Genomic DNA, 288,358 nt, shown 5'->3' with positions numbered 1-288,358 from the left:
TTTTCTACCCCTCCAGGAGCCCTGTGAATCTCGTGATTTCCTGAACTTCCTAAGCCTTGGAAACATTGCTCTATTTCTTGAGTCTTAGGAACCCCTCCCCCGCTCCGGAAAGGCTGACTACAGAGGAAATGACTACCCAACACTAGGGCTTAATGAGCATCTGTTGATTGATAAATCAGGTCAACATGGAGTCCCCAAGTACGCCATGCCTGCAGGAAAATGGCTGGGTGATCGAATCCCAAAGCTGCTCTCCCTTCAGACCACCAAGTAATTTCCTGTCCTCCTGTCTCTGTACTACCTGGCCTCCTACCCAGGGTGCCCTCTCCATCTTGGCCCAGGCAGTCCTCTGCTCTTCCAGAGCTTTCTGACCACTGTAAGCATAGCCAGGCTCCCAGGCTTCCTGTCCACCAGACAACTGGTGAACAGTTGTCAGAAACCAAGACCTCACCTGAGTCCCTGCAGCTACCTCCAGTGAGAGAGACTGCAGAACCTCCTAAGTCCTTTGTGCTGGTGGGAAGGAGGGAGGGGTGGAAGGAGCAAGTGGGGGAGATGAAGGGAAGCAGAAGGTAGGGATGGGGGAGGGGTTTGGAGGGAGGAAAGCGAGCTCCCTTTCCTCCTCCTACCCTCTCTTATCAGTGACTTTAGGGATCTTTCCCCCTCTACCCCACCACAGCATGGAGCCAGCCCCACTGGATTACACCAAGCAGGCTGCACCCACCCTGTGACTCCCCTCTGCGCTCTCCCCGCACATCCTTCCCATCAGCTCTCTGCGCTTACCTAACTCCTGACTCCCTTCCTGTAGACTCTGTCTTTCCAGAGCTATAGCAGGCACAGCTCTGTCTCTGGAGTTAGCACACCTGCCACTCAGTGCTGACACAAGCAACAGAAACAAGCTAGGAAACGGAGCCGAAATGATGCTGGGGGAGGGGGAAGGGGGAGGGAGAAGGAATGGAGGTTCCCCAGCTGCTGAGGGTGATTTCTAGGGTCTCCACAGAAGACATGAGAGCTATTGCCCACTGCCCCTCACCCACCCACCCACCACCTGCATCTGTTCCTCTGCACACTGAATAAGAGGAAATGTCTCCCATGGGTGTGGGTGCCCAGGAGGGGAACCCTTGCCCCAACCCCGTGCCATCCAGAAGGTCTGAGCAACCCTGTTTCCCCTTAGCTGCAAACCCTCCTGAAACACTACAGAGAGACTACAAGCCAATCCCCAGGCCCTGAACACTCTGGCAAATAAAACAGCCCTCGAAACAGCATTCCCTTAGCCTGTGAGAGCTCAGGTCCTGATGTATATGGGTTTTGAATCTGCTCAAAGAAAGTTGGTAGCCTACCCTCCTGGAACAGTTGAGGGAGAGCTAAGTTGAGGCAGCCCTGGAGTCTCCCTTCAACACATACAAAACCTAAACACACACACACACACACACACACACACACACACACACACACACACCCCTTGGCACAACTCAGAAAGCAGCAGCAGCAAGGAGAGTAGCAAATAAGGCATCTTCCCCTGGGAACAGGCTGGCACCCCCAGTCCCTCTGAGAATGGAGTTCTACAGTGGTTTGTTTCTGCTGCTGTGAGGAACACCTTGACCTAAAGGGTTGTCAGCTTACAGCCTATGGTCCCTCATGAAGGGAAGTCAGGGCAGGAACTTGAAGCAGGAACCATGGAGAGGAATGTTTCTTGGCTTGCTTTCCATGGCTTGCTCAGCCTGCTCTCACATACAAACCCTGACCACCTAACCCAAAGATGGCACCACCACCCACAGTGGACGAGGCCTTTGAACATCAATCATTAAAGAAGAGAATGCCTCACACACATGTGGGGAAAAAATCTCACGGGCGGGGGGAAGGGAGTCCAGCGACAGAGTCTCAGGGCAGTCCGGCACCAGGGCTTCCCGCGCCGCCAGCGGAGGATCCCACATCCGGCTGCATCGGCAAGGTTCCAGGGTTCCAAAAGCTGAGAATCAGGCGGAGAGACCATGGACACGTGGAGTCCGGTTTTCCAAAGCTTTTATTGTTCATGACATGGTGAATGGGCGCAAATGGTACGTGCTTCCCCCGCCAAAAGCCAGGGGAGACCAGTCTTATAGGGAAGGGAGAAAGGGGAGGGAATAACTTAATTAGCTACGCCCCTGGCCTTTTGATAATTCATTAATATTTAAATCTCTGGAGGTAGAGACTTGTTAGTCACACCCTCTACCTGTCCTACGTGACTGAAGGTAACAGGTTAAATGGAGTTACCTAGTCCAAGGCCCAACACACACATGCCCGCAGGCCAGTCTAATGGAAGTCTTTTCCTCAGTTCAACTTCCTCTTTCCAGGGGACTCCAGTTTGTATCACATTGGCAAGAAAGAAAGAAAGGAAGAAAGAAAGAAAGAAAGAAAGAAAGAAAGAAAGAAAGAAAGAAAGAAAGAGAAGGAACAGCAAGCACAGGCTCCAATTGCCAATCTTCCCCAAATCCCAGCAGGGAGTGATACCCTCCCTTTATAAAGGATAATTCAAGGAAGTCTGTGAGTTGCCCAGGCTCACCCTGTGAGGAAGGAATAAGTCAAGACAGAAACCCAAGCCTAGCCCTCATTCTGAATGGTTCTTACTCTTTTTTTTTTCTTTATTTTGCTATGAGAAAAGGCACTCTGTGGAGATTGCCAAAGAGAAGTCTAGGGAAAGCAGCTTAGCAGTAATTAGGAACACTACGGGGTTGGGGAAGAGGGGGACAGCTAACACCTTAGTAGGGTGATCAAGGCAACCCTAGGCTCTACTTTGCCTGTAGGTGTATCTGATCTGTCTCCGTGCAGCCTCGCTGAGTCTGGTGACCTCATAATTCTCTGCCACTCTAGCCTGATTGAAAGCGAAGGGTAGGTTCATTTGCCTTTAGGACCCGGAAGAATAGACCCTCAAAGGCAAAGAAGGGCCTTCAGACTGGAGCGAGGGCCAGTCCTGGCCTCAGCAAAAGAGGCCAGCATCAGAAGAGAGGTAGCACTCAGTGAGAACCATCTTAGCCACCCTTTGGTGGCCCACCTAGGAGTCAGTGACCACAACCCTTCTCTGCAAGACTCCAGCACCTCACAGAGAAAGGGTAGCCTCTAAATGTCAACAAGATCAGTAGTGGCAACCCGGAAGGCAGACAAACACTCCTCCATCCGAAGGTGAACAGACACTCCTCCATCCCCTCCATCACAAAATACCCAGCTGCTTTGGATGAAGACAGTAATAATTCCATTTATTGCATTTTCAGTGCTTCTGTAGCAGAAGTGAGGTTCCCATGTCACCTCTGACCAATCCATGGTGACTGCTTGGATCAGAGTCCCTGGGGGTCCAATGAGCAACTTCCGGGGCCCACAAGGACTTTCCCCAGGATGTGTTAGTGATGCCTGCCAAAGAGGATGTCCAGGAGCTCTACAGGAGCATGCTCCACCCATGTGAAGAGGAAGAACATGAGGCAGTCTAGCACGGTGGCTGTAGAGGGAGACTGTCTTCTAAGCCCACATCTTTGTGTCACTAGCTTATCTAATAATAAATCACCTGGCTGCTTAAATTAGTCAGAATCATTCTTTTTCCAGCCAGAAGCTAAATAAGAACTGTAGCAAACACCTTTGCCGTGCTTTCAAGTGACCTTTAGTCCAAAGCTGTTGTGTTTAAGAGTCTTATTAAAAGTTTACGGGATGAACAATTATAGAACAGAGAACAACATTCCATATCAGCCTGGACATGATGCTTCTGAAGAGGACGTTTATCCATGGCTTATCTGGGTGTTTCTCATTATTCACACTTTCTCTATAGACCATGATGGCTTAGCACAGTCCCCCCCCCACCTCCTCCCTCCCTGTCCTTTCCTCTCTCCCCCCCTCATCTCTCTCCCTTCTTCCATCCTCCTCTACTTCATATCTTCTTTCAACTCTACACCATGATGCATCTGCACCATCTCAAGCTGTTTCCTGAGACTTCATGATTCCACCACCTTTTCCCATCCTCGATTCAGACCGGGCCAGGGGAGACCCTTGCCTTCTCTACTAGAAGGGGCCATTAAGTTGCTCTCTGCAGCCAAAATGCCTCTTGCATATTCTCTGAACTGTCAAAGCATAGCCACACATCTTATTTCTAAGTAGCCTGCCACCTGTCATGATGGCCATGGGGCTCATGAAACAATAGCCATTGCTGGAACCACAGGCCCAGAAGCTTCTCTCTCCACAGGAGTGGTGCCCAGTCTCAGGGAGCTCTGTGCCAGAATGTCCTGGGCACTTGCAATAATGCAGGTACCCAGAGCATTCGGTTTCATTAGTCAGAGTAAGGACACAGCAACTGTGACGTCCCATGCTCTTGTTGGGTCCAAAGATAAAGGCTCATAGCAGCAGCCCCTACCACCTCTGTGTGAAGAATGCCAGAGTGGACTACATGTCCCAGTCTACTTTGCAACTGGGTATGGCCAGTAAATGGATTGCAGAGAATGAAAGGTGACAGGAAGTAATGCAGAAGAACGACATAGGAAACATCCTACAGGACACTCACTACTTCACACTGTTGGTTCAATGATCGTAAGGGATACTAAAGCTACAAGACGGAAGGCACCTGGTCTCTGCATCACAGTATGGAGAGCACCAACCAGATACTACAGATAGAAGCTTCTGTGGCATACAGGATTGAGACTGGACAGTTGACATGGTACAGGAGCTACAGTTATCTCAACACTAGTTTCCCTTTCTGGAATTTGCCCTTGAAGTACTGAACTAGAATCACTCCAGCTTTCTGAGAATGAGTAAGAAATTCTACGGAAGTGTTCTGATAACTCACTAGAAATAGTAAGAGCTTTGTTACTCTACCAGGCTTCCCCTAGCTCTGGTGACCCCAAGTTTCTACAACTGGGCTCCTGTTGTAAGGGCTCATCTGGAAACCAGCAACCACCTGAAAAGAGGTTCCTCCGGGTGCTTTCTGAAGCTTTCTGATGCTCCACCTATAGTAACATCCCTGTAGTTCCTTAAACAAACAATTCTTTCCTGCCCCAGGGCCTTTGCATTCACCACACCTTCCAAACCTGAAATCAACATGGTCCACATCTCTTGATGCAATTCAGATCACCTTATCCTGGGTCATGAAGGGCATAGCCTGTATAACTATATGTGGCCACCCTGGACAGGACTAAACTCTGCCTGGGACAAACAAATAGATATCCACAGACAAATCATCATGGTGTAAACTGGAAACTCTCCAGGTCTTCTCCAAGCTAAAACCTTCACGAATGCCAATATGCAAAGGTGGTGATGTGTCCATCAAAGTAGGATTTGACAAAACCTGCTCCAGGGACTTCAGAGTCTCTAAGGATGAGAAGGACAGGACAGCCACACCCATGGGCAAGGTGACTGTGCCCCATGGTACAGATGCCTGTGTCCTATGGTGCTGGCAACACCATACATCCTCACAGTCTGAGCTGGGTCTCTGAAGAGGTAGATGGTTCAGGCATCAAGAGGTGACTTCTCTCGCCCTGGGCACAAGACAAGAAGCTAGACCATCACCTCCTCACCCAGCTGGCCTCCCCTTTCCCTCCTAAGCCTGTATCCCCAGTTCCACTGGGCAAATGCCTGAATACCATCAGCATATCCAGGTCCACTCGGCAAACCCTTCCCCCTTAAACCCATGAAGAGACAAGTGAGAAGTAACCAGAAGGTAAATAAAGGGCAGTGTCCCACGGGACCACAGAACATTAAATCCAATATTCTCTACTAAAACTCTCTCTCCCCTTCCCTCTCTTTCAGCACCCTGCCCTGTGATTTGAGTATGTGAGGTTACACAAAGGACAACTGGCTACATCTACTTCACACATCATGGATCCTCCTTTGTCAATGGTTTTCAGATGCAGGTGACTTATTTCTACCTACCCGACTCCCATCACCATCAATGAACTTCTCCTTCAGGCCATTCCTCACTGGGTCATAGACCATCTAACCCTCCACAGTAAGTCCTCCAACCAAGGGTCTGTCTTTTCTCATCCACAGGTTTCCAGAACCCCTGCTTGCCTTCCCTCTAACCCAGCATCAGTAAGCAGTACCTGCTTCCAAAACCAAACTCTGTCCCAGAGAACATGATGTGACCTTGAAGTGTGCCCCACCCTCCACACACAGATGGGAGCATGGGAGGGCCTCACCCTGTCTCTCTCTTGCCCTGTCTGCATAGGAGTGAAGTCCCCAGGGTCTGGAGGCAGTTTTGAAACCTTGCTTTACCATCTGCTCACTGTGCAGCTTTAAACAAGTTTTATGATTCTCTCTGCAATTCAGATATATTGAGTTGAATGATGCAAAATAGATATGCCCATGCCCAAAGTCCTAGATCCCAATCACTGCACAGAGGAACAAGGGACTAACCCTACTACATGGGTACTGAGGCAGAAGGAAGATTAGATAATCCACCTGGAACTATACTTTGCAAAAGGAAGAGCCAGGATTTGAACCCAGACACTGCGAGCCTTGATCTAAGCCTGTCTGTCTCATACTGGCCAAGGAAGTTCCACACCTGGAGCTAAGTATATTCACACCTCCACACATTCAGGGATATGCTCAGCCCAGGGAGTTGTTTAAGTATAGAAAACAAGATCCTGCATTTGTCAAATTTCTGCTTCAATAATGCTGTGTAACAAGCAGCCCCAACAGCTCAGAACTGTTCAATCAGCAGCGCTACCTTTGTGGCTGAATATAAGCTACTTTCTTCCCTGTGGCTCATATGCAGGCCCCAGTGACCACATGGAGAATCCTGCTTCCGTGGTAAATGGAAGATGTACCATTCACTATGTATATGCTATATACACTTGCTATGTATATGGTACATACACACACACACACACACACACACACACACGTATTTGCCACAATCTATTCCAGCACCATATCTACTAGCCAAGGCCCCTCCCTCCTCTTGGTCTCCCAAATTCCTTCTAAGTAAGTTTATTAAAGAGTTCTATTCTCTATTCTGATCCCCTCCATTCCTGAACTGAAATCTGATCTCAGGTGGCCTGAGAAGCTTTGTGACCCCCTCAGGTGACAGATGTGCAGAGCCTTCTCACTCCCAGACAGCAGCCTCACCCACACCACCCTGGTCCTGGTCCCCAAAAGCCATCATGTCTCAGAACAGACCTCAAAACCGCAGGGAGGAAGCCAAGAGCTCAGGAAGACATCAGGCTGAACTGGACTGGATTTGGGTACACCTGGGGAGGGCAGGAGAAGGCCAGGACTGGCCTGCTTCTGTGCTCTTAATTTGAGACTCCAAAGAGAGGAAATAATAACAACAGTAACCACCCCACTGCCGCAGCAGCGCTTCCCACCCTCAAAGGCGTCCAGAAAGTGCTGACAGGGACGGCTGACAAGCCGCGCGCATTGTAATTCACACCATAACAGCATCTCCGGACTCATGGATTTCTCATTGAAAAATTATGTGATGTCTTTTTGGAAACCCAATACTGAGTTATTGATATCGTGAAGCACGGGCACCACTTCCAGCTTATTAGCTTCAGACTTTCTGAAGACTGTATATTTTTCCCCCTCCAATTTTCAACTTGGTTTTTCCTTTTCTGTTTAAATTGGATCACAGTGCCTGAGTGAACGCCTGGGGGGTGGCGGAGCTGGGGGGGGGGCTCTATATACATGGGGGTGTCTTAGACGTGTGTCCTCATCTGTAAGGGTGTGAGTGTCCACCTGAGTATGCAGGCACCCCGTTGTTTAATTGGGGGTTGGGGAGGGAATGTTCAACTCTGCTTTCTTGTGTGCAGGTCTTGTGCATCCGTGTATAGAAACATGTCCATGTGTTATGTATCTGTGTAGTTACTCTGGCAGGTGTGGAGGTGCATGAGAGGGGTGTGGAAATGAATGTAGGGGTATGTGGAGGTGAGTGTGTTATGGAAGTGAGCAGGGGTAAGGGGGTAAGTGTAGTATGGAGTTACATGTGGATATATCTACATATACATCTGTATATGCATATCAAGTGTATGCACAGGTATAAAAGCATGTGAGCATGTGTGGCTATATCTATGTCCGAGGAGCCTTATGAATGTGTGGATACATCTCTGATTCACTGCACGGACCTGATTTTAGATGCATACTCATATCTATGTCTAGGTATCTTTCTTTATATCTTCATGATATGTGTTCATAGAGGCAGAAGGGCCATGGTGTTGAACAGCTGAGTTCTAACCTAAGGAAACACTATTAGTTTTGCCTCCTGTCAGGGGCATGACCAATCTTTTGTGATCTCTCTGGCCTCTGCAGAATGAGAACAGGTTCACCAGGGGTGTTGGAAGGATACAGTGGGCTAGTGCACACACACCTGCATCATGGCGCCCACTGTGTGAGTTCCAGATGAGTGTGTCTAAGGTTATGGCCCAGCCCTGAAAAAAAGAACATTTCTGACTCTAGTTGGTCCCAGCTTGAGCCACAGGTGTGGTTTAAGTTGTGCCTGGCATCTTCTTGCCTCTGTTTAAAGCACTCTTGCAAGGAGCATCCTAGGTTAGCTTCCCAGCATCCAGATATAAAGACTGTCTCCAGCTGATGAAGGGTGTCTCAGAGCATCTGGGAACCTCATTGTAAGTGGAAAATACCAAGGCGTAGGAGTGGGGGAGTACCTGCCAGGATAAGGAATGGATTTGTCCACTCATGCCACCAGCACACCTGCTGAGACACAAGTGAGGGATCAGCCTCACTTCACAGGTGAGGGAATGGGCTTCCTGGAGCACACAGTAGATGTTTAAAGGAAAGAACACACCGAAGGCCCTGAGCCCCTGGGGCAACTCTGCACCCAACTCTCTTCACCTCCCCTGGAATCCTAGCATCCAGAGGACAACTGGGTCTGTCGATGACCCTCACCTCATCACCCCACAATCACAGCTGGACCTTTTATCCACAGCATTCTATTGAGGAGAGAATGGAGGTGGAGTAAAGAAGTTCTCCACTTTGAATAAAAAATCTGGGTTCAGGTCGTGACTCTGTTGGGCAACCCTAAGATGGTTACATTCACATTTCCATCCATCCATTCATTCTTCCATCAATCTATTCAATCATTCATTCATTCATTCATTAATCCACCCATTCACTCTTCTATTCATTCAGCCATTCTTCTATCAATCTATTCATTCATTCATTAATCCACTCATTCATTAATCCACTCATTTACTCCTCTATCCATCCATCCATCCATTCTTCCATCAATCTAGTCATTCTTTCACTAATCCATCTATTTACTCCATTCTATCCTATTTATTCCATTCTATTTATTTATCCATTCTATTTAATCCATCCATTTATCCCATTCTAGTCACCATCCATTCATTCTTCCATATGTCTGTTCATTCTTTCATTAATCTACCCATTTACTCTTCTATCCAATCATCTATTCATTCTTCCATATGTCTGTTCATTCTATCATTAATTCACCCATTTACTCTTCTATCCACTCATCCATTCATTCTTCCACTCATCTATCTATTCACTCATCAAATGTACTGGTACGGTTACGAGCAAAAAAATCACAGGCAGAGAGACAGGTGCCTGTTCTCTCAGCATTAATGAACTTGAGTTAACAAAACCTCCTACGGAGCAGAGTGATAGTAACAGTGACTATCTCCTCACTGAACTGGAGACAGGTTGAGGTCAATGCTGAAGCAATGCGTTAAGCCAGAGTGCATCAGTCAATCTACCGGTTAAAAATGTCACTGGTATGCAACTCAGGGAGAGAGGCTTGCCCAGTACGTACAAGGCCTGGGATTGTATGCCCAACACTACAAAGGGATATATTTTTAATCATCTACTGAGTGTCTATGACACACTGCAGGGCTGGAAACACACCATAAAGAAGACAAAGAATATACCCCACCTTGGCAGCTTAGGTTCTAGTGCTGACAGCACAAACAAGTAACCCCCAAAGTCTGTCCCAACCCAGGGATTGGGTTAGGGTCTGCCTATCCTCCCCTGCCTCTCCGTGTCTTCCTTCCCTGATCCTCCATCTAGACACTGTTTAACCATAACCTACCAATGAAAATTAACCACTTTGACATCAATATGAAAGGTGTTTGAAGCCAGGAGGTCGATGGGGCCCTGGACCCAGTAAGTGTGGCTACCTCCTTCAAATCAATATTACACATGTCTTGCCAGACACTACCACCCCAACCCCTCACCCCACCCCTGTACATCACCAGAGTCCAGGAAGAACCCACCTACATACAGCTTTAAGCCCATTTCTGAATTCACACACCCCTAGGGTCTTAGAATCCCAGCTCAGTAGGCTGGGACAGTCAACACTCTGGAATATTCGAGAAGCAACAGCTGCTCCTATACAGTGATATCCATATGGAAAAAGGAAATGTCCTTTTTATTAGATTTCACTGATACGCCTGAAGAGAACTCACACACAGCATACACACACATCCGCACACAGACTATTTTTCTGTTCTGATAACAGAGAGAGGCCCCAAGCACTTCCTTCCAACCCTTATCCATGGACAAGGTGTTCCGCGCTGTGCCCCAGAAGGTCTCTGTGACTGAGTGCAAATGTGTTCTTTTTATTATTATTATTATTAGATGAATTGCATCATTAAATTACATTATAAAAGCTAAAAATGCACCATTAATTTTCAAAAACAATAGTAAATACATCTCATTTCTAATACATGATTCTGCATTTAATTTTTGCCTGGGGCCCTTATGGTTTTTTTTTCCTCAGCCTTACCGTCTCCCTTTATGCAGACTATATAAATGGATCTAAATTGCCAAAGAAATTTTTGCCAAATGTCCATAATGTGAAAATAAATGAATTTCTAATTGGCTGTTTCAAAAAGAAAAATTACTTTTTGATCTCAGCTCAGCCAAGCAAAAATCTACCTAGACTGAGTAATAAGATGGAGCCAACGTACAGAAAAACAAAGGCCCCAGACAGTGAAGCTCCAGAATGAAATCTCCCCTGTCCCCTCAGCCTTCCACCCTGCCACTGAATGCAGCCTGACCTTAAGCAGACTCGGGGAAGAAGCCGTACAAGGATGACTTCCACAAGAGTCCACTCTCTGTCCTTGCAGTGACCAGGGAGGGTCTGGCTGGAGCCTGGCTCAGTAACCCAGGAAACCATCTGTTTCTACCTGGCTCCACTACCTGCCAGTTCAACCTCCAGCAGCCTTGTGTCTTCACCTGTAGGATGGCAGTCCCTCCTGTCTTTTGTCAGCCTGTCAGGAAGTATTAGGGACGGACTTCATACCCAAACCTTCACGTGTTGAAGCTGTAAACTTGGCCATCTCCAAGTGTGACCGTACTCACTGACAGAATCTTTACAGAGGTGTTACACTTAGAGAAAGCCATTAGTCTGCACTTTTGCTTACCAGAGTCTCTAGCTTGGGACATGTGAACACTGATGCACACAGCTAGGGAAGATGTCATGGGAAAGAGAAAAGATGGCTGCTCACCAGCTAAGGAGAGAGGATGGAGCAGAGTCTTCCTTCTCTACTAACCCAAGCAACTAACCCAAGTAACAAGGAAGCTAACCCAAGAAAAGACCTAAACTGAGAGACTGAATTCCAGCTACTTCTGTGAGAGCAACCCTGGCAACAAGGGCCCTAGACAGAGGAACATGGCAGGCAGATATTATCCACTGCCCAGTCACCACCCCAACAGTGGCCCAGGACTGCCCATAAGGAGTTAGGGCCGAGAGCTTTGAACCAAACACCTTGCTTTGTCTTGCCCCAAGGATCAGACTCTCAAAGACCAAAAGGTCTGTCTTGGGAATCTTCTCTTGTCTTTTCTTTCATCTAATATTGTTTCCATCCCTGGGTTAAGACCTCACCAGTAAGGTGTCAAAGGTCAGAGACACCCCTACTTTTCTTCTCCCCAGGCAAACACATAAAGCCCACTCATTCACACTGGGACAAGGCAAAAAGAAAACAGGTGGCAAGGTACCACTGTCTCCTTCATGCCCCAGAACAGGAGCACAAGAGCAAGAGCATTAAAGGATTTGGCCACTGTCTTTCTAGATTTCAAGATGTGCTGAGAGACTCTTGTTTGGACAGAGTGCTTTCACATATGGAGGTGGGGGACACCCTGGAGACTCTGTGCCCAGAGCCTGCCTGCTGGGCTGGAGAAGGGATGAGAGACAGGGACAAGGAAGGACCAAAGGGCAGCTCATGCCACTCCAAACCCCCTCTGGGAGGCTTCCCTCTGAATGTGGCTTAGAGCAGAGGGAATGTCCCCTGTGAGTAGTCATGAGATTGGAGACACAGGGTGGGCCCTTAAGATGGGATCTCTGAGGACTGAGCCAGAGCCTCATGCTTCTGTGCCGGGACTAGGGAAGGGGGCAGGTCATCCATGCATGGGACAAAAAGGTTGGTGGACCATTTCCTAAATGCCTGCAGACCTCCTCTGCCTAGGATGAGCTCGAGCGTGTGTCTAAAAAGGCCAAACCCCTCCACGATGCCTCAGAACTGTCACCATCTCTGTCTGGGTATGTCTGAAGACAGAGAAAGTGAGCTTACCCTTTGACCTCCTATTTAAGAGAACTTCAACTTCCTATGGTGAATAAAAAGGATGGGGGGAGGAGGGAGGAGAGGGAACCTCCTATTTAAGAGAACTTCAACTTCCTATGGTGAATAAAAAGGATGGGGGGAGGAGAGACAGTGAGGAGGAAGAAGGCGAGGGAAGGTGGCAGTGGCCAGGGCTCCATTCTTGCTCTGGACACACACTTCGGTACTCACAGCTCTCTACCTGCTGCCTCACATCTGTCTCTTGTCACCCGAGGTGACACCTGCCTGTCCAGCGGGCCACACCTGAGATTCATGAACGCCCTGCTCACCCCTAGCTCTTACGCAAGCTCATCACTGTTCTAAGTGGATTCTCCTTCCTACAACTGCTGAGTTTCAGGCCAGGCCCCGGACCCCTGCTCCCACTCTGGACCCTTCTGACCAACAGCCAGCTCTGGGTCCTGAGACTGGCTGGCCCTGACCTGACAGGGCAGAGTGACTCCAAGACCAGGAGCCAGGCAGTTTGTGAAAGCCACCTCGCTCCCCTCCTCCCTCTGTAGCTGCGGCATTAACAACCCAGGAACAGGTGCACATACCGGGCCCTTTTATTAGTATCTCTTTGAGCCTCTGATGGCAGGTGCTAGGAATAAATCCCAGCCACCCAGGAAAAGGATTTACGACCCCAAATTTACAGGGGCCGCTTAATCACGGTGCCTTTGCCTCAGACAGACTTTCTGGAGAACAATTTGGCCCACGATTTGTCAGCAGGAAAATGGCCTCGTATAAACGGTCTGAGGAAATAAATGTTAATCCAGAACTGGTCCTCCTCCCCCTAATTGCCCGGGGAATTTAAAGGGAGACAAACTTATTTACTCACAGCAGGAAGTAAGCTGTAATAAACCATCACTACTGTGGGTAAAAATGGGCCCCAGTGACAAGCAAGGGGAAGGGAGGGAGGATGCAGAGAAGGAGGAGGGCACTTTCCTGCCCAGACACTCTTGCATTTTAAACTGGAGACCTCTTTGAGGGAAATCATAAATGCCAGACTAATGTATCTGTCTCTCCCTGACTCGGGCAGAGGCTGCAGGAAGAGCTCTTGGGAAGGAGGTAAATCACATCACCAAGATGGCCCCAGAAGATGTGGGGACTAGAAGACAGTTGGCAAATGAGAGGTCACACACACCCAGTGCTACAGTCTAGGCCTTGCAGCCAGAATCCTTGGGGGTTGGAGGGCATTAGGCAAAGTGTCACCTCACTCACATGCAGGTCATGAGAACAGGGTGAAACCACCAGGGTTCTGTGCGAGTTCCATAGGCAAGGAGACCCTGGAAGGCTTGGTGGGGAAGTAAGACACACATATCTACCTGGGAGACTAAGAGATCTCTGTGTGAACAGTCCCTTTCCCATCTCTCAGAGGCTTGTTTTTCAAAATACATACTGTATATATGGAGTCTCACCATTAAGTAAATGGAGAGAAACAAGCTACAGATCAGTCATTCTACTAGTCAGGAGGCAGAGGTAGGAGGATTGTGAGTTCAAGACCAACCTGGCCTACATAAAAAGACCCTCTCTCAAGAATCAAAAAGGGGAGCTGGGAGCTGTTACTCTTTCTCCACACTCTCCGACTCCCCTGCCCTGCCTAAGACATCACCCTATTTCCAAGTCAGAAAGTTTCTCGCCAGATCTTTCTCTTCTGCTAGGTTCATCTCACACACCATGCATGCAACATACATGAATACAAACAACACATGCACCACCCACGCCTGTAAATCCACAAAGAAATACATAATGCTGTTTCATGAACTCACATTTTAGTACAATGGTATCTTAAAGGTTCCAGTAGACGACTTGTTTCCAAAACTCGACTTCACTTCTTGGCACTGTTCCCACCTGTTTCTGTCAGGTGAGCCTCCTACCGTCTCACCAATATAAAGGCCGAAAAGGGAACTACATGCCCACAGGGGATGCTGTCCAGTGGGAAGACATGGGAGGCACTGGTCTCTCCTGTATTTCAGAAGAATGGCCACGCCCAGAGTGAGCTCCCAGAGTGAGTTCCCAGAGCTCCTGGCAGCAAGTTCCCTCCTCAGACCTTGATTCTCCTCTCTTAAGCTTGCTCCTTTTCCTGTTGGTGTCCAGGATCCTCTGTTTCTCAGTGGGGGACTCAGAAGCCTGTCTCCCTGTTGAAGAGTTAGTTGTAAGCAGTTTCAGTACAAGCCTATACACTGCACTTTTCAAATCTCCATGGGTATGCAAGTGGACAAGAGACATCCTTTTCCATTGAAGTGTTTTCTCTCTCTCTCTCTCTCTCTCTCTCTCTCTCTCTCTCTCTCTCTCTCTCTCCTCACTGTCTCTGAGACTTATGTTTTTTTTCAAAACCATTGTTATTATTTTAGAAGGTTGCTATCCTCATCCTGAACTTCTCGGTTATTTTTACTTTTTGTTACATTTAATTAGTGTGTGTGTGTGGGGGGGGGGGTGTTATGTACATGGAAGTCAGAGGACAACTTGCCAGAGTCCTTTCTGTTCATCCACCACGTCCCAGGGATTAACTGGGACACCAGGCTTGGTGGCTCACTGTCAAAGCTTTAAGAAGGCCTCGGGGCAGCACCTTGTCTTTAACCCCAGCTCATATTTCTTGATAGATGACTTCAATAAAAGACAGTTCATCTCCCAACCAAATGCCTCAGGCATTCTCTTATCTCTCCAGAATTCAGCAGCTAGAGCTCTGTGCTAGTACACGCTATCCTGGGAAGCCGCTGGGCCCTGTGCTAGTGCACACTACCCTGGGAAGTCTTCACAGGAGGCTCTGGAAAACACAGTCTCTTCATCCTGTGGGTGAAGACTCTTAGGCCATGGGTGTGGTCTGATGCTATGACCCAGGACAGGTCAGAGCTGGAACTTGAATCTTTTTATCTACACACACAGCAAGTATTGGGGACCCATAACTAGTCTTACCTGGGAATGTGCCACAGATGGAAGACTTAATGCCCAACGTCCTCACTTCATCTACAGTTTTGTTTGGCCATCAAACAAATGACACCCAAGATGGCAGCCTCTACAGCACAAAAGTCAAAAAAAAAAAAAAAAAAAAAAAAAAAAAAGGTGAGGACACACTTTAGGAGACAGAGACAGGGCAGAGCAGGTAAGGTAGACATGTAACCCTTGGGAGTGGGCTCAAGTCGATGACCTGGCAATCCCAGTGGACCACACTACTGCAGCAAAGGTCTTTAGGGCTGGAGGGAAAATGATCCACCAAGCTGCATAGCATGGAGCAGAGGTGAGGTCAGAGACACCTGATGGAAAAAAGACTTAGGAACATCATGCCAAGATTTGACACCACCCTGAATGAGAGCAGGGGCCGGGTAAGATCCAGGTTTTATTTCCCCTGGGCCCCACTGAGAGACTACCTGACCATCAGCATCCTTTGGTTCAGGGCTAGGAGCTCCGACTCAACCAGGAAGACTTCCCCTTGCCCCTCCCCAGCTAAAGCACCCTCACCTCCCCAGCCCTGCTGCGCTCTGCTGCTCTCCCTCCTCCCCCCTCCCCCCTCCAAGTGCCCTCCCTTCTCCCACTCCCGAACTCACTCACTTCCCAAGACAAATGGTAGCTTCTTCCTGCCCATCCATCATGGCTTCCAGGCCCATCCATTAGCCAACACTCCCCCATCCTGCCCTGGCCCCACGTCCTTGCCGAGGGACGGGGTCCATTGATCAGAGGCCCATCTGCCGCTTGTCACATCCTGGCAGCCCTGACAGCAGGAGACAGAGCTGTTGCTGGCCCAGGCCAAGGGAGAGGGGAAGCTTCCTCCACCCCTCTCCAAGGCTAGCCAAAGCAGTCTGAGAGAAGTGAGCAGGTCCCACAGGACAGACCTACTAAAGTTTCCAGTTTCCAAGGGCTCTCCACAACCAACCAGTTCAACCTGGGCAGGAAAAAATTGTGGGAAGAGGGAATAGAACCCCACCAAACTCTAGAAGACCTACCAACCCTCCCCAGACTCTATTGACCTCATATGACCAGGACCCACACAGGCTCTGCAGGGCTCCCCCAACCTGACTGGTCCAAGTTCTTACCTTAGCCAGTGACACTTCCTCTCACCATCCTTCTCCCCAGTGGGAGACCAAGAAGGTTGTCAGTAGGGACTGCACCCTCCCCCCCCCCCCCAATTCTAGCTAGATTCAGCCTATGGGAGGCACAGGCAAACTTAAAAGAGTAAAGAGGAGGCTGGGTGTTCTAATGTCCCACCTTAGGCATGAAGGGGAACGGTAGGTCAGCAGCTTCTTCCATCCTGGCCTCTTTACCGTATAGATGGAGCTGCCCACAGAAGCCAGCCCAGCCACTGGGCCATCCCATGCCCCCTCACCTTGCCTCTACATGTTCAAATGGTACTTTCATTAAAGTCCCCCTAACTTCTCCACTTGAAAGTGTGCCTAAGACTGAGATGGGGGTCTCAGGGTTAAGGCAGAACTATGTGGACAGAGGCCCCGAGGCCCAGTTCTTCTGCCACTGTCCCTTTGAACCTTGCTCAACACAGAGTCGAAAGCTAAAATGACTGGGAATTTCAAGACAAAGATCTCAGGACACTTCTGAGCAAATGGCCTGTGAGATAGGACAGGTGACTGTCATGAGGACACCCTGCATCACCCTCTACTACTGACTTCTACTCTCCTAGATGCTATCATTGTCCTGAGAGAGCCCCCCTTCCACCAGACCAACCTCCCATCACCCTGCTTCCAAGGATCCTCACCTCTTTAACCCCAGTGACTTCCACTCATTCCCATGACCATATCCCTACCTTCCAAATATTAGCTAATACCCAGTCAACCTTGCAAACCTTAAAATTACTCTTCTCCAAGGTCTCCAGGGCCTGACTCCCTCAGACAGTAACCCCTGTGGACTGAATTAGCTACTTTTCAGTTTCTGTGATAAAATACCATGACCAAAAGCACCAAGAGGAACTAGATGTGATGACACACCCCTTTAATTCCAGCACTGGGGAGGCAGAGGCAGGTTAATCTCTGTGAGTTCAAGGCCAGCATAGTCTACAAAGCAAGTCCAGGATAGTCAGGGCTACTCACACACACACACACACACACACACACACACACAGCAACTAACAGAAACCTTACTGTAGTTTATGAATCTGGAGGGCTAGGGTTGTCGAGGCAGGAAGGCCTGGCAGCAGACAGCAGACCTGGCAGCAGGAACAGGAAAGTGAAAAGTCACATCTTCAAACACAAACACAAAGCAAAGAGATCAAACCGGAGTGAGGTTAAGAAGGCTCAAAGCCCACCCCCTGTTGTACTAAAGCTGTACCACTTCCATACACAGCACCACCAACTGGGACTGGAGCAGTCAAATGGCTGAGCCTGTGGGGAACACTCTCATTCAAACCTCCACATGGACCGAAGCAGATGTGCTACTACAGAGACATGGGTTGAAAGATGGACTCTTTAAAATAGACAATGGGGAATGTTCTAGATGCTAGAAAAGACAACAAAGATTCATCCTTAGGGCCTCTGGCAGGAGTAAGGTTTCACCACACCTTGGCTTCATCTTATGAGACCCATTGTAGACTCTGCCTTCAAAACTATAGAGAACAGCCATGTATGGTGGAGCACACAACTTTAATCCCAGCACTTGGGAGGCAGAGGAAGGCAGATCTCTGTGAGTTTGAAGCCAGCCTGCTCTACCTACTGTAATGATGGTGTCTTGGGTGATGTTAACCTTAGGAAAGGAACACTGACTCTTTTGGTTTCAGTTCTTTGCATTGTGTTTGTTTTGTTTTAGACAGGTGGTCACTTTAGCTCAGACTGGCCTGAAACTCACTTTGTAACCCAGGCTGGCCTCAGCAACTCCATCTTAGCCTCCCAGCTATTAGGACTATAGGCATGAACCATACAACCCAGCTAAATTTAGAACTTTTTATAGAGCTTCTAATGGTGGAAAAGCAGATGAACCATAGTTATTGGTCCCCCTGTGTCCTTCAAAATAAATTTCATCTTTTCATGCAGTTCACTATACAAAGGGAAGGCAAGGGACCTGCCTTCCTTCGTGTTGGAGAGCCATGAGCTCATCACTGTTCCAAGTCTCCTCTTCTCTCTGAGGTGGGCAGGAGGTGGGCCCTCATCTGCTTTGTCCTCAAAGAGGAGTTTATCCTTCTTCTAGGCCACCATGACCCAGGCAAGTTTAGTGTCCTTCCTGAAAGGGATACTGACAAGCAACAATCAAGTATCTGCTTTGTCCCAGTTATGTATAAAGTAAGATGCTATGCCATCATGGTGCTCGACCTCGTGTGTGTGTGTGTGTGTGTGTGTGTGTGTGTGTGTGTGTGTGTGTGTGTCTGTGTGTGTGTGTGTGTGTGTGTGCGCGTTCGCGCCATTACAATAGAATTTGTAGGCAGTATCCTTGAATCCACATGCTTCCAACATGCAGTGACGTTTGCCCTGAAGACTTCCAGCACTGCGAGCGTCCCTGACACCTGAGACCTCCTCATCCCAGGGAATCCTGTCTTGGTGGCAGCTTTAGAATCGTATCTTAGCAGGATCCCCAGGTGATCCCAGTAGATGCTGGCACTCAGTAGCATCACCTAAGACCCAAAATAGTCTCTGCAGACCCTCCTTCCCCACCCTCCCACCCCAGATATCCAGCTAGTGCTGATCCCTACCACACCAAATTTCCCTCCTGCTGTCCCACACCATGGCCTCTGCCGGTGTCAGAAAAACATGTCAGAAAAGCATGACAGAAAAACAGAACAGAGGGAGCGGAAACTTTTCCTACACCACAGCATTTTGTGGTGATTTTTATCCCATGACTGCCTTCTCAGTCAGTTCAACACATCCATACTGAGAGTGTCTGCTATGTTCTCAGCATTGTGCTGGGAGCTGAGCAGACACCGTGCACAGGGCAAGCATGCTCTCCCAAAGCTTAGCTGCTGATAGGCAAGACACAATAAGCAATCAGGTCAATATTTTAGAAATTTTAAATTGTGGTGGGCAATAAAAATGACACCGACAGAAGACAGGGTTGAGAAATGAAAGACAGACAGTCTATTCATGGGAGGAGCCAGCTTCCATGGGGATGACAGAAGCCACATTGCTATGATATATGCTTTGTCCCAAAGGCTCATGCTTTAGAAGCTGAGTCCCCAGTGTAACGATTTTGAGAGATATGATACCTCAAAATCAAAAAAGGCATCGGAAGCTTGCTTATTATGTATCTTTAAGAGGTGGGGCCTAAAAGGATGTAATCAGATCATGTGACCTTAGCTCTCAAGGATCTACACTTTCTCTTGATCTTTTTCAAGCGTCCTCTTTTGCACTCGCTCCTCCCAATAATCGCTCGTGCTCATGCCACGTGACGTCATCATCCTGTTACGATACAAATGTAACAACCCCGGAGCTTGGGCTTGCCAGCTTTCAAAACTGTAATCCAACATAAACCCATTTCCCTTTTAAATTTCCCAGCTTCTAACATTTTGTTATAGTGACAGGAAACAAACTGAGACACATGGCTGAAGCAAGATTCCCAGCATTGAGCCAAAGGTTGAGTGTCCCAGAAATATAAATGATGCCAGAGTGGCTGGCTGGACTGACATGGTGTGAGGAGAATGGAGAGACAGATAGATCCAGGCAAGGCCTGGCAAAGCATCAGCAGCTCGCTTACTGTGTGTACACGGGAGCATATGGAGGGTTCTAAGTCCGGGGCACTGATGAATTCTAGCCTCCGAATATTCTTTATAAGCTGCTGGGAAGGGAACAGGCTAGCAACAACCCATTTCTGTGGCACAAATGTCAGATTGTGACACCAGGTGACCCAGATCGGATGGTAGGGTTAGGGTTAGACAGGGTAGGCCCTGTCCCTTCTCTATGTGGCAGGATCTGTGATTTGTACCTGAACAATAAGATGAGCTGGAGGAAGAGAACAAGCAATGTTGTTCAGGTTTGCAAGATGCGAACCAGATAGTACCATGTGCTTAATGTAGAACATTAAATCAAAAGAAAAAACCTGAAAGGCCCAGCTATCCACCATGGGCACCACTGCAGTGTTCAAGTGTGTGGTAGAGAGATGGGAGAGAAAGAGACGCTGAACAGTTTGAGTTCTGTAAGGAGAAGCAAAACTGGAGACATGAAGGTGGCGAGAAACAGCTTACCTGAGTAGCCTGCACTGCCACCTGAGGTCATGGAGAAGTCACATCCCACGTCTGGGTCTGTGACCATACAGCAGCAAGGGTCTATATCAATGTCTGTGGCCCATGTTACCACCAAAGGCCATGTGGATGTCCCTGGTGGGCTGCTACCTGGGACCATGTTGATATTCAAGGGTTACACAGCGCTGTACAGAGAGCTTTATGCAGAGCCGTACAAAGAGCTGGCCCCATCCCTCACTGGCTGTAACACTTTGGGGGAGCTGACCCTACCCCTTGCCAGGAGCAGCACTCAGGAGAGTGATCCTGTACCTCACCTGGGCAGCACAGTAGAGCTGGCCCTGATAGTGTGAGCACTGGTGAGCTGGCCCCAAGGCCACGAGAGGGTGAGAGGTGGCCCCGCCGCTGGCTGGCTTTGGCATTGGGTGAGCTAACTGGGGCAGTGCTAGAGTGCTGGCCCTGGTGGTGTGGGTATGGGGGAACTGCAGGGCTGACCAACTCAGCTACCACCCAGACCCAGATCCAGGGCTTTGTGTTGGCCCACCCCATCATCTACCCCATCTATGAACTACTGGAGCATATGAAGAGGCTGGTCTTGCAAGCTGCAGGACCTCCATGACACAGCGCAACAAGAGGATATCTCTTGTTGAGAGGAGTCCCCATGAAGATTCAGTATAGAGAGTATAACAGAAGCCCAGAGGCCTTGAACTAGACCAATGACTCAAGGCAATGGACATTTGCAAGTACAGATGTGTGGACATAAAGGGTGTACTGTGGGACACACTACAGCTTCCACAGCCAGATGTTTGTTCCTTCTTCCTGTCCTTTTTTTTTTTTTTTTTTTTTTTTGTGTGTGTGTGTGTGTGTGTGTGTGTTTGTTTGCAGGGTAAAGGATGAATCTCAAGGGATGAAGAGATGAGTGGGGTTGGGGCCTATGATGTGAAGTTCACAAAGAACCAATAAAAAGTGAAAAAAAAATAGCAAAAACCTGCGTCTCTAGAACAGCAGTTCTCAACCTGTGGGTCACGACCCCTTTGGGTCTCAGATCTCCTGTATATCAGATATTCACATTACTATTCATAACAGTAGCAAAATTACAGCTATGAAGTAGCAATAGAAATAATTTTACAGTTGGGAGTCACCACAACCTGAGGAACTGTATTAAAGGGCCACAGCATTAGGAAGGTTGAGAACCAGTGCTCTAGATTTCCCAGCCTGAAGCAGTCAGCCAAGAACTAAATGAGTCTGTGTTTTTACCTTCCAGCAGTGGGGCAGGAATGCTGGGTGGAACCCTTGTGGGGTGGGGGGTGGAAATGTCTTTGTCTCGGGCCATCTTCCTCTGGGGAGTCGTCTGCACCCTGTTCTCAGCCAAGAACACTTGTTACTACAGACAGTCCTGCATGCCTCCTAGATTTCCAGCAAGGGGCAGTATTGGCCATTGAGGATCACATTTATGCAAAGCTTTATGAATGGCATCCCCCCCCCCCCCCGCAGAGGGTGGACAGGAACAGGCCACTTGACTGGATATGGAATCACCTAGCAGACACATTTCTAAGCATGTCTGAGGGAGCGTCTATAGAGGTTGAACTGAGAATGGGAGATCTGCCTGGTATGTAGTCAGAGTAAGGGCTCTGAAATAAAAATGGGAAAGACGGAAGCTGGTGGCACCCATCATTCATCCCTCTCAGCTTCCTCCAGTCTCCCCATCCTGTGTCCACAGCTAGTGGCCACTATAGCATCATGCCATGATATACTGGACTCTCAGTTGTGAGACAAAATACATCCCCTTCCTTAAAAAGCTTTACTGATGCATTTTAACACATCAGTGAAGAAAACAACTACAATAACCACCCTGGCCATGGGTGGGAGTCAGTGAGCAAAGGAAGCTAGCAAGGAAGCCAGATGGTGGCCAGAGAGGAAAAGACACATCCTGGGGGCACTTTCAAGGCCCTGTTGTCTGTGAGAGGGACAAAAGGGGTGGTGTTTGAGGGAGTTGCAGAAATAAAGAGATTGTTCAAGTTAGGAAAGTCTGCCAGGGTGCTGACGGGTGGGTCCAAAAGAGTCCTCGGTGTATCAACAGGTGTTCGGAAAAGTAGCATGCCACGGGGTTTGGGTTTGTCTCTCTTTCTTTTGTAACCAGAGTACTGGTCAGAGTTCTTGGAGAATCACATGGACAGAGAAAGAAAAGGGGAGAGGGAGAAGGAAGGAAGAAAGGAGGGAGTAGGAATGAGGGTGAAGGAGAGGGAGTTTTGGTATGAGGAACTGTCTCACTACTCTATATGGAGGTCACTGAACCCCAACAACTGCGGTCAGCAAGCTACAAATGAGGGGGTCAGATCTACTCCAGTGCCAGCAGGCTCAAAACTCAGGGAGCTACTGGCTCTGTTAAGTTCAAATCTAAAGACAGGACAAAAGTAAGTGACACCCAGGCAGAGGAGAGACCCTTACTCACAAGTCTAGCTATCCCTTCTTCTGGCTGGGTGAGGCCACCCACACTGAGAAGAGCGTCTGCTCTGCTCAGTCACCACATTCAAATGTTAGTCTCTCCCAGAAAAACCCTCACTCACCAAGAGTATGGTATTGATCACAACACACATTGTGTGCCCCGTCACACCGATGTGTAAAATTAACCACCACAACTAAGGTGGCTGCAGATGAAGATGTTTGCAGTGACTGTGTGAATTATAAAGATTTCCTGGGGCTAGAGGGATGGCTCAGCAGTTTAAAGCACTGGCTGCTCTCCCAGAGGACCCAGGTTCAATTCTCAGCACCCACATGGTGGCTTACAACCAACCATAACTCCCATTCCAGAGAATCCTTTTCTGCCCTATGCAAGCACGAGGCATGTACATTATGCACATAAATACATGCATGCATACATACATGCATGCATACATACAAGCAAAACACTCATACACATAAAATAGCTCTGATTTTTTTTAAGTAAAGGGTTACCCTTTGTCCATTCTAACAGCACTACTGACTGATATTCTTAATCTATTAGACATCCTTTTTGCTGTTATATGTGTCCAAAAGAATTTCCCTTTGTTTTTGGGTCTTTCCTTGGGGGAATTGAGATCAAGTAGTTCAATATTTTTTACATGTGTTTATTTATTCTGCGTCTGTCCGCATATGGGCCTGGGCATGCCACAGTGCCCACACAAAAGTCCTGCAGGAGTGGGTTCTCTCCTTCCACCGTGTAGAACCCTGAGATCCAACACATGTCGGTGAGCTTAGCAGTAGCACCTTTATCCCCTGCAGTGTCCTGAAGCATCATCATTTTTAGAGACCAAATATGTCTATCTTTTAACCTAGCCATTCTATCCACGGCTGTAGATAAACCCTCTTTATCCAGAGAGCTAATCTTTCTCTTCTTATACTTTCTTCTAGTCTTTTATTAGTTTATTTTTGACTTCCACCCATGTAGGTTTTATTTTAGACTCTAGAATAAAATAGAGATCTGAATGAACTGTTTTCCAAATAACCAGATTTACAGGTGGCATTTACTGAGTAATCAATCCCTCTTCCACGGATCTCAGCCTTCATCTTCCATGGACCGGGTTCCCATTCAGGACGATCTATCTCACTCCATTGATTTGTCCATCCAGCCTCATGCCTCAGACATACTGGTTTTATGATAGTAGCTTTATCGAGCACTTTAACGCCTGGTGAGGCAAGCCTTTCCCCGAATCCTCTCAGCTATCCTCGTCTTGGGCTGTCGTTGCTATTGTTGAAAAATCTTTAACATGTGTTTTAGAATCTCTGCGATACCTTTTACTTGTGACCACAAGTGGGAGTTTTGCGAAGACATCCTGGGGATTCTGGGCTTCCATGAGACATCCCTAAGTCAGCCAGGCAGCTGCACTTGGGGAAACAGACACAGTGGCAAGCAAGAACTGTGTACTCTGCCCCCAACCACTGCGGTGTTTCTGCTAAATGAAAGTCCACTTTTATTCTTACAGGAGCTGAGCAGGGAGATGTTTTACACGGAAGTCTTCACCCATGGTGATCTATGTCCCTTTTACAAACTTATCTCTGGGCTTTGCTCAGTTTATAAGCTCGGGGCAATCTTTCTTCCCTAACGCTTCCTTCCACGAGAGTCCGAAGGAACCTTGAGATTTCCTGTCGATGATTTAAGGGGCTATAACACTCGCAGGCTAGATTTGTTTTAGTGTCCATAAAACTCAAAAATTTCATAAAACAATTGGTGAAAATAAAATTACCAAAAAATGATCTAATGCCAGCAGACTGTATAATAGTTACGGGAGAAATGGAGACCATGATTCACCGGGGGATAAAACCGACAATGTATTTATTGCAGGGTGCTGGCAAGAAGCTAAGCTGTCCCTTTTACTTTTGAGACAGGGCAAGAATTCTGATTTTTGTCTTCTGGCTCTCACTCTGATGTACGAACAGAAGGCACAAAATGGGGTGTGTGTGTGTGTGCGCGTGTGTTGGTGTGTGCACGTGCACATGCACACATGCGCATGTTTGTCTATATGTGTGTGTGTTTTGTGTGTATGTGTGCTTACATGTGCATGCATGCATGTGTGTCTGTGTTGAATCTGGCCACTGTCAGCAATTCTGTAAATTTGGGGCTACCGTGGCCTATAATAGTGAGTTTCAGGCTAAGCGGGGCTACACAGTATGAGACTCTCAAAAAAAAAAAAAAAAAAAAAAAAAAAAAAAAAAAAAAAACCAACTTCTTTATGTGTATGTGTGTCCATGGATACACATGTGTGTACCACCACTTTTCTATCTCTATACCAGAAAACCTGACTCCAGCCTTGGCCTGAGTTTGCCCTGGGGATAAACACCCAGGACCCCTGAGCACCTCTAGGCATAGCTCTCAGCCAAGTAGCTGAGCATGTTCCTGTGGGCAGCAGCAACTGCACTGTGTGGAGCCTTCAAGCCCCCTGGAAGGATCCATGGTCTCTCTTCTACTAATAGAAGGTGTCAGCATGAAGCTGGTCTGCAGGAGATGGCACACAGACACTGAAATTCACACCCCTACCTAACTGTCCAACACACACACATGCACACAAACACACACACAGATTTACACACATACACACACAGACACGCACAGACACATACACACACATGCACAGAGAGACACACACACAGATACACAGACGCATACACACACAGAGAGATACATACACAGACACACGTACACACATACTCACACAGACACACCTATATAATTCTCATTACTTCTACAGTTCACAGAGCCCCAGGTCACTGTCACAGGGCTGGGGCCATGGACAATGGACAAAAGGATGTGAAATTTTAGCTTGGGAGAAGAGAGGAGATAGCCAGATTTTCTCCAATGAAGGAAGGATCCATGTTGGAGAGGAGAACCAGAGCCCTGAAGAAGGACAACTCGCCCCATCTACTGTACCCAGAATAGGCTCTCAGCATCTACCTCCCCATGGGTCTCAGATGGCTCAGCATCCATTCCACACTAAGTAGAAGTGCATCTCTGGAAATCCAGGTGTGATGGCTAATCTTGGTTGTCAACTTGATGTGCATTAAGGGAACTTAAATTGATGTCGGCAGCCCCAGTCCACTGAGCAGTACCACTCCTGGGCAGCTGGGCATGAGCAGGGAGAGCAAGCCAGTAAGCAGCATTTGTCTGTGCACCTTCCTTCAATTTCTGTCTCTGGGTTCCTGCCTTGGCTCCAGCATCAGGACACAGAGAATAGAGCCCCCTGGGTCTTCAGAGCCTTCAAGAACCTGCTCTTTCATACCAGCCAGGGTTCTCTAAAGGAACAGAACTGACAGAATAAATATATATAAATCTGGTAATTGTTCAATCCATGAAGCTGGATGTCTCAGCTATCCCAGTCTGGTGCTGGAGTCCAGGAGGATTCATAGAGACAGGTTGGTCTTCAGTCTATGTCAGAATCCCAGAAAAGTAAGTTCTAATACCAGCAAACAAATACTTCAGCCACAGCATAGATGAACTTGCCAGCAGAGGTAAGGTCAAGCAGGCAAAAAGCAAAAGCTTTCTTCTGCCATGTCCTTTATCTGAGGTGTGGCTCAGATTTAGGGCATGTCTTCCCACCTCAAATGATCCAATGTAAAAAATCCCTCACAGGTGTGGCCAACTGCCAGCATTTTAGTTTGTTCCAGATGTGATCAAGTTGATGACAAAGATTGGCCATCATAGCCATGAACAAAGCTGACCTTATACAGTCTATCTGAGGATGAGAGGGGGGGTGGGAGAAGAGAGAGAGAGAGAGAGAGAGAGAGAGAGAGAGAGAGAGAGAGAGAGTCTTAGGAGGCCTCTAAGATGGCCCTGTTGACCAGCGTCCCTCAGATTCATATCTCAGATGCTCTCTCCCAAGTGTGAGCTGAACTAGCTTCTGGATTTGTTTATTACCCTCCACGCACTGTCATGACAACAACACATGAAAATCAGCCTAGTGGGCTCGGCGTCAGCTCAGCCAGGAAAGCGCTGGTCACACAAGCACAAAGACCCACATTTGACCACAGCACCCAAATAAAAAGCTGAGCGGATATGGCGGTGCACGCACAACTTTGAACCTCATACTTGGGAGGCAGAAGCATGTAGATCTCTGTGAGTCCAAGGCCAGCCTGGACACACAGACACAAACAGACACACACACAGAGACACACAGACACAAGCAGACACACACACACACAGATATAAACACATACACATAGATACAAACACACACATATACACACATATGTACATACATATACATACATACACACACATTTACACACAAACACACACAGAATCAACCCAGACACAACACTCCAAGCAACAGTTACTATTCACAGTCTTTGGGGCACTGGCTCCTACGTGTGTCTGGTGAACTGCAGGTCAGGTAGGGCTGCTCACTGGTCTTGGTTGCACTCTTGTGATAAGGTGGAAGTGGATTTCACCTTCCATTAGGAAAAAAGACAAAAGTCATGTTCAAAAGGCACGGATGTGGCAGGGACATAGGGGACAATATCTTTGTAGGCTACCCAGCTTCCCAAGTCACATGATGTATAAACTTCCCATGTGGTATGCACTCTATATATCTTTAACCCAGTGGTCTCTAGCTTAGGCAGCACCTCAATTTTAGGATCTGTTTTTTTTTTTAATTTCCATAATGTATTCACATGCCACTGTGCTCAGAGGTCAGCTTCACAAACGCATGGGCTCCCAGGCTTGCAAAAAAAAAAAAAAAAAAAAAAAAAGCCTAGTGTCAGGACTTACTGTGCAGAGACATGTTGTCTCACAGGGAGACACATCATCACAGCTGTGTATCCATCCCTAACACACACACATAGTGTTTTCTTGCATGTCTGTCATGTGCTTGCCATGTCACAGACATACAAGCAGACACACCTAGGCTAAAATTCTGTCGTACAGAAACATGTGCAGTGTTAGGAGCCACACACAGTGAGCACACACAGCCACAGATGCTCACAGGCTATGCCTCTGGTCCCAGACTCTCAAAGGGCCCTGCTCACTCTGCGTGTACTGTGCACATGCTCTTGCTTCCTGAGACCCACGTGAACACATATTCCAGATCAGTGCACCTCAAATCCCTGTGTGAGCGGGCAAACAGATCCACACAGCAACTGCCAAATCTGTCTCCACTGAGGTGTTTTGGGCTTCTAGAAAGATGAATGTTGTCCTTTCAAAGATGAGCTGCCCACCCCACAAATCACTGCCCCTCAGCCCTGCACCCTCCCACCCCCGACCCTCCCCCATTACTCATCTGAGAGGAAATGCAAAGAGTAATACTAATTAGACAAGGATGAATCACTGGGCTGGGTTAGGGATGCCTCCACTCAATAAAGGGCTGTTGCCCAGGCAACTAGGGCAGGTGCTGGGGGATGGAGGACCACAACGATGGTGTGTCCCTCTACTGAGTCCAGCAGGAGTTTAAAGAACCAGGGACATCCAGCCCCAGTCCATTAGCTGTACCTCAGACACATGTGCAGTGAAAAGGAGACATATGAGTACCTATCATATCTTGAATTCTACACTAAATGTCACAAAGCTTCACATGCCCCCAAAATGTATAATTTTCTTCTAAAGGAGTGACATTTATAAGACAACTATGGAGTTTAATTTCCAAATACAAGTGCTTGTTTGTACTTTTGCAAAAAAAAAAAAAAGTGACTATATATAAAATGAAATGTGCAAGTCTCTTCTGTATACTGAACTTTACTCCCGTAAGATAGTACTAATGTTTCTAGAACTTTCTATAATGCATGCAAATATTGGCACACTGCTAGGTAAGGGAATGCCTGACTCACACACAGAACCTGGTGTTAGGCACAGCTCTAAACACACATGTCCATTACCTCATTTAAACTTGTGATAGCTTTGATTTGAAACGTCCCCCATTGCTTAGTCTACTGCAGGCTTGCTTCAGGAAGGTGACTGGATCCTCGGGTTTCTGGCCTTATCAATGGATTGATACCTTGATGGATTCTTAATTTGATAGTGTTATTGGAAAGCAGTAAAAAGTGGAGGTGAGACTCTGTTGGTGGAAGTAAGTTATTGGGATCGAGTCTTGGCCCCTTTCTGTTTCCCTCTCTCCTTTTACTGTCCACCACAGAACATTTCACACACAATCCCACAGCCATGATGTCCTGACTAAGCCCAGACCAACCAATCACTGAGTCAACCTTCTGGAACCACAGTGAAAATATATCTTCCCTATTCTATGTTGTTTCTATGCTGTCATAGCAACCAACAGCTAACTAATACATTCATGCAATAGTGCTGTGGGTTAGGCACCGTGTGCTGTGTGGTTTTGATGAATGTCCCACGAAAAACCCATGTGTTAAAGTCCCCAGTGGGGGACTTTGGGAGGAGGTAAGACTTTGGAAGGTAGGACCTAGTGAGGTGTCCTTGGGCCGGGTGAGTGTACCTGTTGTCATAGTTGGCCTTCTGTTGCTGTGATCGCTATGACTAAAAGCCACAGGGAGAGGAAGAGTTTATTTTAGCTTCTAGGTCAAAGTCCATCATCTAAGAAAGCCAGGGCAGGAGCTCAAGGCAGAAATGTAGAGAAAGGAGCTGAAACAGGAACCATGGGAAAATGTTACTTACTGGCCTGTTCTCCCTGGCTTTCTCAATCCACTTTTCTATACAGCCCAGGCCCACTGGCTGAGGGACAGTGCTGCCCACAGTGGGATCAGCCCTCCAATATCAATCATCAATCAAAACAATTCCTTCCAGACATGTCCACAGGCCAACCTGATGAAGGCAGTTCTTCAGTTGAGATTCCCTCTTCCCAGGTGACTCTAGTTACCGTCAAGTTGACAAAAACAACCTAATGTGATATTCAAACCATCACAGGAATTAAAACACAGAAAACACTCTAAGGCAGAGAGAGAAGAGTCAGGATTAGAGGAAAGTAACAAATTGTCTGGAGTCTCCCTATGTGTACCAGCTTGTTCAGGAATTGAACTAAATATGGGGAGGTGGAGTGGTATCTCAGATAATTTGGGGTATCTAAAAGTAGAGATAACCTGAGTCTCCTTTCCTATCTTTGGTCCTGGTGGACATGACAGGGATAGAGGGCCAGCCTGGGACAGCCCCAGGGTAACAACACTAAGCAGGAGCCGAATGGGTCTGTGCATCAGAAAACGATCCGAGAAATGGCATAGAAAAGGGTTTTGCTGAGTCAGCATCCTGGCAAATTCCGTGCTGACCCACGACACCTTCACCGGTACCATCACGCAAGTGAGGCGTCATGACCTAGCAAATATTTCCCACTTAAACATGGAGCACTCCCTCCCATCAAGAAGATAAAGGAGAGAGATATTTTACTTGACTGAGGACCCCCTTGTGGGCCAAGTAGGTCTTGGGTTAGGTGAATTCTGCCTTCTGGTAGAGGCTGTGTGTCTTTGAGAGCAGGGAGAAAACACTGAGACAGAAATCAAATTCAATTACAGAGAAACAAAAACATGTCTTGTCCACCTGAGTTGTAAAAAGCCCTAAATGACCACACACATTGTGAATCTTGTGTCACTTCCAAATTGCTCTCCTCCAGGGCTGTACCAATGTGTGCTTTCTTAATAAACACATAAGTGTGCCATTCCCCCAGACCCACACCAAGATTCATTGCCAATATGAAAGATACAAAAAGGAAAAAAAACCAAAAAACCTAAGTTTGCTTCATTCCAACTGGATAATCAGTTACGGTCACCACCACGAGGTTGTGTAATGGATTCTGTCCACACCAGCTCTTGGCACAGAAACTGGAAGAGAATATGACACTGATTTTAACGATTTCAGAACAGTGGGTTCTTGGCTGAGGAAACACTGGCTTACTGAGGGATGCTGTGCCTTGGTGGGTGGTGAGTATCACGTCCAAGGCAACATAACGGAAAAGACTGTATCAGCAGAACACAGGAGCAGGGTGATGTGGGGTGGTCTTCGAGGTTCATCTGAGACAGAAATTCTGATGCTGTGGTCCCCAGAGCACAGGAGATGCCTCTACCCCTCTGTCAGCCCCAGTCCCTCATCATCTCTCTCCTCCAGAGTCACTTCCTCCCAGTGACTGTCAATTTCTATCAGGCTCTAGATGGCACCCTGGGGAATGACCTTAGGTCCTTTGTCTTTCTGAATCTTTGCCTCTTTTGAAATTTTATTTTGTATTTATTTATTTATTTGCATGTGTGTGCGTGTGTGTGTGTGTGTGTGTGCGTGTGTGTGTGTGTGTGTGTGTGTGCATGCATACATGTGTAAGAACGTCCTCAGAAGTCAGAGAGAGTATCAAATCCTCCGAAGCTGGAACTACAGGTACTTTGAGTCATCCAATGTGGGTGCTTGGAACCAGGTCCTCTGGAAGGGCAGAGAGTGCTTTCACTGCTGAGCCCTCACTCCAGCCCCTCCTCTAACTCTTCTTTGCATCCATGCAGATTTTTCAGAGCTGAATGAAGGTTCATAAGGTTCTAAAGTTCAACTATAGATGTTCATCTTACAGCAGTGTTACATCCCAGTAAACCCAGCATAGCTGGAAAATATCTTACCTCAAACCTACCTGGCTTGTGTCTAAGTGACTGAACACTGGAGGTTAGTCACAGCACAACTGTAAAGCCTCAGGTCCTCCCCTCATGATCACAGGCATGCCTACAAGCTGAGGTATCCCAAGGGAGTAAGCCGGTTCAAACTTTAATGTACAGTTTCTGCTGACTGGGTACAGATGTGTACCCTCTGAGGTTGGATCATCCTAAGTCAGAGATCGTAGGCTGTTTAAACTCCTTATGGCCATATCAGTGAGGTTGCTTGTTCCTTCCCATATGGTCCAGTCTAGTCTTAACCCCTGATGTGAGAGGCCTTTCAATGTCCTGCACTCCCCCCAGGGAAGCTGAGGGAGGTGAATTCTACTTGCACAACAACTCTTGATGTTCCAGGAATAGGCTCCTACCCATCCGCCCAGTTTGGGTTTCCAGGGCTGTTATAGTAAATTGCTACAAACTTGGTGGCATAAAATAAGTGGCACATCTTCCCACCCAGTCCTGTCCCAAACTGAGGTGCCAGCAGGATGGAGTTCTGAAGTGCCTAAGGAGGGATCAACTCTCTGCCCTCTTTGAGCTGCTGGTCCTCACGGTGTCCGGGCTGGTAACTGTACCCTCTGTTCTTCGAGTCCATCTCTGCATCACCTGCTCCTCTGTGCCCCACTCCTGTATCTTTATCTCCCTTCCTACAGAAGCCACACTGGATCTAGGACCACTCTGCTCACCCCATGGCTCCGTTTGAGCTCCTCAGTTTAACATCTCAAAGAGCCTTTTTCCAAATACAGGTCATAGCCACAAGTTCTGCTCTCTGTGTGTGCATGTGTTCACACATTCATGTCCGTGCAGGTACAGGTATGTGCTTTTGTGTGTAGAGGTTAGAGGTCAACTTCAAACTTCCTCAGGAGCCACCTACCTATTATTTTGGAAGCAAAGTTTCCCCTTGGCCTGGAGCTCACGAGTAGGCTAGACCAGCTGGCCAGGAAGTCACAGGGATCTACTGGTCTCTGTTTTCCCACACCCGCTGGGTATCCTGCCCAGCATGTTTTGAACATGGGTTCTGGGGGAATCTAAGTTCAGGTTTTCACACTGGCAAAGAAAGCACTTTACCAACTGAGCCTTCTTCTGGGCCCCACAGTCACATGTGCTAAGTGGACGTGTCTTTGGAGACGCTGTCATTCAAGTAAACAACCCCCCACCACCCTGTGTTTTATGTTCTGGCAATGGAATGTCCTGGGGGCTGCCCCCATTCCTCACAGAATGTCAAGTTCATTCTGTCTCCTCAATGCTGGCATGGCCTGCCTGGTTGCTCCCATGCCAGTGGATACTGTTCCAGCTTTTCTACCAAAGTGGCATGTGGGCATTTGCCAAATGCCAGCTGAAGGTGTAAGACCCTCGCCATTGACTCTTCTTGAGTTCCCGGGAGCAGTACCAGGAAGACTTGTGCTCTCTTCACTCTACCTTTGACTGCAGCAAGGTTTCGAGCCATTCCATGGACCAGTTTCCTTGTCTAAAAAGAGAATCACCACACCCAACTTGACCATCCGTGCTATGAACTCTCACCTAGCCTCTCCTCTTCTCTCAGGCTTAGGGTCTTGCAACAGACTCTCACCTGATGTCTCTTTCCCTTTTCCGGCCCTTTCTCCTTTCTGTGTCACCGCTGCCTTCACGTTTTGACTAAGTTGTTATCAATTGAGGAGAGAGCTCCAGGCAAGCTCAAGTATCAATAGCCTGTGTTAAAGCCAGCTAACAAAGCACAAGAAACCCTGCCCCATAGCTTCGGCACCCACTCCTAAGCTTCCCTGTCTTCTTCATGTATAATGACCACAGAATGAGAATGTCCCTCAGGCTCACTGGCTACACAAATGGTGTTGTTCTAACCCAAAGGCTTGCCCCTGGGCCTCCACTGTGCCAGGCCCACAGCTTTTTCAAGGGCAGAAGTGATCTGCATCCCAGGACCTCAGGAGCCTGTTTGCAGTCCACTTTCTATGCAAGGGCCATCTACCTGGTGACCTCTAGGTCTCTCATTTAATCCTCCAGAGAGAGGATCTGATTACGCACTGGCCAGACAAGGAGTTGACCAAACTTGAACCTGACTGACTAAACATCTATACAGAATCTGGGCGTGGTGGGATATGCCTGTAATCTCAGTGGGCTTCTGTGGGTGCCATTTATATCTCTCATTACTTCCTGTCTTAGGAATTAAGACAGAAAGGTTAACAATGCTTGTTTATAATTTATTTAAAAGAGCTACAGTAAATGCACGTGAACATAAATAATGTTTTTATGACTCACCTATATTTTCCAACACACAAAATACCGGGGGCGGAAGTGTGGCTGCACCCCTGTTGAAGGAGACAGCTGGGCTTCCATTTCTGCAGCCAAAGTTTGGCACTGTCACATGGTCCTGGAACAGTATACTGAGGGTTCAAACGTTTTGTTGTCAGAGAGGGAAAGAGAGAGACAGACAGACAGACAGACAGACAGAGACAGACAGAAAGAGACAGAGAGAAACAGACAGAGACAGATACACAGAAAGAGACGGAGAGACAGAAACAGACAGAGAGAAACTGAGACAGACAGACAGACAGACAGACAGACAGAGAGGGTATGGGTTTTGTGGACTTCCTGGAAAGGTCTGTGGACTCCTAGAGTCCCATAGTGTGGGTTTCGGGAGCTTCTGCCTTACATGCAAGCTGGGTAGATTCTTTTATTTAATATGTTTTCAGTACCTTTTGTTTCTTTTGGGTTCATCGCCATGTAGCACTGGAACTCACAGAGACCTGCCTCTCCTTCCCGAGTGCTGGGATTAAAGGTGTGTGCTACCATGCCTGACTTTTACTAGATTTTTTATTTATTTCACAGATAGTGGTGACATGTAATGTTGTGCACCAGAAGGTCTAAGGACAACTCGTGGGACTCAGTTCTCAGTTTTCTCCGAGGGGTTCCTGGGGATTGAACTCAGGTCATTAGACTTGGAAGACGTGACCTTCACCTTTACCAAGAGTCACTTTACTAGCCCATGATGGATGGAGTCTGACACTGCCCAGGTTTACAAGTGAGGAACTAAAGTAGTAGTTAAGGTAACTTATCCAAGGTCACCAAGCTGAGCATCTAAGGCAGAGTGGGAAGAGTCACCGAGAAAGGCCTTGATTTGGAATCTACAGCTCAGCCCAGAGCCTTGGAGAGAGGTCAGAATTGTACTTAGCCTGAAGCCTAGGCCTGGGCAGTGTTGTGGAATCTGGGTCTGTAGTGAGGGGCGGGGGACTTAAGAGGGACCCAGGGATCAGTCACCAAGTGGTCCCTGTGACAGGGCTGGAGATGGCAGCTGGTGGCGGAAGCAGCCTCGGGCTGGAAAATCAATAGGTGATCAGCGGTCCAGGGGCATGCTGTTCATCAGGTGTGGAGGGGAGGCAGGCCAGGGCAGGGGGGGGCCTGGGAGGAAATATCACTGACCCCCAGCAGGATTGATCAAACAGCCAGACACCCAAGGCCAAACTCACTAATAAAGTGAGACATTCAGTTCAGCGCAGCGGCTGCTGGCTGAAGGTCTTAAAAAAAACCGCTTAGCTGGGGAGTTCCTTGCTAAACTGTCTTTGTTTCTGGAGGCAACTGGGAGGGAGGGGGTGGGGGGGGGAAGGGCTGGCTCAGCCATTGCATGCCTGGCCTCTCTCAGTGTGACAGACTTGGAAAGCAAGGCACACAGAGCACAAATGGGATGCACGTGTGGGGGTCCCCAAATTAAAGCATGAGACTTACATGTGTGCTTTCATGTACGCACGCACGCAGGATGCCACGTGTGCAAATGTGCCTGTGTATGTCTGCACGTGTGCTAATAGAGCAGATGGCATTTGCACACGGCACAAGTGCACAGCCATACACACCTGTGCTGCAGCACGCTCGTGTGCACAACTGTGCCCAGGCGTGTGTGCATTTGTTTACCTGCCGCCATGACACATTTGCCTCTGAGAGAGGAGCTTTGGCTTCTGGGGCGTTCTTCATGCTCTCAAGCTGGCCTCCGTACTTCTCTGCTCATGGTCCCAGGGACGTGGCATGGATTTGAGAGTCTAGATAATTACAGCTTGGGAGGACGGATGGAGAAGTGGGGACCTGGAGAGTACATCTAAAAGGCCACGTTGTTCTGTAGAGAGAAATGAGGTGCACTTGGGAGAGAAGGAGGAGAGGAAGTGAGAAGCCTGCATGGTGGGGTGAAAGAATGCTTTTGTGAGTACGTGCACATCACATATGTGTGTGCACATGATGAGAGAGAGAACATGCTTTGGACAAGGACAAGAGAGAGAGGAGAGAGAGAGAGAGAAAGAGAGAAAGAGAGAGAGAGAGAGGAAGAGAGAGCCAAAGAGACAAAGATAGAGACAGAGAAACAGAGACGGACAGAGCGGGCCAGGAATAGGAGAGGCCTGGGTAGTCATGGGATACTGAGATGTTAAGGTGCGATAGGTAATGAACTTTACCATCCTTTAACATTCTTGGAGGGATCCAGTAAAAAGCAGAGCCATTTCTGGGAATTCCCAGCTTGTAGGACTAGGTTTTGCCCAATGTTCCACTGTACATTGGCCATGGGCTGTTGGCACATTAACTTTGTTTTGATTGAATGACAGAATGATTTATATCAAGAACTAAGTTTCTTACACAAACTGGAATGTAAAATGGCCTGGCGGCACCTGCCTGTAATCCCAGCACCTGGGAGATACAGATGAGAAGATCACAAGTTCAAGGCCATCCTTGGCTACATAGTGACTTGAAACCAGCCTGGGATACCTGAGATGCCCCATCTCAATTTATAAATTTTTCTCACGGAATCCACTTGTGTGTGAAAGATTTTTACAAAGGGTCTCCCATGTGTCATCTTCTCTAATTCTAAATATTGCTAATATATATATATATATATATATATATATATATATATATATTTGGATAATGTCATTGGAACTCAGAGCTTTAATCACTTTCAAAGTCGAGTGACCAGTCAAGAGACAGGACTTGAGCCTAGCTGTCTGACCTCCAGATCCAGGACTTTCCCGTCTTTTCAGAGCCTTGTGGGTTTTGCAGGGAAGGTACAAAGAGCATGGCTTAGACCACGGCTGTGTCTGGGGAGGCCTCGCTCATCACTGTGCCTCTCCTGGTGTCTAGCAGAGTGTTCAGCGTACACCCATTCTCACCCTTCACTCACCCATGGTTCCAGACCGTCTGGTGGGCTCTTATCTCAGAAGCTTGACTGAGCTCCATCTGCATTACTGGGTACTGAGGATCACTGGATCCTCAAGGAAGGGCTGGGAGGACCTGCGAGCTCGAGGAGCTGACTTCAGGGTGTGTAGCTCTTAAATCCTGGGGGTTTTATAAAAGCATGGAGCAGACTCATTGAGGATCTGAACCAAGAAAGAAATGTAAAACTGCATTTTCTTCACATGTGGTCCATGGACCACCTGGGTCAGTATTACCAGAAGCCTGCAGACATGCAGAACTCTGGCCTGGTCTACTGAACCACACTCTGGGAGGCTGGGCCCAAGGACTCGGCATCTAATAATGTCTGGAGTAATTCTTTCCCACATTCTAACCGGTGCCTTTGCACCTGCTGTTTTATAGGCCTGGCATGCTTGCCCTCCCCCTGGAGCTTATATAGTTCACATTTCTTTTCCTTTACGTCTGTGTTCTGACGTCACTTCCTGCCACCTTGCCTAAAACAAAACCCCTTTTACTTCCACCCCCTTGCTCTGTTTTATGCCTTGCTTTTACTACATGGATACTAACTAGAAGCATGTGAGTGTTGATACATAATACTGGATACTGCATATGTTTGATAAATGGAGTATGGTATACACTATGTCACTTAACCAGTGTCACAGACCACCCAATCCATCCCTGTCATTATGCTTTGTTTGCTCCCTTTGGCCCTTAGCAGAGTTTATCTCTGGGGGCAGGGCTTGCCTATCTTGTTCACTGCTGTACTTCAGTGGTCAGAACCTGTCCTGGAGAGGCTGCTGTGGGGAAGGGGCTAGTGTTTATATAGTAACCGGTGCATTCTCTGTGCTGAGGGCTGTGACCAGAGCCTAAGTGTAACATTAATGTGGAAACAAGTCACGTGCTCACAAATGTGGCAGCCTCTTCCCACCCCGAGAACCAATGAAACTGTCATGGGGTAACCAGCCAGGCCTCTGAGATACAGCAAGTGGACCAGCAGCTGTACCAGAGTGGACATGCTCAGGTCTTTGATAGTGTTTCTGTTGCTGTGAAAAATACACGATGAAAAGCAACTTGGTAAGGAAGGGGTTCGTTTTAGCTTACAGTTCCATTTCACTGTCAATTGCTGAGGGAAGTCTGGACAGACACTTGGAGGGAAGAACTGATACAGAGGCTATGGAGGTGCTGCTCACTGGATTACTTCCTGTTGCTTGTTCAGCCTGCTTTTGTAGAACACCCAGGACCACCAGCCCAGGGGTTTAGGAGAAGTTGTCCATGGTCAACAATGTTCCCTGCAGACAAAGGTGCAAAGGCAGGGCCCCTCTGATGGTTCTGAGCATCATTCCTGTGACTTCCTGACTATCTCCACATCTGGCTCTCCTCAGCTTGAAGTCAGGATTCTTCCTAAGGGAGGAGGCAGTGACCCTAGCTGTACCTCTTCCTGCAGATGAGCTGGGGGACCAATTGGGACCTCAGCTACTCCTTGTTTAACATGTACCGACCGCCATCAGGGTGATTGGAAAGCCCTTTGGTTTGGTCACTCCATCCCATCAACTGCTTCGAAAGTCGGTTTTTAAAAATGTCACCAGTATGTTGTAACAAGCAGGACGGGACATCTTGATAACTAGAGCAAAAGCCACCCTTAAGCTGTGGCTATGGCCTCCGCACAGGGGGGACCTTGGATCAGACTATAAACTCTGATAACAGCTTTTTTTTAAAGATTTTAAAAAATTGAGACCATGCCTAAGATGACCCCAGCCCAGTGCCACATAGGGTATAGCACTCCTGAGATGACCCCAGACACTCAGAGACCCTGGGTGCCACTAAGAGGAGCAAGTCAGTGGTGGAGAGATGGAAGAGAAAGAGAAACAGGATGTGGGCACAATGAAGAGAGGCAGAACTGGAGAACTACAGGCTGGAGGGTAGTGAGGAACAGTCTGATGTGAGTAGTTGGTGATGGTGCCTGGAACCATGGTGGGGTCCTGGCTTGTTGTACTGGCCAATTTTGTGTCCCAACTTGACACAAGGTGGAGTTAATCACAGAGAAAGGAACATCCCTTGAGAAAATGCCTCCACGAGATCCAGTTGTAAGGCATTTTCTCAATTAGTGATCAAGGGGGAAGAGGACCCATTGTGGGTGGTGCCATCCCTGGGCTGGCAGTCTTGGGTTCTATAAGAAAGCAAGCTGAACAACTCAGGGGAAGCAATCCAGTAAGCAGCACCCCTCCATGGCCTTTGCATCAGCTCCTGCCTCCGGGTTCCTACCTTGTGTGAGCTCCTGTCCTGACTTCCTTTGGTGATGAACAGCAATGTGGAAGTTTAAGTTGAATAAACCCTTTCCTTCCCAACTTGCTTCTTGGTCATGATGCTTCGTGCAGGAATACAAACCCTGACTAAGACACCTGTGCTGGCACCAAGGGTCATGTCTGGGTCCACCACCCTGCAACAAAGGGGTTGTTACCACCAAAGGCTACATCCCTAGTCTGCATCCATGTTGACATCTGAGGGCTGTGCAGAGCTGGCCGAACCCCTTGTCTGGGCATTGTGAAAGGGGTGGCCCCGAAGGCATGAGACAAGGAGAGCTGGCACCTCCCTTTGCTAGATGCAGCACTAGGGAGAATGAGGCCCAGCTCTCACCCAGGAAGCACAGTAGAGCTGGACCTGGTTGGAGGAGGGTTTCAGGTGAGCCATCCCAAGGGCATGAGCATAGGAGAACTGGTCCTGCCATTCATCTGTTGGCATGGGCAAGGGAGAGGTGCCCTCATGCCACCTGCAGCAGGCAGAAGAGCTGGCTCTGGGGTCATAAGAGTGGGAGAGCTGGCCTGCCCCTCACTGGCCCCAGGACTTGGGAGAGCAGGCCCTGCACCTCACCTGAGCAGTACAGTAAAACCAACCCTAGTGACAAGGGTGCAGGTAAGTCAGCCCTGAGGACATGAGTGTGGGAGAACTGGCCCCACCACTGGAGAGGAGTCCCCGTGAGGAGCCATTGTTGATAGTGTAGCAGAAGCCAGAGGCCTCGAACCAGACCAATGGTTCTGCAATCACGCATTGCAGTGAACATTTGCAAATAAAGGTGTGTAGACAAGGGACATACTATAGACTCCACAATTTTTTTTTCCTTCTCTCTTTTGTGGGGGAGGTCGCAAGAGCAGAGGGCAAGTAGGAAGGGATGAGGAGATGGGATTGGGGTGCATGATGAGGTGAGATTCACAAAGAATCAATAAAAATTAAAGTTCTTTAAAAATTATTTTTAATTCTGTACAATACGTGCACATGAGTGCAGGTACCACACAGAGGCTCTGACTTAGAGCGACACCTACAGTTACTTAATGCGGGTGCTGGGAATTGAACTTGGGTCCTCTGGATGAGCAATCAGTGCGTGCTCTTAACCACTGAACCATCTCTCCCACCTCCAATCACAACTTTAAGCAGGACTCCTGGGTAGGTGCCCGGCCTCCTGTTGCTGAGGCCACTCCCCAGATTCCCTGCTCCTTGAGGCTCCAGAAGGAGTGTCTTTGATGGACAGAGACACTGGCCAGACCTGGAGTGGTCTGGACACCCAACTCAGGTACCTTCATTCCACCTGCTGCTCTTCGCTCTGTGGCAGGCCCGGCGGTAAATGCAATTGCTTGCTGGTGGTCTTAGATGTCTGCTGTGGCTATCACAGTGAGAGGATGTATGCGTTCCTCTAGGAGCTGCTGAAGATCAAGGGCCTGGTTGGTAATGTTCATGGCAGTGTCATGTCCATAGAGTAGGCATTCAGATCTGAGCAGGCGGTAAACCAAGTCTGGCTTCTAGACTATGCAGCTCTGGGATGCACAAACACAGAGTGCCAGCGACCCCTGCTGGCCTCTGGGTGCAGTGCATGCCCAGGGCATCCATGCTGCAAAGCGGTCAGACTCCAACACTAGAGGGCTTGGCATAGGGAATGCTTCACAGGCCGACCCATCAATGCAGAAAGCCTTGACCAGAGCTGCACCTGTCCTGGGTTGTCTGTGGCCATTTTCTGCAAACCCAGATGCCAGTGTGTCGCTCTGACCTGGAAGAGACTTCAGAGGTCATGGCTGTTGCACAAAATTGTGCTTTCACATCAGCGTATGGTTGGCTTATGCAGAATGACATCCCAAGAATGAGACTAGAAATTACCCAGAAGGCTATGCCTCAGCTCGGGGATGGTTAGCCAGGGGTAACACCACCCCCAGAACAGCAGATTTCTCCAGGCGGCCTATGGTTCCAGGCCTAGTGTCTTACATCAGCTTGATAACCCCTCATGATTGCTGCCCTACATTGTACCCCAAAACTTGGAAGCACTAAACATTTAGTCATTATCATAGATGGTCAGGAATTAGACAGAGGCAATAGGATGGGTGTGCTCCCGCCTGCTCAGGGCCAGTTTAGCTGGGTTTGAAAGGACTGGGTGGGGACCCACTTCCACAGTGACATTCTCCATCCTGGGCAGGAAAGCATGGTTGAGGTTGAGACTGATCTTGCCAACATTCTAGTATTATACTACTTGTTGGCTCAGGGGTGACTTGGTGTCCCAGCAATGACCTTTTATGGCCCAATCACATGACAGCATCACTTCACATTTCTCCATGAATTAAAACAGTCACAAGCCTGAGACCCAGAGAGGGTGATAGACTGACTCTGCCTCTTCATGGGAAGACCACTGTGGAGTCTGCAGCTGTTCTTCAAAACAAGCACTCACAGGCACCAGTGCAGTCCTCCGTGCTGGCCTTGTGGCCTCAACAAGATGGCTACTGAAACTTGTACCCAGTTCCCTCCAAGCCCTGATGCTCCCTCCCGGAGAATTGATCCCTCTGTGCCTGCGGAGGAAAAGGTGACGGAGAAGAATTGCCCTGGACCAGATGTATCAGTGGATGCCTGGGGGGTGGGTGGAGGTGCCACAGAAGGGGAGCTGGGAGATGCCTGAAGTGACAACATGGTTTGACTTACTTGGCACCAGCTTCTTGCATGTATGTGCATGTGTGCATGTATGGGTGGGCTCATATGAAGGTCAGAGGGCAAGCTCAAGTGTTTATCGTCAGAACACTGTTCACCTCCTTAGAGACTGTCTCTCATGAGCCTGGAGCTAAGCAATTAGGATAGATTGGCTGGCCAGTGAGTCCTGGTGTTTGTACCACCATACCTCTCTCTCTCTCTCTCTCTCTCTCTCTCTCTCTCTCTCTCTCTCTCTCTCTCTCTCACACACACACACACACACACACACACACACACACACAGGGGGGGGGAGGGGATTCTGGGGGTGAACTCAGGGCCTCGCATTGACATGCTTCTATTTCTAAATCTGAGTACTTACAAGCAAGAGAGGGGTGACAAGGTGACAAGCATGGACGCAATAAAGGAGAATTAGTCCCTTAGCTGCCTCTGTCCCTCCATGTCAGCTGTCAAATTGCCAGAAAGGGGACCAAAACTTGTGAGACGAGTAGTGACTCCTATTGGCCAGCAGAGGGCAGCACAATGCTGCTCTGCAGTATCGGAAGCTGGGCTACTGGGTGGATGGAAGCTGGGGTGGCATCAGAACCTCCACATCCCTGGGAAGGATGGGCTGCAGCCTGATCCAACATGTGAGTGCCACGGGGGTGGGGGTTGCATTTCTTGGGCCTACCACACAGGGACGTTTTACCTGACTGCCAGGATGAGTACTCTGTCTCTCTGTGTGTGTTATAATACTATATCCCATATACAAGCACTTAGTATGTGAAGTATCCATGTGTCTGACCAGATAAGAGTTTAAGGTTATCTACATACCAGGCTTGTTCCTGGGGGCTTAGAGTAATATGTCTGTGTGAGCATGTCCTGAGGCTACCTACCACTTGCCCATGGTGACCAGTAGCCCCACTTAGAAGTACTCCCCACAAAAGATCTATTGTCATCAATAGCATAGACCAGGGGGCCCCACTATGGGCCCCTGGGAGCCCCTCGCAGACATACTCTTCCCTCTGCTCAGCCCATTATCTCTAGCTTCTGGCCATCTGGATGGCTCATCATTGCATTTGATACTTTCCTGGATGTCTTATCTCCATTATTTAAAGTCCTCCTTGGAGGAGACCTGGGGCCTCGAAGATCCCGGCACCAGAGAGTCTGGCTTAGGTAATGGAGGAGGGACAGCGGTAACCTTCTAGGACACAGTGGGCTTAAGAGGTAGCAGGGAGCCTTGCCTACTGGGCAAACTCAGGGACAGGGCTTCCAGAACTCAGTGTAGCACCAGTGTAAAGGAAGAAGGGGAAGTGAATACTGACTGTCATCCTCACTTGACAGATAGGAACCTGACCCAAAACAACATGGCGCCAAGGTTTGCAAAGTAACTGTCTGGGACTTAAACCTGGGACTTCTGAACACTGCTACTCTCTTTGATGGGATAAAATACTGACGAAAAGCAACTTAGGAAACACTTGACTCACAGCCCATGGGGTAGAGGCATGCCAGTGGGGGCAAGAAAAGCAACTTAGGAAACACTTGACTCACAGCCCATGGGGTAGAGGCATGCCAGTGGGGGCAAGACGCATCCTGTCAGGAAGTAGAGATGAACATTTGTGCTGAGCCCCTTTCTGCTTCTTATTCAGTCGGGAGCTCTGGTCCACGGGATGGTCCCACTGTCATTTAGGGTGGTCCTTTCTACCTCAGTCAAACCCTTCTGAAAACACTTGCACAGCCATAATAAGGCATGCCACATGATTCTCAGTCTTGTCAAGTGGACCGTGAAGATAACCAACCTAGGCACGGGACAGACGATACTCAATTTATTACCAAATTCTGGAAAAACCTAATCCACAGGACCAAAAGTAGAAGCACAGCACGGGAAACGGGCACCATGTTGGGAAGAGTGGGGGGCTGACTACAAAGATCACCAAGGAACGTTTTAGGTGCCTGATTCTTATGACCAGTCAAAACTGGGTAGACACTGAGTTTTGCAGTGCTGATCAAAACTCAGTGTCTACCCAGCGAAATGAGTGTTTCTTATATGTAACTTATCCCGCGTTAAAAGTTAGGGCTTGGGGCCAACAAAACAAAGGGCTGGGTGTCTATGTGGGTTTAAAGCATCGCTTTCACCTTGAAGCTACCACCCATTTTATTGCCTCCTGTTTGGAAACATCTAGAGAGAAATTGGGTCCACAGAAACCCCACAAGCTCCCATTAGTGCCAGCCATCTGTTTACTCATGAACATGGCAAAGGCTTTTCCCAGGAGTTTGCTCCTACCCAGAGGTTAGTGCCAGCCCTGCCGCTGTTGCTGGCTTTCAGACTACAGGTGGAAACTAACTCCACCCTGGGTGCAGACAGAGAGAGAGAGAGAGAGAGAGAGAGAGAGAGAGAGCCAGACAGAGAGAGAGACAGACAGAGAGAGCCCTGAGAAACACTGTGTTGTGCCTGTAAACACTGCCAGCTCTTCCATCCACAATAGATGCAACTCCTGCCAAACTGAAGGAATAGTCAGGAGCAGACAGACCACCAAAGCCAATCCCATGATCTCCTAGCCTACAGGTCAGAAGGAATGTGTGTCCCAAATGCCAGTCACCTTCCAGATGAGCAGGGGCAGGGGACTATGTGTAACTCTGTTTGTGGGCAAGTGCACACGGACCAGAGAAGGTAGCTCCAGACGGCCCATAAACCCTAACAATCTTTCTGTCTCCACCCAGCACAGCACTGGGGTTACAGGCCTGTGTGTAGCCCTGCTTAGCTTTTTATGTGAGTGCTGGGATCTAAGCACAGTGCTTACCCAGTGAGCCACCTCTTCAGCCCCAAGAGGCTCCCCATTCCACGCATGTTAGGTCTTAGCATCCCTATCACTGGACTTGGTTCTCCTTGCTTTGTCCCTTCTACAACCTCAGCACCGCCTTTGATGGGCCTGTGTTCTATCTGTCACATCTGTCTCTCACCTTCTCCTCTCAGCTGTTTCCAAGGCTTTTACTGTATGCGGCGTGAAAGTGCCGTACTTCACAGCACACCTCGGTGTCATCCTCTATATTGCCCTCGCACACCCTCCCCCATCCACCCAGTCACTCTAGGGGGAGCACCCTGCCACACACCTGCTGTGGACTCTAGGAGGATGCGGTAGAAATGCCCCAGAAGCCGGTATTCTGGGCTGTAGGGCATCTGCCCACACACAGGCTACCAGGTCTGCTCACCGACCATGCTGTTTTAGCACGTTGCTCTGGTGGTGGCCTGACTCTCTTGGTTGGTTTTCTGGGGCTCCGGGTCTGTCTGTGTGAACCACTTGCTCAGCCTTTCGCCCTTTCTTACTGAGGTCATCTTTCACTGCAGGACTGCTGTGTGTGCTCCGGACACCTAACCCTTGGCAGATGCCATCTCCCAGCTCCTAGACCTCCATGCAGGACCCTGCCAACTCCTAAAGCCAGCTCAGCTAAGACATTAGAGAGGGAGTAAAGGGAAAATGGGAAGTGAACTGCTAGTTCAAATCCCACATGCTAAATGGAACAAAATATCTACAGGGCCATGAAAAACCTATATAGACCCTTTTAATGTTCCAAACAAAAGAAACAGATGAGTGTACAAAAGACCTACCAGCTAAAATAAATGGTACAAAAGAGTATTTGTTAAAACAGTATAAAATAAATCTAATAATCATGTTTTTTTTTTTAATTGAAAACTTTATGCTACAGGAAAATGACAAAGAATTTGCGGGGGGTGGGGTTAAAGGCAGCAGCCAAGGGGCGGAGCAAACATTCTACCTGTGCCTGAGACTGGACCTTAAGTAGAGTAACAGAGTAACGAGAGCGGGGAGATGGCTCAGGAGGTAAACATGTTTGCCCTCGAAGTGTGAGGACTGGGTTCAGATCCTTAGAACCCACATAAAGCTGCCAGGGTACCATGCATCAGTAATCCAGCACTCCCACAGGGAGATGAACCTGGGGAATGTGGGGACAAGAGAATTCCCAGAGGCTTGCAGGCCAGCTAGCCTGGCAAGCAAGGTAACTTACGAACCAACATTCAAGAGTTATCCTCTGACCTCCACGTGTGCCCTGGTGTACATACAGGCACACATAGTAAAAATAAACTGAAGAACCAGATTAGAACAGGGTGGGGGAGCAATCTTTTAAGTATGCAGAAGGGTGGCTGTTAAGTTCCTGACAGCCAATACTTCCCTTAGGGTCCCAGGTGTCCCAATTCTGGGTCCACAGCGGTGGGCAGGATGCAGGCAAGAGCCCTGGCTACCTTTGTATTCAAAGCCAGTGACTAGGGCGTTATGAGGCCTCATCTGGCTGGGGAAACTCTTGGGATTAACCACATCCCTACTCCCTCAGTAGAGAGCGCAAGCAGTGAAGAATGTCTATGCAGAAGCAGAAAGTGTAGGGGACCCGGGGATCTGGGAGCCACAAGGAAAGCTGGCCTGAAGACATGCGATACCACCCAAGAGGATCAGGTACTGCTCCATGACTCAGTCCACATCAAACCAACTCATTGAGAGAACAATGACTGAGGACCTGGGGACCACAAAGTTCTCTCGGGACACCTCTCAGCAAATTCCAGCTACTCTGTTGAATGTGACTGGCTTCCTACAGTTCTCATGACTTAAGAAACTTCAACAGAAATCTAATTGGAGTTCTATCATCTGCTTCACCATGAGTTGGAAGCCGAAGAAAGTCCAGTATGGTACTGAAAAGTGGGAATCTTCAATTTGACCCTGCTGGAAGGAAACAGACCTGAGACCAGGTAACACGAACTTCTCTAGCAAGGAACCAATAGTCCCACGCTGTTCTAGGTCCACTGGAAACCCATTTGCTCAGCACTGGGACTACATTCCAGGAGTGGTGATGCTCCGTGTCACTGCCACCTGGCCCACAGTCCACAAAGCCCACACCCAGCAGTTTCCAGGCTCTAGGATTTCACTCTGGTTTTGTTTGCATTTGTATTGGTTTTTAATTGGTTGGCTGATATAAGATTGTTGGCATTTATTTTTTCCCCAAGACCATTATAAAATAATATTACAATACATAAATAAACCACACCCAGCATCACCTTCACCCTATCTCCCTCCTGGTCCACTCCCCAGCTCCTTGTTGACAAGCATGTCCACTCTCATAGCCCACACCATGTACACAGCCCAAGAGCAACGTGTGCCAACAGCCCCACAAACCAGACAGAAGCAGGGGTCCCAATCCACAGAAAAATCATCCATGGAACAGGACACAGGCCCATGCAGGTCATAGATGAAAATGCATGAAGGTGGCTGTGAAGCCACGGTCCCCAGATTCTGTACCTGCAGATCTGACAGATCTGTACCTGCAGATGTGACAATGAGGGCACAATTCCACCCAGAAAGGGCTGTTACGTACTGCAGCGTGGGACACAAAATAGAAGGCAGCCCTCAATGTCCAGATGGAGAGGCATGGGGCAGACTGGATACGTAAGACCATACATGCCAAGATAGACATGGCAAGAGAAGGTAGCTTGCTTCCATCTGCTCACCTCCAGAGTGCAGGGCCTCCCATTTCAGATGTGTGGCCTCACATTTGAGGGTCTAGTTCCTCTAGACTTTCTCCCATCCAATACAACACTTAAAAAATATCAGGCTTTAAGAATACTTGTTTCTCTTGTAGAGGACCCACGTCCGGTTCCTAGCATCCACAGGGTAGCTCACAGCCATCAGTTTCAGTGGATCTGGCGCCCTCTTCTGAACTCTATGGTCGCCAGGCATTCGGATAAACATGCAAGCCAAACAATCAGAAAGAAGCTGGGAGGTAGCTCTGCTGGTAATGTGCTTGCCACACAAGCCAGCCGACCTGAGTTTGATGCCACAAAGCCTTGTAAAAAGCTGGGTATGGTGGTACACACTTGCAATCCTAGTACTGAGGAGGCAGAACCAGGGGGGACCTTGGAGCTCACTGAATGGGTGAACCCCAAGCCCCAATGAGAGACTTTGTCTCAAAAATAAGGTGGGTCATTTCTAAGAAATGAGCCAAGGTTATCCTCTGGCTCCAAAAGCGTCTCCATATATGCACCTATGGTTTGCCGGCACACACCAATGACAAGCAGTAATAAAATAGCAGGCAGACCCCAGCTGGTGAGAATTAGAACTCTTTAGTTCTTCCTTTAAAGACTGCCCCACACTTTGTTCTAATACAGTCTGAGAGTGTTCAGACACATAATCATGGGCACCCCACCCCAAGCTGCTGCACAAGGTAGCATCAGGTACCTTAGCCACTGTCAGGCCTCACTTGAAATAAGTAACTGGACCATATTAAAATACAAACCACAGATCCATAGACGGGAGAAACATGTCCCTCAGGTAGAAATATTTACTACATTTAACTACTCACCACAGCTATTTACATTTATAAAATGGAAATAAAAATGACATAGGTTTGGTGCCAAAAGTGACACATCCAAACTAAGACCAGTACAAAAATAAACTTTCAAGCTACAGTTTTAAAATAAACATCATTGAAACAGTACGGGAGAGTCGGTCTTGTCGTGTGCTGAAGTGCCATCGCTGTCACCGCAAGGCAACCCTGGTGCAGAGGGAACAGTGCCCGGGGAGCTGCCTGTGTTCTTGCAAGAATGCAAGCAAACGAACCAAGATAAATATACAAGAGTTATGTTCCTGAGCTACACAAGTTTAGGGCATCTAAACTGTAGTGAATTCCTGCTAAAGAGAAGCCCCATGGGGTTGAGGTTGATGAACGTTCCCTGGCGCCCAGCTACTGGCACCAGGATGTGGCATCGTGCTCTGAGAGAAAGCTAAGCCCACTTGCAAAGCAAGTGGCTAACAAAGACAGGGGCTGTTGAGTCCCGAGTGGCCCACCGTCGCTGCACTAAGTCCCCCACTGCAGACAAGCAGGCACATGGGCAGAGGGAAGGAAGAAGCTGCTTCGTTTGGAAGCCTCCGTGCCTCACACACCTTTGGTGATCTTGATGGAAATGCCCAGCATTTCCTTTTATACTTTACACACATAGCAGCAGTCGACCCCAGTAGCCAACAACTGTGGCCACAGCAGGCAAGACACAGGAGGCCAAGAGAGCCCTGTCTGCAGAGGCCTGCAGCTTTCAGCAGCTCACTTTCCTCACCACAGAGCTGGACCAGGACTGTGCCCGCCGGAGTAGCATGCCGCTGCTGAGGGTGAGAACTGAGCCCAGAGCATGGCCCAGGCAACTCCTGCTTGGCCTCCTCGCAGAGCAGCAGAGTGCTGGCCATGCTCACACTCCCCTGGGGCCCAGTGAGGACGGCAGATGCTGAGGGGAGCAGAGGGGGGCTAATGAGCAGGGTGCAGCCCACAGCAGAGTGTCTGCCTGTTCCCCCTGAGCTGGTGCCAGAGACAACACGAAGGAAGGATGCCACACTCTGCATCCCTGCAGCCATTGCTGAGCTCCTCACTGGTCCTGGACCTTGGCCCTTTTGGCCTTCAGGGACAGGTGCTGCAAGAGAAAAGGAAACATCACTGGGGTGGTGAGACAAGGAAAGCAGACTCCAGCCAAGCTCCCACAAGTCAAATCTCCTGCCTGACCCACACCTTCCCAAGGAAGGCTGTGCCCCAAACTGCAAAAGAGACAAGCAAAAATACACATGAAGCTTCCTTATATGACCATGGCATCAGCTGACAGGACTAAGGGATAAAAATTCTTTACCAAAAAGCCTAATTACTACAAGTTCTCAAGTAAGTATTTGTATGAACACAGCTTCTAGTCAGGGGCCTCATCTCACCAACTGAGGGGTCCTGACAGATGTGACCACCAATAATGTGATCCATGGAGGCACCGACACAAAGCTGAGCCAAGACAGCACTCAGGAGCTCTTCCCAAGGAGATGCTGCACCCCCAACCACTAGTGCCCAAGCCCCAAGTCCTAGCAAACCCACAAGACCTCACAGTTCCCCAGAGAACTGGCAGCCCTGAAAGAAAACGGCACACCACCAATAACAGCATGCCCTGACAGAGTGGCAGTCCCAGGTCTACGGAAATGGCGGACTCCAGGCTTTCTACACACTTGTGTCAGGGAGAGGCAAGCATAGGTCCTCACACAGTGAGTCAGGCATCACTCTCCCTGATCACAACGATCTTTCTGAGGCAAAACTGTGCGTTTGCTGCTTCTCTGGATTCTTTCCTCCCTGTTCTTCCCCAGACACAACTCTAACTAGTCCTGGACATGTGCAGTCTGATCCAGGAGGGCGATGACACCATCCGCCTGTGAGTCAGTTTGGATACACTTCACTGGAAAGAATGCTGAGTATAAACAAAGTCGACTTTGAGACATTCCAGGCCTCTACAGTATGAAAGCAATTTTGAAAACAAGTGATGGGAAGTCACTGGAGGCGCAGGGAGAGCATGCTGACACCTGAGGCTGGGCTGCATTCAGTATAGCAGACCTGCCCCTGCATGAGCAGCCCTTGGGAACCTGGAGGGTCCCTGAGGAACAGCTCTATCTCTAGACCTCAATCAGAAAAGATACCATGCTGTCGTGAAGGAGCTTCAGGGACCCCGTCATACAGCAAGGCTGTCGTCCTGGATGGTTTCCAAAGGGCCCAGTGCTTCCCAACAGTGTTGGTGATGGGTTAAAAGGCAGAAGTCTGAGAGAAGAGACAGATCACTGACCCTGTCATTTTCTTTCACATTCTGACACAATCTATCCCATTTTGAGCTGAGAAGGAAAAGTAACTCAGTTTGTCAGCCATTTCTACTCTCTAGGAGTCTCAAAGCCAGGACACTGCTGGGCTGTGTCTAACTGCAGGCGCCCTGCTCTCCACTCACAGCCTGCCTTTCTGACTTCCTTTGCCCCCCGGGGTAGTCTCCACCTTATGGGTTCAAACAACCTCCTGCCTCAGTTTCTCTAGCAGTTGGACCTAAAGGAGCACAGCAGCAGGACCAGCTCAACTCTTCCAAATTGTACAGGAAGCAATCGGACCAATCTCAGCTTGAACTCACTGTGCAGCCCAGTCACCCTGATGGAGAAATGGAACTCAGATTTCCCCTGTGCTATAAACACCAGCTGGACTAAAGCATTTGAAACGACTTGTAGCAAACAACTGGAAAACAAAGAAGACAGGACAGAACTCAGTCTTTCTCTCTCCTTTTCTTTTGGGTGCTAGGGTGTGAACACAAGCTAAGCATGTACTCCGACACATACTGGTACCCAAACCCACAGGCAGAGTCCTTGAAAAAAGCAACACAGGGGAGTGTCTGTTTTGGTTAGTCTCTGTCCTCAACTTGACGACATCTAGAATGAACTAAACCCAAGCAGTTCCTCACAGAACATCCATGAGGATTTTTCTTAATTAAATCATTTGCAGTGGGAAGACCCACTTTTATTCTGATCTTTTGAGGTGGAACAATCCACCTTTAATCTGGGCCACACTGTTGGCAGCTATAGAAAGGACATGGAAGGGGGAAGCCTGCTCTCTTTGCCTGCTTGCTCTTGCTCTTGCTCTAGCTGACAAGTCCATTCCTTCACTGGCATTTGAGCCGGCTTCTTCAGGATTCTGGCATATATTAAACTGAGATGCCAGCCTTGTGGACTGAGCAACTACTGGATTCTTGGACCTTCTGTTTGTAGACAGCCATTGCTAGACTAGCTGGACCACAGCCTGTAAGCCATTCTAATAAATCTCTTTTAGATAAACAGGCAGGCAGGCAGGCAGGCAGACAGGCAGATATAGACACACCTGATTCATTCATTCACTCAATCAGTCCTGTCCCTCCAGAGAACCCTAACTAACACACTGTCACATACATCCCAGGTCTCTGCCTAACTCTCCAAACTCTCACACAGGGAAGTAATTCTAAATAGGAAACAACACAGGAGAGAAGAGTGTTTGGGGTTGCTGAGAAATGCATAAAATAGGGCATTAGAGCAGATATTACACAAGGCTATGCCAGCATCTCTTACTGAACACCAAGCTGAAATGTATAAGCAAGGCTTCCTAAGAATGGAAGAGAGCCATTACTGAAGGCATATGCTGGAGATCTGCACACAGCTGGACAGTGGAGTGCTCATGGACCAGTGCACAGACATCACCAAGAGTCCTAGACATTTGGTCAGACATTAAAAAAGAAAGAGAAAAGAAAAAGATTATACCTTACATGTCTGGCTACGACCTGCCCCATTAGAGACTAAGATCAAGGCTCAGCAGAATCCAGTTATGTGCCTATAAACTGACTAGCAGGGGAAAAAAATTGACATCATCTATAAAAAGAAATTTCAGATTATATTAACATAATACCTATAATAACTAACCTAAAACATGGACACAAAACTACTAGACAAGAAAATCTTGTGTCTGGTTATGAGATGAGCCAAAATCCAATCAAGGCTGAAGTAGCAGCAATGCTGGGTTGAGTGACTTCTAAAGAAAGTGTGTGTGTGTGTGTGCGTGTGCGTGTGTGTGTGTGTGTGTGTATTTTCAAAGATCTGAAGATAAAAGTAGGTGTAATGAGTGAACACGAGGCAGAGAGAAATCAAATATGAGAACGGAAAGGTGAAGTGCCCAGCATCTCTCAGAAGACTTAACAGCCAACAGAGCCCTGCAGAACCGACCAGTAATCCTGAGAAATGGTCCAAGTGAATGAAGTTCAGGAAAAAAGACCGGAGCCTTTATGATGACTAAGACACAAACAAGTGCTGGATAGAACATGTGTGTGCCTGGATCTTCAGAGGGCCAGGATTAGAGTGGAAAAAATGTAGATATAAAGGAAAAACCCCACACCCCCCCTAACATGACTATAAACATCTGCTCGTAGATCTAGAAAGTTCAGTTAACCCTCAGAAGGTTACACATGAAGAAAAGTATCTTATAGGTCGAATGGCTGGAAAAGGGAAAAACACATCCCAAGAGCAGCTACAAGGGCGAAACAAGACCCACTGCAAACACAGGATGGCCAGAAGATGGCCGCTGGCCTCTCAGAGACACTGCATACCAGATCCAAGAGATGAGACACAGCAAAAAAACTCAGTCAGGGAAGAATTCCACAGAGGAAAAGTATCCTCCAAAAACAAACAAGGAGAGAGGATGTTCCCTGCTGGAGATAAACTAAAAGCAGGGTCCACACAGCCACAGAGGGCAAGAGAACGCTCTACTTTGTAATCTGTGGGAGACATAGCTAACTGTTCAAAAATAATAATCACATGCTGCCAAGTACAAACGTGCAGAAATAAGATGCTGACCAGCAAAGCACAAAAAAGCTTGGGGAAAAACCAGCAACCCTAGTATAGGTTTCTTACAGTACAGCTAAGCAGTGTGATACTAACTCAAGATCAACCACGAGGAGTCAAAGGACATAAGAAATAAAATACAGTACTTAAAAACAAATTCGTTAATTTGAAAAGCAGTAAAATAAGTTTTTTTAAAAGAACAAAGATTAAAATGGACTAACAGAAAATAATTCCAAGGCAGCATGCTTACAGTCATCAGTAATCACTACATTCAACTTCCAGCCCCACACCCACATGTATATATACTAACAATTACACTAAATAACCTACCATTACAATGCACTCAATTTCTTGAGTTAATTAATTAATTAATTAGAGCACAGTGCAGACTGAACAGCCTGTAGCCCACACACCCAGCCGGCCAGCCTGTGGCCCCAGGTTGCCTGCCAGTCTTTCAAGTATGATCGGCCATCTTTGAATTAAGTCATATCAGAAGGATGCATGGACTTTGGGGCAATGAATCAACTATTTTTGCAAAAATGAAAAGCAGAAACCTTAAATCTGTTATCCAAAGTGCACTGGCCTGTGGGGGAGCATGTTGTGGACTACAGAGTGGGTTTCAACCCCCTGGGCTTTTTCTTATGGGGTTGCAGGAACTGTTTTTAACTGCACTTCCCAAGGAAGGAGGTTTCACCAAGAGATTCTGGGGCACAGTAATGATTTTACCTCCCTGTGTACAGGGATGCTGGAGGGAGCTGAAAATGATTTAGGTTACTATTGAAGAACACACAGACTTAAGACTATGAGGACGCTGCTGGTTGTCTGGGGCCATGTTCTATCCATTCCTACCGTTCCTTGTTGATAAAAGTGGGGCGCCAGCTCCAGCAGCCAAGCAGACTCTATGGCGGTCACATCTCGCATGTAATACTTGGAGGTCTGTATAACTTCATTGTAGATAACCCTGGAGCAGAGAATAAACATGAGCCACACAACGACAAGGCCCACAGCCGTCTCGGCCCTCACCACAGCAGGCGTGTTCCATCCGTGTGTGCGGCTCTACATGCAGGCACTGTGGCTGCTCGCTCAATCTACTACCCCAAGCAGTACGTCAGTGTGTCTCAGAGGCAACTCTACATCCTTTATGGTTTCCAGGGCTCTCCAGGTATCTGCAAAGGCCCTTTCTAGATCACAGCCTGCACTTACAGAACTCTGAATAGAACTTAAAAGACTTAATTAGAAAGTACAGAAGTGGACTCAAGGCTTGCTGTTCTGGAAGTTACTGGAAATGACTATAAAGACATAGACAAGAACTGTCCAGAGCTACAAAAGTATTTTAAATATAGTTGGGCATGGAGCTTGCAGGTCTGTCAAAACACACCTTTCACTGTACATAATTACATCTTAAAAAGGAAAAAAGAAAAAAATATATATATGTGTGTGTGATATATATATGTGTGTGTGTTTGTTACTAGGGCCAAGTAACAAACCAAAGAGCAAGGAACATGTTCTCAAAGCCCTGGACTCAGGAATTCATAGAATGAACACTAGTTTCTGAACTATGGGAAGAATTAACTATAAATACAAAAGCCACACAGTTTGTCTCAAACACCAGTAAAGGCATCTGAGCTGGTGGAAGGAAGAGGCAGGGTGGGGATATAACAGTTACCTAACATGCTCAGGGCTTGGGGGTTCAACTCTAACACAGGAAGGGAGGAAAGAAGCGAGGGAGGGAAGGTGTAGACAGGAGAGAAGATGGGAGTGGGATGGAGGGAAAGGAGAGATGGAGAGAGGGAAAGGGGCACACACTGAAATCTGTCTGGTCCCTCCTGGACTTCTATATTCTCAAAGCAGCAGAGAAACCATTATAAAGCCAGGACCACTGTCACACTCCACCTATGAAGCTTCTAGGTCTGACTGGTTACAGCTTGGTCAACTGCAATACATCAGAAACACTGCCAGGACTTGTTTAAACAGTTCCCCCCCAGCCTCAGCCTCGCCCCAGTTCTCACTGAGAAGGGCTGGGTAGGATACAAGAACCTGAGTGGTTCTGGATGCTGCTGTTGCCTGCAGAGCAGGGTACAAGGTCCCAACACCGGTGCTCCCAGGCTGTCCTTCCCATGGCTCACCACACACTCCTGTCTCAGTTCCTAATGAGCTAAGTGTTGCTGTCTTTAAATTTTCTAATCCTTTGTCAATCCATATTTTTGTAAAATACAATATAAATTAGAAATCGGAAACAAACACAAACTACAAGCTGAACTTAGCATGGACCTGGGAAGATATAAATGTGCGTGACTTGTGAAAACACCATAAAATATCCATGCTGTCTCCTGCACTTGTCCCACCGCCGTCCCAGACAGCACTGCAGGTGGAACCACACCCTGGTCACGTCATTCCTGCTATCACCTCATTCCCAGTCCCTCCAAGCCAGATACCCCTTCGTGTTGCCACAGCTCTACTGCCCTATTTCCCGGGTGTGAATGCCTTTCAGTCCTGCCTAAAGCATGCCAGTCACCAGGTCCAGAGCAAGGGTTAGCTTCTCCATGAGAATCTGTATAGCCTGGCTTCCCGGCACGTACAGCAATGCGCACACTGCAACACCACAGCCCTGTAGAAAGGCTTCTCCTACAGGACCTCAATCTATTTGCCTGTTAAGACTACAGCTGGGTTCTAAGTCATCTCTGCACGCTGTGCCTGCTGCAGTCAGCCTTCAGTCTGTGGTCAGTGAGCAACCACTGCAGTCAGCCTTCAGTCTGTGATAACAGCAAGCACCATTGTTGTTCCTTGTCACACCTTTTATTTTAGCAGGAGACATAATTTGCTCAAGTTGCCCCCAACCCACAATCCCTCTGTCACTAACAAAAGTACTTTGTTGGGAGGACAGGTGAGAAGTCATCATCAATTTGCTTAGGGAGATTTTTTAAAAGAATATTTTACTGAGCACAGTGCAAAGGCACTCTGGCAGTAACTGGAGGACTGTCTACCTTTAGGAGACCCTAGACAAGAGTACAAACTCTGCCAACCCAGCACACCAAAGTCAGCACAGCAGGCGTGGAGACAAGAGGTGAGCAGGGCCAAGCTCAGTGGGGGAGGGGCTTACCAGCGGGGCGGCTTCTCTGCGTAGAGGACTGAGGCAGGGTGGATGTGCAGCTCGTGGTCATCACGGATAGTCCTTGTGAGACACAAGAACTCTGTGTGAAGCACGCTGTATGCACTCACTGTAAGAACCTGTAATGCTGTTACACATTTAAGTATGTTCCCACAATGTGTGTTAATACAACCCCCTCCCCCAAACGGATGAAGACATGAAGACAGAAGTTCACATGGACAAGACATTCCTCTCTAGAGCAGTGGTTCTCAACCTTCCTAATTCTACAATTCTATAACACAGCTACTCATGCTGTGGTGACCTCCAACCGTAAAAATTACTTTTGTTCCTACTCCACAACTGTAATGTTGCTACTGTTATGAATCATAATGTAAATACCTGATATGCAGGATATCTAATATGTGACTCCTGTGAAAGGGTTGCTTGACCCCTAAAGGGGTCACAACCCACAGGCTGAGAACCACTCTTCTAGACACACCTCTACCACCAATACCATCTCATAAGCCAAGAGTAAATCATGCAAAATAAGGAACCAGGACAGCACAGAGGGGCATAGATGTAATGTCAGCTATTTCAGGTTCAGGTTGGGGGCAACTTGGGCAAGACCTGTCTCCTGCTAAAACAAGAGAGTGTGAGGTTTATCTCAGCAGTACATGGCTTGCTTCACACGTGCAAGGCCTGGACTTAATCCTCAGTATGGGAGGGGGAGCAAATGTGGACACTTAGACCCCACAGGAAGAGAATGAGCTACCCACATGTGTGTCTATCTTCTATAGATCCCCTTTCAAAATAATTACCTCCTATAGTTCCCTTTCAAAATAATCCCTTCACAACAGAAACGCTGAGTTTTAACAGACTTCCCTACCACCCAGTTAGACACTGAACACTAAGGACCCTAAGGAGCTAAGACTGAGTCCAGCAAGCTCACACAGGCCAGTTCCTGTAGAATACTTATTTCTAATTCTGAATTAGATTTGGTTCAATCTGACTCAAAAGTGATAAAGTAAACAGCCAGATACTTATATGAACGGCTCATAAATGTTAGCAGACGAGAATGTCACTTACTGAGTACACATGGTCATTTCACATGGGGCTCTGTGTATCAGGCTCATGACCAGCACCCTACGACAGCATGTGGGGTCTGTCAGATGGTAGCGGGCTGACATAAATTCATTTCAAAGGAATGACTCACCTGGAATCCCCAGTGGTGCACCTTTTGCTGAGGATGCCCATGAAATAGTTATAGGTTACCCACACAGAAATAGTTGACACTTATCAAAAAAGAGGGGAGATCAAAATGATGAGAGGGAGCACCACTGGGGAGGAGCTCAACCTTGTGGGAATGGGGCCTGTGTAATGGGCAAGAGCATCATGAGAGTGATGACTGGAGCATGTGGTCTGGAGTAACAGTGCACACCACAGAGAGGTCATAGGCTATGCTGCCAAGTTCACAGTGCCACGCCAGGAAGATGGGGTGGATATGGCTGCCAAAATTAAAAATGCTCAGTGGGGGATGGAGAGATGGTTCAGAAATTAAAAGCACTGCTTATCTTCCAAGAGACCAGAGTTTAATTCCCAGTAGCCAAATGGTGGCTCATATGTAACTCTAGTCATAGGGGATTTGATACCCTCTAGCCTCTATGGACACCAAGAACACATGCGATACACAAACATACATGTAGGCAAAACATTCACACATACATACATACATACACACACACACACACACACAAACACACATTTTTTCCCCTTACTGCTCAGTAGATTCTGTAGTGTCTAGAAAAAGGAATCTGAGCTGGCCTCAAATAACAAGTAACAACATTTCTGTTAGGGGAGGAAGCTAACAACAAAATACTATATGGAAGAAATCCAAAGGAAAGATAGAAGAAAGCCTTTAGATTGTTCCCTTGCTAAAGACAAAAAGGTGGCTAGTCTTGGTGACACAAACCTGTAATCTCAACTCCTGAGGGTGGGGGACTGAGGCAGGGGGATCAGAAGTTCCAGGCCAGCCATAGTGAGAAGGAAGAGTTCAGGAAGAAAAAGAAAACTTAGCATAGCTAGGGTAAAGTCTAGTGGTAGAGCACTTGTCAGACCCCGGGCTCCACCCTGAGAAATGGGTACAATGACAGCTACACCTTAAATAGGTGCATAAGTTACAAGACCACAGTAAGCCAGAGGGACAGAAGAAACAAACTTAAAGTAACAAACAATCCCATGAACCAGGATATTTACCCTGGAGAAAAGCAGACTAAACTACGCTGTAGTTTTTACAGTGAAAACTACTGTTGGCATCCTACAGAAATGGAGGACGAAGAATAACCCATTGAGAAAAGTGGTTTCTCAGTTAATGGCTCTACTCCCACACTGCCATGCAGATCTGTTGCTGTCATCCGAACACCATCACTGTGTACAGATGCCCCGAGTAGTAAGACTCACAGAGAGCAAAGAAACTGCACAAAGCGGGACAGCCTGCCTCACTCAGTTTTGGAAGGAGGCATGGTACAAGTTAAAAGCTCCTTGGTTTCCATCTCTGCACTGCATCTTTCTGTCCCTTTCACCAAGTCACCTCAGAGTCTCCTTACCTATATGCTCCGGTGGAGTGAAACCGTGCTGCATTTGCAAAAAACCCCGACACGATGCACCTCAGGACTGGATCTGGATCACCTACACAACAGCAACAGATGCCTGGTGAGACCCAGCACTGGCCCCAGCCCATGCTCCACATGCCGAGGCCTGGGCTGTGATACACAAGATCCAGGCCCAGCTCTCCTCCCCCTCCTAACCCACCTAAAGTCATCTCTGAACACAGCCCTGTGCCTCCCATGTCTGAAGACTGCGCAGCATCCAAGGGGGCATCCTCCCCCAGCAGCAGCTAAGGACAAGGCAGGTCTGTCCCTGTAACTAGGGCCTCTTCAACCCCAGGCCACAGAGGACTGGACCCAAGAAGCTGCCCCACTGATGGCTGGTGAGCTCAGAGCGCCATAGAGATGCCTTCTTCCCCTAAGACACATGCCATGAAAGCACACTGCCCGTCTCTGGTTGTCAGCTAGTCTGCAATTCTCCACCACTTCCAAACATTCTGTTCCTTTTTTAACTGACATTTCTATTGTTACAGCAAACACAGCTTTCATGAATAAAGCATCTCCATTCTCTAGCTCATAGCATGAGATGAATTCTAAATTATCATGCAGGGGATAATTATGTTTTAATGGCTGAAAATGCCCCCCACTTCACCAATTCTGAGCCATTTAACTCACTCGAGTCCAGACACAGTCACAATGACAGCCATTCTCTTCTCAGTAATACATAAAATAATTATGGATACCCACCTTAGCTCTGATGACATACAGTACAAGGGTAAACATGTCCCTATAGCTGGGAGCCTTACAGGAGTCTCAACAACATATAAAAAGTCATTTTACTCAATTCTTTCCAGCAGATTTTGGCCAAAGAGGGGACTACATTCTTTTATTTTTTATAAATTTAATTACTACTTGTATGTTTCTATTTTCTTCTTGGTGAATTTTATATTCTAATCCTTTGTTCACCTGCCAAATAGGCTCAATAAAGTCATTTAAAAATATACTTAGTTTTCATTATATAACTGCTGAAAACATAACTCACTCCTCTCTCAAGCCTCTTAGATGCCTTTTGATTTGCAGGTGATCGCTTGGTCTATCTGTCTATCGTTGCTGTTCCCAGCAGAGCTCCTAGGCCTCCCTCACGCCTGCACTCTGCTCACTACCCACCCAGATGCAGCTTCTCTCCAGCTGCTCAGAATCCTATAGACAACAAGCTTTCTTCTCAGGGTCACTTCATAAAGGGTGAAAACTCTTCATTATAATAGTCTGTGACCCTCAAAACTCAGCTTCATACCGTCTCGTTCCTTAGACTCCATGCGTCTCATTTTAATCTGAGCCCTTCCCCAGGCAGTGAGAGCGACTCAGCTGCAGACGTGAGACTGTCATCTATCTGCCAGGCGACAGGACTCTCGGCAGATGCTCTCTCGCTGGCAGCCCTTCTAAGTGTCCTGTTTCTGCCGTGACACTGACATGGTACCCTGGGCAAGCCCTGCTCATCTCCCCTTCCCTGCATTTATTTCTGCTACTTGCCACGGTCTCCCACGGTTACCAAAGCGTCCACACATCTCTTCTAAAAGGCCCTCCAGCCTAACGTCACAGTCTGTCTGTCTCCATGAAGCCTGAGAGAACCAAGTTTTTGTCATTTTTCAATCACTTGTTCTTAGTATAAAAGCAAAATAAAACAAAACTTTCTGGATCCTGCCTCTCACAGGCTACCTCTAGCCTACTCATTATTTTCCTTCTTTCCATGAGCTAAACCTAGCACACATTTCCTAGAATGCTGAGCACGACGGAAATGAACGCACGACACACTGAGAACACTGCCCGCCAGGCCTAGCAGATGCTCTCAGCAAATGTCAACAGGTGCTGGGGCACCACAGGCCTCAAGAGTGCTGAATGAACTCAGTGTGCCACTTCCTAGAAGGCTCCTGGTCTCTGGCCATGCTGGCTAAAGCTGTATCATCCTGAAGGTCATGTGACTGCTCCCAGGACCTCCTGGTTCCTCTGTAAACTAAGGACACCGTAGACCCCATCTCAAACAAAGGAAGATAAGGAGAGGATGCTGACATGATACAACCTACTGTGGACTTCACACATGGCTACCCCAGCCACTGCTATATGCTAGACCATCTGGCACAGAAGTGCCCTACCTTATCAATGGTAAATGCCTAAGCTAAACGAGTGGCAGCATCTGCTTTAATAACACTTGCATCTGAGAAGAAAATGCAATTTTCTTGTAATACCTATGAATACCATCCACTTAAAAGTAATTTTTCAGGGCTGTCAAGATAGTACAGCAAGTAATTACAGGCAATCCTTAGGGCCTGAATTCAGGTACATGGCAAAAGAAAAGACCCAACTCTCTGTGCCCACTAAACACACACACACACACACACACACACACACACACACACACATACAGTAGTACTTGCAGAAGCAGGAGGATCGGAAGTTTAACGTCATCCACAGCTATGTAATAAGTTTGAGGTCTGGGACATGAGACACTGTCCCAGAAAAAAAAAAAAAGTAAAATTTCTGCAACAACCATTATTGTATTAGTTATATGTGCAATGATATGGAAGCTAACAATTTTTAAGCATTTTCATGAGCTTTAGAAATTCGGAGGAAGGAGTAACAGTCCACAGAAATAAAAGTGGATCTATCCAGAAAGACACCAGCTTTACACTCACCACTGAATGGGTGTATGAGTGTATGCAGCTCAGATGTGAAGCTGGCTGCAGGCACATAGCCTCTTAGCAGCCCAACTGGACAGAACGGGGGATTGGGGGGAGCCACAGGAGGGACAGGCCACACCCACCTTCGCTGGACACCTTGGGCACCTGGAACTTGACGAGGAGCTTTTTCAACTGGTCTCTCACAGTGGCGGCTCTGACAAGACCCTTGTAATTCAGGAAATGCTCCTGACACCACTGCGAGCTCTTGTTGTGCTGCAGAGAGGCCACACAGAGGAGACATTCACCATGTCAGACACCCACAGCCGAAGCAGTACCATCGACACAACTCCTTTCTCTCCCCACATTTTCTGGTTTGATGAGACCTGCCCAACCCCCTCTCTAGAGCAGATGGTAACAACCAAGCAATCTGTCTGCTGCTCCACAACCCTACTCTTCACGCTACCAAGCAATAAGAACAGAGAGGCAAGCAGAGGCCAATCTAAATACACCACAGCAGGGTCCGAGATCTGCCGTCCCGTGGCTTTTGACCAGTCTGTTAACTTTCTTTCCCTCTCATCTTATTAAACTATAGGAAGCAATACAACATGTGCAGAAACCATTTTCAAATCCCGATCTGCACTCAAGCTAGGATTTTTTTCTACCAATGATGCTTAACTTTCTGTTTACTTGAGTCCAATGATTATGTCTTGTTTTAAATTCTGGCAGAGCAATGTACCTCTAAAATTACATTTTAAGCAATGGAGTAAAGTTTTTCAAATAAAAATTTTAAATGTGTTATTAATTAAATGCTTTAAATTAAATTAAATGTTTAAATAACATTTTAAAAATGTAATTCCCACAGGATTTTTCCACAAGGCAACCAGAGACCAGCACGGTGCAGATCTGTAGATGCGACCCTGTGTGAAGCTCCGCCTTGGTGATGGCGCACTGGCCTGTATCCTGGATGTACCTGACTCAGTCTGTACCTCACTTACTCAGTGATCATCCTCGAATCTCTAGTAGAACAAAACCCTGCTATTTCTCTTTTTTTAATGTAAAAATTACTGAAAATATTATTGAATGATATGAAATATTATTCCCTTTCCATTATATTATGTTTTAAGAACTTTATATCACTGTTTAACTTTTAAGTGGGAATTTTAGGTTCTATGAACTGCTCTCAGTCCCACAGGGAGGCTGCCCAGAAGGAGCACGCAAGCCTCACTGACCACACTCTCAGGGAACCTGGGACAACTCTGAAGAGCCCACACAGCAGTGGCTCTCAGCCATTCTGGCAGAACTTTCCATTCGAATGCTGCCCTTCCTTCCAAGCCCAGTGAGTGTGGGACACTGGGGGGCGGCGCTGTCAGCCACTGGAGAAAAGAGAGCCTCCCTTAGCCTCTCCAGCAACTCGAGATGGGAATCTCCAGTGGGAGGCTGGTGATCTACCTAACTGGAAAGCAGAGGGGTCTCTTGGCCAGGTGTGTGTGAACTACCCTCTGACCTTGTTCCTAGTCATCAGAGTGGGTGTGTGTGCAGGGTCCCCGAGTGTGGCTGTGCTTACTTTGATAAACGCTTCATACACATTGAGCATGGTAAGATGGTCACCCTCTTCCACAGCAAATTTCCGGTGCACTCGAGTCTGTGAAGAATAAAGATCCATCAGAAGTTGACTTCCATGACCCTCTTGTGCTGAGGAACACGGCACACTGCAGGAGGGCTGACAGCTTGACCTCCCATGTCCTACGACCATATGCTGTTCACCTCCTAAACTCCCTTCAGACCCTACCCTTGAATTCTTTCTGTGGTGAAGTTCCTGAATAATGCCATTTGTTCCCTGGAGTTGAGGAGATACAGACACAAACATATGGCAAAGACACAGACCCATTAACTTCAGAACTACATCTACACATGGGTGTGGGTGACAGGCTCTACCTTCACAATATACAGGAAGGTATATTTCATGCTTGTGAAACACTTCCCATGATACACAACAAATTCAAGTACAAACCAGGCTCTTTTAGACAACTGTCTTCAGTAGTTTCTAACAGAGTTCTGACAAGAATATGCAAGAGAACAGTGTGAAGAAGCCCAGGGAGAAGCTGAACTTACCGCCTGAGACTTCTGGTTTGAAGGGAACACGAAGACATTCTGGATCTGCATCATGGCAGCGATACTCAGGACCTCCTGAGAACAGCCAAAGTTCCCTAGAACATGAAATGCACATTTGTAAACAAACAATGCACCAAAAGGAGAGAAGGGCATTTCCCAATGAGTTCCTTATAGTGTGCTATAAAATACGGTCGAATTTTATAGTTCTATTTTTCAAGTCTCTCATATATAAGTACTTACGGTGTCATGGATGACCCCACGTGTCTCAACTGAGGATTCCTCCCTGCAGTGCTAAGGCTGAGGGCTCTTAATGCCAGTCAGGATGGGGCCACGCCGGCCTGTCACCAAGGACAGATCAATAGCATGCCTGTTTCCTGTCCTCTATGTGGACACTGGAGTCCAGGTAAAAGCACAGAGGGAAAGGGGAGGAAATGTAGGCTGTGTTCCTCCAGCTGTCCTTTCATGCCCAGCCCATCTGTGAGGTAGCCTGTCTCCCCAAGTACTGCTCTACTTTGGGAAGCCTGTAGCTCAGGGTAGCAGGGACAGTATCCTGAGCTCCTGCTGCTGCCTCTTGAGAACAGACTCTGTAACAGCTCACTAAGGAGGACACCAGACCAAGCAAACTGCACTCCTATTGGCTCCCCATAGCTCCCTGCCCGAGACACAGGGGATTCTGCTCTTGCTGCACTAAGAATCTGTTTCTCAAGGAAGGTGAGACCCCGCACTGCTAACTTTCACCATGCTGGCTCTGAAACAGGCCTTCATAAACTGCCACTTGATGTAACAGTTAGACAAAAAACATAAGATATGAACAGCACCTTTCCCACAAAGAAAATAGATTCTGTATTGTCAAGATTGTCAAGATGTCTGTAAGTAAAGACACAGACCTTGCCCTAACTCACATGCTCACAAAACTCTGCAGAGGAACTGGAACCCTGTATACTGCTTGACAATGCTGTCATGTAGCATGTAGCCACTGTGGCACATGGTGTGATGGTGTCTTGGCAGTTAAAGTTAGCACAGCCATTTTGGAAAATACATGGATGTTCCTCAGAAACCTAGAACAGAGCGGTCACATGATCCAGAAACCTTGCCTCTGGGTCCACCCACAAGAACTGAAGTTGGTATGTGGAGGGACGCACACTCTGGTGTCCACTGCAGTAATGTGGAAGCAGCCTCATGCGATCAATAGAGGGATGGATAAAGACGACGTGATCCATGTGGTGTAACTTACTACACAAGCTTTAACAAGGTAAATCCAGTTGTCCAAGACAACACGGACCGCAGTGGAGTGTGTAAGGTGCCAGCACAGGGCACACACTGTACAGTTCACTAATACATGGGAACACAGGAGAAAGGCTCGTAGGAGGATGAGCGATAAAGATGGAAGATGTTGCTTCAGGGACGCAGTTTCAGGCTGGAGGAGCGAGTTGTAGTGATCTGACACTATGGCAACCACATCATGCTACAAGAAAGTCCATAACGTACTAGATGCACTAATTACCTTGACTGAAGCTTTCCACTATACAAGTATCAAACATCACACTGCATCGTACAAACACATCTTATTACCAGTCAAAAATAAGCACTTTATTGCTGTTGCCACTTTTAAACCACTACTGGTCCCTCCTCCCTGGGTGCACAGAATTCACAGGAACCAACATAAAGTCAAGAGGAGCTTTTGGGTTCCACCCACCTGACTCCAGCAGCATCTTGGCAAACATGGGGTTCAGAGGAAACTCTGCAATCCTCATGCCAAGCGGCTCAGTTAGGCGACAGTCTTTGTCCAGACCTGCCAGAAGAACAGAAGAAGTCAGGAGGCATGCACTACTGTGCTGGAGATGAGCAGATGACTCACTGCTGCTAAGTGCAGCCTGACCTGAGGGCCACACACAAAAAGAGGAAGCGACTGCTGAGCTCAACCCCAGTTCAAATGATGCTTTTAAGGAACTCTATTCAAGGGCCTCAGTATAGGCAGCAGCTTGCACTTCTCCTGCTCCCTCTCCCCCCAACAGGATACGCCACAGAAACTGCCCTCTGTGGGATCCGAGAGCTGAAAGCACAGACGTGGTCTCTGTCTGCCTCCAGCCACTGTCACTGAAGACTACTTCTCACTGCTCTCCTCAGTTCCCACAACAAGGGCCCTGCTTCCTCGCCTTTGGATCTTACTCCATAGCTAGGACCTGGCAGGCCACACATGTTCAAAGATATTGCCTCAAAAGTCCAGCATCCTCATACCATATGAGCAGTCACAGGGCAGGACACCCAGAATCTGAACTCTAAGCCTGACCCTCTCCCCCTTGAAGTAGACAGACTACTCCATCTTTCCAGCACTTCCCCACCACCTCCACCTTTCCCCAGGCCTCTCTACCAACCACCACACCAACCACCACTATCAGATACAAGATTCCCAAGAACCCCAAGATACAGACGATAGTTTCACTGATCTAAATAAGTGCTCCGAAAGCCTGGAATGAACCCGAAAAGTTAAGTCTTTCTGCTCCAATACAATTGTCTTTTTTAAATCGGGGCTTCCCCAACACCCTCCAGAATGTTTATATCACTGAGGACAGTCTGCCTGCTGTGTGTCTTTCAGAACAACTATTGCAGAGGACAAATGACATGTAATCAACATGCCCTGCTCCTCAGTTCACACAGCCCTGTCATATGCTGAGAGCTGGGGACAAAACCCTAACAAGACACACACTACAAGCTGATGTTAATGTCCCAAACTTAAGACCTCTCTCATTGGTGGAACGCTTTTACAGTCACAACTGATGAGTCCTTCACAGAGAAAGAAATGTAAATATCATAAATGAAAATGGATCTCTCCCTACACACACATGCACACACACACATACATACATACATACACACACACACACACACACAAACACACGCTAGAACAAATCACAGACTCAAGTACAAGAGCTACAACTCAGAATAAAGCCTGTGAGTCAGATGTAAGGAGTCAGCAGTGCTGTTTCCCTTTGCTTGTCTGGCTGCTGCTAGTGCTTGGGATGTCAGGGGCTACACTCAAGGTCTGGGACACACCAAGCACACACTCTCTCACTGAACTAGGACCCCAGATCCACACCAAGGAGTCCTTAGACATGAAAACACAACACAAGAGGCAAAAGAAAAGCAACATGGTGGCGACTGTGACCTGCACACGACACCTCCAATATTTAAGTCTCCAGTATTTATGATCACACAGGAGATCTGTAATCAGAACATGCAAGAACTCCAACTCAGGAGTAAAGACAGCAGACGCAAGCATGCAAGCTGAATCGACCGACACAGTGCTGGGCACTATACAGTCAATCTGTGTCATGGATTCCATACCCTTAGATTGAACCAATTACTGTGTGAAAATATGAGAAAAGCGACTGTCTAAACAATCACACACAGTCTCTTTACTGTCATGGTTCCCTAAACACTACAGGAGAACAGCCAATGACATGGTGTTTACACTGTGATAAGCATAAGAAACCTAAAGACAGCTTAAAGTATATGGGAAGATGTGTGAGTTATGTGCAAATGCTATGCCATTTTACACAAGCCGTGAGTGAGCATCCCTAGGTTTCTGGTATCTGAAGGGAGTCCTAGAAGGAAATTCCCATCTACAGAGAGACTAGAGACAGTAACTAGTCTTGCACACTGACTTGCAAACAAGCAGAAAGGTTCTGAATATCAAAAATCACCAGAGACATGCAAATCAAAACTTCCAGACATCATTTCATATCCACTAGGTCAACTGTGCTTAAAAGACAGACAGTATCAAATGTAGAGAAAGCTGGGGGGCAGGCAGGAGGATATCCACCAAACCCCACATGCTGGTGTTCACAGCAGAATCATTTATACTAGCCAAAAAGAAACAATTCACAACACCCACCATCTAATGAATAGAAAACAAATCACTATGTAGTATGTCCATATGCTGGGATATTACTCAGCAAGAAAAATAAATGCTCCATTGATATGAGCAATCCATGGGTAGCCTTAGAAAGAGCTAAGTGAAAGAAGCAATCCACCAGAGACAACCTAAGACTCCCTTTCTAAGCAATGTTCCAACTAGACAAAGCCATCAAGTCAGCAGGTTAGTGACTGCCTGGGGCCAAGGAGGACAGGAGTGGAGAGTGAGCACTAAGAGAGACACATTTCTTTTCAGAATGATAAAAAATATTCTAAAATTGGATTATACTAAAGACAGCACAACCCTATGACAATAGAAGCCCTTAAACAGAAAGCTGTAAGGAGTGAACTGTATGGTACATGGTGTATGCCTCAATAAAGCAATTTTTAAAATACTCAAGACAAAACCTCAGAGCAAAGCCTCCCCTAAAACTTACTGACAAACTCAATACTCACAGAACAACCCAAGAGGCCACCACTCATAAAAAAAAAAAAAAACATGGTACCTCCTGAGCTGAGCTGACAGCATTTTCTCTTAAGATACATACTTTGTTTTCAAATGAACAAGCAGGGCTTCCTGCACAGCACAGAGTGCCCTGGCCCGAACAGTACTGCTGCTACCGCCCAATGCCCACGGGAACTCAGAAAGGAAATGAAGGGGATTTCAGGGTGGGGCTGAAAGAGGGAGAAGGGTCTGAGGACAAGAACTGAGGTGTGTAGAGATCTGACAGTCTCTGGGTGTCTCTGGGAAGTGTGGCCCTGCTGATGGCCCTCTATAGCTTCTGCCACGCTATCATATTGGCCATATGGTGGTGAACGAAAATGGCCCCCATAGGCCCATAGAGAGTGGCACTATTAGGAGGTGTGCCCTTGCTGAGTAGGTGTTACCTTATTAGAGTGTCATTGTGGGGCAGGCTTTGAGGTTTCAGATGCGCAAGCCAGGCCCAGTGTCACTCTCTTCCTGCTGCCTGTGGATCCAGATGTGGAACCCTCAGCTGCCTGGCCAGCACCATGTGTGCCTGCTGCCACCATGCTTCCCGCCATGATGACAATGGGCAAACCTCTGAACTATAAGCCAGACCCAGTTAGATGTTTTCCTTTATAAGAGTTGCCATGGTGATGGTGTCTCTTCACAGCAATAAAACCCTAAGATAGGCCACTAGCTACTTTTGTCGTATTTCTATTTGAATAGAGTTAATGTCACCAAAGAGTTTATTATACACATGGGAAGAACCAATCCCATTCTTAAAGACTCTAAGAACGCTAATTTAATTCCAATGACTATCACCACATAGGTGAACACATGAAAAACGGGCTTACCTCCAAGAGCATAGAGCAGCTCCAAGGCTTGAACCATCGACTGTGCTGGCGGGGGCTGTGAAACACATCAAAGGCCTTCCAGATTAGTTTCTTTGATAAGGAACAGAACATGTGACCATGCTGGCTCATTCTTGCACTATCACACTCTATCCATCCAGTCTCCACACTGCTGGGACCTTGAAATGTGCCTCCCACCTTTGTAAGCTTCCTTGGCAGTGCCTCTGCAGCTCCCCCTGCCCACCACCACCTGCCCCACTGGCATTCCTCTCCTACATCAGCGGGGACAGCCCCGCTTTTAAATTACCCCTTCACTTCCCTAAGCACCCTCACCCTTCTGAACTTGGAGCTGCAGACCCTGTAGCACAGCACAGGCAGAGAAAGGGCCTTGCCAATAGTGAGCTAGCATGTGACATGTTGAAACTGCTAAAACTGCAGACAACACCAATGCTGCAAAGAGCAGCAGGCTCACACTGTGAGCTGTGATGGGTGCACTGATGCCTCTTTCCTTCCTTCCAAAGTCCTCACTGAGCACAAGGGTGTCAGACATCAGTAGACCCTTCAAGGGACTCTTCCTAGTTAGCCAGCTGACAAGATCAGCACCTTTCCAGACTGAACTGCCTTGCCTTTGAATTTGCAGTGCAACAAGCACTTGAAACATCAGAGTGACTTAACTCGACTTCACAGATGAAGATCTAAAGAAGGCTTCAGAACACCTGATGGCTGGGTCAGAGGCTAAACTAAGTCCTTGCTTTTAGTTGTTGTTTACCAAAGAACAAAGTCAAATCTTTAAGAGGTTTGGTGACTGACTATATAGACTTTACACTGTGGGACCTACACCTGATTGGCCACTCTCAGGGGAGCCAAGGAATCACTGCAAATCAAGCAGCTGAACCAAGCTTCCCTCAGCTTCCAGCCACTTTGGCTGGTAGGCAAGGTAGGCACAGATGGTGGGGGAGCTTACAGACCTGGAGATCTGCTGTGAGAACGTAACAAGACAGCCAAGCACCACACTAGTGTGCCTGTGTTCCTGTGGCACATGGTCCTAGTCTGTCTTTCGTATTCACAGGAGCTCCAGGGTAAGCTCCTGGGATCACTACACAATCCTGAGCTACTGTCAGACTACAAAGAAGTCAGCTTTTATATAATGGGCAGATGACAGATACAAAACTATGTATATTTGCCAAAAACATGACATTAGAGTGAAGTCATACTTTACTACTTAACAGCAGACTCATGGAAATTACTAACAAATATTAGCAGATAGTAAGCTTAAAATTTTATATGAACTATAAAGTGACCAATAAACTTTAAAAAAAATCTACAAGAACAATGACTGTAGCACTTTCCCCACTCACCCACACTTCACCTGAGCACCTGAGAGAGTATATGGGTGTAACAGGAGCACGCAGGCCAAGCCTTGCATGCTGCTGTGGGGAACCTAGGAGAGCTGGGCATCAGGAGCCTCCAGAAGGCTAATGATTCCACTCCTATAACTTGCCTTAGGAAATCATCACAGATACCATGGGCCACAGGGTCCCTCCCAAGCCTTGAGCTCTCTCAACCTTAGAACTCTACAGCCAAGCCCATTCATAGACTATGTCCTGACTCACCCCTTCCTTTCTCTCTGAGCACTGGTCAAGCTGCCCTCTAGCTACCCACTGACTTCTCTTTCCCCAAGGAGGAAGGACAGGCGCCACAGAGGAAGAATTCCGGCTCACCTGGATGCCAGTATGCCCCACACCCTGGATAGGACCAAATGGCATATGGTGTTTTAGCTGTGTGAGGAAGAAAGATGGCATGCCTCACCAGTGTCCTTCCACCATACCCACAAGAGCTCCTCCGCCAGAAGCAGGACTTACAGACATGAAGTGGAACCTGAGGACATTGTCGATCCCTAGAGCTTTCAGCTGCAGGATGACTGGGGCCAAATTGCTGCGCTGCATCTCAGGGACGGTGGACTGAGGTAACTGGTCAAAGGCTTCCTCTAAGGACAGGAAATCAGACGTGGGTCAAATGTGTCACTCAGATGCACCTGTCCAGCAGCAGAGTCCTCCTGCTCTACCTCGGACAAGAGCTCTGGGGTTCTGGGACCAAGCGCACAACACTATGATCCAGAGTTAGTTTTACATTTAGGAAGGAGCATTCTGCTTCAAAGCTACCGAGAGCTGAACAATACCCTTTACAGAAGCTTTACTTTACTCACCTTTACTTCCAAATGCTGCTTTTCAGCGAAAATGCTTTTGTCAGCGAAATACAAAAGGAAAGTGGCAAGCATGTGGGTAATTACTCTCAGGCCCAGTTGCTGTTCACTCTGCACAGGGCAGATTGCTTCAAGGAAGCAAGGACAGCACAAGGAGCAAAGAAGAATGTAAAACCAAATCACCAAAACTGCCCTAGAGTCTGACAAAGGACCTACTCACAAAGAGCAGAACTCATACAGACCTAGTTTTTAAACCAAGGAGCCCAATGCACAGTCACACCCGAAACCCTGTGCTTGCACGTCCCACAGGAGCAAAAGGTGACTCAGACAGGAGCACCCCAAGGCACAGAGATGGGGGCGGAAGGAGAAGGAGAGAGAGTCAGGGGCAGATTTATGAAAACCAGATCAAAGGGTGGGGAGAAAGGAAGGCTCTTCTGAAATCACTTTCTGTGTATATTCAGAAGGTCTATGGATTACACACACCAAACCCTCCCACATAAGTCTGATCGCTATACAGATGCACACCCTCCTTAAACACAAGCATCACGAAGCCTCCATTTAGATCAGAAGGCTTCAGTTAACTAGAGAGAAAAAACAAACTATAGCAAAGTCTCCTGAAGAAACATTACTATCAACACAAACTTTAGAAAAGTTTCCTGAGAAAACAGACAACCAATATTCTGGACTGTGTAACATAAATTGCCAAATGCATGGGTCTAGCTGGAAGGTTCTAGATGGCAAACAACAGCAGGAAAGGGAGTTCTTTAGCTTTCAGAACATCGTGGTTACAGTACTGTTACCAGGACAACCACATTCCCCAGGCGCCACTGACCAAGGCAGAAACAAGTCATTAGCTGAGAGGCTGGCCCCACTGAGAAGATGCTGAGAGAAGCGGTGCTGATGCTCAGAGATGGAGATGTGATGAGACAAAGAAGCTGCAAAGGCCCCAGAGCCCAGAGCATAGGTCAGGAGGGGCAGAAGCCACAGGCAATGCCTCTGGGGACCTTCAGAGGTAGGAAGGACCTGGATCCAGACCAGACAACAGGCCCAAGAGGGACATATGCCCCTGCCATAAACCATGGGAAGCTCAGGAAGGAGGAGAGCAGAAACTGGGGAGAAGCTATACAGGAGCTGCCAAGACTATCAGGAGGACCTTTGTGGTTACAGTACTGTTACCAGGACAACCACATTCCCCAAGCCCCAAGCATACCACTGGCCAAGGCAGAAACAAGTCATTAGCTGAGAAGCTGGCTCCACTGAGAAGATGCAAAGACAGACAAGCCCCAGGCACCAGCAGTATGAATGGCACAGTGGGCAGCAGATCACGTGTCTAAGAGTAGACACAGCTGAGAATCAGGCAGAGTAGAAGTGAGAGCAGAGGAGCGAAGGAAACGTCTAGGAAAGTTCTGGAAAACGAAACTATCTGAGTACGGAACAGCTGCACGCTCTGAAAACTCAGCTGGGAATCTGAAGGGTGGGCACTAACACATTGCTTACTGTCCCTGGCCCTTCCCAACCACACCCATGCTAAAGCAGCTACGACTAAGGGCCCAGTGACCTTCCACCCAAATCCACTTGCCCAGCTCTAGTCCGCATCTTATCACATGACTTCCTTGACACATGAAATGCCAATGCCATTTGAGCTGGAGCTGGAGAGACAGATGGCTCATTGGTTAAGAGCACGTGCAGAGGAGCCAGGTTCAGCTCCCAGCACCCACATGCCAGGTAAAAATCATCTGTAATGCTATTCCAGGACTTGTAACCCTCTTCTGACCGCCTCAGCACCAGGCACACGTGTGGTGCACAGACAGACATGCAGACAAACCACACAAAATAAAATTACCTCAAACTAAAAACATTGCTGAGAATGGTGGTGCATGTCTTTAAATCCCAGACCTTGCGAGGCAATGGTAGGGAGGTCCCTGAGGCTAAGGCCAGCCTGGGCTCCACAGAGAAATCCTGCCTCAAAAATAAATAATCCCTTAAAAAGTTAAACACACAATTACAATACCTACAACTCTGCAATTCCTCAAAGAATTAAAGGTTCCCCTTCATGTCTCAAGTCTACCCACATACCCACACACTTACGTCCGGCACCACAAATCAATCCCTAGGGCCAAAGAGAAACAGCATAAAGGAGGAATGAAAAGACAGAGTAAGTGGGTACTGGACACAGGAGGGAATTAATGACTTGAAAATTCCGTCTGCACACTAGGAAGGCAGGAAGGTGTGATCCATTGGGGTGGATGGTGGGAGTAGTGTATGTCTCATTACCATTCTCAATGAAAGAGACAGATAGACAAACAGCAGCTCTGGAACACAAGGGACAAATGTCTGCCCTGGAATCCAAAGCCCAGACTACTCTAAGAAAACCCAAAATTGTTAAGAATTACCATACATACCTGTATAAAGGCGGTAACACTTTCCTGAGCGGTTGCGCCCACCACGTCCTGCCCGCTGATTGGCTGACGCCTGAGACACTGGTACCACCACCAAGCACTCAATAGCTGTCCTGGGGTTGTATGCTCGAAGCTTCATAAAGCCACAGTCAATCACATACACAATGCCACTGATTGTGATGGAAGTCTCTGCCACATTGGTGGCTACAATCACCTACCAAAAAGAGAAAGAAAACTAGTTAGTTGGTTCTTTCCACTTTAAGTAAGTTTAAAAATCCTAAAGACATACTTTTATTTCAAACACCATGCTGCTGGGCAGGAGCTTAAGACCAGTATGCCAGCTGGAAATGTTCCAGTTCTATAACCATACACAGCAGCTTCCCCAAGCTCCTGAACACTGCTTTCTCATGCACATAGTATGACCACTGCTTTCCCCAAAGTTGTCCAAGGGAAACACAAATCTCTTTGTCCAAACACAAAGAGATTAGAAGCTAACACTGAGCACACGGTCAGTCCAATAATGTCTGTCTTCTAAAGAGCAGGTAACTTCAGAGAGCAACAGGCACCAGGGAAAAAGCACAACCTGGGATATACATAATAGTATATGCTGTGTCATCACATATTATAATATACATGTTATATATTATACAGTATGCATTATAACAAAGTTTCCCCTTCACACTGGCTGCCCAGAGACAATATCACTAAAACATGGGATATAAATTCAGACCTACTGGACAACCTCAGACCACAGAGAAGCACCACAGAGGAAGGAGATACTACCAACACAGCCACTGTACAAGGAGCTTAAAGACAGAGAGGAGGGCCCAGCTAGTGTGCACCAGTCAAGTCTCTGGCGACCTGCCAGCCGCTCCTGTCAGATTTAACGCAGCTGGGGACATGTACATAAGATGCACACAACATTTTTCAACCACTTTTCATTTTATAAAATCTTTTTTTAAAAATCTTCCTACTTTTATATGTAAAAGCTATTGCAGAGGCAGGTAGATGGTTCAGTGGGTAAGGACACCTGCTGACAAGCCTGAAGATCTGACTTCAATCCCTGAGACACACGTGACAGAAAGAAAGCACTGACTCCTGTACATGCACTCTGACCTCCACCTGTGCACATGACACATATGTGCCCTGTCCCCACCCCACATAAATAAATGTAATAAGAATGTTTCATTACGCATGTTTACAGCTAGGAAATCTGAAGCTAAGTAACTTATGGCAAGGCACACAGCAGCCCCAGGTGGAAGCCAGGCCTGCACCCTGGCTGACAGGCTCATGTGTGACTGGGCAGATCTGGACTGCTCCATACCAAGTGGCCTTAAGTTGGGAATGGGTCCTGAGACCCAGGCCATCCGTCACCTACTGCACTCTGAGCTACCCCCTTATAGTCCTCCTCTAGGGAAAAGGATGGGCAGGGGAGGCAGAAACCAGGCACCTGGTTCCTCCTAGCCAAAGCTTCTTGCCACCACACCCATCCTTAACCTAATTTCAAGGCTAAAGATTTACCTGACTTAAAACTGGCTCTAAGGGCAAACTGATACGCCTAACAAATGCTTTAGGAGCCATGGTTAGTAACTATCTAATTCCCACTGAACATAATCTACCATGACAGTCTCTGAGGCTACGGTAACAATGTGCTGTGAAAACCGTTCAGTGGACAAAGAAAAGCTACAAGAGGTGACCTGCTCTGATAATCACTGTCGTTGTGGCCCTTCTGGGAGGTGACCTGCACTGATAATCACTGTCGTTGTGGCCCTTCTGGGAGGTGACCTGCACTGATAATCACTGTCGTTGTGGCCCTTCTGGGCAGGGTTAGAAACCCTAACAGCACATTATCTACTGTGGACTCTTAGATCTACTGCATAGAGACATAGACCTAAGATTTGAAAGAAAGGTCCAGTTTAGCAAAGTTCACCTCAATTAAAACAATAAAACAGGGTCTAGGGAGATGGCTCAGTAGGTAAAATGCTGGCTGGGTATGTGCCCTGAGTCTCCAGAACCCACAGAAAGCCAGGCAGGGTAGCATGAGTCTGTAATCCCAGAATCCCCCCAGTGAGAGGAGGCAGAGAGGAGCCCCAGCATTTGTCGGCCAGCTAGCCTTGAAGACACAGCAGCAAACATCCTGCCTTGAACGGTTTTCCTCCGACCTCCACATACGCACTGTGGCATATACCTACACTTACACACATATGCTCACACACACATACATGAACACAGAATAATACATACACATACCAGAGACAACATTCTGCAGTACAAAGGGGAGCTAATGTGATTACCAATGGCTGCAAGGACCACTGATCACTAGGAGTCTCACCTTCCTGACGCTGTGTGACACCCTTTCAAACACCTTCATCTGCTCAAAAGAAGGCAGTCCTGCATACATGGGGAGAACTCGGAGATGTTTCTTCATCCCAGTGCGAGCCAGCGCCCGAGCCTGCTCAATCAGCATGGACACAACGGTTTCTACTTCTTCCTAAACATGGAACCAGAAAGCAAAGAAGCTGGTCAAGCTCTCAGACTGAAGGAACAAATGCTGGAATAGGGGCTTCAGCTGTGGTCACCTCCAGGAGCTGCTGTACTGCCATGTCCCACTGAGGATGACACTTCATCGAATGCTACCAAATAACAGTGTCAAAGGAATGAAGCTCTGTAAGTGTACAATTAATTAGTAAAACTAAACCATCCGCAGTTAATAGAAGAGATCCCATGAATAGAAACAACAAGGAACTGGAGAGACGGCTCAGCGGTGAAGAGGCTCTCCTGCTCTTGCAGAGACCAGAGTTCAGTTCCCAGCACCCATGTCAGGCGGCCTACTCTGTCTACACCTCCGGCTCCAGGGATCCAACCCCCTCCTCAGGCCTGCACACAGGTACCTGCACTCATTGCACATCGATGCCATACACATACACAAACTCTTTACATGACTATTCTTACACAGCTCTTAGGGACTGGCGTCGTCAGCAGCACTCCGTTACGGACATGCTGAGCACTGTTCACACGGGCAAGCTGTTACCTATGCAATCACTGAAAGCTTTCCTGAGGAGAGATACTGACTATGGGAAATGTTTGCCAGTGGAAAAGATTGCAGCTGGAGGCAGCTCGAGCAGCATTACAACCTTAAGACAGTATTCTGGTTTCTTCGGTTGTTTTTGCGCTGTATAGTCACAGTCACAGTCTACCTACAGAATTAGGCCACTGGGAAAGGGTGCCCAACTGTTTGGTCACAGGATGGGATTGCAATGTGCACAAAGCACAATGCACCTAATGCACTCTTCAATACGGAAAATGAAACAGCCCCTTGACACAGAACCGAATTTACTCTGAAACCAGCTAATACAGTTGAAATGTCAGAGCAGGAGAGATGGCTCAGAGGTAAAGAGCACTAGCTGCTCTTTCAGAGGACCTGGGTTCTATTCCTAGCACAGGCAGATCAGAATCACTGATAACTCCAGTTCCAACAGATTTGACACCCTTTCTGGCCTCCACTGCACCCACATGGTGTGTGTGTGTGTGTGTGTGTGTGTGTTACACAAGGCACACAAGCTCCACACATAAAACAAAATTTAAATTAAAAAACTTCAGTTAACCTTCTACAGACAGAATTGGGATGAGCTAATGACCCCTCACAATCTAGATGGTAGATGAACAATAGATCACTAGATGGCATCAAACCAATTTTTTTTCTTTTATGCAATTTAGCAGCTACACAATACAATTAACCATGACACAAGGGGCTGGCTGCTCTTCCAGAGAACCTGGTTCAATTCCCAGCACCCACATGGCAGCTTAAAATCCTCCACTAACTCCAGTTCCAAGAGACCTGACACTATTTTCTGGCTTCCTCAGGAACCAAGCAAGCAGACAAAACACCTATACACATTTTAAAAAGAAAAAAGAAAAATGAAAAGAAAAAAACCAAATGGCTAAGAGCAAGGCCTTATGTTAACTCTGTGTTGTCTTAACTTGTCTATGCAGAGGGACTGGGTGGAATTACCTGGCCAGTAAGAAAGGCTAGTATGTCTCCATCTCCCTCTGTCTGATGAATTTTTACCACAGTGTCCACAGTTGCCTTGATATAATCTGGAACAGGACTGGGGAAAACGTATGAGGAAAAAGATTATCACTGGAACATGCTCATTAATCACAGATCAATTATCCTAATAACCTGGCAACCAAGCCTCATCAGAGTCAATCTGGGCCAGCCTAGCAGGTAATTAACATATAGAGAACTAAAATAAATAAGCACTCCTTTATTTTCAAGGGCAGCAACCAATAACTGAGGGTGTATCTCAATGATATAGCACTTGCCTAACACATGTAAGGTCCCAGGTTCAATGTCCAGCACAAGAAAAAAAAGAACAACATTAAATGTAGCACGTCTATACATAATTACATATTCAACAATGAGTTTGGGCTACATTTCCTAAGAAATAAGAACATTCTGAAAGATAGAATGTTCTGGAAGCTGGACCTGCATCATTGCCAGATTTAGTCTTGATACTCCTATGCAAATTTACATGTATCTGTGGCCATTCACTTGGCTGGAGAGAGTGAAGCAGCAAGAGGCTGATGGGAAGTGCCTATCAATTATTTATCTTCAGCATGCAAAGATGCCAAGTCACAGAAAACCAAAGCATCAATTTCAGTGCAGAAGCCTACTGCCCAGATAGCCTTTCTACTGCTGTGATGAAACACCATGTCAAAAAGAAAGTTGGGAGGAAAGGGTTTATTTGGCTTATATATCCCAAGTCACAATCCATCACTGAAGGAAGTCAGGACAGGAATTCAAACAGGTAGGAACCCAGGGGCAAAAGCTGATGCAGAGGTCATGGAAGGATGCTGCTTACTGGCTTGCCCCTCATGGCTTGCTCAGCCGGCTTTCTTACAGAACCCAGAATCACCCTCAATGGGCTAGGCCCTCCCCCATAAATCACCAATTAAGAAAATGCATTACAGGCTTGCCTAAAGCCCATGCTGAGGAAAGCATTTTCTCAATTGAGGCTTCCTCCTCTAGAATGACTCTAGCTTGTGTCAAGCTGTTAAGAAACTAGCCATCAGAGCACACCCATCGTCTTCCCAGCCAGCACCTATGGGCCAAGTGAGTGGAAATTGGTAGACATTCCCTCCAGCCAGAAGGACCCAATGATGAAGTTTATAGCTCTGGATTTATCAGGCGCTAAACTAGGCCCAGTAACTAGGTACAGCAAATTAGAATGGCCCCTTTCGTATTCGAAGGGACTCCTTCCAAAAGTGCAAGCTAGGTCTTCTTTCTAAGGATGTAAAAAACTGAAAGACAGACCAGCACTGCTTCCCTTACTAATGGCACTCTTGAAACCCCCAGTTCAGAAAACTGCCACACCAGCTTCCATCGGCCTCCTACCTGACTCTCCAACTGTACTGATGGCCACAGATGCATGTAAATTTGAACAGGAGTATCAAACTCTCAGTTCAACAGTGATGCTGGTCCAGCTTCCAGAATTCTACCGATAACAGGAGCTGCACAGTACCCCCCACCCACCCACTCCCGCTTACTGGCCTCCATGATCGATGGAGGATGGATAATGGTTCCCTATTATCCTGCATGACAGGTGAGGTTCCAAATCTCCATCACCAAGAATCAAATATCATCAAACCTTTGTAGGTAAAAGATATCCACTGGAAATGTCCGTCCTTCCACTGTGAGAGTCACAGAGGTATCTCTGGCTGGGTCACTGGTCTCATTCTGGTTAAAGAAATCTCGAAATTTCTAAAAATAAATATATACATACATATATATATATACACACATTAACTAAAAAAAAAAAAAGAGGATGGTTCACAGTAATTCTTAGAAAGAAAGAAAATATAAAACTGGCAGAGGTAAGTGGGATCGCAGGAATCAGACACATAAGATTACACACTGCAGCCAGGCAGTGGTGGCCCACACCTTTAATCCCAGCACTTGGGAGGCCGAGGCAGGCGGATTTCTGAGTTCGAGGACAGCCTGGTCTATAGAGTGAGTTCCAGGACAACCAGGGCTACACAGAGAAACCCTGTCTTGAAAAACCAAAAAAGATTATACACTGCAGAATAGCTTGTTTTATTTTAGAGACAGGCTCAGATGTGGCCCAGCTAGGCTCTAACTCACTAATTAGCTGAGACTACAGTCCTACACCCCTAATCCTCCTGCCTCCACTTCTTGAGTGCTGGGATTACAGGTATGCACTATCACATCACACAAAATGATTTTCTACATTCACAGAATTCTTTTTTTTATGGCTCCAACAGGCCATCTCCCCACATAGACCAGCTTTTGCTTATCAAAGACAGAATCTTGACACTCAGCTCAAGCAGACCTGCAATTCTACGTAGCCCAGGCTGGATCCAAACTCAGTATCCTCCTGCCTCTGCCTCCTGAATGCTGGGATTATAGACATGCAGCACTACAGCTAAATTTACTTTTCTCTTATTGAAATTGCAGAGGAAATTTCAATGACAGATTCTAAAGGTTTGATTATAAATAAAGGTTAGAATTCAATGAACCTCAGCTGATGTGCTGTGATATTACTTGAAATCCATCCTCTGTAGTTTATTTAGCTGAAAATTAGGTGTGACTCAGGTTTGGTACAGGTTAACTCAGGCTGGGGGATAGCTAACCTAGAAAGCACATATCTAATCACACAAGGTTATCACACATATCTAGTGACACAAAGGTTTCCTTCTTGCACACTAGGTGTGTCTCTGATATATATTTACTACAACTTTCCAACAGATTTCAAGCCATCCATCGGATAGCATAATCAATGTCTTCTAGAATCATGTGCACATGTATGTTGACAGAGAACCGGACAGAACCACTTCTTAGTCAATAAAGCAATGTCCCCAGAAATGGAGATCCTGAGCCTAAATTACTATCACTATGAAGAAGAGGTTGGGACGGAAAGACTCAGCCAGAGCCAGGTTTAAACATTCCTGACAGCTCAGAGACGGGACACAAGTAACACAGTCAAGACTGTCACCAACACCCTGTGTTAGCCTAGCCAGGGGCCATGGAAGGAGTAGACAGCCTTAAAGACAAAGAATGGAGATTCAAGATCCCCAGGAGGAGGTGAGTGGGGAACAGGAAGAGCAGGGAGAGGAGGGTCCAGAGCTGAAGGAAGAGGGCTTTAAGAAGGGTGTGCTGACCACAGCTACCAGCAGGCCATGTGGAACAGTGATGTGGTAAGACCACAACAGCTTTCCTGGATGGAGTGGACAGCTGAGCCCAGCTGCTGGAAGAGCTGAGGAGTAAGGCCCAGAAGCTGTTCTTTAAAGAACACTCTGGATGCACTGAGACCCAAGGTCTATATTCCTAAGGTTTTTATCCTTTATCTTCATTTGGAATATACAAATAAAAGCCAAAAACTCAGGCTGGAGAGATAGCTCAGTAGTTAAGAGCACAGGCTGCTCTTCAGAGGACCTAGGTTCAATTCGCAGCATCCACATGGTGGCCCACAACTCTCTAACTCCAATGACAGGGGACCTGATGCCCTTTTCTGACCTCTGTGGGCACTAACCACATATGGGTATTTTGCGGTCAAAATACCCATACACATAAAAATAAACAATAGTATTTATTTCTTAAAAGGCCAGTAACTATTTCTCAAGAGTGTGTGGCCTGAGGAAGAATCAAGGAGACAGGAAGTGATGCCAGCCCCTCACCTGGAAAAATCTGAGTCAGCTCCAGGGGTCACAATGACATGAATACCAGGTAAGAAAAGGAACAAGACTGAGAGGAAGGGGCACCGCCTGTGAAACGAAATGAGAACGATTCGGACCTGCAGTGCCACCGGTTGGGCCCATTCCAGCTTCCTGTCCGGGAGCTGCTCCCACCTGGTCCACACAAGAGAGCTCTATGCAGCCATGTCCGTGCCCTGTCCAACTCCTATCCAACACAACAAGACTGCAACATGCACACTGGTCCAGTGAAGGCCTGGACCAGTCCTCTGGAGGTCCCCAGAGGACTCAGGATCCTCCGCCAGGACTGATGGAAGAGGAAGATTAATCTCCCTACAAGTATCAGACATCTGACAAAACAACGGAACAGTGGGAACTGTCTGCAAACCTAGCCTCCGTCACGTGGCCAGGCTCAAGTAGAAGAATGTAGAAGATCCAGGGTGAAGACACAGGGTAACACTTTGCAATCACACTGCTGTGTGTGTAACTGCTCATCTAACTGAGTTTCTACAAACAGAGCAGCTAAACCAACCAGGGCAACCATCTGAGCAGCCTCCAGCCTTCTCTGCACTTCCCTGCTGTGGACACTGACTTCTCAGCTACAGGCTGGGCCATCCAGCAGAGCAAACAGGCTGTCGGCAGCAGTACACATCAGACAGTTTGGCATTAAGTTTGTCACCTTTAGACACAGCAACTTGGGCAAGAAGATGGATCCAGGGCACTCTTGGGCGTCCATATACAAAAGCTAAATAAGCCATATCCTGCCCCGCTCTCTCCAGGCCTCTTCAGCCACTCATACCCTCTTCCTCTCACTTAAGACTGCAGACACCACACACACGACCCACATCAACCCATCCCACACCCTAAGCCAGGAGACCCCATATCCGCTATCCCTCTTCAACATTTCCCTCAGGGGTAGGCACTGGGTGTCCAGGCAAGGAAGGGAGAGAGGAATGAGTGGCCGATCGCTCAGCCTGAGCCCAGGTGAGTACTGCTAATGTTCAAGCAAGCCCTACATCAAAACACACCGAGGAATGACAAATCTAGACAATGCCTTCCATTCACAACAGGTGTCAGGAGATCGTCTACATCAGCTACTACAGATGGAAGCGAATGAGGCAATGTTCTCCAGTCTCTACATCACATGAAAAGCCACCCTGCACATAAGGCTCAGGAACACTGTGGAAGAGGGAGGAGAGGATCTGGGAGTCTCTGTGAAACTGTGTCTCAATGTAATATCAGAAGCTATATCCATAAAGTTTCAGCAACATGCCTGCCTAAACATGAGCTGAACAGGGACAACAGACATGTAACATGGACAGGGAAAGCCCAGGAGTCCTCAACCCTACACAAAGAACTACAGACAAGTAGGGACGCTGAGAGCGGAGAAACAGTCTTCTTCTGGAAGAAGTATACCCTCCACTTTTGGTTCTTTTTTAATACCAAAGGCTCAACCCTGAAAACACACATACAAGAAACATACAGACTACGCAGGCTACATTTAGGAATATATGTGCATATACAGAGATGCATGTAAACAACAATAAATGAAAAAAAAGGTTATGAACTTGAAAGAGATCAAGGATGGAATATGGGGGTTAAAAAAAAGAAAAGGGAAAAGGAAATGATGTAAGTATATTCTCCAAAAATAAAATTAAAAAAAAAAAAGCAAGAAAGACAGCAATAAACAACTCATACTTGTCCATCAGCAGTGAGCCCAGTGGAGGAGGGGCAAACTTGGGTATTACACTTTCACCACAACTAAACCTGTTAAAAAAAATGTTAGAGACAGGTGGATTTCTGAGTTCAAGGCCAGCCTGGTCTACAGAGTGAGTTCCAGGACAGCCAGGGCTACACAGAGAAACCCTGTCTCGAAAAACAAAAACAAACACACAAAAAAATTGTTTCTAATGTTTAAGAGACAAAGACGGGAGTGAGAAGACAACATGATCTGTGAACAGAAGCACAGAGGGCAGGAGCAGAGGGCAGGAGCAGAGGACAGGAGCACAGAGGGCAGGAGCAGAGGCGAGGCCATGTCCTGCAATGGTGGTCTTGCTGCACTCTCCCATCACCTGGGGAGAAAGAGCTGCTGAGTGAGTGTCCAGAGCAGGTCAGCCTATGGGTGTGTCTGTCAGGAGGGCGGACCGTCTTGATTACAATAATGCAGTGAGAAGACTCAAGCCCATCACGGGCAGCACCACTCTGACTGTGTTAGAGTGCGGAAAACGTAAGGCTGGAGAGCTGGCTCCCGGTTACTGGCACTGCACCGGCTTACTTGGGTTAAGAGAACCAGGGTTCAACTGCCAGCACCCACAGCAGCTCACAACCAACTGTACCTCCAGCCCCAGGGAACCCAGCACTCTCTCCTGGCTTCATGGGCACTGAGTGCATATGGTGCACAGACATACATGCAGGCAAAACTCCTATACACATAAAAGTTAGCTACATTTTATATTAATAAATGTTTAAAAGGAGTAGGAAAAGGTAAGCTAAAGTAAGGATGTATGCATTTATTTCTCTCTGAGAACTAAAATAAACACTCTTGTCCCTAGGTGGCTTTTTGCCAGAATGTCATCAGCATGAGAAACAAAATTAAAACACCTCCAGAGAACATTGCAGCATACATCATGGTGACAGAGATGACAGCTAAAGCATGGGGACCATGAGCAGAGATGACTGTGGGCAGCCTGAAGCCAAGAGCTCCCACAGCCTGTGGGAAGCTGGCAAGCCAGCCTGGGTACATAGGAGGCACCTCTCACCAAGTCAGTCTGCATTCTTCCACCCATGGGGAGACAGAAGAACAGGCCAGGGCCAGGCCCTCGCCACATCTCCGCTGGCACAGAGAGTCGGTCTCCTGACTGGCATCTCCATAACTACTCCTGGGTCTCTACATAACACAAGAATAAGCTTCTTGAGGCCCAGATATGGGCAAGTCACTGCCCTGCCTTCTACACTGTACAAGGCAAGAGGGATAAAGTCATGAGTAAGACAGAGTCCCAGTCTTCAAGGACTCAAGCAACTCCTAAACATGCATTGGAAATCGGTGTGACTGAAACACATTCAAAACTGTGCAAGAGGGCAGAAGCAGCAGGATGAAGCCTTAAAGGAAGCCTCTCTGAGATAGGGAGGTTCTCTAGGACCAGAGTAAAATGCTGGAAAAGGCACAGGCATGTCTGAAAGAAAAATAGACTGGGAGAAAACTCTACCTCATCCCAAGGAGAAGCCTGGTTTTCTCAGAAGAATGGAAGGGGATTGGTGGAGCTGATATACAGAGAACACTAGACAGAGTGAAAGGAGGTGAAATCAGGGCAGTGGCTGAGGATGGAACACCTCTAGGGATGGGGCACCCTTGGGGATGGGGCACCCCTGGGGATGAGGCACCCCTGTGGGGCCTGGCAGAAAACGTTCTGGTAGCTTATAGAACTCATGGTTCCTTACGGCTCCCACATGGTCAGGGAGCTCTGCTCACCCTTTGCCCATGGAAAAATGGGGCATTTTATTTCAAACCCTGCTAAAATGCCATCTCTTTGGTGACAAGTTCTTGACACTCCTGGCTGGCTAGAGTTAAGAGAAGCCTTCTAGGTTACCTCGGCACCTTAACATACCAAATACCTATATATGTGTCTCCTTCTACGGATCCATGGATCACCTGTAGCTAGCAGGAGGCTTAGCATTTGGAATATCTAAACAGCAAGTGGCCAAAAGAATGAGATGAGTTGAACTGTTTTTTTTTTTTTTTTTTAATAAAATATTAGCCATCAAGAGAGTAAATCAGCCATATTTAATACATAGGGACAAAAGAGATGGCTCAGCTGGTAAGTATGCCTACTGTTAAGCCTGAAGACCTTCATCACAGGAACCCACGCAAAGGAAGGATAGAACTAACTTCTCCAAGCTGACCTCTGACCTCCGCCATGGCATGTGTGCCCCTACCCCACATACAAAAAGTAAAAACAATTAAAAAAAAAAAAAACACTTAACATGGAAATTGCTACATGTTAGAGGAGAAACTTTAATTACACCAAAAAATTAAAATAAGTGTGTAATTTTCATAAATCAATTCAAGAAATATAGCTTCACCTTGACAGGTAATTAAAAAGAAGCTGCCCAGATCAGAAGAGTAACAGAGACAGGGACACCATGTCAGGAGAGGGACAGCAGAGACAGGGACACCATGTCAGAAGAGGGACAGCAGAGACAGGGACACCGTGTCAGGAGAGGGACAGCAGAGACAGGGACACCGTGTCAGGAGAGGGACAGCAGAGACAGGGACACTGTGTCAGAAGAGGGACAGCAGAGACAGGGACACGGCAAGCTGAGGAGCATCAACTCCCTGGGTTAATTACAGGCTAATCTCCACTCACAGTTGACAAGAAGCATCATGGGACATCTAGAGCACCACATGGCCCCAAAAGAGGCAGGTTGTTCTACAGAAGACATGCTTTGGCCAGAGGTGCACTCCCAACGATATATCTGAGAATTCCAGTGTTTATGCAGAAGGAGAGAGATGTCCTTACCTCTGCATCCAGAGTGGCTGAGGCCACAATCAAGCGCAGATCCCCTCGCTTTTTCTGAATCTGAAAAAGAAGGCACCGAGAAATAATGGTGACAGTGGAACAGTGTACAATCCTGCAATCCTAGCCAGGCATGGTGACAAGGCCTGTAAACTCCAGCAGGGAGGAGGCAGGAGGATCTTGAGTTCAAGACCAGCCAGGGCTAGACAGAAACCCTGTCTCAAGGCAAAGAGGAGGCTCATTCAGGAGACAGGGATGCTACAACTAATAATGTCAAGAGTCAATGTGACGTAGACAATGCTTCCTATGTTTAAAATGTCAGAACTTGCTAAGTTATGACCCAGCAAAAATGTTGTGCAAAATATAAAGGGAATTTAAAACTTTAATTCTAACCCTAACCCAATGCCTAACTCTAACCCTAAATTTAAGGGCTGAATTTGAAATTATTAAAAATAAACACCTTTTTCCCACATGTATTCATACTCAAAAATATGAAAAGGTAAATTAAGATCCATAAATAACAAATGGTAGCACCAAGATAGCAATTTGTATGCTAACAGTTATTCAAGGAAACGTGGTCACCGGGCATTGCACATCTGCCACACTCAGGAGTGGCTGTGTGAGGATGCTCAACACTGGCGATGCCTGGGCAAAACTTTTCTCTTACATCCCTGTCCTTAGTAGGGATAGCCTAGTGAGAAAATTCCTCATACACATAAAAAAGTCTGATCAACGGCCAAAAGATAATGAAAAAAGATAGCAACAAAGGCAGTTTATAAATTCCTAGTTGTGTACCACTTCAGGAGAAATACAGAGCCAATCAGTGTGCAGACTACACAGAGACGCAAGGCTGAGGAGGTGGCGAGCACCTGAAACCTAACCCACCTTCCCCTCACTTCATTGTGGACAGACACAGTCAGAGGGGCATCCTTTTATTTGTACAAAGGTATATGTATGATGTCATCCTAAGATCTGTGTTGCCTTATTTAAGTCTTATGACAAATTATAATATCCAACATGTCTGCCCAGCAGACCTCCCCAAAAAGTAGTTCCTAGTCTGCCCTCTTCAGGCAGTAGCCACTGGCCACATGTGGGTATGAAGAGCCAATGCAAAGACCAAAGTGCTATTTTATCCCCATTTCAACAATTCAAATCCAAACATGCACAGGTGGCTAATGGTTTGTACTCACACAGACACACAGATACACAGACACACAGACAGACATTGGCCTGGAGATACATATATCTGACAGTCAAAATCTGCACCCAAGCAGTCTTCCCAAGGCCACAGTTCTTGGTCATCCCCGTCTACCATTTTTTTAGGCTCTCTTCACTAAGGATTTATGATGAGAAAACAACAAATAAAAAACAAACAAGCACAATAGTAATGTTAAGGGTAGGAATGAGTGGAGGTGGCAGCCAAAACCAGACAATGAACAAAAAGGACATTACAAACGCCTCCACTCTGAGTACGTTTGAAATATTTTTTGAATATTGAAGAGTTAAAAAGAGAAAAGAAATAGAAATGCAGCACATTTAATTAGAGGGTGCTCACTGCCACAGGCCCAACACACACCTAGGCACACACATGCCAAACAGTACAGGATGTGGCAGACACCAGCAGCCATTGTGCAGACTCTCAAAATGCTGCCTTCGGGGGCTGGGAGGTGCTCAGGGGTTAAAAGCACTGGTTGCTCTTACAGAGCTTCTGCTCCCAGCACCCACATCAGGCAACTCACAACCATGTGTTACTCTAGCTCTTGGGAACCTGATACCTTCTTCTGGCCTCTGCAGGCACCTGCATGCATGTGGTACACAGACATACACTTAGGCACACACATACTTTCAACATAAATATAAAGTCTTTAAAATAATAATTATAATGTCTTCAAAGATTATTTCATGGTGAAGAGAAATGACCTTGATATAATATTAAACATACAAGATACAAATGAGCACATATCATCCAATCTCACTGTGTCAAAACATATATAATACAAAACCTTAGAAAGCAGAATGCTGGAGTCCTACCTTCTTCAGCAAGCCAATGGCAATGTCCGTATATAAGGTCCTCTCGTGTGCTTCGTCCAGCATGATAACACTAAGAATCAGAGAGACACTCTCAGTGAGCATGGAACACCCCCACACAATTCCACCCCGACCACCAAAGAGATCTCTGGGTATTCAGCCCTTAGGTAATGACATTGAATTAAGAGAAAACCCAAGTCATCCTCTGCCGACAATGCCATGCCTACACTAGAAGCGTGATTCCAACAACCTCAGTGAGGATAACCACAGCACACTGTCTGTAAAAAGCTTCACTACACCCGGGTTCCAGCAGAACTTAATGGCTGCTTCTAACTAGTATGTATGATCTACAACCCCACGGAACACACTGAATAACGAAGTCCAGGCGCCTCAATGATCTTAAGCCTCGAGAGCAGCCAAAGACAGAGGTGACAGCTATGAAACATGTGTGCCAGGCAGAGAGAGGAACAGGGCGTCGCCTCTCAAGTACCAAAGCTGTGGGGGGCAGCCCTAGTGCTCCCGGTGATGGGCAAAAACACTGAGAGGGAGGAAGAGCTCAGCCCTCATCTGGACTTTGTGTATGGCATTCAAGAGAACGCTGTCCAGAAGACAGAAGTGGGACCCTTGCCTAACATGTGTGAGACCCCAAGTTCCATCTCCAGCTTTGCAAAATGAAAAGGGGGTGGGGGGTCCAACGCTGGCTAGTCACATCTCTGCGGGTTGTTTGTGGTTCTGTAGTTACTGCAATTCCCGGAGCATGTCAAAGGCAAGATGAACAAAGACAAGGCAGCAGGTGCTCTAGTGACGGATGCACACAAGCCTGTTTGTTCACACTGGTGTCTGCCTACTTAATGCACTCACTGTTACTGCCAATAAGAGGCACCAATATCTACCAAGGGCAGAAAGAGCCACCATGGCAAAGAAGACGGTTTAGGGCAGCTGAGCAGACCTGAATCTCAGCTGCTAACCCTGATCAATCTCAGTGTACAAGTGCAGTTGGAAACACTAGGGAAGCACAGGAGCTCATGCCTACCTGTATTTTGTTAACAATGGATCAACCATCATTTCTCTGACCAGCATACCATCTGTCAGAAACTAAAAAAATAAAAATACAAAGATAGAGAAATCTATTTACACTGATGATTCAAGTTCAAGTATAATCTCAGTTCACATGCAAGAACAACCCCAGACAGCACAGTGAAGATACACCCCAGCAGCTTTATTCAACCAGAAATGGAACTGTTTTGGTTTTTTGTTTGCAAGAAAACAAAAACAAACAAACAAACAAACAAGAAGATCCCACACTGGGCTGCAGAGCTTTCAACACCATCTCTGGGTTACCTGACCTAGTTGCTAATGTTAATGACACCACCAACAATCAGTGTAGAGTCACCAGTGAGTCTCTGTTTATCATCATTTACTATGTTAATGAGCTATGAGTCTCAGATAACTCCTCAGCATCCTTCAACTTCAACCTCCACCAGCAGAGCTGCAGAGAAGTGTGTGGGCTCGAGTTACCCTGCCAGAGCTGCTTCTGCTCCTGCTTCTGCCTGTCCTTACTATTAGCTGGCCCTACTTCTACTTGCTGTGAAAACCCAGCCTGAGTGCTTGCCATCTCCGAGCCTCAGTCCTCACCCAACAAATGATGTGATACAACGACTTCACCGAGTTACAGTGAAAACGAAGTAGGACTAACGAACACTAATACAACGCTTCAGAAATGAGCAGTAACAAGTGGGTGCTGTTATTCTCACCCCCAAAACAAAGTCAATGCACTAACAACGCTAAGCATATGTCACCTCACTTAGACTCTAAGAGTGGGATGTGTTTCTAAGATAGCTGGCATGGCCCTGCCACCAAATGTCACCCCCACAGAAGCAAAAGTGAAAAGTTCTAGAATGAGCCTTAGCAGACAGCTTCTCATAGAACCAAAAAGAGTCACCTGACTAATCTCCCGCCCAATGTTAACTGCTTACATCCAAACAAGGCACAGACACATGTTTCCTTTACCTGATGACATGGGTAACAAAAAGTTGGAAAACAAGGTCTGTGTTGGATAGTTTTATATCGGTCTGACACTGCTACAGTCATCTAGGAAGAGGAACCTCAACTGGGAAAATTCCCTCACCAGGATGGCCAGTGGGCAAGTGTGTGGGCATTTTCTTGACTGAAGACTGATGGGGAAGGGCCCAGCTCACTGTGGACACTGGCACCCTAAACACTTAGTCCTTGGTGTGTAAGAAAGCAAGCTGAGCAAGCCAGCAAGCAGCATTCCTCCATGACCTCTGCTTTAGTTCCTGTCTTGTGCTTCTCCTAACTTTCCTGGATGATGGACTACAAGCGGTAAGTTGAAACAAACCCATTTCTCCCCAGATTGCTTTTGGTCATGGTTTTATCCCAGCAATAGAAACCCTAACTAGAGCAAGGTCCATTTTCTTACAAATGGCTCCAGTGCTCACTTAGATCGTCTGAACAGCTGTAGTTCCCATGTTCCGGTCTGGAAGGCGCCCGGGTCTAAGGACCTCACTCCATTTCATCAGAGCACCTTGCTCACTGCTCTACTGCAGTATCAACAGTGGTTCTAACACACTGGCAGCAGGAGACTCTGTTGAACTCATTACCACCAATTACCCTATGCTAATTACTTTATTATTAGCTACTCTGTCAAGTATGGCTGAGATAGAATCTATTACTTAGATAGTTCTAACCAGTCAGCCATGATGAATCCCACGCTGGCCCAGTTTACACCAGTTCACCCTGTGTCTGTCTGCACAGCTTTGTTTCTGTATTTACAGCATGTGCATAAGAAAAGGGAACTCTGCATCCTCACACCATCACCAGTGAACACATAAAGGGTGACCCACTGACCTCGCAAGCCTCAGCCTCCTCAGTTGTAGACCAGGGATAAATCTTACTTCTGTGTTCTTGTCTGTGCTAAAACCCAAGGACTCATTCAAACAACTCTGATTTTCACAGAAGAAGACTGTCCCCAGGGGACCTTATTCCCAAGTAGTTCCCTCCCTTATCCACCCTAGAAGCCACTCTGAGCACTTCACCTTAATTCTCGTTGCCAGTGGGTCGGTGCAGTCATCAAAACGGATACAGTAGCCCACCTCGTGGCCCAGCACTGCACCCCTCTCATCAGCTACTCTGCCTGCAACCTTTGGGAAGAAAGATCATGCTGAAAATAGAGACACACTAATTACTGCACAGAGCACACACTACAGAAAATTTAAAGCTCATATTAAATAGTATGGGAACAATGAGAATAAAAGAAGCAGGTCATTAGAGAGCAGTGAATACTGACTGATACATCTCTCCATTCTGTCATGGTCTTGGGACAACTTAAAACAATAAACAAGAACTAAGCATAGTGGTGAATGCCTGTGAGTTTGAAGCCAGACTGGCTGATGTAGCAGACCTAGGCTAGCCAGAGGAACACAGTGAGACCCTGTCCCCCTGCACCCCGCCCCCAAAAGGCAGAAAGCATACAAAATAAATGAAAAAATCACACAATGATTTTACAGATCAATATTGAGGAAACTGAGCTGTGGGTGTAGATTAAATGACCAGCACCAGAGGAGAAAAGGGGAAGAGACAGAAAGAGACAGACATACAGGGAGAGAGAGAGCCAAAGAACTGTATGTAAAATTCAAAGGATCTAAGCCAATATGAAAAATTAAAACTCCAGACACTACAGTCTTTTCAGATAAGCCACAGATTCAAATCTAAAGCCAGCTTGGCGGTACCACACTTGCAAAAGGTCTGAGTTCTGATCCTCATAAAGGGGAGGAAAAAGAAGGACAAAGAGAAGGAAGGAAGTAAAGAAGAGGAAGAGGAGGAAGAGGAAGAGGAGGCGGAGGGTTCAGCTCTAAATCTGGTACCAAATCGCAAGAGGGGTGGAAAGGAAACAATGAGCACTCCCCGGCCCTAGACCACACAACAATGGGTAACTTTTCATGTTCACGTGCCTTAAAATAAGATTGACCTAGGAAGGCAGGAACAGGATGACTAAATAGAGACATGGGCCAAGTTCACCCTCTCTTTAGAGGCCAACAATATTCCAAAGGCCAAATGCCTAACTCAATTCTCAACCATGTTCCAGTTACCAACACTCCTAAAAGCCAATGCAAATAAAAACTTGGTTTTGAAAAAGGACAGACTAGTGTCTTTAAAGACTAATGGAGGATCCACATGACCATAAAAGTAAAGAAGACAAAGCAGAGAGTCTGAGGACTGCCCTGGGCACACTACATATGAAAGGGCAGTTTAGGAAGGGCTGTGGCACATGCTGATAACCCCAGGCTCTGGGAAGCAGGGGAAGAAGAATCAAAGGTTCAAGGCCAGCCTGGGAAACATAACAAGACTATCTTAAGAGGGGAGAGGAGATGCTGAGGAAATGACTTGGTGTTTGCCCCCATTACCCACATACAAAGCCTGGAGTGGAGACATGATATTAAAATCACAGACTGGGAGGTCACTGGCTTTCCAAGGCTGGCTTCCCAATGAGCTCCAAGCCAAGGAGAGACCCTATCTCCAAAGGATGAGGTGGCACCTGAGGAATGACATCATCTGGGGTTGTCTTCTAGCCTCAACACCCGTATGCTCGCGCACGCACGCGCACATACACACACACACAGAGAGACAGACAGAGACAGACAGAGAGAGACAGAGACAGAGAGACAGAGACACACAGAGAGAGACAGACAGAGACAGAGACACAGAGAGATAGAGAGAGAAGAAAAATTTTTCAGAATCCATCTAGCTAGATCCATAAACTATCTCAAAAAGTCCAAAGTTTACAAACTAACAGAAAGTATCTGAAATAAAAGCCATGCAGTGGCTCATGTCTGTAAACCCAGGTACTTGGAGAGGACAGGACTCAAGGGCACAACCTCAAAGCACAAACCAGTGTAAAGGGGAAATTACACTTACTGATTGTTTTTTCAAAGAAAGTTCCACATTTGCTATTTACACAACCTAACTGAAAAGAACAAAGCTTAGCCATGAGGCTCCAGGACCCAGCACACCCAGACAGAGGAAGCAGGCATATGTCACCCTCCTCCGGCCAGGCAGCCCCAAGCCCCACAGTCTCTAGTTTGAGTTTGGAATTCAGTTGCTCCACGAAGGGACCTAAGGCAGCCCAGACTCAGGAGCACAGTCATCCCACCAAAAGTGGCCTGGTCCAGTCTCAGGAGCACAGTCATCCCCACCAAGTGCGGCCTGGCGCTACCTGCCATCGATGCATCAGGAGCACAGTCACCCCACCAAGAGCGGCCTGGCGCTACCTGCCATCGATGCATAAGAAACTGACAAGCACAAGAAGATCAGAAGTAGCCCCACCCAGTGACTTGAAATTATAGATCTGACAAGATCCACATGGAATCAATCATCAAACAGCCAGTTCACACCACTCGGTGTTTCAAAACGTCTTATGAAAGCAGACGCACCCTGCTCCTCTCTGCCTCTGGAGGGTGTATCTCTCCATGCCTGGCATTTCCCAGGAGGCTTAGCTAACTAACCCCACTCCACATCTCAGAAAAAGGCACAGAGGATCTGTGAGGAGACACTGGGAGCCTGCAGAGAAACAGGCTGAGAAGAATGAGAATAAACGAGCCAACCGCCTCATTAAAAACAACCATTTTGTGGGTGGGAAAGTAAACCCAAACTCCTCTACTCTTGCTACCTCACTATTTGTATAAATACTCAGATAAAAACCGTGGGTGCATGCATGGGTGCTTCTGTGTTTGTGCTGGAGAGATGGCTTGGGCATTAAGAGCATGTGCTGCTCTTGCAGAGGACCCACGTTCTGTTCAGCAGCACATTCAGTGGCTCTAACTCTGGCTCCAAGGAGATGAACGTTGTCTGGGCTCCATGGACACCAGCACTTACACACACACATACACATACATATACACGACTAAAAATAATACAAATTGTTCATAATATTGTAACTAAGCGTAGTGGCACATATCTATAATACCAACACCCAGGAGGCTGAAGCAGGCAGTGTGCCAGTCCAGGCCAGGCTAGGCTATGGGCACAAGCTTCTCATCTTCAAATAAATATATAGATACATTATCTATGTACATAAGATTTATTCTCAACCATTTTGCTTCACCATTTATAATCACACAGGGTTGTATTCTGTTGGCTTTGTTTGTTTGGTTATTTATCTATATGTATTTATTGTAAGTATGTGTCGATGTATATAGATACGTGTGCCACAGTGTACCTCCGAGGGTCAGAGGACAACTTGTAGCAGACAGTTCTCTTCCTTGACCATACGGTTCCTGGAAATCAAACTCAGATAATCACACTTGGCAACAAGCTCCTTCACTGTGCAGCCATCCTGCCGGCCCTCTGTTGCCTTAGTAAACTTTTACCTCTTCTGCTTACACTGTATTCTCTCCATAAGTGCATCAAACTCAACAGATCCCAGTCAGCAAACCACTGTGCCTTGGCAAGCTGAACCTGAGATCTCATCAGCACAGTGGGTGAGATACAGCAGGACAGTCTCACATCTGCAGACACATGGCTTCTATGGTCCCGAATCTCAGAGGGAGGAGGGCCTGGTCTGGGGGTTAAACCTGGACTGGTGAGACCAGTGACCCTCCTTACTAACTGCCTGTCACAGAGATCTGGCACAACTTCAGGAGTCCGTTCCTGGGCTCAGTCTGTGCACACAGCACATCTCTTGAGTCTTAGCTTCTCAAACGTTGCAGCATGTCACTGCTCATGGCTAATTTAAGAATTCTTTGTTCTATCAAGAGAAAGCCTGCAGTTGAACGGGATGTGCTCTGTAGCTACAATCTTGGAGCTAAGATGCAAACTGATGAAGAGCTGGGATTTCAAACCACACACAGGAAAAACCGCTCCAATTTTTAGCTGAGTCATCTTCCAGTGACATGAAAAGTTAACTCACTGCAGATTCCAAGCCCCTATTCTATTCTATTTTTTTTTTTATAGTCTCTCTGTCTCTCTCTCTTCCTTCCTCCGAGTCCCCTTCTAACTCCAGCACTCCAGAAGTAGAAGCAGAAGGATCAAGAGGGATAAGGCCAGCCTGAGTTACTTGATGACCTTGTCTCAAAAGATAACAACAAAAGTCTAAATGCCACACATAGCCAGAAGATGGGGGTGCAGCATTCAGCCACAGAAAGCTACTGTCAAAGCAACATCAAGTTGAAACTAAATCAAGCAAAGTCGAAGGCAAGCCAGGGAGAAGCCAGTCTCAGGTGCACAGGCTGGGCCAGGCTTCAGTGGTGGTCTAGACTCATATACACACAGCAAAGAAGATGAGAGGTTTTTCCGAAATTAGCAATGATCTCAAACATCTATGCCATGCCACTGATAACCAGCGACACAACAAAGAAAACCTTCTAGCATTGAAAACAAAACATAAGCACACTGAGCGTGTGCAGAGAAAAAAGATGGAGAGGCTGCTCTTTCCCCACGAAGAATAACAGAAAATCACTGCCGTGTGCACGGGCCGTCAGTGGAAGGCAGCCAAAACTCAAGAGAGGAAAGTTTATACAAATGTGCCTAGCCGGCAGACTTAACTGATAAAACCATGCTATTTCTGGGTGTTTTTCATGTTTATGGCATTACCCGCTTTTAGTATTTGTAACATATTGTATGTATAATCTCTCATTCTAAATATTTACTTCTTTACTAAAAATATTCAAAGACTCAGGTAAAAATAAAAAGGAATCAAATGGAATAAACACGACTGGAAATGATCAGCAACAGGCTTGGAGCAGGAGCCTGCTACAGCACTGGCCCGGCAGCACCAGGCTCTGCGGTAACCAACTGCCCTAAAACAAACAAACAAAACTACCAACACTGTAGGTTTACAGGAAGTCCTACAGAAGAGTATACTTGGGGGACACCTATCAACACTCAAAACAAAGGATATACACTTGCACAGTGCACTTAGAAAAGAAAACAATTAGAAGACAGTACACCATAATAGGACACAGAGAGCTAAAACCAGAGATTCAGGAGTTTATCCACATCTGGAGAAAAACAAACCACACCACTTTGAAAAGGAACCCATTCAAGTAGACAAAGCAGCCACAAAGATGGGGACACCCTATTGGACCTCAGTACCAAAAGACAAAGGAACAAAGTCTGCAATTCCAGGAAACAAAAATTTGGGTCAAGAATCTCATTCTGGGTCTGGGCATGCTGAGCTACACGTGCTTGCACAGTGGGCCCTGGGCTCCATCGCCAGCACAGAAACCAAGAAGTAGAAAGAGGTTGGGGGATGGGGGGAGGGAGTGAAGGAGAATAGGAAAGGAAAGAAAGAAAAGAATGATATATTAAGACCACATTCAAACATTCTCAAACATGTTTTTAAAAAAAATTACTGAATGTGGGGCAGGAGAGACAGCTTAGTGGTTCAGAGCACTGACTCCTCAAACAGAGGACCTGAGTTCAATTCTCTACCCACATGGTGCCTCATAGTCCCAGGGGACCTGATGCCTTCTTCTGGCCTCCATGGGCACTGTGAAAACATAGTACATTGACACTCCCTCAGGCAACACACCCATACACATAAAATACTTATAACAAACACATCAAATCTTAGTAACATCAAGTTTCTAAAATGTTATGAATCTTAAGATGAAAATCATGGTGCTGTATTGATGAAGGAAGAGAGGCAGAGAGGCAGAGGGTCTGGCTCCTCTCATAACAGACTTGAAAAACAGGCCAGGTGCAGAAGCTCACATTGTGTTCTGTTGGTAGTGGTTTTGTTTTTGTTTTTGACACAGGGTGTCACTATGTATCCTTGGCTGGTCTGGAACTAGCAACATAGACCAGGCTGGCCTGAAACTCTTAGTGATCCACCTGCCTCTGCTTCCTGAGTGCTGACACTTAAGGCACGCACCACTACTTCTAGTATCCGGGATAGCTAGGCAGGGCTACTTCAAGTTTGAGGCTAGCTTCCACTACATGAGGCTCTGTCTCACAATGAGAAGAGGAGAGGAAAGGAAAATCACTGTGAAAACATTCTGTCGTTCTTTTTCTGTTTTCCAGCTTTAACAAATTCTCTTGTGATGAGAAATGTTTCTCCAGGTCCAGAGCTGCCCTATTTTACTCTCTCGTTTCAGTTCTCCCTCTCGCTGTAGTTAGTACCTGTAAACATGGCCAAAACCCCACACTTAGAGGAGCCTTCCTGCCCAGCCTGCAGCCACTTTTCCAACCGCTCCCCCTACCGTGGAGAGAACCGTGAAGTGACAATTGCAGGCTTCCACAATGCTTCTGCTGGCAGATGGGGGCTCTAAACAAATACATTGACCTTTATTCCCTAAGCACTTTACTGCTAAAAGGTTCATAACAACAGCTATCAATTCTGCAAAATTTCCAATCAGAGCTCTTCTTAAGCTAAATTCTTAAAGAGTAACTTCTACTACTTTGTATCATTTCAGGAAATAAGAAGGAACTGACCAAGGAAACAGAAAGGGCAGGCAGAATCTACACTACCAAGAGGAACTTACCGTCACAGCAGCTACTCGGCGAGGCTGGGTCACTCCGACCACTCGTCCTTCCGCTGTCCAGCCAGCTTCTGCCAGGTACTGCAAGCAGAACCACAGCTGGATTCCTATCTGATGCCACTGTTCCAAACAGCCCTCCCTCCACGTAACCCTGCACTGTACTAAGTCACCAAGAAAGGAAACAACACAGGTATACTGAGGCATAACTGGGCAAATTATTTGACAGATGACAGGCCTCAGGCTTGGTGACATTAGGACATTACATGCACATCAAATCTGATAGAAGAACCAAGAGACAGATTAAGCATAGAGACTCCCTCTTTTGAAAATATAATAAATTGAAAACAACTATTAACTTTATTATTAATCAAAAAATCGTAAGTTCAAAAGTTTAACAAGAATGTCTGAGAGGAGATCACAGTAATGATAGGAAAGGCCATCCCCAAGGACAGAGTCCTCCAAACTGCAATCTGCGCGGCAGGACATTCGAAAGGGCTCACCTGTGGAATCTGGGTGCTCTTCCCACATCCTGTTTCTCCAACAATCACCACAGTCTGATAGTTTTCTACCAAGTACAAAATGTGGTTCCTAAGCTGGGAGAGAATAAAATGACATTGTAATCAACCGTATCTTGTCTCAAAAGACCAAGAAAACATACTTAAACTGTGACATAAACTGTTTCCAGAAGAAAGTAAATTTAAAAAGTAAAACAACTATCAAAATGTGGCTCCAGCTCTCTGGTGCCATGGTGTCATGGTGTCAGCATGAGCCAAGATGTATATGGAACACCTATAGAACATGTGAACTCTCAACTCGTCAATTAAAGATTTTCACCTATAAGAAGTAATACTGCAAGCATACTAATACACTCACACACCAAAATATAAGTAGTAATGCTGCAGGCTTATTAATATGTGCACACATGCATACACACACATACACACATGCATACTTAAAAACCGAGCATGAGGGTGTACACTTGTAATCCCAGCACCTACAAAGTAGAGACAGGAGAATCAGTAATTCACGGTCATTTTCAGCTACATTACAAATTCAATGCCAGCCTAGGCTACAAAAAAAAAAAAACAACAACAACAACAAAAAACACACAAAAAAATCCAACAGCCTAAATGGTCATCACAATAGGCGTGTGGTTAAATGAAATGAAACACTCTCAATAATGAAACAATTTGTGACTGCTTAAAAGAACAGATGTTTATAAGATACACTAAGAAAAGAAAGCAAGGAACAGACTACTGTGAATGATGTGTGCACAGTGTATGCACATGTGGGGGGGGGAATGTAACTGTGCACATGTGCACAAGGGTATCCGGTGTCCTGCTCTATCATTCTGCACCTTATTCCTTTGAGACAGGGTCTCTCACTGAACCTGGAACGAGGCTGGCAGCCAGCAAGCCCTAGCCATCCTCCGGCCTCTGCCCCCAGGGCACCTCAATTACCACACTGTGGATGTTCTGTGGATGCAGGGCTCTAAACTCAGGCCCTCTGCTTGCACAGCCAGAGCCTCTCCCACTGAGCACTTCCCAGGACTCTAGGACTTGTTTTTAAAGAAGAGGAGATAACAGTGCTGATCCATGGAGGGGAAAAGGGTGTGGAAAGGGGGTGTGAAAAGCTTTGGGTTTTAGACATTTATGCATTACCTAATTAAAAATTAGGTTTTATTTGTTAGTATGGGAAAGTATCCAAACCAAAGTTCACAATAAAACATCCACAAGTAACTGAGTCTCCTATGCCCACTCAGTGGGAGCAGGCCTGACTACTAAACAGCCCCAGAAAATCCCAGTGGTCCATTTGCTTAGCTTCAGAAAGCATTCTGAACTCCTGGCTGATTACAGAGGTATTCCACAATGCCTCATTCAGAGGAAACCTGCCAGGGGCTCCCTCTCTGATGGGGGTCAGCTCTTCTATTGCCATACCATAGAGGTGCCTGGTACGGAGAAGAGCTGGGATGCTGACAGGTTCCAGCTAGCAAATAAGGTCCTGGTGACTCAGGGCTTCTGAATATGTTACAACTGGATGGAGATATGCAGTCCTTAGGTCTTAATAGCAAAGTCTTCTAGGATCATTTGTTAATAATGAAGACTCCTAGCTCTACCATCCAAGCTTCTAAACAGTGGAGCCAGGGAGAATATAGGAACCTGCATTTATACAAAGAACACACAAATAAAATATGATTCAAAAAGGAGCAGGAAGAGGAGGAAAATTACACCATGTGGTAGTGGTGCATGCCTTTAATCCCAGCACTCAGGAGGCAGAGACAGGTGGATTTCTGAATTTGGAGGCCAGCCTGGTCTACAAGGAGAGTTCCAGGATGACCAGGGCTACACAGAGAAACCTTGTCTCAAAAAAACAAAAAGAAAAGAAAGAAATTGAAAGAAGGTAGCATACACTGTTGGAGAGGACCTATGAAGAGCTAGTGAGTCCAGGTGTGATGGCACACCTACAATCCCACACCTGGAGGCTAAGGCAGGAGGGACTCGGGGAGGGAAGGGACTGGAAGGCCATCTGTTCAGATTTGGTTTGGCATTGAGTTCAGAGAGGAACAGGAGCTGCACTTGACCTAGGAGACTCCAGCAGGGGCTGCATTTATAGAAAACCAGACAGCACACACAGGATGATCTGGACAGGAAGCTTCATATGCTTTAGTCTAACATGGCCAAACAGCTGGTATGGAGACAGGGAGACAAGGAGACACTGTCACCAGGCCTTGTGAACCTGGGAATGCCCGTGAGGACAGGAGTGCACGTCAGACAGGGGGCTGGCAGGCACAGATGCCTTTCACAGCAGTGTCCATACCCCACAGGGAACAGCTTCAGAGGGAAGTCACGGGGAGGCTGCCTCGGAAACGGGCTGAGGAAAGACTGGTGCTGCTTCAGTCAACTTCTGTCCACTGTGGCTGGGGAGGCTGGGACCAAGGCCAAGATCTTGCAGTGCCTGGCTAGGCTCCACCACAAGCTTCCTAAAGCTACCTCACATTTGGTCTGAGCAGGAGGAGAGCGACACTGTCCTCCTCCCCGTCTACATCCATCTTCACATCTTTCAAGCCTCCAACAGCACTCAGGCTCAGCTTAGCTTCCCATCAGTAAAGTGGACCTTAGAGTCCCTTCCCTTCTCAATAGGCTCAACTTGTTTTTATTTAGGTTTCATCTCACTTACACAGTTAGAAAATGATGGGCAGAGAAAGGTCAAGGTCTGCACTCTCAGTAAACAACCACTTCCTTGTACTTGGGTAGTTCGAGTCACCTTATAAACACCACACAGGTGACCTCACAGTAATCCTACAAGGCAGGTGCTATTGACCCATATCACAGGTAAGGAAATGGAAGCTTACAATGGTGGAGGAAGGTCACCCAGCACATGACTGGTGGAACAGGGAGGGACCCTGAAGTCTACTCCAGAGTCTTGACACTTCATCATGACTCAAAAATGGTGCCCCTCAGTGGTAAGAAAGCAATGGTCATCTCATGTCCTGAGGGTCCCACACATCTATCCTAGTCACATACAAGGGATAGCTCTAGTCACCTGAGGATAAAGCCCAGACACTATTAGGTTGACTAAAATGTTTAAGGTCACCTGAAACTCCAACCGAGGCGACTTAGCTAAATTAAGAAGACTGCTGTTCCACATCTATGTGGAGAAAAAACACATTAGTAGAAGGGTGTTACCAGCAGTGTCTAAGTGAAAGGAACCCAAGTCTTAGTGGGGCTGGTACCACAGCAACTCAGGAGACTGAGGAAGAAGATCACAAGTACAAAGCCAGCCTGAACTACACAGTAAGTTCAAGGCCAGCCTAAGCTATTTGGCAAGACCTTGTCTCAAAATAAAAAAGAAAAGTGTTAGGGATAAGACACAGCTCAGGGGTTGAACACTTGATGGCACATCTTAGATTAAATCCTCAGCACCACAAAAAAAAAAAAAAAAAAGAAAAACAAACTAACAACAACCAAACAAACCTTGACATCTTCCATCCAGCCCTGTGCAGCAGAAAGATCAGTGTATACATGCTGTTGGCCACGCCCACACAAGTCATTCCAGAGATACCACATGGAGGCAAAGTTCAAACCTCAAAGGCTCCAGAGGCTGAAATCCATATTCACCATTCACCAACAACATTTAGCCACCTGTGAGCCTACTTTCTTTTTTCTTTTTTTTTTTTTTTAACATGGCAAGGGTCAGCCATGTGAAGCTGCCAACAGATCCATCAACGGGGCCCATGGTACGGAAGAACTTCAGTGAGAGCAAAAAGGTTCTGAATGTGCTCAAGTTCACGCACTGGCCTCTAGTGAGCTGACTATTCGCCATCTTAACTGTACTCATAATGTGGCGTATCTGGTAAGCCCATAAATCCCAACACTGTCTCATTAAGGATTAAGAGTACCTTACGATCTTTTCCAAAGACAGATTCTTAAATTACCAATTAACCCTGCTAAATACATCTTTTAAAAGAAAGAAAAAAAGTGGCCATATGTTGATAACATGTTGGCTTGGAAGTTCACTGTGTTACTGTGTCATTTTCTGCACTGGAAAGTGTTTGTAATTGAAAGAAACGAAAAGGAAATGAGAAATGCCTTCCTGGTCCTTCCCATTTCCTGATATGAAAGATCTAAAATAAAAAAGTCTTCAGGACTTCCTAGTCTTAAGGGGTCCGTGTTTCCTGCCTTCCTCTCTTCCCCTCTCTCCCTCTCCCAACACAAACACACTGGCACAGGCGTAGGGCTCCTGAAACACTGTAACTTGTAGAACCACTCAGTGACAGTTCCTTCAGTGGCAGGCTCATGGCGGGCCCAGTCAGCCGTACCTTGAACACAGGCAGCTTCTGCCGCTGCTGCTCTATGGAAAGCGCAGCGTAGGGATTGTAAATGACGGGCGTCCCAGAGTTCTCGGCGACACTCTGTCTCTCTTCAGAAATGCTGACACCTGGCCCCTCTGTACCTGCAGCAGAAAAAAACTGTTCTTTAGATTCCGGTGTGTTAAACAGAAAAGAGTGTGTAAAAGTTATACATTTTCTTTTTTTTATAATTTTTTTTAAGATTCATTTATTTTATAAGAGTACACTGTCACTGTCTTCAGACCCACCAGACCAAGGCATCGGATCTCATTACAGATGGTTACAACCACCATGTGGTTGCTGGGAATTGAACTCAGGACCTCTGGAAGAGCAGTCAGTGCTCTTAACTGCTGAGCCATGTCTCCATCCCAAGTTGAACATTTTCAAAGCAGATATACAAAGGAAACAATGCTTTTGATTTCAAATTTATAAAACTTTGGAGTTTTAAAAGTTTAAAAAAAAAAAAAAAAAAAAAAAAAAACAACCTAGGGAAGTGCCTGCCAGAACACAAAAGAGTCATCCCTGCAAGCTCCAGTGCAGAGTCTAGAACAAAGAACAGAACAGTCCTACTGGGCCATCTAGAACTGGGTCCTACCAAATTCTGAACAGAGTGAAAGAAACCCAGTGGGAATCTGCCAAAGACAAAGCCTGTGGACCAGTAGGCAAGACTCATGAGAGTAGGAACCAGGAGCTTAGGCTGCCGCCTCCTGCCTTGCTCACCTCTGCATCTCTTAACAAGTTCAGGCCTGAACCTTCAGGCCAAGGGGTAGTTTCTCCACAGGCACCAATGACTTAGAGTTCAGCCATCCAGCCATCCAAGCACCTATGAACAAGACAGACTGCAAATGCTTCCTGGCAAGCACTGCTTGCTCTAAGCACTAGAAACCAGCCCCCGGCAGCACGGATGCAGATGACCCTCATGGATTCACTGCCTCTCATCTCACACGATGCCTCCCAGTAACTTGGTATAATAAGAATGACAGGTAAACGCCGTGACTAAAATGAGATGAATTTGGAGCTCCAGGTGTGTGTTGTGTACAGCAATGAGGGTGTTCTTTATATTGGACCATGGGGGACTCACATCCCCTTAGATGCAAGGCCTACCCTGATCCAACTGCCCACAACTGGGGTAGTTACATGGGAAATAGCAGTCTAAGAAACGCTGCAGGGCAAATTAAAACTCAGACAGCCACAGCATCTTGCTCAGAACAATGACACATCAAGAAGGCAGATCCTATGGAGAAGTTTAGGTCCCATATGATCAGCTTTTCTTTCTTCTCATGCCAACCGGCCTCTGTGATACAAGGTCAGAACTTGGTTAAGATACAACTGAGGCTGGAGAGATAGCTCAGTGGTTAAAAGCAGTTATTTCTCTTCAAGAGCACCTGGGTTCAGTCCCTAGCACACACAAGGTGACTTACAACCATCTGCCCAACAACTCCAGTTCCAGAGGGTCTAACGCCCTCTTCTGGCTCCATGAGGACTAAGCACATGGACAGTGCACATACACACATGCAGGCAAACATGCAACATATAAAATAAAAATAGCCGGGCAGTGGTGGCACATGCCTTTAATCCCAGCACTTGGGAGGCAGAGGCAGGCAGGTTTCTGAATTCATAGGCCAGCCTGGTCTACAGAGTGAGTTCCAGGACAGCCAGGGCTACACAGAGAAACCCTGTCTCAAAAAACAAAACAACAACAACAAAAAAAAAAAAAAAAAAAACAAAAAACTAAAATAAAAATAAATCTTTTGGGTTTTGTTTGGTTTTTTTTCAAGACAGGATTTCTCTGTGTAGCTTTGGCTGTCCTGAAGCTCACTCTATAGACCAGGCTGGCCTTGAACTCAGAGATCCAACCACCTCTGCCTCCTAATTGCTCGGATTAAAGGCCTGTTTGAACTTCCCTCCAGAAAAAATAAAACAAGAATATGATTCATCTGAACAGAAGATGCTGGGTCTGCAGACTCCTAAAAGCAAGTTCAAGCTCAGCAGCTTTCATCTCCAGCCCTGTTCCAGGTTCTTCCAGGAACACAGCTGCCAAAAAGCAGGTAAGTGGGGCACTGCTACATCTGCCAAATGCTAATCTCCCTTCAACCAGAGAACAGACAGAACAGGGCCTGGACCAAAGCCTGGGCTGGAAAGCAGGTTTCACGTCCTCCTGTTTCCATTACTACATCCCATTTTCCATCTTAAACTACATCAGAGAACACTGTATCCTCTTCTGCCCTGTTTTTGTTCAGAAAACCCCTTTTCTCAAAACATTTAAACCATGCCATTATGTCTGGAGAATCTGAATGCTGTTCCTGTGAGTCCTGCATCCTCCCACACACTGGTTCACAGCCCTCAGGGGAACCTCTCTTGTCTAACCTACAGCTGTTAGGAACTTTTACAAGAACAGCTGCTGTACGGATACATGAGCTTTTCTTCTCCTTACAAAAGACGCCATTCAGCCAAACAGGAACCCCAGGCTGCTTACACACCCCACAGCCCACTCTGTTTATGGCAGTCTTTAAATTGGGAGTGTGTTCCATGCTTAAGGAAGTAGCATTTTTGCAATTTTCAAAAATCATTAATGCTTTCATTTCCCCATCTGTAAAACAAGGCTGACAACAGCACCCAATTCAGAATCCCTTCTAGGGTGTTGGATGCCCTAGAGCTAAAGTCATAAGCAATTGTGAGCCACTCAGCATGGGTGCTGGGAACTAAACTTGGGTTCTTTGCAAGAACAGCAAATACTCTGACCAGCCCTACAGCACAATTCTTACCATGAATCAAGTGGGGAAAAAAATCCTCAAGCAGCTCAATAAAGCTTTTGCAAGGTACATGGACACCCACCATTAAATACTTACTGAGTGAGAAAATGAAAATGGACAGGCCCTTCTGACCCATGTGTGCCAGAGAATAAAGTGAACATTCTTTTCTGGAAAAAAACTCAGGCAGATCACACAAGATCAGTAGACCATACTACTAAGTTAGAGATCACAAACTGGTAATTTAACCTCTCCATTTACATTATGACTAAACAGTTTAAAATGGTTATTGTCGTTACTGGTTTCTGATGGGGAGATGTTTCTTGTCAGTTTGGTTTTATTAGACAGGGTCTTGTTATATACCTCAGGATAACCTGAAACTCACTACAAAGCCCAGGCTAATTTTGACTGTCAATCCTCCTGCCTCAGCCTCCCAAGTGCTGGAAATACAGGCGTGTACCACTACACTCAGAAAAAATATTTCATTTAAAACATCAACCAAAATTTTCCCATTTGAGAGCCAAGTTTGGCCAAGGGTCTGTAATCCCAGCTACTCAGAAGCCTACTGCAGGAGGATCACAGGGTTAGTGCCTGCCTAAGCTAAGGGGTAGATCGTATCTTTAAAACAAAAAAACAAAACAAAACAAAAAAAAATATCCAGCAACTCTGAACCCATATCTTAACAATCAGGTAGAGTGTGGTACTGCACATGCAAGTTCTGGTGTACCTCTTCCCAGTGTACACATCTGCCCCGTACACACACAACCCTTCAGTCCACCACATATTAGTCCATTACACACTTCACCGTATGTAGTTTGTCTAAAAGGCCCCTGTAGTTATCAGAGCCTGTAACTTTGTGCCTACAGAACCTGCTTGTGATTCCAAGATCTGACCTTACACTCAGCTCCAACCACCCCCCTGACCTGCATTTCCCACAACCCATTTCGTATCTGGAACTTTTTGCTCATCTGTGAGAATATCAACTCACCAAAGAGATGCTGTTACTAGCTGATAAAATGCTGTAGGTGTAAGTGACTTCCCAGGGCTCAGGACCCACTGAAGCCACTCAAATCTCAGTGAATGAAAACTGTATACCTGGGCCAATGGATCCCAACTAGTGATGCATACTAGAAGCCCCCCAAATGTTAAAAATACTGCTACCTAGTTCCTGAGTTCTTGACAAGAACATAAGGACTGAAGTTTTGTTTTTGGTTTTGTTTTTTTTTTTTTAATTTTCCAAGTGATTCAACAATACAGCAAAATTTGAAACCCACTTACCTAGGCCATCACCCCATCCAGACCCACTTACCTATACAGTCACCCCATCCAGACCCCACTGAAGTAGGCGGTCACCCTGTCCAGAACACAAGATTATCGCTGTCTTTACTTTCTCTTCTCTTTACCTCTAAAGCATCTAATGGGCCCCTCCTGTCAGCTCCCAGGCTAGAACTGAGGTTCATCATCCACCCTGGATTTTAGTAGCAACCTCTCTTAGGAGTAACTTCTTAACTACATCACTGCTGGGTTTGTTAAAGCAGGGAGCTCAACTTTTTAAAATTTACTTACAGTGTGTGTGAGAGAGAGAGAGAAAGGAAGGGAGGGAGAGGGAGAGAGGGACAGGCAGAGGGAGGGAGAGGGACAGGGAAAGGGAGGGACAGAGACAGAGAGAGAGAGAGAGAGAGAGAGAGAGAGAGAGAGAGAGAGAGAGAGAGAGCACACACACATGTGGAGGTCAGAGGACAACTCTGTAGAGTTGCTCCATCCACCCTTATATGAGTTACGAGGATCAGGCTAGTGTCATAAGGCTCTCACAGAAAGCACCTTTGCCTCTAAGCCATCTCACTGGCCCAGAAGCTCAAATTTTTTAACTCTCGAAAGACATTTCAAGATGAAGTCCCTTCTTACCTTTCCAGCATCATCTCCTGCCACACCCCAAAATATACCCACATACATACCACCACAGTACTCCATTATTGGAGGTTTAGAGACACCCTTAAGATACAAATCCTTTCAATGACCTGGAGAGCCATTCCCTACCTCACCATAAACAAACCATAACAAACTTGCTTCACCCCTTAGTGTTCACTCCAAAGAAATTACCATCACCTCGACGCAGTCAATTCTTCACGCTGAGCTTTCCCTCCCTCTCCTATGCTTTCCTATAATTATAGTAGCTGTGTATCTAGTGCATGTGCATTTAATCCTCACAACAATCCTATTATGACAAATTACCAATAAGGGAGAAGAGAGCACTTATGTGGCTCTGCAAGTCACCAAGTTAATAAGGGCAGGGAAGGCAATGCAGTCCGGTACTTGAGGCCATCCTCCTTATCAGCACCCCTCCGGCCTTGCTTGGCATCTCTTCTCACGGACATGTGACTTCGGAGTCAATTAGGAGAGCACAGCTTGAGAGCTGGGACCAGGCATGTGTTCATGACCTGACTGACTACAGAAGCGTGCTTTCAATATACTAGATGAACTAAACAATGGGACAGACTTGTAGAATCGTTCCAAGTTCTTTAACCAAAATGGTACCCTGCTCTGAGTTTTGACAACTTATCCAAGCCTCTATTAGACTTAACTCTTGAATAAGTAAATGATAACTCATTACTTGCTGGGGTGAACAATCGGCTGATGCCTGGAAATGCTGAGTCATGAAAGTGTCACCAGCCAAACAAATGAGAGAGACAGGGTATGTCTTTGTGGCCCTGGTTGTCCTGGAATGTAAACCAGGCTGGCCTCAAACTCAAGAGATCCTCTCGCCTCTGCCTCCCAAGTGTTGGGATTACAGCCATGGACTACCATACCCAGTTCAGATTTTTTAAAGAAAGAATTATGTGTCACTTTCGTTGAGTTTATTTCTCTAATATTTAGGCACATGGTCAGATTTCCAGGGACCAGCTAAAACACCCTTTAAAAGTTGTCCCTTGTTGCCTTTTCTGTCTCAAACTATCATCATCACAATACAATGTATACATCCAGATCTTCTGGAGTGCACATGGAGGAGAAAAAGGAAAATATGTAAGAAAAACGAAGGGCAGAGGCTGATACCAGTTAAGAAACAATGGTTTGGTTTGGTTTAGTTTGGCTTATAAGCCAACAAAACAGGAAGAGTGACAGCCAATAGGAAGGAGGGCGTTCACTCTATGGTAAACATTCAGAGTGGGCAAGACCTACCCTAAAACACTGGAACACATTTTCTCTTTTATGAGACATTAAGTCGGACCACATGCTCCTGACTCAACGCCCACGGGACAGGAGTTCGTATTCTGCCCACTTCCCAGGTAAGGGGAACAATGCTCAGAGGAACTGCACGCCTAGCTCAGGGTCCTCCATCTAGTACTGCAAGGCAAAGAGGCAGACTTGAACCTGGGCACTCTGACTCCACAACCCAAGCTTCCAAGTCATTGGGCTGCACCGCCTGTCGACCTCAATGCAGCCCCAGGGCATCAGCAAGACACACATGGGTGCTTCAGGACTCGACATCTCAAGAGGTGCGGAGGAGGATGAGAAACTCGAACAAGGTCACCAGAGTTTCCGACCAGGTTAGGGAGGCCTTGACTTCCTCCAGACCACCGTGGGCTGCAGCATCCACGCGCGCAGAGGAGTGGTGCCCAGCCCTCCCGGGTCAGGCCCACGGGCGGGTCCTCAGGCCGAAAGTCACGTCGCCGCATCTACCCAGGCTCCCTGCCGTGCCTTACCGGGTTTCCAGAATTTCACTGGTCCCAAGGGCGCAGCCATGCTGGGGTGAAAGGTCACGAAGAAGACTCCGCCCTCTAGATCCGCGCGAGTCCCTCAGGGCTCAAGGGGCGTGGCCCGCGAGCAGCCTCTGCCGGGGCAGCGGGTGGCGGGTGGAGCCAAGTGAACCCACGCCCTCTAGCGACGCCCACTGCGGATCACGTGACCCGCAGCTCGTTTTGGCACGTCTTTGAGGGCTTCTCCTTGGCCCACGTGATGCCGCGCGGCCATATTGGCGCAGGGATTGGCTGCTCTACCCTGCCTAGGAGCTCTGGGTTCCCTCTAACTTCTAGGAATGCGCTGCTGGGTTCCCGGGCTGTCACTCACCCGCGTAAGAGTGTGCGCAGAGGCCGGGCTTCCCTGGTGAACTGAGAGATGCTCCTGTTTACACACTGTCACAGCTGCGTCTCTTTTAGTGTCCTTATTTTCATACTGAGAGATAATAGTGGTAACGACCTCCTGCGTCTGATGATTCAGTTAATACTTCTGTGTTCCCAGGAACTGTAGCTTGTTTCCCAGGCGAGGGTGGGGCTGGGTAAACTGTAAACGAATAAACAGAATGATGCTTATTATCAGCAAGTAAAACCGAAATGATACAGGCAACTTGTGATCTTCAGAGAAATGTCGGAAAATGAAATGCAGGAGCATGTTGGGCTGGAAGATGAGACTAGAAATTAAATCAGTCTGGCCAGTGTATTCATCCAGTATGTTCCCTCCAAGTCAACCGTTCATAAATCAAATGCTTTTTTCCTGCCTCCCCACTCCCCCACACACAGCCGACACCCCCCAATCCCCCCAATCCCCGCACATCAAGTCATTGAAGGACTAGGTACATCTTCTCCCACTGATGCCAGACAAGGCAGCCCAGTTAGGGGAACAGGATCTACAGGCAGGCAACAGATTAGAGATAGCCCCTGCTCCAGTTGTTTGGGGGACCCCCATGAAGACCACACCATGAAGACATACAGCCCATGCTTGATCTTTGGTTGGTGGTTCAGTCTCTGAGAGCCCTCAAGGGTCCAGGTTAGTTGACTCTCACTCTTTCTATGGAGTCTCTGTCCTCTTCTGGACCCTCAGGCTTTCCCCCAACTCTTCCACAAAACTTCCCCCACCCCAAACTCCATTTAATATTTGGCTGTGGGTCTCTGCATCCTGTTTCCACTGGCTACTGGGTGGAACCTCTCAGAGCACAATTATGCTGGGCTCCAGGAAGCCACAAAATAAAAGGCTTTAGAATCTATACATTTTTAGAGCTCTGAAGAAAATGCTTCATTCTTTGAGAGAAATGGCGAATTATGGAAAGCTTTGGAAACAAGTAACCCTGATTCGGAATCCTTAGCTTGACCATCACCTGGCTGACATTTAATCTCAGTTGTAAACTGGGTTTTAAAGGTGTGTTAAATGAGATGAGGTACAGAGTACCTTAACATAATGCAAGACATTGCAGGCACTAGGTCAGTACTGGCTCTCATTAGCTCCACTCCTTAGGGAAATACACCAAGCTAGCAAAATCTTGAGTTTATGTCATATTCATTCCTAGATTTGATTTGTTTCCTTAATAATTAAATAAAGTTCAACACATGCTAATCCTTCTGTGGAGAATTCTTCACCCCTGCTTTAAAACCTTCCAATCCTTGAAGGAGCATCTGTAGAACCTGTCTACTTCCACTATCAAACATTCCCCTGTAGAGTAGGACTTACAAGCCAGTTTTACCCTAAGACTTGTGTAAAAGTTAATCTGCCTCTGGTTTTATGCTGGAAATTCTTTTTTTTAGCTGTTTTAAAAAATAATTTTATGTATATGATTTTGCCTACATGTATGTGTCTCTGTACCAAGTGTGTGCCTGGTGCCCATGAAGGCCAGAAGAGGGAATTGGATCCCTTGGAACTGGAGTTACAGGCAGTTATGAGTCACCAAGTGGGTGCTGGAAATCAAACTGAGATCCTCTGGAAGAGCAGTCAATGCTCATAACCTCTGAACCAACTCTTCAGCCAGTGCTGAGAACTTCTTGAGGACAGGGTCTTGTCATATTTTGCCATGTGTTGCCAATTGCTGAAAGTGACTATTGAGGAAGTACATTCTTTGAACACTATGTTTGTAAATTATTCCAGCAGTGTTGGTAGTCTAACCCAGAGCCTTATGCCCGCTAGGCCTTCTACTATTGAGCTATAAGCCCAACACTGATTCTTATCTTTTTATATTTTCATTAAAGTCCTTCATATAGAAAATAATATTCATACCTGAAGAATACCTTTATAGACGTTATGGATGCAAGTGGTAGAAAACCAGCATCAGGTCAGTAGAAATGCTTCATGCAGCAGGAATGGTGGCTTACGCCTATAACCCTAGCACTTGGAAGGCTAAGGCAGGAGGATCCCCAAGAGTTTATGGCCAGGTTGGGCTACATAGTGAGATCCAGGCCAGCCTGGGCTACAGGGTGAGACCAGAATAATGAGTAAAAGTAGTTTATAAATATTTAAAAGTCAAGGACCTAAAAACATCAGGACACGTGACATAGCCAGAACTCTGTGTTCCGATGCCTTCTCTCTCAGCTGTAATGGGGTGACAAGATAGCCAAATCAATATCTAAAATCATTTAAGCATCAAACATTTCAAAAGAAAATTCCATGGCAAATATATCTCTATCTGGCCTGTGTATCCATCCCTGAATCAATCAGCGGGGCCAGAGAATATGATGGCCTGATTTGCTTGGGACTAGATCGCATGTCCCATCCCTAGGGCCAAGTCCAGCCAGCCTCACTAGAACCACAAGGAGCAATGGGAACAGAATGGCTACTCACAAATCTTGGCATGGTTATCTAAGGATTAATGAATGAAGCTAAAATAATCTGACTACCACACCCAATCATGAATCCTTGCACTACGGCGGCCAGCTCTTAAAGAAACCAAACCAGACAAATGTCCCCTAAAAAGATGGTTCATAGAATTGTTTTCCACAATTATGCTATGCCAGGATTTCCTGTTGAGAATCCGAGGTGGGTCTTCTGCAGTTGTGGTCCCATTTACAAATGTGCCAGTTCTGTTGGCTCTGTACACCAGCGATGATGTTCACATTCGTATTACCATACGCAAAAAGTGCTCATCCGCTTCAGGGATCAGAGTGCAGAGCTGTGGAGAGATCCACAGGGAAGACACTCCGCAACTAACCACAGAAGACTGTAGGTTGCTATGTGCTGGCTAGTCTCCTGCCAACTCGACACAAGCTAGAGAGGGAGCTTCAGTTAAGAAAATGCCTCAATAAGATCTGGCTGTAAGGCATTTTCTTAATTGATGGAGAGGGCCCAGCCCATTGTGGGTGGTGCCACACCTGGGCTGGTGGTTCTGGGTTCTATAAGAAAGCAGGCTGAGCAAGCCAGGAGGAGCAAGCCAGTAAGCAGCACTCTTACATGTCCTCTGCAGCAGCTCCTGCCTCCAGGGTCCTGCCCTGCTTGAGTTTCTGTCCTGGCTTCCTTTGATGATGAACAGTAATATGGAAGTGTAAGCCAAACAAACCCTTTCCCCTTCGCGTTGCTTTGGTCTGGTGTTACATTATAGCAGTAGAAACCCTAAGTCATGATAGCTTCAGCAGCCTGTGACTCTAGGGAGCTGGATGAGTTGGGAAGGCCTCCTTAGGCCTGCAAGATACTTTCTGGCTAGCCTCAAAACTGGGACACTCCTGAAAGGGAGTGTTAGAGAGATAGAACCTGGGGATAAACAGGCAGTGCCAGGCAAACTGGGACACTTATCTAGGTTTGTAGCCCAGTGAAAACAGGTTTACCTGAATGCACTCAGTATAAAGTTCATTCATACAGAACCTTCTAGATACATTCACCTCATGGCTTCACAAAATGACCCCTTTGGAGTTCGGAATTAACTTTTTTGTTTGATTTTAAGACAAGATCTCATGTAGCCTAGGCTGGCCTCCGACTCACTATGTAGCCAAGGATGGTCTTGAACTCACTCTTCTCCTTCCCACTGAAATGACAGTATGCACCACCACCCTGGATTCATGGTGCTGGGAATCAAACCCCGTTTTTCATGCATGTTACTCAAGTGTTCTACCAATATCTTCAGGCCTCCACAGCAATATTTTAATAAGAAGATCCTTGTAAGAAATATGTGTATTCCCTTAATATCAGTAATAATTGTTTTTCTTTACCTTGTGGACACTGAGTGGTGTCTCTAAGCCAGGTTCCTATGGCTTAGCTAATGGAAAATTTAAATTTACATGTTTCCCTACATAAATCTTACATGCCCTAGCATGCACTCTTAGCTTCAAGCATGACTCTGTTTTGTGTCCCCTAACCTTGACTCTTTCGTGAAACTTTTGTGTTACATGAACCTGTAAACTAGGTTTTAATTTTTAAAATTACTTTTTACTTACTGGGGGCAAGCACATTTGTGCCACGGCATCCCAGCAGATGTTAGAGGACAAATTGTGGGGGTTGGTGGGTTCCTAGAATTGAACTCAGGTAGTCAGACTGGGCAGAAGCACCTTTATCCACTAGGCCATCTGTGCCACCTGGCCTTGGGTTCTCTTGTTAGCTACTTTAAATCCCTTTGTTAAAAATCAACACTACCCCAAAAGGTAGCCATCTCCATGGATTCTTTATTTTAGGAGAGGATGTTGATTCTGTAGATTGGGTCTAAAAACTAACCCAAGTCATCAGTGAGGAAAAGAAATTATGCTGTACTTAAGCATTGAATATTTGATAGACAAGTTTTATTAGTGGTGGTTAGGTATAATAGTTGAACTACGGTTATGTCTTTTAAAGGTATTGTGTGTACCATATGGGTGCCTATGCACGAATGTAGGTGTATTTGTGTGAGGTGGGTGTACACATGTAAGCCAGAGAATAACTGCTATAACTCTCTCTCTCTCTCTCTCTCTCTCTCTCTCTCTCTCTCTCTCTCTCTCTTTTTTTTTCCTTTGAAACACAGTCACTGGCTTGGAATTCATTAAGTAGGCCAGGTTGACCAGCCAGTAAGCCCCAGGCCCTCCCTCCCCAGCCCTGAGATGTCATGAGCCCATCATGACATTTATGTAGGTTCTTGTGGTTGCAAAGCAAGCACTTAAACAACTCACCTAGAACTCGGATTTACATGGTATGTATCCATGTGCACGTGTGTACTGCTGTGTATGTACATCCAACCGGGGGCACACAGGTCAATGTTGTTACTTCCTCACTGTCTATTTTTACAATTTTATATTTTTGGTATGTGTGTGCACACATATGCCACAGCACATGTGTGGAAATCAGATGCCTTGCAGGAGTCAGTTGCCTCTTCCCACCACCTGGGTCCCAGGGATCAAACTCTGATCGGCAGGCTTGACAGCAAATGTTTTGACCTGTTCAGCCGCCTTGCCAGTTCCATGCACCTTATTTTTAGAGACTGGACCAACTGAGTAGGGTTAGAGCACCTGGCTACCAAGCCCCAGGAATCCTCCTCCTGTCTCTACCTCCCCAGCATGGGGAATTCCAGGTACATGGCGCCATGTCTGGCTTTTCACACAAGTCCTCATGCTTAGATGGATGGCACTTCAGCAAATAAGCCACCTCCAAGCCTATGATGATTTAAATGAACATCTACTAACAACCTTATAGAACGTAGACTTACGATGTCAATAGAATTGAAATGCATGATCACAATCAGGGCTTTGTGCCTACCTCTGTTCATGAAGTTGTCTCTGCATTAACTCCCACTACATAAGCAACATGCTCCAAGGCCTCTCTACTGCAAGCAAAGAAGAGAGGCGCACAATAGAGGATCTGAACACCTGTCTCTTTATGCCATCATATACCAGGCATACTATCTTGAGTAGGCTAATTAATTTCAGCCTGTTTCTACATCTGAGGGTGGGAATGCCAGCTGTCGAACCTGTAGTCACTGGGCTAGCATAAGGATTTAAGGCAGCACGTAAAGTGATCTTAAGTCTGCAAACTGTATACTCAAGGATTAGCCCAGAGGGTTGACAGCCATGCCCCAGTGTCCTGGCACGTGCTTGACAGCTACAGACCACAGCACTAACCCAGCAGATAGCCTTGCCATGAGAGGAGCCCTAACACTCAACATCTGCGGGTACACTCCTGATCTGCGTCCGTCAGCAGTCTCCCCACAGACAATGCCCTACTTATTGTAGATTTCTGGGCTAGCAAGCCAGGAAGAGGAAGCCATGGTTTCTCTCTTCCCTTTGTTCTGTTTTTATGAATGGGGCTTGACAAAGCCAGGATTCCACGGTCATACCAATCCTGATTAGCAGGATACAAGCAGTTACATTGCCTGACACTGGACCAGGAATCTGGGATAATTATCAGTGTCCTTTCTTGCCCCTACTCTGGAATATAGGATTGCTAAATCATCACCAATACACCCATCTGATGAAACTGGGCCCAGTGGGGCCACTAGAGTGAATGTGAACCCAGGAATGCACACCCAGGACTCCTCTGGAAGACAGCCAGGTCCTCACTGAAGAAGCTTAGGCTTTTTCTTTGAAAGGGGCAAACATGTCTACAGCCATACCACCCTGAACACGCCCGATCTCGTCTGATCTCAGAAAGGGGCACACATCAAGGCCTGCTGTGCTGGCAAGTTTGCTCACTCATACCGTGATTCCCTGTGCCAAGGACAGTTTGACCCCAATACCAGCTCAGAGTCATTTACCCTTCTGTTTTGTGTTTTAGACAGGGTCTCCCTGAGTAGATCAGGCTGGCCTCAAACTCAGACCTTCTTGTCGTTGCCTAAGTGCTGGGATCGGAGGCATGGGCCACCACACTTTGCTTTCTCCCAACTTTTTGGTTAGACTTTTTGGTTAGACAGGGTTTCTCTGTGTAGCCTGGCTGTCCTGGAACTCACTCTGTAGACCAGGCTGGCCTTGAACTCAGAGTTCCTCCTGCCTCTGCCTCTGCCTCCAGAGTGCTGGGATTAAAGGTGTGTGCCACCACCCAGCTTCTTAAGTGAATACATTGCCCCTTTACAATTTGGATCATGTACTCCCCAAAACTGTTTTTAAAACAAAAAAGAATCACACATATACTTATATGGTACATTTATTTATAACACACCCTTAGAGATAAAAGACAGGGTTCCCAGAAAGAAGAACAAAATCCAGGCAAACAAAAAGTTGTCTATACTTATTTAATATAAGAACACAGATATTCAAGAGAAAGTAAGTTAAGAAACAATGGTGTTTAACTTTTAAATATGATTCTGATTTTAAAAACGGTGACTCAAAGCATTAAGACAGAGAACACACACATAGAAAACAATATTTATCTCTCAAACCAACCTTAAAAACCTATGTAGTGATAGAATATTAAAATTGTGCCAATGGAGAAAAAAGTACCTATAGTGTTTAAACCAATATATGGTTTCCATAGAACAAAATTTAAAAATATCAAACAATGCTGCAGAATCAAAGGCAAAGGTGGCCCAGTGTCCAGTGAAAGAGGGTAGCTGGGGGCATGCGTGTGAGGCTCTCCTGGCCTCGGGACAGAGGGCTGGCTGAACCTAGCAGTCACTGATAGGGAGGATAAAGTGCTATGTCCCTCACAGAAACCAGGTTCGTAGAAGCTCTGGTAAAGCTTCCCGGACTGTAGCTGAGGTAGTGCTCTGTGAAGAGTGTTCTCCTGGAGAGCATGGTGAGCATCTGGGTGAGCCGGGACCTGATGCCAGTGAAGTGGACCTGCCGTTCTTGACTCAAGTTTCTGAATGAGTCCCTCAGGCACAGATCCAGATGGGGGGTGCCCAGACCCAGGTACTTGGGGTAGCCGGGAGTGTGGAGATCAGCGGCTGTCAGAGAAACATGGGAGCTGACTGAGCTTGCCAGTGAGCCCTGGGAAGACACAGAAGAGGATGACCTCAAACTGGAAGACCTCGACACCGACATCTTGGATTCTGGTGACCCTTCTTTAGACTGGGAACCCTCAGGAAGGAAGCTCTCATCAGCTTCAGTCTGTGTGGTAGTGGACTTGGACCACACTGTGGCCTGGGAGCTTGCTGCCCTGGTGACAACTGTGGTTTGGGTCCCAACACACATCATGCTGGAACTAGTCTGTGTTCCCACCTCACTCAGGCTTACTGCAGCCATCTCTTCTGGCTCTGTTTGGGTAGCAGCATCAGCCGCCTTGCTATCCTCTAGCTGGTCCTTGTGGCTGCAGAAATAGTCTTCATCGCTGATGGTGGAAGTCTCAGAGTCATGGCGCTTGGTTTTGGCTTTGTCTTTTGGCGGCACATCTGGGCCCAGGTTGGTCTTCTTGGGAGTACTCGAGAGCCTGGCCAGCCTGATACGCAGCAGATTGCCCAGCGTGGGCTCCTTTGACTGTGGCTTTAGGTCAGCCAGATGGTCAAACTTGCCACTGATCTGGAAGTTGGACAGGAGTTTGGAGCTGATGGGCTCTGACTGGGCATACAGGATCCGGAACTCAAGATCAAAGTGTTCAACCACTTGGCCAGACAGAATTACCAAGTTGCTGCTGTTTAATTTGCCATCGGTCCAAGTAAAACTGAAGGATTAAAATCACACAAACTGGTAAAGATAAGGGATCTCAGTTTCCCTGCTCTCAGTAGCTACCATGTAAGAGTGATAGCTTTGGTGCTAACATGAAATAACCAACACATACTTCAAAAAACCAACACACATACAAACCCAATCCTCAGGCTTAGCTTTAAACCCCAGCAAGAAGGTATAAACTACTCAGGCCAGCAGCCTCATTTTAAACCTTAGAGAATCAGCAGATGCCCTGTGGGAAGCTAGTGGCACCTCTTCCAGTTTCTCTAGTGGGATGGTTACTCCACCAGTGATGCCAGTGCTCAGCACATTTGATAGCTGATTCACTAGCCTGGTGTCCTTGCATATCCAGCATCCCTTCCTCTTCCTCTGGAAACAGAACTACACCTGTCTCTCCCAGCAAAGGCTTTCATGCACACACCCTCTCTAGTCTCAGTGGGTGGACATAGGGTCCAGGATAGCCATGTCTGATCCCTGGGATTCATCCAGTATGCACATGTGACCTACCAGGGCCAAATGAGGTTTCAGAGATGTGCTCCTGCTCATTAAAAACTCATTTTACACTTTTTCTTGCAACTAAGAACCATGACTTTGGGTGATGAGTGGTACACACCTTTAATCTCAGCACTTGGGAGGCAGAGGCAGGTAGATCTCTGTGAATTTGAGGCCAGCCTGGTCAACAGATCGAGTTCCAGGACAGCCAGGGCTACACAGAGAAGCTGTGTCAAGAAACCAACAGACAAACAGGAACCATGACTAATCCACATGCTGCCTGAGAACTGCTTCAGAGCTCAAGAGTCTATGGACTACCCACAAGGGGGTAACAGAAACCAAGGGGCTACCTGACTCTGAGGCTGCAGTGTATCTCAGAACAGAGTATCATTGTCATTGGTGGTACAACAATGCTTTTGTAGAGGGCAGAGTTTATACTTACAGATTTTTAAATAGCCAAAAGCTACTCAGAGTCAAGTTTCATCAATATAGATAAATACTAAGTCCCCTTGGAACTTATAAGTGCCAAATAGAAGAAAGTCTCAAGAACATGTGCTCAGCTCTGAACAATGGAGCTGCTGGTTGAAAAGGAAGGTACCTACAGCTGCTTATCACAGTACCTCACCTGCCACCGAACCCATAGCTTGCACAAAACCAAGGGATGCACATTCTACAAAAACAAGGTTTTCTTTGCAAACTCTGTACCTCACACGTACCACTGGACAATGTAATAGACAGACACCCAAGCACACAGCATAACATGGCATGAGTAAAGATGGTGTAACTTCCAGGGATTAACATCATCCACTGTGACCGCAACCCTGCACTCATCTTCCTCTCTCCACACAAAGATGCTATTGGCAAGGTGGACTTCCGAGGTGGGCCTGGAAACATGCGCACTGCCTTCTAGACTAAAGTACTCATTACAAGAATTGCAGCAATCTATTAGTTAAGTATAGATGAACAGCTTCAGTCTGCTAGAACATTTGCAATGTCCTTACCTTCAAGTAATCGGGGTAGGTGGGGTCCAACTCCCCCAGGGAACCAAGATTTGAGGCCAATTAGCCTCCAGTTTTTCCCCAAAGGCCTAGGCCAAGACTTGAATGCAAGACTCTGACTGTGGGGGTCTCAAGCTTAGTTTAACCTGTGCTTTAGTTTTGTGGACCACAGGGAAAAGAAAGTGACTCTTGCCCTGTCTATATCCAACGAAAGAGGGTTTTTATGAACCAATTCACACACACAGCTGTGAACGCCTGGGGACTATCACAGCGCTCTGATTGGCAGGAGCAAGCATTGATTCCTCTAAAGGGTTTGGACTAATTGATGAGGCACCTATTCAGAACATACCTGTAAGAGCCTGTTGCCACCCGAATTCCATCAATCAGTGTGAACTTTTCATGAACCTTCCCAACAACCTTTGTTCCTGACCTTGCATAGTAGATATTTCCTGTAATGGTCCGCACTGTCATCAGCTGTTGGGGAAGGCGTGGTAAAAAAGGAAAAAAAAAAAAAGGTCAATGGCCAATCAGTGACACTATCCTGTGGGCTGAGCTTACTGCTCCCAAACAGACGCATTTGTAGTGCTCATCGTTTAGTGACAGCACACATGATACACTAGCCAGATACTGCTCAAGCAATGTAACTTCTGCATCTAGTCCATCTTTTCATAGGAAGAAAAGAGGCCTTACTTACCTTATAGTCCAGGCTGGCCTTGGATTTGCAATTCCCTAGCCCCAGCCTCCCAAGTGCTAGGATTACAGCCTGCACCACTACATTCAGCTTGTATTTAGAGACCCTCAAGCTCATGTGCAAATGTACTATATACTATAGAGGAATATTTGCTTTGTGGAGGAAATTAATGGAATCCAAGAAATGATTTTGAAATAAAACATGGGAGATAAAACAATCAAAGAAAGTATGTTAGTAATGAATAACACTTGGCAAGGGCTGAAAACCCACGCTGGCACTGCTCCAATCTCTTTGTACCACATCAGTAAGGAATAATAGCTTCCCTCACCCCACATTGGAAGGGTTTTGAAGCAGTAATAAGAGGGCAGGCCTCTAACACACCATGTGGGAATTAATCAGCCAGTTTACATCTCCTACAGGTACACAGTGACCAAAGAGGTAGGCTATATACATACACGGATGCACAATTATTCCCAGGATGACACACACAAATGCATAATGACTTCTTTTTAAACCTTTTAAAAATATTTTTTAAAAAATTTAAATTAGGAGTATCTGCGTGTGGGTATGTGCATGTGATTGTGTCAGATACCCTGGAGCTAAAATGATACCTGTTTGTAAGCCACCGAACACACGTAAGGAACGAAACTCAGATATCCATCTCTATAAACCTTCATAAATCTTAATTTCAAGGTTAAAATTGTCTTTAAAAATAAAAACCTGGAGTATTTCACAGACGAGCATATGGAATTGGCCGGATGGAGGAGGTAATGACTCCCAAACAAATCAACACACAATAACCATAGAAATACTCTACCTGTAGGGCGAGGGATGGCCCGGTGTCTTTCCCTTTAACACACATCTGAACATTATGGAGGCCTATAATTGTGGACACAGCACTTCTGGACACCTGCCTGTGAGTATGTAGCCAAATTCTTGCAGACAAGGTAAGGTAATTCAATATTCTGAACCAATCAGGGCGCAGGGCAGGGGATGCCTCTGAGAAAAGCACAGACCCACAACACATGCAAGCCTAGGAGGGAAGCTAGTGGCTACCTAGGAAGGAGCTAACCCACTATAAAGACAAACTGTCTTTAGACATCCTGCAGAGGCCCCGGACCACCATGGAGGCAGCAGTCGGCAGAGTCAGCAGTCTTGCCTCGTTGACGAGCAGAGGAAATGGCTATGCAGAGCTAGAACAGTTCTGTCCGGTTTTTTCTGCTGCTGAGACTCAACCGAATTACCCAAGAGCACCTTGAAATTATACCCCGACAGCTTCAAAGCTTCCACAAGAGCAGCCGTGGCCTAGATACCTGGTGGGTGGCAATGCTCTCTACCATGCCCAGGTGGCATTTTCCTTAAGTCCTCCCAGCTCACTGACTGGTAGATTACATGGCTGCTTCAATTCAGTCTGCAAGGTCCAATCCTACCTCTATCATGAATTTGCCTTGTGGCACAAATGACAAGGTGGTAAATCATCTAATTCAGCCCAATCCTTGGTTTGCTCATTAGAAAAAAACCAGCCAGCAGACACTCTGAAGGAGAGGCCAATGAGCTAAAACACTGCCTGCTTACAAGGTACTATGCAATCAGAGCCTCGTGCAGAGGCCTGGAGTGGTAAGAAGCCTGGCTCCTGATGATCATGCCATTCCTTGTGCCAAGCGCCTGGCAGCATGAGGGTAAGACAGGTTCTCGCTTCATAAGTTGTTCTATTCTTTTTTCTTTTTTTTTTTTTTTTTTTAAGATTTATTTATTTATATATATATATGAGTACACTGTAGCTGTCTTCAGACACACCAGAGGAGGGCATCAGATCTCATTATAGATGGTTGTAAGCTACCATGTGGTTGCTGGGAATTGAACTCAGGACCTCTGAAAGAGCAGTCAGTGCTCTTAATCACTGAGCCATCTCACCAGCCCAAGTTGTTCTATTCTTTAAACATGAATTCTCTAACAAATGTCTCTCTTACCTCATTCCCAAAGACACTAAGCCAACTCTGTGGCCTTATACCAAGATACTTGAATTATTTTCATGCCAGAGAAAGACATAAAGTCTGGTTCTGTCCTGGGAAGGAGGCAGCAGTAGGTGATATTGACTGCACACAGGATAGCGACTGAGAGGAAGACAGACTGAGTCAAAGCGGCCATGTCGTAGCTGTGGACTCCTGGTCTCCCAATCTCATCATTTCCTGACCACTATGACAGGGCCACCATGAGAGTCAGTGATGTCACATTTGTCAGAGCAGTGGCCAGTACCAGGGACAGAACAATAGCTCCAAAATGGCCGCTGTAGCAAAAAGTGGAGTCCCCTGGAGCCACTTGGCTTGGCTATAGGCAGGTCTGTACACACTACTGAGAAACCTGACAGCCATTTTGCCTTTTTTTATCGATGGCTTAATGGAGATGTAAATCATATACCACATAATTCACCTGGTTAATGTGCAAATCTGTACTATTTATGAATGTACAGAACCATCATCTGCACAATTATAGAACTTTCTCATTACCTCAAAAACAAACAAACAAGCAAAGAGCCTGAACCCTTTTAGTCACAAACATAACCATCCCTCTATCACATGTCCACAAACCCGATGCTAATTTACCTTTGTCACTACAGATGACCCTGTCCTGGGCTTGCACATACATGGGGTCACACTGCATGTGATCATATATGGCTTCCTGCACTTATCACAATGTCTTCAGGGTAGCCCATGTGGCAGCATGTGGCAGTACTTCAGTCCCTTTGAAGGGTGAATAACATGCTATTGTTCTGAACAGACTGTGCATTGTCTATCCACTTATTAGCTGATGACATTTCCAGCACCTATGAACAGGCAGTACTTTCATTCCTCTGGGAAGTTACCTAGAAATGGAACTGCAAGGTCATAGGTAGTGGTCATTTTCTGTGAGACTTCAGTTTCCTCGCTTGTTAGTGGGGAGCCCATCACCACCAGCACCAGCACCAGCACATGGTAGATCATGGGCACTCTCCCACGTTACCAACAGTGGGGAGACAGAACTGGTGTCCCACAAACCTTTTCCTGCTCAGGATGAACTTTCAGATCCATGCACATGTCCAAAAAGTGGGAGAGCAGAGCCTGGTCCAGAAGGATGTACACAGCCACGCCCCGTTTCCTACAGATCTCCTGCAGGTCTCGGAAGATGTCGATGTCTGAGAAAACGTCCATTACCACAGCAATCACCTGTGAGATGAGGCAGAAGAAAAAGTAAGGAACTCTAAATCCCATCTTCAAAGACACTCTCTCTTCAGCAGTGTGCCCCCACCATTAGCTCTTTTCTACCTCCAAAGACACCTAGGCACCTGTGTCTGACAAGTCCTGGCTTGGCCCAGCTAACTAACACTCGCCACTGTCTCCCAGCCAACCTATCCCTCACTGGCAAGCTTCTCATTTAACTCCGGGCCACCACTAAACCCTACTACCTTCCAGGTTCAATTTGGACTAGCAAGCTGTCTGGGTTCTTGGACCAACACACTGTAACCTCAGTCACACTGCTTTCCTAGTCTGCCTTCAGTTTCCTTTCTATAAAGTTGACAAATAAAATCTTGCAGCTGGCAAGATGGTTCAGCTAGTAAAGGTACTTACTACCAACCAGATAACCTGTGTTCAATCCCCAGAACTCACATGGTGGAAGGAGAAACCAATTCCTGCAAGCTGTCCCTCTGACCTCCACCACATGTATGTCATAGCACATGTGTACTATGCACAAACAAATACATGTAAAGAAAGAGACCCCCTCAGATTCTCTCTGGAGCCCCCTTTGGCTATTAATATTCAAGTCCATGGTTTTTGACGATTATCTGATTCTAGCTTATGGTCTCTGAGTATTTTCACCCTGTTTTAGAAAGACTCCATCCATTACCAATTCAGTGCTTGAAATGGTGAGGCTCACAGCACCCCACCCATCCTCGGTTCCCAACACCTCGTATTCGCCACCAGTCAGGACTAGAACATGGAAATACTACCTCAAGGTTATGCCCTTCAGCTCTGCTCTGTCCTTTCTTCTCCCCAGCAATGTGTGCTCCTGATACAAACTGATTTTCTACACCCAGCCCAGACCACAGCTAAAAGCCAATGTTCACCCATGTGTGCATGGGCAAAGTATCACTGTTTTGAATGTCTGCTTCCTAAGCTACAAAACGGGACTGCAGTAAAACCTAAACAACTGCATAGCTGCAGGGTCTAAGAGACCATTCATTGGTGTCTGTCCAAATACCCCATCACCTGTGTGGGCTGTTGCTGCCCAGACAGCCCCTCACAAGGGAGATGCTGACAGTCCCCAGCTTCCTACGTTTACAGAAGCCATTACAGCTGGCAGCAGCGCCTCATCGCCTGCTTCAAGAGCCCTCAGAAATTCCAGGCAGGGAGGCAGGGCTGTAAAAAAACCCAGTCTTAGAACAAGTCCCTGCAGATCGAGTCAGGAAGCCAGCATTTGGGAGCTGTTGCAATTGGGAGTGGTCAGGGCTTCTCCATCTCCCAACTTTAACAGTAAAAATCCCTTGTCTCTGACTCACATTAACCCCTTTGGTGAGAATTACAGCTGCTTCTCAGTCTTGACACCTTTCCTCCTACTGCAGCAGAGCCCTTCAATGGAAGGACTGGTCTCCATGACCACGAGAGAGACAGTAACCGACAGGCTTGTACCCCTTAAGCATCTGTAGGGTTAAAAAGAAATCCTGAAGCCAGCTATGGGGCCCCTAGCATATAATCCCAGCCTTTAAAAGGCTGAGGTTAGCCTGGAGAGAGCAAAAGTCTATCTCAAGAAAAAAAAAAAAAAAAAAAAAAAAAAAAAAAAAAAGGGAACCTAAGAGAGAAAGACATGCAGAGGCAACTGGGCAATGCTGCTACCTTTCTAACACCCCAGGGTTCCATTTGCTCACATGAGCGACCTTGAAGGCCAGCTCCCAGAAGCCAGTGCCCCCTGGGATCATAAAGTGTCTCTCTGGCTCCCTCCATGCTACTCTCTGCCTGACCTTCATAAAATCTCCTGAACAGTGAGTGAAACGAAACAAAGCACATTTTAGAGTTTGTGGCATCTTCAGAAGCTTATAGGCCCTGGTGGCTTTCACACGTTGTTTTGAGAGTTGTGTGTACCCCGTTCACTTGGAGCCTGTAACAGGGTTTAAAGGCACAAGCCAGGACAGAGCTCAGCATAGCACTTGCTAGCTGTGTGACCTGGTGCTTGACCTTTCTCAGCCTTGGTTTCTCCCCCCCCCCAACCCCCCACCCCTAGAAGGCAGGGATTACAGCACAGAGTGGGGGGATGCTGAGATAGTTGAGGGAGAGCAAGTCTGGAATGGGCTTAGCTCGTTAGGCAGCTGGTGCCTCGGAGTCCAAGGCAGGCTGACCTACACTGGGCAGAGATGGCTACCCGGACTGACAGGACCTGAATGAGGAAAGCAAAACGAGGTATACATGTTCTGCAGGGAGCAGTAACACTCAGAAGGGGAGGAAGGCTTCTTCAGAGAAGTAACAAGAGAGCCGAACCACAGATAAGATAAGGAGCCAGGCCTGATTGCACAGATTTGTAATCTCAGTTCCCCGGGACAGGAGGCCATGGGAGAAGTGAAGGGCCCTCTGACAGGAAACCACATGATGACAGAAGAGGCTGGGAAGGACAGGGTGCATACCAGTGTGGCTGGAAAGGGAGCTGTATTTAAGATGGTAGGAGGCCATGGAATCCCCATCAGCCCTTCTTGCCCACACTTCCTGCACAGGGAGAGTATACAGAGAGATGACTCCAGAACCTGCTGCTGCAGAGTAGAGACCTGAACCTACCTCCTCTAACTCAGGACTGAGAATCTCTGGGTCAGCAACTCACTGGAAGATGGAGACCTTTGGGGCTAACAGACTTCTGCAGATATTTTGGAGGACAAGGGGTTAAAAGAGGAGAAGTCCCAGCTAGGAGCTATGAGACCACAGGGGAGCAAATAGAGCCATGGGAGAGCCCAGCAATGGGCACAGGGCCACAGAAATGCATACAAGCTGGTGGGAGACCTTCAAGCCTGGCTCTCCATGGAGTGCACTTGAGAACTGGAATAGAGCTCCTGGAGGAAGGGAAAAGAAACCTGTGCAGACCTGCTGGCCTCTCTGATGGTCAACAGAACCCCTGTGAGCTACATACATACATACAGGTCTCTCACCAGCTTCTATGCATTTCTGTGGCCCTGTGCCCATTGCTGGGCTCGCCCATGGTACATACAGCCAGCTGGTGGGCTAGCCAAATGAGAAAGGAGGAGAAACCAGGAGATGCAGAGTGATGGCCAATGAACACACCCTAGGGGCTACTCAAACAGGGACTAGGAACCCAGCCCAATTGGCAAGGTTGGAGAAGGCCACCAGAGGCAGAATGGGAGCAGGGCCCAGAGCACAAAGGCCTGCCAAAGGGTTTTGATTGCCCAATTAATAAAACAGGTGTACAAACAACACCTGTGGCGGCTGATAAGTAGTAATTTGCAATTTGGTCCTCGTATCTTTGATTTTAAAGCCTCAGCCTTCCACAGGCTAAATATGAAGGCCTGCCTCACTCAGAATATCTGAGGGCGAAGGAATGTTTTACTTTCCCGATTCTCCTACATCCAGGACTCCTCAGAAGACTTGCCTTATCTATCTGGAGACCAGCGCAGGAAGGTTCTCCTTCCCTCAAGGCCTGCCCTCCCCAGACCTTATGCCTACCCCCTCAGCCCTGTCCTCAGATATCCAAGTCCTACACAGCTGGAGCAGGCCTGGGGCTTCTCGGCTCGTGGAAAGCACAGTCTTTCATAGACCTAGCTGACCTAGCCTCAGTCTCACCAAGCCAGCTCTGCTTTCCAGGTGGACACAGCCACTCGGAAAAGTGGGCATTTCCGCAGCAAAAGTTAAACTCATTAGTGTGTATTGCTTCCTCTGGATTTCCAGGCTGATATAAAACCTGTATTTGGGTGTCAGGTTGACATGTGGCAGGTTCCAGGCTGAAGAGAACAGCAGTCGTGGCACAATGCCTCCCTTGGCCAAAGAGCTCATGCTATAGACCACTGAGCCATAGAACACCTGAACTAGAAAGGTAGCACAGACACCTGTCACTGAACCCACTCTCCCTTTAGGGGTGCCCACCCCACAATGTGCCCACACCTAGGCACTACCTTCTCTCAGTCTGAGCTGCATGGAGCTGGCCCCTTCTCTACAACTTAGAAGTATGATAACTGCAAAGAGTCTATTATTACAGAGTCATACCTATCTCCCAGATACCCATGGAGGAAGCATCCAGCTGACCAGAAGCTGGGGGAAAGGGGCATCCATACCACACCACCTGTGTTTCCTCAAGCCACATCTGGAGGGGCCAACCATGTGCCCAGTCCCCCATGTTCAGCTTGAATGACAAACCATAAGCCATCTATCATCAGTCCCTTAATAGAACCCTTTGCTGATTTTCACCAACAGACTAAGGAGCCCACAAGTGGGAGCAGAGCAGAGCAGAGCAGAGCAGGTTTACGTTACTCACTAGGCAGGACTGGAATCTCTGCCACTGCCACTTAGCCCAAAAGCTCAAAAGGATCTCTAGAGATTTTAAAGCCGCAGTAACCATCATGCCCAGCTTACAAACTTAGAAGGGCTAGATAATGGGGTCAAGGGGCACACTTAAGTAAGGGCCTGAAATGCCAACCCATGTCTGTCTGCCTCCAAACCCACCATAAGAAACGCTGAGCTAAATACTGTTACAGAAAAGTCTACTATGGGTCTCACAATTGCTAAGAACTTGCGGTAATCCTGAGAGGATCAGTAGAGTATCCCACAAAGCCCACGGGCTCAAGTCCCTATGAAGGACAACTTATAACAACATGGTGACTGTCTGTCAAGGAATCTCACAACTCCCCAGCATGCTGGGCACCTTGTCTTCTGCAGTTCTGTGGACAGAACCAGAGCCAGACTGATCAGAGGACCTTGAGAAGCTCAGCTGTCATGTGAACAGACTGCAGAACCAGGTAAGCTGTCACATGTTAGGTTGTACCGGCTTCTAGAATGTGCACGTAATACCACCCACTTCATACCCTTTGGTGATTCAGTCAATGAGAAAACCCTCAGTGGCAGCTACTATATTCTTAGTTTCCACTCTGCCACCTCTGGATAAGACCTGTAATCTGAGGTTTGGTGTCCTTGAAACAAGGCCTTCCTGCTGCCACACACCCCTGAAACAGGCTGCTCGCCCTCTGACCAGGCACATGCATGGCCTGAAGGGGCCATTCAAGGCTAGTCATTCTTGTTCTCATTTTAGCAGGAAGCACATGTCAATTACCCCTTTCCTGTGTGCCTCAATTTCCCTCCCTTCCTACCCAGAGTCATAAAGGTAGATCAGGTGTACAGAATGCTTGGAATTCTTTCAAAGCCTTGTATTATGTGTCAGCCTGGAAGACTGGCCACTGAATCCCTAGGCTGAACACATCATCAATCACCTATAAATTTGCTAAAACCATCAAATGTACCATTTACCTAAGTGTCTGTCTGTCTTCCTTCCTTCTTTTCTTTCTTTTCTTTTTTCTTTCTTTCTTTCTTTCTTTTCTTATCTTTTTTTTCTTTTTTTGAGATAGGTCTTGGTATTAGCCTAGGCTCATCTTAAATTGGAGATATTACTGCTTCAGTTTCCAAAATGCTAATTACAGTCAGGAGCCACCACTTGATACATGTTTTAATGGGAATAAAACTGCCCATTGGGATTTCTTTTTTTTTTTTTTTTAGGGGGAGGAATTTCTTTTTTTAAAAAAAAAAAAAATCTTTGAAACTACCTTGATATAGTCTTCTGGGTTTAAAACCAAGAGAATGTAAATTTCCAGAGTGAAAGTTAAAATTATTAGCAGTTTCTCACTATTGCCCCGGCAGGAGGAACCATGGGAAAATCAAGCAGCCCTTTTTTGGGGGGGAGGGGAGAGTTTTAAGTTTTTAACTATAAAAAGCATTTTTCTGTTCCAAAATACAATGTATAAAACAAGGTGTGTTTCCTTGGTTTTTTCTTTCCTTTTCTCTCAGGGTAAAAAAATCACTCCAGTTTGGGTCTGGCTTTGGGTTATTCTTCCACTTTTAGGATAAACAAGTACATGTGGGAATATTCAATATCATATGTTCACATCCACGCAGCATCCTATGTTCACATCCACGCAGCATCCTATGTTCACATCCACGCAGCATCCTATGTTCACATCCACGCAGCATCCTATGTTCACATCCACGCAGCATCCTATGTTCACATCCACGCAGCATCCTATGTTCACATCCACGCAGCATCCTATGTTCACATCCACGCAGCATCCTATGTTCACATCCACGCAGCATCCTATGTCACATCCACGCAGCATCCTATGTTCACATCCACGCAGCATCCTATGTTCACATCCACGCAGCATCCTATGTTCACATCCACGCAGCATCCTATGTTCACATCCACGCAGCATCCTATGCTCACATCCACGCAGCATCCTATGTTCACATCCACGCAGCATCCTATGTCACATCCACGCAGCATCCTATGTTCACATCCACGCAGCATCCTATGTTCACATCCACGCAGCATCCTATGTTCACATCTATACAGCATCCTATGTCACATCCATGCAGCATCCTATGTCACATCCACGCAGCATCCTATGCTCACATCCACGCAGCATCCTATGTTCACATCCACGCAGCATCCTATGTTCACATCCACGCAGCATCCTATGTTCACATCCACGCAGCATCCTATGTTCACATCCACACAGCATCCTATGTTCACATCCACGCAGCATCCTATGCTCACATCCACGCAGCATCCTATGTTCACATCCACGCAGCATCCTATGTTCACATCCACACAGCATCCTATGTCACATCCACGCAGCATCCTATGTTCACATCCACGCAGCATCCTATGTCACATCCACGCAGCATCCTATGTTCACATCCACGCAGCATCCTATGTTCACATCCACGCAGCATCCTATGCTCACATCCACGCAGCATCCTATGTTCACATCCACGCAGCATCCTATGTTCACATCCACGCAGCATCCTATGTTCACATCCACGCAGCATCCTATGTTCACATCCACGCAGCATCCTATGTTCACATCCACGCAGCATCCTATGTTCACATCCACGCAGCATCCTATGTTCACATCCACGCAGCATCCTATGTTCACATCCACACAGCATCCTATGTTCACATCCATCCATAGAAAAAGGCTGGACAATGACACACTCTGGACAGTGTTGGCCATGAGAACCTCTGAGATGACAGAGGCATTAAGGTTTAAATTTAGCTTTAACTTATACAAACTTAAATGATCACATGTACTTAAGCATTGGTACTTTGTATTGGCCCATGCTATCTAGACACTCTAAACCAGAGCTTGCCCACATTTGTCTTGAGAGCCATGGGTCCTCCATGGCGTACACATTTCTTCCCCAGTCCTCTGCTGTGACCTGAGTTTTTTCTGGGCTTCTGGTAGGAGCTACAATAATCAGTATGCCTCCAGTCCTGTGTTTGCCAGTGTTTCTGTGAGCAGACACAGGAGTGTTACAACTAAGTTAATGGAGAATACAGCAGACACTCTCCCCTCTAGAGATTGGTGTCACTTATGCCAGGACCTCGTTTGCTTGGTTTTTTAAAGACAAGTTCCTGGGCTGGTGAGATGGCTCAGTGGTTAAGAGCACTGACTGCTCTTCCGGAGGTCATGAGTTCAAATCCCAGCAACCACATGGTGGCTCACAACCATCTGTAATGAGATCTGATGCCCTCTTATGGGGTGTCTGAAGACAGTGACAGTGTACTTACATATAATAAATAAATAAATAGTTAAAAAAAATAAAGACAAGTTCCTACTGCATAGCTCAGGCTAACCTCCAATTCTGGATCCTGCTGTCTCAGTCCCTCAAGAGCTAGGATAATAATAAGGAAACTCAGGTGTGGTGGTATGCAGGAGGTAAGCAGATTTCTGTGGGTTCAAGGCCAGCCTGGTCTACATAACAAGTTCCAGGCTAGTCAGGGCTACATAGTGAGACCCTGTCTTAAATATTCCTCCCAAAATTAGTAAGAATAAACAAATGAAATGGCAGATAGAAGAAGAGGGGGACTGTGGAGGCACTGTTTAGTGGTGGCATCCAGTACATCCAGTGTTGTTCAGCCATCACCACCTCTCCAAGCTTTTCTCCAGCAGAGCAGAAATTCCGACTAGTAAGCAGTAACTCCGTGTTGTCCCTCTGCCATAACTACTTGGAGGAGAGAAGTGCTAAGAGTGTGCAGCCTGTGGGGACAGAGATGCTCAGAGTCTCACAGTGAACAGGACAGTCTCCTCAGGAGAAAGAACCATCCACTCCAAATGCCAACAATGGCAAGTTGAGAAACCCGGTCAGGCTGATGCGGACATCTGGAACAGGAACAACTGATCCCATAGCACAGATTCTATAATAACACAGGCGAGGATTGAGCAAGCTTGGGAGAGCTCAGTCCTTCAGAACATCCTCATACGTGCCAGGGGCCTCCAACAGATTCCTCAGCTACTATCCCTCCTGGCTGGACTCTTCCGCGAAGCAAAGAATGGCGCCACTAACAATCTGGTCATCAGAAGGATGCCCAAAGGTATGCTCACTGCACAAGTGGCCTCTTTGGAACAAAAGCATATAAGGAACAGCAGCTAGTAAAAACAAGTGTAAGAAGTGTGACATCTCCAGGCAGAATGAGCTTAGCCTATGAACTCCCACCCAGAAGTAGGGATATTGGGTACCATAGTGTCTTACTGCAGGGGAGGCTGAGGCAGGAGGATCTCAAGTTCAACTGGACTACATATCAAAACCATCTCAAAATGAGGGACTTGGGAAGAGAAGGCAAGGAGGGACTAAGAAGAACAACAGCACCCTGGGACAAGCACATAAAAAGCACCTGACTAGGGGTGCTTCCAGGCAGGGCCACAGCTCCGTCAAGTACTAGGTGGCAGAAAGAATCGCCTCAACTGCTTAGTTTCTCTTCCTACCTCTCCATCCTCCCCTCCCGCAAAACATGAGGCTGAAAGAAAAGGGCATGACAGGCCTCCATGAAAAATACTGATACTATGTGTCAGCTGCCCAGGGAGGTTCCATGTAGCCAGAGCTGCCAGAAAAAACCCATCCCAGAGCCATCCATTCCTCACACTTGGCAAACACCCCTGGTATCCTATGCATGTGCTAATCATAGAACCTGGGACTCTAGGCTCCTTCCAGATCCACCACAGAGAATCCAGGCTGGTGCACAGATCTCCTCACTGAAGGCAAGTAAAGCTACAGGGAGCAAGCAGTTAGATCTGACCACACTCCAGTGCCGCCTGGTCCCCACTACATGGGGTTCCCTCACCCTGGAGGGAATTCAAATTTCCCTCAGTAACCCAATAGATTTCTTTGTTTCAGATACTAGAAATAGCTCGCCTGTCCTGCCCAAGACCAGGCAAAATGCATGGTAGTTTATAAAAATCTAAGCACCAGGGACCTAGGCTGTCTTTAGGTCATAAATCACCTTCCCCACTTAAGGGCCTCTGCTCCTTTGATTCTTCTTAAAACAGGTCATCCTATTCTTTTTATAATTAAAAAAAAAAAAAAAAAGCCAAGCAAGCATTTATTGATTGATTGACTGACTGATTGAAGAATTGATTGATGTGTAGCACACTCACAGCTTCACTGTTCACAGTGGAGGCAAGCACCTGCCGATACATCCGTCTCCTCAGCGCAAGCCGCTCTTGCTATCATCACTGTTTTTCTGTTTTTAAGATACACACCACGGGAATTCAATGTCCAAATCTTTGGGAAACTGTTTAAAACCTTCAGCCATTGGGAAGCAGAGAGGCTGCGGAGAAGATTAACTGTGGGTCCTCTGTCTGGCAAGGAGGCACATTCCAGCCCTCAAGAAGCTAAGGAAAGAGGATAGTGGGGTCAATGAAAACCCAACCAAGCAAGCACTGTGCTGGCCCTGCAGCCAGGCACACCGCTCTGCCTCGCAATGCTCAACAAGCTACCTGACCTAAGGACATCTGCTGTGTCCTTAAGTGCATCTTCCTCTGGCCACTGGGAGGACTGTGAGGTAATCTGGGTAAAGAATTCAACCAGAGCCCCAAATGTTTGCCGTCACCTTACAGATCAGACATCTGGAAACACCTGACATATGAACTGTCACAGTCTTCCCTGTCACGAGCAACGCACTTCAAAGGACATGGCCAGAGTGACACAGCCACTCCCAGATACCCATGCACATCTTTACAAGTGGCAGCATTTGACAGCCAGCAAATTAGTCCTCTAATCCCTCTCAGTAACTAGTCCTCTTCCACCTGGGGACAGAACACTTCTCCCCACAGGGCATGCGCACAGCACTATAGTTAGTGGAGATTCTGAGTCTGCCTTGGGTAAAGTCCTGGCTCCATCACTCCCTAGAGGCAACCTAGCTTCTCTGTGCTTCAGTTCATCCTCTGTAAAGTGGACAGAATAATCACAACAATTTCAAGATTACTGAAAATACTGTGTAGCAAAGAAAAAGCATTTTTTTGTTTGTTTGCTTGTTTGTTTTAAGACAATGTCCCCCCACCCCCACCCCCATGTAGCTTTTGTTGACCTGGAACTTGCAATTTAGACCAAACTAGCCTCAAACTCATAGGGATCTGCCTGCATCTGCCTGCTGGGATTAAAGGAGTGAGAAAACAATTTTTATTGACTCATCTTTTCTCTTAAAGCAAGAAATGGTCTCATGCCCCCAAATTAAACCTAATTTATATACACAATACTCCTTTGCCACCTGATTCCTTACTTTCCTTCCTGTGTTCCAGTGTGGTCTCATCACTGCCTACACAGGCTCGAAAGTCTCAGCCTCAGCCAGCTTGGCGGCTCGTGCCTTTAATCCCAGCACTCCGAGGCAGAGCCTGGCTGTTCTCTGTGGGAACAGAGGAGGCAGAGCTATCAACCTCTGTTGCTTCTTTCCTTTTCCCCTTGTCTCCTTGTGTGTGCTCGAACCCAGGACCTCCAGCAAGTTAAGGTCAGCCTCCTGCCACAGAGCTACACCTCCAGCCTTCAAGCACCCTCACTGTCCATATACCTTCCTCCCTTGCCTTTCCACTCCAGTTCATCGTGTCCCAAATGCAAGGAAGTCCGCCTAAACTTCCTGCCCACCCTGCCTTAATCCAGACTCTTTTCCCTTACAAGGACATCTCTGGCCGCCTTGCCACCTCAGACCTGGTAAACCTAAACTCCGTCATGTCAGACTCACTGCTAGGGACACCACACCACTCTCATCATCTTTTCCCACTTTTTGGTCCCCATCCTCTGCATAGACGGGCTAGTTCCATCCTTTCCTTTTGGCCCCTTCCTCATTGCCTGTGGCAGTCTTCTCATCCCCAATCCCTCACAAACTAAGAACAAGAACCACACCCCTTCCCCTGTGGCCCCAACCCTGGCAGTGTGACAGTTGGGAGGCTCTGTGTAAGTATGCACTTTGGCATAGATACTGAAAATGCTCACTGGATTTAAAGGGACATACCACCTTTCTCAGTAGGAAAGCCCAGCTTCCAGTCACAGGGCTCTAGGAGAGGGTGTAAAGGAAGTAGATTACAGAGGAAAGCAGGAGGCCCAACCCACTGGTGTTTCAGATCGCAAGAAAGATGGGGCGGTTTCTGCTGCAGCCATGATCCCTTTTAAGGCAAGTTTTTCTTCTGACCTCTGACCTCTAGCTCTGGTGCCCTTCACCCAAGCTGAGCAAAAGGTTCGAGCAACCCACACCTCTGCCCTTCCTGGAGACCCGGTCTTTCATTTTCAAGGTGTCCAGAGTGCTCAAGTTCTCCTCCCAGAGGAGAGCTTTGGGCATGCACCCTTAGCCCACAATTTTGTCTCTTCCAAAATATTAAATTTTGTACTGAACCCACAAGTAAAACGTTTTCAGAATAAAATGGACACAGCCCATCCAAAACTCCACAGGATCAACAGAAAAACACTTGGTCACCTACACTCTTACCATCGAAGTCCTGGCAGTCAGGTACAGAACCAGCACCGGAACATTGGCTTCAGCACTAGGAAGGCAGAGGCAAGAGGGCTGCCTGAAATTGAAGCTAGTAAGTTCCGGGTAAGCCTGGGCTACAGTGACCTTGTCTTGAAGAGAGGAAGACAAAAGACAAAAACAGAACCCAAGCTCGCTCCTAGACTTGGTCATGTCAACCTGATCTAGGACCTAACATATAGCAGTACCAGACCTACTAAGTCTTGGCATGGTCTGAGGCTTTGCCTGTCATGTTCCCGGCACAGTCACAAAGTCTGTGAATTGAACAGTGTTCACCAGCATGCAAAGTTGTAGCCACACCCTCCCAAGTGTAGCCTTCTTTCTCCCTGATCCCACTGCTGTGGTTTCTCTATGGCAGGCCAGGCTGGGGTGTGGTTTCCCCAACACCAGGCCACTCAGGCAGTCCGACAAAAGCTAAGATAATAACCCACTGTAAACAGTGGCTTATCTAATGCAGAAGTTATTTGCATTTTGGGTCAAAGCTACCTGGAACAGTCCCAGGTATTGGGGGTTAAAAATATCTCCCACCAGACTCACTCACAGAAGGGAAGGAGTTGAACTGACTGCTCGGATATTATCTGTCTACAACATTAAGACGCATGGAAAAGTGGTAGTTACACTTTTCCCGGTATCATGTGGTATCAAATGGTATCAAATGGTGTCCTGGTATCATCTTTTGGGTAAAGAGACTCTTTTAGTGGGATCTAGCGTCAAAGTCTCTGGAATTCTGCAATCCACTTGGGACTAACTAACAGTCACCTGGCCCCAGGGGTACCAATAAACAGGAGTTGGAAACTAGAAGACAACTCCAACTTCAGAAGGCCGATGCTCCTCCCCTACTCGCTGCCAAGGTGGCCAGGGATCTGGTGTTGAGTTGTCACATAGGCGAGAGGGGGACTTCGGGGCCGCTCACCTCTCGGGCGGAGCGCAGCTGCTGGCGCAGCGCATCCTTGCAGCCGTACGGGCCGCCTGCTCCCACGCCGCGGGGCTGGAAATGAGCCTCGACGCGCGTGGCACCGCGGTAGGCACCCCGGTAGAAGGAAGGCCAGCCGAGCTCCAACGCGGGCGGCTCCAGGTCCGACTGCTCCGGAAAGTAGGTGCCCGATGAGCAGTCGTGAGAAGAGCCGAACGAGTCCTCGGCCACCGCCGCGCCATCCTCTCCCGGCCGTTCGGCGGCGCCCAGAACTTCGCGTACCTCGTCGGCGTTGAGGAAACGGCCCAGCCGCTCGCGCCGTAGGAAGGAGGCCCAGGCGTCGGGGCCACCGGCCAGCAGCTGCTCCAGAGCCAGGCGCCTCGCCTCGCTGAACAGCTCCGTGGGGTTGGGCGGTCCGCACGGAGACAGGCAGGCCGCGGGAAGGTCGTCCAACAGCTCGCAGCGAGCAGCCATGGCAGTGCCCAGAACCGATCCACTCAACTGCGGTGTTTGCTTGAGATTTTTATAGGCACCTTTGAATCAAACCAGCCCGCGCTATTGGCTCGCTGCCCCGCCCCGGCAATTCCATTGGCTGGCTGTCTCCCATGAGCGGCAAAGGCTCCACCCCCTTATTGCTATTGGTTTCTCCTGAGGAAGGACCCGCCCACCCTCTGCTCTCACTGCGGGACGATTGAGCGGAATTTAAATCTGAATTTACCCCGCCTTAGCAGCTCCAGAACCATCCCAACCCGGGACAGAGCCCCGCACTGTCCGAGCACGCCCTCTGCCGGCTGCCCCACAACGTGGTGCTCCAAGGACTTGGACTAGGGGTAGGACTTACTCCGGACATGCATGCTTTTGTGTGATCAACCTCATTGCTGTTCCACTCTTCATCTAATCATTAATTTATTCATCATAAAAGAGAAAAAGAAATAGAGAGGAAGAGAGAGGGAGGGGGAGGGGAAAGGGAGAGGCAAAGAGACAGAGACAGTGACAGCCTGGAGCAATGCATTTCCAGAGGATCTGGGTTTAGTGCTGTCTCACTTGGCAACCCCTAACTACCTATAATGGTTCCAGGGAATCTGATGCCTTTTCTGGTATCCACGGATACTGTATGTGCATGTGGTGCACACACATACACATTAAATAAATAAAAATAAATAAATCTTTTTCCCAATGTTGCAAAGCTGAGGGTGGTGGCACACTCCTAACACATGGGAGATTGGGATAGGAGAATCTGGAGTTCAAAGCCATCTTATGTTGTGTAGCAAATTCAAGCCCATCATAAGTTAGTTACATAAGACCTTTCGAACACACACCCATATAGACATATACACATACATATATGCATATACGTGTACATCTATATACTAACACACACACATCTTGTAGCCAAGGATGACATTGACTTTCTAACCCCCTGCCTCCATCTCTGTAAAACAGATCAGTACCGCTGTGAAGGCTCCCTCTCCCTCTCCCCATCCTTCCCTGCTCTCAGCCTACTCAGGGAAGTTACTCAAGCCTGAAGGTAAGAGCTTCCTGTGTCCGCACTCTGGCATTCAGTATGCAGAAGGCATGTAATAAGGACAAGGGCCGGGCCCTGGGGCTATATAGCCACTCAGTGTCTCTTTGCCTCTATTTCCTGGGTTGAAAAGCAAGGATAATTAGAGCTTTACCTAGTTCCATTGAATTACATAGAGCACTGCTTTCCACTATAAGCTAAATAAAAAAGTCCAGAGAAAAACATGGGAAGGCCCAGGACAAGCCAGTGTGTTCCAAGTGCAGAACACAGAGAGGAAGGGGGCACCTTGGTAACATATAAATATGTCACCAATCAAACTGTAATCAAACTGCTGCTGTAGGATGTCGCGTGATTTCAAAGGGACTATTTGACAGAATAAAGCCTGACACTGACCACCTATCTTTCCTTGAATTCATAAGTTTTCACTGTCTCCCCATCCAGAGACCTCTTCAGTTTTACCTATGTATCCCCAAAGCTCTCCCTGCCTTGGGGACCTCCTAGGAGCCTTCTGGGTGCAACCATGTCTGGGAGCCTCCGTGGCACCGACTCTTGTGGAACTCAGGCCAGCCCCATGCAGATGAGGGCACAGCAGTAACCAGAGTTAGACCAACAGGTGTTAATAAAAGGAATTTAATAATCTTAATTAAAAATCCATAACAGCGAATTCCATCACAGGCCTTGGCAGCTGGAAGTAACTCCAGAGGCACAGGCCCCTTGGTGATATGGTCAGACTCCATCTTGGAGGCACAGGGCTACTTCAATACAATATCAAAGATCCATGAGAATATTGTTTTAAAAAAAGTTTTAAATATATTAGACTCTTTTGATTGCCATTTTTACACAAAGCTGCTGATACAGTATACAGAGTTTTAACTTTTTTTCACATAAAATACATTTTTTTCTTAAGTGTTCTCTGTACATCAGTGGCTTCTGGTCTGGTGAATTATTGCGGAGGGCTGGGTGTCTGCAGACTTTTCCTGGGTGTGCAGAGCCAGGCCCCGCACAGTGGCATTTGAAGTGCCCTTGAGAAGCAGGCCCTCTGGTCAACAAGGGAGAGGTCTCGGGCTTTCTAGAAAAGTGGTAGGTCACTTCAGTGGAGCTGTCGGGGCCCTGGCCATATGACCCTTGGCTTTTCTGTGCCCTGGGGGAAGAAGGGGATATCACCAGGCTACAAATAGCAAGAGTTCAGACAGTCCTGACATCACGTAAGGATGGCCCCTCTAGAAAATATCCTGGTATCCTGCTTTGGGAGAGCAGGTAGGAGATAACACCCAGGACCAGAGGGTATCAAACACAGAACCAAGAGTCTCCCACTGTTACAAAGCTAGACTGTGTTAACCCAACCCAGAGGCCTTATTTATTTATTTATTTATTTATTTATTTATTTATTTATTTGGTTTTTTTGAGACAGGGTTTCTCCGTGTAGCCCTGGCTGTCCTGGAACTCACTCTGTAGACCAGGCTGGCCTGGAACTCAGAGATACACCACATACCTCTGCCTCCTTTGTGCTGGGATTAAAGGTGTGTGCCACTACACCTGGCTGAGGGCCACACTCTAGCAAGCTTTCCAAACATCTAAAAGTTAATCACATAGTTCAGAGAAGCTTCATTAATGCTGCATATTTGATAAAGAATTATAGCCCCAAAGTCTTCAGTAGACCTGGGTTTAGGATTCATTCCAATTCCCTGAGCTACTGGCCAGAAATTCACAATCTGGTGATAGCTACCAATTTCTAATAGTTTGGGGAGCATAAGGTGGGTGCAAAGAACCACAGCTCACAGGGAACTGCAGGGCACCTGGTTTGGAAATAGATATTTTCAGTAGGAGTGAGCCATCTGGTCAACCTTGCTAGGCTTCCCCCCTAGCCCTTGGATCCACATCTTCCAGGGACAGAGACTGACACACATGGAAATGTTTAATTTAAAGAGAAGTAGTTGTTCTCCCTCCAAACACCCATTGGTGGTGTAGGGGAGAAGACTGTATGATTCATGAGCAAACACAAGCAGGAGAGGCCTGTAAATGTTAGAGATGAATTTGACAGCAAATTGCAGCTTTCTGGTTCTTCCAGGCACTGACCTTAGACTGCTGTTATCTTGTTCTTCATGGATGCTGGCCTGAAGGCTACCATGAAGGCTCTCGACAGACGGGCATAGTGTCTACCTGGTACCTGAGATCTAGCCTCTGCACTTCATGGCAAATGTTATCTAGGTGTTGCCATTAAACTGTGTCCCAGCTAAAGAGATTACACTCTAAGAACTGTAGGTGCTGCAGAGCACTGGGGGCACCGGTCTAGAATGGAGGCACTCTGATTAGAATAATAGATGAGTTGTGGGGATGCCCACAGTCCTCAAGAGATCAAAGTCTTCACTGGCTGGCTAGTCCATTATCTGCCAAAACTAACAGCACATCTAGTGTGTCTCAGTACCTCAATAGTTCACATGGGTGATCACATGGGTGAATGGGTGGGTGGCCCTGGCTCATGTGCTAGAGACTGTTCCTCATCCTGGCACTCAATATTCCAAAGAGTCACAAAGTGCCCTGGGGACTTGGAGGCTGAACAGGGAACAGTTATCCCTGGTGGAAAATGTGAACAAAAGCCCATGGATCCACACTGTCTGGGGCTAGTTCCCATGGAGGAGGCAGCTGAGTTTCCCACCCCTCAGGTAGAGAAGAATGACCCAGGAGGCAGGAAGAAGTGCTGGGTGTGGAGAAATGGCCTGAATGGCTCAGAGAAGGCAATAAATGCCTTCATTCTCTGGCCCCTGAGCAAAGAGCTCAGAAACCCTGGGCAGCTGACTCCTAGGAGTATGTGGCTGGCTGCCTAGGCAACTGCCCACCTTGTGGCTAAAGTCATCTCCAGAGGCATTTCAGTGTCTGTCAGAGCTAAGAGTTTAAAGCCACAGGTGTGTGTTTAGATCATCTCCTCTCAGCCTAGAGATGCAGAGCCTAGCTGAGGTCCCAGGGATTCAAGAGACTGTCTTCATTATGTTATCCCACCATGCCAGATTCCATCTGTCCTGGAGTTGGGACGGGAATGACCTAGCATTATATACCTCCTTCTGTATCCAGCAGCCTCCAGGGTGCTCTCTGGCCCGCACTCCTGGTTCTAATAAAGCATCTGCCCATTCTAGTCAGGTCCTGATTCATCTCTAGTCTACTGAAGTCCCAAGGCCACAGTGGAGACAGAGACCAACAAATGGCAAGCCGAATTTCTAAGGGTGTAGCACTGGGGGAGCCATAAAGAAGTGGGTATCTGTCCCATACATCCGAATGATGTAGGGACCCTCTTGGGGCTCTAAGGAGGTAGTTTGAGGACAAATAAAAAGAGCACAGAGCAAGGAACAAACTCATAGCTTGCCAGTTACACCAGAAGGTTTTGGTGGAGCCAGTGTGTTGCACTCAAGGTACGGAGCACAATCTCAATGGGTTTGTGGGAAAGTGTGGTGGTGATGTGGTGTGGGCTTCCTTCCTTCCCCAGCAGCAGAAAGACAGGGACAGCAAAGCTGTACAGCTGGGATGATAGCCAACTCCAAGCAGGCCACGCTCTCCTGACGCAGCACAGGTTAGCGGCCATGGGCACCTCAGTTTGCAGCTTTGGCCATTACTACTTCCAGGAAAAGCAGACTGAGAGCTTTGGGACCTCCTGGCTAGAGCCGACAAGTGACACTTGGCGAACATGTCTTACACAGCATTACGGAAAAGGCAAAGCTTGGGAGCTTGGAGGGGCGTGGCCTGAGCATTCACTCTGCAGACTCAGCCCCGTAAGGTGGGAGGTGCAACTAAGCCTCGACTGCTCAATGTGATGGCTCAGGCTGAGAAGGGCAGGCTGAGATGGGCTGGACCAAAACAGCATGGAAACCACAGAGACCAGCTAGGGTGCTGTGCCGTATCAACAGTAACCACGGCGTTCTCAGTAATGTGCTCACCTTTTCCCTGGGAGCACCTCCCCCTCCCAGAAGCTCCTGATGAAATCCATTTCTCAAATACCAGAAAATAAAACCCAACTGTGACACTATCTTGGGAGAAGGCAAAGTCAGTTACCTCCCACCTGGACTCTTACAGTCTCGAAGAATGCTTTTCACCAATACCAATGTGCGGCACCCTACCCAACTCCTGTGCTTCCATGGAAGACCAAGACAAGATTTGGTTTCTTCTAAGCAAGGATGGCCTGGCTTTCCAGCTTGACCCATGAACAGTCCTCCACCTTCCTGGTGACATGTACATGAGAACAGTTCTCGTGAAGGCTGTGGGAAGCAGGTCTGGACCCACTAACCTGATCCATAAGGATTCCTGGCTTCCCTGAACCCATAGGACTTCCTGTCTCTGCTAGGTGTGATAGAGACCCAGACTCGTATGACTTCAGAGCCGTGGGTCTCAGCTGAGCAGGCCTCTTCCCAGTGGGAGCCAGTTGGCAGTGGTGCCAAGACTGTCTTGAACTCATTCTTCTGGGGATAACCCACAAGTTCTCAGCCCCGTCCGCTTCCCAAGAGCTCAGATGTAGCATTCTCACACACTAAATTGACTGTGTGTGTGTGTGTGTGTGTGTGTGTGTGTGTGTGTGTGTGTGTGTGTAGAGTGTTGGTTGATATTCCTGGTCCTAAGAAGCCTTTACCAAGTACAGAAGTGAGATCCCAAGCCCACCCTCCCTGAAATCAGACTGCAGCGTGAGTCAGCCCACTACACTTCAGATGCAGGCGTTGAATGAGGCAAGAAAGCAGCACAGAAGGGAGTAGAGATGCAGTGGGCAGCTGGGTGTGAGATAAGGTCAGCATTCCTCTGGAAAGCAGATCCCACCTCTCCCCAGCTGCCCCCGACACCTCCCCAGCCAGGGCTGTTGGACTGGCTTTGTATTCCAGGGGCCTCTCTCTGAGGCAGCTCTCTCCTCCAGGTCACAGACACTAGGAGATCCGGCAGCAGCCGTGAACTTTCTCCTCCATCTCTTCCATGGGGGCCTTGAACTTCAAGAGCGGGGGATCTCCGCTGGTGACTGTATAATACACCGAGGTCCCGTTGCTGCTGTAGGGGGAAGTTCTGCCTCCAATCAAGGGGGCCTTGCCTTCGCTGCTGCTCTCCCCTGACCTGGCCACGCTGCTGCCCAGGTGGGTGCTTAAGAATGGGTGATTGAGCAGCTTGGCTGCTGCCCTCTGCCTCTTCAGCTCCAGGAGCGTTTGGGGGCTCTGCTCTTTGAAGCCACTCCAGGGTGGGGGGACATCAGCCACGCCGGGGTTCCCATAGGCCATGCTGTAGTCAGGCATCTCGTGCATCTTCCATATGTCCCCATTGGCCAGCGCATACTGGTAGGTGCTGACAGGAGCCCGGAGGCCATTCTCCACAGGCCCATCCAGTTCTCCCCGTGAGATCTTGGTAGAGAATTCTGACAGCAGCACGGGCTTCTCCAGCCGGGGGTTCTGGGGGAGCAGAGGACAGCATCAGTATCACCGTTCAGCTAGAGGGTCTGTACCCACCAGCTACCTGCACCTCTGCTGAGGGACCTGAGTGCTGGTACGCAATCTCTATCTGTTTCTCTACTTCTATGTAGCGCTGGAGCATCAGGCTCTGTGTTCTGGTAAGGCAGGCCAATGCTCACCCCACCCCCTGGGCTTGGCTAATGAGCGTATTTTATTGCCAACGCCTTGGAATTCGACTTTGAAACTTCAGCTAGAACGACTGGGAAGGTGTTTCTGAAAGAACTGCAATTGGTAACGATGTCGTAAGCTGTGCCCTGGGGAAGCACAGGGTCAAAGGTGCTTTCTCTGCTCATAAGAGAAGCTGACATCAAGGAAGGCTGCACACAGGGAGACTGACCTCATGGTGTATTCTGAACTCTTAGTTCCTGCTGGGCCCAGACCTTTTCAGTTAGGTGAACCAATAAACTCCCCTTCCGTACGTATGTATAAGTAGTTTTGCTAGTTTAGTTAGCCTGCACCCCCACCCCAGTCAATTGTATCTCCCCACCCCCCAACCCCATTCCCAGCACAGCTCTGCTTCACATAATACAGTCTCCCACCTAGGGATCCTATACACTTCAATAGTCCTTGGATAATAAGAGCTCCAAAGAGAGCTAATGTCCAGAAATTATAAACAAAAACACAGAAACAGCTGGTATCAGCAAAGATGGAACCCATTGCAAAGTCACCATGAACAAAGTCAGGAGGCACATGTTTTTTTTTTTTTTTTTTTAAAAACCTGGAAAATCATTGATAACACATATGACAAGAAAGAGAATAGCTTCCTAAACATATAAGAATCAGTTTCAAGGGTTGTAGAGATAGCTCAGGCATGGTGGCACAGACATGTAATCCCAGGACTTAGAAGGCTAAGGCAGGAGGATTATGGGATCAAGGCTTGTGTTAGAGAGCAAAGCCATGTCTTAACACACACACACACACACACACACACACACACACACACACACGGGGGATGGAAGGAGAGGGAAAGGGAACTAGACAGACAACAGAGACAATATTTCATACACATAGAAACACAAAACTTTCTGTGAGTAGACTTTTTCTTCCTTCTCAGCCTTTATATGGCACTAGGTGTTAGAAGTCAGCTGTTAAAAGCAATAGGAGGATGTGAAGATTATCACAGATACTACCCCATTTTGCACAGAAATCTGAGCATCTGAAGGGGTTTTAGTGTCTGAGGAAAGCTAGGTCCTGAAACCAAGCCCCCCTGAATACTGAACAACTGCAGGTAATGGCACTTTAAAAGGCTACAGATTAGACAATTTCAACTCCACGACCTTCTGAAAAAGGAAAACTCTGGAAGCATAAGATTATTAACAACACACACACACAGAGAGAGAGAGAGAGAGAGAGAGAGAGAAGAGAGAGAGAGAGAGAAAGTTGCCATCAGATTCTATTTTCTTGCCATTTTCCACTCGTGTACTACATTGTGCTGTCACCAATGGGCTCAGATGGGACATTGGGGATCGTCCAGGACAGTGAAAGCCCTTTGTGTGATACAGTGGTGTGCACAGATGGTCCAACACAGGGTGAAGTCTGCTGTGATGTGTCCATCAGTCCTGGCTCAGCAGCCACAGCACACAAATGCAAATGGTTATGAAATAGAACCTGAGGGCAATTTTCTACCTATTTAATTGTGTGTGTGTGTGTGTGTGTGTGTGTGTGTGTGTGTGTGTGTGTGTGTGTGTGTGTAAGTGTATGTGCATATGTGTATGTATGTATTGAGACCAGAGGTTGGTCTGTCTGTCTGTCTGTCTCCTCCTGTGTGTCTGTGTGTCTGTGTGTCTGTGTGTGTGTGTGTATTGAGACCAGAAGTTGATCTGTCTGGATCTGTCTGTCTGACACTCTCTCTCTCTCTCTCTCTCTCTCTCTCTCTCTCTCTCTCTCTCTCTCTCTGTGTGTGTGTGTGTATGTGTGTGTGTTGAAACCAGAGGTCTCTCCCTGAACCCAAAGCTCACCAGTTCAGCTATACTGACTGACCAGAAAGCCCCAGGGCTTCTGTCTGCATCTTCCAGGCACTAGGATTATAGATGTGTGTATCATTGACTTTGACTTTTTTTTTTCCGTTTTTTGAGCCAGAGTCTCACCACGAAGCTCTGGCTATCTTGTAACTCACTCTATAGACCAGGCTGGACTTGAACTCACAGAGATACACTTGCCTGTACCTTCTTACTTCTAGGATCCATGGCGCCATCACACCTGATTAGCCTTTTTCCCAATGTGTGTGTTGGGATCCACATTCATGTCCTCATGTTTGCCTGGCAAGCACTTTACACCTCCCAAAGCACTTCACTGATTTTTCTATAAACATAAAACTGCTTCAAATCTCAAGGTCTATTAGTGAAAGAGAAAAAAAGTACATACTCAATGTCTGAGTCGAGTGATTTTCTTTGCAACTGTCACTAAATTAGGATAAGGGCTTTCCCCCTGTTGCTTTTAGGGAAGAAGATGCTTTGTGAGTTCAAGATTCAGCCAATCCCTAATCCATCACCACAGCCAGGGAAGAAGTTCCTGGCTGGAGGTATAACAGATGCCAATACTAGAGGTGTTGAAAACTCCTCTGGACCACAATAGCCCAACCTGTGGGATTCAAGATGCTGCTAAAACCTTGGGCAAGTGCCCCATCCATCCCTATCGACTGGGATGAGCTGACACACGCAAGCATGTGAAGGTACCTGTGCTGAGCACTGAAACAACCTAATTAAGGCTGATGACAAGAAGAAACTAAGGGGATGGGCAAGCCTGTGCAAAACTGATCCAGATGGGAAGCCCTGTGAAGTGGCTGGCTGTAGTTATGTAGTTACGTTAGAGACTAAGAAACAGAATCGGCACAAGGATGTCACTGGAGAGCACTTCATATGCAGGCAATGAACAATTATCTGGCTCAAAAAAATTATGAGATTATACTAGGTTGGGATGGACCCTGATCTGATGACTGGAGCCCTTATAAGAAAACAGAGAGGCCAGAAAGATAGCTTGGTTGGTAAAGGCCTCCCACCTAAGAGTTAAGAGCTGAGTTTGGACTCGAAGCTTCTACCAAAAAACAGCTGAGTGTGGTCATTCATGGACTTCCAGCATCTACTAAAAAGTTGCATGTGGCCATTTGTGCCTGCGACTGTAACACAGACTGGCAGAGGCAGGGGGACCTCTGGAGCTCACTCGCCAGCCAGTCTAGCTCATCCGTGAACATCAAGTTCAGTGAGAGACCCAGTCTCAAAAAAAATGGTGGAGAGTGACTAAAGGGTATACCCGACACTGACCCGTGGCCTCCACAGGCGTGAGCACTCGTGTGTATATGCATACACCTGTAATACACTACACACACACACACACACACACACACACACATATACACACATACACACACATATACATACACACACATATACATACACACACACACTCACACACATATACACACATACACACACATACATACATATACACACATACACACACACATATACATACACATATACACACATATATATACACATACACACACATATACACACATATACACACATCTTTACATCTCTCTACAAGCCTTGTCTGGGTCTTTGTACACACACACATATATACACACATACACACACATATACATACACATACACACACACATATACACACATACACACACATGTACATACACATACACACACACATATACACACACACACACACAGAAGAAGACTTGTGAAGATGGAGACAGAAATTAAAGCCACGCTAGAGGTAAAAGGACATCCAAGCCACCAGAAGCTGGAAGAGGGCGTTGGCACAGACTTCCCATTCAGAAGCACCAAAAGGAACCAACCCTGTCAGAATCTTCGTTTTAGACTTCTAGACTTTAGATCCATGAGTGTCTACCATTTTAAGCCCCCAACTTGACCTCCGATACCACAGCTGAAGGAGGTCACACCAACTTCTCAAGGCCCAGAGCCCAGGCCCCTGGCTGCTGTTGGAGAGGCTTCTCAGAGACTGTCCTAGAGCTCGCCTACACTTTTCATAAAACCTCCCTCAACCAGATGGCATCTTGAGAAACACCATTCTCAAACCTTACATCCCAGGAAAAGAAGGTTCCAGCCCTTAGCTCCTAGGGTAACTATTCTGCCAAGCCTCTCTTTTGGAGAACTCAAAACCAGATCTACTGAGGAACAACCTGGCCTAGAGAAGTCTCTCTGTCTCTGCCACTTATGAGGTCATCACAGGTGAAAAGATGTCAGTTCTAACTAATGTACCCAAGGGTCATTAACATTCTTAACATTAGCCACCACCATTAGACATGAGCTAGCTGCTTAAGGGCACTGCCCAGCTATTTTCTTTCTGGTGCTTCCCGGAGGAGGAAGTAGGACCAATCTGGACTCTGTTCTCTTCCCAAGGCAATGGCCAACACTGAGACTGGGCAGGAGGTCCCTCACCGGGTCCTTGTTCTCCTGGTCTGTCCTGGTCTCCCTGATGTCTCCATTGTAGGTGGAAGTACGCTGGTCCTCGGCTGCACTCCGCTGCTGCCACAAGATGGCCTCTCCCTCATACTCTTTCCGGTATAGGTTGGTTCTGTCTGACAGGCTGGCTCGACGCACTACCTTCCTGAGGAGGACAGAGAAGGTGCTGGAAGCTGTGCCCAGGAGCCACAGGCAGGCATGTGCAGGGGCCACTGGCTGCCTGTACCACTCACCCACGGCTGCCTGCACTGGATGTCCTCCGGCTCAGGGACGACTTGTGCCTCAGCTGGGACTTCATGATCACATCATGCTTGTGTTTAAGCTCCAACAGCAGGACCTTGAATTCCTCCTCCTCACACAGGTCTGAGGGAGTACAAGAATCAGTTGCAGAAGGCAGAGGAGGGGCTCTGTACCCAAGAGGCCACCAATGCAAACCCACCAGAAGCTCTGAGAACCTCTGAGGCACAGAGAAAAGCAACCACTTCTTATTTTCTTTGAGGAACGTGAGAATGGGAGCCTTGGGCTCCCAAATCCTGAAGTTCCCAGCTAAGACTGAGGGGCTCAGCTGGTAGGTTTTGTCAACTTGATACAAACCCAGGCGTATCTGGGAAGAAGGAATCTCAATTGAGGGACTGTCCCTATCAGAGTGCCCTTTGAGCAAGTCTATGGGGGCATTTTCTTGATTAATGATTGATCTGGGAGGGGCCAGCCTGTTGTGGGCCATGCCACCCTTGGACAATTGGGTCTGGGTTCTATGACAAAGCTGGGGGAACCAAGCCATAGGAGCAAGCCGGTAAGCAGACTCCTCCATGGCCTCTGCATCAGCTCCTGCCTTGAGTTTCCTCCGTGACAAACTATGACGAGGATGTGTAAGCCAAATAAACTCTTTCCTTCCCAAGTTGCTTTCGGTCAGTGTTTACCACAGCAACAGAGAAGCTAACTAGGACGCAAAGCCTTTATTGTCTCAGGGAGAGTCAGCAAGTCTCCTTGATCTGAGCATTGAGAGAAACATGCAGATTTCTCAAGCAGGAAATGAAGTAGTGCTGAGAAATCCCCACTGAGTGGTGGGGTTCACCAGTCAATCCACTGGATCCCTCTATCCATCTGTCCATCTACTGGCTAACCTGGTCATCTGTCCATAGGCTCATCCCCAGCCTTATGTATCCACCCACCTACACATCCATCATCCAGCCATCATTATATCCCATATCACATTTCCTGTTTACCCTATGCATCCATATACCTACCTATCTACCTACCTACCTACCTATCTACCTACCTACCTACGCATCCATCCATATATCCATCCATCCATCCACCCATCCATCCATCTATCTGCCCTACCTACCTATCTATGCAGCCACATGTTCAACCAATGGTCTATTCACAATAAAAAAAAACTGGTGAGTATGTGCGTACAAAGTATTAGGCTGTCTTACCTATTGGCATCTCATCCATGGATGTCCTGGCACTGAGACTAGCTCCATGGGACACCAACAGTTCTGCCATTGGCATCTACAACACAGGAAGAATTTCATGTTCCCCATACCCAGGAATCAGGAAGCCTAAGAGCTGGAGAGAGTACCCAAGACCTCTTAGAATGTGACCCAAAGAATGGTGGAGGAAAGGTGATTCCCAGGGAAGACCCTGGACCCTGGAGCCATGAGAGGGCCCTGTCAGAAGTGATGGCCCTGGCACCTCTTCCCAGTATGCCTGGGTTATACAAGGAGGAGAAGCAGCAGGAGGAGTCAGTCCTAATTCCACAGCTGTTGGGTATGTATGGATGGTCACATAGGCTGAAATCACATCTGGGAAACACTCTAGAGAAACCATGCAAAGCAGAAATCAAGGGGGTTTTCTACTGGACAGATCTGATTCTCATCCAGTTAGGATGCAATTGGCCAATGTGTCTGCAACCCACACCAAGCCTCCTCATCTCCCACATATTCATTGTAGCCATTGGCTTAGTGGGTCCTAGTTCTCTTTCACCAACTACCAGCCCAAAGGACTCAATCTTGTGCCTGACTACTATACAGTGGGTGGGAAGTACCTGTCCCCAGAAGGCTGCTGCATGCAGAGGCTCCCAGCCATCCCAATCCTTCACGTCCACACGCACTCCGTGGTCCAGGAGGAGCTCGGCGGCCCGCAGGTATCCATTGGCTCCAGCTATGTGTAGCTGGAAGAGAGGAAAGGAGTCAGTGTTCCTAAGAGGTCTGGCTACACATTCAGAGGCAGAGTGTCCTTTCTCACCCCAAGCCTCAGAGCATCCTTGGGACCAAAGAATGGGACAGAATGAGGTAGCAACACCAGCCAGGAAGGTTGCAGGGGATTGCTAAGTGTGAAATAAAGAAGTAGAAAGGTGAGGAGAGACGGGCTCTTGACCTAGCCCTGAAGAAGGCATCTCAGGGGTCTAAAATGGTCATTTGAAAATGTACCTACCTATTCTTTGACATATCTTTCTTTTATATGTGGGATCTGGTTGATCTGCCTTTGAACACACACCAGATTGAGTGACTCACTTCTAACCAAGATGATATTACAAAGTGGTGACAGTATATGATTTCTGAGGCTGGGGCATGAAAGGCATAGCTGCTCCTACCTTATGCTCTCTTGGATTCATCTGGGAGGAGACAGTCACCTCAGGTAGCTCTGAGGAGAAACTGTAAGGAGGAAAGAAACTGAGGCGTCTGCCAGCTGCCAACACTAACATCAGTTGTGCAAGGGAACCATCATGAAGGAGACCAACTTCAAATGTGACTTCAGCCCTGGTCAACCTCATGGGAAATGCCAGGTCAGAGGCACGCAGCTAAGCAGTTTTAATTCCCTGTGGCACGGAAATGTTGTGTTTATGTTGGGGATTTGATTTGTGCAGGTCCCTGCCAACAATTGGTTTTTTTGACTGGTCAATAAAGAGCCAGCAGCCAATGGCTGGGCAGGGGACAGAGGCGGAACTTTTCAGATTCCTGGGCCAGAAACGCAGGAGAGGGAGAAGAAAAGAGTCGGCTGTGAGAGGGGTGTAGGATGGACCACTCCATGAAGAGTCAAGAGGGTAAAATGGCTGAAATGTAGGTGCAAAGGGAAAGTGGCCCCATGGGAGGGCTGCCCAGAAGGAAACAGGGCAGCAGAGATAAAATATAGATTTAGAAAGTGTTAACTCAGGAATACTGGGAGTGTGTGCTCGTCGCGGGGAGGGTTGGAAGTGCTCAGCCATTGAGCTAGTTAGAGCATATTAAATATAAAGGTTGCAAGTGCATATCTTTCATTTGTGAACCCAGAGCTCTAGGGCGTGTGCAGAGCTGCGCATGCACCCGCCAGGAGCTTAGAGTGGACTTTAAATATTTACTGCTACATGTTATTATAAAGAATCTACCCTATAGGACCAATTGTCATGCAGCAATAGGTCACTGATACCTGTAGAGGGAAGACTCACACTGCCTATGCTGAGGTCCCAACTAGTTCGTTCATTCATTCATTCATTCATTCATTTATTCATTCAGTTAGTTAGTTAGTTAATGAGAAAAGGTCTTATTCTGTAGCCCGACATAGTTTTTATCTTGCAACAGTTTTGCCTCAGCTTGTACAAGGACTGGGATTATGGGTATGAGCCACCACTGAGGCTAAGGCCTTAACTCTTCTATTCAGCACCACTCAAGGCTGCCTGCCATGGCTGCCCCCAGCGGACCTCAGTTGTTCCACTTGTCCAATCCCTCAAAAAGGAAAGTGCTTAGCACTAGGTGGCAAGCATGGCACAGGGTATGTCCTGAGAATGAGGGTAGGAGGGAGGAGGTGGGACAGGGAGAAACTACTGTTCAGCCACAGAGAGGGACAGAAGTGACAGTCTGGAGAGGCCAGCTGAAGACTGGGAATGATCCAGAGGATGGGAAGGATTTGGGGGTCTGTGATGAAAGTCACTGGGACATCTAAGTCATAGCTCAGAATAAGATGTGGCCCTGCTGGCCACATGTTTCCTCCATGAGGAGGTTGCTCTGAGGTCCTGATAAGGGCTGGCTTTCCTTTTTTAATTTTAAGAATAAATCTATGGTACGATGTCTAATTTATATGTCTGATGCTTGCCTGTTGTGGAGAATAGAACCTGCTGGCCAGCCAGATACCTTAGAGCACAGGGTCACAGCAGGTACTTAGCCAGGAAATAAAAAGTATGATTCATCTAGGGATATTGCTGACGAGGAGGAGGGTTGCTGGGGCCTGGAGTCCCATCACTTGGAAGGCAGAGACAAAAGGATCATGGACTCAGTGTCAGGATTGGGCTGCAAGATCCTATCTCGAAAATGAACAATAAGGCTGGAGATACAGTCCAGAAGCATAGCATTTGCCTAAGGAACATGAAGAGATACAGACACAGAAACAGAGATATGAGGGAAACTGTTATCAGTATATACCGAGTTTTCAGATTGTGCTCAACACCTGCTGAATGTCACTCAGTCCTCTCAGCTGTCCTGTGAGGAAGACACTATTACCTCCAGTGTTGTAAGACAGTTGAATCACACTGTGAACCCTGAGATTGTGTTGTTTTCTGCAAAACCCTGTTTCGAGTCATAGTGTGGCTCAGCCCTTAGTATATACATTTAATCCCAAACAATGAAGGTAAAGTAAGTTTGTGGAAATAAGCACCCATGTTTGAAGGTGATGCCTAATTGAGTGGCAGACAAAGTGATGAATCAGAGAAAGATTTGACAGAATAGGATATGCCCAGTTCTCACAAGAACAGAGAGGAAAGAAAGACTACTTAAGAGAGCAATGCAGAGAGGAAGGTTGAACAGAGACAGGTTGCAGAGAGACAGAACAAGCTAGACACAGGATAAGACAGAACAAGCCAGAGAAGGAGACATCAGAGCCAAGCCACAGAGCTCCTGACACACAGCCCCAGGTGAGAAGGCTGGACCTTGAGCCTTAATCTTCTATATTCCAGAAGCAACAGGGGGTCTGGAGGAGGCCCAAGGTCTCAAGTGTATAGGATTTCACCTTACCAGGAACCAGATCCAATTCAGCCCTAGCTGGTCTTGGTTCTGGTTCTTGTCCCCAACCCACACCGCCTGTCTGGTCCCCTCACCAGAGTGGCACCCTGGCCATCTATCCAGTCGAGATCCTGGCCTGCTGCTATCATGCAGTGGATGTCTGAAATCATCTTCTGCTCAGGAGCTGCACGCATCTCATTGATTTTCTCCTGCGTGATGCCTGCAAGGAGGTGACAGGTGATTCAACAGTGTCACGTCTGGGTCCCAAGCAGAGAGGAAAGAGCACACAGGGAGGACACAGCTCCTGCTCCCCAGAGTCTGCCAGTCGCCCAGTGCACAAATATGCCCAAGATCTTTGTCCCCAGGTCTGCTGAACACAAACACCATGGGTTATCTCACAGGGCAAGGCCCATTCCTGCCTGACACCTAGTAGGCTTCTTATTAACATCACTCACTTCATACCCACTGTTCTACCTGCTAAGTTGGAGCACCTGCCTGCTCACCTCCAGTTGTCCCAGTCGCTGCTTTGCCACATTCTTTAGGTGCTGACCTCTGTCACCTCCCCAGCCAGTGCCCACTGGCCACCCTTTTTGACAAGGGTCTGTTGCTTTCCTTTCTCTCATACACACAATGTGTTTTCAGCACATTGTGAATACATAATACATAATACATTCTTTTTGTAAGAATGAGAAAATCAGTGAAGACACCAATTTCAAATAGAGACTTGGAGAAGAGCTAGAAGGACCCAGCAAGACTTTTGCTTTTTGTTTTCTGAGACAGGGTCTCACTCTGTAGCCCAGGCTGGCCTCTGACTCGTAACAATTCTCCTGCCTCTGCCTGATACATGCCAGGATAATGAGCATGAGCCATTCCAGCCCCAGAGAGGCTGGGTAACCAAAGTGTGCCTGTTACTGGTGGCTACTGCCTTAAGGAGAGAACACAATGGCCCATTAAAAACAACAACAAAAATAAACCAGGGGATCAAGTTCCCTTGGGTAGAATTTGGGGGGCAATCTGTAAATTCGAAGGGATTAAAATAAGTGACATGCCGATTTTGACTAACCTTTACATAAATTAGCATTTCTTATCATCAGAACAATTAGCAGTGCCCATGAGCCTATGGCCAGGAGAAACTCAGGGTAATTTCATCCCACATCATCCAACCCTTTAAAGAGCCAATGGTTTCTATGTAGCACATTTTAAAATATTTTGGTAGCTACGTTGAAAGAGGACCCATCGACTTCCTTTAGACTCCTATGGCCTTATAACTTCATTGCGGAGTCCACAGCTTCCCTAGGTCGGCACAAACGCTATTTTAAAACTTTCTACAGGACATTAATGGGCGAACGCAGGTGCCAGGGGGTAAGGAAGACAAGTCGATAGTGACCACGAAGATCTGGGGAGAATGGTGAGAGGAGGACCGGGCAGGACCTCGGGCCACAGCTGCAGGTCTGGATTTAAGATCTTTTGTACAAGATGGCACTTCGCAGGCATGCACGTAGGGAGCTGGGACTGGCAGGTATCACTGTTACGTGCACTTCCCTCTAAAGCTCACGGTGAGCCAAGAACAGCCCACATCTTGTTTATCTGGGCCCCTGGCAGCCAGCTTGGTGCCTGGCACTGAGTAGCACTCCCAAATGTTCTTGACTTCTCCCCATGTTCCCAAATGGGGACACATCTTTATGGTGAGTGTTGACTGGATTGATTGTCACAGCTGACAAACAGGAGACGAGGCCAGCTGAGGCCGCCCGCGTGTGTGGGTGACAGGGAGAACAATATCTCCCTCTGCACGGCATGTGTTCCAAGGCCCTTTCATGTCCCTGTCTTTTAACCATACAGATGACAATAATAACAAGGACCTGTCCCAGTTATTGGGAGCTGAGCACGAGGCTGGCAGGTACAGCGCCAGCTACTGTGCTGTTCCCATCCATTGGAACCACGCTTACTGCAGTACCGAACTATGCCCAGGTTATAACATACTGCTCCCCCTTGCCTTGGTATGCCATGCAGGTCTCGATGACATCCAGGGTGGGCTCATCCTCGCACAGGTCATATGGCATGTTTCCATCAGAGTTGACAGCAAGTAAGTCAGCCCCACTGCAGAGAAAGGGTCAGAGTGAGAGACGAGAAGGGGTGTCTGGGTTGGCCTGTCTTCTCATCCACAGCCCTGCCATACTCCCCAGCAGCCATGACCCCACCGAGACGCATCCCTGTTAAGTGATGTTCTTCCCTTCCCACCACATATCTTGGGAATGCAGTGTTTCCGAATCCCAGGGTCCCAGCAGGAAAGGACCAAGGTCTCAGATGAGCTCCATCAGCAGAAAGGTACTTCCAGACAGATAGCAAAGCCCTCTTTGGTAACACTAATAGAAATGATATAAACAGGAGCAGGACCTCTCACCCGCTACCTCTTGAAACCAGGCTAGATGTAAGTCCCTTGCACACATTATGGTGATGAGTCTCCCCAAGGGGTGCTACTGTGTGGCTCACCTCACTCAAGAGCAGACAATGACTCAGAATGCTTCAACCACGTGTCTCAGGCCACACAACTTATATGATAGGGCCAAGATGTAAATCCAGGTCTCTCACAGGTCAGCCATGTTCTATGCCATGTACTATTCCATGTTCCATGCCAACCTTCACCAGACTGCCTATACCTCCTCTTTGAATCCCTTACCCAAAGAGCTGACCAAGACATGGGCAGAACAGAGCTCAGGGGCACCTTGGAAGAGCTGCCCCTTCAGGGTAATGGCACTTATGATGGGTAATCTAACATGACCTAGAATCTGCCTGAGAAGAGAGGCTCAATGATCAGGTTAGCCTGTGAGTGTGTCTATGAGTGACTGTCTTGATCACTCTAATTGACATTAAAAGACTCAGCCAAGAGTGAGCAGCATCATTCCTGGGTTTTGGGCCCTGGCCTGTGTTAAGAGTCGAGAACTGAGAGTGCTAAACAATCTGTGCGATCATTTCTCGCTGTCCCTGAGCGTTGTGACTAGCTACTTTAAGTTCCTGCCTTCATTTCCCACAAGGAAGGACTGTAACCTGGAACTGTAGGCCACTGCATAGATCCTTTCTCCCCTAAGTTGTGTTCTGACAGAGTATTTATCCCAGCCATGGAGATGAGAGCAGTACCCAGGTGTGGCTGCACTCTATGGCAGAAATCCCTGGGTAGCCGTGAACACGATATGCAGCTCCGTGGGTTTTCTCCACCACCCTGAAAGATCCCAGGAGGCCCAGGAACGTCTATTTTACACTCATGCCTCAGGTGGTTCCAATACAGATCAGCAGGAAAGTACAGGAAGCAGCCATTTCCCCTGACCCCAGGGACCTCCTGGGAGGCATTGATGGGTCTCTGATGCTATGACAAGACCTGTTCAAATAGTAATCTGCTCTCCAACCCTCATCCCTGAACTCTGATGCTATCTCTAGGACCCCACCCACTGGCCTTGCTTTCCTAGACCACGTGCCCAGAGCCTGGCACAGGACCTGTTGTTCAGGGTGTAAAATGGGGAACTGGGAAGACAATAGGAAAATCCCTTTAAAAATTAAAAATGGTTATCACAGAGGCCAGCAATTCCACATCTGGGTATATTTCCAAATGAATGGGAAGCCGAGACTTGTTCACGGCACCACTGTGCACCGCAGCCAAAGGGTCGCAGCAACCAGCATCCATCAGTGGACAAATGGATACACAGTCTGTCTCTGAGCCCTCTTCAACATGGACGAACCTTGAGGACATTGTGCTAAGTGAAATAATCCAGTCATGAAAAGATAAACATTGCTTGCACTTAAGTGAGCTGCTGGTGCAGAGACAGAAAGAGAGAGGAGAGATGAGAGGGGGTGGGGGTGGAGAAAACAGTAGTCTGGGGAAGGGGAGGTGAGGACAGGAAGGGCATAGATGGGGGTGGGAGGAGTCATCCTGGTCAATAGTTGTGGACTGTGCAAGGTGAAGCAAGTTTCAGAGATAGATAGTGGTGACAATTCTCAACAAGGGGGACAGCATGGGCTGTACCCCTTAACATGGCCAGAAGTGCAAAGTGTACTACGCCATTGGCATTGCGGCACAAAAGCTGTAAAAAAGGAGTAAAAGTTGTAAAAGAAAGAGACAGCATAGAAAAGATGGAGCAGTCAGGAGTGCTGGGGAGAAAGAGAAAGCAGTAAAGACACGGAGATAGAGAAGGGAAATTTGGGGAATAGAGCGAAGAAAAGTGATGGTCAGGGAGGAGATGGAGGGGGATGGGAGAGCAGGAAGGAAGGCAAGGAGGAGGACTAATGTGCATGGGAGATGCCATTGTGGACGGGGCACACAGGCTGCCCCAGGGAGGGGTGGGCACGTACTACTGAACGAGGATCTTCACCAGGTTGATGTGGCCGCACGTGGCTGCCGCGTGCAAGGGCGTCCACAGCTCGTTGTCCTTGGCGTTCACGTTCGCACCGTGGGAAAGCAGCAGCTTGACAATCTCTTCAAAGTTGTCAATGCAGCACTAGGAGGGACACAGAGGCAGAGTGAGGTCAGGCAGGGCCCGTGCCCTGGTGGGGACACATCACACACTCCCCACAAGGGATCCCAAGAAGGACGGCGGAGACGGGGCCTGAGTTTGAATCCAGCTGTGCTGCTTCTGTGTTGGAAGTTCTGCCTGTGACTTTGGGTGAGGCGCCTTACCTCTTAGAGAAGTTAATAATGAGAAAGTTAAAAATAGCCTCAGCAAACGGCCCGGTCAGCTATAAAGTGTTTTTATGAGTGTTAGTGGGGCTGCATACAATTTGAATGAGCTTCTAAAACTCTCAGACAGCTGTCTCTAGGCAACATCTTCAGGGGACTCTTAACTCATCTGTTAGCTTCAAGCAGGACTGCTCAGGTGCGTTTGGGGGCTCTGCCCACACCCTTCTTTGGTGTGGCGACCTCCAAGGTATAGCCCTGCATCCCTGTTTGAACTTTTAAGAATTTCAGATCTGGGAATGCAAATCTCACAGAGGTCCCCAAATGACTAAGACTCCTCCCACAGGTTCCAGGGGCTCTGGCACAGGCATGTCACAGAGACAGCCTGCTTGTGCTCATACCTGGATGGATCTGTGGGCATAAGTGGATGAGCCCCAGTCAAGTGGGAGGGTCCAACCCTGCAGCTCCCCTAAGAGAACACAGGATCCAGGGACAGGGAGTGAAAGGCTCCCCACGGGACACTGCCTCATCCAGGGAGAGCAGAGGTGGGGACAGAGGATGGGTCAGTGGCCACTCTGCAGGTGTATCAGAGGACGTGAGCTCACCTCTGCTGCCCAGGTAAGCCAGGTTTGGTTTTCAGGGCAACGGGAAACATGAAGGATAGTGTGTGTGTGTGTGTGTGTGTGTGTGTGTGTGTGTGTTGCATCCAAATACATGCATAAGCTTGTGCAAGGGCACACACACACTTTGAGAGGGACAGAGAGAGGCTATGTTGAAGAAGTCACCTAGTTAAGGGATAGTCTTGGCCTGGCCAACATAAGTAACAAGATAGACAGGAAGGAAGGAAGGAAGGAAGGAAGGAAGGAAGGAAGGAAGGAAGGAAGGAAGGAAGGAAGGAGAGTATGAAGGCCAACAGACAGAAAGATCAGGGGCACCTGTGTAAGCCCTTGACCCCAGGTGGGTGAGGGGCAGAACACTACCACAACCCCAAGCATATCCCCAGCCAGCCAGGACTTTGCACCAGAAAAACACACAGGAATGGAGCAGCCATATGCACAGATGGTGCACAGAGTCAGTTCTTTCTGCCAGCTGGTCTAGCATGGTTAGGTCTGAAGATAGTTTTCTGGACAGACAGGGAAAGATCAGCCCATTCTATTGTCTCATAGGGCAAGAGAACCGTGCAGTAGCACAATATAACCGGTAGAGGGAGACACAGGCACTGGAGCCAGGCATTGGTAGAAAGGAAGTAAACAGTCCTTTGAAGTAAGGAGACAGGACCAGGGATTGCATACTCAAAGCTATGGAGTCTTGTGGGAATGATCCCAGGACTGGTGCAGGGGTGTCTATGAGGACGAATGGCAAGTGTGTGGGGGAAGGGAGAGCAGGCCCTGCAGTCATGGTGGAACCACTGATTTCTGCCTCTTCACTTCCCACATCCAGTAGACAGTGAGCATTTGCTCCTGTGTGTCTGTCTCCATCCCTGCGGCTCAGCACCCATCATCTCTACCTCCAGATGCCCTCTGCCTCTGCTGTACTGTTTCTAGTCCTGCAGCGAGACCTCGGCACATCTCAGAAGGTTCCCCTTGTCCAAGAGGCTCAGACCAGAACTGCCTGGCCAGCCTTCAGAGGCTCTGCAGGTATCCCAGCCTTCCCTGTTGTGTGAGGCAATCAGTATGCAGCGTGGAGGTCACAGCACGACACTTCATTATCAACAGTAAATGCTGATACTTTTGGAAGACCTATGAGAGCCAGGCACTGGGCAGTGCTTTGGCCATTCAGTGCAGCATCTAACACTCAAAACAAGCCTGGGGGGTGGGGGGTGGTCCTCTCCTCCCCACAAAGTCACACACACGGGAAGAAATAGATTCGTTCAAGATTACAGCCAACACTCTCAGTAGTAGGGAGGTAAGGCAGTAGTAGGATCATCGTTCAAGGCTAGCCTACACTGCATAGCAAGATCCTGCAAAATTTAATAAAATAAGAAAAAGAAAGGAAGGAAGGAAGGAAGGAACGAAGGAACGAAGGAAGGAAGGAAGAAGAAATGAAGGAAAGGGAGGAAAGGGAGAAAAGGCAAAAAGAAAGAAAGGAAGACAGACAGACAGACAGACAGACAGACAGACAGACAGACAGGCAGACAAACAGGCAGACAGGCAGACAGACAGGCAAACAGGCAGGCAGGCAGGCAGGCAGGCAGACAGACACAGGGTACCCGCATGATAACAAAACCAATCTATAAAGTCCAAACAGCCTGACTCCAAAGGTCCTGTTCTCTACCTGGCCAGCCCTGCTTCCTCTAATTACTCCCTTACATTCAAAGGCTGAGTAGCTTTCTCAAGCCTCTGTGTCCTCTCTGCTCTAAATGCTGTTCCTTTTCTTTCTGGCAAACTCTTACTCATGCATACAACAGTCAGACTCCTAAGCTCTTACTTCAAGTCCCAGCTCAGGTGTTCTTCCTCTTGGAAGCCTGTCTCACTTCTCCTTTGAGGCAAGCCACCAGCTTCAAGCTTCAAGCTGCACAGATACCTCTGCTTCCACCGTGTGAACGCTGACCACACGGCGTCACCCCAGCTGTTATTTCTAGGCCTGTGGTCACATCACACCACACAGTCTGTAAGCAGGGCCGCTTACAATCTGTCCCTAACTTGACACAAGAGCAGGTGAGCAAAAGGGACTGTTGAATGACCCGAGAATGAGAGAGTTCTTGGGCCAGCCTGGGCAGATGCCTCCTAAGGACCATCCCAAAGTGGAGCCCAAGGCAAGTGTGGCAGGGGTAGATTCAGGGGAGTCTACATAAAATAAGCACAGACTCTGGACAGTTCCCTGTCCTTGTGTGTTCCCAGAGGCTCAGTAGCCTCCAAGAAAAGCTAGGCCTGAGGAAGCCATGTGATCAGCAAGGAAGAAAAGGAGGTAGGATAGTGAGGAGTAAAAGAGATCTCAAATTCAAGGGAGGGCCCCCAAAAGTTCATGAAGGCAAAGATAGCACCTAGAGAGAGCCCCAGGGCTCTTCTAACCATAGTATCCAGATAGGCGAGGCTACTGCTGTTAGCCCTGGCTCTGCCATGATTCACCATTTGACCTAGAACCCAGAGATTTCACATCCAAAATGGCCCATCTGTGTTTAAATTCACTAAAATTAAATAAGAGTTAGAATCCAGTTCTTGTCACATTAACCACAGACCTCTGTGGCTACTATGCTGGTCCATACAGACGCATGGAACATTCATCCCCATCTTTGTGAAAAGGTCTACAGAATAGAGCTGCCCCCCCTCAGTTTCTTGAGATGTAAACCGGGATAACAGTGTTTCTGAGGATGGCTATGAAGATCAAAGTGGGATATAACGCTGAAGTGCTTTGTGGAGTAGGCACATGATAAACTGTAATCATAACAAATATTTTTTTTAAAGATTTATGTATTTACTATGTATACACTGTTCTATCTACATGTATGCCTGCAATCAGAAGAGGGCACCAGATCTCATTATAGATGGTTATAAGCTTCATGTGGTTGCTGGGAATTGAACTCAGGACCTCTGGAAGAGCAACCAGTGCTCTTAAACACTGAGCCATCTCTGCAGCCCCATAATTCAGATCTTTTCAAAGGAGATTATTTAAAAATCTTTAATTATGTGCCTATGTTGGCTTGTGTGTATGTAGGCATATACGTGTATGCATGCGCAGGTGCTTGTGAAGGCCAGCAGAGGGGGTCAGATCCCCTGGAGCTGGCGTTACAGGTGGCTGTGAGCCTGACACAGGAGCTAGGAACTGAACTCTGGTTCTCTGCAGGAACAGGATGTTCTCTTAGCCACGGAACCTTCTCTCCAGCCTGATTATGCCACAGTCTCTGGTAAGTGTTGATCAAGGTTTTACAGCTGCTCGGTCCATCCTCGTACAACCCAAGGAGGTGGAGACTATTTCTCCTTTACAGGTGAGGAAACTGAGGCACAGAGAGCTTAAGGAACTTGTCCAAGGTCACATACAAGTGAGTGACAGTTCCAGGCCTCAAATCTAACTCTATCCTTATGGCTATCCTATCATTAGGCCTCTGGCTAGTGAATACTACCCAGCCTCAGTGGTTGCCTTTTAGGTCTCAAATCCAGGATAGACCGAGGATCTCGCCTCTGGAGCGAGATCAGCACTCCGGAGTGAATGAAGCTGGAATTTGGGGATGGGGGTTTCCTTGGGTAAGACCCAGTGAGGTTACTGGGGCAGTTGCCTAAAGTGTGGGCGCCTGAGGCCCTGGAGGACAGTAAGGGTCAAGAGCACATGCAGACAGCCCTCGGGCTCAGAGCTGAACGCTGTGGGCGGGGCCTTGTCCCAGCATCTTATGGGTAGATATGTGTGGCTTGTCTCTGTCCATGGGGTTCCAGCTGCCTGGTTTCTCCCCACCAGGCTACCCTCAAGTCCGTCTGCTCAGAGACTCAGGTGATAGGCACAGGGAAGCATCAGGTGTGGTCTTTCACTGATTCAGGGTGCACCTGCTGAGTGTCCACCATCTGCAAGCATGAGGAAAGATGCTGGAAGGCAGCAATGGGCAGAAGATGCAGGCTGTGCTATAGTGAGGCTCAGCTTCTGCGATGAGGTCATCTCAGAGTGTCACACTAGTGCTAAACGACAGGAGAGGACGGGTCCCTTGGAAGAAGAGAGTGCCTCTGTCACAGCCCAGCTCTCAAGCTCTTGCTGGGGACAGGAGCTACTGAGTGAGTGCATGGGCAAGGTAAGACAAATGAAGGGGAGGAGTCCACTGTGGAGGACATGAAAGGCGGAGACCAGGCCTAGGAACAGAGACTGGACAGGTCAGGCCTCCAGTGCAGAACAGCCAAGATTCATTCTTTACCCTCAGCATTAGGAAGGAGACACAATAGAGCTTTGAACTGGAAACTTTCAGCTTTTGGAGAAAGAATTCCGACAGGACTGACCCTTGGGGGCTAGAGTAGTGGAAGACAAAGCTTCCACGTGGGCAGTGACAGCCAAGGCTGTCCTCAGGCAGGGAGGGATGTACCACACTTCCTTGGAAAGATCATGTGTTTGATAGCACCCACTTCTTGGCCATAGGTCTTGGCCATGTGACCCTAGACAACGAAACAGTCAATCGGCCTTGTCCTCAGGGCGAGTGGGATGTCCCAGTGGCTGTGAACGCTCTCTGTCAATTCTCAACTTGTACACCCTGGGAGGACACAGTGAACAAAGAGCCCCTGTCCCCAGAGCCTGTCACTGCATGTGTGAGTATGTGCACCCAGGAGCTCTGAGGGCCGGTCTGTGACAGACACAGGCATCGCCAAAGGACAAAAGCCTTCTAGTTGGGCTCTCTGTGTTCCTGTCTCACGGCCCCTCTTCCCTGAGGATTTGGGGAACGAGTTGTCAGGGAGCAGAGAGGCCAGGGGCCTGCTTACCTGGTGCAAGGCTGTGAGTCCATCCTCATTGCACAAATCAGGGCTGACCTTGTTCTTCAGGAAGTAGCGTACTGCAAGATGAAAGGACAGGAGTGAGGCTCCTGTCACTCACTTGTGGGAACCCAGCAAGACTCACCCTCCTCCAGACCCCATCATAAATGCTCTTATTTATTCCCAACAGAAGGGTAATGAGATGTTAATATCATCCCCATTTCACAGATGAGGAAACTGAGGCACAGAACCACTGGCCACACATACAAGTGCTGACAACTGTCCCGTCTTCCTTGGTACTAGACACTGATGTGAGCACTGTGAGGGTTTGTTTTTGGCAGTGCTGGGGGTGGACACTAGGCAAGTGCTCTACTGCTGAGCTATAGCTCTGACCTTTTTTATTTTGAGAGAAAAATCTTGCTAAGTAGCCCAGGCTAGCCTGGAACTTGCTATGTAGCCCAAGAAGATCTCAAACGTACAATCATCCTACTTCAGCTTCCCTTCAGAAGGGCTGACTCACCAGAGATGCCTCTACTCCTGGCTAAGCTGAGAACTTGGCAAGAGTTGTCAAATATGAAGTAATTTTTTGTCCCTAAAACCTATACTCTGGAGTCTTACTGACAGGACAATCGTGATCAACATACTTCCCTCTCACCACCTCAGTTTTCTCATCTGTAAAGTGGGAATGGTGTTAACTCTACTTTATATTGGGTCATATGATGTCAAGTTGAGCCATGTCTGGGGCTCAGCACCAGTGATCAGTCCATGATTCTGTAGGTGTCTTTGGCTATGCCTGTTTTATTAGCATAGCTGTGTCTCGTACACACAGTGGCTTACCAATAGGTGTCAATTGCCTTCTTTGGATCTACTAAGCCTTTGGGAAGTAGGGGTAGAGGTCCTAGACTTTAGGTGCCCACACACCTATCACATGTATATATGTATATTTGTGTGTGTGATATGTATATTTGTGTGTGTGTGTGTGTGTGTGTGTGTGTGTCCATGTATGTGTGTTACGGGAAGTGAGAAAAACCAGAGTGTACAAATAGCATTAGAGAGCCCCTCTCCCATCTCCTCAGTGTCCTTTCTCCTCACCCTGTCCCATCCAGAGTCTCAATGTTGGCTAGAAGCCATGTGCAAAGGTTTTTAAAAAAAAAAAAAAAGAAGAAGGAGGAGGAGGAGGAAGAGGAGGAAGAAGAAGGGGAAGGGGAAGGGGAAGAGGAAGGGGAAGAAGGAAGAAGGAGAAGGAAGAAGGAGAGGGAAGAAGGAGAAGAAGCAGCAGCAGCTGATGCTGCTGCTAACCTGAAGAAGCTGACCTGTCTGTCAGCCTGCATGGGCCCATCCTGCTCAGCACAGAGGGATTCCCTTAGTCCAGCCTTCAGCTGTCTCTCCCTATGGAGGGAGCTACCCACAGGTCCGGCAGCAGGGCCCACTGGAGCCCACAGCTCTCTCTCTCTCCTTAGACCATCTGCTGTCTAAGCAGTGCTAGGAGGGCTGCCCTGGCTTCAGCTTTCCTAGGCTGAACACTGAGTAGGCAAGTGGGATTCTGGGCCAGAGGCCTGGATGAGGGGCAACTGCCTGAGGACAGGTAAACAAGCCAGATATACAAGCTGCTCTGTGGGAAGGGCCACTGTCATGGTGCTGATGAAGAGGGGCATGGGAGCCTACAAGTGGGAGAAGCAGGTTGGCCACGCCCTGTTGAGTCTTCTCACACCCCACTCACATGGGCCAAGGTCACATACCAAACACCCAAGGTAGCCAGTGTGTCCTGCCAGTAGCTCATACAGGCAGGCAGGGCTGAGGAAGTCTCCTCAGTAAAGTGTCTCTAGTGGAGGGAGCAGGTTAGGAGGGAGTTGTGTTACTCTGCAGGACAACTGTCAATCAACGGCCTCAAAGGTGGCAGGGAAAAGACAAGGATGGACACTGGGATAGCCTTCAAGTCTCAGGAGCAGGGGTTGAGAGAGTTGCTCGGTTCCATCCTCACAGACCCTGCTCCTAGACCACAGTCCACTGCACCCTGGCCTCAGCATGGACAGAAACTTTTGTGAAGGGGAAACTGAGGCCTCAACTTGGCAAGAAAATGTCTCGGGTAGACTTGCCCAAGACACACTGCTACCAAGGCATATATGTGACAAGACTTTACACAGTCCCAGCCAGATGCTTCAGCTGCTTGTCCCCTAGGGAGACACATCTGGCTGCCGTGGCTATTTAAATTGGAATTAATATGCATGTAAAGCCCAGTGTCCACCACTCTGCTCAGCAGCCACATCTGGTACAAAGTCGAGAGAATAGAAGTTAAGTGTGCCTAGCTTCGTGAGGACGTCTAGGGGGACAGTGCAGCCTTCAGGCATTACAGATGGAAACCAGCCTCATCACAAAATGCTCAAGCCCTTCTCGGAGAATAACATCCTCCACCCCTGCCTTCGATACGAGGTCTTGCATGATACAATCCCGGCTTGCGGGTCACTGTCTTGCCGGATTCCACGGGGCGCCATTCACATTGTGGTTTGGAGTCTTGAAGCTGTGCAGTGAAGGGCTTGTGAGCTAATCCTGTCTGTCTGCCTCTCCACCTTCTTTTCTTAAGCTCCTAACAGTTTTCTGCAACAGTCATTTGTGTCGACTACAAAAGCCACACTTCCTCTGACCTCTGAGCTTCTGCAGAGAAGATTCTCATTGCATGGAAGACTCAATTATCAATTATCTATCCATCCATACAAATATCCAGCAAGCCAGACATCCATCCATCCGTCTATGCGCCACCATCCAGGCACTCTCCCTAATAGGCCTCTAAGCATGTGTATAATGGCACACTACACACATACATGTGCACACACATGTGCCCCATTCCACATCCTTTAGGGCTCATTCAGACTCCCTGGCCTCTCCTACACACTCACGGATCTCAGCATCTCATAGACAGCCATCTCACAGCCCCACCCACATAACTGGGTAATTACAGTTTTTGTATCTTTCTGCATGCTGAACCCAGGACCCCAGCCTGTGAGATAGTGCCATCCACATTCAGTGGATTTTCTCAACTCAGATAAACATCTCTGGAAAAGCCCTCAGAGACATGTCCAGAGGTGTGTTTCCACCATGATTCCAAATCCAGCCAACAATGGAGATTAATTATCTCAGTGCCTTTCCCATCATCTCAAGTAGCCCTGGGCTAGACCCACCTAAGTTACCGACAAATGGAGCTTAACTAAGGTGGACTGAAACATGAGTGTTGTTAGCAAAGAATCCTTCATCACATGTGCTTTCATGTGTTTGCTTTAGGAGAACATCCTCTCTCCTGTGTCTGCTTCAGAGAAACGTTCCTTCACGAGTCTGCTTCCTTCATCTGCGTCCACTTCAGGAAAACACTCCACATATTTGCCCCAGCAAAACACCATCCAACACAACTGACTCCAAAGAACCCTTAAGCTTCTACTTCAGACATTGGCTGCAACAGAAGCTCTGCCCACATGCAGGTGCCTCCTACAGAGCTTGGTAACTTAGTAGGTGGGTCTAGCCCAGGGCAACTTGAGGAGATGATGGGAAAGCTACTGAGATGATAAATCTCCATTGTTGGCTGGGTTTGGAAACACACCTCAGGACATGAGGGCTCTTCCAGAGAGGTTTACCTGAGTTGGGAAGATCCACTGAATGTTGATGGCACTATCGCATAGGCTGGGGTCCTAGACTGAATAAAACAGAAAAAAGAGCGGAGAACCAACATTCATCATTCTCGGCTCCCTGACTGGATACAACCAGCCACTGTTCTCTCCTGCCATCACTATTTCCTTACATGGTGGACTGAACCCTGGAACTGTAAGCCAACTTCCTTCACTAAGTTGCTTTTGTCAGATGTTCTTGTCACAGGGATCAATAATTACTAATATAGCCACAGACTACCCCAGGTCCAGCTGATATCTGGGTTGGCAGTTGTGTCCTAAGCCTGACAGATGGTTCTGGGGTGAGGAGAAGTAGCCATCATGATCCTGTCCAGAAAGTGTATCTAGAAGGTTCTGCTCACCTGAGCAGATTTGCATTGTCTAGAGCAGATGATGGCCCAGGCTTCCGGTCCAGAAAACTCTGTGGCAGAAAATAAGCATCAGCTGCCAACAGCAGCATCCACACAGTAATTATTGGGGGGCTCTCTGCACTGTGTGGGAGCCCAAGCCGTGTAATTACCCTGAAATCGGGCAGTTATTTTCATCCCAAGAAGTGGGACAGATCATCTCCAGCTTTAAGACACCCTGAATACCCATGAGCCGAGGCTCTCACTAGGATGCCAGAGCCTGGCTCTGAGCCCAGCTCCCTGGAGCCAAGCCCCACCACCCAGCACACAGCCAGCTTCCTTTTCTCTGGGCTCAGCAAGAAGAGGAACTCTGTGCTTGTCTGTTCAATGTCTTTGGTTTTTTTGAGGTACTGGGACCTAGAAGCCAAGGCTTTACTACTCAGGTCCATGAACCAAGCTGATGGCTGACAAGGGGAGCCAGGGGATGCTCTAAGGCAGACTGAGCATCAGATGACCTCAGGCCTCCACACAGACAGAAGAGCTCCAGGCCCCACAAGCAGGACAGAAAACCCACAGCCTGGTGATGGGTCACCTACACTGTTCATCTCAGAGCGGCAGAGCTAAGTGTCCCCTTAGACTGCAGAACCCACTGCCTGCATCACAGCCTGTGTAGCAAGGTCTGCAGATGCTTCGTTTTCAAGGCTCTGCAGCTTGCAGCTCCACATAGGGCTACCCTCTCAACCAACTCAGAGGCCAGATTATTTTCATCATAGTCTATGTGAACAGAGTACTTAGAAGTTGCATACAGCCTGCTCAACTAAACTAAGATCCTGCATTTACCTCTCCGGGCTGAGATCTTATTATATGAGCATCCTTAACAACCTGGGGAGGAAATTTGTGGGTCTAAGGCTCAACAGGGGCTCAGGAAGCACAAAGACAAAAAGGAACATGCTCTCTTCTCTATCTGGCAGTCCCAGCCTCTCTCCTGGTTGTTGCATTTGAGGCTGCTCCCTGCCCACCAGACCCGGGCTTCCAGACTTTGCAATCAGTTTACCAGAGTGAAGCATCTGTTCTCAAGTATGGGGTTAGCTGTGGCCTTGGGCCTTCAGGCACTTAGCTATAAAATGGGGATCGAAGGAGGACTTTGTTTTTAGGAGGCTGTGAGGATTTAGGAAGAGAAGTTTAAGTGCCTCTATTACCAGTTACCAGGAGAATAAACACTGAAACAAACTGGCAAGCTGCACCTGGGTCCTACCTGGGCTGGGCACTGGGTGCTGAGGCTGTTGCCATGGGCACTGAAAGTCACCCACACAGATAAAAGTGGCTTCTCTCAAGGGGGGCTCTGACAGGTACTGGTTAAAGACCACAGAGAGGCCCTGGAGGGCACCCCTCTTCTCTGATGGGCAGAAAGAACACCACAGAGATGGCATGAGGTGTTTCCTGCTCCCCTCCCCCACATATCTCGCTTCTGGCTCCCCCCAGCCCCCACCCACCCACATACACTACACCCACACCTCCCAGGCAATCTGGCTGGAATCTGGGCCAGCAAGGCCATCTGCTCTTTGCTTTTCCAGCTGCAATACTGGGCTGCACGAGGGCCTTCTCTGGAGAAAGCTGGTAGCAGCTGTCTTCACAGGGGAAAATCACCACTGACAAGATTGTGTTTTCCTTTGACATTTTACCTGTCTTGTTCCGCAGAACTCACTACCTGACCAAGCGCTGGTGAGTGACATGCAACCTCAGGAGCGGGTCCTGCCCCTGCACCTGAGGACTGAGGCACAGAGGTTGCAGGGTTGGCCCACTGCAGGCAGACCTTGAGCAAGATGCATCTCTCCAAGGCCCACCTGCTGCTACCTAGCCAGACGCCTTGACAGGCATGCTCTTCTCTGTCTCATCTCTTCCGCTGCGTGAACCAGTCCTCGCTTCACCCTCCAAGTCCTACCTGATCCCTTCTTGTTGTGGCCTTCCCCTGCTGCACTGGCTTCTATCTTTTTCAAACTAACCAAAGCTGGACTCCCAGCTCCCAGCCTCTACGCGCTATCACCTGCATCTGAAACCTTCTTTCTTTCCACTCTGGGCAAGCAAATTCTTCTTCATCCTTCAGACTACAACCGAATGCCACCTCTCTGTGGCACCCTGCCCCTTCCATACTACAGGAGCCTCTACTTCACACCCCACACAGCTACTCAACCCCAACCCCCGGCCTTGGGCATCATCTCTCATGCTGTCTTACAGACATGAGGTTCCTCAGGGAGGGTGACTCCATGACCAAAAAGCGTCAGTTAGGGGTTAACAGAGAGCAGGGAGCAAGTATCCTCCCCACATGAGGAGACCTGGAGACTCACTGGCCTCAGGAGTCATCAGTCCCACCCCACTTGGCCTCCACTCTGAGCTAGCACCAGGTAGCCATCATTTCTGTTCCCTGACACAATACTCTTTCCTCTCTCTGATCCTGGCCCTTACTCACTCCTTTGGTGTTTTCCAGGCATCGATCGCATCAACTGGTCCTCACAATCAAGTCGGGAGGATGTGAGACCCAGGGCTACTATTGTACCTTTACAGAAGAGAGACAGAGACTGAGGTATGGGTGTGTGAGGTGACTTGCCCAAGTGTAGCTGGGAGGTGTGAGAGGCTTGATATTGAAAAGATCATTTTCTTCATCTTCATCATCATTAACATTATTATTGTGGGTATCTGTATACGTATGTGTGTATCTGTGTACATGTGTACGTATCTGTGCATGTCTGTGTGTCTCTGTATATGTGTGTGTATGTGGGGGGAGAGAGAGAGAGAGAGAGAGAGAGAGAGAGAGAGAGAAAACGCACACTGGTAGAAGGGGCATAAAAGCATTAGGACATGCATATGGAAGTCAGAGGACAACTCTGTGAGTTGGTTCTCTCCTTCTACCTCTACAGGGATCAAACCCAGGTTGTTAGGTTTGTGCAGCAGTCACCTCTACCCACTGAGCCATCCTGTCATCCCAACCAAAGCCTGGGATTTGAACCCAGGGCTCGGTTGACTCCAAAGCCTGCACACCAAACTACTCTGCCAAAACACTGCCAAATGAAAACCATGAGAGAGATGGCAAAAAGTGCAAGGGAAGGTCAGAACTGCTGCCGACAGAGCTCGGTGTGCTAGAATATTCCGTGGCAAAGAAGACAGCTGATGACAGCAGTCACTGCTGCAGCCTTGTTATTACCATTTGCAAATGAGGGCCCCAGGTATGGAGGCTGACATTTAGCCCGAAGTCATGTGGCAGAAGGAGTGGCAGCTTTGCAAAGAGCTCCAACCCTTGGTGCATCTTCCTGCCTCCTCTCCATCCTGGACAGACCCCATGCTACCCTGATTTCCAAGCACCTTGGTTTCCTCCCTCCAGCTGTCACTTGCCACCCACTACATCTCCTGCCTGGAAAATCCTACCTACAGTGATCTGGTTTCCCCTCCTCAATGTGCTAACAGAGTTGCAGTGGGTCCAGCCCTCAGCCCAGCACATTCAGAAAGCAAAGGTACCCTGGTCCTCATTTGACCACGGTTCCAAAACCACTCTACTGAGCAACTTCAACTTCCCACCCACACTTCTTGTCCCTGGAGCAGAAATAGCCAGAAATAGTTGCTTCCAGGGAATCGTGCTTTCCTGGGGCTGGGGGCAGAGGCTCAGTCAAGTGGAATGGTGGTTTCTCAGTGACACATTCATTAGAGCCTCTTCCAACAGTTTCCTGGGGTTCTGGGCAATGAGTCAGCCATGGTGAAACGGAGCCCAGAAAGATGGTGGCCTCTCTCAAAGTCACATCCCCAGGCCCAGGAACCAGCCCTTCTTCTCCCCCAGACATTAGCAGTTCTAGAGGAGGAGGCACCAAAGAACAATGATCAGTGATCATATGGGGTAACTACAACTCCCACCCCCTGCTCGTAGCATATGAGAGGGTGCGGCTGCTTTGGAATAACTATCAAGTGACCACGTGATCATATGACCTAGCAATTTGGCACAGCGGGCTGAGCCTGTGTATCCACACAGAAACTCAAAGATGTGAGCAGGGTGAGTTGCAATATACCAGTATTCGGGAAGACCATGATTTCCAGGCCAGCCAGACGTACACATTGAAACCCTATCTCAAAAATCTAAACAAAACAAACGTATACACTCACACTTATGGTAGCATGGCTCTTAATAATCCCAAAGTAGAAGAGCCTTTGTGTCCATCAACTGATGAATGGATACATGGGGTTCCAGGCAATGGAATATCATCCCGTCACAAAAAGAGTCTGAAGGCATCATGGTTGGCCAAAAGAGCTAGATAAAAAGAGCTCCTGTGTGCATGCCAGGAAATGTCCAGAACAGGCGGGTGCACTGAGGTGTGGCAGGGTTGAAGGTCAAGCAGACAGAGTGAAGTGACCACTAGAGATGGAAGTACCAGAATCAGGCAGTGATGCGAGCTGCAGAAGGCCTTGTACCAAAGACCACAGAAGCACACGCCTCAGAAACTCTGCGTTCAACAGCAGGTGGGCCACGCATCAGGCTTGAGAGTTCTGTGAAATCTCAGTAGCATCTGCCCCCCTAGTTACTGTACCCAGAAGGCCAAAACAATCTCAGTACACAATACACAATACACAACACACAATACACTTGGTCAATACACAATACATGAGCCTCCATGATCTAGCCTCTACCTGCATTGCCTGATGTCATCCCTCCAACCACCATGGGCTCCTTTCAGGGCCATCCAGGCCCCACCATCTCTGCACCTTCAAGTCATGTGCTGTTCCTTCACCTTGCCTTTCTTAACCTGTTAGTCATCGCTTAGCTTCCAGGTCCCATCTTAAATGTTGCTGTGTCTGTGAGGACTCCCACCTCCCACTCCCCCTGGCTCCCGGGCTGGCCAGGTACTCTTCCAGTGTGCAGTTTCTGTCCAGTCCTAAGGACACAGCACTAGAGTATAGCTGCATGTATGGGTCCTTGTCTTTGCTAGGCTGTCAGCCCTGGAGGTGGATGGTGCGGGGAAGCCCTGGAGGCAGGCAGGGTGGGTGAGCCACTCTTTGCTACTGTAATGCAGTTCAGGCTCCCAGTCAATAGTTGAACCTGTGAGTAAAAGGCCCATGTAGCCTCTGCCTGCCTTTCAAAACTGACTGGAGCCTTTGTTCTTGAGCTACTCCGCCTTCCCTGTGGATCGGAAGCACCCATAGGCAAAGCCCCAGACTATTCCATCTCAGAGAGAAGGTTCATCCCCTGACCTGTGCCAAGAGGCCTGTTTCTCTCTTAGCATCTCTGATACCCTCAATGTAACCAGAATTCAGCCAGGGCCACCCCAGGCACATAGCTACAATCTGCTCTCCAGAACTTGTGTGTCCAGGATATGTGGCTATACTAGAGAAAAGGTGTTGGCAGACATTAATATTGGCTACCAAATGCCTCGGACAATGTGTAACTTACACCTAGTGTCAGGGCTATGCAGGGAAAGTGACTGAATCCCCTTTAAAAGGTAATCTTGTCTGTTTTCTGCTATTGATTGATTGATTGATTGATCAATTGATTGATTGACTGTATCCCAGACTAGACTTGAACTCATTCTTTTCTTTTCATATTTTTATTGGATGTTATGTTTACATTTCAGATTTTATCCCCTTACCCCATTCCCCCCACCACCCAGGAACCCCCTATTCCATCCCCCTCCTGCCTCCACAAGGGTGTACCCCCACCTACTCCCCCACTCCTCCCTCCCCACCCTCAAATTCCTCCCCACTCGGTGTTCAGCCTTCATGGGACCAAGGATCTCCTCTCCCACCCATGCCCAACAAGACCATCCTCCCCTAAGTATACAGCTGAAGTCATGGGTGCCTCTCTTTGTGCTCCCAGGCTGGTGATTTAAACCCTGGGGAGCTCTGGTTGTCTGGCACTGTTGCTCTCCTCTTGGGGCTACCAACCCTTTCAGCTCCTTCAGTCCTCTAACTTCTTCATTGGGAACCCTTGATCAGATCAATGGGTTGCTGTGAGCATCCGTCTCTGGATATGTCAGACTCTGGCAGACCTTCGAGGAGACAGCTGCATCAGGCTCCTGTCAGCATGCACTTCCTGACATTCATATCGGCGTCTATCTTTGGTGACTGCACATGGGATGGATATCAAGGTAGAGTGGTCTCCCGATGGCCCCTCCTTGACTTTCTGTCCCACACTTTGTCTCTTGAGCATTCTGTCGACTTGAACTCATTCTGTAGCCCAAGCTGGGTTTGAACTCTTATGCCCCCTCTCACGCACTCAGATAACAGGTGTGTACTATGGTACCTAGCATTCTTGTCTGAAGAACCAGCTTGTGGGGTTCTCAGAAGTCTCTCAGAAACACTTGTTGAGTTAAGCAAATACACAAATTTAATTTCCTTCTCTTCTAAAAAGCACGCATGAAGATTTACAGTGAGCGGACTGTAAGGTTTGCAGTTCATCCTTCTTGGACTTGTAAGTTCTCTCTGAAGCACAGGGCAGGGCAGAAGAGGGACTACTAACATGTGAGAGCGCCTGCACCAGATCTCCTTACTCAAGAGAACCACATCCATAAGCACGACAGGCATGGAGAACAGAGCTTCAAGTATGGCCTGTGCACCCTTCCTCCCCTCCCCCTAGCCATTAACTTCCCCTTAGGTATCTTGGTCCCTACAACATTTAGTTTCCAAGTCTGACAAGGGGACCGTGTGTTCTCTAACATAAGCCCAAGGCTTTTCACATCCCCTTTGGGAACAAAGCTGACCCGAACATCACCAGCTCCCAAATTCCTCACTAGCTCCATCCCCAGCCGTTCTCCTTCCCAGCAGCTGCTCAGCAGACACTGGCTTTCTATTCCATGCCCTGTCTGCAGAACCTCTAGCTGGCTGCTTGGGAGCTCTCCAAGGTTCTGTACTTCCTCTCCATCCTCTCTCTCCCCAGACATCCCCACTTTCAATCCTCTTTCCTTGTCTCCCTTTGCTTCCTCAGTCCCATCTCTCTGAACACATGTCTGTTTCCATCTCTTCTGGGTTTTTAAAATAGTCCAATTATTTCATATCTCCAGGCAAGGACTACATAAAAATACTTCCAGGTATGAGATACATACATATAGACCCTGCTATGGCCTCATGGCCACCATAACAACAGCTAACACAGGTTAACTACTTTCCAAACAAGTGACACCACGCTAAGATGTTATTTCCCCAGTCATTCTGTAGAACTACCCTATAACTTAGAGCTGCAATCAGCCCATTCAACAGAGAACTGGCATGATGTGTCCGGGCTTGTTTTTGCTAGAAAGTATTGGTCAGTTTAGCCTGGCTGATTCCATGTATAACTAGTGGCAACCCCCAAAACCTAAGTGGTAAAGTCAGGCACTGGGCTATGAGATGGTCTACTTCCAGAGAGCTCAAGTTTAGTTCCCAGCACCTATATAGAGCTGCTCACAACTGCTTGTAATTCTATCTCCAGGGGATCTGAAGAAACCTGTACACACACACACACACACACACACACACACACACACACACAAATACACGGAATTAAAAATAAAAATACTATCTGCTAAAAAAATAATAAAGTTGGGCAGGAGAGGTGGCTCAGCGGTTAAGAGCACTGATTGCTCTTTCAAAGGTTCTGAGTTCAATTCCCAGCATCCGCATGGCAGCTCACAACCATCTGTAATGGGATCCGATACCCTCTTCTGGTGTGTCTGAAGACAGCGAAAGCGCACTCACATACATCAAATAAATAAATAAATAAATAAATAAATAAAGCGTACTCACATACATGAAAGAAAGAAAAAGAAAGAAAGAAAAAGAAAGGAAGGAAGGAAGAAAGGAAGGAAGGAAGGAAGGAAGGAAGGAAGGAAGAAAGAAAGAAAGATAGATTAGAGAATAACCAGATATGGGGCCAGTGAGATGACTCAGTGGCTGAGGGGGCTTGCCACCAAGCCTGATGGCCTATTTGATTCTAGAACCCACATGGTAGAAGGAGAGAGATGATTAAAAAATGTTGTGCTCTGACCACCACAGGTCCACAGCATGTTTACACACACCTCACACACAATAAATAAATACATAAATATCAAAAGATATATAAAGAAAGGAAACGAGCAGAGATGGGTAGACAAGCCTGCCCACATCAGCGCTGGTTGCCCACGTTGTTTATGATCAAGCATCGTGGAAGCGATCCATGTCTAAACAACTGGACATTCGTGCCACAGTGTTGGGAGCATCATCTGGTGGGAGATTCTGAGCTGGAATCTGAGAGGCTTTGAATGGCCTAGGAATACGCTGACAAGTAACAGAATGGGAGATTTAAAACAACACACACGGCGAGGTCTCAGCTGGAAAAGAAAACAGCTTGTGGTTCACACATCCACACACTCATCGCTGGAGAAAATGAAGACACAGATTCGCCTGTGACACGTTTGCTATGGTTGCCAATGGGTTTATTTTACTTTATTGAACATTTTGAGATCTGTGGGATCAGCCTTCAGAGTTAGAAAATTTCATTTTCACTAAATGACAAGAACCCTTCACAGGGTAGGATTGCTGCTACTACACATTGCTAGAGTAGAAATGGCGTTTCATGCCCAGACCTCAAAGCACAAGGCAGAGCTGAGACTTCTGTGTTGGGCAGCAAACTCAACAGCGATGGAAAGAAAGAAAGAAAGAAAGAAAGAAAGAAAGAAAGAAAGAAAGAAAGAAAGAAAGAAAGAGAAAGAGAAAATGTTTGTATTGTGCAGGAGTCAGCAAATTGCAAGCTCAAACCAGGCCTGCAAACTTATGCTTGTACTAATTGAAAGTTAAGAATGAGGACCCCACCCCAGAGGGTTTAATAGAACACTCCAGAGACCAGGAAACAGGGTTAGGAGCTGGAGGCCAGCCTGGGCTACATAGTAACTTCAAGACCAGTGAACCTACCCAGGGAAACCCTGTCTAAAATAAAACAGAGCCAAAAAGAAGGAATGATCTCTCTCTCTGTCTGTCTCTCTCTGTGTGTCTCTGTCTCTCTGTCTCTCTCTCCTTCTCTCCCTCCCTCCCTCTCTCTTTTCCTCTCCCTTTCCCTCTGTGTGTGTGTATATGTGTGTGTGTGTGTCTGAGCATGTGTGGTAGCCAGAGAACAACCTCAACTGTCCCTCCTCAGGAGTCATCCCTTTTGTTTCATTGAGACAGGGTCTCTTACTGGCCTGGGACTCTCCTGTTAAGCCAGGCTCTCCGGCCACAGAGTCCTGGGGACCTGTCTGTCTTTGCCAATGACAAGATTATTAAGTGCATGCTACCATGCCCAGCTTTTTAAAGGGGGGACTTTAGAGATAAAATTCAGGTCTCCCTGTCTGCAAGGCAAACGCTTTACTGACTGAGCTATCTGCCTAGTTCCAGGTTGCTACTTCTGAAGTGGTTGAAAACCAACAAACACAGAGTCCTGTGTGATACATGAACAGTCTGTGAGAGTCACTGCCGTGAGCTGGCTGGGGCTAGTGCTCGGTGTCTCACTGCCTTCTTTCTGTGGCTTCTCTGCTTCAGCAGCAGGGCTCAGTTGTGAGAGCCTAAAATATTTTTTATTTGGTCCTTTAGAAGCACTTTGTTGATTCCAAGAGTCAGGCTTTGCAAGTAACAAAATAAATTCAAAGCCACGATCTAATCTCTCACATACAATAATGGTCTCTTGGTTCCAAGTAGGAGGAGAGGAACCTGTCTGTCCCAGATGAACCTAAGATGGAGGCCAGGCAGGCAGAAGTGCCCAGCCTTGTTTCTTCGCCCGCTATGGACTGCTATGTTCAAGGGTCCCTGCTTTCACTTGCCTTTGTCACCCATGTCTCTACCCCAGGTCCCCTCACCCATCTCTCCTCTCGGCAGCAGCTGTGTTTCCTGTCAAGAGCAGGGTTTTCTGAAAGCCAGAGAGCCCAGCTGCAGCTGCAGAGGACAATATTTTTATCCAGCCTCTACTTCCTGTTTGCTGGCTGCGGGATGGGGGGGGGGGGTGTTGTTTGCTGGGGTTAGGTTTAGCCATTTCTGATCAAGACTGGGCTTTCTTGTCGCATCAGAAACGAGAAGTTGCCCTCCTAATGGAATCTGCTGCCAGCTCTCCAGGTCCCTGGCCTACGCACACATCTCCCCTCCTGCCACACCTCCTGTGGCTCTAAGACAGCCATCTCAGCCTGTGCAGGAGTAGAAACCAGGGCAGCTGGTGGGCAGAGGGGAAACCGGGGCATCTCTGCTGCAGGAAGTGGAAAAATTCACTCTTATCAGACAGGAACAGCTAAAGAGACTCAGCAGCCTGGGGGGGGGGGCGGTTGCTGCAGCCGGGGGGGTGGGGAGCAGCCTGCAGGTCTCTAGAGCTGCTGGATCCCACTGTCCTCAGCCCACCCTGGCTCAGAGACAACAGGGACTGGGTACAAGCACAGTCAAGTGCAGGTCTTGGACAGGGTCTGAATTGGACAGGGTCCTGAACTATGGAACCTGGAAGATAATCTGGATGTTCCAGGAACAGACAAAGATGGCAGAGCCCTCAGCCTTCATGTCCCCATAGCATAGGCAGGTGGGGAGACAGGCATCGGTGACTAACAAGAGGCCACATTTATATTAAGTGCTTGTTGCAAGCCCAGGCCCATGTCAAGCACATGTAGAGATGGTCTCATTAAGTCCCCTTCAACAACCTCATGCAGGAGCAAAGTAGGCTTAGGATATGCTCCTATTTCTAAGCAGGGAAACTGAGGCACAGGGAATTTAATTCACTGATTCCAATCTACTATCCAGTAGGAAACTCCAGCACCTCAGCCTCTGATTTTGTTCTTCCCCACAGCTGTCCAAATCTCCCTTAACTGGGGGGAAACTCTTGTATGAAACCTCCAGCTGAGTCGGCTTTGTTTCCAGCCACAGTGCTGAGCTGTCCACCACACACATCACTTTGCACCTGTGTCTTTCTGGTTCCAGCAGGTTAGCTCAGGCTACCCAGCCATGTGAAGATGGAGCCCTCCTGAGCTAGGGGTCAGTCACTCTGGCCAGGCAGGAAAGCAGCTGTCAGCAATTCCTAAGAGTTTCTGAAGTCACAAGCCTGGCACATTTCTTTCCTGTCTGAAAAACCTCTCATAGTGTGGTGGGGGCGTGGGGGGATGGGAGTGAGACGTCTCAGTGGGTAAAGACACTTTCTGCCAAACCTAACACTCTGGGTCCCCAGACTGTGTGTGTGCATGAGCACAAACACACACAAAGACACACACACACACACACACACACATAAATAAATAAATAAATAAATAAATAAATAAATAAATAAATAAATAAATACTAAAGAAAAACAGTCACAACTCCCTGAAACTAGAGTTACAGTGCTAGCCTCAATTTAGGTGCTAGGAATTGAACCTGGGTCTTTTGCAAGGGCAGTAAGTGCTCTTAATGGCTGAGCCATCTCTGTCAGGCTCTAACCTTGGTTGTTCTTAAAATAGGGTCTTTGGACCACCAGCAGCAGCAGGAGGAGGAGGAGGAGGAAGAGGAAGACCTGGGAATTTGTTAGAAATAAAAAAAACCCTACATCCCACCCTAAACCATGATCCCAGAGTGCTCAGGGTGGGTCTACACTCAGGGTGGAGCCCTGAGTGATCTCAGGCCATCAAGTTTGAGAACAATAGCTCTGTCTCTGCATTGACCAATCCCCTCTGGGACCCCTCCTCCTCTCCACCCAGAAAGACCCTTTCTGGCCCCTACCTCAGTGCAGCCATTCAATCTACCACTGAGCATTAGATAAGCGAATGAATAAATGAATGTGCTCACACACACCCTACACAGTAAATCTCCCTTGATCCTGACCCTCAGCAGGCAGTGTGTGGCTCAGCCAGCACCTGTCACCTTCCACAGCATCCCCAGCTCCTGTGGGGCCACAGTGTGCATGCTAAACATGATCCCCACAGAGATGGGCTGGGGTATATTACGCCCACACTGGACTTTGAAGATTTGCTACAAAAATAAATCAGTGTACCGTGTGTCATTTACAATTGTTCTCTGGCTTCATCCTGGCGTTAATGTATTCCGGTTCCCGCTCCAGCTCCCTTTCCCCCCCTACAGCTCAGTGGCTAAGGCAAGGTTTAGAGTTCCATAACAGGATGCTACTTTTCTATTGGCCAGAGCGGAGCTAGATGGTCACGTGACTTCGGGCACACCTGCAGCCTGGGTAAGGCCTCTCTAGCCTTCACCTGTCCCTCTTCCTTCCTTCACCTTCCTTCCTGTTTCCTCTGCTCCCTCCTTTATTCTTTCCGTTCTTCCCTTCCCTCCCTCTTCCTCTCCTCCTGCCCTCTCTCCTTCCCGCAAACCTTCGCTGAGCGTTTACTCGACACAGAGTAGATGCCAGCCGTGTTTGATGAATGAATCAACCACCGCCCAGAATGCAGGCTGACCCAAAAGTGACCTGAAGGTGCTGCCCTCCTCTCCAGTTCCACCTGCTTGGCTGTTTGGGCGTCCTTTTCCCATATCAGCTCAAAAGGAGCCAAGTTCCAAAGACACCTTATGTAATTCAGGAGCGGGGTCAGTTTTCTTCCTGTGCCCTGGGTCAGGTGCACTCATGTCCTCGGGCCAGGGCTCTGCGGTGGAACACCTTGTTCTCTCAGAGCCAGGAGGGTGGCCAGGACGCTAACTTGGACTTCCATGCCTTGAGGCTAAGCTCTGCAGTAAGGAGGGGACACCAGGCCAAGCCTGGGAAGAGGAGGCTCCAAAGACAATGGATACAGGCCATTGCATTGCCGTAGGGTAGGCAAGAAGGACGTTGGAGTCATGCTGTGTCCTGTGCTCTCTGAGGCCACTGACCCCTGACCAGGGATGCGATGGAGCTAGACCCTGGAAGAAGTTGCCCCATGCTGGCCTGGGTCTCCATCCCAGCTGGAAAGGCAATAAGGAAGTTGGTCTGGCATCCATACAGCCTGGGCTCCCCTGACAGCTCCCTGCCCACTGGAGTCCTGCCTCCCAGGCTAGCACGGAATCACCAGGGACTCTCTCTGTCCCAGATCCCTGCTTGTGCTATGTACCTCTATGTCTAGACCTTTCTTCTTGCAGGGATTCACGTCACTTCCTCAGAGAGATCTGCCCTAAGAGACCTTTGTCTTATCATCATCATCATCATCATCATCACCATCACCACCATCATCATCATCATCAGACTGGGAATCAAACTCAAAGCCTCCTGAATGCTGGGCAGGTGCTCGGCCACTGAGCCCACCCCCATGCCCAGTCACCTTCTAGTTAGTCACGGGCTATCAGGGGTCCTGGCTGTCGGCTGTTGTTCACTAAGGAATCTCAGGCATCCTGACACAAGGCTCACAGGTGTCTGTGAAGGCAGGCAAACAGACTCATCTACAAGCAGGGGTGTGGGGGGGAGGGGAGGGGACAGGAGGGGACAAGAGCTGCCACCTTCATGAAGGATCATCTCTTCCACAGGCCATGAGATGGTTTTTCGAAACCCTTAAACCAGTACCTCCCTCGAGCTAAGTAAAAGGAGCCTTGGGGGCCACATTATATCGTACCCCATGCACAGGCTTCTAGAAGAAACAAAGAGACTGACCACACACCCACAGGATAGTTCTATTAATCGCTTTAGGGCAACGACGAGGAGTCAAGCACATAATCCCAGCAGTAAGGAAGGAGAGGCAGGAGAATCAAGACCTCAAGGTCATTAGCCATGTGGTAGGTTTGAGGCCAGCCTGGGCTACATATGACCCTTTAAAGAGAGAGAGCGATGGAGAGGGAGAGGGAGGGGAGAGAGAGTGAGAATAGAGAGAATAGAGAGACAGGGACACACAGAGACAAAGACAGAGAGACAGACAGAGAGACAGAGCGAGGTAGAGAGAGAATATGAATCACAAGTGCTGGAGAGGATGTGGGGAAAGGAAGTGTCACATTTGGTAAGTACACATGGTTCGGTGTTCCCCAGAAGGTTAACAGGAAAGCCGCCACAAATGAAAACCAGGGGCCCAAGCAAACACCTGCGTACCCAACCTCAGCGCAGCCACCAAAGACAGAGCCAACCCGCATCCTACAGCAACCATGGCCTGCGAGAGACAGGCACACAGTGTAGCAGACACAGGCCCGGTTTTGGAGGGAAATGCCAACTGACAACAGATGATGACATAATCCGGGAACTGACTCTGCGCCAAAAATTACTCTAGAACAGGGCCTCACTCAAGCAACGGAGAAACTGAGGCACAGAATGATCTTTCTGAGGTCACTGGGTGGAATTGGGACTGGAGCCCAAATGGTCTCGCTCCAGAGCCCAGGGTCTGAACCATGTACCTTGGTGTTTCCTGGCTAGACCCCACAGGAAGCTGCTCTTCAGTCCAGGGGTAGATCTTTAACCAGCCCATCCCCTGGGGCCACACCCACCTCAGCCTCATCAGCTGCAGAAGTCAAAGAAGCCAAGTACGGTGCCTTTTAGAAACATCACTTCGAATTGAACCGACATTTCTCAAAACAGAAGTGCAGAGCCAAGAGTAGTGGCGCAGGCAGTTTATCCCAGCAATTAGGAGGCAGAGGCAAGTGGATCTTTGTGAGTTCTAGGCTAGCCTGGTCTACATAGAGAGTTCCAATCTATCAAGTTATAAACAGTGAAACTCTGTCTCAAAAAAAAAAAAAAAAAGTAGATGCTCCATCTCTGGGTGAACGTGGTACAATGGGCCCAGGTTGCCCCTCATCCTACCCTCCACTTTCATGGAGGGAAAAAGCTGGTAGATGTGCAGCAGACACCCACCCCCCTGTGGCCAAGGCACCTTGGCTGCTCACCTTCTGTGGCATCCCATTCGCCCCTCTGGAGAAGGTTCACAAACATGTTTCCAGGACCCCAGTTCTATAGTCAAAGGGAAAAGGCTCAGAGAGATCAAATCCATTGCTGAGAGTCACACAGCAAGCAGGCAAGTCCAGGGCCCACGCATGTACACTCTACTGAAAGGATGGCACATTCAGATTTGAGGGACCCCTCTGACCCACAGGGGGCCACAGACTACAATCAACTTCCCTCTAAAACCAGGAACAAGAATCAAACTTTACAGGCTTCTGAAAACCAGGCAAGACTTGATACCCTCACAAGAGAGGCAAGTGGAGATTGTGCCAGGAGCCAGAAACCACCTGCTCTGTCATTTTTGGTCTGGGAACTGTCAGTAACTTATGACCACAGCTGTGATACTGCATTACAATGCAAGGTGACACATGGACAGGGTGTGGGCTTGGTCTGTGCCAGACTCTGTGCTGGGGCCATGCACACAGAGGCAGAGTGCGTCCTTCACAGTCCAGGGTCATTTCATGCTTGCCTTGCCCCACCCTAGGTTTCCTGGGTAGGGGAGAGGGTAAAGCTGGCTTCCAGCTCCAGGTGGAAACTCAAGGCACTCTGAATAGTGGCCCCACAAAGAGGACAGGGCCCAAGAGACAGATAGTCCCTGGAGACAGGAGATGGGGCCACATGATTGCGGGGTGACCCAGCCCATTTAACGGTGCATTCCCAGCCGGAAGCAGGCCACACTAATTAAGTGAAAACCATCTTTCTGCAAATCAATTTCTGTAGCCCTCAAACTGGGTCAGAGGTGTCCTCAGGACACGCCCACTTCTGGTCTACAGCTCAAAGCCTAACTTCCTGCTGGTTCACCTTCCCCATCCCAGGCCAACTAGGAAGACCCCAAAAGGAGGGAGGGAGTTAGGAGGGAGACTAACAGCTTTTCTGGGCTAAGGAAGTCTTATTGCCCTTTGGCCATGCCCAAAGTCAGACTTCTAGCTGTTACAGTAGGTGACTCTCTGCCTGCAAAGCATTGTGGGACATAGTTCTTTCTTTGTGCTGGTTTACAGCAAGGTGCTTAACAGTCACACTTCATTTCCTTCCCCTCCCGAGGTAACTGCTAACTTACTTTGTTAGTTTGTTTTCGAGACAGGGTTTCCCTGTCTGTCCTGGAACTCTGTAGACGAGGCTGGCCTCGAACTCACAGAGATCTGCTTACCTCTCTGCATTGTGAGTGCTGGGATTAAATCCATGTGCCACCACCATCCTATTTTCTGATTTGCATATATTTGGAATATGTAACTACAAACATAATCATATAACATGTGTCTAACTTCTGTCATTCACCTGGGCTCAAACCCACTGTGGCACGTGTCAATACTTATCTTTTACATGGTAGAATAATAGTCCATTGTATGGATATACTACATTTAATGTATCCATTTATCAGCTGATAAGCATTTGGATCAGAGTTACCATAAAAATGCAGAGATGTTTATATACAGACATAAGTTATGGAAATAGCTGGCAGTAGGACAGTTGATTCTGTATGCATTTGTTTAATGGGGGCTCCCCATCCCATCTCTCTGAGAATACCCTTGCTGTTGGCTTGTCACTGTTCCAAACAGTAGGCCTACCTACTGTCATGGTTTCATTAAAGTGGCTATAACTGACACCATCAAAAACGCTGAGGTCCAGGGAGGCAAAGCTGATGCGCAGAAATGTCAAGACACAAGCCAGCAAAGGTCCTTCTTCTTTCTGTCATCACCATTGAGTCAAAGGGTATAGCCAGGGCTAAGGGAGGGAATGGAATTATGGGAAACCCTAGTCCTCCCTCACTCCTGTGGCCAGGACTCATCTCTGCTCACAGTTACACAGGAGTTTAACCTGTGACAGGAACATTAGAAGAAGGAGCGAACCTGCAAAACTCATGATTTGCAAACAGGAGGGGAGGGAGGTCAGAGGTGCCAATGGTCAGAGAAGGAGATCGCATTCCCTGCAAGCCACTGCCGGCAACGCCCCCATTTGTACATCTTTGTCTCTCTAAGATGTATATGCAGAGAAGCAGCTAGCATCAGGACACAAGCTGACAGCTGGGCAGTGTGCCTCTGAGGGTCACCATGATAGGGAGGCTCCAGTCCTCAGCTGGCAAAGGACAGCAAGGCTCTCTGCTCCAAATCCCAGGGCACAGAGGAGAGCCTCAGGGATCTTTCCACACCGAAGCTTGCTCCGCTCAGAGGCCAGAAGGCCCCTGCTTGTCCTCTACACATCTGAGCATCGGCATGTTGCAGCTGTAGGGATGGAAGGCGGGGCCTGCATGAATGGCAGCTGGGGATGATGCTCAAGGTGCCTGGGAGGGTAACAGAAAGAAGGAACCTCTGTGCTCTCCGCTCTGAAGTCGGACACACAGCTGGCCCGGTCTCAGGCACTCAGCCTTTCTCAGTTCCCTCCTTATCAGACTGGCCTTTCCTGAGGTTTGCTTTATCAAGCCTGGACCCAGAAGAAACCTTCGAGGCATCTAAGGATGGTCGGGGTCAGCCATGGTGCTACAGTCTTCTGCACAAAGGGTCGGTCTTGTTTCATGCCCCAGCCTTGTGGAGCTCTTCCCTGTGCCTCCCAGCTCCAGCTCCGCTCTCTGTGCCAGCTGTCAGTGTGTCCTTCCACTCTCTGCAGGGTGCCGGGCTGCACTGCAGTTATGAGCACAGACTTGGTAAATTTGGGCCCAAGTCCAACTCGAGCAAAATGCCCCAGGTAGGTCTTTTGAGTCTTTCTGTGTCCCGACTTCCTCTCCAGGGTCCCAGCATCACCGTTTCTGCCTCATATCTCCTTCTCACTGTGCCCACCCAGCTCCATGTCCAAGCCACTAATGCTGTTCTTATTCACCATTCGTCTGCTCGGGGACTTTGGCTGAGGGCTAGTGGTCAGCTGACATCCACTGTCCACTCCTCATAGAATTTTTCCCATGCTCAGGCTCTCAGCCCAGTTTGTGTGGGCCTGATGGAGCCAGGAGAATGAGGCAGCAAGGTGAGGCTCTGCTCAACCACAGGCTGTGTTTGGGCTTTCCTGCAGGAACCCAACAACAGGGAGAGATGGGATTCCAGAGGGCCGAGAGAAGTGGGTTGTCAGAGCAGATGGCCTGGTGAGAGGGACAAGAATGTCCATCCACATAGGACTACCTGGTGCCATCCCCTGCCTTGAAGAGTCTCTTCCACCTTATTCAACATTATAGGGAGCCCCAGCCAAGGGTCATCAAAGGGGCCAGTGTTTGGCCCAACAGTATACCTGCTGAGACCCGTCTCCCCAAAATCACATGCTCAGACCATAGCACCCAGTATTCGGGTATTCAGAGGTGGGTCTTTGCAAAGTGTTAAGTTTAGAAGAGGCCACAAGGGTGGGATCCCCTACTCAACCCCACAGATGCAGGGAGAGATGTCTGATGCGGTCTCGTGCTTGCTCTCTCTATCTCTCCCTCCGTCCCTCCTTCCTTCCCCCTCCCGTCTCTGTCTCTGCTTCTCTCTCTCTCTCTCTCTCTCTCTCTCTCTCTCTCTCTCTCTCTCTCTCTCTCTGCCATGTAAATACACCACAAATAAGTGATATGACCAGAGGCCTCCCCAGACACCAAGTGCCCCGAGTCCTTGACTGTGAACTTCTAGCCTCCAGAATGCCTCTCAGCCTCTCATTGTATGTACTCGGTCTATGACAGCCTCACCTAGCTCAGACAGAGCCAAGGGGCCTTGACAGGCCCTCAGACCAATCCACCCAAGATAACTCAGACCCCCTGGAGATGTTGCCTCCCCGAGCCCATCAGCTTCGTCCTGAGGACACCCAGGTCAAGGCCATGATCTGCCACCCAGTGCCATGAGTCAGAAGCTACAGATTAGCTGGAGCACACCAAGACCAGAATATACTTGCCAAAAATGGAACTTTGAAGCATCTACAGTGTTGTGTGGGCTTCAAGGATGTATTTTCAGCTGCAGAGCCAAGGAGAGTGCGTTCAGCTCATCCCCAAACCTACCTACTGCTCTGTTTACATCCGGTCCAACCCCTTCCATTAGTCAGTGCTTAACCTTAAGACTCCCTTAGTGAAAAACAGTTTAGCCAGTCACCAGCTTCCTGGAGTGGATGGCTTAACCCGAGAAATAAGGAGTGGAGAGGCTCTTCTGAACCCACGTGCAAATCTGTTCTGAATTAACATGTTTTTCTAAGGCCTAGAATCATTCTTATACAATAATTCCAAATATCTGGTGCCAGAAAATGATATATTGGTTTGTTTGAGACAGGGTCACACGTAGCCCAGGCTAGCTATGTAGTCAAGGATAACTTTGAACTTCTCATCCTTCTGCCTCAGTCTGCCCAGCTATCTCAGACAGTGCCTGGATGCCTTAACAGACCCTCAGACCAATCCACTCAAAGATCACTAGGCTCAGACCACCTGGGGATGCTGCCTTCCCAAGCCCATCAGCTATGCCCTGAAGTTATAGGTGTGAAAGATCGCACCAGTTTTATGTGGACCTGGGGATGGAACCCAGGGCTTCGTGCATACTGGGCAAGTGTTCTACCAACTGAACTACATCCCTAGCAGAAGACGGTTTTTCTGTGGTCCAGGCTATCCTCTAACTTATGAATCCCCCTGTCATACTCTCCCAGGGCTGGGATTACAGTTCTTTGCCACAAAGCCTGGTTGAAGATGTTGTTGAAACTGTTAGCTGAATGTGACCTTTGATATGACACTTGTTTTGAGATGTCCAGAAGGACAGCGTCAGACAGAAGGGAGACCACCATCTCTAAGATGCCTGGGGGTGATGGAAAGTCACCCAGACTATAACCATCTCCATACAAATGGTGTCTGGGGGGAGCCTGGCCAAAGGCTGTGACTTTATGTGACCGACCTCCCTGGAGATGGGTCTGCATCAGTGGGGCCAGGCAGCTGCACTTCTGGGCAGATGGGGGCCAGGAGCACTGGGCTTGCTTCTCTGGCTCCTTACCTAGGCAGGAGGCTCACACTGAGCTCTTGCTAGCCCTTGCCAAGCACAATGACCTAGAGAGGAGGGAGACTGGAATTTAAGGAGAAGTAAATATCACTTGCATGTGTAACCCAGACTGCAGCACCAAGCTTAGTATACAGAACCCAACAGCAGACAATCCTGGCGAATTACTAGACTTGTCCCTGCCTCAGTTTGTCCATCTGGAAATCGGGGATGCTCGAGTGGCTTAGAGAGTCGCTTGGAACATCAGTGGGTTGGTATACAGTGAAGTGTCTGACTTTGGAGCACCCAACAGACATTGGCTCAGGGGACTGGGATATAGTTTAGTAGATAGATTGCTTGCCTAGGATCATAAGGCCCAGGGTTATATCACTTCAACACCACGAAATCCAGACACAGTGATGCACACCTTTAATCCTAGGTGGAGGCAGGAAGACTAGAAGTCGAAGGTCATCCTTGACTACTTAGAGAGTTTCAAGGCTATCCTGTGGTAATAAACTGACCTTATCTCAACAAATAAATAAATGAATGGGGCCAGGTATGGTGGTGCACACCTTGAATCCCAGCACTCAGGAGACAGAGGCAGGCAGGCGTTATCTGTGCTTTTAAGGCCAGCTTGATCTACACAGTGAATTCGAAGCCAGCCAGGGCTACAGAGTGACCACTGTCTCAAAAATTAATTAAGTAATTAATTAATGAAGAAGGAAGGGGGTGGGAAAGAGGAAGGGAAGGAGGGGATGAAGGGAGAGAGGAACTGAGGGACAGAAGGAGGGGTCAGAGGGATGCTGATGAAATGTAAGTGATGGTGAGGAGAGGCTGAGCTGTGGGTGATGTGCATCCTGGTCCAAGAGAGCTGTAACCCATGGGTATACAGCAGACTGGGTCCTGGGTACCAACTTTGACCCAGCCACCAGCCCTACACAGGCAGAGCAGCCTCTCCCAGCTGGGCTGTCTTCAGCCACCACAGTTCACACTTAGCCACTCGAGAGCTACCCACCCTTCCTAGTCATTCCCTCTCCCCAGCCCCTCTCCTTACCTGTCTGCTCCTTTCGTGGCCAACACTCTCACCCACCCACAATGACATTCATCAGCTACTCTATCATCCCCAGCTTCTCTTATCTAGTTGAATGCCACTTTGGTAAAAGAAAAAATAAATAATAATAATAACAAAACAAAACAAGAAATAAGTGAATCCTGGCTTCAGTGGGGACAAACATGTCCTACTCTCCCTATCTGGAAAACATTGGCTCCTGCAGCCGAGCAGCTGGTGTAGAGGGACACGGTGTCCTGCCTGCTGTCTTTGAGGCCTTCAAGCGAGGTTACAGGAAAGAGACAATGGACCCCACGTGGCTCAGGCCACAAAACACCCGCAGGCCATCAGGGTCTCACTCAGGAGCTGGAAGATAAATCCACTGGGCCTGGCAAGGCTCCAATTGTGATGCTGGGGAAGGCTCCATCCCCTTCCCAGGCCACGCCCCTACGCAGCTTTCTGGCTCTAGAGGATTGCTCTAGAGAGCTGGGAGAGCTTTGCCATGGCTCTGATTAAATCAGAAGGAATCTCATTTCAGGCTTGCCAGAAAACAAGTTATTTTCAGTAGCGTAGGCAGCAAATGAAGAAGGAAGCCATGAGCCGGAAGGAGTGACTGCAGACACCCAGCCCATCCCGGCGAGGGTGGCCGCCATGTCTCCCCGACAAAAAAGCTAAGTGCCAAGCAACTTGGGAAAGCTTTAACAAAATCATCCAGGGTTGAGGGTTCTTTTAATAACAAGAGAACAGATTGCATTGGCTCCAAGAGGTTAGAGAGAGCAATTTACAGACACTAATTAGGGGCCTGCCAAAAAGGTTTTGTAATTAAGACACACACTGACGGAGCCAACCCAAACATACAGTCCCACTAGCTCAATATATCAGAAGGGGTCTACGGTATCAGTCAGAGGGAAGTTAAGGTCTCCCTGAGGTAAGCACACTTTAAGTGACACATTGTGTGTGTGTGTGTGTGTGTGTGTGGTGTTTGTGCACACAGGTTGGGGTTGGGGGTGGGGGGGCCAAGCTTTTCACTTCCTTCATGTTTGCAATGTTGTTTTACAGGGTTTCTCTGTGTAGCCCTGGCTGTCCTGGAACTCACTCTGGCCTTGAACTCAGAGATCTGACTGCCTCTGCCTCCCGAATGCTGGGATTAAAAGCGTCCACCACTACATCCAGCTCATTACAAAACAAACAAAACGCTGTCTCTTTCACACTAAAGCAAAGGTGACTACAGTAAGAATACTCTCCACATGAACAACTGACTGGTCAATAAAGAGCAATGGAGTAGATACAGCCAGACGGTGAGCAGCAAAAGGAGGAGGAAGACCAGAAAGAGATGCTAACTTTGCTTCTAGCCTTTTGTGGCAGAAACCAGAAGCAAATTAACAGCAATATTTACCCCGGCTATGTTCACTTCCCAGTCATCAAGTCTGAATATTACAGTTTCCCAAGGAACTTTGAGTCCAGAAGAGGTGAAGTCATTTGCCCAGGGCTACAGAACAGAGGCTAAAACTTAGATTCCCATGATTCCATGCTCTGAGCCTTCAAGGCCTACCATGGCATTGCCCTCTCTCACCCACAGACTCTTTCGAGTTCACTTTCCCGTCATCTGCTCCTTGAAAGCTGTTTTTTTTTTTTTTTTTTAATCACCACTCGAACAGCATCCGTGAACTAATAACCCACTCCATCTGGCTGTGGATTACTGCATGGTCCTGTCTCTGTTTCACACTGACCCAGCCTTTGACCCCAGATATTATGTGTGCAGTAAAATATTATGAGATCACATGAATCACTGTCCTGCTCTGGAGCTAATAAGCAAGAAAATCCATTGTAAGCACAAGCCCATGCCTGGCACCGAGTCCTGACTGCCTCGCCATCTTAGAATACAGGCCAAGCTCAGCATTTCCCTACTCCAGGCCATGGTGTTTGGATCATCCAGCAGATCTGGGAACTTCAGAGGCATCTGCATCTGATCACACTGTTCAGCCAACATGACTTCCAGGAGCTACAGGATCACATTGTGAGGATTTCAGTCTAAAGAAAAGCGCCAGCCCTGTTAGATTCAGCCTTTCAGCCTAGTGGACACACAGTGGGATTCCTCAGCCACAAGATGAATCAAGATGGCTGAGCGGGTGAGGGCACTTGCTGCTCTTACATAGAACTGGAGACCAGTTCTCAGCACTCATGTTAGGTTGCACATGACTGTCTGAAACTCCAATTCCAGGGCATCCAACACCTTCTGGCCTCTATGGGCACCCACTGGCAGCTGCCTGCACACAGGCACACAAAAAGCAAAGATGTAAATGAACCTTTAAAAAAATAATTTAAACATTTGAAACAGAAGGAGAAAGTTACAGTGTTTGCAGGAAAATGGGCTGAATTAGGGAATATCATGTTAAGCAAAACAAACCAGACCCAGAAAGACAAAATAGTGTGTGTCTTCTCTCACATGTGAAACCCGTGTCTATATATATACATACATACACACACACACACACACACACACACACACACACACACACACAAGAAAATATAAGAGGAACTATTTGAGAAGAGGAAGAAAGGGGATGAGGAATGGAGATGGGGGGACAGGGCAAGAATGTGGTCAAAGTACGTAATATACATCTGAGCACAATATCATTATAAAACCCATCACTTTGTATGGCAAATATACACTAATAACATTTTTTAAGTCTAAAGTGAATGGTAGATTATAAAAACAGTGGCTACCAGTGAATGATGCCTCTTAAGATGTGTGAAATATACAGACTTCCCCCACATTGGTACTGAGCTTGGCCACGTGACCCATTCTACCCAATGAGACATCAGTAGACATGATACAGACAAAGGCTGGGTAGACACTTGTGCACTGGCGTTTGCCTTGTTAGAATCCTAAGAGCACTGTGCTTAATGAAAAAGAGGCCAAGTCATCCTAGCTGAGTCCAGAACACAGTAGACCTGCAGCTAACTACAGCCAATAAGGTAAAATGTGTGAATCAGCATTCCATTGCTGTGGAAAAACAAAAACAAAAAAACAAAGGAAAACAACTTAAAAGAGGAAAGAGGCTAACAAGATGGCTCAGTGTGTAAAGGGGTATACTTTGCCAAAGTCTGATGACCTGAGTTCAATCCTTGGGACCCACATGGTAGAGGGAGAAAATTAACTCTGACCTCTCTACATGTACACACACTAAATATGAATGTAATAATTTTTTAACAAATGACCAAGGATTGGCCTTAACTCACGGTCCCATGCTTGGCTGCTTCCATTGTGCCTGGGCCTATGATGAGGCAGAACATCATGGGAGAAGGGTGTGGTGGGGCCAAGTTGCATGCCTAATGGCTTCCAGAAAGCATCAAGAGGGGAAGAACAGATGAGCTTGTGTGAGAGCACAGAGCATCAAGACAGATGTTATAAGAACTCACTCCCAGCCGGGCGGTGGTGGCGCACGCCTTTAATCCCAGCACTTGGGAGGCAGAGGCAAATTTCTGAGTTCAAGGCCAGCCTGTCTACAGAGTGAGTTCCAGGACAGGCAGGGCTACACAGAGAAACCCTATCTCAAAAAAAAAAAAAAGAAAGAAAGAAAGAAAGAAAAAGAAAAGAAAAGAAAAGAACTCATTCCCAATAACCTACTTCCTCCAACAAGATTCTCCACTGCTTCCGAGAAGTCCATTCAATGATGAACCTTTCTGTGATTCAACAAGATCAGAGCCCTCATGATCCAGTTACTTCCCAAAAGCCCCATCTCTAAATCATGTTGAGGACCACATCTTCAGCATATGACATTTGGGGGACATGACAAATCAAACCATACCACAAGACCACCAGGACTGCTCAAGGAGTAATGGAGCATCAATAAACAGACTTGGGGGAGGGCTGCTTATAACAAGAGGTGACTCACCTGTAGGACTGCCATTATTACCTTTGTGGGGTCCAGGGCACTCATGGTACTTCAGTCAAAAAGCCTGTGTTTGGAGTTTCTTTTGAGGTACTAGAGCCTTGTCCAACAGGGTGTGGGATTTGATCTCAATTTTTCTGGGTCTGTGGAAAAGTGCAGTTTTTCCCCCTCCCTCCCTCCTGAGCCGCCATCTTCTACATTCTTCCTTGGTCCTCACAACAGCTCTGGATGCACCTGTATTGGCCAGAGTGAGGACAGGTGGGGGACCAGCTCTGCTGATACACAAGTAAAATGGCTGTGCTAATGGAGAAGAATCTGGACTATTCTGCTTCCCAAACCCTAGCCTTTCCCATATGGGTCTGTTTGATGACTGGGCAGTTGAGAGAAGGGCTTAAGGTTTGCTCATTTTTAAAGCCTATAAGCGTCTTGGTGGTAGGCGAAATCAGGATTCTCCTCGGCCGGTCATTCTCTGCATGAAGCACTGGGCCAACATAGTCCAACTGACCATGGATGGGATCTCTGAAACCAGGGGCCAAAAGCACTCTGCTCCTCCTTTCAACCCGATTGTCTGAGATATTTTATCATGGCAATGGAAAGACAACACAGGAACTATCTGGATTTTGTGGACATGTGACAAGCCTTGCACGTGTGTTCTAGCTAATACCTGGAAACAGATACTGGTTTGGGCTCCTGGTGGTTTGAGTTTGAAACAGTGTCAAGGAGGCTCCATTGACTCAGTCTCCCCAAGGACCCAGGATATCGCCTTGGTAACTGAGCACTGTTTGCCAGATCACTGAAAGTGATTTCTTTCCCCAAGTAGGAGTAGTCTCCTACACTCTGAGAGAAGAAGCCAGCTACACCAGAGCACAAGGCCGGCATCATAGGCAGATGGGAATGGCCTTGCATGCAAGACTTCATTTAAGCACGATCTTAAATCTCTGTGTGGGCAGACCTAGCCAGGGAAACAAATCATAATCAGAAGGTTGCAGGGGCAACCTTCTTATGTATTGGCATGGGGCCAAGAGAGGCAGAAAGCTCCTTTCTCCAGTGAGCGTGTGCTTAGCAACAGGATGGACATCTTCAAAGGTGCTGGTCACAGTGCCCTCTCCTCTGGAAAGCATGCAGATGGTACCATTCATGCAGGGCCCGCTAGCTTCCTTTTCCCGATGTCTGCTCCTGACAAGATCCTCTTTATAACACCTCCGTCCTCAGGAAAGCGTGTGGGTGCTTCATTCTGTTCAAGGTGACTCTGCTAGGTGCTTAGCTTCAAGGGCTGGTAAAGCTCACTACTCACTCACTTCCAAACCGGCAGGGCCAGGGTGGTGGGAGCCACAGAGCCTGTGCTTCTGTTCCGATGCTGAGCCCCTGGAGAAACCATGCCTGAGTTTTTGTTTTTTGTTTTTTGTTTTGTTTTTTGTTTTTTGTTTTTTTGGTAGGGATGGATGGCTCTTGTCAAAGTAGAGACTCTTGCTTTCTTTTCCATAGATCAACTGCCAGTTTCATGCCATACGATGCCACCACTACAGACTGCCTGAGCCTTCAGGTCACCTTTCCCACCAACATGGACCGTGAGTCACATTAAGCCCTCAAGTCACATTCATTCCCTTAAGTTGCGTCAGTCGGGTACTCTGTCTGAGAACAGTAACAAATGCAGTATGTAGCTACGGCCTGGTCAGCATCTGTGTTCCCTGCTTCCAGACATAGCATCGCATTTTCTTGGTTTAGACAAACCATAGCCTGGGCATTGGTTCATGGACAGGAAGAATGGATTCCATGGTTGGGCATATGGTGTGGATAGGGCCAATCGTGCACTGCTTCCTGGATCTAACCACTGTGATTGACCTAAAGACAGCCCATGGACCATCTTAGCTAGAGATTTGGTTCTGGGATTTGCTGAGTCCCGGGACAGTGTGATTGCTGAGTGGACAAGATCCACCTTTCACAGGCTGCTGGGCTCAACTACACAGATGTTTGGTAATCCCCTCTCTCCACACAGCCTAAAACTGTGATCTTCCTGTGCTTTTTGGTGACTCCAGCCTGCTCTGCTGCTGTTGAGTTCAGCTTTTGTCACTGTAGACGTGGAGGTCTTAATTTAACATTCAAGAATGCCAAATTGTCTGAGCAGGTGGATAATGGGCTCAGAATTCAACAAGATAAATTTAGAGTCTTGACTTCAATGTCAGAAGTCAAGTGCATCCAGGAAGGACTCTGGGTACAGTGACATTTGGCTTCTGCTGGGAGTGAGTGCTGTTGGTGGGGTCCTTAACCCATGGAACCACAACCAGCCTGTGCTTGTCTTCTGCATGAAGAAGCTCATTCATGGCTGGTTCTTAGAAAATTGGGGCAGGAAGATGCTGAACAAATGGGAAACTAACCTGGGAGCTTATTTACTTAAAATCAATAAGTCAATAGTAGCTATGAAGGAAGTAAGGAGGGAAGGAAGAAGGGAGAGGGAAGAGGGGAAGAGAGAGGGAGGGAGGGGGAGGGAAAGAGGAAGGCAGGGAGGAACAGAGCGAACAGGAAGGGACTTAAGTAGGTCAGTCCTGGTGGCTCAGCCCATGTAGTCTCAACTATTAGAGAGGCTGGGGAAGGGTCTCTGCAAATTCAAGGCCAGCCTGGGCACCACAGTGAGTTCAGGGCCAGCTTGAGCAATTAAGTAAGGCTTGGTCTCAAAATGAAGTAAAAAGAGGGCTAGTGACAAGGGGGTAAAGAATTTTCCTAGCATATGTGAGCCAAAATTCACCACACGTATGCACACGCACACACACGCAAGCATGCACGGGTCTATCAGTCACTCCAAGGCCAGCCAGATTAGATTCTGAAGAGGACACAGTCTGTAGAGAATATTCACCTGTCTCAAAGCCTCATGTCACTAAATACATGTGAATGTCTGTTGGGCCTTGGACGAGGTAACTCCATTTAATCTGTTACCTTTGGTCACATAGGACAGGTAGAGGGCGTGATTAACAAGTCTCTACCTCCAGAGATTTAAATATTAATGAATTATCAAAAGGCCAGGGGCGTAGCTAATTAAGTTATTCCCTCCCCTTTCTCCCTTCCCTATAAGACTGGTCTCCCCTGGCCTTTGGCGGGGGGGGGGGGACGCACAACACCTGCATCCATTCACCATGCCATGAACAATAAAAGCTTTGGAAAACCGGACTCCACGTGTCCATGGTCTCTCCGCCTGATTCCCAGCTTTTGGAACCCTGGAACCTTGCCGATGCAGCCGCCGGCCAGCCCACCGACAGCTGCGTGAATGTGAGATCCTCCGCTGGCGGCGCGGGAAGCTCAGGTGCCGGACCGCCGTGAGACTCTGTCGCCGGACTCCCTCCCTTCCCCCTGCCCGCGAGATTCGTCCCCACAAATGTCCATTTTTACTCGAATATATTTACCGTATAGACACAGTAGGAGGAGCAGAAGGCTGAAGAGAAGAGACAGCGAGGGAGCACAGAGCAGGCTGATGCCCTCCTGATGAAACAGGGTGATGAAACAAGCTTTTGACAAAGACTGTTCTTTTCTACATAGAATCTGCTGAAAACTCAAGATAGAGACAAGGTGACTCGATGTGGCATTGGTAGACAAAGCCTAATGGCTTTCCTCTCGGGAAAAAGAATGGTACTTTGACAGAAAGAGAAAAAAGACAGCCACCTCCAGCATCCCTAAAGAATACGAAATGTTCCCAGAAGGAAAGCAGACTCGTTTTCTACCCCTACACCCCAGACTTACTTAGAAAAAGCTCACCATGGCAAAGATGGCAGTTTGGTCCAAATTAAATGTATTGGTTACTATAGCACCAATCGATGCCTTCAAATGTTCAGAGAGAAACTTCACCAAGGCTTAAATATTCCATGAATTCCCATTAAGAATCAAGAAATTTTGAAAAAGAAGACAAGGAGAAGGATTAACACGGCTGACGAGCAAGTCCTCTGATCCCTGCTCACAGAGACGGAAAGCAAAGGATAAACTATTGAGGGAGGAGGCCAGCATTCTTAGGTTTGTTACAGAAAAATGAAGACTTCAAAGCATGAAGAAAACTCCACCAAAACCATGGCTTGGGGTGTGGCTCAGTGGTAGGGCCTTTTTCTGGCATGCGCAGAGCTCAGGGTTAGAGTCCATAAGAATGGAACTGTACTATTAACACAAATTTCAATCAAACATCCTGCCACAATGTGGAACCCTGAGTCTTGAATAATGAGCTTGGCAGATTCCCATGTTTGGAGAGGAGGCTCTGGGGCCTAAAAGCAGTGTCAGAGTCCTTGTGGGAAAGCAAGGGGTGTTGCGAAGCTGATAGCTCTTGGGGAAGAAAACAGACAGACTTTCATTTACTACTTCACAGTAACATGAACTCCAGCGGGATTACATATTTGATTTAGTTAAACAACGTTACGGAGACCTAGAAGAAAATGCAAGTAAAGAGGTATTTCAAGATGAGGAAATGCTTTAAACTTGATTGGTATTCTCTCTGCAGGTCAAGACAGTGAGTAAATATTCTCATCTTTGTCAGCTATGTGGTTTCTGCTACAAACTCAACTGCGTGACTGCTGTCACAGATGATACACAAGTGAACCACCATAGCTCTGCTCCAAGGAAACATTGTCACAAAACAGTCCCTGGGGAGAGCTGGCTTTCAATTTGAACCCCACTCCCCTTTAAAGGTTTCTCTACTTTAGGTTTGATGTGTATGAATATAGTGCCTGCATGTATGTGCACATGCATATATATCCACCATGTGTGTGTCTGATATATATCTATCATGTGTGTGTCTGATATATATCCACCGTGTGTGTGTGTCTGATATATATCCGTGTGTGTGTGTGTGTCTGATATATATCCACCGTGTGTGTGTGTCTGATATATATCCACCATGTGTGTGTCTGATATATATCCACCATGTGTGTGTGTCTGATATATATCCACCGTGTGTGTGTGTCTGATATATATCCACCGTGTGCGTGTGTCTGATATATATCCACCGTGTGTGTGCGTCTGATATATATCCACCATGTGTGTGTCTGATATATATCCACCGTGTGTGTCTGATATATATCCACCATGTATGTGTCTGATATATATACACCACGTGCGTGTGTCTGATATATATCCACCATGTGTGTGTCTGATGCTTAGGGAGGCCCAAAAACAGTGTTAGATTCCCCAGAACAGGAGTCACAGATGGTCGTTAGCCCCCTGGTGGATGCTAGCAACCAAACTAGGGTCCTCTGGAACAGCAACAAGTCCTCATAACTGCTAAGCCAACTCTCCTGCCCCAAACTCTTGTCTTTAAAGGTATAAAAGCAATTAATAAAGTAATAAGAGATTGGGGCAAGCAGTTATAGATTCTTATTACATAAAGTTAAAAACTTCAAGGCATAAACAAAATCTTTACCATGACCATATCTTGGGGTGTGGCTCAGTGGTAGAGCCTAGCATGCACACAAATCCCTGGTTTCAAGCTCCAGAACTGTGAAAATAAACTATGCTGTTAACACAGCTTTAAAGCAAGCACTCAAATGTATGTACTGTAAGAAACACATGAGCTATGACTGACAGAAGAGGGTTGATCCCCCCCTTACTGTCCCCACCCATCTTCCCTTCTCAAACATGAACAGCCATTAAACCCACTTAAAAACAAACAAACAAACAAACAAACAAAACCAAAAAAGTAATAGAAAATGTGGACAAAAAAAAAACCAAAAAAACAAAAAACAAAAAAACAAAAAAAACCCAAAAAAACAGGTAACTCAATAGGCAATCAGTAAGATTTGGAAGAGTTTCTTAACCTTAAATACATTTTACAGAATGATAAGAAAATCCCTACAGGTGGATGTGGGTGTCTTACTTTTCTATTGCTATGAAGAGACACCATGGCCAAGACAACTTATAGAAGACATAGTTTATTGAGGAATACAGTTTCAGAGGGTGAGAGTCCATGACCATCGTGGCAGGGAGCGTGGCAGCAGGAAGCAGCATCTGAGAGCTCACACAGTGATGGACAAGTATAGGCAGAGAGAGCTAACTGAAAAAATATTATGGGCTTTTGAAACCCCAAAGCCTTCACCCCCAACACACACACACACACACACACACACACACACACACACACACACACACCAAGTCCACAATTTCTAGTCCCCCCCAAACAGTTCCACCAAATGGGAACCAAGCATTCAGATATATGGCAGAGCATGGCAGTAAAACCTTACTGGAGACACTACTGGAAACTTCACAGGCCTTTATATCCTCACATCCAACACATCTCTAAGAATCTACCCTAATTAATAATCCAAGCTGTGACCAAAGGCTTCCATACATTGATAGCATGCACGGTTTACATTAGGAAAATAACCTGGGGGGTAGCTCAGGTGCAGTAATAAGAGACTGCACAGATGATGGTATGCTCAGACTCCCATACATAGGTCGGCACTAAAGATCTGTATGCTGGAGGATGTGATCAAAATACATTGTGTATGTACAAAAGGAAAACTCCAACAAATTGACAACCAAGGGCTTGGCCTCTAAATCTCATTATGCTGAACATTTAAAAAAAAGTCAATCTATTAAAAATATGATTTCAAAGACTCTATAAAGACAAGACACAATATCTGACCACATTACTCAAGATCATTTGGCATTTTGATCCCCCAGCCTCACGGGAACCTCAAAGTGGCCACATCCTAATGGAGATTCCCAACTAGGACAGCCCAGCAAAGCTGGCCCTGCCTTCCCACGGAAGACAGAAACATTTGTTTTAGACAGGCAGTTGATGAGCTCCTATTGTGCAGAAGAAACATAAAAACCAACAGGTTACAACCCTGACTTAATGACCAAGGAAAATGTACCCCTCGATTTTAATTTCTTTGTTTGTTTCATATTTAATTTTTATTTTTTCAGTTATGTATGTGTGTCTGTGAGCGTATGTGTGTGTGAATGCAAGTGTCCAAAGAGTCCCAGAAGGGGCTGTTGGGTCCCCTGGAGTTGTGAGCCACTTGACATGGGGGTTAAGAACTGAACTCTGGTCTTCTTAGAGAGCAGTCGGTACCCCTAACTGGTGAGCCCTCTCTGCTGCTCATCTGTCTGTTTTTGATACAGGGTCTCATTATATAGCCCAGGCTGACTTCAAACTCACACTCCTTCTGTCCCAGACTCTGTACACTAGGATTACAGGTGTATGATGCAGTAGATACTCGTAACAGACCCCAGTTAAACAGAAGCTCTCCAGGGTCTCAGTAGTTAAGTAAACAAGCCCTTCACATTCCACCCCTTACTTAAACTTTCCTTCATGCACCCCTTGGGAAAGCACCCGGTACTTCCTAGATAAAAATGAGACTATTACCCGAGGCTCTTGGTAGTCATTGTATGTGTGAGCTTTATCTTCTTAGTGCTTCCCTTTCCTATGGTTTTGGAATATTCTGCAAGGACACATTATTTTTAGAATGAGAGGAAAAGAAAATTTCCTGTTCAAACATCATCAAAAATGAAAGTCAGAGCCATTTCCTTCAGATTAGCCAGGGCTGAACGGATGAGGGTCCTGCACCTGCAGCTTTTTATTATTGTTGTTACACTGTGGGGTGTGTGTGTGTGTGTGTGTGTGTGTGTGTGTGTGTGTGTGTGTTCTGTGCCATGACACACACATTGAGGTCACCTTGTAGGAGCTGGTTCTTTCCTTCCACTATGTGAGTTCTGAAGATCAAACTCAGGCTATAGCCCGAGTGGCCGTGCCTTCGGCCGCTGAGCCACTTTGCCAACATCAGAACAGATCTTTAGAAGTGCTCTGCACATTTAATTTCTGCATGTTTCATCTAAGGAAGCTTCCCCTGCCTTTGTGAGTGAAAACACTTGAGCTTCGTCCATGCAGTGAGGAACCACAAGGCTGAAGCCAAAAAGTGAACACACACACACACAAGGTACAACCTGGTAGGGTTTCTAAAGCACAGGCAGTATTGATATTTTCCCAAGTCCGTTTGCAGGGCAGATTTGGAAGCTTAGAGAGGCTAACTCATATGCAGGGTTCTGTGGGGTTTACACATCAGACCCAGGACTCAACTGCCGTCTCCAACCCCCCACCCCTTAGCTGATCTGTACCTTTTGCTTTCGCTTTTTCCTGTAAAACAACCACTCATCTGTGGTTATGATCTGTGCTCCTTTGGGTTATATGGACCCTGGTGTTTCTGCTGGCCATAGGCTCTTGGCTTTTGGGGTAGATAGACCTCTTATCCCCTGCCATGGCCATCCTGCCTGCTCTAAAACCCTTAGAAAACCATTCATCTGTTTCTTAGTAAATTACATCGACGAGAGCCATGTGTCCCAGCAACTCTTTTCCACACAAAATGTTCCACACAAAAATGATGGATAAATGTCCACATAAAGACTTGGATGCTATGTTCTCAGCAGCATTGATCATCAAGCCAAAATGGCAAAGATCCACATGTTCAGCCGTCGGTGAGGAGAAATCAACTGTGGTATATCCATTCAATGGAGCACTATATGGCTGAAACAAAGGAGCGAGCGCTCACATGTACAACCTGGCCAAGCTCAAAACTAGCAGATCATACACTGCATGATTCATGGTTTTATGGAACTGGGAGTGGGGCCTGGGGATGACTGCACAGGAGCAAAAGGTGATGAATACGTTCTAAAACTAGCTGGGTGCAGAGCTCTGGGGTGTTGTGGAAAATCCCTGAACAGTTAAAAATGGGCAGTGCATCTTATGATATGCAAATGAGACCACAAACTACTTTTCCAAAATAGGGTTTGATCTGACTACCCCAGCTTCAGAGCGCTGTGTGAGGCTTAAGAGAGACGGCGTACGGAAAGCAGCCGGTCTGGTGCACAGTACCTGATAAATAATCATGAAGGCGAGAGTCAGAATTCATAACAAGGAGAGCTTGCGCAAATGTGGAATAATAGATACCACAGAAATAACAGCCTCTGCCGCTTCCCCACGTCTTACCACACCTCCTCAGCATCCCAACTAAAGTCATCCCCTCAACCTTCACGTGGCAGGTGCATTATTAACCAGCTCAAGGGAAGAAACTGAGGCCTGGAGAAGGTAGGTTACCCCCTCCCCCAAATGCACCGGTCATCAGCGGGAGAGCTGAGATCTCGAATTAGGAGGATGAACTGCATCCTAATTCCCTCCTGGCTCTCCCCTGCCTCTTGGAAACAGCTAGGTACAGGACTTCTGTGGGTAGTGATGGCTAGAATGCCCAGGGGCCTGTGGGTAACTCTCCTTCTGGACCTGAAGAGTTAGGAAGGCTAATCCAAGAAAGTGTGTCAAGTGAGGGAACCCAGAGGTGTAGAGGAGGTGAAAGAACTCAGGGAACATGAGGGGAGCCTGGTGGAGGAATGGAAGGATCCTGGGAGTCAGAAGGATGGGGCACAAGTGGGTCCAAGGTCAAGGACATTAGCCAGAGAAGGACTCCTTTTCCAGGGGAACAACTCAAACACCCACCCATTGCAAGCACGTGGGGAGGTTGACTCAGGGTGCTCTGAGCTCGAGGGAGGGGGAGCCACCACCCCGTGCTCCCACGCCGGCCACTGTGAACTAACACCCAGCAGCCTCCCAAACACCAGCTCAGCCAGCCAGACACAGCGGGCTCTGTCAGGCTGCCAGGCAGCTGAGCTGAGCTCAGCAAGTCCAAGAGCTGACGGATGGCAGCCTCAAAGACATCAACCTGTGGACCCCAGGGTCCCTGTCATGCAACCCCCTACCACATTCCACACACCGCCGTGACACCAATCCAAAAGATCTTCTCTTGTTCAGATTTAATGACTTCCATCCAGCGCTCAATCATGTTTCCATATCCATCCAAGATAAATACTTAGACACCTGCTCAGAAGTTCACTGTGCACAAACAAAACTACTAGGGACATTTTAAGGATTCTGGGGAAGCCAACTGCAAGACGTTACACAATAAATTACTCGGGTCTGTTGTGCTGAGGGTGTCTGGCAGAAATAACTCCAAGACATCATATGGGGGGGTGGGGGGGTGGATGAAAACCAGAGTCACGTGACAAAGACTCCAGGATATCATTAGTTTCATAAAAGCTTCTGGAGATCTATGAGCCTCCTGGTCCATAGACAAAGGAGAAAAACTACCAGAAGGAAACAGGGAGAAAGAAAGAGAGGAGGGGACCTATTGCTCTGTACACACTCTGTACATATATTGTTAATTTTAATAAGAATTCATTTGTATGAATTTGATATTCTTTTAAGCATTAAAGTCTTTGAACCTGAAGAACCATTAAAATTATTGCTGTTCTGACACGAGGTTCAGGGAAAGTTTCAAAGGTCAAGAATGTTTGGTTGCTGGTTCTGTTGAGATGGGGGTCACATGTAGCCTGGGCTGGGGCCTTGAACTTAGTACGTAGCAGAGGATGACAGAATTTCTGATCTTCCTCCCTCTGGTATAGGGATCACAGGTGTGCAACACTACTCTCAGATGATATAGTCCTGTGAATCAAACACAAGGCCTCACACTCGCTAGGCAAGCCTTCCGCCCCCTGAAAAAAAACCATACATCTCCAACTGTTTCTAATTCCTGCCACACTTTCTTGAAGAGAAGCCCTCGGTGCTCTGTGACACAGATTGTAAAAATTGAAACCGGAAAGGCAAAACAAATTGTTCAAGGTTGTAGGCTAGAAATGGGAAGGAGGAGTGCCTTGAACTCCGACCTATGTTTCTTCGAAGCAAAGCACTTGACTGTCAAGGAGGGGTGATATTTGGGTAGTGGGCTGGGGAGGTGCCATCGCCCTGCTAGCTGTCCTGAAACATACAGCCAATTCCCAAAGCCTTTGCAGAGGCCCCTTGGGAGGGGAGATGGGGCTTTCTAGAAAAGGGGATAACTGACAAGTCGCGAGAGAGGAGTCAGTGAACTGTCACCTCTACCAAAAATTAGAGCTCGTCATGAGGCAGCCACCCCCTGAGTGGGATGGCGGTGCCACGTCACCCAGCAAACCAAACCGCACATGGGAAGGAGCCTCAGGGACACATCCCCAGCCTGAGCCATCCTGCCTCTCAGGGGCTCACCTCATCTCTCAGGGGCTCTCATCTGAACAGTTGGAAGCTCAGTGGGTCGGGACCCTGTCCCTGCTTATGTCCTAGAGCCCCTGAATCGAAACAGAATGGAGCTTTCAGAGTGTTCTAGAACTCAAAGGGTAAGGTAAGCACAGGTTGGCGTCTCTTATCTGACAGGCTTGCAATGAGGCATGTTTGATGTACTCTGAAACACACACACAGGATGATATCCTAAGGACAGGACCTAAGTCAACATATGTTCACTCTGTTTCCTAGATACTTGCTGCAAGCAGTTTGGGTATAATTTCTAGCCAACCTTCGTGTTACAAACCACCCCACAAGGTCGGGTGTATTAGTTCCTATGTGGGACATCATGTAGGCACCCCAAATGTTTCCAGTTTCCACGGCTACGGATGCTCAGCCTGTGAAAGCCCACGTTCTTGGTGCTACCAGCCCTCCGCTCTTCCATTGACTGCTTTAGTAACCTAATGCCAGGAGAGGGTGCAGATGGGTCCCGAAGACACAGACAGACTTCTCCAGGGGTAAGGCAGATGCTACTGAGTGGTCAAAGGGCCTGTGAACAAAATTCAGCTATAATGAGAAAGCACGTGCACAGAAAAGGAGGCCTAACCAAAGCTTGAGTCCTCTACCATCTTGGCAATGGAAAGCAAACCTGAAAAGCCACAGGGTAGTATCCTAGGGTTTTGGTCTTGTTAGACCATTTGGATCAAGGTTCTAAATCTCTCTGACTCCAATATCCCCATCTGTAAAATGGGTATTAGTAAACGTAACCAGTACAGGGTAAGTGTGCAACCTGGAAGCTGTGTGAACTTGCATTGATTGTGATATTCACACAGTTTGAAGAATGAAATCATCCTGGACAATGTGGTATGTACTGGTCTCTGCTTCCAGACTTATGGAAATTCCATGACAATATAAGCCACACATTTAATGAAATAAAAGATAACAATACGGTTGAGTGTGGTGGTTCACATCTTTAATCTGAGAGCTCAGGAGGCAGAGGTAGGCGGATCCCTGAGACTGAGGTCAGCCTGCTCTACAAAGTGAGTTCTAGGGCAGCCAGGGCCACACAGAGAAACTCTATCACAAAAAACACCAATATATATTATAATATAATAAAACATATCAATAAACCTGTGGAGGGTCAAACCTACCATCTTAGCATTTAAGAGGCTGGAGGATCAAGAATTCATGGCCATCTTCAGATACACAGCGACCAGCCTTCACTACTTAAGAGCCTGTCTCAAAACTCAAAACGCAACGATTCGAGAAACTCATAGCCACGTAACTAACATGAGGAGCCGTGTGCAGGATACTTCATGTGTATTACCCAACTGAACACCCACAAAGTCTACATGAGGATGCTACTGTCTCCTCCAATTATACAAGCAGAGTCTAAGGATAGGCAGTTAAAGTACGCCTCTGTGCCAGGGTCACACAGGGACCTGCACAACCAGTTTTAGACCCAAGATGTCTACCTTTAGGGTTTAGATACATTTTTTTAAAGTGTTTATTATTTTTATTTTATGTGTATGAGTGTTTTTCTGCATGTCTGTCTGTGTGCTGCCTTTGTCTGGTGCCTGGGGAGGTCAGAAGAATGTCAGATCCCCTGACTGTTTGTGAGCTGCCATGTGGGAATAGAACCCAGGTCCTCTGGAAGGGCAGTCAGTGCTCTGAACCTCGGAGCCATCTCTCCAGCCCTTGGCCCGGGTCTAGCTCTTAGTCACCCTCCAGCATGAACACAGCAGTGGAAAGTGAATCAAGAACGGGATCGTGGATGTGACTGTAACAGACCTTGGGTTCCTTCTCAGTGTGGAAAAGAAGACACTAGAAGGGCATGCCAGGGGCCAAGTGAGGATCGCGGAGAAGACAGACTTGGAGAAACACAACATCCTAGCATCCTGGAGCATCCGGCTGGAGGTGGGGGTGGGGGCTGGATGGGATACCACGTGCTCATTATTCTGTGTGCAGAGTGCCAGTGCTGCAGGAAGCAGGCTGTCAGTAAATATTTGTGGGAGGGAAGGGAAATTGTTATTGTATTCATTAGCCAAAAGCTGGACTCATTGTCTCCAAGAATGAAAATAGCTGTCTAAGATAAAGCTGAAGTAGGGGTGGGGGTGGGGCGAGATGGGGGTGGGGTTGGGGTGGGAAGGCTGTGCAATGACACAGGCCTGCAATCCCAGCTCTGGAGAATCAGAAGTTCAAGGTCATACTCTGTTGCATTACAAGTTGGAGGCCAGCCTGGGCTACATGGGACTGTCTCAGGAGTTGGGGAGAGGACTTTCCTAAGGCCATTCCCTTCCTAATTCAGACTGATGAGATGACCCACAGTGGACCTCAGGTGCAGCTGTGTGTATGTTTTTGCTCGCTCCTGCACAGTCCGTGGCCTGGAGAGCAGGGGACCTTACCTTCTTCGGCGTCATTCCTCAGTGAAGCCTCCAGCAAGGCTACACTAGCCTCGAAGGACACCTTCTTGCGACGGCCACCTGTGCTACGTTTCCGCTCATGCTTGCGCTTGCGATGAAGCAGGTCCTGTTCATACTGCGCCCACTTCTTCAGCTGCTGAGCCCGGCGCTTCTGGGCTGCGCGCAGGCGCTCCAGTGTAGGCACCTTCTCCAGCAGCTGCAGCTCTGTGAGCAGGTCCACGTGGCTGGCCATGGCCCCGCGCCTGCCCTTGCTCTGCCTGCGGCTAGCACGGTGAGCCCGGGGCCAGGGGAGCACAGGGGCTCCCAAGGGGCTGGAGCCTCATGGTGGGGCCTGGAGCAGGGAGACAGACACAGAGATGGACTGGTCAGTCCTGAGAACACACATTGTATAGTACAGAAAGTCACCTGACCTCCTGCAACCGAGTTCAAAGCTCCTTTGAGGTTTTCTATTTGTGCCAAAAGCAAAAGGGCAGATTCTTAGAGTGGCGTCCCAGCGAGGCCCAGCCCTGCTGTGAGCTGAGCCAGTAGCCAGTAGTGGCCACTCGCATTGAATTAATTACAGTAAATAAAGTCCAATCTCACCGACGCAGACTTCCTAGTGGTTTCTATGTTGAATACCCAGATAGAGGCCATCCCATTATTCCAGAAAGTTCTGCTGCATGATGGTGCTTGCTCACCTCTCAAGCCACAGTTAGCTAACAAGAGCCTGATCTTTGCAGTGTTATTGTACAAAGGAATCCTACTTCAAGAAATCAGTTATGTGACACTGGAACCAGAGGTAACACCTTAGGGACTGCCGAACCCAGGAAACCCCAGGCTGTGCAGTGTGTAACTAGAAGCCTTGGGGGCTGGGAATGGGACTCTGCAGGTAGAGCGTTTGCCTGGCAGGAACCAAATTGGGGTTCCATTCCCAGCACCACATAAATAGGGTGTGGAAGTGAATGCCTGTGATCCGATCCCCGGGGAAGTAAAGACAGGGAGGATGAGAGGTTTGGGGTCATTCTTGGCTGGCTATATAGTGAGTTTGAGACTAGCTTGAATTACATGAGACCTGGCTTTAAAAAAAAAAAAAAAAAAAAAAAAAAAAAAAAGGCAACAACTAGAAGCCAAGCTGTCGTACACATGGTGTAGGGTATTTCAGCTTCTCTTGTTTTGCTCGTGTGGTGCACACTGTTAATGAGGATGAACAAGAGGATGTAAGTAAGGTGTAGCTGCCATGGTTCTCAAAGTACAGCCTGGGCACCACGTGGGGAACCCCCTTCCAAGGCTTCCATGAAGTCAAAACTACTCACTAACCTTTTCCATTCATGTTCTGTCCCTGGTGTGCAAGGGGCCTCATGCTGCCCAGCAGGAGACGTATGCTAGATTAACACAGACATGCTGTGACACTCAGTGTAAAGCCCAACGTAGAGAGATGTGCAAAATGGAAACATCAGCGCTCTCTCTCTCTCTCTCTCTCTCTCTCTCTCTTTCGCGCGCGTGCGCGCGCGGTATTTTTGGTTCATTGGTTTAGGACAGTTACTTTTTTTTTTCATCAAATGTTATTTGTTTTGTGTGTATACATGTGCATACATGTGTGTGTGTGTGTGTGTGTGTGTGTGTGTGTATGTGTGTACGTGCATGTGCACAGCACCATGATGTACACGTGGAGGTCAAAGGATAACCTGCAGGAGTCGGTTCTTTCTTTCCATCATGAGGGCTCTAGGGATCAACCCCAGATCATCAAGCTTGGTGGCAAGCATATTTACCAACTGAGCCATCTTGCCAGCCCTCAGTTTGGAACTGGGAGACTGTCTCATAAAATCAAAAACATTAAAAAGTAAACAATTTGTATAAGCAAAAGATTTTTAAAATCCTGAATTTCAGCAATTAAAGTGCTCCCAACCCCAAAAGTTTGCTAACTATCGGACCTAGAAACTTTGGGCTGAAGTCCCCCAGAACACACTTTAGAGAATCTTCAAAAGAAGAGAACACACAGCTGCCATCAGAAGGTGAAGCCAACTGGCTTCACATCGGCACAGACCTGGGGGTTCTCTGAGTCAAGGGAACGAGGTCTTTAGACAGTGACTTGAAGCCTCTTAAAGACTGAATTCCTATCCCCTCCCAGAATCCCAGGGTAGTCAAGGGATAAAGGAACTGGCCACAGTTGTACACCTACTAGCAAAGAGAACGGAACTCAGAGGAACAAGAGATGGAAGTGTAAAGGCAGAACTCCCTCTACTCACCAGGCAAGGCTGACTCAGGCTGCTGGGATAATGGAAAGATGAGAGGGTCCACATTTGTGGGATGAGAGCTTCTAGGGAATCAAAGGAGCCTGAACTTTTTACCTTTGAGAAAGGTAGTATGACCCATCAGCTGCAGTCCATACTCTCCAGTGTTACAGAGTCTTACTTGTGTATGTTTCCTCTAAAGTAATTTCACCAGTGCATACCAGCACCATAAAATACCAATGGGTCCTCATCTATAAGCACCCCTCTCGGAAACCACCTAACATCTCTCCTAAGCGCCCCCCAAACCCACTGACATCCTGGCCTGTGGCACTAATCCATTTCTCGTCTCTAAGCTTTTGTTCAAATGACAGTATAGTAACATCTGACAGCTGGCTATTTCACTCCACATCACTCCTTTGAGGCTCATCTAACTTACCGTATGTGTCAATAGTTTGTTCCTTTTATATTGCTATCTAGTATTCCACTGCACATTAATTTGTTAATTAATCCATCCACTGGAAAAGATCTGGGTTGTGTCCAGTTTGTGGTTATTAGATTCATGGGCAAGTTTTTGTGAAGGCATAACTTTTCCTTTCTCTTAGGTGAATGCCCTCATTCTACAATTGTCAGGAGCCCTGGTAATGGCTCCAGTTAGTTTTAAAGAAATTGCCACTGTCTTCTCCAGAGGGCTTGGGCATGAATGAGCAGGGCTCCCTGGCAGCTTTCAGTGTTGTCCCTGCTCTCTACTTCAGCCACTGAGGTAGCTACTGTGGCTGGGGTTTTTGAGCATATGGGATTGAAAGGAATGCACCAACACACAGAGTCGTAGTGACATCAGGCCCCATGAGCTGGAGGACCAGATGCTAATTTTGCCTCTCTTTCTTCAGTCCTGCTCTGAGGACTAGCATGATTCAGAGATGGGTGGGGGACCAGCTCTGCCTTCTAGGAGGTTCCTGCCTGTCAATTTATCTATGGATCCACCCAGTCCTCAAAGCCACTAAGGAAGTAGGCACCGTCAATGCTGTCTCCCAGATAAAGAAAACAGAAAGATGAAGCCATTTACCCAACATTACACAGCTAGAAAACAGAGGATCTAGGGATGTACCTCGGTTGTTGGGCTGCCTCCTCATACACAAGAAGTCCTAGGGACAGGGCTGACCATGCTGAAGAGATCAAGAAAGTTTGAGGTCTGTGAGATGTACTTTCTGACTACAGGCCAGACTTAACCAGCAAACCTCCTGTGGTCAATTCATGTTTATTGGTCTGTTTGGGTTTAGCCCACACCAATCCTCAACATCTCAATTAATTGTTCATATTTAACCCTCGGAGTTTGTTTGTTTGTTTGTTTGTTTGTTTTTGGTTTTTTTTTTTTGTTTTTTTTTTTTTTTTCCAGTATCAGACTTTTAGCTTTTAGGACTTCAACATCTGGCCATGTGGATTCACACGGCAGGCACTAAAAGGAGCAGAGAAAGTCTGTGCTCTCTAATGGAACACATACCTTCTAATTTACCCCAGTCCCTACCACCATCCCACCCCACCTGACCCCACATCAACTGTTCCAATCACTAGCTCCTGTAGTCACTGAGTCTGAAGCCTTGTGTTAGGCAGACGGACACAGCAGTCTCCAAACATCAGAGATCTACTCAGCACAGAAAGGAAGTCTGTCTTGGAATCTCCACAACACAAACCAGGGCACAGCTGTTTACACATCAAGGCATGAACAGGCCTGCAGAACTGTCCAGCAAACACTCAGCAAAGGTTTTAGGATTCTAGGGACTGAGAACAGACAGTATGCTTACACTTATGTCACTCTCTAAAGAAGGAGAGTTTCCACTGGTGTTGAACTCACCTAAGTATTCTGTTTGGAGTCTTACAGCGGTACTGCCTACACATCCACTTCTTCGTTATCAACACTGATCACACACTAGGTAGGAAAGCCCCAAAGCATGCCAACTGAGGGTAGGAATATGCCATGCAACGTAACTGCATGCTAAAATGCCTTCCTCTTCTCAGACACCTTCCTAGCTGGGTATAGAAGCACATGCCTATGATCCAGCACTCAAGAGACTGAGACGTACAGCTCCAGTGAGTCTGAGACCAGCCTGAGCTGTACAGTGAGTTCCAAGATAGCCTGGGCTAATATGAGACTGTGTCTCAAAAATAAATAAATAAATAAATAAATAAATAAATGCCAAAAAAAAAAAAAAAAGAAAGAAAGAAAGAAAGAAAGAAAGAAAGAAAGAAAGAAACCTTCCTCAGGGGGGCTGGAGAGATGGCTCAGTGGTTAAGAGCACTGACTGCTCTTCCATAGGTCCTGAGTTCAATTCCCAGAAACAACATGGTAGCTCACAACCATCTGTAATAGGATCTGGTGCCCTTTTCTGGTGTGTCTGAAGACAGATACAGTGTGTTCATATACATTAAATAAATAAATCTTTAAAAAGAAAGAAAAGGAAAGGAAAAGAAACCTTCCTCAGCCATCATCTCAACTGGGAGCTCTAAACGTGGAAAGAGAACCAACTCTTTTTATATATCTAATACACACAAAGAAAAACTACTGAAACCAAACATGGTAGTACAGGCCTGTAATCTTCCCTTCCTTTTCCCTCCCCTCCCTCCTTTCCTTTTCTCTCCACAGGAGCCTGAGATGGGAGAATGGTAAGTTCAATATCAGCTCGAACAAATTTGCAAGACTCTGTCTCAAAAGACAAAGGAAAAAAAAAATCTGAAGACACAGCTCATTGGTAGGGGGCTTGCAACATGGGCCTTTGCAAACAACAGAATACGCCCTTTCCACATCTTTTAAAAAAAAAAATCCTCAAAGGTTTCTGAAGAAAAAAAGCATCAGTCTGGTGCTCATAGGCGGTACCATCTTTAGAGCCATGCCAAGCTCTCCCCCTGAGGTTCCCAGCCTGGGGGAGGGGAACAGCAATGGTATTTAAGAGGAAATGTAAAAGCATCGTTTAGTTTTCTGTGGATGTTTTCACAGCTACTGTTTATTTATGGAAGTGACATGAAATTTCCATATATATATATATATATATATATATATATATATATATATATATATACACTCCATTTCAATCTACAACTTGTGACTTGGTAGTAAAGAAAAATGAAATAGTGTCAGAATTCAGTGTTGGCAAGATATGTAAGACACTGACATTTGGGGAAGCCGCCTCACAACGACAACTGGTTCTCATGACAACAGTTTTAGAGGAGAACAACTCACATGGGTTGGGGGGGGGGGTGTTCTGTGGTTTAGTTTTAGTGCTGGGGGGTGGGGAACCCAAGGCCTTCCATATGCTCTCTGCCACTGAGTTGCAGCCTCTGTCCTAGAAGCACCCATATTAACTCAGCAAATACTTTTCAAGCATTCAACCAGGACTATGCCAGGATGAGGACATAGCTGGTGAAAGACAGATGTGGTCCCTGTCTATCTGATGGATGACAAACAGCCAAGGGGACACAGAACAGGCAGAAGCCAGTGGCAGAGGCCTGACTCCTCCCACAATGCTCCCTCCTCCCACGAGGCTCCCTCCTCCCATGAGGCTCCCTCCACAAGCTCCAGACAGTCAGAAAGTGTTTACTGCATTGCCCTCTTTGCTCTGGGCCAAGAAATTAAGGACAGTAGACCAGCCCCCTGGAGAAAGGTATGGACAGCATCTCCCAAGAGCAGTAAAAGGGGCCAGGGCATATTTTCTGTGACTTTGCCCCTCCCACCTTACCCCTTGGGTTTGCTTGCAGCAGGGCCCCAGGACAGTTCCCTCCTGACTGCTAGTTTTCAGGTGACCTAGTTTCCCCCAATAGACCCACACACCTCCTCCGCCCCCATCCGAGAAAACCCTGCTCAGGCTAATTAAAGAATTGCCTGGTGCAGGCCAACAGCAGCCAGGCAGACACACTCCCATCCCTCAACCCTCCAACCCCCACCCCCCCAACCCCGGAAGGGCTCTGGCCTGTGTGCTGGGAAATCCCAGGAATCCAGGACTCCACTGAGCTTGGAAGTGGCTTCAAGAGACTCTTGCATCCCAATCCATACTTGGACAATGGAAACAGTGCAGGGTACCTGGCCCTGGGAGAACAACAGCCTCAGTATTTTAAGGAGATCCTCAAGGAGGCCAGGCTTGGAGGTAAACCAGTGGAATCACAATATTTTAAGCCTGGTGCATGGCGAAAAGTATCGATGGACCATCACACAGGCCTGTGGAACCTCAGCTCATAAGAGGGCCTGGGCTGGGGTTATGATATGGGGGTCTGCAAGGCACTGAGGTCATCAGGAAGTGTGTTTGAGTGCGAGAAGACTGAGTCCCGGGGAAATAGGGTGGGGTACTGAATTTTCCCAACATCTGGGCCCCATACCAAAATAACTCAATTGTGACCAACAGGAAGTTTAAGGCCAAGGCATTAACTGGGCTCTGGGAGAAGCAGGAACAGGCCACCAAGGTAGTGTCATCTTGGCCCCCAGACCTTGAACCTGCCAGCTGGCAGAGTCTAAACCTGGTTCTTCTCCATGCACACACTCATCCTTGCTGCCTGAAGAAGGGACCAGTGTGCGGATCTGGGCTCCCACAGGCTGGACACCATGAGACCGGCCCTTAAGGGGAAGGGCAAGAAAGTTGACCAGGGTCCTCTGCGGAAGTGGAGCCATAGGATAACAGGAGGCACAACAGATGAAAAGCCATTGATAGGAATGAGCGTGTTCCTGGAGAAGAGCATTTTAATGGGGGGGGGGGTCTCAGAACTCTTTCATTATCCTGGGCCCTGATTGGTCAGAGGTCTTGGCAAAGGCCTGAGCCCAGACAGGGATTGGTTCTAGGGTAGGCATATGTCTTAACTTGGCCCAACCAGAAGCTTTTTCTTCCCTCTGTCTGAGAAGCCAGAAGACTGAAGTGAAGGTGCTCTAAAGGCAGTCTCAAGATGAAGTCAATGCTTGGGTGGTACAAGAGATAAAGGAGTCCTTTGATCATTAAGACGCTGGACTCCAGCTAGCCAAACCAACACATCTTGTGTATTATGTAACCCAGTTACTTATAACCCAGAATGTCTTAACACACAGCAAGGATGCTTTTAAAGATGCAGGGCTAGAGACCTCAGGAAGGGCTGTGGCTTCTTGCAGCAGACTATTATCAATATGTGGACTTTGCTCTACAATAGGTCTAAGTAGAAGGCCAGACTTGAGGAAGGGCAGAAGGTCAAGGTTGGGTTCCAACAGTAGTCATGTCTGTTAACTTGGGAGAAAGGACACACTCATGCACGCACGCACATGCACTGCACACGCAAGCGCGCGCACGCGCACACACACACACATACACACACTCACACAGGAGCAGCTGATTGACACATCTTTGGAATCAAGCCTATCGGTTTGAGAAAAACAACATGAGGGAAGGTGAATTCAAATTGAAGAGACTTTCAAACATGAGTCAGAGAGAAAGAGAAAGAGTTTCAAAGTTCACACTGTTAAAATGTTCGGCTTTTTTTCCCCCCAGTTCCTTGGCTATTCTTCTCCACAGTCTTGGCAGGCGCCAGAGGAAGGGCCACGAGTGCTTTTCTCCTCCTGTTTCCTGTGCTGCTGAGCATGAGGGGAAAAGGAAAACAAAACAAAGAGTGGTGGTGCCTCCCCCCAAAATCCCCCTCCCCGGCTCTCACTCAGGACCTGCTTTTTCTCTAAAAGGATGCACACCCCCGCCCTCCCACAATGCATCTGAATAACATCATCCTTGGAACAGAGGCCCGAGATGCTCCACTCCTGAGCAAGGAGACTTGCTCCAGTTATCCGAATTAGAAATCACCCCTCTGCCTCCGGCCCCGTTTTCAGGAGACTCAGTGCACTGATTGTCCTGCTCCTGCAGGGATGACCCTTTTAGACTCTGGGCACAGTCACCAAACACAGGCCTCCTGGTTCTAAATATAATGAAGGATCAGGGTCCCCAAGGAACTGCCCTTCAACTCCATTTCTCCCAGACATGTTACTTCATTCAGATCTCTTAATGGTGGACCAGACCTTCTGCTTGAAGCCCATCTTACAGGGTTTCAAATGTATAGTCAAGAGAAGGCAGACAGAATTCATAATTCACAGGAATAAAGAGTGATCAGATAACCCATGGGCCTGGGCTCTCTCTGGAGATGAATCATGTTCAGCTCTGGAGTACCAATGGCCTTCACTTGGACTAGTTGAGGACACTGGTTGCTTCAGCCTCAGTCAGAGTCAGATTCATAATATAGAAGTGCCATCAACCTGGTTTGAGGGGAAAAAAGAAACCTTCTAATGCAAAATTAAAGGCCAGCCCTAGAACAATGTCGGGGTCCCCCAGAACTCAGTAACCACCTATCAGGCTTCCGTAGACAGGTTTCCCAGGGGCCCTAATCCTGGCTGGACTGGGAAAACATCCAACCAGAGTAAGAGTTCTGCTGAGCATGTCTGGAACCCCACATCTGACAACACAACCTGTCAGGTCCATTTCAAGCAGATGATTGGTTGATGTTTGGGGTTGGCTCTGCGTGTAAACGTGAGATGGCCTCCTTAGGCTTCCTTCCAAGAGGTCGATTTCAAAGGGGTCGATGGTTCAGTGGACACAGGAAGCCCATGAACACATCAGTCATCCACACTGAGCTTCTCATTAGACACATGAACCCAGAGAAGCCAGACCACTTATAGGTATGAATGCCAGTGTAAGGAGGGGTCCAGGGGCCAGATACAAAGGCCAGGGACACGAAGACCTGATATAATATCTGTAAACGTCCCATGTGGTCCCATCAATCACAGCCACCAGTTTCCCAAAGAAACTTATATAACGGCTAGGTAGAGGGAAAGGAGAGTCATATTACAAACCCAGTTCCTCCAAGATTGGGGGCGTGGAGCCCCCACCCCCATCCCCTGTGCAGGAACAGAAAAACTTCCTCCAAAGCTGGAGGATCATTTTCAAAGCAGGCCACCTGCGGACACAGAATCCCCTCCTAGATCACAGGTCATTAAACAAGGGACAGCTGCTAGGAATGTCTAACTCATCCCCTCTGCACCCCTCCCCTCCATCAGACATTCTTGACTAAGCTTTCCTGCCTTGTGCCAACTCTTACGTTGCTGGGGTCCATTTGGGGCAGTATGAGGAGAGAGATTATCAATGGAAAAGATTAGCAATGTCTGCCATGGCCATAGAAGTGGGCAGGGACTATGAACACACCAACTGCAATTCTGGTCTACAGCATGCTTGCCTAAACTTGGACTTCAGTGTCTGCCTTTGCCCCCTTGATTAAGATTCTAGTCCTCCGTATGGGGATATAGCTTAGTGAGTAAAACTCTTGGCTCAAACATGAGGACCAGTGTTCTGATCACTAGAAATTACACAAACAGTGCTCTGGAGAGGCAGTCAGGGGTTCCCTAGATCAAATTGCCTAAAAGAACTGCAAAGCTCTAAGTTCAAGTGAAAGGCCCTGTCTCTGTATATAAGGTAGAAAGTGATAGAGGAAGACACCCAACATCAACCTCGTACTGGCTGCTTTCGGGTGTCAACTTGACACAAGCTAGAGTCATCAGAAAGGAAGGAGCCACTGTTGAGGAAATGCCTCCATGAGAACCAGCTGTAAGACATTTTCTCAATTAATGATCAATAGAGAAGGGCCCAGCCCATTGTGGGTGGTGCCATCTGTGGGCTGGGTTCTGGATTCTAAAAGAAAACAGGCTGAGCAAGCCATGTGAAGCAGACCAGTAAGAACTGCTCCATGGTCTCTACATCAGTGCCTGCCTTCAGGTTCCTGCCCTGCTTGAGTGCCTGACCTGACTTCCTCCAATGATGAACCATGATCTGGAAGTATAAACTGAATAAATGCTCTCCTCCCCAACTTGATTTCTTACCATGGTGTTTACATCATAGCAACAGAAACCCTAACTAAGACAACCTCTGGATTCTTCATGCGCCCACATACACATTAACACACACACACAAGCACACAAACACACACACACACATACACACATACACTTAAAGTCAGTTTAATCTTCTAGTCTTAAAGTTTTATTATGTTATCAAACCAGCTAGAAGGACCTCTAGGATCCCAGGACACTATTTGAACAACACGGAATCGCTGTCACATCAGAGGTGGACAAGAACCTAACCTGTTCTTGTGACTAGAATGACCTCGGCTCCATGCTGCTAAGGAGCTGAGGGCCAGGTTCTAGAAACTGACATCCTGAGCCAACTACAGCAAAATGGCAGCATGTGCAGCTAGCTGCCCCATCTCCTCAGGCTGTGCCTGAAGCACAGAGACACAGCATGTTGCGGAGGGTCCATTCTTAAAAGATGAGAAAGCTAAGGCACTGCCACCAACTGATGCCCCTCTCAATCCAGAGATCACCTGCTTGTCCATCCCCAGCACCCGGGGATGCACAGCCTTTCTAACAAAGAGAAAGCACTGTGGTCCAATCAGTAACAAGACTCCTCTCTCCGCTGCAGACTCCTGGAACACAGGCCTAGAGAGCTGTCACCCCTACACCTACTCTCCACCCACACCCCCTCCTTTCCCCCCTGCAGCCAGAAGCAGGCTTAGCCAGTTGCGAAGCTGCTGGAATGAAGATTTTACAAGACTTCTCATATGAACTATTTGCTGAGGTGTGTGAAATAATGCCGGAGAAGCAGTTAAGTTTGGAGATGGTTCTACCTGGAGGACAGGATGTCCTACCTGGAGGATAGGATGAGAGAGGGAGGGGCCAGAGTGACTCAGAGTTGATGTGGGCTCTCTGCCAGTCCGTGGCAGATCTGGGGTCCAAATGCAAAGTTTGTACACAAAAACAACAGCAGGAGAGACTCCCAAAGCACCTCAAGTGTTTTTAAAAGATCCTCCACGTGAAGTACAAGACTTCAGACTCTGCGGCATTAGCAGCGAGACGACTAAGAAGACATATTGGTTAAGTAAGCAGACAGACCAATTTGCGCGAGAGAAAACTGTCAAGATCGTTACAGAGCAAAAGCATACGCTTAGCTCAGCTAAGGGGAAGCCTTTCAGGGCCTGTTATCTGTGCCCATGAAATGAACCCAGGGAGAGAGAATGGTAAGAAAGAGCAGCAGTTCCTCCAGTTAGCACCCCTCCCCCATCAAGTGCCACTGGGACACCTCGTGGGAGCGCTGCACTAATTCTGAAGATATAGGTATTGTCTCCATTCCAAAGAGACTACAGGATACTATAGGCTGAGGCTACAGCTCAGTCGGGAGGGTCCTTGCCTAGCATTCACAAGGCCCTGAGTTCAATCCCCAGCACCTCGTAAACTAGATATGGTGATAAGCACCTGTAACCCTAGCATGCTGGAGGGAGAAGCAGGTGGATTTGGAGTTCAAAGCCATCCCTGGCTACATACCAACTTTGAGACCAGCTTGGGATACACAAGACTGTTGCAAAACAAAACAAAAACAGAAGGTAGAGTCAGAAAGGTTAGGGCACTTGTAGAGCTAGGCTCTAGCTTTTCCGTGCTGGCATCTCTTCTTTACCAGCCTGCCATTTGTTTGAGGGGTCAGTACCTAGGTGGGCCATTTGCTTGGTATGGTTAGTATCTCCCCTACTTGAAAATAAGAGGGGGAAAAAATACCCAGGCAAAGATGAGCTCAGAAGTCTGACTGATATAAGGAGAGTTCTGTTTTGTTTATTGGTTTGTATTTTGTTCTGTTTTTTTTGTTTTTTTTGTTTTTTTTTTTGAGTCAAACTCTCATGTAGTCCAGGCTAACCCAGAACTCAGTTCGTAGCCAAAGATGATCTTGAGCTCCTGATCCTCCTGCCTCTAGTCCCTGAGTTGTTGGGATTTCAGGCCTGTACTGTGATTCTTAAGGGAAATAAATAAAATCTGCATTGACTTTTGTTTGTTTGTTTGTTTGTTTTGTTTTTTCTAAAAAAAAAAAAAAAAAAAAAAAGCTGATTCAAGTCAGACTTCACTTATTATAGGAACTGACTACGTGTGTAGGCTGGGCAGGAAATGGATGTGCCTCACTCCACACTTCATCTCCTGTCTCTTTGAAGGCTCCAGGAGCCCAGGCTCCATGACCAAATATTCCCTTTCTCGTGACTGAGTTACTTTTCATCCTTATTTTACACAGAACAGCTCCCAGACTAGATTCCTAACAGTGACTGTCTGGTCCTCTCCTGCCTGGGACATGAAATAGAAGTTTCTAGATCCTCCCCAGTTTGATGAATTTTTTTTTTCTTCCCAAATGCAAGGTTTGAAGTTTCCCGGTACTGCACCTCTGACCTCCTAGGTGACCGTGCAGGGACACATGCTGTGGCCGACTGTTTCAGTCACTCCCCTGTGATCTGCAGCCAGGGTTCCTCCCTTTGATTCCCTCTTCCTGGGTGTGCAGAACTCTGAGCAGACCTGGCTTCCCTATTCCCTTTGAACCTGAAAGTCCCAATGCAGGAAGCCGTGTTACTATAGCAATAGAATTCAGCTCCCTTCGTCAAAACCCCAGGCTCACTCTATTAACCATGGTGCTTTGCACTCAGATGTCTGGGCCGCTCTCATTTCCTCTCAAATGACAGTTTCCCTCTCTAGCTCAAATCCCAGGTCATTAACAAGTCACTAGTTTGGAGGGGTTCTTTTTAGCGGGGTGTATGTACCTGTGTGTGTGTGTGTGTGTGTGTGTGTGTGTGTGTGTGTGCGCGCGCGCGTGCGCACATACACATGCAGATGCATGGGGGAAGGTCAGAGGTCACAGGGCTGATGTCTGGTATCTTCCTCCATCACTCTCCACCTTGTTTTTTGAGACTGGATCTTTCAACGGGCCTGAAATTCATTGATTTGGCTAGACTGGCTGGGCTAAGCAGTGAATTCCAGGGGTCTACCTGCCTTCACCTCCCCAGCAGTGGGGCTACAGGAGTGTGTGTGCGCTACCCTGACTTTCACACCCCACGGTCTCATACTTGTTTGCAAGCACTTTACGAAAGGCTCCATCTCCTTGGCCCTAATTTGGGGTTTTCCTCTGGCTATTTACTCTACCAGTCCACTTCTATTTTCAGCCGAAAGCCTTACTTGCTTAGTCGATGGAGGAGGGTGTATTGTCCCTGCTGCACCAGAAGCAGGAAAGTGGGTGGTTCTGAGGTCTCCTGAATGGACAGCGCTGTTATTCAGCAAGATTCTACAGCTAGCAAGGGCAGAGCGTTCCTGCTGGACCAACCTTCCAGCCTACATACAACTGTGGACTCTACGATCCATCCACCTTCCAAACGAAGGCGGAAAACACCAAAAATCAGGCAGAACCTGGAAGGGACTTGGCATTTAAAAGAACGTGAGGGAATTTCCCTCCATCAGACCTGTGTGTACTGGGTGACTCGAGGGCAAAATTCAGTCAGACAGCTGAAAGTGATGGAAAGTATCCCTCCCCAAAAAGATAAAGCCATAGAACAGTAGACCTAAATGCTAAGTAATATTTTTATGGCTTGAAGCTTGCTAGCATACACTTAGAGAGGAAAGCAGAAGTTCAAGGTCATCCTCAGCTCATAGTGATTTGAAACCAGTCGAGACTACAAGACATCCAGTCAAGATAGAAAGAGGGTGGGGAGAGAAACAGGATGGGAGGCTGTGCCCAACTCTGCCTGAATGCTACATGCTCTGGGAAGATGTCAAGCAGTGCAAATCAGGCTCAAAGAAGTGAGATCTCAGCTGTTGCCGACTACTGTGCTGGCTCCTTTTATGTCAACTTGACACAGGCTAGAGTCACTGGAGATAAAGAAGCCTAGATTCAGAAAATGTCTTCATTAACACTGGGCTGTAGGCAGGCCTTAGAGCATCTTCTTAATTGGTGATTGAATTGGTGATTTATTTGTTTTTTTTTTTTTACAGAGTTATCGGCAAGGTGTAGTGGTACATGCCTTTACTTGAGCCCTTGGGAAACAGAGGTGGGCGGAGCCCTGTGAGTGTGAAGCCCATGTGGTCAGTCTGGCGAATTCCAGGCCAGCCTGAGCTACATAGTGAGAATTTGTCTCAGAAAAAAAAAAAATTATGTATGTAAGGATTCTGTCTGCGTGTGCCTATGTGCACCATGTACATGCCCATTCGGGTAGTGCCATCCCTGGACTGGTGGTCCAGAGTGCTGTAAGAAAGAGTGCTAGAAGGAAGTCAGTAAGCAGCACTCCTTCATAGCCACCAAATCAGGTCCTGCCTCCAGGTTCCTGCCCTGCTTGAGTGACTGCCTTGGCTTCCCTCAGTTGACAGTGACGGATGTGTAAAGCTTGGGATGTGTAAACCCAAATAAACTCTTTCCTCCCCAACTTGCTTTGGTTAGCATGTTTTGTCACAGCATCGGTCGTCTTGACTAAGGCACCAGCTCAGGGGATGGTCTGGAGTTTGGAGTCGGAGGTTGGGTGAACTAGTAGCCAGTTATTTAAAATCTTTCGTTTCTGAGAAACACCGCAGAATGCAGACTCTCCCCGAATCCTTACGACGCTCAGGATGCACTCTAAAATTACAATGAAAGGGCTGTAGAGAGGACTCAGATGTTAACTGCACTTGCTGTTCTTCCAGAAGACCCAGGTTTGGTTCCCAGCATCCACATGGAGACATTAGTTCCAGGAACTCTGACACCCTCTTCTGGTCTCTGTGGACACCAGGCATGTACATGGTACACAAACGCACACGCAATCAGAATCCTTACATACATAAAATGGGTTTTTTTTTTTTTTGTTTTTTTTTTGAGACAAATTCTCACTATGTAGCTCAGGCTGGCCTGGAATTTGCCAGACTGACCACATGGGCTTCACACTCACAGGGCTCCGCCCACCTCTGTTTCCCAAGGGCTCAAATAAAGGCATGACCACTACACCTTGCCAATAACGCTGTAAAAAATAAATAAATAAAACTAAAGTAAAACGACTCTAAAGATTAAAAATTGTGAAAAGCTAGGAAAATATAACCCAAACTTAAGAGAAACGGGCAATTAATGGTGCTCTCTCTAAATGAAACAGACACCGCAATCCACGGGATTCGGGTTCTTAAAGCAAACACTGCAGCTTTGCTCAAGGATGTAAAAGAAGTCAGTGCTTGTAATGAACAAACAGATCAGACATCTTCGGTATGCTAAGCAGGCGATGGTGCTGCGGGCCTGACTTCTGGTACTCGGGAGGCAGAAGCAGGATTTTGAGTTAAAGATCATTCTGGGTTAGATAATGAGGCCCTGCCTCAAGAGAGAAAGAAAGAGAGAGGGGGGTGGAAGGGAAGGGAGCGGGAAAGGGTGGTGATGAAGAGGAGGAAGAAAGATTCGACAAAAAAAAAAAAACCAACACCATTAACCTACCCAGCTCCATTGTCCTCCACTCCTGTGCGAGCTGTGTTCCCACTAAGGACGATTACACGGTTCTGGTATTTGCTTTAACTATCTTTTTTAGTATCTTCCTAATGCCTGGTTCTAGGCAAGCTTTGAGGAGCACAACTACAGCATAATCCCCAAACCAGATTGGCTCTGATAGTATCTAGGCACGTTACTAGTCACCTCTGGTCTTCTTATCCCTCTCAGGCCTTAAACAGAGACTCAAGTCTTCCCATGCCTCTCCCCAGAGCTCCATAGTTCGAACTCAACCTCCAGAACCATCCTGGTGAGCCATGTGTCCCCTGCCTCAAAGCACATACCAGAACATTCCCTTCCTCAGCAAAACAACCCTCTTCTCTGGAGTACCAGGCCCGGTCCTTAACGAACTCCTACCTCAGACATTCATGCAGCCCTTCCTCATTCCCAATGACACTTTCCAAGAGAGAGCTGCTCTGCCTTAGAGATACCTGGAGAGGGTGGGAATACACACCAAAACCCACAGGGAAGACCACCGAGACCAGCAATGCCTCCGTGTGGATTCACATGTCCCGAGTGGGATACATAGTGGTCCAGACCCATTCTTAAAACCACGCAGCAATATCCTATAAATGTAGGTAAATCCATTGCTTAATCCAGCAATTTCATCACTAGAACAGACGCAACAGAAGAAGGTCTTATGGGCAGTTACTAAAACACACACACACACACACACACACACACACACACACCTTTTTTTTTTTTCATTTAAAAAAAAAAAAAAAAAAAAAACAGGGCTGGAGAGATGGCTCAGTGGTTAAGAGCACTGACTGCTCTTCCAGAGGTCCTGAGTTCATTTCCCAGCAACCACATGGTGGCTTACAACCATTTGTAACTGCCATCTGAATGCCACCTTCTGGTGTGTCTGAAGACAGCTACAGTGTACTCACATACACGAAATAAGTAAATCTTAAAAAAGAAAGAAATAAAGGAAGGAAGGAAGGAAGGAAGGAAGGAAGGAAGGAAGGAAGGAAGGAAACCCAACAAGGCAGCTCCATGGGTAAAGGTACTTGCCACACAAGCCTGGTGACCTGATACCAAACCCTGGGTCCCAGGCAAAGGAGAGAAGCCACTCCACAAAGTTGTATGTATTTTCTGCACTGCTTCTTTTCATAATAAGTCATTACAACTTTAAGAAGAAACACTGATGTGCAGGAGTTGCCACTTTCTACTTTAATGGCTCCGAGGCACAGCCAGGAATTGGTATGTTTAAAAGTTCCCCAGGTGGGTGTGATGTGCCTCCAAGAAGCACCGCAGCAGGCCTTGGCAACCCTCCCCATTGTTTCTTGGAGTAGCAGGTGCTACTTCCACAGAAGGTCTAAAGCAAGATGTTGCTGCCGAACATGAGACACACCAGAGGATAATACGCCCAACACGGAAAACAGACTCCATGATGAAATGATGCTTTTGTCCATTGGCCTTATCTCGGACTACATTCCTGACGACAAATTGAGTGTTTTACCTACCCTATCAGATTTAGTGCTCAGAACATGCCTCAGAAAATGTACTATATACATACCTTTTGCGTGTTTGTGTATGTGCACACACGCGCGTGCACGCACGATGGTGAGGTATGCACATGTATGCAAGAACACCCAACCGTGGATGCCAGAGGAAGACACAGAGTAATTTGTTTCCTCGTTGTCCCCCACACTCACTTGAGACAGACTCTCTCACTGATCTTGAAGCCAGGCCTGTCCCAGCAAGTGTCAACAATCCTGGTTTTGCCTTCCACAGTGCTGGGCTTAAAGGTGTACAGGGCCATCCCTGGCTGGGAATTCAAGACCACATTCTTGCAACCAACACTCTTACCATTGTGTCTTCTTCCCGGCCTTTATATTCCCTCATTCACTCATTCATTCGTTCGTTCATTCTTATTTATTTTTGTGAGACATAATCTCACTAGGTAGCCCTACTTGACCTGAAACTTGCCAGGTGTAACAGTCTGGCCTCAAATCCAAAGAGATCTACCTGTCTGCCCTGCCAAGTGCTAACATTAAAGGCGTGTGCCTCCTCTCCAAGCCCAAACCTTCATTCATAACCACTGCTCAGGCTGCCTCTGGAGTCAGGGCCTGGCTACAGAACGTAACAGAACCAGGGCTTCATTCTCCTCATCCACCACGCTCTACAGTGAGCTCTGTGTAACGGGCCAGGCACAGACTAACAAGTGGATGCGCTCTACAGCCCCTTTCAGTTGCTATCCTCAGTGGCTCCTCACCTAGAGCTGTCCCAGCTGAGTGAATAGACTCCTGGAAATAGTTCATGTCTAGCTCAGGCTTGGCTGCTTGTGACCTACCGGGCGAGGCCCCCATGTAGATGGGCCTCTTCTCTTTGCATCAGGAGGCCCCTCAGCAAACCACAGGAGAACCCCAGGGCTCACTTCCTCACTGCAAACTGCTCCGTGCGTCTGATTCACCACAGCCAAGCATACCACTCACATCCAACCTTTGTGACCTCCAACAATCTGAGTTTTGAAATAAGGCCTGTGGTCCCTTGATCTCTGTCTTTCCGCACTAGCATATAGCTCCTCCTACATGGGAGGTATCAGAAATCATTGAAGGCTTCTGATTTATCTGAGGGGGTCTGCAAAACCTTTCTCAAACGAGCCCCCATCAGTAAACTCGAAAACCACCATAAAGCCTAGTTAGAATTGACCCTTCCTAACTTCCCACCCCTTCCAGTACTTCCCAGGTACCTGTATCATTTTTCTGATTCTCATCAAGAGCTTCCCCTATACTCTCTCTTTCCCCCCTCCCCACATCACACCCCTGTGGGGTGTAAGACAGAATCTTGGTAGGTAGCCCAGGCTGACCTTGAACTCACAATCCTTTTGGAAGTGCTGGGATTATACAGGCACACACACCATGGCTGACTTCAAGTTGTTTTCTTCTGAGACTGTCAACCACCTCATTCCAGGATAGTCTATGTTGTTTCCGATGAACTCACGGTGCTGACCATGAAGCTAGGGTTGATCAGTGGTGTCTGGCTTAGCACATGCACCCCCAGGGTACCACCTAAATTACACTGTTTCTCTCATTTTATTCAACCACTTGTCTACCAACTCTAAGAGATGAGATCAACCTAAGGGTGGATGCTGGCTTAATTTAATTGTATATTTAACGTGAGGTGTAAGGCCAAGCGGAATGACACTCCTGGGTATTTGACAATCTTTATAAAGGCACCATCGAATGGTCAAAAAATCTGATTTACTGCAAAACCTGGTTCAGGCTATTTTACAGGTTGAGCAACCAAATATCCCAAATCCAAAATGCTCCAAGAGCCAATTTTGTTTTGTTTTGTTTTGTTTTTTATTTTTTATCAAATTAAACAGTATGGTAATAAATCACCTTCAGGCTTTGTAGACAGTATATATTAAAAAACAAACAAAAAAAGACAAACATATCTGGGCGGTGGTGGCGTACACCTTTAATCCCAGCACTTGGGAGGCAGAGGCAGGCAGATTTCTGAGTTCGAGGCCAGCCTGGTCTACAAAGTGAGTTCCAGGACAGCCAGGGCTACACAGAGAAACCCTGTCTCAAAAAACCAAAAAAAAAAAAAAAAAAAAAAAAAAAAGAAAAGAAAAAAAAGAAAAAAAGACAAACATGAAGCCAGGCAAGATGGTACAGGCCTGTCCTCCCAACTACTCAGAGAGCTGAGGCAAAAGAAGTTTCAAATCATCTAGGCTACTTAAACCCTGTGTCAAAATGAAACTCTTAAAAGGAGGTACTCGGGGGCTGAGGATGGCTTAGTCAGTAAAGTGCCTGCTGCCCAAGCATGAGGACCTGAGTTCAATCCCCAGTACCCGTGTAAAAGCTGGCATGGTGAAATGGGCCCATACCTAACAGGAGGAGGCAGAGACAAGAGGATCCCCAAGGCTTCAGGCCAATCATCTCACACAGTTGGTGAGCCCCAGCTGAGTGACAGGCCTTGTCACAAAACTAGGGTGAAGAGTGACTGAGAAACAACATACTGGATGTTGACCTCTGGCTTCCACATGTATGTGCACACACACACACACACACAGGGAGGGGGTGCATTATATTGTAGTGGTAAAGTGCTGACCTATGTTCATGAGCCCCAGATTCAATAACAGCAGAGAGAAAGAAGGAGAAAGAGGGGAAGGGGAAGCCAGGAGAAGAGAAAGAGGAGGAGGAGGAGGAGATGACAAATAAATTCTTGTTTGGACTTGGGTCCCATCTGTGAGGCATGTCATTGTATATCTTAAAATATTCCAAAATCGGAGCTGGGAGGGATGCAAAACACTTTTGGCCCCGAGCATCCCGATATAGGTTCCTCAGTTGGTACCCATCAAGAAGTTAAGTGCTTAACATCAGTATGGAAGAAAGCTGGGGTAGCATCCACACCAGAGAAAACAAGTCATCGAGCGCTGACCCAGTTCAAACTGTGACATTTGCTTATGGGTGAGCTCAGAGTGGTGCACAAAGATAAAAATCTGTAGAGACCAAGATGGTACATTATGCTCTTGCTGCAACAAGAAGCGGTTTTTAAAGATATGCATTTATTCATGTCTGTCGCTGTGTGTGAATGCATGCTGAGTGTGTGTCACGTGTGTGGGGATGTCTGAGGGAGCCAGAGTGTCTAGTCCCCTGGAGCCGGAAGTTATGAGCCAACATATGGAAGCTGGGACTCAAACCCAGGTCCTGAAAAGCAGTTGGCCTTGTGACCCACTGAGCTGTCTCTCCAGTCTCTAAAAGGAACACCAGAATAAATGAGGGTGGATTTTTTATCAATGAGATTCCACAAATATACACATATGTGTTGACATGTATTCAGATAAGCTAGTCGAAAATCTCAGAGGAGAGCGGCTTAGACATGTGGGGAAGAAAAAAAAGATAAACATGTAAATGAGTATGAGTTTGGGTAGACATTAAAGATGCACAGAAAGACTTGGCAAGCACCCAGGGATTCCTTCTGGGGTGAGAAGGAGATGAGAGTCCAGGGAGGACAGTAGGGAAATTTTACTTTACATCTTCCACATCTCTGTACTGTTGGAATTTTATGATGTGTTTGTATCCTTTTTATAATTAAAAAGCATAAAACACAACAATAAGAGAAAAAAAGTTTAAGCCGGACGGTGGTGGCGCACACCTTTAATCCCAGCACTTGGGAGGCAGAGGCAGGCGGATTTCTGAGTTCGAGGCCAGCCTGGTCTACAGAGTGAGTTCCAGGACAGCCAGGGCTACACAGAGAAACCTTGTCCTGGAAAAGAAAGAAAGAAGGAAAGAAAGAGAGAGAGAGAGAGAGAGAGAGAGAGAGAGAGAGAGAGAGAGACAGAGAGACAGAGAGAGAGAGAAAGAAAGAAAAGTTTAATATTATATATCAACAGAAAAAAAACAAATGAAATCTTGTTGAAAATCATTCTTATTTCATCATAAAACAAGAGGATGTGTCCATCACGTGACATTACATCTCAGGACAGCTGAGGATATTAGTGATTCTAGAGAGAAACCAAGAAGGGCCGGGGGTGCTGAAGACAGTGAGCGCTACCATGTGTTGCTTCTTAAGAAACAGGAGCCATCTCTGTTGGAGACACTGAACTAGGAGCTCCCTGGGCTGCCTCAGACACTGGGGCCTCACCAATACAAGAGGCAGGGGCTACGAATGCCAACGGAAGCCATGATTACCAGCCACCCAATGAAGAACATGAATGACCCAATCCCTGAGACTTAACAACACAGCGGTGCTCTGCCCCCAGTCTCTCTGCTCTAGAGCTGTCCAGGACACACAGAAGCCCATGTCAACAGCAAGATGGCAGGAATAGCTTATTTCTATCCATACATCCTGTGGCTTTGTGAACTCGGAATCGAACCATCCGTGTCACATAGTATTGCTATGTGTTCCTTACACATAGGGAAACTGAGGCTCAGCTATCCAAGACAAACAAGTAACATGCTCAAGACTACAGGAGGTGGTAAAGACAGGTGTACCACCTAAAGCCAGCCAAGGTCACTGCCAGTCTCCCCTGTCTGAAGGAAAGACCAGAGAACACTCACCCAGAGTGGGAAGTCCCCATGGAGAAAAGCATTTTTGCCCAACAAAAGCGGGGGGGGGGGGGGGGGGGGGCCGGCGGCTCAGTGGCTCCAGTATTTGCCACACACGTGTGAGAAACAGAGTTTGGATCCCTAGAACCTATAGAAAAATGAGCATCGGTACTGAGTGTCTGAAATCCCAGCAATCCTGCCCAGAGATACAAGGCAGACAAGAAAATCCTGAGTCTCCCCAGTCAGCGAGCCTGGAGCACACACTGGCAAGAAACACGAGATCCAGTCTCCCACAAAGTAGAGGGTGAGAAGCAACACCTGAGGTGCTCAGATCTCCTCTCTCTGTCTCTCCCTGTCTCTCTGTCTCTCTGTCTCTCTGTCTCTCTGTCTCTCTGTCTCTCTGTCTCTCTGTGTCTCTCTCTGTGTCTCTCTGTCTCTCTCTCTGTGTCTCTCTCTGTCTCTCTCTGTCTCTCTCTCTGTCTCTCTCTCTCTGTGTCTCTCTCTGTGTCTCTCTGTCTCTCTCTCTGTGTCTCTCTCTGTGTCTCTCTCTGTCTCTCTCTCTGTCTCTCTCTCTCTGTGTCTCTCTCTGTGTCTCTCTGTCTCTCTCTCTGTGTCTCTCTCTGTGTCTCTCTCTGTGTCTCTCTCTGTCTCTCTCTCTCTCTCTGTGTCTCTCTCTGTCTCTCTCTGTCTCTCTCTGTCTCTCTCTCTCTCTCTCTCTCTCTCTCTCTCTCTCTCTCTCTCTCTCTCTCTCTCTCTCTCTCACACACACACACACACACACAAAGGACAATGACTTCGAATCCAGATGGACTAGATTCAAATCCTAACTGCCATTTATTGGCAGTGTGACCTTGGGGCTGTCATTGACCGTCTCTACGCTTCATATTCCTGAGCGTCAGGGTCACAGTAAGTAATGCCTAATACCGCTGCCACTTAGAGCTGATGGAGGACCAAAGAGTTAGAGGGAAGAAGCAGGTGTCCTTTCCTATAGGCAGAGGCAACCCTGCGGGGTGCAGAGCTTGACAAACAAGCACAAACTAGATTTGGGCTCCCCTTTTAGCCAGGTGCCTCTGGGCTGTACACTACCCTGCAACAGGATCCAAGCCCTGCAGGGCAACTAAACTATACATGATACCAGTCCCCTAGCCCCACCTCCACCCCCAGCTGTGAGTCAGAATCTCTTGGCACATTAAAAAAAATACAGATGCACAGGAGCCCATCTGGACTGATTGGGACACAGGTAGGACAGGCTAGGACTCAGGGATCTGTGGTTTTGAAAAACCGCAGGTGCAGGAACGGCCCATCCCTTGACAAGTGCTTTTGGACACACTGTAAACTCAATCTCACTAGTTCTGGCTACTTGGGTTGCTCCCTGAGCCCAAGCATCCTGTCACTCACATCTGGTCCCAGGCCTGGGCACACTTAACATCTGTGACTCTGAAAGCCGCCAGCAGAGCAGATGGCTATGCAAACAGGCACAGGCTAAACTGTCTTTCCTGCTTGAGCAGTCCACACCAGAAACCCTCATCTGCAGACTTGGGGTTCCCCCAGATGCTTGCTACTCAGGAAAGTTTGCAGACCAGTGGAGTGGCACCCCCCCACCTCCCCCACCCCCCTACACCCCCACCCCGCCGCAGGAGCCTGTTAGAGACACAGCTGATGAAGCTAAACCAGCCTCTATACTCTAACCCTAACCCAACCAGTTTGAGGCACATACCCAGCAACCCTCTGCTACCTGAATTATTCTACTTGAGCCAGAGATAGGGGAATGGGGGTGGGTGGGTATCCTCTCTATGGTTCCAGCTCCCACTCATCAACCTGCCTGACTCAAAGTGAATTTTTGCTTTAATAAGCTGGTTTTTTCAAAGCCCACATTAAAATAAGCTTCCCCAGTAAATTAGAAAAAGAGGCAACACCAGGCTCCACAATCCCAGGGCATAAAGCACACCCTTCTTTTGAGCAGTTATAACCCCTGCTTCCTGCCCAAAGCCATCCAGAAACATCAAACAGCCCAAAGAAAACGAGCATGTCTTCCTGCTGGCCAGGTTCCAAGTTATCGGGCAGATTTCACACTGTAGCTTGACCTCATTAATCCAAGGCCTATCACATTGCTGTAAATGTCAGTGGAAAAACAGCCATTCAGTGGGTTTCCTTCATTCCACCAGAAAGGGAAAAAACAGGAAGCTGACAGCAGCTGCGCCCCAGCCTAGCAGATCCCAAGGGCTCAGCTGACAGGGCGTTCCTTGTTAGCACCTATGGCCCCATTTCCCAGCCCACTTGAGGACCTAGATGGGCCTTGTGCCTGGCACAAGCAAATGCAGCAGTAGCACAGCCATGATCCAGTTGATACTGACCCCATGCACCTTCCCAAAGGAAAATAGTATACACACTCTGAAAGCTTTTGGTCTGAATTTCCGAGTGGCTGTTGGTCATGCAGACTCATCTAAATCTCTCCTGCCCATTCAAAAACATCCCGTAAGCCAAACCCCTGGGACTCCAGGATGCACGAGGCCTTCCAAGTCCTCATTCATTCTTTTAATGTATATGGAGTGTCTCCCTGGCTCTGAACATCACACTGGCAACCGGGGACACAGCTGAATGAATTAGATGCAGATACACTGACCTCCGAGGACACAAGGTCTCGTGTAGCCGATCTCAGCTTTGATGCTATTAGCACTTGGGAGCCGGTAATTCTTTGTTGTGAGGGGCTGTGTTATGCACTGTAGAATATCCTATAGCTTTCCTGGTCTAGGCACTAGATGCCAATCACTCCTCTTCTCCTCATCCCTCCCAGCTGGTTCTGACAGCTAGAGACATCTCTAGACATGGGCCAAAACTGTTTGCAATTGAGAACTATAGGTCTGGTGGATAAAAACAAAAGACTAGGGGCTGCAAAGATGGCTTAGCTGTCAAGAATGCTATCTGCCCTGGAAGAGGATCCAGGTTTGACTCCCAGCACCCACATGCTAGCTTACAACCATCTGTAACTCCAGTTCTAGGGGATCCAATGCCCCTTTCTGACTTCTGCTAGCACCAGGCACACAAGTGGTGCACACATATAAGCAGGCAAACACTCATGCACATAAAATCAAATAAATAAATCTAAAAAGAAAAAAAACTAAATAACTTAAAAAGAAAATCAAAAGAACAATGATTATTACATAACTAAGTATGGTACAAACAGAGCCATGGAAGAAAATTTAGTAGACATTATACCAAGATCATATACAGCTTAGAAGCCACATCATGCATAGGGGTGCATCCTTATAACCCCAGCACCCAGGCTGAAACAAGAGGACTGAGAGTTCAAGGCTAGCCTCAGTACATAGTGAGACACTCCCCCCCCCCCCAAAAAAAAGCTTAGAAACTCATTACTTTACCATAGGATCAAAATCCTTAGGAGAACTCAGAATGCCTTATATGTGTGTTATATATACAATATATATGGCCTGTCTTTCCAGATGAAGAAATTGGGGGCCCAAGGAAACAGAACCATTGCCCAAGGTCCAAAAACTGGTGGAAAGCAGAGTCAGAATTCAAACCCTGAACGTAAACCTGTCGTCATGGAAACAGAACAGTTAAGCATGTGCTTGAATGTCTTCTGTCTATAGGCAGGATCTATAGTCACATGATACTCTGAGCAGTCATCCTAAAAGACTCATTCCTCCCTGGGGCCACCTTGGGGCTTGGTCACCACCTGTCCCATCAATCAAGCTGCCAGCTGCCTGAATCGAAGCACATGTCTGTGGGACTCCAGTGGAATGCCATTCTGGATTCTGAGATAGCCAGGAACACCTCCCCCCACTGTCACCTGCACTCAGGAATTTCCCAAAAAGTCAGAGCAGGTTCCGAGAGCACACCCTAGGGTAATCCACCTCTAAGAAGCCCACTGCTCAGCACCAAGGGTCACACAACACCAGAGAAGCCAAACACTGTGCAGCCAGCTTAGATAGTTATGAAAAGCATACAGAAAAACACACAACATTTTTTTTCCTTCAAGGTCTCACCATGTAGCCCAGGCTGACCTAAATTTGCTATCCTCCTGCCTCAACCTCCTGAGTGCTGAGATTACATACGTATTCAACCGTACCCAACTGACACAGAGCACTTTTGAAGACTGGCATGGGGGAATCATGTCAGAGGGAAGGAGAGAAAGCTTTATGCTTGCTGGAAGGTTCCAGCAAGGTTCCAGCAAGGAGAGAATCCTTCAGCATAAAAGCAGCCCCGCTCTTCCTCCCGTGCAGAAATTAATCCTGCCCTTTCTTGGTTACTATCGTCAGGCAACCTTTTGCAGAGAGCCTCCTGACAAGGCTGCTTCGGGTCAGCGAGCGTTTAACCATGCACAGCCCCTGGCAGGATGACCTCTGACTCCTTCCCTGGCCTTTCTATCGGGACCTGCATCACACTGTTGACTGGGTTCCAGCAGAGACTCCCACCCCATAGCTCACCAAAGCCATCCAGAACTTTCCAGCCTGTACACACGCAGTTCTCCTCCGTGTACGGGGGGCCCGCCCCTCCATTACCACCACCTGGAAAATTACCACTGAAGAGATCAAATGTGCTCCCACAGTACGTGTAGACCACCTGTAATAATAGACTAATATTAATAGCAACTAACATCTGTGAACACTCATTCATCCAGGGACAGCCCTGATGAATTCTTAGCCTCAGTAGCAGCTCTTCTGCTCACTTTACCACCAGCAGGCAGCTTTACCTGCATGTGAGGGAAAGATTCCATCGGCACAGTGTGATGGGTCAAACCTGGGGCCTCCTGTGCTCTCAGTCCCCACTTCTTATTATGGAAGCTTTGATGGCACCAGACCCTCTGTCTGCAGGCCTGCCTCTCCAGAGATGAGAACCCCCAGAGCTGCCTTGGTTACGGCTATCCCTTGCTAAGCACAAGGTACGTACAAGGGACCCTGGAGAAAGGGGTCCTGCAGAAGCCTAATTCTCAGGACATTGTCCAGGAGACAGGCTAAGAGGCTTTCTCTATCCCAAGAACTGAAGGCAGAAGAAGTATTAATTCCCTGTAGCAGGGGAGGAGGCAGGATCTATGAGGGCCCAAGGAAAGAAAGAAACAGAGGTGTTACTAACAAGAGTCACTTCCTGCCTGCCTTCCAGCACCCCCACTAAGCACGCCTATGTTCTATGGTCTCTCGTGACATCCTTAGAGCCCTGTGAAGATGACCACGGTGGGATTCTTATTACCCAGAAGAGAAAGGGGAGGGGGCTAGAAAGAGCTTACACAGAGTCCCAAGGCTCTACAGCTTAGAGCTGTCATTTCAACTAGACTCATACCGCTTCCTTGGGTTTTGATACTTTTGGCTGTGGTGGGCTTGTGCATGCTTTCCCCCTCCCCCAAGGCTGATCTCTAAGATGTGTTGAAACAGGGGCTGTCCTGGTCTGGAATGTCCGTTGGAACCCACTGTTTACCAAAGGATAACAAGCATGCTGGGGGGTTGGGAACACACGGTGCTGGGATGGGAGAGGAGTAAGGTCAGCAAGAGAGGGTGTCTTAGGGGATCAAAACCCAGCACTTGAATCCAGGACGCCTTTGCAATCTGCTGCCCTGTGTCCACTTGGTTGCTATCGGTTAGAACAAGATCCCTGAGGCTTTAAAACTGGGTCTTCACAAGACAGGACAAGTAGTTGACTCCAAGGTGCTCTATAGGAAACTTCTAGCCTTAAAGAAAACCATTTCCTGCCTCAGCTCCCCCTGGCTCTGTAACTCCGGGCTCATGAAAACATCAGACAGCAAGATTAGAATTTAACCTCTCCTCTGGCTCCCGGGCTTCACGAACACAGAGTACAAAGTCTGTGTGGGCACCATACACTGGCCTTACTTACCTGGTACTTCTAGACCAGAAAGTCTACAGTTGGCTGAGTTGTCCCATCGCAAGGGGACTTCCTTCCCAAGGGGTCAGTGGCACCTAAGCCACAAGTGAGGATCAGCTTGAAACCAAAAGAGGTTTTCTTAAAGGAAGCCATTCCAAAGGCTGGGAAGAACTCGGGGGGGGGGGGGGGGGGCGGGAGGGGGAGGAATGGTAAGTAGACGGGACTTGACAGAGTGGTCTGTTGGGATCTTGCCCACAGCATCCCAGGGACTGGGGCAGAGAAGATGGGATCTGGGTGACAGGTGGTGAGAACGTGAGTGGGAAAGGCCTTGCAAGCAGGCAGCACGCTGGAAGGAGTCACCGGTCCCTACCGCCTCCTACAAGCTGGCTCTTTGTGACATAACCGAGGGAGGAAAAGTGGAACCCCACATGCCAGCCCCTGCAGAACCACCCACCAGGGCTCCACTTCTGCACCTGGCTAGGGGACACGCCCCGCTCAAACCCTGACTGAAGGCGGGTTTGCCTAACAGGGTCATCCATGATGCTCCGATGCACCAAGAGCTTCACGTGAGGCCTCTCTCAGTTACCCTACAGCGACCATTCACCCCACTTCTTAGAGATCTGTGGTGATGGGGAACCGAGTGTAGGGCCCGCGGGCAGACAGCAAGTCGTTGGCTGAGCTGTGCCGAGCTCAGTCTGGAAGGAGAGATCCCTCCCCATGGAGGTCGTTTCTCCTCCGGTGCCTTACTAGCTGCAGGAAATGGTAAGGATAAGGCGCACAGGGAAGTCCCCTCCACCCCACCTCCGAGAGCCCCGGGCGACCGCCAGCCCCTTCCCCAGATAGCCTGGATGGAAACGGCGCCTGGCACTATCCGGCTCCGGCTCCGGCTCCTCCACAGAGGGCGATTCACAGGCCGCACCTGGCGCTCCCGGCCGCCAGGAGCTGGTGGGCGCCTCTGACAGCAAGAACAGGAGTCCTTTATGAGCAGTGTAATCACATGGGCTCCCAAGCCCCAGCTTTCCGTTCTGGGAAGCGCTGTGCAGCCCCATCTCTGTCACCCCCCCCGTCCCCTCCCCTTTAGATTCCAGGGGAGCAAAGGCTCCCAGGCCTGGCCCGTGGTGGTGGCGCCCCGCTGGCGTGCAGAGAGGGCCGGTAGTCACAGCTCACCTAGACCCGATTATCCGCCCGGGACTGGAAGCTGCATCAGCAGCATCTTCCGTAAAGCAGGAGGCAGGGCTAGGAGGGGAGCGCTGAGGAAGAGAGTCCGCATCCGCCACGGAGGCGGGTAGGAGCGCCTCCCGCTCCTCACTCCCACTCGGGGCGATCAAGGCGCTCCGCGTGACCTTGTGGGAGACCCCTCAGTCGACCTCTGGGGTAGGGCTGCGCCGTTCCTGCAAGTCTTGGGCGCTCGGGGGCGCTGCTCCCTGCTGGAGCGGATGCGCGGGACTCGCGAGGAGTGGAGCGCTCCGGTCGCGGGGACCCGCAGCTCGCGCCCAAAGCGGCGAGAGGAGAGGCCGGGAGCATCCCTTCTGGGGAACTATCACTCCGGGGGCTACCGAGACCGATCGACACGTTCTAGGGGGTGGAGATCCCGCACAGGGTCAGGTTTGTCCGCAGGGATGCCAGGACCCGGGACTTTTCCCACCCCCGGAACAGCGCTCTCAGCCCGCTACCGCTGCCTGCCCAGACCAAGCGCCGCCACGCGAGGGGGCGGCGCCCCCATGCCGGGCTCGTAGACCGCGTGCCCAGGGCGTCTGGTGTTCTGTGGTTTTTACCACCCAGCCTTGTAACCCTGGCAGACAGTAGCCCAGACAGACCACGGACCTCACACCGCCCCCCAAAATCCAGCCATCGCAGCCCTAGCCAACAACCTGCCAATGCACCCTCTACACCAGCCTCCCCATCCGAGAGCAAGACGTGGGGGACTGGGGCCCAATTCCCCGGTCCCGCACCCTCGGTACCTTTCCAGCACATCCCACCGCCACCGCCCCCCCTCCCCAATTATCTTAAGCCACCCTCCCATGGCCAAGGCACCCCTCTCCTCCAGCCAGACTGGAAGGGGCTGAGACTCCTGCCCGCGGGATCCGCAGAGTGCAGAGAGGAATGCGGCGCCGCTCAACTCACCCGCGCTCTCGAGCCCTGCCCCGGGCGGCTCCCGGCCCCGGCTCGATCCGCAGGTCCCAGAGCCGCAGCTGGTGGTGCGGCGACAGAGCCAGCTCGGCTGGGTAGTGAGCCACCGCGCCGCCTCTTGACTCCTCCCCTAAGGCGGAGCCTAAGCTGGGGGGGGGGGAAGGGGTGGGCCCGCGCATCCCCAAGGTGCTTGTCACAACGTAGCAAGAAGGTCTAGGTCTTAGCGCCCTCGGGATGAAGACCCCTTTTCTGAGCTGCAGGAATTTTGAAGCAGCTGAGACATAGCCAGGCTTCAGAATAGTTCTCCTTGACTGTGCCCCACCCCTAACCTCCAGTACAGACAGGAAGAAGCCAGGGTGGTATTTTATTCCCATTTGACAGATAGACCTAGTGAGGCCCAGAAAGGGTTAATAACCTACCTATAGTAGCACAGAATGGGGCCAGTGCTCGAAAGTCAACTTCCCACGTTAAGCTTGAGTCTTAAGGCTCTACAAACATAACGAACTTGGCCAGGCCTTATCTAGAGGACAGGACTATATAGATAGGTCTTTTAGCTGAGAAAAGGCAACAGACCATGGCCTGTGACGTGGACTCTTTCGTTCTGGAAAGAGGGGAGGTGGCGAGAAGGAGGAAGGAAGTGGTCATGCCTACGCTGATGTCTGTCACCGCTAAGGTGCAGGGGATCTAGACCCAGCTGCTTCCTTGAAGTTTCCCACTAAGAACAAGACCCAAACACCCTGGGTTTCTGTCATATAACCTAGGCAGCTGCTGGGCAGAAGGCCCTGCAGTGTGTGCCTTCCCTTGAGGGCAATGGGTTTAACTCTGTTTAATTTAATTTTGAAAATTGTTCCTTTAAATTGCTCCTCCCCCCAGGGAGAGGGGAGAAAGTCGACAAAGAGAAAAACCCCATCCCAAACATTCTCTGGAATCCGCATTCCCTGAAAGCTGACTTTAGAACAATGAGGTTCTCTTCTCCACAAAGGGCTTTGTTTCCTGCACTTTCCCAGCCTCCAGATTAGAGCCAGAGGCACCCAGGGCTAACCAGCTGGGGAAGCAGACAAGATTCACAGTTTAGATCTCAGGGGTCCTCAATAATCCTGTCTGAAACACTCACTCGGGATAGAACTCATAAAGCCAGGAGCACTGCCTAAGTGTATTGATTTCTTTTTTATTTTCTTTTAAGACAGGGTCTCACTAAGCAGCCCTGACTGGCTCAGAACTCACTATGTAGATCAGGCTGGCCTTAAACTCAGGAGATCCGGTGGCTTCTACCTCCTCAGTATTGGGATTAAAGACATGTTGGGATTAAAGGCAGGGCCACTACACTCTGCCTGATTTCCTATTTGTTGAATACACTCACAGTTACTTTTCTTGGAGGAGCAAAAAAATAAAAATAAAAATAAAAAAAAAATAAAAAAATAAAAATAAAAACCCTGAGAGTTGGGTAAGGGATAGAGGGCTTGCCTAGCAGGCTCAAAGCTCTGGGCTCAACCCCCAGTACATCTTGTGTGTACCAGTACCATGTGTGGTATCGAACACATGTAATTCCAGCCCTCAGGCATACATATGAATTTGAGGCCAGCCTGTGACACAGGAGACCTTGTCTCAAAACAACAACAAAACCCACCTCAGGTTGAGTCCTTCGAAGCCTTCCCCAAGTCTGAAGTCCCCTTTGGTATGCCTGAGGCTCCCCCTCAGTTCATTAATAATCCAGTTGTGAATGACGCTGTTTCTGGAGCAATTAAAGACAGCAGAGCAGGTGGAGAAGACTTAGAGTGAAGTTTAAAATAACCCAGGGGGCCATTGTTCTCGGCAGAATGTTTCCATCAAGAGCTGTGGGCTGAGTGGGTGAGGAAACCATCTATCTCTTCTAGGCACACACTGAACTTAGAGCGTGAGACCCAAAAATCGAAGTCTTTACTAGGGTAGGGGGCACCAAAGCTGTGTGTTGTACAGTTCACTGACATTTCTCACAGTACTAGACACTCAAAGGGAAGGCACACTGTACTCAGAAGACCCCCCCCCCCTCATTTCAATCCTACCAGGAAGCTACAGCAATCTAGACAATGTGGTAAAACTGTAAGGACAAGCATACAGACAAATGAAACGAAACTGAGACTCCAGATCAAAGGTTTTGCATCTGCAGCCAGCTTTCAAGACGACCAATGCAGCTCCACAGAGAAGGAACAGTCTTTAATAAACGGCTCCGGGGAAACTGAGCCACATGCCACAGAATGAAGCCTGACCCCTACCTCACACCACAAACAGAAATAACTTAATATAGATCAGAAAATTACCTACTTGCTTCTGGCGTTTTATTCTATATGATTTTACTCTATAGCTCAGGCTAGCCTGGAACATGCTGTCTGGCCACGGCTGGTCTTGAACTCCTGATCCTCCTCCCTGCTTTTCTAATGCTCAGGTACAGACTCCTGGCTCCCAAGCCTACCAACTTTCATCTCAGACTTCAGCCTACACATCAAGCAAAATAAATCTCTGTGGTTTAAGTTATCGGTTCAGGATATTTTGTTATGACAACCATAAGTCAATCAATAATGACCTACAGAATGAGAGGGAATATTTGTATCTCTATCTGGTAAGGGGTTGTGTCTAGAATCTATAAGGTACTCTTAGAGCTCAGTAATAAAAAGAGAACTCACTTAAAAGCAGGGTAAGGAGACACCATGTGGTACCTCATGCTTATCATCTCAGGATTTGAGAGAAGGAAGCAGAAGATCAGGAGTTCAAGGTCACCTTCCACTCAACAGTGACATATGAAGCCAGCCTGGGCTACATAAAAGCTTGTTTCAAAAAAAGAGAAAGAAAAAGAAAGAAAGAAAGAAAGAAAGAAAGAAAGGAAGGAAGAAAGGAAGAAAGGAAGGAAGGAAAAGAAAAAATGTCAGCAGACAGTCCACTCATGTGAACTGAAGAGAAACGAAAATAAGTATCTTCACTAATACTCACAAATATTCATATTATCTTTATCCATGACAGCCAACAAGAAGAAAAAGACAAAAAGCCCACCAAATGCTTGCTGTGTGAAAAATATGATCTACCTATGCAATGCAATATTATTTTAGAATCAAAACAGATAAAACAGGGGCTGGAGAGACAGCTCAGTAATTGGGAGCATTTGGTGTGCACCCGTGAGGACTAGAGTTCAGATCTCAGCATTTAGGTGACAAGCTAGGTGACCTGCAAATGCCAAAAAATAGGGCAGCTTATCACAGACACACAGACACACAGACACACATTCTAAATGTTTTTTAAATGGAAGAGATATGCAAGAGGAGAGGTTCTCAACCTGTGGGTCACGACCCCTTTGAGGTAGTATGTTAGATAGCCTGTATACCAGATAGTATAGCCTGTATATCAGTTATGTTACAGTTCATAACAGTAGCAAAGTTGCAGTTATGAAGTAGCAACAAACTAATTTTGTGGTTGGGGTCACCACAGCATGAGGAGCTGTATTAAAGGGCTGTGCACTGGGAAGGCTGAGGACCAGTGTGCTAGAGAGATAGCTCAGCAGTTAAGAACTCAATGCTCTTCCAGAAGACACAAGTTCAGTCCCAAGCCACGAACATTAAATGGCTCACAACTACCTGTATCTCCTGTTCCAATAGATCTAATACCCTCTCCTGGCCTCCAAATGCATCCACATACACATATGTAACCAACACACACACACATACACACACCTATATCCCAGCACATGACATATATGCAAGAGGATCATGTAAATTTTTTAAAAATTTAATTTTTTTAAAAGGTTGGGGGCTAAAGTGTTGGACATGCCATTACATAAAAGAAGTTTTTTTTTTTTAATTATCTCTCTTTTTTTGGTGAGTTTTTTAAAAAAATATTTATTTAATTTATTTATTTAATATATATGAATTACATTGTCCCTGTCTTCATGCACACCAGAAGAGGACATCACTACAGAGGGTTGTGACCCACTGTGTTACTCAGGGTTCTCTAGAGTCACAGAACTTATGGGTAGTCTCTATATAGAAAGAGAATGTGTTAATGACTTACAGTCTGTAGTCCAACTCCCCAACAATGGTCAGCTGTGAATGGAAGTCCAAGGACCTAGCAGGTTTTTGCTCAGTCTCGAAAGGCAAGCAGGCAAAGAAGAGCTAATCTTCCTTCTTCCAATGTCCTTCTGTAGGTCTCCAGCAGAAGGTGTGGCCCAGATTAAAGGTATGTGCCACTACCTATGGATCTGGGACTTGCTTTGTCCCAGATGACCTTGAACTCAGAGATCTCCTTGCCTTAGTGTCCTGGGATTCATAGCCACTATACCTCAAGATCTCCGTGCCAAGATCCAGGTCAGAAACTTGTATCTCCCAGCCTCAAGATCAGAATCACAGGTGAGCCTTCCAATTCTGGATTGTAGTTCATTCCAGATATAGTCAAGCTGACAACCAGGAATAGCCATTACAATCCACCCCTTATCAACTTGTCCACATGAAACAATAACAAGGTCATAAATACGCCTAACATGATATAACTATTCCTCATACAATTGCAAACGCATTTGTAAATTTACAATGGGGCAATGTCCCTTGGGAACATTCTTTTAGTATCTCAACCTAAATACCAATTGATGTTAAAGAAATTGGAAGAAAGCATAAATATCCATACAAATGTGTTCTTAATGAAATAAAACAGAAGCATCTATATTACTTTATAATCCTTGCCTCTACAACTGGTTATGTAGCCTTAGCTGGTATTTATAACTACCTTCCTCTACTATCCATTCTGTATTTTCTCTATCCTCTGCAAGCACCTCAGCAGGTCTTGGCTCTTTTCCTGAGGGAATGACCCATACCTTCACTCCTAATAAGTCTGTGTCCTTTGTCATCCTGCTTGGACTAAGCTGTTGTAGTTTCCCATTAACTTTAATCACAGGACATGGTAGTACTAAGAGACACCTTAACGGATCTCCTGCGATCCAGACATAATTCTTCTTACCTCCATTGTGGAGAGGCAATCCAATTTCTCCATGATGATATGGATCTATCAACCCTCCTAACACTGTCATTCCTTTCTTAGCCTGTTGGTTTAAGGGCATTAGAAGCCCGAAATGACCAGGGGGAAGTCTGAGCTTCCAGTCCAGTGGCATGTTTGTTGTGGCTCCTGGTAGGAGCACTCCTTCCTCTGGAACCAAAACTTTTAGGCCAGCAGAACCTAGAGTTGTGGGGACAGGAAGCAAAAGTTTTCCTAGAGGGTCACTAGGAGTGATAGTGTGTGGAACTATTCCCTTTTCCAACCCTTGATTCCTGGACCCGTGGTTCCTGGCTATGGGAGAAACTGTACTGTATATCAGACGCTGGCTCAGAGCATATACTGCCTTCTGAGGAACTCTGCCCCAGTGCTACATGCTACTGCCCCCTAATTGGTGTTGTAACTGCATCTTCAAAAGGCCATTCCATCTTTTGAAGCTGTTTCAGGATGATGGGGAACATGGTAAGACCAGTGGATTCCATGATCGTGGGCCCACAGTCGCACTTCTCTGGCTGTGAAATGAGTTCCTTGGTCAGAAGCAATACTTTGTGGAATACCATGATGATGGATAAAGCGTTCTGTAAGTCCGTGGGTGGTGGTTTTGGCAGAAGCACTTCGTGCAGAAATGTCCTTTACATGTAGGAAGTGGCCCAATGTAGTTAACCTGCCACCAAGTTGCTGGATGGTCACCTGGAGGAATGGTGCCATATCTGGGGCTCAGTGTTGGTCTTTGCTGTTGGCAGATCTGGCATTCAGCAGCAGCTGTAGCCAGGTCAGCCTGGGTGAGTGGAAGTCTGTGTTGTTGAGCCCAAGCATGACCTCCATCATGGCCACCATGGCCACTTTGTTCATGTGCCCATTGAGCAGTGACAAGGATGACTGGGGACAGAGGCTGACTGTCCACAGAACAGGTCATCTTATCCACTCGATTATGGAATTTCTCCTTAACTGAAGTGACCTTTTAGTGAGCATTTACTTGGGACACAAATATCTTCACATCCTTTGCCCATTTGGTGAGATCTATCCACATTCTTCTTCCCAAGATGTCATTCTCACCAATTTTCCAATCGTGATCTTTCCAAGTCCCTGACCATCCAGCCAATCCATGGGTTACAGCCCAGGAGTCAGTGAATAATTGTACATCTGGCCATTTCTTCTTCCACACAAACTGTAATATCGTGTGTACTGCCCGAAGTTCTGCCCACTGTGAAGACTCTTCTTCACCTGTATGTTTCTGGGTTGTCCCAGAAAGGGGTTGTAATGCTGCAGCTGTCCACTTCTGCCTGCATAACATGCAGAGCCGTCAATAAACCAGGTCCTCGTCTTCTCTTCTTCAGTCAGCCGATCATAGGAACACCCCATGAGGCTATAGGTGCATGCTTGGCAGCAGATGGCATTGTAACAGTATAAAGTATAGCATTGAGCTTCCTCGTGTAACTTGTTTGTGTCTTCAGGACCTGCTCAGGCCCCATCACGTATACACCACTCCCATTTGATGGCATAGCTGCCGTGCAAGTTCTTTATGACTTGGAGTATCTGATCACACCCAGCTCATGATGGGTAGTTCAGGTCACACGGTAACTTCATGTCCTATTGTCAAATATTCAGTTACTGGGCCACTAAGGCTCAATAACAGGCCAAGAGCTGATTTTCAAAAGGAGAACAGTTGTCTGCAGATAATAGTAGAGCTTTGCTCCGAAATCCCAAAGGTCTCTTCTGTGATTCACCTACAGGGGCCTGCCAGAGGCTCCAAACAGCATCTCTATCTACCACTGACACCCCAAGTACCATCAGGTCTGCTGGATCATATGATCCAAGTGGTAGAGCAGCCTGCACAGCAGCCTGAACCTGTTGCTTGGAATTGAACTCAGGACCTCTGGAAGAGCAACCAGTGCTCTTAATTGCTGAGCCATCTCTCTAGCCACTACCTCTTATGTTTTGATATTATAATTACATCATTTATCCCTTTCTTCTCCCCTCTTAACCGTCCGTTGTACTTCTTCTTGCTCTCTTTCAGACTTATAACCTCTTTTTTCATTAATTGTTGTTACATGAATATATATGCATATGCATAAAACAACATATACACATGCATGCACTATACATATGTACATACATACATACATACAAACATACATACATACATACAAACATACATACACATATACGTATATATTCCTAAATGCATAAATACCACCTGCTAAGTCTGTATAATGTCACTTGTATGTCTTCTTTCAGGGCTGACTCTTTATTGGATGACCAGTTGGTGGGCTCTTCCCTGGGGAAGACTCTCCCTCCCACCCTCAGCATTCCTTAGCTGCCTGTAGCTCTTTGCGTGGGGCTGGGGCCTCATGGGCTTTTCCCCATCACATTGTCATATCTATTGTTGTCTTTGTTTAGCTCCTGTTTGGTCAGCCATGTTGGGGAAACGTAGATGAGATTTTGAAAGCACAATTCTATGGAAAGAGAGAGTTGTAAGCTCACACAGCACGTGATTCTGTTTAAGACGTCCAGAAGAGAGAAACCCTGGCTAGAGACATAGTTCAGTTGTTGGAGTTCTTACCTGGCATACACCAGACCCTGGGTTTGATCCCCAGCACCCCATAAACCAGGCATGATATAATCCCAACATTTAGAAGGATCAGAAGTTCAAGGTTATCCTCAGCTACACAGTGAGTTAGATGCCAGCCTGGGATACTGGAGACTGTGACTCAAAAATTAAAAGAAATTAAAAAAACAAAACAAAAGTAAGACCCACAGGGACAGGAGAGTGGGCTGATGCCTACCCATGATGGTAGGGTGTGGCTGGGGGCAATTGGGGGACTGACAGGTAAATGGCTTTCCTTTTGGAGGCGATAAAGTGTTCCTCAATGCCGGGCAGTGGTGGCGCATGCCTTTAATTTCAACACTTGGGAGGGAGAGACAGGTGGGTCTCTGAGTTTGAGGCCAGCCTGGTCTACAGACTGAGTTCCAGGACAGCCAGGGCTACACAGAGAAACCTTTGCTTGAAAAAAAAAAAAAAAAAAAAAGAAGAAGAAAGAAAGAAAGAGAGAAAGACTGAGAGAGGGAGAGAGAGAGAGAGAGAGAGAGAGAGAGAGAGAGAGAGAGAGAGAGAGAGGTTCCTCAGTGGATTCTAGTGATGGCCACACAGCAGAGACTCACTGAAGTCACCCAGTCACATCCTTCAAATGGCTGAATTACGTGGTAGGTTGGTAGGTGAGTTATAATTATGTGGTAGGTGAGTTATATCACATTTTTTTCTCAAAGCAACTCTTGGATGCTATGCTAGGTAAACTCCAAGCCTTCCTCCTGTCCACAGGCCGGAGGATCCCAGCCATTCCACCCAAGGTCATCAGTGGGTGTTTATAAAGCATGAGAGCTCACGGCCAATGAGTGTTGTGAGAGGCTACAGAAAATGTTTGAGGACTCAAAAACAAATAAGTCGTCTCCCACATGTAAAATCTGAAAAAAAAAAAAAATGATGTTTATAAATACAGACTTAGCTTACATCATGAGCTTACAGCTGCATGACGTTAGCTCCCCTGCACAACCACCTGTCAAGTCGAAGCAGCATATGAATTATATAGTGTCGACGTTATGTAAATCACTGGTATAACTCAGTGAATTAACAGGTTATTTCAGTGTGAAGTGAGTCTTACAGGTCATAGGGTCTGAGAAAGGACTTGATTCCTGCCCCCAAAAGGGATTCATGCTCAGGCAATTTGATTCACTGGTGCTTAATGCTAACCAGAAGTAGCAGTAGGCCTGGCCTGTTTATTCACTCCCTCATCATACCTAGTCTGTTCAGTCCTGGGGGCAGCTTAACACAAGTCTGACTAGGTGGCTCTAACTCGCTATGTTGCTGACTCTGGCGATGATGCTGGCTGGTCCCAGGCCAGGCTCAAACAACCACAGGCACACAGAAAGTCCAGCTGCCACGTAGTCTGAAATGACAAAGAGGGTTGGAGAAAAGCATCCCCTGTTGGTGCCCCTGCTCTGGCAGGAGCTAGCTGGGCGGTCCTTTCCTCTTTCCCAGCCCCATTTCCTGCTCTGTAAATCTCCAATTGTACAATACTTGTGTGTGTGTGTGTGTGTGTGTGTGTGTGTGTGTGTGTGTGGTGTTTTCCCATGTCCTCATGCTTTTGAGGGAAGTGGCCTTTCCTCTACTCTATGAGCCTGCTCCCTGAGGCCATTTGCACACAGCAAGACTGTAGTTGGAGTGGAGGGATCCCTGAGTGACTAGTACCAATAGATAACCACATTCTATAAGGTTGTATGACAGGGGTGGATAAGGGTTAAGGTGGACTTCTGTTTATATTTCTCCTTAGGTTTGTTTGTTTTTCTGAAGGCTTCTGCCAGGTGTGGTAGCACACACTTGTCATCCCAGCATTCGAAGCTGAGGCAGGAGGATTACTCCAAGCTCAAGGCCAGGGGGGCTATATCACTGAGACTTTGTATAACGAAGGGGAAAAGGTCTCCCTGTGTTCCAGGTTAATCCTTGAGCTTTATCCTCTCACTCTGCACCCCAAGTGCTGTGGTTACAGATGTGTCCCCAACCTGCCAGCTTCAGGCTGCTCTGCCCAGGCCCTGCTGCAGCCTGCTGTGGACCACTGCAGTTCCAATCATCGGATGTTGTGTTTATAAGTCCATGCACAGATTTGAAAAACCTCAGACATGCTACAAATGCAATGTGACTTCAGGAGCCAGGGTTCAAGATCACTGCCTAAGTCCCCTTTCCCCACACTTGGCTGAGCTCAGAATGGTTCATGGGAGAACATTCAGTCCTGGCCTTTGTGGTCTTCCCTTCTTCTTTGGGATATGACAGATCTTAGCTACTGCCCTTGGTGCCTTGATAGCAATACCCCAGAGCTCCAAACTCCTTTAGGTGAATAATCATATACGATGCTTATTAAAATGCATCTCTTGAGGTTGAAGAGACAGCTCAATGGTTAAGAACGCTGAATGTTCTTGCTGAGGACCCAGATTCAGTTCTCAGCATGCACACTGGGGAGCTTACAACCACCTGTAACTCCAGCTCCTCAGAGGATCCAGTATCTCTCACCTCCATAGGTACCTACAGTCATGTACACAATATACACAGACACACACACATACAGATACACACACGCATGCATATACACATAACTAATTAAAAATAAAATAAATCTTTAAATGCCAGTTCCATTTTACAATAATCAATACAATAATTGATCAAGGAGGAAGAGTCAATAATAAGTGCTAAAACTATTGAATGAAGAATTATTAGATAAGGGAATATTCACTTGTTTCAACACATGACACGGGGCTGGGCATGGTGGCACATACCTGTAATCTCAGCACTTGGAGGCTTGAGGCAGAAAGATCACAAGTTCAAAACCAGTCTGGGCTACATAGAAGACCCTGGCTCAGAAAACCAAAACAAAGAAACTCATCTGTCTTAGGGTTTCTACAGCCGCTATCAAACATCATGACCAAAAAGCAAGTTGGGGAGGAAAGGGTTTATCTGGCTTATACGTCCACATTGTAGTCCATCACTGAAGGAAGTCAGGACAGGAACCCAAACAGGGCAGGAACCTGGAGGCAGGAGTTGATGCAGAGGACATAGAGAGGAACTGTTACTGGCTTGCTCCTTATGGCTTGCTTGGCCAGCTTTCTTATAGAGCCCAGGACCACCAGCCCAGAAATAGCACCACCCACAATGAGCTGGGCCCTTTCCCATCAATCACTAACTAAGAAAATGTCTCACAATTGGATCTTATGAAGACTTTTTTTCTCTTTTCAGATAACTATAGATTGTGTCAAGTTGACATAAAACCAGGCAGCATGTCACCCACAGATTATTAACTCATTTAAAAGGGGGTCACATGCACCTTCACAGTAAAAAGATGTATCTGTCTCCTTCTACAAGCCCAAATTCAGTGTCACCCAGAGGAGGACAGTGTGACATTGTTTGCTCTCTGACACAATGCACTGAGATGACCTAGCATCTTCGATGTCATTTTCTTGCCAAAAATACTTTAACCTGATTTTAATCATGAGGAAAATTTAGACAAATCTAGAATGTGGGACATTATAGAAGCCTAGAATCTCTTAAAAGTTAGTAGCCCTTTTTAAAGGTGGGAGTTATTCTAGGTTAATAGAGACGAAAGACACACAGCTCACTCTCTTGTATGTGTGCATGAGCCCATATGTATAAATGTACACATTATGATTAGATCATGGACAGGGAAGGGAAACAGCCAGGAGAGGAAGGCAGGTAGATGGGAGTTCAGGTGTCTCTGTCCAGGAGGAGATCATTAGAACTTGTTTTTATTTTAAGACATTTGTTTTTATTAATGTGTATGAGTCTCTGTCTGCATGTATGTGTATCACCTATGTCTCAGGTGCTTGAGGAGGCCAGAAGAGGGCATCAGATCCCCTGGAGCTGGAATTATAAGAGGCTATGTTTCCTGATGGTGCTGGGAATTGAACCTGGGTCCTCAGGAAGAGCAGTGAGTTCTCTTAATGCTGGGACATCATTCCAGCCCTGTTTCCTTAGATTTTTAACTTCTCTGGAGCTTTGAAATTAAAAAAATGGGGGCGGGGGTGAGGCAGATTCCTTGAAGATCTGCAGTTTATGCCCTGCAGTGGGGCCTGGGATCTGCACTTTTAAAGATGCTCAGATTACTGGCATCTGGCACAGGATGTCACCACCTCCAAAGCCATTTTGGATGTCCCCACAACAACCTGTGCCAGATGTCCAGCCCAACAGCTTCATCTCACCCTTGCCCCTCTGCTGGGCCCATGTCACCACCCTTTCTTCAAGTCCAGGTTCAAATGTCACTTTCTCAGGGAATACCTCCAAGAGCACACTCAGAGACTGAAGAGACGACTCAGTGGTTATGAGCACTGGCTGCTCTTCCAGGGGACCCGAGTTCAATTCCCAGCACTCACATGGCTGCTCACAGACATACATTCAGTCAAAACACAATAGGTGAAATAAAACTTTTAGTTAAAAAAATAATAAAGAATACAGTCACTCAGAGAGAGCCCCAGGAACTTTGCTGTAATTTTTACATCCAGTTGTGAATGTTGAATTAATGTTGTACCCTCACATTAGACCCTGTCATGGCTGAACTGTGTCCTCCCCAGCCTCCACTCCGAGGCATGTTGAAGTTCTTACCCTCAGCCCCTCCGACTATGGCTATGTGTGCAGAGAGGCTCTTTGCTATGTCTTAAGTACATATGTGTTCCCTCAAATGCCAGCTTGCTAAATACATGCGTTCCCTGGGTGGTACTACGGGGACGGAGTCTTTAGGTCATTAGGTCATGTTCTCAAAGGGCACTGTGGGAGCCTGCTCTCTCCCTCATTGTCTTTCCATCCTGACTTGTGAAATAAATGATTTTTCTCTGCCAGATCTCCTGTTGTTGTCTGTATCGTGAATTTAAGGCAGCTTGCCTCAGAAGAAGAAGTTTAAATGCAGCCAAGTAATATTTTAGAAGTTATGAGGCATAAGCTTCTTTCCTCTTGTTTTTGTTCAGTGGTCACAGCAGCTATGGCCCTCAGCTCTCCCGTTATCAACTATTGTCTCTAGATGCTTCTAGGGGAGTCTGGATGTCACCCCCTAGCAAAGAGAACCTTTTCCCCAATCCTGATGTGGGTCCTCTACAGCAGGTAGAAGCCTGAATGTTCCCACCTAAAGCAAGGGAGAGAAAGCCTTTGGAGTTCTTAACGTCTAGACTTAGGAGAGACACACACAACGCTGAGGTGGTAAGGCAGGATGTTTATCCCCAGACAGCAGGCAGGTTGAAGAGCGAGCAACTCAGCTCCTGACCATCAGGAAATGTAACTACAGCAGCCAGGATGTAAGCTCACAGCCAAGTGACAGAGATCCTGCCAGCGTTCTTGCAAATGAGGACTGTAGAACCTTGGAGCAACACTGCGTTATGTAAGAAAGTTGGATGCACAAGTCTTGTCACCCCAGCAAGCAGGCTTATGATGTAGCTCAGTGGGTAGACTGTTTGCCTAGCAAGTGCAAGGCCCTGGGTTTGATCCCCAGTGCACTGGTGGTACACGCCGCTAAAAATCCCAGTACTTAGTTGGTGGAGGTGAAAGGATTGGGTTTCAAGGTTAGCTTGGGGTACACGAAACTCTGTCTCAAAAACAATAGGAAACCTAGGAAACAGCAATGCCTGCCTAAAAATCCCCACCTGTGTAGTAGAACCAGTGTCTAAGGGTATTCATTACAGCTGTATCTGTAAGAGCAAACACACAGCAGACTAAATGGCTGCCAGCAGGGAAGTAATGGAACGCTAAACATCAGAAATGAACTGCAATGGAGCTACCTGTGGAACATGTCACGTGTGGCCAACGGGACGGAGGAAAAATAAAGCCAAGCTGGAAATGACACCCTCCGTGGGATGTCTCTGTGTCTTAGAAGCATGATCCACCCATGTGTGACAGGCATGTGTGCAGCAGAGGGCTAGGACAAGGTGGGCTGGCCATCCTCGATGATCTCTATAGATCGGCTCTGCCTCCCCCATCACTGGGGGAATAAAACTGTAAAGGTCACTGCTCTGCTGGCTTCTCACAGCGTTCAGTCCCAACAGACTAAAGGGAGGTCCCACAGAACAGCAGGAAGATAAGACGCCATGTGAGTTGGTTGTGTCCTCGACTGAAGACCCCAGACCCTGTAAGTGGTTCCCTCCAGGATGTGGCCATTTCTCGCTCCCCTTACCTCAGTTTCCCTAACCATAAAATGGGGATGATAAAATTTCTTACAGTCACTGTGTGGGATGGATTGGTGTGTCTGGAAGGTTATAAACACTGAGAAAACATTAGATTCTTCTTAATATCATGCACTCGCTATCACTGCAAAGAAGCCTTTTCTCTCTCTCAAGATAAAGATTGTGTGTGTGTGTGTGTGTGTGTGTGGGTGGGTGGGTGTGTAAGCCACAGGCCAACATCTGGTATCTTCCTTATGTATTCTACATATTATATGTCCTTTAGAAATATTTGTTTTTATTTTATGGGCATGAGTATTTGCCTGCATGTCTGTATGGTCACCACATGCATACCTGATGCCTTCAGAGGCCAGAAGAAAGCTTCAAATTCCCTAGAACAAGAGTGACAGACAGTCGTGAACTGCCCGGGGCATCTGCAAAAGCCTCAAGAGTGGGTTTTTTGGTTTGACTTTTTGTTTGTTTTGTTTTTTTTGTTTATTTGTTTTGTTGGTGGTGGTGGTTTTGTTTTTGTTTTGTTTTTGAGACAGGGGTTCTCTGTGCAGCCTGGCTGACCTGGATCAGGCTGGCCTCCAACTCACAGAGATCCAACTGCATCTGCCTCCTGAGTGCTGGGATTAAAGGCATGCACCACCACGCCAGACACAGCAGCAAGTGTTTTTAATCACTGAGCCATCTCTCCAGGCCCATGATATATTTTTTAAAACAACATTTAACCCACAACAGTGACAGAGGGCAAAAGTCTGTGAAATGAATGAGTTATTTAAGAGCTTTGGAAAAGAGCTGTTTGTGCAGCTTCTGTTGGCCACCAGGTGGCACCATCCCCTCTGTCAAGGTGGGGCGTGTTCCACGGGGATCTGGTTGGTTGTTGAGATCAGGGTTTTGCTGTGCTGCCTGGGCTAACCTTGAGCTCTCACTCCTCCTGCCTCAGCCCCAATGCTGAGATTACAGGCAGGTGTCACTCTGCTTGGCCTTTTCTCTGCTTTTATAAGACAGATCAAGACTGGTGGGAGCTGCTTTGGGAGTGCCCTGGAGGGGGGGTTACCCCTTTTATTATGCTCATGAATTCTACTGATCCAAATTTAGAAAGGGAGACCCAGGACACCCCGGCTCCGCCCCACACATCTGGACACCAGCTAGAAAGACTCAATGGCTGACCTGCAGACATCATCACCCAAGCATCAGGTGGATAACAGTGATTACTAGGGGGATGCCTACTGTCCTTCAGGGTGGCCCATTGAGATGGGTTAACACAAGTTTCCTACTGCAGAGCAGCTAGGCTCAAGGGTAGCTTTAAAACCAGAAGCCATGGCTGCGTGCCTTGGATCCCAGAACTCAGGAGGCAGAAGCAGGCGGGTTTTTGTGAGTCAGCTCAGTCTACATACAGTTCCAGGCTGGCCAGGGATAGTGAAACTTTGTCTCAAAATCGCCGTCGCCATCGCAATATCATCAGCAGCAGCATCTTTAAAAATAAAAACCAACCAACCAATAAAAAAGCACGGACTTCCAAGCATACACATAGAGCTCCTCTCGCGGTCACCATGTCACAGGATAAGGTTGGCACGACCATCTTGACTATGTCAGGCAGGCTGATTTCTCTGGTTCTGGTTGAGGTAGCAAGCCTCAGGCGCACTTTCTTCTGAGACCTTTCTCCTTGACTTGCAGACGGCACCTCCTGGTCACATCCTCACATGACCTTTCCTCTGTGCACACGTGCCATGGCATCTCTGTGTTCAAGTCCTCTCTTATAAAAACATCGGTCAGGTTGGACTAAGGCCACTCCAACCGCTTCATTTTAATTTAGTCACCACTTCGAGGCCCCTGTCCCCCAAAATAACCCCATGCTGTTGAGATCCCAGGTTCCAGCATATGAAGTGGGCATGGACCACAACTGTGCCCATTACAGTCATGGTGGATGATCATAGAGTATGGGACACCTTCATTTTAGGAAAATGCAACCTGTTCTTGTGGTCTCATCCAGAGCCAGATCATTAAGTGCATTGCCACTCTGACCTCCAAGCCTATAACCCGTAGATAAAGGGCGGTCCAGCAGGAGGCTGGCAGGCAGGGGCACTCCCCTCTTGTTCAGCCATCCTGAGCCCCTGCTCGCTGAGGATCCCCGGTGCCCGTGGCAGGCTCCACTGGCCGCTGTCATCTTACACCCCCCTGTCGCATTGGCTACGATCTCTGCCCTTACAGCCTGCTCCCCCTCTTGTGAGAAGCACTTGTTAACTCACTTCATCACACAACCTTGCGCAGTCAGTTGCGCAGACGGGAAGACCAACAGTGAGGATATGGAGGTCCCTGGCCACAGAACTGGTGAGCAGCAGAGAGAAGACTTGAACCCAGTTCCACCTGATCCCTGGGCCTGAGCTCTTGCTACTGAGTCTGGGAACACTGGCAGAAGAAGGTAGCCCCTTCTTCTGTGTTCTCCTCCCTGATCAGTCCTCTCACCAAAGCCTAGGCTCTTCAATAGCTCAGTCTGCACTGGATCTTTGCATGTGGTTGGCCTCCCTCACGAAGTCTCCCCACCCCCAACCCCACCCCAGACCCGGGCTTATAGACAGAAGGTGAACCAGGCCTGCCTTGTTCTTCACCCCACATCTCCACAATATCCACAGGGCTAAGCTTCCTCACTGTGCCCCTACACTGGCTTTGAGCACATCCATGGGACTTGCTCTGGCCAAAGGGTCATCAGCCAAGAGAATACAGGCAGGAGATTAAAGGACACTGATATTGTGCCTGGCCTTCTTGGAACACTACCACCTCATGCATAAAACCAGGGTAGAGAGGCTGGGGAAGTGGCTCAGTCAAGTGAAGTGATTGCCACCAAGCCTGAAGACCTTAGTATGGATCCCCAGCAGCTGCACAAAGGCCAAGAGTGTACCTGTCGTCCCAACAGAGAAGAACCAGATATCAGGCAGATCCCTGGGGCTCACTGGCCAGCCAGTGCAGCTAAATTGGTGCACCTGAGGTTCAGTGAGAGACCCTGTCTCAAAAACTAAGGGTGGGGTGACTGAGGAAAACAAACACTTGAGGTTCATCTCTGGACAACCTGCACGTGCACATGCACACACAACAACGAAGCAAAGCAGACAAACTACCGTACAGCGCTGAGAAATTAGTTCACAAATAAAGGCTCTTGGTGCCAAGCCTGACAACTTGAGCTGAATCCTGGACTCCACATAATGGAAACAGAGAATTGGTTCCTGAAAGTTGTCCTCTGATCTGTCATGGCGTACACACACACACACACACACACACACACACACACACACACACACACACATGCTCACACACACTATAGATTTAAAAAAGGAAAGCCTAGAGAAGATTTTTAATTTTTTGAGACCAAGGCTCACTATATAGTCCTGGCTGGCCTGGAACTCACTATGTAGACCAGGCTGGCCTCAAACTAACAAAGATCCACCTGCCTCTGCCCCCTGAGTGTTGCGATTAACCTGCATAACCTGCCCAGCTAGAGTGAACTAAATGATGGAAAAATCAACAGGGAACGGTGGGGGCATGGCTGTAATGTTGTAATGTCAGCCCAAGGGAGGCAAGGTAGCCATAGGCCCATAGCCAGCCTGGTCTCCAGAGCAGATATGAGACCAGCCAGAGCTTTACAGGGAGAAGAGACTCTCCCAGACTATCCCTCATCACAGGAACCTTAGCCGAGACTCCAGACATGAGTGAGGCCGGCTGGGCCACCTGCCCCAGTAGGTCGCTCTGACTGTATACATGGCAGAGACTCTGACATGTCCAGCTGGCCCTCCCAGTGAGACCCAGCAGCTCCCTGGGATATTGAACAGATGCAGCAGCCCTTATGTACTCAGAGTGTGGGAGCTCAAGGTTATTGGTCAGTTGTGGATGCCGATGAGTAGACAGGAACTGGATCTTCGAAACCACTCAGAGAGCCAGCCCACAGTCTGAGAAGATGGTGGACTAACATCCTAAACACGGTCTTCCAACTCACCACCAGCCACATGTTGGACAGAGAGAAGCAGAAGGTAGTAGTTAACCATTCTGTAATATAGCCTCACCCCTCCGGGCAGGGAGGGGACTCTGATTCTGAGACCTGTGATGTCTGTGCCTCTCTCATTATCCCTGCACTTGTTCCTCATTCTCTGGATGTCTGGACTTGGGCACTTCTTGGAAAGCTGTCTAGTGTCTGCCCAGTACCAACTTCATACTCCTCTAAGGGCTCCCAGGCTTCTGGGAGGAGATTAACACAAAACAAGCCAGTAGCCATGTGCAGTGTTAGCACATATATGCTGGTTCTTTGTTACAATATGGAGTACATGTGTGTCTTTATAATCTAGAACATGGGTGCCCCTATCATTTGCTTTAAGGCGCTTCATAAGAATGGTTTATTCTGTAGAGGTAGATAACTGACCTCTTATTGTTGCCCAGTCTGCTCAGGTGCCCTTCAATCAAAGCTTCTAGAACATACTCCCCAATGCCACTGGTGTCTATTAGAAAAGCATTCAGTATGTGAATCTATAGGTGAGGATTGTTTGTCTCCTGGGGCCTGACAACCATGCTGGCTTGTGGCTCAGGTCTCAAAGAATTCTGCCTGGAACGCCTTCAGGCAAGGCTGGATCTAGAGCCACTGGCAATGTCTTCCAGGGCTCTCTGCTTGATTCTGCAGGGATCCACTCCCCTGCTCATTGGGTTGACTCTGTAAACAGCCATAGTTCAGGGGCTTCCATATCCTAGCCTGGCATGTGCCATGCAGAGGCTTGCCAGGTGTGCAGTGGAGAAAGATGCGGAGTTAAGCCTCCACGGAGCCACGGTGGCAACTGGGTCCGTCATCCATGGCCTCTAGCCAAGAGACAGACAAGCAGTGATGCCCCAGTTGAGACCAGTGTGTGAACAGGGTTATGGTCATTTTATTGCTTGCTGTGAGCCCCTCCTGAGTACCAGACCCAGGACCCACACTAGTTTGTTCCAGTGTAGTCTCTGAGTTTATCCTCAGATTCTCTGTGATGTTTTCTTGGTATCGTTTTTAATTCCTCTGCAGATTTCTTTCTTTATATTTACATTGCCCTGGTCTTTGGTGGATTTGTTGTTGCTGGGTTTTGTTTGTTTGTTTGTGTTTTGGTTTTTTTGTTTTGTTTTGTTCTTTTAGTTTTTGTTTCTAGAGAGCAGGGAGATAGGTTTCTCTACATAGCCCTGACTGGTCTTAAACTCACTGCTTCTCAGACTGGCCATGAATTTATGATCCTCCTGCCTTATTCTCCTAAGTGCTGAGACGCACAACTATCTACTAGCCCTGGCTGGTTTGTTTGCTTCCTTTCTTTGAAACAGGATCTCCCTATGTAGCCCAGGCTGGTCTCAAACCTGAGATCCACCCTGCATCAGCCTGTAGAGTGCTGGGATACAGGCATGCACCACCATACCTGGCTTCATTATTCACATTTTTTGGTCTAGCAATTCCATTCGTAGTAACAACATTCCCAGTCACACACCCAAATGCATATTTGTGCAGGGGCATTTTTTTTTTGCAGCCCTATTTATAATAGATTAAAATTGGAAACATTTATTCAAATGACAACCAGAGGTGGAATGAAGTGAAGCATGATGGGATACAATTCAAGTGCTTACGCAAGTGAGAGGCTTCAGGAGAACTGTGTGGGCACCTTGCAAATAATACCATTAAAGTCTGTGATGTGAGATGAAGCCCTGGCTGCAGAGAACGGGCACATCTCACTAAGGGACAGAGGATTCAATAAAGCAAAGATACCGTCTCTCTCTGAATCAATAATAGGACACAAGTAAGTATACCAGCAGGATTATTTTGGAACCTGACAAATTAATTCCAAACACATCACAGAGAGAAAACCAATAGTAAAAATTAAATAAGGGCTGGGAAATTACCCCATCAGGAAAGTGCTTGTTGCACAGGCATGCAGTCCTGAGTTGGGGTCCTCTGCCCCCATAAGCAACCAGGTATGGCAACATATGCCTGTCACCTCAGCCCTAGGGGACAGGTGAGTAGGTCCCTGAAGCCTGACGGCCAGCCAGTCTAGACAATCTGCCAGCTCCAGGTTCACTAAGAGTCCCTGTCACAAAAACAAGGTAGAAAATCAATTGAGGAAGATTATCCCAATAATCTTCTGTCAACTTCTGTCCTGCACACCTCCCTTCAGAGGCAAGTACAAGTGTATACACACTCAAGGACATAAATACACACACTCACATATATCACACATACACACATACACACACACACAAATACACATACATACACATACATATACGTACACTCAAACACACACACACATATACAATAAGGCCGACAGTAATCAAGGAAGACATCTAATGTCCATCCCTGGTCTCCACATGCACGTATACACACATGCACCTGTACGCTCGCACGCATGCGCATGCACACACAAAGAATCATGGAAGAAAACTAGAAACAGCACTGAGGATAGAGAGAAGGGAATAGAGGAAAGGGGGAGGGGAAGGAAGAAGAATCAGCAATCAAGAACCACAGAATGATCTGGGGAAAGTATCTGTTTGTTTAAGATAGGGCTTCTCAGTATAGCCATGGCTGGTCTTGAATTCCTGATCCTCCTGCCTCAGCTTCCAGTCCCAGGCATGCAGGCTTGTGCCACCATGTATATAAAGTGACCTTGATGAACATGTTGCTCTTGGTGATCCAGAATCAAAGAGAGATGAATGGAACAGACAAGTGAGTCTGAAAATGGACCCGGGAACGTAAATCCTTTATACACAAATGCGAGCAGAGTTCAAACAGCGCAGAGAAGACAGATTGCTCAATAAAGACTGTTGGTCTGACTGGCTAGTCCTCTGAGAAGATGTTCAGTTGGAGCCACACCACAATCCCACACCAAGGCAAATGTCATCTGGATAAGTAAATTATGCTACACACAGGCGATAAAATACCACACAGCAAAACCAGATGGAATAAAGGAAAGAAAAAAGCCCGATCCCTTAACCCACTGAAGGAGAACGATGAGCGAACCAGAGCTCAGGCATCGGATTCTTTGTCTTGCCAATGCCAGATGTGGCACACAGGGCCTGTGTGCTGTGATAGCTATCGTCTCATCCCTAGGACAAAATACCCAACTGAAGCAACTTAAGGAAGCCTGCGCTTGGCTTACAGTTCTAGGGGTAACAGTCCATCGTGGTGGGGAAGTAAGATGGCAGGAGCCTGAGGAGGCTGGTCACATTGTGAGCACAGTCAAGAAGCAGAGTGAAGAAGGCAAGGCCTTGGTTTGCTCGCTAAGACCCCCTGACCCATGGATTGGTGCCTCCCACATTCCAGGTGAGTTTTCTAAGATGAGTTATTTTTAATATAAGTGTAGGTAGTAAATTAATCCAACACTGTATTTCTTTACCTTTGCTAGCCCCCGATAGCCACACAGAGAAACCAAGATCTATTTCAAGCTGTACCTCAATAGCTGACTGTTGCTGAAATATTTTAAAATCAGAGGATCTGTCTTGTGTTATGGAGCCGCCCATGTTCCTGACTAGGCTAGGCCTGAGGTCATGAGCAGCGGCATGTTCTCACTGCTGCCATTGCTCCGGCAGCCACAGACACCGGCCCTGCCACCCACGAGATGCCAGCGTGGGAGATGGCTCTACCAATCTTCCACGCTGTCTCCACAAGGCTGGGCTGAGCCCAGACCATCCCGCCATCCACGCGGTACCCAGTAGGAATGAGACTCTAATGCTTAAAGATTAATCAAAGGCTTTATATGTTTGGTAATGCTCAATTAACAAGATGCTCACATAATTAGAGGTGTTACCCAATTAACTAACCTAGATGTAAGTTGTTACCCAGGACTGCTCCAGATACATTGGCCATCCATCGCTCCTACATCTCTGTTCTCCTGTGCTCCTCCTCTTTCTTCTCTTTACTCCTCCCACCTTAGCTCCTCCCACCTTAGCTCCTCCCACCTTGTGAGGAAAATATGCCGCTACAGCTGACTATATTAATCCTTTTAGCTAATCTGTCTACTTCTCAGCCTGTGATACTTGTATATTATTATTATTGATCTGGCTGTTTGAACTTCAGATGTTTTTTTCTCATGGTATCTTCTCAGACCCTCTCCTTTTGGCAATCGGAATCAATCTCTCTCCTTCTCTCCTCTCTCTCTCCTGCCCAACCATTGAGTGATCAGAGAATAAATGGTAAGAACTGTCTACACAAATTTCAGAGAGGAGATTCTTGACCTAAGCATTACAATGCTGTGTCCGGTTAGAAACAAGATATGAGGTCAGAGAAATCAGCCTTTGAATCACAGATGGATAATCTTTACACAGAGCCTATAGGGCTTCCCATCTCAAATAGCCTAATCTAGATAATCCCTCACAGACACACCCAGAGGCTTGTTACCATGGTGATTCTAAAGCCCATCAAATTGACAAAATTAAACAGTATGGGCTGAGGAAATGGCTCAGGGTATATAGTGCTTGTCAAACAAGCATGAGGACCAGAGTTTGGATCCCCAGAACCCACATAAAAAAGCTAGGCAGGTGTGATGACCCACCTGCAATTCCAGGGGTCAGGTACAAGACGGGGATTCCCAGAGCAAGCAGCTAACCGGACTAGCCAAGCTGGTGAGCTCAAAGATCAGTGGTTCTATGTCAGGAGGTAAGTGTCAACCTCTGGACTCCACGTGAATGCAAAAACACATGCAAACACATGTATATTACATGTACCAACACATAAGCACATTCTAAACAGGTGCAGAACCACTGAGCCACATCCAGCCCAACATGGACGAAGACTCTTACAAGACTTAGGGGTGCATATTAGCGTGGTGCTTCCATTTGGATCTTTGATATCCCCAAAGGGTATGTAAAAGCCAGCATTCCCAGCTTCATGTTACTGGGAGGTGGGTCAAACTTTAAGAGGTGGGGCCTACGTCGAGGACAAAGGTCATTGGGAGTGTATCCTTGAAGGGGAAACTAAAGCCCCTCCTCTCCCACTTTCTCTTTCTCTGGGCATCTAGTGCTGCCTCTGCCTCCATAGCTACCATAATGTGATGTGGCCCTTTACCCGAGACCATGAACTGAAAACAACAGCACTATAAGCCAAAGGAAGCCGTAGGGACCTGCATCCTAAACTGGCTTCAGACTAGTTATAAAGCCTAGGGTGACTTCGAACTCCTGATCCTCCAGTTTGAACCTTCCAAGTGCTGGAATTTCAAGTGTGTGCTATGTTATCCAGCTTGAAACTAGCTTTTGTCTTAAAGTTTGATTATCATTGTATATGTGTGGAAGCATGTTCATCATGGCTTGTGGGTGGAGCTTCCGTTCCACCTTTAGTTGGTTCTGAGGGAGTGAACTCAGGCTGTATGCCTCCCAGATAGTGCCTTTATCCACTGAGCCATCCTCCCAGTCCAAAACTAGTATTTTTGAAAAGAAGATACATCATGTGTTCATACTGGTATCTGCAATTCTAATTTAGAGTAACTGAATTTATTTTATATTTTTACATCTTGTCACACTAAAATGTTTGGCTCCTAACATTAGAATATTTATTTGAATATAGACATATATTGATCCTCAGAATAACCATATTGTACTATTATTAACATAATTATGAAAAGATTCTTTTGCCATTTCTTTCTGTTTTAGAACACATCCCACAAAAGATACACATTCAACTATTTTTTTCCTCAACAACTGTGAAAGTCACTTAAAAATAAAGTGATCTACTTAAAGTCATTTAAAATAAGCCCTTCTGTGTAAGCCGCCAGTTACATAATTGGGCTGCCTGGCTTCTGCGTGGCTTCTGATTTATGGATTGTGTCCTTATTTGGGTTAGTTTGTCACAACACGACTTCCAGCTCAAGCACACAAAGCATGTGCGGGTCTCTCTGTTGTGAAGCTGAGGATGGAACTCCGGGTCTTGCATGTAAGAGGCAAGGGCTGCATTCCTGAGCGCCACTACCCTTGCTCCCTATAACATGGATTCTTCTGCTTTGGTTCTGAAGACAGGATGTTGCTATGTAGCCCAGTGTCTCAGCCTTCTGAGTACGGTGATTATAAGCACGTGCCACCACACTTAGCCAGAAGGTATTCATTTAAAGATGAGACCTAAGGGCCTGGAGCAAGTGCTGGCTGCTCTCGAAGAGAACCCAAGAGTGGCTCCCACCACACACGCACGAGGCTATCACTTGTAACTCCAGTTCCGGGGGATCAGGCCTCCTCTTCTAGCCTCTGCTGGCTCCTGCATGCACACACAAGGTGCACATAAACTCATGAAGGTATACACACATAAAGTACCTCTTTAAAATAAGGCATAAACTGGGTGTGGTGGCATAAATCTATGATCCGAGCACTGGGAGGTAGAGGTGGTGTGGGGGGGGGTGAGGGGTGGGTGTGGGTGTGGGTTAAACTTTAGTCTCAAAGACTAAAGCTAAGGTAAAATGAGATGTGGGTTCTCAGAATGTTTTATTTTTAAATACTTATTTTAGTTGTTTCTTTAAGACAGGATCTTGCTAATAAGTAGCCCAGAATGGCCTGGAATTTGTGATTCTCCTGTCTCAGCCAGCCAAGAGCTAAAAAGGTAGGCATGTGAGACTTTTGTCCAGTGTCTCAGGAGAAAAAAATATGAACTCACAAGAAAACACGAACTCTGCCAAAGCAGCAACTGATACCTTCGTTTCTAAAAGTGTATACAGGGAGGTTGTGACTGGGTGGGATATAACCAAGCCACAGCGACAATTACGAAGATGCCGTCTCAGGCTGGTCTCAAACTCACTATGTATCACCATGCATCACTATGCCTCTCCGGCCTCCTCCTCTCAAGAGCTGGGATTATGAAACCACCCATGTTTATGCTGCACTGGTGACTAAACCCAGGATTTTGTGCACGCAAGGCAAGCACTCCACTGAGCTACATCCTCAGCTCAAAAGCACTTAAAAAACAAAACAACAAAGAGAACACGGTTCACACGATAACCCAGGTGGTTTATATGACTCCTTTCTTTCACATAGCATTTCAAACAGACTCAAAACAGGATCATGCCTCTCCATGCAAGAGCTCATCCCGGAGCTAAGGCCGAAGCTGGGGTGGCAGCCATCTCCACATAAAGCTTCACCACAGCAGGCTCTTGGAACCAGCTCTCAGGAAGATGTTCTCAGCACTGCTTTCTCAAGCTTGCAGGCAGGAGGGGAATGCCTCGGAAAAGGAGAACGACTCTACCATGCCGATCAGTAGGCTCTGCTTTCTGGAGGCCACGTGCAAGAATCCCACAGAAGAACAGAGGAAAAGCAGCACCCAGATGACAGAAGGAAAGCAGCGACCTGATCATCTAAACTTCTGCCTGCCTCCCTCCCTGACCCTGCTGCCCCTAGCATCTTTATATAGCCCAACTGCTGGGATTACAGGGCTCAGTCACCACACCTACTTGAAATTCTCCTTGAAGAATCTTCTGCTACAGCGCCAAAACACGTCCTGTCCCAGACTACACCTGTGCTCTCAGTCGCCTCACCCAATCCTCCTAGGAAAGCACTCTCAAATGTGGCCCTTTTTCAAATTGTATATGGAAGTGCAGCCGCCAATCCCAGCACAGAGAGGCCAGGGTGGGAGGATCTAGAGTTTGAATCCAGTCTATGTATCAAGACCCTGACACAAAAACAAGGGAGCAGGGTGGGTGGTGAAATGGTAAGCGCTCTCAAGAGTCCCTGGAGTCTGGGTCAGCACCATCTTGGTTTCAGAGTATACTTTGCATACTTTGCGTTTACAAATAAATTTGGTCCTTTCCGAAAAGCAGCCCCGAATTCAAAGAGCCTATGCATTTGCACCCAGGATACTGTGGCTCCTCAGAACGCCACCAGGTGGCACTAGAGGACCAGGACTTGCTGGCTCACCAGTCTATTCCCACAGTGAAGCTATCCAGGATTGACTGGTATGTTCCCAACTTTCCCATGTAGCTCAGCAGTACTGTAATGTCAGAATGTGGAGGAAGACAGTAAGAACAGGAGGGCAAGCTTGTGCAAACACTCTGACCAACTGTTACCATGTGCTTCTGCACATGGCACTCCAGCATCTGAGAATGCCTACACCAGTCTCAAGGGCTGACAGGGTGCTAGCAACAGGGCTCCAGGCAGACACTTGGATGTTCTTTTCTGTTCTGTTACTGTGGACTGAAGCCAGGGCCTCCTGCATGCAGAGCAGTCACTCTACCGCTGAGCCAGGCATGCCCCCGGCCTGCAATGTTTTCTCCAGCAACCATCAGGCTTGGCTACTACTGATCCAGCTGTCAGCCCCTCAGACGTCACACCGTCACACCACCTGTGAGGAACCCAGGGCAAATCGCCACCGCTAGAGGTGCAAAGGAAGAGCATGGAAAGCACCCCTACCCAGCAGGTTAAAACTAGTTCCCAGTTTGTCTGGGTTACAGAATGTCCACCAGCCTCAAGCCCCAAGTTCCAGGTGTTATCAAGATGGGATGGTTGACAAAGAAAACCCCAGTTTGCCCAAGCATTCATCAAAACATCCCAGGCTGGCAAGACCCAGGCAACCGGACTCAGTCCTCTTGCTGAACCAGGTTGAGAAAGCGCTCTCAGAAGAGTCACTCATCTCAACACTTCCAAGGGCTTGAGAGTGTAGCTCAGAGGTGGAGCCTAGCAGGCATGGGCCCTTGGTTCATTCCTAGCAGTGGGAAACAAAAACAAACACAAACAAGAATTCTAAAAAGTTCTCTAAGCTGGGCATCAGCCAGAGGGGAAGATGGTCCCTTCCTCATCTTCCTGAACATTCCAGGGAACACCCAAGTAACCCCACTCTCCCGTCAATGAGTGTTTTAAATAGCCAGATCCACTTTTCTCGATTCGTCTAGAAGACTAGTGACTAAAAGTATTAATTAATAAGGTATTAATTAATAGGACACAGCAGTGAACACGCTAACACACCAACCAGGCAGGGGTGGCGCTTTACATCCTTACAGGCATGTGATGCTACAGGATGGGCTGAATGCGGGCTGGAGGAGGTTGAGGATGCAGGCTGTCATTGCAGAGTAGACACCAGGCACCAGCAGAGACGCAGAACCAAGTACAAGTCAAACAGAACTCTGGGAAACTAAACTTCCTAGACACACACATGGCCAACAGGCGCTGGGAAAGTTGACAACTCCGTCAACCAGCAGGGAAACACTGAAAAGTAAGAATTGGTCAAGATATGGAACCAGAACCTGGGCCTTCTGGTGGGCCGTAAAGATGGCTGCTGCTCTCAGGTCCCTCAGACATTCAAGTCCAGCTCCCACCCCATGCAGCACCCACCACCAAAGGAGGCCTGCAGCCACAAATGTGCACTACAGCTAAGACAGAAGTGACCTACATGCCGAGTACCACACAGATAAAGAAAGCACGAGACAGCCAGGTTTGTGGTGCATGTCTATAATCCCAGCATTCTGGAGGCAGAGGTAGGACTGCCACAAGCTTCAGGACAACCAGGTTTACAAAGTGAGTACTAGGACAGCCAATGACTGCCAGACCACTCCGAAGAGAAAAAAAAAAAAAAGGCATGGGGTGGGGAAGGGAGAGACAGGAGATAGTACACACAACCGCTGCTCAGGATGTCTTGCCAACTGTGACATCATGCTAGGTGACATAGGTCACCCACAGGATAAGCACTGCATGGTCCACGCTACTTTTACAGAGCCCATAGACTAGTCACAATGACAGAAGCTGACTGCCAAGACATGCAGGGCCCGTCTCTCCTGACCTTTGCTAGTGTCTCCTGGGCCGGGGACAAGTTACATCCTCTTGTATGGCTTGCCAGCTTCCCACCTGGCCTCCTATACTTGTTTCCAAGGGCTGCTGTGACAAATTCCAGAGTGAGGAGGGGACAGAACAAGAGGTTTCTTCTTCTGCAGCTCTGAAGGCCAAGGCACCCTCTGCCCTGCATGAGATAATTCCCGATCTCTGGATCTCAGGAAAAATGTCACAGCTTGGAAGGGACCAGCGAGAGTCCAAGGCCCACAGTACATGAACACTTGTGTGAAGTCCTACGAGAACCGCAGGGAGCAAACTCCTGGTTAGCTCTGGGAACGAGCAGGATTCCCTCAGGGCCAACTGGAGGCCGAACATAAAAGGTCATGACATACTTCACAGGAAACAAAACTAGAGAGCTCGCAGCTCAGCCATTGGCCCTTCCTTTCCCTCAGCTCCTGATCTCCTATGTTGATCACCGCCTAAAACCCAAGCAATCCAGCCTACTGCCCATTGCTGTGTGAAACGCCAGGTTTTCCTGCCCAGGATCCTTCGCCACATGCCTGCCCTCCAAGGCCGCCTCATTTAAACAGGAGGAAGGCTGAGATAGCCCGTGGTCAGCACCAGCTCTTGCCCCAGATGGTGCCATCAATACATCTCTCCTATGGAGACTGGTCCATGTTCTTTCTGCCATCCTGTCAGTCCTTGGCCAGGCCAGACATGGCATATGACTCAATAGGAAATGCCTTAGGAACTCATAGGTCAGCTGCCAGGGTCTTCTACCCCCTATACACACAGCCCCTTCAGGCCTGCAGTTCCCCAGCCTGAGGACTGGAGATACAGATTACTCAGCAGGTTGTGTGGTGGGTGCATCATGGCAGCATGCAGAGGCTCCCTGGGATCTGGACCTGTGGAATCTGTGGTGCCATTAGCTCTGGAGGCACTGGGCTCAGTTCTTGGTGTGTCTGAGTTAACATTCTTACCAAGAATCTATCTAAGCAAGTGTTTAGCAGGGTGAGCAGTGTGTCACTAGGAAGGCTGAGGGAGGAAGCCAGCCTGAGTCTGAAGCCAGCCTGAGCTGCACTGGGAGACCTTAGGCCTAAAGCAACAGAAGGGGAAGAGGGCTCCTACCTGATCAAGGCCACACTGTAAAGGCATGGGGGGAGGGGCACAGGCAAATCAAAGTCCCTGGGACGGGCTCTGCACCATCAGTTCTGCGGAGTGCCTGAAAAGGGCATGTCACCGACGACCCACAAGACAGAAGAAAACATCTCTGGCAAGGCTTCACGGTGTGGGAGCACTCCCAGCAGAGCAACAGTTAACGGGCTGGGCACAGTGCTACCTGCCACTCAGGACAGGCACCAGGCAGAGAATGGGGTGGGGTGGGGTGGGGTGGGTCTTCCCACTCCAGGGACTCAGTGGATGGCTACTTCCACAACTTCAACAGCAGCTTGGAACGCACTCTGGGCGGTCACAGGACAGTGTCACACACAGAAGAATAAACACTATATGGATAACTTTAGAGCTTTAAAAAGGAAAAAACAACCAAAACCAAAAACCCAACCAAGAACAAAGGCTTCCGGTGCAAAGAGGCGCACTGTGTACGTCTCGTCCCCACCAGACGGATGCCCTCACTGCCAAGGAAAGCAGGGCCACAGCTTGGCCCGGTTCTTGGTGCCAGAGGCCACTGCGTCCTTCACTGAGGTAGATCACCTGCTGTCCTCTGCTGAGCTCCCAGGAGAGATCCAGTCACTAGCCAAGCAAGGCTGGTAGACCCAGGCGGCACCATGGAACACTGTCCTTGTCCCAAATACTGCCTATATAGCAAGGGTGAAACACAAGGTCATCTTGGCGTCCCCTCTGCTAGGCCTGATCACCAGCTCCACTTCCACTGGCCCCGGAGCCTCTCCCGGAAGTCTGGGTCTCTGAGGCACGTGAGGCCTGCTTAGGCAGGCGGATGGGAACGTATGTGTTGGAGGCACAATGCTCCTTGAGGTACTCGCCCCCCTTTTCTTCATAGTCCTTTCTGGTGACCCAGGCTCCACTGTCTTCTAAGTGATCCAAGGCCCAGTCACGGGCACCATACCAGGCATCCAGCACAGGATTCGAGGCAAGCTGAACCTGGAACAAGAAGCAGATGCACTCTAAAAAGGATCTCCTACCAGGCCTCCAGGCCCAGTCGGGAAAGTTCTGCAGCCTCAGCCAGAACCATCTGTACACCCTCAGAAGCACAGAAAGGCCCAGGTGATGTCTCCATTATGAGAGCAGCCTCTGTCCCTTCTAAAGCTAGGCCAGCATGCACAGCCTCTCAGAGCACACACTTGCACAGGCTTGTGTGTGTGCATGTGCCTGCATGGGTGTCTGTGCTGTGTAGCATTTCCATGTGTAGCGCCCATGGAGGCCAGAAGAGGCAGTGGGTCTCTAAGAACCTGACCTACAGATAGTTGTTGCTGCCATGCAGGTGCTGGGAACCAAACCCAGGTCCTCTGCAAGAACAGAAAGTGCTCTGAACCACTGAGCCACCTCTCCAGACCCTACAATTTGTCTCCTATTTTCACTTTAGCTCATTTCAATTGTCTGGGACATGGCTGACCGGGTAGAATGCCTACACAGCATGTAAGTGGCTCTAGGCTCCTCCACCAGCACCACAAAAATAACAAAGACAGTAAAAACCAGCAAAAGAAAAACGATGTGACTTGTCCTGTTTGTATCACACTGAAGACTGAGCTCCGAGCCTCAGGTGTCCAGAGAGATGCTCTGCACTGAGCCCCAACCCAGCCCTAGAATGTCGGTGTTTTAAAGTAAGTGTAAAATAACTGAGCAGGAGCTACTGCTGCTGTGATACTCACTGCCATCCACCAAACTGAAGCAGGAGGACTGTGGGAGGTTGGGAGGGTGGGCGGGGCACGAGAAGCAGCGCTCTTATAACCAGGGCTCTCACAACAATCGCAGGTGGCTTCTGGGATCGCTGAACAGAGAGCCTGACCATCCCGAGAGCCTTTTACCCAACAACTTCCTCCTCAGCGCCCTGCCAGGTTCAGTCAAGCGCAGGCCCACACTCTGAAATGCCACTCCTTGGTGCCAACACTGCTGTCCCCCTCCTCCAGCTGCCTCTCTCCTCAACTCCACCAAGATATCCTCCAGCTCCCAAGCGCCCTGAAAGGCTGATGTTAGGGCTGGGTCCTTCTCCTCCCTCTCAACTGTTTGAGAATAAGTCTATGTAACTTACGATGGCTTGAATTCACTCAATAGTTCTGGCTGATCTTACACTACCTCCCTAAAATGTAAATTAATCACACAACTCGTGGCTCAGACGCCTTCATGGTCCACGTGACCTAAAGTAACAGCTATGCAGAGAGGAGCCACCAAAGTATCTTCCTGGTTATTCCAGAAAAACAAAACCCTGCCAGAGAGAAGTGAACAGTCAGAGACCATGCACTTCTCTATAGGAAGACTTAGAGGCTCCGCCTGCAGGAGACAGAATCCCTTGGCTGAGGACACTCAATACTGTCAGGTAATAGAAAAGCAGAGCAGTATACAAACAGGGTTCCCACTGCATAAGCGGAGTGTGGCTCAAAGTCCAGGCCAGAAACGACCCTCTGCAGTGGATGATGGGACTGCAGAATCCAGTCTTTACACCTTTACCCAGGCAGTCACCACACATCAAGCAGTCAGTGCCTGGGAGGCCGGTCACTAACAGTGGGTGGGGACAGTCAGTGCCTGGGAGGCCGGTCACCAACGGTGGGTGGGGAGAGCACTCAGTACCTGGAAGGACGACTGGAAGGGCCTCATCTCCAGCAGCTCTTTCTCCACTCGGGCCTTCATGCCGGGGTACATCACGTTCCCACCAGTGAGGAAAACGTTCTGGACAAGGGTATCCTGAATGGCCTTTGGGTACCTAGGAGAGAAAGCCACCAACTTGCCTACTGAACACACTGAAGACAGACCTTGAGAGGCAAGCTCCTGGTACAAAGTCAACTCGCCAGTGTCTCCAGGACAAATTAAAAGAAACTAACCAGTATGTCTGTTCTTCATTCACAACTCTGCACGACAAGCAGTGTGTGCATACTTCCCCATAATTAAAAATAAGGTTCAATAAAAATCACTAGTCTTGTGGGGTATGGTAGTCTACACTTATGATTCCAGCTTCTCTGGAAGCTTAAAGTTCAAGGCCACCAAGTACATAGGGAGACCCTATCTCAATGAACACACAAATAAAATGGTCACTGGTTTTTGGTTTTTTTATTTTTCGAGACAGGGTTTCTCTGTGTCGCCCTGGCTGTCCTGGAACTCACTCTGTAGACCAGGCTGGCCTCGAACTCAGAAATCCGCCTGCCTCTGCCTCCCAAGTGCTGGGATTAAAGGTGTGTGCCACCACTGCCCAGCGATCACTGGTTTTTAACAGTGGCAGGTTCCACATGAAAGCCAGGGCGCATTTTCTGGCCAGGACTCCAAGGCTAAGTTGGTAAAGCTCATGAATGAATGAACAGAGCTTGCACCTGCTCTGCCTGCAGGCCTGGGGCAGAGGCAGACGCCCTGCACACAGCCTGCAACATGACAACTTTCAGGGGCCCATCAGTTACCTTTCCCATGTAAAACCCAGGGAGAGGGTCTGGAGAGGAGAAGGTGGTGTCGCCGCTCACCTGTCTAGGACGTAATGGAGGGTCTCTGCAATCCCCGCCTGTTCTTCTCCTATGAGAGATGGCTGAAAAATAATCTCTGGAGCACGAATCCTCTCCGTCCCAACAAACAGCTGATGATACGCTGCCAAGTTAAACACGGGCTTCAAACCCAAGGTTTAAGAGATGTTTTTAGACTAAGATGACCATTCGCTTGCTGTCAGTCTTCTCAAACCACATCTCCTCCTCCAGCCCAGCTTCCCTGTTCAGGCCGGAACCATCAATGTAATACTCTCCTCCCTTCAAGAATCCGTCTTCTACCTCTGCTCAAGCTCAGAGTGACAAACCCCATACACTGTGCCGTGCCTGAGCCCCCAAGTTGCAGGAGGGACTATCAACCACAGCAGTCAAGTGGCCCAGAGGGACAGGCCCTGTCTCTGCTCACCCTGCTTTAGCACCCCCTCCCACCAAGCATCAGGTTCAGTCAGTTTATCTTGCTGCTACCACCATGACAAGAGGCACAGACCCCAGTAAGGATGAAGACACTGGCTAAATTATAAATAAAAAACGGAGAGCCCATGTGCAGGTCTGGAGATATCAGTCACTGGAGACAGCACCTCTGCTGTCAGTGTTCACATTATGGGTGGCACCAGTCCCTCAACCAACCACCAGGGAAAAAGCCTCTGACTGACGCTGAGAGCACAACGGGGCTTTCCAATGCTCCCAGGGAAGCGACTTGGCCAGTCACTTATGCAAACAGCTTCGAATGTACAGGTGGGCTTGGTAACAATAGTCAGACCTGGACTGTGGTGACCTGCTGCGGCTTCTCCACTTCTGGTGTTTCCTCTGAGAACAAGGGCTCGAAATCATTGATGTTCTCCACATCCTCCAGGGTGGGCTCCAGAGGTTCCAGGTCAGGGGTCTGAAAACAGAACAAGCCAGATAAGCAAACACCAGAGGATCTGATCCTGGAAACAGATGGGGTCTCACCCAATGTTCCAAACACCTGTGCAGAAACTAAACTCTCCAAAGCAATACACACGGAAGGGGGCGGGGACAAGAGTTAACAAAAGACTAACAGAGGACCAGCAAGATGGCTCGGAGAGTAAGAGGGCTTGCCACAAAACTGACAAGCTGAGTTCAATTCCTGAAACCTACATGGGGGAAGAAAAGAATTGACTGTCAAAACTGTCCTCTGACCTTCATGTTTGTGTGCTACAGCATGTGTACATGTACACACGTGTACACACACACACACACACACACACACACACAACCTTAGAAACAAAAAGAATGCCAGGTGAGGTGGCGCACACCTTTAATCCCAGCACTCTGGAGGCAGAGGCAGGCGGAAGTTCGAAGCCAGCAAAAGCTGCAGAGTGAGACCCTGTCTCAAGAAAAGGGAAAAGAGAGAGAGAAAGATAGAGCGAGAGAGCAAAAGAGAGTGAGAGAGAGAGAGAGAGAGAGAGAGAGAGAGAGAAAGAGCGAGCGTGACTATTACCAAAGTGTTATGTCTAGTCCTTACAGCATTCTCACGAGAATAAACAACTGAGCTTTCGAGGACCACAATGGAACAGTCTGTATGGACTCGAGGTAATGCTGGTTTATACTCCCGGCTAGCTGCATTATCAATTCAGCCTACACTCCACAGCTGGGCTTCACATGTGTCCCAAAGGGACCACACCTGTTCACTTCATTCTAACTGAATTACACTGTGGCAATACTAAAAGGTACTACAGGTGAGTCCATGTCATGGCTGAGTGGCTGAGCTCATCAAGACTGAGAACTCTCACTCACTCCACCACCAGCAGCCAGCCTCCAGCAACAGACGACCGCTCAAGATCTGGTGACAGATTACTGCATCCAAGTTGCTAAACAGAGAGAAGTGTGTGTGTGTGTGTGTGTGTGTGTGTGTGTTCCTTACACACATGAGGCCAGTGTCTTCCTCTACTGTTTCCATCTTACTTAGATACATAAACAATGTGTATCTACATCTGTGCCGGATTGTGTGCATGTGTGAGTGTGGCCAGAGCCATCAGATTCCTAGAGCTGGAGATACAGGTGGGTGTAAGCCACCCAGTTTGGATAGTGAACACTAAACTCAGGCCCTCTGAAAGCAGCACATGCTCTTAAGAGCTGAACCATCTCTCTGATCCCTCCACCTAACTCTTTGATGGTCTTTCCCTGAACCTGATGTTCACTGGCTCAGCTAGACTGTCTGGCCAGCGAGCTCTGAGCATCTGTCTTTGCCTCCCTGGGGCTAGGATTTCAGGCATACTACATCATGTCTAGTTTTTGCCTGAGTATTGGAGTTCCAAACCCAGTACTCATTCTTGAGGGGTCAAAGCCATCTCCCCAGCACCCTAAAATAAGCTTTGAAATACACATAAGCCTTCCCAAGCCCACAGCACAGACAAGGTGCGGAAGTACCCTGACCAGACAGAGGGATGCTGATGAGAGCTCAGCACATGACTATTTGATGGGAACCAACGCAGAATTCAGGAAAAGAAACAAAGAAGAGCAGATCCCCACCTGCCCAGACCCCATCTTCAGCTGCTTGCTTTCCTCTGATTCAAAGCCCCTTGCCTACATCTGACCCTGTGGTACTTTCACATTAACACCATCTTAAGAACATGTTAATGGTTGAATGCACAACAGACAATGTACTTCTGAGTCCCAGAAGGCCAGCTCCCAACTGAACATAGCAGGAAGCCTGGAAAAGCAAAGGAAAATGCCCAGTGGCTCAGTGGGCACTGGTCTGCGGTGCCTGGTGACAGTGAGGGAGCACAGGTCCCTTCTTTCCTAGGCTGTAGTATTCAGAGCACATATATGTATAGACATATACATGGTGATATGGACGGCACCTAGTCCCGTGCTTATGCACAGCACAGTTCTCCACACAGACCACTGCACAACTACTGAAGTTTTCTCTGCATCCCACAGGATCAACACTTACCCAGGATTTAACTCCTACCTAAGAATACACACATCCTTCTCCTCAGCATGCAATACTGCTTTCATTTAGGGATTGGCAGCACTGCACCTCTATAGCTGATTATGTAAACCTTTCTCTAGATACAATGGGTCATCAGCAGAAAAGGGTTTAGAGGCCTCGCTAGAGCAGTCAGTGGGGGCAGGCATGCAGGACTGAGGGCTGATGCTGCGGTGGAGGGAGCTCCAGTCGGGAGCCTGTCTTTAAGAGCAAGTTCCACACTGACTCAAACACAGCTGTGACATCATGGGGGCACACTACCCTACACCCAGCATCAAATAGCACCAACCCTGACTTCTCCACTGTATCGCTCTAAAAATGCTAGTAATATATAGTTTAATGCAAGCTGACTCAATGGCTGGAGAGATACCTTGAAGGGCAGAGTGCCTGTCTAGCATTCATGAGGCAGCCCAGGGTTTGACTCCTAGCACTCCACTAGCTAGACATGATGGCAGCACGCACCTAAAATCCCAGCACTGGAAGGTAGAAGCAGGAGGATCAGAAGTTCAAGGTCATCATGGCTACATAATGGGTTCAAGGCCAGCATAGGCCTTGTACGAAACCCATCTCAAAAAGAGGAAGTTGAAGGCTGGGCAGATGGCTTGGTGAATAAAGGCACTTGTCATCAAGCCTAAGGGCCCAAGGGGTTTCCCTCCCCAGGCCCCAGGTACCTCTGGCTTGCTGTCCACCACATCCACCTCCAGGTTGGCTTCAGCCTGCAAGATTTTCTGTTTGGCCTGTTCCACTGCCAAGGTAAGCTTCTGTATGTAGGACTGCAGTTCTTCTGGGGAGTCCATGTTCAGCTCTGTCAGAGCTTTGTGAAACTGGTCCATCTGGCCTTCCTCTAGGAGCTCCTAAAAGCAGAGCAACCACAAGCCACTCTCAAAGACGGGCAGTGCAGTCATCAACAAGGGGAAGGTAGCTAGAAGCCAGAAGTGGAGGCCCTAGTCAGCCCCCAGCAGAACTGCCCCTCCAGCTCCCCTTCCCCCGCCCGACTCATGCCTGCCCTCTTCTCCACCTATCTGGGCTTGCCAGCATCGCACACCAGTTTCAGCACTGTCCAATTAGGCAAAACTAATCTGTGGTGACAGACATCAAAGATACCGCCTTCGGTGGGAAGGAGTCACTGAGAGAAGATGACAGCAATCTGACAACAGGGACATTACATGTGCCACACCAACCCCAGTAGAATCTGTGTGACAAGTTCCACAGACTGAGGTGAAAACTTCAAAAGGAGGCCTCCTGGAATGCCTGGGATAAAACATTGAGCCATGTTCTCATGGCAACTTATCCGTTTTATTTTCTCTTCTTCCTTTTCTTACTTACAACATGTTCCTGATAGCCTAGGCCAAGATCTTAAGCAAAGGAAATGGGTGAGAAACCATCCCTTGAGACGGGGTCACTAACATGGCCTCACCTGAGGAAACCGACGCTTTACTTTATAAATCATTTTTTAAATTACATAATAGTATTATGATAGGTAAAAACTTTCCCAACAATAAAAATTTCATATGGCTACACGTGTGTCATCGGAGGTGGGCTGGTAAAGAAAGCCTTAAATAAAAAGAATTAAAATAGTTTAAATTTATGCATAGAAGATTTTTTAAAAATCAGATATTAGATGCTAAATAATAGTTGGTCATAAAGATATATTAACCTGCTCTTGGAGATCTGGCACTAGCCTTAGATGACGGCCCCACTGAATACATCCCTTCAGAGTTGTAACACTTGAATCATTTCTATTGTGGCAAATAATAATAATGATGTTACCTGTTCTATTTGTGATTTATTGAATTTATCTTTTCAGAACTGATATGCTTAGATGATTCCTGTGCTTTACTGTGCCAAATGATAATGACGGTTGCTTTCCTAAGAACATCTTCTAAGATTGTAATATTTTTTTTCTACGTATAAAAACTCTTGCTTGAGAGCTGCAAAATACACTCAGACTCAAACTGCCTCTGTGTTTGTTTCCATTTGTCACCGCCGAATCCTTACCCACCTAGCCTTTGAGGACCCTCATCCCAGGGACTCCCATACCTGACTGGGATGGCCCGTGGCAACACGTGTCACTTTGCAACACTCACTGAGAGGCCCACCTTAAGATCTGTGCATGCTGTACTTACATGAAAAAGTTCAAAAAGAAGAAAATAAGTCAATAAACAGAGCTGGAGTCTACAGCTCTCTACAGACACCTGCTGTGTGCATGTCACTCATCTCCACGATTCTGCTCTCTGGACTCCCTCATTCAAGCCGACTTTACAGCCAAGGGAACCAGACAGGAAGAAGACATCCTGGAAGTACCTCGCAGAGCAAGGCCAGGGGCCAGCGCCACACACATCACCTGCCTGCACATACAGCAGCCGCTCCAGCCGCTCCTGATCCAACTGCAGCTTCTCCTCCCGCCGCCGGGCGTTGAGCTCTTGCAGCCTCCGCAGCTGCTGCTGCCGCCGCTCCTGCTTCTCCTCAGCCGTCAGTGTGCTGCCCAGGAGCTTGTTGGAGAATGGGAGCTGCATCTTGTGGACATTGTTCTCATAGTAATCAGGACATCGCCACTTCTGCAATTCTTCAAACAAATAGTTTAGAGAAAGTTAAAAAGAGAGTTAGAGAGTAAAAGCCCTGTGTGCAGTGAAGTGGAAAGTCGATGCCAGCCATGAGCAGACATACCCAGAACCTCTGAACACACCCAGGCATACACAGACCTGCTCCGAGGGTTCCAGACAGAATCACACAAGAAAGATGGAGCAGTCAGAGTAAAGGAAGAGCTGTTAAACACAGGGGCTGACTGCCTCATGAGTCCCTTAAAACGTGTTTGACAAGTTGAACTAAAAATAACAACATTACTGTCTGACTGGCTCCCAGCGTTTACAGGTTTAACCTGGGAGACACTTTGACAAAGAAGTACAAAGAAGTCCAGTGCTAACACTGCCACCATGATCAATACTGATCTACACAGAAGAGGACAGCTATGCGTTCCTGTCCTCTCTAGTAACCACCTAACTAACACAGGCACAATGGGGGAAGCTGGGCGAGCATGGTGATGCTCACCTTTAACCCCAGGGGTTGGCTCAAGGATCTCTCAGTTCAAGGCAAGCTTGGACTACACAGTGAGCTCTGGGCCAGCCAGAGCAGAGTGAGAGCCTGCCTCAACAATAAAATAATAGAGAAATCAAATAACCTAAAAAGCAGAGAAAAAAAAAAAAAAACAAAACAAAAATAAAATAGTAATACTAAATTCAAACACCCACGAACTGTGAATGGTCCCAGCACACACAGGACGCTGCTGAGGAGCACAAGGCCTGGCTGCTGTCCCTGACAGAATGACAGAGTAACAAACATTTACTATAACACAACCACAAGCGCATCTTGATGACACTGACAAAGTAGAGCAGAGGTAAAGGGACGCAAGCAGGGGATGGTGGCACCCTAATCTTAGCACTTGAGAAGTGGAGGCAGAAGGATTGAGAGTTCAAGGTTATCCTCATATGTTCAAGGGAATTTTGAGGCTAGTCTGAGCCACATGAGACCCTGTTACTAAATAAATAAATGGAAAAATATGCCAATGTAAACTGTATTCAAAAGAAAGCTGGGTGGCTTGTTGCTGAAGTTGTTTTGAGACAGACCTCACTATGGATCCCTGGCTGGCCTGGAATTTACTAATAGACCAGGCTGGCCTGACACTCAAGAGATCCACCTGTCTCTGCCTCCTTAGTGCTGATAAAAGATGTATCTAAAATAAAAATAAAATGAAATAAAAACAAACACTACAGAATGATAAAAGGTCAGCTGACAGGAAGCTATGACCGCGTTAAAAACGTAAGTAATAAGACAAAGCCAGATACTGACAGCACCGGCGCTGACAGATCTGGGCTGGGAACACAGCTCAGAAACAGGAGTGCTTGCTTTGCCAACGTCTCGTCCTCACTGACAGAACATAGAGGAGAAAGGGGGGTGGCCACCACCACCCTAGGGACAGCAACACAAGCCTCCAAATTATCAGCAGAGCTAGTAGAAGGCAGGTGATCAAGTGTTGGCCACCATCACCACCACACACCAAAGGACACCTGAGCACCACAGCCATGCTCTTCAGGTGTGTAAGGAACTTCTGCCAAAGATGGCAACACACTGGTCATGCAATAAACAAGTTTAGCTGACATCAAACAAAGTTCTTTCACTATAATGGAATTGAACCAAAGATAAATCACAGAAAAGTGTTTTACAACATATTTAACAATCACTTAAAGCAGACTTGAAGAAATTAGAAAATATTTATACTCAGTAAAAATGAAAATGTATCAAAACCCATGGGATGCAAACACAGCAGCAGCACTTAAAAGGGAAACTCAGAATCACACGCTGCTGGTTTGTTTACTTATTCTGTGAAGGAGGGTTTTGCCTGTCTTTGCACAGGTACCACGTGCATGTAATGCTAATGGAAGCCACAAGAGGGCATTAGCTCCTCTGGATCTGGGATTACATGTTTGTGAGCTAGGATTACATAAACAAAAGCAAAAAAAGCTAATACCAAAGTATATCAAGAAAAGGGAGCCCACACCCACAAGTTTTCTTTCCATGTCTATCTCCCCAACTTCTTTATACCTCACAAACCACATCTGCTTAACAAAAGTGTTTGGAACACACAGCTTGTAAACACCATTCAATTCCTTGAATACAGTTAAGCTTCAACTGGGAAGCTGAGGCAGAAGAGCCAGACATTTGATGTTAGGCTGAGCCTACCTACACAGAGAGACTGTCTGAAAGACAAGAGAGAAAGAGAAAGAGAGGGGGCGGGGCGGGGGAGCAGGGGGTGAATCTTATGTCCCACGGTTTTTACCACAATCAGGATCAGGCTTTGTTTGTTTTTTGCTTTTCTGTTTTGTTGGCTTTGTATGTGCCTCTGTGTGAATTTTCTTTGTCCTTTTAAAGATCACTTATTTATATTTTATGTGTATGCGTGTTTTGCCTACTTGTAAGGGCACTGTGTACATGCCTACTGCCCACTGAAGCCAGAAGAGGGCAGCAGATCCCCTGGAACTGGAGTTAGGGAAGTTCGTGAGCCACTATTAAGTGCTCCACACTGAACCCAGGTCCTCTGCAAAAGCAGCAAGCGCTCTGAGCTGTCTTTCTTCCTGACAGGTTTGCTTCTTTGAAACAGGGTCTCATACAGTCTATGCAGGCCTTGAACTCACTGTGACACAAAGATAACCCTGCAGATCTGATCCTTCTACCTCTATGCCTGGTGGTGGTACACGCCTTTAATCCCAGCACTTGGAGGCAGAGGCAGGTGAATCTTTGTGAGTTTGAGGCTAGCCTGGTCTCAGAGTAGAGTTCCAGGACAGCAAGGGATACACAAAGACACCTGTCGCATTAAAAACAAAGAGAAAACAAACCATAAGTTTGAAATACTTAGAGGCTGCAGGAAGATGGAGGGTCTGAGGCCACACCGAGAGAGTGGCCAGCCTGGGCTACATGAGGAGACTCTGACTCAAAACTAATAGTTCAAGATATGTTGAAGCCTGAGAGGTACTTTGACATCACTGTAAGGATATGAGATAAAGCAATTTCAATTGGTCTCAAACTTTTTTTTTTTTTTTTTTTTGCTTTTTGAGACAGAGTTTATATGTGGAGCCCTGACTGTCCTGAAACGTTGTACTCCATGGTGGCAAAAGTTATAAGAAGCTATTCTGTGTGATGGTAACCTACTTATGACAATTAGTTTACTTAATAATCTCACCAAGTGAACACCAAACGTGGAAGTGGATGCTGAGTAAGCAGGAGTCACACTGGTGACAGTGTAAAGAACCCTCCAAGGTCAACAGAGTTGGAAACTGGAGCAAGTTCCTCCACACCCCTGCCATGGCCCCTGCATCACCTGCCCCGTAGTCCTCGGCAATGTAGCTATGCTCCTGCAGGATCTCCTCCATGCGGCTGAGTGTGATGGCGGCCAGGTGCCCCGGATACTTCAGCTGGAGGAGCCGCTGCAGGTAGCCCGCTGCCTGGCTTCCTCCCAGATTGATGCGTTTGCAGTTTTTGGCATCGAGCCTACACCGAAGTAGTAAAGAACAACACTGAGATTCTGTGCAGCAAAAAAGACAAAGTATAGACCATCTTGGGGAAAGCAGAAGCTAATTCAGACAAAGGACAGCCTAGTGGAGGGTGAGGACACCTAAAACACCCTACGTCAGGAAGATTCCTTTGGTGCAACCTCTTGTCTAAGACCAGAATTCCTACTGCATACCCCAACATGTGGCCCTTTAATTTCTACTGAAGAAAAGGTTTAGGCCAGTAGTGGAACATGCCTTTAATCTCAGCACTTGGGAGGCAGACATAGGCAGAGCCTGCTCTACAGAGTGAGTTGCAAAGACCCTGTCTCAATTAAAAAAAAAAAAACAAAACAAAAAACAGTTCAATAAGATGTCTAAGTGTCATGTGACAAGTGTGTACTCTAGGGGCTTTTGGGATCAAGCAGCCTAGAAATAACAGGAAAAATGGTTAAGCATTCCAGTCTCAAGGGCTATTTGCTCTGGGCCTTATGAGTTTGATTTCACACGATTCCTGAGAACTGCTTCTCTCTGCAGTCAGACGAATAAGCACACATATGCTGGCTAGGCGAAGGGACTAAAGCCTCATCTCAGCTGGGCTGCAAACCCGAGCATCCAGCTCTGGAGCCAGGGCCCGCTGTCTGTGGTGCACAGCCCTTCAGGCAATGTGGGGAACCCTTAGGGGCCCAATGCTAGCCTCATACACAAGAAATGAACCAAAACTAAACTCTGAGACAGAAAAGACCAAAACTATCTCTGCCTTTATTCTACTGAACAGTTCCATAATCACATACTATGTGTTAGGCAATATAACGGAAAATAAAGGTACGGACGACATGAATTAAAATATTTACAGTGCAGGGGTTTTTTTGTTTGTTTGTGTGTTGGCAAAAATTCTTAATTAAAATTGAACTCCAGAATACCAGGATGGTCTTAATTAAATGTATTCAATTAAGAGAAAGGGAGACAGCTCAGCAGTAAAGGGATTTGATGTCAAGGCTGAGGACTTTTGAGTTCAATCCCTGAGACCCACATGGTAGAAACAGAACCAATGCCCTTATACTGTCCTGACTTCCAGATGCCTGCCCAGCACTCTCAAGTCCAGACAGACAGACAGAGGTGCAAACACACACACAAAGATTTTTTTGCGCACACACACAAAGTTTTTTTTTTTAAAAAAAGAGAGAAATAAATATAATCAAATAACTTACTCAAAGCATGTTTACTGAATGTCAACTATGGGCAGGTACCATAAGAACTATTCCCCCATAAATCAGAATTATAACATTTTATAACTGTCAGATATGAGACCAACTTGAAGTCAACCCAAAGCCACAACACAGCTCACCTTCCTTCCAAGACGGGTAGAATGTGTGTGCACTGGTAGCCGGATGAGATGATGAGGCCACTGGAAAGGGCGTTCTTGGGCATGTTGTGGTAGAAACTGAAGAGGCTGTCTATCCCATAGGCGACCTTCGGAATCCTGTAGCATTCGAAAAGGAGCTCCGACATCATTTGGCGGGAGTAGAGTGGGTTACACACGGCCTCTGTCAGAACTATGGGGTGATCAACACAGCCCTACTTTGAAAGACAAGAAGACAAATGGAAGCATGCATGAAATCCAGAAATAACCCTGAATCCTTACTGCAGGGCTGAATTTGATCTCTAATTAAAAACACGATGGGGGGGGGGGGGACGACACACTCAGGACCTGACACAAGGACTAGAGAGAACACATTAGAGCAGAGAACCCAAGTCTGTTTCCTAGCACCTAATCTCTGACGTAAGATCTCAGGTCTAAGGCACCTACACTCCTGTACACAAACAACACTCACATATAAAACTTTGAAATAATACATCTTTTAAAAGGTGATCGCAAGCTATTTTAAAGAATACATTCCATTTCTACTGGAGGTTACTTTGGAAAGCAGTAACACATGGACAATTTAAGCTTTTTGTATGTCTGTCTGTTTTGGTTTTTTAAGATAAGGTTTCTCTGTAATAGCCCTGGTTATCCTGGAACTCACTCAGTAGACCAGGCTGGCCTTGAACTCCTATCTGCCTGCTTCTGCCTTCCTAGTGCTGGGATTAAAGAGCCCTGAAACCACAACTAGCTCACTTCAAGTTAGTCAAGCTTTGGTGAAACAGTAAACTGATAAACCATGTTAGTTTTATCTTCAAAACACATCCAGGATCGGACTGGTGCTTGTAAAACTCATCTCACTTGGATTATTGTAAACTGGTCTCTTGTGTCCATGACAGCCCATCCTCTGGAAGATAAAGACATCATGGTGTAAGTACCCTTAGCTCTTAGCACAAGGCCGACACACTTGAGGTGTTCAGTACTTGACTGCCGGGCAGGACCGCTGAACCCGAGTGCGCCCCGCCCAGCCGACCCTCACCTGCGAGGAGACACCGAGGTGCTGAAAGCTGTAGTCCAGTAGCAGTTCCTGCAATTCCAGGTTGACCGGCACATTGCGGTCGAAGGGCGAGCGCAGCATCCAGCGCAGAGGCTCCAAGCTTCCCAGCGCGTTGCCCACCTGCGGCCCCGGCCCACCGCGCGCCCCGCCACGGCCGCGCGCGCACACGGCGCGGAACTGCAGGCGCGGCTCGGGACCCGGGTCCGGCCCGGGGCACGCCCACCCGGCTCGAGCCTGGAACGACCCGTTGTCCAGCACCAGAGGTACCGGCTGCGAACCGAAGGCCACCGGCCCGGCTTCCAGCACTGGATCCGGAGCAGAGCGGGCATCTCGGAAGCGGAACACGTTGGTCTCCATCTTGGCTAGCGCTGGCCCCGCCCCGACGCCGAGTGCGTCACGAAGCCCGGACCGCGTCTGAGTCTCGGGGCCCCGAAGCGTCCGGAAGCCTCCTCCTTACCGGAGGACTCACTGGTTCCTGCACCTGATTCGCTCCTGGTGCTCCAGAACCTTCTGTGGGTTTTTATTCCCCACTGATCCAGGCCTCAAATCCAACGGTTGCTCTAGCTTGTCCTCAACAGGCTCCGTGTGAGCACGCCCCTTCGCGCTAACTGGCTGTCCAGGAGCCCCGCCCCCAGCCCCGAACGTGGAGGCGTGGCCACGCCCCTTGCTCTAACTAGCTGACCAACGGCTCCACCTACACTGGGCTAGACTCCGCCCCTCCCAGTCCGCTTAGCCTCCCTTGGTCTCTGCATCACCTTGAAGATCTAGCCCTTAGTTTGGTGATTGTGTTAAGCTAATCTCCTTCCCCTTTGAGTCTTCTTTTTCTGTTCATTTATTTATTTATTTATTTCGTGATGGGTGTGAGAGCGTGCCAAGATGCACGTATGGAAGTCTGTTCTCTTCATCCAATAGGTTCCAGGAATGGAACTCAGGGCCTTCAAGGGCCCAGGTGAACTCCAAACTCTGGGGTACTGCTAACTTCAGTTTCTGGGTGTGGCAGCTAACAATGAATATTAAATGACTTTGTAAAAATTCATCAAGATGTCTACTTAAGTTTGCATATTTCAGTATGTATATTTCTGAACAAAATCTAAAAATATTCAATTCCCACAGGCTGCCCTCTCTGGAAAATCTCAAATACTGAGAAAAGGACTGTTAATTATTGATTGATATATGATTAATATAGATGTATCTTCTCCCCTTCTTCTTTTTCCTGATCTAACTCTCTGATGTGGTCATCTTATTAGATATAACTATGTCGCCAAGCTCTGGCAAGTAGGGGAGCGTGCAGTTGATGTGCCAAACTATTACTTTTAACAGAAAAGCACTAGGCGATGCTCCTTACCTGTGCTCCCCTTTCTGCAAGTTAAGGGGATCCCATCACTAGGGACCCCACAGCTGTGCATTTTGCTAACCGAACCCCAAACTCTCCACTAGTTGTTTAGACATCCCTCAATTATTTCACACATGTAAAAACAGTTTCAGGTGGGGCAGGGTTGTTAGTGCACACCTGTAATCCCAGCACTGGGAAGGTAGAGGTAAGAGGTTAGCAGTTCCAGGCCAGCCTCAGCTACATAATGCCCTGCTGAAACAAACACATTAAATAGACGATAAGGATTGTAAGTGTCCTGGTATTGTTTCTGCTTGCCGACTCCACAGCCTGGTAGAGGCCCCTGTGGCTACAGCACAGCTGTCATCATGAATTCTTGCTTCTCCGTCACTTACTGCTCATTGCATGTTTGTCCCATCTTCGGTCTCATGTGATTTCTCCTAATTACACTCTTTATTTTCAAACTTGTTCAAGGGGGAGGGTTGCATCGATTGTTGTAGGTTTTATGGAGAATTGAGGGGGTTGGTTGGTTTTCCGTTTTTGTTTTTAATCGTGTCTTTATATCTCATGCTGGCCTCCAACTCCCAGCCATTCTCTTGTCCCAGCCTTCTATGTATTAGGGTTATAGACATCACACACACACACACACACACACCAGTTTACTCCTTGTTTTGGAGTGCATTCTATAAAAGCTTCTGGGATACTGGAGAGGGGATAGGAGGTAATTTTTGGGGGAGGGGGGTTGAGATGGGGTTTCTCTGTATAGCCCTGGCTGTCCTGGAACTCACTCTGTACACCAGGCTGACCTCAAACTCAGGAATTTTCCTGCCTCTGCCTCCCAAGTGCTGGGATTAAAGGTGTGTGCCACCACTGCCTGGCAGGAGGTAATTTTTTGAGACTGGATCAAGTATCTTCATTTTATCCATTGCCTGATTGAACATTTGACTGAATTCCTGCCAGGAAGGCTCCATCCTAGAAGATTGCCCTGAAAGCCTGCTGACCCCACCCCCCTCTTTCCTGCTTTCTGGTCTCTGCAGCTGTTGTTTGGGGCTTAGACACCCTGATCACCAATCCAGCTCTCTTATTTCTCTTTCCTCAAACAAGTACTTACACCATTACAGCTCTAGTTTTTTCTTTTCTTTCCTTTCCTTTTCTTTCCTTTTCTTTTCTTTTCTTTTTCTTTTTTGGTTTTTCGAGACAGGGTTTCTCTGAGTAGCCCTGGCTGTCCTGGAACTCACTCTGTAGACCAGGCTGGCCTTGAACTCAGAAATCCGCCTGCCTCTGCCTCCCAAATGCTGGGATTAAAGGCATGAGCCACCACCTCCCGGCGTTTTCTGTTTTCTTGATTGCTGTATTTTCTTTCTTCTTTTAAGCTTTGGCTCCACACTTTAAAGGCTGTTTTATTTTACATGACATTTGAAGAAACTGGTGGTGGCCCACTGTGGTGGCACGTACCTGCCATCCCAGCACCTGGAACATGGGGTCAAAAGGATCTAGACTCTAGATTCTATAGTTCATGGCCAGCCTGGGCAATACAGTGAGATGAAGGCCAGCCAGGTTATCTGAGATCCTGTCCCTCCCAGTTTTTTAAAGCATTATTTTAAAGAAAAAAAAAAAAAAGACAAGTAAACAGAAGACTAGCAAGACAGTGAGCAGTTAAAGACACTGACACCCTGACAACCCAAGTTCAATTCCAGGTCCCACAGGGTGGAGGAAAGGAACTGAATCCTGCAAGCTGTCATCTGACCTCCACATGCACACCATGGTGTACACACACACACACACACACTCACAGAGGAAAGAAACTTGAAGTTATGTTACCCTGCTGAAACCCAGGTTTGCTCCATCCTTGGGCCATCGTTCATGCTCGTCACTTTCCAGGAAGAGCGCCCATTGCTTTTATACTCAGGGGTGCCTGTGCCCACAGGTTGGACTGTTGTCAGTTCCAATTCTCCCCGATCTTCTGCTTCCTTACTGGGAGCCTCCCATGGTCATTCTCTTTCCTACCACAGTCTCCCAGATTTCCTGAAAGTGCCCAGGTGACCTTCAGATGTGCCTGCAAACATCTCTTCTCCCACAGTCCTTCAGGCCCTTTTGCCATCAATGGTTCTCAACTTCCCCAATGCTGCAACCTTTAAATACAAATCCTCACGTTGTAGTGACCATCCCCCATCATAAAATTATTCCTGTTCATACTTTATAACTATAAATTTGCTACTGTTATAGATCATAATATAAATATATGATATGCAGGATACCTGGTATTCAAACCCTGTGAAAAGAACGTTGGATGCCCCCAAAGGGGTCACAACCCACAGGTTGAGAACCACTCCCTTATGGCGTCCTTCCACAAAGGCAGAACTCCAAGATTCTGTGCCAACACTGCTGTCTGGGCAGACAGATTTTTTTTTCCTCATTTATGTTCATTGTTCGGAGCCTCAAGATATGATTTGGTGTTTATTATATGGGAGGGTCTTAAGTTTAACAGCTTTTTGTGTTTTTCTAAATAGCTCTTCTTCCCAGGGCCAGACACAGCTCTATTTTCTAGAGCAAATGTGCCATCAGGTGTCATGTTGATTTTAGAATGTGCCCACTCCACATCTTCCTTTCCTGGTGCTTCTTCCCCGAGAACTGTTTCTCTGCCAGGAAGCTCCCCACTACCTCACACAAATCAACTACGAGGTCACACCAGCAGAATTCCTAGCCAGGACAGCATGTGTGTTCCAGCTGTGGGAGATGAGGTCATCCATCTGGGTCGGGAGATCAGCAGTACGTTCAAAGGTTGACACAGTGTGACCTTAGATGGCAGGTGCCACACCTTATAGCCTTTCATTCCAGAACCTTCCCTAAAGCTTCTAAACTTCTAGCATATAGCAAGCCCCTACATCACCATGGTATACATTAGCGTCTTCACTGACTTTAGTACCTATACTCGGGAAGCCCCTCATCTAAAGTCTCCAGAGTGAGGGATTTCCTTTGCTCTGTGGGCTGCTGTTAGATCTCCTAGCCCAGCTTCTCCTGTGGTGAGGAGCTAGTGCTGATAGAAGCTGCTCTTCTATGTTGGGGCTTCTCTTGAACCCTCAGTTATCACTGGCAACTCTGTGAGCTTGAGGAAAAATGGTTTGGTTCTTATTGTAGTCTCTGGGGTCTGTGCAAAGGCCTCTGTAGCAAATGACACTGGAGCCTGGGGACATCCTGCTAGGCATGGCTACCAAGCACACTTTGGCTCCTTACTGTCAGTGCCTGTGCTGTGTCTAACAGCTTTCTGGGACCACAGGAACATTTTGAGGGCATTACAGTCTGGAAGTGCCCGGCAACTGAAAGGGTTAAGAATTTTCAAAAACTCCTAGCAGTCTAAGCTAACTTGGTTCTTAAGTCTAAGAACCAAGAGTGCAGGTCAGCTTGGTCGTGAGCTCTGTGTTTCAGGAACTTGGCTGACCACAAGATAGATGGTAGATTACGAATAGGCTCTTTGAGAATAGCCTATACAAAATGTTCCCCATGACTGTTCCTTGGACCCTGCCACAAACTAAATAATGGGCTGGGACTTTCCACAGGTGCTCTCCAATAACCCTCCTTCACTCCCCCTGGGTTGTGGTTCCCCCCCTGAATTGTGGTTTTTGGCTTTAAATTCTGTCTCCAAAGCCTCGGGGTTAGGCCCCACTGCCCCTGCGTGGATCATAGGTCTTGACCTCAGTATACTGATCAAAATATACCTCTTGCTGATTGCATCAAGTTCGGTATCTTGTGAGTTAATGGGTGGTCGAGAATTCCTGAGGCTTGGGTGAGGTCCTCCCTTCGAGGGGGCCTTACATAACTACCACCATGTCCCTGAGCCTCCAGCTGGTGAAGGTTCAAGGATAATAATTCATAACCTCTGCTCCTCAAATATGCTCATTGTGGAGCCTCTGTAGCTTCTCGGGGAGGGAGGGTGGAGTGGGAGCTGAGCTCCGAGTTCCCACAGGAGTATACCTGCCTGTGACGTCCTGTGAGCTGATCTTCATTTTCTGTCCCTTTCTTCAGTGCTGTGGCTCAAGTAATCCTAGTATCATATCGGCTCACAAATGTGCTACCCCGCTGTGTGCTCAGTTGCAGGGAAACCCCATCTACAGGCAGCCAAGCTCCCTGTGCACTGGAGCTGCCCTTCTGCTTCTTTTCTGTGTGGTCTTCAAACCCCTCTGCAGAGATGCTCCCCACCCCCACCCCAGACAGAACACTTTTAAAGTGCTGCTTGAGAAACTTCTTGGATTCCCTGGGACAAAGGAATAAACAAGAGGGTGTTTGTTCAGAGAAAAGAAACAAAGTCTTTCCCTTTCTTCTTTGGAACTTGTTCTTCAGTTCCAACTCACCAGCCTGTTTTAATTCTGTCTCCCAGGCTACCTCTTACCTACCTCTACTCTTCCTCTGCCTAATCTTTAAATATTGCTATTACTCAAGAACCCTGCCCTAAACCGGGTGGTGGTGGAGTACCCCTTTAATCTCAGCACTTGGGAGGCAGAGGCAGGCGGATTTCTGAGTTCAAGGCCAGCCTGATCTACAGAGTGAGTTTCAGGACAGCCAGGGCTACACAGAGAAACCCTGTCTCGAAAAACAAAAAACAAACAAACAAAAAACAAACAAACAACAACAACAAAAAAAAAAAAAAAAAAAAAAAAGGAACCCTGCCCTAGGAATTTTTTTCCACATCCTCCGCTGGATTTTTTTCCACGTCCTTCGCTGGCTGACCCGTGTTTGTTTTCCTGTGGCTTTGCTAGTTCAATGTGCTGATGATCTTCTTGTAAACATCGGGATCTATTTATTATAAAACACACCCAGGTAAATTCTGTGCATGAGACCTCTGTCAACGAGGATACAGTAGGGAGCTAAGCAGAGAATATCTGCCCTGGAAGTTTACTATGCTTAAAGATTGTCACCGCCAGCCAGGTGTGATGACATACACCTGTAATCCTAGTGTTCAACATACGGAAGAACGGGAGTTTAAAGCTAACGTTGGCTACAAGCAAGTTTAAGCCAACCTGGACTAGGTGAGATTCTAAATACTAAACAAACCATGTGTGGCGGTGCACACCTTTAACCCTAGCACTGAGGAGGCAAAAGTAGAGGGGATTTCTGTGAGTTCAAAGCCAGCCTGGTCTATATAATGAGTTCCAGGCTAGCCAGGGCTACATAGTGTGAGACCTTGTCAAAACAGAACAAAACAAAAGAGGATAGTTGCTCCGGACACATTTATCCCTCCTTTCCTTTCTTCTCATGCATTGATCTAGGCACTAATCATTTCTCTGGTTCATTTACCTATCTGTCCATTTTTTCTTTCACTCATTCATCTACCTACCCATTTACTCACGCATCCAACCACTGACGCTCATGACAGCACCCACCCACTGGCCCATCCATCCATTCATCCATCCATCCATCTGTCCATCCATCCATATATCCACCAACCCCTTGCCTCAGTCTTCCTCATATCAGCAGTCCCAAGGACACAGCAGGAAGAGGGGAAATAGAGGTGGTTATGGGAACTTATAGGTGGGGGAGGGGAGAAGTCTCTAAAGTACTGCCTTTTGACCCTGCTTCTTCCAGCCTGGCCTGTGTCTCTGAGTAGATGTCTCAGGGGAGTGGGGTGCTACTGTGTTAGATTAAAAGCTTTGAGTTTTTTTTCTTTTTTCTTTTCTACTTTTTTTCTCCATTAATTGACTAAAAGCCTTGTAAATAAATGTCTTGCCTTAGATTTCCCCAGAAGGAAACCCTGAGATAAAGACTCAGGTGCACTTTATTTGTTTAGGAATCGATCCCAGGCAGTGCAGGGAAGAAACAGAGACAGAAGGAGACTCTAAACTTAGACAAGTTTTGATGAGACAGCAAACCCCTTTGGAGCATCCTTGTGGGACAAACCTCAAAGCCACTTCATCAGAGGGCCAGGGACAGGAATCACCAACTAGCTCACTGTTGGGGATAATTGTCTAGCTCCAAATTGTGTCTCAGCATACCCTAGGAAGCCTTCGGGGAGCTAAGCCTGGAGTTCAGGGGCTTGGGGACAGTGGAGATCTAAGTATGCACAGCTTCCTTCCGGTGAACTTGGGCGCTTCCAGAACATGAAGGGGTGGCATTGACAGTTGTTGCAGAGACCATATCTGTCTGGTTTATGGCTAACTGTAGCAGGTGCTCCATTGTCAGTAAGTAGTTCCCTGGCATTCCTGAAGCAGGAGATGTGCAGCTGTAGCAATTCCCTTCCTGTGCCCACGCTTGCTCGCTTGCCGCTTCCCTCCCTAGTCCAGGGGCTTCACCTCTCACCCCTTTTACAGCACCCTCAGTTTCTGCCACGTTTCATCCAACCCCATAGATACCCCATGTATCTTCTCTTATCAATTTCCACCTTATTTTTATGTTGTTTTGTTTTTGTTTTTTGTTTTTCAAGGTAAGGTTTCTCTGTGTAGCTCTAGCTATCCTGGAACTCTCTCTGTAGATGAGGCTGGCCTCAAACTCATTCCTGCCTCTGCCTCCTGAGTGATGGGATCACCACCAAGGCTCACCTTATTCTTCTTTTGGATTTATTTTTATTTATGTAGAGGGTGTTGGATCCCCTAGAGCTAGTTGCAGGTGGTTGGTTGTAAGCCTTCCCGACATGGATGCTGGGAATCGAACTCACGACCTCTGGAAGAGCTAAGCTCTTAACTGCAGAACCATCTTCCCAGCTCTGTCCATTTTATTTTTTAAAAAGGGGTCAGTCACCAAGCCTAAAGAAAACCAATCCAATTATGCCAGCTGACCAGCAAGTCTTAGGGATTCCCCCATGTCTCTGCCTCTCCAGTGCTGGGATTATGAGAGTGAGCCACCATGCCCAGATTTTCATGTTGGTGGCAGAAATCAGAGGTCAAGTCCTCTCAGGCCTGTGCACTAAGAGTTCTATTGATAGAACCACCTCCCCAACCCTTTTAAAATAGTTTTAAAATCAAAAGCAATACAAAATGAACCCTGCCATTCACAATAGTCTGGCGGTTACAAAATTGAAGTGTGAAATAAAGACAGAACCAACTCTGGCTGTTTGCTTTTGCCTCGGGCTCCAGGATTCTGTCCCTCAGCCCCAGGTCACATCAAGATCCTCCTACTTAAGAATCAGAGACTGAAACAGATGGACATAGGCAAGCTTAGAGGGCATTGCTTTCAAAGATGTGCCATGGTGTTGTGAAAGGATCATCTTTATGTCTAGGTGATGGGTATCAACATGATGAGTGTGAACTTCTTCTTTTTTTTTTTTTTTTTGTATTTTAGAAATTGCATAAGATTCAACAGGGAAAAATAAAAGACCACTGGTGTGGGGGTGGGAGACTCAAGGCTAGCTCCCTGGTGTTAATCCAGCCCCAGCTGGAATGCCTGGATGGATGTCCAGCCTGCTCCACCCTCAACCCCACTCATTTCCAGGACTAAGCTCCTGTCTCTATCAAAGTCCTCCTCTGAATCTTGTGTCTGATCCCCCCTCCCAACAGCAAGACCTGGTTCCTTTCCACTGCTTAATAGCTCCCCTTGGACCTGTTTGGCTCCCTTCAACCATCTAAGGTCCTTGAGAAGGAGCATATCAGTCTCCGAGAGAGGATGGATCATATAACAAAATATCCCATAACAGAGCATCAACTCAGTCTGGCAAAACACATCATCAAAAGCCCACTTTTGAAAAGTGATACTGGGGATACCTACAAAGCACTAAGGGATGGGGGGTGCAGTAATTAACTCCAGGAGTGGGGATGTGATGGGGATGGGGGTAGGGGTAGGGATGGAATGAGGGTAAGGGTAGGGGTGGGGTTGAGGTAGGGGTGAGGATGGAGGTTGTGGTGGAGATGGGGGTGGGAGAAGAAGCAATAAGAGCTCTGAGGTGTGCCCCAAAACAGTTACCCAAGTCATAAAGAAGGAAGCCTCCTTGAGGGTCAGCAGTTTGTGCTCTGGCGGCTGGGGAGGTGAGATGGGGTCATTTGTAGACTCTGTGGCTGGCAGACATGGTTCCTCAAGGGCACAAGTCTGGAACACCAATGTATCTGCTGCAGATAGGGGCAGCTTATTGGAGTCAACAGCAAATGGCTTCCGAGGATGCTTGGAATCGATGGGACCCCTGTGTGTGTGTGTGTGTGTGTGTGTGTGTGTGTGTGTGTGTGTGTGTATGTGTGTGAGAGAGAGAGAGAGAGAGAGAGAGAGAGAGAGAGAGAGAGACCCCACATGCACAAGCGCCTGCAGTGTGTAGTGGGGTATCAGTACATAGTCTCATCCTCAACTCAATTCACAGTCTGAGTTTTCCTAGGACCCAGACACCTGAGGCTAGTACCCTGCAGCTAGGACTTCTGCTTTTTTATCTCTATTTATGCACGTTAGAGAGAAGTAAGGAAATGTGGGGGTGGGCCCCGTCTGGCCCACATTTCTTCCAGGAGTCTGAATCCTAATTTGATAATTAGTGACCCACTCACTAGGGTGTAGCATTCCACTTGACTCTAGGGTGCTCTCTGCAACCATCGGGATTTGCTCTTGGAGACCTGAGCTCCTGCATGTTGAGCCCAAAGATTGGAGTCAAAACCCACTGGAGGAATGCAAGCAAAAAAAACCCCAGAGCCAGCAGCCACTGCTGATAATCACATTTGTCCTTCTGAAGATAAGAAGGACACATCTGGCACGGTGGAACAGAATACCACCCTTTATAGCTTTGTCTCAAGGCTGCAGTGTGGGCTCTGGGTCTGAGAGGACTCCTGGCCCACTGAGGAGCAGACAGGCAGAAGGTGGGAGGATGGGCAGTCATGCCGTCCTCCCTGGGTTTTAGTCATGGAGGACCGGAAACAGAATTCTTTGGTTTGTGTTGGGCCCGGAGCATCCAGCAGTGGTGACGAAGGGAAAGAAAGCGACGAGGCAGGGAGGGGGACAGGCATCTCAGATGGCCTCCTTAGAGCGGCTTGGCAGCCTTCTTCCTCTGTGGCTGCAGAACCACAGATTCCAGAGGTGAGATTCCAGCTCACCTCTGTTATAGGTGCATCACAGACCCAGCCCACACGCACACTCATTTACCAAGGTTTTTGAGAGATGTAGATACACCTCTTTCCCTTCCCTCCCCTCCTTTCCCCGTCTTCTCCTCTCCCTTCTTCCGACCTTCCCCCATTGCAGAGAAGGGCACCTGGATTCCACTTTTGCTTCACTCTAAAAGCCGGTGCCTAGACGATGACTCCTCCCACACTGAGGGGGGGGGGCTAGAGCAGCTCAGCCCTTCAGCTCCCATAGGAAAAGTGGACCCCATCTTTCCCAGAAGTCCTAGGGAGAGGCCTCTGAAGGCTGCACAGGAAAACAAAAACACCCAAGGCAGCCCCGACTCTGATTCCTCGGATAAACCAGGCAATCACATTCCCAAGCTGCGCATGGTAAACAACGAAGCGCCAGTGGCTTGTTGTTAACAGCCAGTCTTTGCTGGGGTTGTCTGTATACACCCCAGCTGGGGCTTGAGGCAGGGTAATTTCAGGTATTAGGTGCCTGCAAGGCAATGGTTTTGGCTCCTGGTGTCTGTGGCCTGGAAAATCCACAACCCACTCATTTATCGTTCTCTTTACCGTTTGCAGTCCCACGGGAAATGCATGCTTTCTGTAGTTTGTCTGGCTTTCCCCTCTCCCTGAAATCCACCTCCCCCCACTCTACGCCTCACTGTAAACTAGGAGTTTGCTGTGGTACCCAACATAGCCCTACCCCTAATAGTCATTTGTTCAGTAAACTTGCACACCTCCCGTTTTAGGGTTGGAAGCAGAAAGAACCCAGCACATTTTCTAAGGATCCTCCGGAACCCCTTAGCTCCTGCATCCTAACATCTCAGAGTGAACCAACTTATTTCTCCCAGGACCCTTTAACCACAGTTGCTCCTTGCCTCCGCCCTGTTTTCCTTGTCAAGATCTGGATGTCTCCCACCATCTGCCTCCCACTTGCCACTGCGCTGGGCAGCCGTGAACAGGAGGCCAGACACGCCTTTGTTTCTTCTTTATTTGCGGATATAATTATTATGCACCGCACTCTAAATTAGAGATAGATTTTTTTCTGATATACATTTCATCTTATTCACCACGAGCACACCACACGCACAGTATACAGTCCCACAACCGGATACATTGCACAAGATGAGTTTGGGTTACTGAAAACCGGCAGGCAAACGGGCCCCTGCTGCGGCTTCTCCAGATGGGAAGTCGCCCGCCCGAAATGGATTTCCCGGTCAGCCTTTCAGGCCGCAAGGTTGAAATGTCTAGGGCATGGGGAGCGCTCTTGCTGGAAATGGCTGGACGCTGGTAGATTTCAAGCACTGAATGGCCGTGAAATGTCCCCCACCCACCCCCAAGGTCAAGTCTCCGAGCCTGCGAACTGCTTGCTCCCCTTTCCTCTCCCTTCCCACCACCGTCGTTGACTGGAGCCAAAGTTTGGTGGTGATGGTGGGGTGTTCCAGGAAGGACAGAAAATACCCTTCACTAATACGCTCCGCTCCCTCCCCCTAAAT

General features: G+C 47.7%; 5 protein-coding genes across 11 annotated transcripts in view; all 5 read right to left on the bottom strand.

Moving 5' to 3' along the window:
* Positions 1-48,084: 48,084 nt before the first annotated feature.
* Dhx35 (DEAH-box helicase 35) lies at positions 48,085-108,486 on the bottom strand. Of its 3 annotated transcripts, XM_076930159.1 has the most exons (23): positions 108,311-108,484; positions 101,830-101,963; positions 97,511-97,603; positions 97,014-97,091; positions 90,570-90,674; positions 88,547-88,608; positions 87,517-87,586; positions 85,489-85,548; positions 78,910-79,022; positions 77,271-77,367; positions 75,591-75,749; positions 73,262-73,472; positions 70,519-70,643; positions 70,378-70,434; positions 68,660-68,714; positions 65,121-65,216; positions 63,425-63,519; positions 62,877-62,954; positions 61,456-61,585; positions 58,638-58,719; positions 56,047-56,118; positions 53,796-53,907; positions 49,026-49,219 (listed from the first exon to the last, which is right to left on the bottom strand). In XM_076930159.1, exons 1-23 carry the CDS (start codon positions 108,348-108,350, stop codon positions 49,175-49,177), a joined length of 2,169 nt encoding a protein of 722 aa, XP_076786274.1. In that variant the 5' UTR covers positions 108,351-108,484; the 3' UTR covers positions 49,026-49,174. The 3 variants fall into 3 exon arrangements, 2 of the variants coding, with proteins under 2 accessions (XP_034351578.1, XP_076786274.1); XM_034495687.2 differs by lacking the exon at positions 70,378-70,434 and having other exon boundaries at positions 48,085-49,219; positions 108,311-108,482; XR_013108950.1 differs by lacking the exon at positions 49,026-49,219 and having other exon boundaries at positions 56,047-56,182; positions 108,311-108,486.
* A 6,895-nt stretch (positions 108,487-115,381) lies between these two features.
* Positions 115,382-135,506, bottom strand: Fam83d (family with sequence similarity 83 member D). 3 transcript variants are annotated; one of them, XM_034493876.2, is made up of 4 exons: positions 134,982-135,503; positions 122,074-122,241; positions 118,697-118,821; positions 115,382-116,852 (listed from the first exon to the last, which is right to left on the bottom strand). In XM_034493876.2, exons 1-4 carry the CDS (start codon positions 135,453-135,455, stop codon positions 115,865-115,867), a joined length of 1,755 nt encoding a protein of 584 aa, XP_034349767.1. In that variant the 5' UTR covers positions 135,456-135,503; the 3' UTR covers positions 115,382-115,864. The 3 variants fall into 3 exon arrangements, with proteins under 3 accessions (XP_034349767.1, XP_076786272.1, XP_076786273.1); XM_076930157.1 differs by lacking the exon at positions 134,982-135,503 and adding an exon at positions 134,027-134,327; XM_076930158.1 differs by lacking the exon at positions 115,382-116,852 and having other exon boundaries at positions 118,703-118,821; positions 122,070-122,241; positions 134,982-135,506.
* A 1,611-nt stretch (positions 135,507-137,117) lies between these two features.
* Ppp1r16b (protein phosphatase 1 regulatory subunit 16B) lies at positions 137,118-233,150 on the bottom strand. Of its 2 annotated transcripts, none has more exons than XM_034496472.2 (11): positions 233,024-233,150; positions 203,516-203,864; positions 161,443-161,513; positions 155,731-155,876; positions 153,383-153,486; positions 151,485-151,609; positions 148,464-148,589; positions 147,853-147,928; positions 146,647-146,776; positions 146,390-146,558; positions 137,118-141,911 (listed from the first exon to the last, which is right to left on the bottom strand). In XM_034496472.2, the coding sequence occupies exons 2-11, from the start codon at positions 203,763-203,765 to the stop codon at positions 141,402-141,404; spliced, it is 1,707 nt and encodes a 568-aa protein (XP_034352363.1). In that variant the 5' UTR covers positions 203,766-203,864; positions 233,024-233,150; the 3' UTR covers positions 137,118-141,401. The 2 variants fall into 2 exon arrangements, with proteins under 2 accessions (XP_034352363.1, XP_076786271.1); XM_076930156.1 differs by lacking the exon at positions 233,024-233,150 and adding an exon at positions 232,067-232,190 and having other exon boundaries at positions 141,245-141,911.
* A 26,977-nt stretch (positions 233,151-260,127) lies between these two features.
* Positions 260,128-277,149, bottom strand: Actr5 (actin related protein 5). 2 transcript variants are annotated; one of them, XM_076930155.1, is made up of 10 exons: positions 276,513-277,149; positions 276,335-276,380; positions 275,459-275,688; positions 273,942-274,111; positions 270,418-270,635; positions 268,741-268,923; positions 265,877-265,999; positions 265,102-265,241; positions 264,224-264,356; positions 260,128-262,579 (listed from the first exon to the last, which is right to left on the bottom strand). In XM_076930155.1, the coding sequence occupies exons 1-10, from the start codon at positions 276,857-276,859 to the stop codon at positions 262,322-262,324; spliced, it is 1,848 nt and encodes a 615-aa protein (XP_076786270.1). In that variant the 5' UTR covers positions 276,860-277,149; the 3' UTR covers positions 260,128-262,321. The 2 variants fall into 2 exon arrangements, with proteins under 2 accessions (XP_076786270.1, XP_034352621.1); XM_034496730.2 differs by lacking the exon at positions 276,335-276,380 and having other exon boundaries at positions 276,513-277,147.
* A 10,686-nt stretch (positions 277,150-287,835) lies between these two features.
* Positions 287,836-288,358, bottom strand: part of Slc32a1 (solute carrier family 32 member 1) — a 4,939-nt gene continuing 4,416 nt past the window's right edge. Inside the window, exon 2 of the mRNA XM_034496273.2 lies at positions 287,836-288,358. This exon is cut by the window's right edge and continues 1,420 nt beyond it. The gene's annotated coding sequence lies outside the window, so the exon portion shown is untranslated.

Source organism: Arvicanthis niloticus, chromosome 2 (assembly GCF_011762505.2).
Source record: "Arvicanthis niloticus isolate mArvNil1 chromosome 2, mArvNil1.pat.X, whole genome shotgun sequence".
NCBI classification, from domain to species: domain Eukaryota; kingdom Metazoa; phylum Chordata; class Mammalia; order Rodentia; family Muridae; genus Arvicanthis; species Arvicanthis niloticus.
Note: the sequence above shows the minus strand (reverse complement) of the source record. Positions and strands in the feature narration are given on the sequence as shown.

What these genes read in the sequence shown, in the direction of transcription:
- Fam83d (XM_034493876.2), bottom strand. Translation starts at nt 135,455, where the DNA reads ATGGCTGCTCGCTGCGAGCTGTTGGACGACCTTCCCGCGGCCTGCCTG. An exon ending in AGCTGCGCTCCGCCCGAGAG is followed by an intron (nt 122,242 to 134,981) that starts GTGAGCGGCCCC and finishes CTCATCTCACAG; the next exon opens with GTGATTGCTGTGGTAATGGA. An exon ending in TTCATCCTGAGCAGGAAAAG is followed by an intron (nt 118,822 to 122,073) that starts GTTTGTGGGACA and finishes CTTCCCCAACAG; the next exon opens with CTGATGACAGTGCGGACCAT.
- Actr5 (XM_076930155.1), bottom strand. Translation starts at nt 276,859, where the DNA reads ATGCCCGCTCTGCTCCGGATCCAGTGCTGGAAGCCGGGCCGGTGGCCT. An exon ending in ACCAGTTTACAATAATCCAA is followed by an intron (nt 275,689 to 276,334) that starts GTGAGATGAGTT and finishes CTTTCAAAGTAG; the next exon opens with GGCTGTGTTGATCACCCCAT. An exon ending in TGCCGAGGACTACGGGGCAG is followed by an intron (nt 270,636 to 273,941) that starts GTGATGCAGGGG and finishes ATTTGTTTGAAG; the next exon opens with AATTGCAGAAGTGGCGATGT.
- Ppp1r16b (XM_034496472.2), bottom strand. Translation starts at nt 203,765, where the DNA reads ATGGCCAGCCACGTGGACCTGCTCACAGAGCTGCAGCTGCTGGAGAAG. An exon ending in CAGCAGCCTTCTGGGGACAG is followed by an intron (nt 147,929 to 148,463) that starts GTACTTCCCACC and finishes CCTGTGTTGTAG; the next exon opens with ATGCCAATGGCAGAACTGTT. An exon ending in ACCAGGAGAACAAGGACCCG is followed by an intron (nt 141,912 to 146,389) that starts GTGAGGGACCTC and finishes CTGCTCCCCCAG; the next exon opens with AACCCCCGGCTGGAGAAGCC.
- Dhx35 (XM_076930159.1), bottom strand. Translation starts at nt 108,350, where the DNA reads ATGGCTGCGCCCTTGGGACCAGTGAAATTCTGGAAACCCG. An exon ending in AGAAGCTGCCTGTGTTCAAG is followed by an intron (nt 97,604 to 101,829) that starts GTACGGCTGACT and finishes ATTCTCTCCCAG; the next exon opens with CTTAGGAACCACATTTTGTA. An exon ending in GCCGAGTAGCTGCTGTGACG is followed by an intron (nt 90,675 to 97,013) that starts GTAAGTTCCTCT and finishes TTCTTCCCAAAG; the next exon opens with GTTGCAGGCAGAGTAGCTGA.